At 37.5% G+C, this 254417-nt stretch overlaps 1 protein-coding gene and 2 pseudogenes across 3 annotated transcripts; all 3 read left to right on the forward strand.

Moving 5' to 3' along the window:
* The first annotated feature begins 68756 nt into the window (after positions 1 to 68756).
* LOC118602894 lies at positions 68757 to 69613 on the forward strand (annotated as a pseudogene).
* An 18107-nt stretch (positions 69614 to 87720) lies between these two features.
* ST6GALNAC5 (ST6 N-acetylgalactosaminide alpha-2,6-sialyltransferase 5) lies at positions 87721 to 229497 on the forward strand. 3 transcript variants are annotated; one of them, XM_036235333.1, is made up of 5 exons: positions 87721 to 88086; positions 88902 to 89138; positions 212464 to 212873; positions 219032 to 219139; positions 222239 to 222336. In XM_036235333.1, the coding sequence occupies exons 1-5, from the start codon at positions 88072 to 88074 to the stop codon at positions 222288 to 222290; spliced, it is 822 nt and encodes a 273-aa protein (XP_036091226.1). In that variant the 5' UTR covers positions 87721 to 88071; the 3' UTR covers positions 222291 to 222336. The 3 variants fall into 3 exon arrangements, with proteins under 3 accessions (XP_036091226.1, XP_036091224.1, XP_036091225.1); XM_036235331.1 differs by lacking the exon at positions 222239 to 222336 and adding an exon at positions 228126 to 229497 and having other exon boundaries at positions 87729 to 88086; XM_036235332.1 differs by lacking the exons at positions 87721 to 88086; positions 222239 to 222336 and adding exons at positions 88319 to 88501; positions 228126 to 229497.
* LOC118605750 lies at positions 189807 to 189925 on the forward strand (annotated as a pseudogene).
* Positions 229498 to 254417: the final 24920 nt, after the last annotated feature.

Here is a 254417-nt window from a genome sequence, read left to right on the forward strand (position 1 = left end):
TTGATTTGTATTCACCTTTTATAAGTTGCTCAAGTCCTACCACAAAATGTAGATGACTGATTTAAGAAAAATGAGGCATTTACCCAATCCACCTTAGGAATTCCCTTCGTAAACAGCACAGCTCATTTTCATTCCTGGTCCCTTCCTGGCGCACAGCCCTCGGCCCAGTTTAGGGCTCCCCAAATGCCAGTCCAGACTGCTCTGCGATTGTTATCACAGGTCTGCAGCAACATGGGACAAAAATGAATAAAAACATCCAGGCAGACTTTTTTGGAAAGGACGATCTTGTTAGAGATGCAAGATCATACGGTGTTCAAGATCACGCAATCACATATGCCAGTGCCAGACTCGTGGCTTTCACTCCCAGGTTCTCCACCTACCAGAGAGTGACGCAGGTGACTTTTAAACCTGGTACTTCAAGTTCCTCTCATACAAAGTAAAGATAGTCATTTCAACCTTACAATTTTTTGTTAAGATTGCGTTCATGCATTTAGAATACGCCTGGCACACGGTACTCAAAACATATAACCCACTAGCATCATCGTGACATCTTGTTCTTTCTACCTTCTGGATTTGGGAAATAGCGTTTATTTTTATGACCAGTATCACTAGTACATGGCTGTCACAGATATTGGATTGATTGATTGATTGATTCACTATTTGGTATGTTTAGTTGTTTTAATATTCTCACTTGGCAAAATAAAAAGTTTTGAAGATGTCACTGGCACAGAGTAGTTGTTGATTCTTCCTCATTTTGTCATCTGTTGTTATTTTACATGCTTACTTGACGAAACAAAATGTGTACAAACCTATATCGTTCTCAAATTAATTTTTAAAACTCACTAGTCCATAAAAACCCTAAATTTGGATGTTACTAGTCACCCTGAGGAATTTCCTCAATAAAATAGCTACACCACTAGCTCATGTGCAGCCACGAATTGTAGGACATTCCATTTTAATTCCAGCAAGTGGGATAAAGGAATACAATAAAGACAGTTAGTGTAACTCTTGGGACACTTTTGCCAACCCATCTAATTAAAGGCTGCAGCAGTTATTCAAGCAAGGCAGAAAGATTACCACTGGCTTAAGTAATGAAACTAGTTTTTTATTTGAGCATTTGGAGATGTAAGAGGGCAGGGTGTCTGTCTGTTTACTTTACAAAATGTCTCATGTAGTCAACCCAAAATTTTTCTTTTAAATGTGAAATAACATTAGTGTAGCCAGAATTAACTTTACCCAAAAATATATGGAAAATCTTAAATTGAGACTTACACTTCTTAAAATCTTAGACTTCTGTGAATATGTTCTTAAACTGCTATAATTGCTATTCTGGGATGTCCGTCAAACAGTGTTTCTCAAAGTAATTCTTCAAAACAGTATTTGCCTGAATACTCACTCTATTAATTACCTGAGGCCGCTATAACATAGTACCACAGACTGAGTGGTTTAAACAACAGATATTCATTCTCTCACACTTCTGAGTCTAGAAGTCTAAGATCAAGGTGTCGCCAGGGCTATGCTCTCTCTGAAGGCACTAGGGGACAATTTGTTCCAGGCCTTTCTCCTAATTTCTGGTAGTTCCTTGGCTTGTGGCAGCACAAATCCAATCTTCACATAGCATTTTCCCTGTGTGTGTATGTCTGTCTCTGCAGCCAAATTTTTCCCTTTTATAAGGACACCAATCGTATTGAATTAGGGTTCGGCCCACTCCAGTATGACCTCATCTTAAACTAATTGCATCTGCAATAGCACTATCTCCAAATAAGGTAACATTTTGAGGTGCTGGGACTAAATGTTGCTAGGGATTGAATGTGTCTTTCTAAAGTTCATGTGTTGAAACCTAATCCCCAACGTGATGCTGTTTAGTAATGGGGTCTTTGGAAAGTGATTAGGTCATAATGGCAGAGCCTTCATGAATGGAATTAGTGCCCTTATAAAAGAGACCCCAGAGATCAGCCTTGTCCCTTCTGCCAGGTGATGGCACAGCACAAAGATGGCCATCTATGAATTAGGATGCAGGTCCCCACCAGATACCAAATCTGTCAGTGCCTTAGTCTTGGATTCCTAACCTCCAAAACCGTGAGAAATAAATCTTGTTTAAGCTTTCCAGTCATTGTTTTGTTGTTGTTGCTGTTGTTGTTTATTGCTGTTGTTGTTACAGCAGTTTGAATTAAAGCAGCTTCAAAATATGAATTGAAAGATGGGGGACACAATTCAACTCATAATAAATACTCTTCCATAAAATTGTTCTGAGGCTAAAGTTAAAAATGGGATTTGCCAATTCCATACACTATCTACATCCATAAGACACATCGACATCTTAAAAATATTGAGCCTCTCTATAATAAACTCTGCACAATAAAAAAAAAAACTTTATAAAATTCAGTGTTTCTCAAATTGAAGCGACTTGGGAATCTATTTTCTTAAGTGACATTCATTACACCCACTATTATTCCATGAAATATCCCTCAGAAAATGTAGCCAGATTTCAAGCAGGACAGCAGCCTGAGGCTAAAACCATGGTCATCGTTGGTAACAACTGTGAAAACAAACTCCAGGCAAAGCAGCAAGCCTAGGACAGTCCATAAACCTCCCGCCTCTTGTCTCTTTGTGAGAACAGTAGGAATGTTACAAATCCTGGACATAGAAGCTGTTTGTGGCAATTATGACAGACTCAGAGTCAAGTGGCCAAAAGGAGGAGGGGAAACATGCCGCTGACAATCTGCCAACGCTTTTTAAACGAGGTCATGCACTCGAGTGCACAGACTATTGCTGATAACGGGCAGTGCAGGAAGAGTTGGTAGGAAACAAAGGAGCACGGTGGCGGCCGTTTTATGGGTGAGAAGGAAGAAGAGAGTGGGGATGAGCACCGAGGCTGCGTTGCGGCTGCTGACAATCAGATCCACAGCTGGCTGCCGTGGGCGAGCGCTCAGCCTGTGTCAGGGCCCCAGCCGCAGCGCCGAGGTTGGTTGTCCTGCTAATCTCACTCTACACATCCTCCTGCTCCACAGGAGCAAGAGGGAAGTCACTGCGCAGGGGCCGATGCGCTTTCCTTTTCAAGCAGATGCTGCTTTTTTGGACGCCTGACTTTGCGATTAACTTTGGCTTATTTTTTGCCATATGTCTTTCCCAAAGCGGCTTTAGTTCCCCCGGCAAGCTGAGCCCCTGTGATTTTATTAATCCAGTACTGCCTCTGCTCTCTGCAGCTGGCTCACCACTTGGTTTGCAATTGAAATTTTGCTCGCCTCCTTTGGCCTGGCTGGAACAATTGCTGGCCTATTTGTCTCCACAGTCTCATTATTGATTTAGCCCATAGACCCATATCAGACACTGCAGAGCCACTATCTTCAGAGCTGAAAGAAAAATATGCTAATTATGACAAAACCTTTGGAAATCTTTTTTTAGGCCTGATGTGAAAAGGGAAGAAATAAACAATCATAGTGCAGAGAGGAATAGGACAGCCAACCAGAGGCATTTAATTGGAAAGCAAACTAGCCTCAGGTATGTGAAGATGTGGGAAGTGATACCGAATTTTGATGAGAAACAAATATTGAATAAAACATTTGAAAACAGATGGCAAAAGAACATGAAGTCTATTTTTTAGAGAAAACCCACTCAACTGAGTTCACATAAAAGGTGATGTGGTCTAGTAATAAAAGACAATTGGCATCCTCTGGTTAAAAATGAGGCTTCGAAAGCCCACTTCTGGGGCTTTTAATTATATCCTCTAAATTCCAAACATAGGCCCTTATCTACCCAAAACAACAGCTTACCAGGTGAAATGATTAGCTGAACAGTAAGATCTGATATTGAGATGCCAAAGCTATGTTAGTGTCATGAAACTCAAGCAGGCAAGGTCTGTAAGATAAGCCTGAGCTCCCGTCTGGCCATTTTTTGAAGCTATAAAAGATGATCCGTTTTTCTCCCTATTCCCACACCCCGAAGAACTCAAGCATGCATGTGCATATGCACACATATACACACATGTAAATAGTCAAACACAACTAGAGATTCTGCTTCCTTATTAAGCAAAAGCAGCAGAAATATCTGTCCTTGGGATCTGCTTACCAAGGGCGTACGTGCTAACCTGTCTCCCTTTCCATTTCATCTTAGGGACATGGAACAAAATAGAGATGAACATATTGGGGACAAGTATGGGAAAATATTACATGGTTCTCCTGGTGAGAAATTGAAACCCAACAAGAATGTTGGATAAAATGCAATTGTTCTTCAGTCAGCAACATATGATAAATTCTGTCTTAGAAACCAAAGCGAAGGACTGCAGAAAGCTTTGAGATTGGGAAGAAAACCGAAACACAGGAGGGTGGTTAGAGATTCCCCACAAGTGGTCTGGGGTGTTCGTTAAAATTGCATCATTATGACAGGCTCCCTGCAGGGCTTTTTCTAAGCAATTTTTTCTAAATGCCCTCAGAGTGAAAACATGTTGTAAATTCAAGGAAGAATGAATTTCTGAGATGGAATATGCAACCTCTTTGAGATCTATGAACCAGGGGGTGGTGTAGGAGAACATTTTGATGCTAGGAATTAGAATTGCTTGCTACAAGAGATAAAATATGGTGGGAATCCAACGTTGGTTTGGCAAAGTTTGCAATATTTTGCAAAATTTTCACAAGCAAAGAAAAAAATCAGAGCATTTTATTTTGAACAGCATTTTTCTCTTTCTTATCCCAATGCCATCTACTTTTTGATGTTATTTCCATTAATAGATAGGTTTAACAACAACTTAGAAGCCCTGAGATAGTAAATATTTGTTCAAATGCACTTTATTTTGTCACTACTAAAAGTTAAGAAAGGAGCCCCACAGCCCCTCTGACTCCCTGCAGAAGGCAGTGCCCTCTAATCCAATGTTCTTAATTTTGGATAAACATTGGTATTATCTTATGAAGTTTTGTTTTTTTGTTTGTTTTGTTTTGTTTTGTTTTTAAATACTGATGCCTGGATCCTGCCTTCCCAGGGATTCTGATATAAAAACTGGTCTGGGCTGCAGCATGGAACTGGAATTTTTTATAAGTTCCTAGGTATTTCTAATTTGAAGCCATGGCTGAGAACCAATGTAAAACTAATCTATAGCATTTGGGTTTATTGTTTTTTCAATTTTTTTTTCTAACATCCTATCCCTTCCCTGACCTTCCAGAATTCCCCAGGGACCTCTTTCCTGAACCATCACTGATATTGTAAGTCTGAGTTGTAGCACAGTGAATGTACCCAATGCCCTTTTATGCTGGAGCTTAATAGAAGATAAATTAGAACAGCCCTCCTTTCCCCACTGCCTGACCTCTCTGTTGCCTGAGATTCAGTACACATATGTATATAGATTCAGTCTCCCCAGATTCAGTACACCAGACTGTGCATCAGATAGACTGAAAACTTAGTTGAAGGGTTAGGGCAATTTCAGAAAGGAGTTATAAGTCTAGACAAGTACAAGTGGTTCTACTTAAGTGAGCTTTCTGGAGCCTCGAAAGGAAAGGACCCTTCATGAGTGGTTCCCCCACTACTTACCAAGGCTTCCTGCCATCATGGGTAGCAAGCTCCTCTTCCAAAGACCTTATTTCTAACGTCTCTCGGTAGACTTATTTCACTTAGCGTAATACCCTCTAGGTCCATCTATGTTGTCACGAATACACACACACGCGCGAGCGCGCACACACACACACACACACACACACACCACATTTTCTTTATCCATTCATCTATTGGTAGATACCTTGATGGACATCTATTGGTAGATGCTTCCATGTCTTGGCTTTTTAAAATAATGCTGCAGTGAGCATAGGGGTGTGTATATCTTTTCAAACTAGTGTTTTCCTTTTCTTTGGATAAATATCCAAAAGTGAAATTGCTGGGTGGTATCAGTTCTCTTCTCCAGGTATACTCTACCCCTTCTCATTCTCCGATCTTCTCCCCCACATACACTATATTTCAAATTGAATTTCTGCAGTCTTGAGCAGAGCCAATCCTGTAAGCCAGATGGGCAGTGATGCTCTTTGTCTTCCAAGCTTCTCAACTTGCCAGGGGAGAAATGGGGTCCAGTTCCAGGAGTAAATGTGGTGCTGGATACTCCAATTGAGTTTTCTTTTCTGTAGCTCACAACTAGAGTAGTAGTCCTACCTGTGGCTTCCGCTAAAGACTAATAATTTAATTAGGCAGCTTATCCTAAGAATGGATTATTTGTCTCTTCCTACTCCCTACACACATACACACGAGTATAGTCTTAGCTAGGTATCTCAAATTTAAATGACTTCAGAGATACATGGGTATAAAACAGGAGAGAAGATTGGTGACTTAATTCATTTAATGCTATTTTAAATTATTAGTCATTGTTCTCCAGAGAAACAGAGCCAGTAGGATATAAATATATTTTTCCACGTATTTCCACATATATGTGTGTGTGTGTATATTTTTTTTCGTGTGTGTGTGTGTGTGTGTGTGTGTGTGTGTGTGTGTACATAGCTGAGAAGTTCCATGATTTGCCATCTGCGAACTGGAAACCCAAAAGTCAGTAGTGTAATTCAGTCTAAGTCAAAAGGCCTGCGGCAGGGTTACCAATGGTTTAGATCCTAGTCCAAGGGCTGGAGAGGATGAGATGAGGTGTCCCAACTCAAGCTGGAAGGCCAGAAGCAAAGAGGGGTAAATTCCTCTTTCCTCTACCTTTCGTTCTATTTAGGCCCTAATGGGTTTGACGAAGCCCGCCCACATTGACGAGGACAATTTACTTTACTGAGTCCACTGATTCAAATGCTAATCTCATCCAGAAACACCTTCACAGACATACCCAGAAATGATGTTTAGTCTGGACACCTCATGGCCAGTCAAGTTGACATATAAAATTAACCATCATAAATACAAAAGACATAAAATATAAAACATAATATTACTGTGACATCCAAGTAAAATACATTTGAGGATCTAAGTCAGCCCAATTGTCTCAGTTTTTTTTTTTTTAATACATGACTTTTATTACATCTTTAAAATATCACAAACAAGTCTGAGGAATCATCTGACATCTTGGTGTTTCTGTAGCTGGACAACTTATTCATTAGCCTGCTGAACTGTTCCATTTTCAGAACATAGAAACCATCCAAAGACTTTCTGATATACTCATTTTTAACTGTTGTGGCTTATTGAATCAAAGCAGCTGAATTTGATACAAGTTCAATGTCATTTTCTTCAAAAATTAACTCATCTTTCAGAGCTCGAGATACTAAACAAGCAACACCTGACCTCATCTGAACCCTGCAGATGTAATTTTCACCAGAAAAATTTCAGATTTCAATAAGAGAACCATTCTCCTGAATAACGACATCGATGGGAAGCGAGCATACACAGACCTCATCTTGTAATGGAAGCCCAGTATAATACCCTTGATCATGTTCTGCACATGCAACAGACAGTGCAAATGGTAGCCAGTTCCTTTCTATTTCCCCACCATTTCAATCCATAGCCTCTTCTTTGCCCTTCATCATAACTGTGCATCCCTTCAGAGTGATGTCCATATTTCCTAGAATGTCGACAGTCTGATTGCAGAGAATGGTCTTCATCCTCACAGTAGATTCAAGAAAAAGCGCACTGGTCCCAATTTTTGAACTCTGATCTAAATCCATATTGAGAAAAGCATATTTCTTCATTCAGCTTCAAGATATATGTCTTAGCCTTGGAGTCAATAGAAGTCATTATTGAGCTCAAAAAGATATTCTGTTTATTGCTGCTCCACTTGAATCACCATAGAAGGGCTATATTAACACTAGTGGATGCATTCTCCGCCCCCTGCTCAACAGTGCTGTATTTATTCTCACTTTTACACTTTTGATCAAGCTGCTCCCTTTACTCCCACCACCCTTCCCCACTCTCCCTTCACCTGGAGGCTCATTTATGCCTCAGTCTCAGCTGAGGTGGTGCTTCCTCAAGGGAGCCTTCTCTCCCACATCACCCAAGTTAGTTTGGACCTCTCTGATGCATCCCATAGCACCCTGTATTTACTCATTCATAGAACTTTTTGTAATTTTAAATATCTGCTCTAGGCACACTGACTAGATTGGAAAAAATTTATGTCAGATGATACTGTGTGTTGATGAGGTTATGCAGCAACATGAACTTTTTACCTCTGCTGGTAGGAGCGAAAATCTGCGCAATATATAATAACACAGAAATTCAACTCCTAGATATAAATCCCAGAGAAACTATTTCACATGTGTGCAAAGAGATACTGGTAAAAATGTATAGAGTGGTATTTTTTTGGTAATGTACATCATCAGAAAAATGGATAATTAAATTATATTAACTAAAGTATATTCATATCATGGACTATTGTGCAACAATAAAAATGAAAATATTAAAGTTACATATAGCAATGAATGAATCTTATAAACATAACTGTAAGAGAAAAATTTCTGTCATAGTAGACCACCTGCAGCATAATATAGTTTATACAAAGATCTGAAATATCTAAACAAAATTTTAACTTGTTTAGAGAACATACAGGAAGTTATATTAGTTAGCTCCAGCTGCTATAACAAAGTACCACGAATTGAATGGCATAAACAACAGAAATTGGTCTCATACCTCTGGAGACTATAAATCTAAGATCAAGGTATCAGTAGAGTTAGTTCCTTCTGAGGGCTGTGAAAGAACCTGTTCCATGCCTCTCTCTCAGCTTCTAGTGGTATACAGACTATCTTTAATATTTCTTGGCATGTAGATGCATTATCCTGATCTCCGCCTTTATCCTCACATGGCATTCTCACAATCTCTGTGTCCAAAAATTCCTCCTTTTATAAGGACCCACTCTAATCTCTTCTTAACTTGACAATTTTCAAAGATCTTATTTCCAAATAAGGTCACGTTCATAGTACTGGGGTTCAGGACTTCAACATATTTGGGCTACACAATTCAACAGATAACAAATCTATAAAGAAATGCATGACAATGATAATGCTAAATTGAGGAAAATGGTTACTTCAGGGAAAAAGGAGGGATCTGTTTTCAGGAAGGAGTGAACAGGGACTTCAACTGCCATAGGAATGTTTTATTTCTTAAGTTAATTATGAATACACAAGTATTCACTCCATTATCCTTTATAGTTTTATGTTTAAAATATCTTGTGATAATTATAAAATACATATTTTATTAGAATTAAATTTTTTCTTCTTAATGTAGGTCTTCAAATTATACTGCAAAATATATGAAGGCAGAGCCTTTGTATCACAAGCATAGCACAATGCTTGGCATGTTGTGGGCATCTGATAAATCCTTGCATTAACAAGTGAGGTGGACATCATTATACTACTTGAGATGAAGAAATTGAGGTACAGATGAGGAAACTGAGATATGATCACATTATTGTATTCACAATCAGCAGAGTCAGGGCTTTAAGTCAAGTACACTGACCTTCCAAATATTACTGTCCCCTTTCTTGATGAGTAGGAAGAGAACTGAGGACTCCAGAAATCCAAAGAGCTATTGCTCCTTTCTTGCTGTCATTGGATTCTCAACAGTTAATTGGATGGAGGCACACAGACCTTAACAGGCTTCAATGTCATTAATGAAAAACCTACTATTTGAGAATTTAGAAGCAAAGATGTTAATATGTGGAGATCCATACCCACTGGAATTGTGGTGCCTGACATCATATGACTCTGGTCTGGATGCAGATGGATAGCCTTGAAGGATTACAGTGACCACATCTTCCTTGTGGCAAAGGTATATAAGTAATGAACTGGAAAGATCTAGAGAGACAAAAGCATATAATATAGTACATATCTATGATAGTGAGACCTAGTAAGTCTGCCTATACTCTTAATTATCTCCCCTTATTTGGGACTTATTTCTTGGTCCACAGAAGTGGATCTTTTTATTAAGTTTATACTAGGTGTCCCCACCTCTCTCATTATGGTTGGTCGGACCAGCAATAATCACCAGACTAACATTGATCAATCAGATGTAGGTGAGGAATATGGACTGAGAAGTATAGCCGGCCTCTGCAGCTGAATGCAAAATGTATCATCGGAATTTGGCTGCCGTGAGGTGGCCACATTCTACACGTTGAACAAGAAACCTAGGAAGAGGGTCAGCAGAAAGAGAGAGGGAACAAGAACCAGGGCTAAAGGATGAAAAATGGAGAGAGCCAAAGACTTTCTAGGTGCTCATTCCAAGTACTTTCTGAGGGCCACCTGTCCTTGGGTTCACTGCGAGATCCCTATTTCTTAAAGTAAAGCTCCATTTTACTTAAGCGAGGTCAAGTTAGTTCCTGTTACTTGTAACCAATAATATAGCTTGGCAGCTGGTGGGACAAACCACAGAACAGAAAAGAATGAATTTCTCAGCTTAACAGGTGGCAAGAATGATGCATCCAATCCCATTCTTCCAGCCTCGCCCACCTGCTACCTTTCCATCCCACTCAGCAGACACATTTCTATTTTTTCAATCCAGAATGGGAAACAAATAAAAGAAATAAAACTGTCTCAACTATTAGCACAAGCCAAGTGGAGCTGGAGCTCCTCCAGCTACCCACTCAGCCACCCTCAAGCAGCTGTCTCCAAGAACTAAATGGGAACAACTGAGCCAGTAAGAATTCAGCTTTGGGAGCACACGAGGGCCTATCCTGGAGACAGGGAGGTGGGACACTGACAGAGTCATGAGAGTGAGAAAAGTTACGGGGCTCAGAAGTTTGAGTGACAAAGGTGAGAACTATCAAAAAGAGAAACGGGAATAGGCAGAACCATCAAATACCTTCGTTAACCTTTTTAAGGGTCAATTAGTCACTATTGAATGAGTCAGTAATGGTTTGCAGCCAAGAAAGAAAAAAAAAGGCCAACCCCATTTATTGGGAAGTTTCCAGGTCTACCATTTGCCCCACACTGTCAACAGGCATATACTAAATGTACATCGTCATCTCTGAGGAGTTACACAGAATGAAGCTACATCTAGATCATGAGCACCAATAACCATGTCTTATTCAAATTTGTGTCACCAGTAAGTAGCATGGTGCCTGATTTAGAGTTGACATTCCATAAATGCTTGATGAAATTAATTAAACTGCATAGAATGTGCTGTGGAGATTATCAGCACTGGTAGTGAAAGTTGGGAATATTCTCTTGATTATTGCAACCAGAAGCAAAGGTCTAATATTAATACATGAAGCCATATTGCTGCCCCAAAGGGAGAAATTTGGAAAGTTACTTTTCTACCAAAAAATTCACAACAGTTTCTCCTACACAGTAGCATAACTAGGAAGGAAAACAGAAAAAAAAGGCCTAAAGCGTTCAGATTATAAAGAGACAGAGCTTCAGCTTCAAGCGAAGTAAGAGAGTGAGGCATTCCCTATACAACTGGGGTGGGTTTCTTCACTATTCAACCCACCCATGTTCTATTCCATACTGTCAACATATCTATCAGCATCAAATGTTTTTATCATTAGATGAAGGGGGTTTACGAGTATCTTGGAGGGGCAGGAAAATGAAGGACTGTCCACTTGGGATAGTTCAGCTGGGGCTCAGCAAAGCTTTACTTCTTCTGGTGTGAGAAGTGACCAATCCACTAATAACAGGTGTTGCTAAAAGGACCCCACCAGGCATTAAAGATATCATGAAAAGTTAATGTGGTTTCCTAGCTTAAATGATGGGCAGTGTCTCCCAGAATGCTTATATACAGTCTGCAGGATTGGTCTAGCTTCCCTGAGGCCCCGTTGTATCAAAGGTCAGTGATCTTTTTTTGCTGACCCCTTTCCCCTCCCTGCGGTTCCTTTAGGTGGGGCCCCTTTCTCTAAGCCTATGCTTCATTCCACTTTTAACTTCTCTCCAGATCTCAGTGATCCTCATTTCAAGCCCCTGGGAGCAAAATCATCTGGATATTTTTGCTTCCCTTTCCAGCATGATATGCTAGCATAATCTTTAGGTTTTGCACGCTTGAAGGCTGGCTTTGTGATTCTCAAAGCCTCTCCTTTCTTAATGAATCTCTTCTAACTCAGAAGTTTTGCCTTTCAAAACTTATTTCTGCTATGGAATCCAATAGCCTATTGTGAAAGTTTATAAAAATAAAAAATAAAAAAAATAAAAACCTCAACTTGATTTTTTTCTTTTTGCATTTCTGCTGCAACAATTCTCATTTTTTTTCAAGGCAGTGTGGATGCCTCCAACAATCTAAGGAATATGTCATTCACCTTCAAGGAAATGCTGAGAACAAAAGTGCACATTTCTTGGTATTATTTTCATGCATCATCTTAACAGAAATAAAGGGGCCAGAATTTTGCAGTCTTTTGGAGAGAGAAAACTTAGCAATTTTATTTCTAAAGGTTGTACCAAAAGGGAGCTAAAAATGGAGCCATAAATAGGGAATTTTAAAAGCTGATAGTCCTTTCTAGTTTCATAGCTAAGATCTGACGTTCCTGAATTCTGGCTTCCAACTAAGCTTCTAATGAATAGACCCCAGAAAAATGCAAACTCTATCACTAGCTAGATGTTTTCTTCAGTGCTACAGATACTCAGTACTCTGAGTAAGTCTCATGCAATGAGTATTTGTTGATTTTGCAACTCAGCTTACATTCTCCTTTCTTTTTTTCTTTAGAATTTATTTTATTTTATTATCAGTTTCAAGTAAACAGTACATTGGTTAGACACTTATATAGTTTATGAAATGATCCCTCCCCACCGATTACTCTATCTTCCTTCTACACACTGACATTCAATTACTCCTGACTGCATTCCCTATGCTGTGCTCCCCATCCCAATGACCATCTATCAACTACTAATTTGTTATTCTTTAATCCTTTACCACTTTCACCCAGCCCCCAATCTCCCTCTCCTCTGGCTGTCGCCAGATTGTCCTCTATATTTGTGAGGCTGTTTTCTATTAGTTTTTTATTTTTGTTCCTTAGATTCCACATACAAATGAAATAAATCATATGGTATTTTTCTTTCCCTGTCTGGCTTATTTCATTCAGCATAGTAACCTCTAGGTCCACCCATGTCATTGCAAATGGTAAGATTTCACTTTTTTAATGGCTGAGTAATATTCCATTGTTATGAACTATAACTTCTTTATCCAATCATCTGTCAATAGGCATTTAGGTTGCTTCCATAGCTTGGCTTTTATGAACAGTACTGCCACAAACATAGATAGGTATGCCTAAATCTTTACAAATTATTGATTTGATTTTCTTTGGCTAAACCCCCAGAAGTGCAATTGTTGAGTCAAAGGGTAGACCCATTTTTCATTTTTTCAGGAACCTCCAGACTGTTTTCCATGCATTCTCTTTTCTCGTGGTACAACACCTCAATTTCTATCTGGGGAATGACTCCTTCCCCATTGTGTCAGTCAGGGAGATTTACTCTCCCCTAGCCACATGGCAAGCTGAGGTAGGCCAATCTAATTCCCCTTCCAGATTGAAATGGCTGAACGGAGCTGCACAGGCGAAGACTCTCAGTTGGAACACATTCACACCAGCTGCAATACCCGTGAGACTGACTTTTGGTTCCTGCACCTGGATCCCTAGAACTTTCCTGATTTCTGACTTTTCCAAACCTGTTTTCTCAGCTGTTCCTTCAGTTCCATGAGTACTCTGTACTCTTCCCAAACAAAACAAAGGAAAACAAAACAGAAATTAGCCAAATTGGTTTTGCTATCTTTATACCAAAAAAATTTAACCAATGTGTTTAAGTTGGGTTTTCCCTACTTGCATGTGTTCAGCATCTCACAACTGTCATCTCACCCAAGGCTGGCTCTGTCATTTGTGAGCCCAGTGCAAAATGAAAATGTGGGCTTTTTATTAAAACAGGGGAAAAGTATCATTAAAGATACTAAAATATAAAGCTTTTTCTTTCTTCTGTAATCTGTCTCTCAACTCATCATAAAGTTTCTTTTATACTTAATGTTAAGTAAAAAAATTAAAAGTTAAAATTATTATGATAAACTTTATTCTTTATTTTATATTATCTAATGTCTGTTTTAAATTCAAATATCATACACTGCTGGTGGGACTGTAAATTGGTACAGCCACTATGGAAAACAGGATGGCGGTTTCTCAAAAAACTAAGAATTGATCTACCATATATGATCTAGCAATCCCTCTACTGGGTATTTACCCCAAAGACTTGAAAACTCATATCCAAAAGGATATTTGTACACCGATGTTCATAGCAGCATTATTCATGGTGGCCAGGACATGGAAGCAACCGAAGTGTCCTATGATAAATGATTGGTTAAAGAAGCTGTGGCACATATATCCAATGGAATATTACTTATCCATGAGAAGAAACGAAATACTGTCATTTGCAACAACATGGATGGACCTCAAGATAATCATGCTAAGTGAAATAAACCAGACAGAAAAAGTTGAAAATCAAATGATGTCACTTATACGTGGGATATAAACCTAAAAAGCAACAAATGAACAGGACAAACAGAGACTCATGGACATGGACTATAGACTAGTGGTTACCAGAGGGTAAGGGTGGGGGATGAGGGGAAAGGTAGATGGTGTAAAGGGGGTCAAATATAGGGGAGTAGGGGGAGAGAGAAGTGGGTAAAAGGGATCGAATATATGGTAGCTGAAGGAAACTGGACTTTGGGTGGTAAACACATAATAGAATATACAGATGTCACATTATAATGTACAGTTGAAAATTATATAATCGTATTAACCAATATTACCCCAATAAACTTAATTTTAAAAATAAATAAATAAATAAAAATTCAAATATCATAGCGTTTAACTAATATGCAAACTCACCAAAATTACACATATGGCATTCCATAGCTCATACATACATATGCGTTTCATTCTAAAACAGTGGAAACGCTACACAAAACTAACCAACTGTTTACACTTCAACTTCACTTCTTAGTACATGTATATTCCACCTTCGATTTACTGATGAGTAATTAAAGATCCCCTTTTTGTCATCATTTTCATTGTTAAGTTTCAGGGAAGTAGCACAGGTGAGAAAGGATAAGATAAGATTCCTTGATCACTCATGTTTCTTTGATATCATTGCCTCTCTTCATTCAAAGCGGGTTCCAGTTAGAATGAAAAGCATAGCCTCTGGGGTCTGTCAGTGCCCCTGTTTACTCAGTTGCAGATATACTACAGTTACCTTTTTCTGACTTTGGGTTTCACTGAGCTCCCATATATTGTGTATCCACCAGAATTCTGTGCTCATGAGGCATTGGGGAAGCTACATGCAATTAGGGTGGCAAAGACCAGCAGTGAATATGTGTATTGCCCATACCGCCTCTGCTCACACACCTACTCCATTTTCCCATTGGACCTTACTTTAAAAATGTAAATTAAAAGAAAAATTATTAAAAATCTCAAGACAGTGACAACAGACAAACCACTTCTGGGTTTGGGTGCCTATTTAACTGTACAGTTCAGACACTGTGAAGCCAGCCCTGATACCATCACACTTGCATTTGGAGCAATAGCAGACAAACAGGCTATAGCCCTATCAGCTTCAACCTTGAAGTCTGCTAGCCTGTGGACTTCTCATTACAAGGAGGTGCCTCTATATGGTGGTTCACCCCGGTGTCCTTTCCGTAAGATTCAAGGAGAATAAGAGGAGAACGAGTTTCGAATAAGGGTTTTATGCCTTTCCCATTTAGATGCATTTCAGAGAAGCCTCTATAAGTCCATTTAATAAAAGGGCAGGAAGAAAAATCTCTCAATATTCTACTGCTTCCTGTAACTGCAGAAAAGGGAAGATTTTACGTGACAGTAGGGTATCGAATAATGACCCTCTACTAGAAAAGCAGAGAACATTGCTGGAAACAACCTCAGAGAGAAGCCTGGAGAGTGATCCTTCTCGTTCCCAAAGCCTCAGCTCTGCTTTCCTATTGTTTCAGTTCAGATGTGATAGCATCTGAGTCTTGGAATCATAACAGTTTTGAGTTGAAGGAAACTTTTCAGGTCATCAGATCTAACTCATTTTACAGATGGAATTAGATGACTTTCCTGAGGTGACGGCACTAATTAATAGCAGCACCAGGCAAGTATCTTAATTTTTAACTTTCATATCCCTCATTAGCCACAGCATTCATTCTCCTACAGATAAAAATAAAGGATATACTGTGTGATTTTAGTTTACAATGTTTTTGAAATAACAAAACTATAGAAATGGAGAACAGATTAATGATTGCCAGGGGTTAGCGATAAAGGGGAGCGAAAGGAGTGGTGCGGCTGTGACAGGAAGTGTGGGATGTGGTGGCTCTGTCTTGGCTGCATCTAGTTTTAAAAGATGCTCCTTGAAGGAAACTAGGTAAAAAATACACAAGATCTCTCTGAATTATTTCTTATAACTGCATGTGAGAATATAATTATTTCAAAATAAAAAAGTCTATTTAAAAAAATTAATAAAGCACACATTTAAAGTTTAACATCAATCACTTAAGATAAATAATAAAGAAAGCCGAATACTACATTAACAATAATTGAAATATTGAAGTGAACCCTTTTCCCTTACAAGAAAGATTTGAGGTTGTCCCTGGGCCCTCATGTTGTACACTATTTCTGATTTTGCTTTATTATTAGATTATTATTTATTTTTAAGTCTTACCCTTCAATGATTTTTCCTGTCATAAGCTATTTGACAACACTCTTCCAAAAAGTAAGAAGTCACAGTCTCAGAAGACACACAATGAAGGTGACATTGGTGCCACAGGTAACCAAGAATATTTACATTGTTTTTAATCCAGGGAGCTTATAAACATCAGGCAGTGCCTATGGTCAATGTGGTTTCATCTCTTCAAGGTGACTCAATGTAGGATAAGAGAATTTTTTTTTAAATGCCCATCTAATACAAAGTTGATTAAGATCATTTAAATGCCCATCTAATACAAAGTTGATTAAGATCATTTGGGGCTGTTAGAGCTCATCTGTAAAGAGCAGAGAAATAAAATGTCAGCCTCATCTCAAATGATACAAATCATTAAATGCCACTTCCCTGAGTAAACACCTGGTCTCAACTCAATCATCTGTACTACTGTCAGAGAAGAATTATTCGTTCCTTGGTCAGCTATATCCTCTATAACCGGTGCTTTGGAATATAATTTTGAGAAAAGAGAAAAAGAGAAAACGAATAAAAACATGAAAATTCACAGAAGGATAATAAATTAGCTTCAAAGGAAGTTCTAAACAGGGAAGCTTTTTGTTTTACAGAATTCCAAGTGGGTCAACGGTTGATTCCATTGGGAGTTAAAGCTAAAACATGTTCAGTAAGAACCAGAATATTTTCAAGGGTAGATGTGAATTGCCTTTTTACAGATATGACTGCCTTGTAAGTGATCATGAAACAGAAGTTATGTATATTATTAGAGACATTAGGAGTGTGAATACATGAACAAAAAATATCAGTGCACCCACCACTTTGGTCATTTTTCCTAATTTTGACCTTGTTCTAGCATTTGGAACAAACTGAAGGTAGTTTGGCAAATTCGAACTTTTTAATCACTTAAGCAAAACACCGTTTCTTTCCAACAAAAAGAAAAAGAGATAAAATTTTTATTTCACTTATTTATCACTTATTCTTAAAAAATAAACAACTATTCTATGTAAGCACTATATTAGTTATGTACTGCGGATACATCTGTGAAGAATAATTATAACAGCAAAAATTCATCTGGTTTCCATAGGTACCAGGCACTATTATAACAAATATTAAATCATGTAGTTTTTCCAATAACCCTGTGAGATAGGTATCACTATCTCCCTTGCTGTCTTCAGCATGATGCATCCAGAAACTTGTAAATTTTCCATAAGGAAAACTATGTCTGGTCTGTGGTAAAGAGCAAAGCTGTAAAACTTGCCTGGAAATTCAATATCAATTTCCTAGCTACTTCTTGTGTACATATTAAAAACTTCTTGCTATTAGTCTTTTACATTTTTTGCTGCTGGTATTTCCACCGAAAACAATTTTATTAATGTAAGGATTCAAGAGGACGATGTGAAAGGAAAATTAAATAATTTTTTTGTATTACAAAACACCTTCATGTGGGAACTGATAGTTAAAGCTCAATTTTCTTTGCTTATTTTGGGCCCACAAGCCTAATTAACACTGGCTTGCAATCAAGGCTATTATTCTAGTGGCTACTTCCTCCAAGGACCTGCCACCACAACTCACTTCTGACCTTAGTTCTTGTTTTCAAGTTCACACAATAGATCTTTTCTAAAATATCTCTTTTTCCCTTACAAGAATGAAACTAGTGGTATTAGTTATCTCCCCTACTGCTTTCTTTTGGATTCCTTTTTCTTTTTCTTTTTTCTTTTCTTTTCTTTTTTTATTCTGAGGGCTCTCTTTGGAATAAAAGCACTTTTTCTATTTTGCAAAGGCTTCCTTTCACACTGGAAAAATTGGAGTTTGGTACTAAGTAAAGTGGCAAAATGATTAGAAAGTACTTCGTTCAGAATTCTAATCCTCTGTCCCACTGTGAGCACAGGATTACTCCCAAGAGGGGCCCTGCAGGGAAGCAGAAGGATGCAGGCCTCAGAGTAGGCAGATTTAGTTGAAAATTCCAACTCTGCCACTTTATTTAGCTCTGTGACCTTGAGCAAGTTAGCTGAGCCTCAGTTTCCTCATCTAGAGATAATAATATCTACTTTGCAGAGTTGTTTTAAAGATTTGATAAATATAGAACCATGCCTATAGCAAAGCTTGTCTTATTTTATTTTATTTTTTTTGGTGGGGGGGGGGGGTGGGTGGAGGGAATCAAGGCCAAGCTGTAGGAACATTGCGTAGAGGGTTAAAAGAAGTCGAAGAGTGCACTATAAGGGGTTGAAGTCTAGGGATTAGTGACTGCAAGGAAAGCATGCCCACAGTAAGGACTATAGTGTGGGAACCTGTGACAAAAATCACATGTGGGGTCACACAGACCAGGGTCAAGTTCATTCTTTGCCCCTTACTGGTTGTATGATCTTTCCTTTAATTTGGGGGAATTAATACCTGCTTGAAAAGGTCATTATGAAGATTAAATTGGGTAATATTTGCAAAGCACTTAACTCAGTGCCTGGCACCTAGTAAACTCTCAATAACTGATAATTATTTTTTTTAAATCAATATCAGTAGCAATTAGATGTCCATTTTACCTTAAGTAAATTTCTAAATCTTTCTAGGCCTTGATTTTCTCACCTATGACATAGGTACAGTGGAAGTTACCTCATATGGTTAGAATTGAAATAAGTCATTGAAAAGAGTTGGCTATATACTTGGTACCTAATGGGTAATCAATAATTGTTTTCTTTCTTGTCTGCTCTGATCATTACAAATGCATCTGAAGACTACCGTTTTGACTTTCTGAAAATGTACTTCCATGAGTGAATATTCTACTACTTGGACCTACTTCCTATAATCTCTCTCAGTATTTCTCTCCACCTCTCTAAAACTATTTTTTTTTCTGTCATTCTTAGACCTGGCCCTTGATGTGTGATCAGTTCTGATTACCTGGGAAAAGTGTCTGAAATTTTCTCTGAAGACCCTCCTTCTAAAAAATGTCTCTACTACGGTTCCTACATTTCTATTATCAGCAGTTTATTTCACCATGTTCTTTATAAAACAGAAATTCATTTTAAGCCTTCAAGTGAAGTAAGTTAAAACTTTCCTTCTCAACAAGAAAACTGAATATCCTAGAAAAGACTGGGTGATAGAGTAAACAAAGAGTGTGGACACAGAAGAAAAAGATTTAAGAATAGAGGTAGGGGGAAGGGTTTACAAAGAACTTGATCTTTATATTTCCGCATCATTTAAAAAAATGGACCACGGCCTTCTAGAATTAGCTCCTGTACTTTCTTCCCTTCTTTACTTTTTATTTCTGTCTCCTTTTTTTCTATTCCCACCCTTTCCGCTTGCTCCCTTTCTTTTCTGATTCACGTTTATATTTGTCCATTTAAACAACTATGCCTACTTTCTCTTTTTCTACTCAGAGTATTTTAAACTGTTTCCCATTTCCCCTTCTTAGTTTTCAGATACCACTTTTATTGCATTTGCAATCCATATGCTGACACAGCACCATTCCCCTCCTTCCCTTTTCCCATTTATATAAAATACTGTGCAGAAAATTTATCCTGCTCAGTGTCAAATGCCAGATCCACTTTGGACATGCATTACTTTTATTCAAGGTAGGTTTTATTCCCACTGTCTTTCCCATAACCCTGAACACACACATAGACACACACACACACACACACACACACACACACACACACACACACACACATTCCCCATCATTACCTGACCAGTAAATCAAAAAACTGTATATTCTTTATATCTTTCGGAGATGTGTAGAAATATTAGATGGTGAAAGCTAGATCGGTTCAGAGTGAATTAGTGCCCAAAAGCTAGAAAGCATGGAAGCTTATCTTATCAGATTTCTTCTTCTTTTTTTCCCCCTTGAAACATAGCCCAGCTTTTGAATTTGTACAAGCAAATGAATAATTTGGTGAGAAACAGATTTCTCAGAAGATTTGCATGGTCTCCAGCTTCTCGTTAGGACTGAATTTTCAACTAAGAAAACTTTCCTTCTGGTAGTTGGAGAAATTCAGGCCCAGGGAAATGGAACGGACTTAGAAATGAAGGAAACACATGTGCTCTAAGAAATATTAAGTGAATTTGTAGTCACTACCATTTGAGTCTAATTTAAGCCTCATACAGAGATCAGCATCTATACTCGTGTTAACCTTCATTGGACAAGATCTGATGTGTAGTCTATGACCAAAACTGTTGGAGAAAACTGCCTGCAGAAATACTCCCACACTCTGATCCCAAACAAGTAATTATTTGCAGACACCAATAGTGAAGTGATTTGGGATATAACAATTGTGTTCCTGTGTTTGTCTACACCCTCTTGATTATCATAGTCTCTTTGAAGGAAGGTTGTATTTGTCTACTAATATTCTAAATTCCTGGTTCCCCAGCACAGTGCATATGGCATGTCATCAGCAAAAGTGTTTTGAGTTGAGCCGAACTGAGTGGATGTTAGCTACGCCATGCTTAATTAGTGAAGCTCAAAATGAATAGATTAAAAATTCAAACTACCACAACCTGTTATCAGCTTACACCGTGCAGTCCCAGCCATATTCAACACAGGTCTAGGTTCAATTTAAAGGCAGAGACAGGTGGCCAAAGAAAACTGCCTTTCTCACAGGCTCTCATCCCTGTTTTTCCTTTGTAACAGAACTATTCATGTTCCATTTATTTGGTTTGTTGCTTCACTGGGTTGCTTTTCTGGTTACACATAAATCGACTATCTCAACTCAGACTGTGAATTGAGATAGTCAATTTATGTGTAACCAGAGAGATCTTAGAAAACAGTCATGTTGCACTGAAACAGGTTTGTCTTGACAGGAGGCCATTAACATTGAGCTCCATCAGCCCCAGGAAGATTTGCCTTTCTAAGACCACAACACAGTTATTCATTGGAGCATCATTTTTCATAGAACTCTGGAGTGGGGATCAGAAATTCTGGTTTCCATTTCTGCCTCTCCCCACATTGGTTTTAGAACCTTGAACAGGTTGCTATCTCTCTCTGGACCCAACCAACATCACCTTGAATTTGTGTTTTCATATGTGTTATCTCTTTTTTCTTAAGATAGCTCTTTAGGTTAGATGTTATGATCCTTGTTCTATAGATCCTTTCAACAGCAAACATTTGTTGAGCTCCAATCATTATGCCCTGCACTGTTCTAGGCGCTTGGAGTAATCAAACTTATGACTCAGGGTTTCGTCGTGAGGCCACTACTTAGAAACTTCTAATGAAGATATCTAGGTAATATTAATCAATCCTCAGACTGAAGACAACAAAAAGGAAGAAAAAAATGTAAAAAAAAAAAATCTTGAAAGTACCTAAAAACTAACAAGAACCCAGGAATAACTGGATTACAGTCTAAGAGATGCTGAGGATCTAGTGGATTAAGCCAGGAACTCATAGCTGCTTTTTGCCCTGAGTACACTTGCTTATTTGCGGGGAGTGAGGGGGAAGCTGGAAAATCAAATTGTGGTTCTGGTGACCTTGAAAAAGGGCACAAAAAATAAAATCCCAGGACCTGTCAAATTTGACAAGTATGGCAACCCCTCCACATTAAGGTGGGACCCCAAAGGGATACAGCCTCGGGAGTGAACCAGAAATACACCAACTGTTACTGGACTCCCAGCCTATGTTAACAGCAAACAGGGGATCCAGGGAAGCTCAAAATTTAATCTTTGATTAATATTATCATAGATGACTATCAACTCAAGCTCCTGGCAGAGGCCAACAAAAGTCTTCTTTAGAGAAAAGTATCATTATCATAGGCCTCCAATTTTAAACAATATAATGTCAAATACAGAAATACAACCAGACAGCAAGGAGATAGGAGTCAACGAGAGTATTTTCTCTACTCACAAAGACTAGGTATGCATGAATTATCAGGCATAGAAAATACGGTAACACATTTTGCTTACCATGATTAAAGAAATAAAAAGCATGATGTAAAATATCTATAAGTAATAAGAAACTATAAAAAGTTACAAAACAAATTTGAAGATATAACCTCTAAAACTTAAATTACAATAGTAAATTAAAAACAGAGTTCTATTTAACTTGCGGTAAACCCAACTGAAGATAATATTGGTGAACTGAAAGTTCTGACAGGTCAGAAGATATTGTGCACAAAGAAGCAAAATACAGAGTATAGAAAAGAAAAGGTAAAATACAGAAGATCCTGTGGAACTGTCTAACATGTTTAAATAGGATTCCTAGGAAGGGAGAGAATGGGGTGGGAGATATATTTGAAAAGACAATGGCAGATGCTTTTCTAGAATTGGAAATGAAACTCAAGGCTTGTAACTCCAGATTGTATGCTCTTTCCTTGTGTTTGGAAAAGGCTTGGATCTCTTTGTCCCAACCTTCTTTATTGTTTGACATTTACCTTTCTTTTTTTGTCATTTACTTTTATCATCTGTTTGTCCTGAAAAAAACTTTTAATATCACTTAACCTCAGAAAAGTGGTGATGATTCTGCTCCTCTATCTTATAGATAGAAATAGAGTCAAGAACTTAGTGAATATCTCAAAAAGTGCTCATTGATGCCAAGGGATCAGTGCTACAATTAAGTGTTGCTTTTTTAACAGTGATATGTGGAGCACAGTGCAAGAAACATCTAACTTCACCTTTGGGAGCTTGAAAAGTCTTGTCCAAGGAGCTGACACTTCAATGGGGTCACAAAGAGTCTTGAAGGAAGAGTGAGAGTTTGTCAGACTAGTAAGGTATAGTGGCATTCTAGGAAGAAGGAAGAAAATGTATACACCATCAAGACATTAACATTCATAGAATACTTAGAAAAGAGAAGTAATTCATGTGGCTGGAAGATACAGAATATGATAAGAATGGAGAGAAGATCTGCTGAACAGTTAAGAGGGCACTAAAATGGAATGAATGCTTCTTTAAGGAATTTGGTTTTATCTTATAAGCCACTTTTCCTCAAACTGAAGTACATGGATCCTTGGGGTAGAAGTGAGGGCACATTCTTGGAATGCAAAATTTCTCCCAGAAAATCTCACCTTCACCACTATTTTAATGAGAATCTACATAAAACAAAACAAAGAAGCACATAAACAAAAGCCTTAAAATAAATACAGATATATTCCGAATCACTTGGATTACTACCATATCTGTTGTCCATGGTCAACAGATATTGTCACCTTAGAGCCCATGTGGTAGTTGAATGCTCAATAGATTCCATTTTGCAAATAAATGATCACGTTGGCTATAAAATAATCAAGAGTGGTAAGGCCATGGTATATTAGAGATTACATGACTCACTTTACAAAGTATTTATCTGATTTTAAAAGAAATAGCTCTGTACAGTCTAAAAGTACAACACCATCGGTTTTCAACCTTGACCTAAAGTGACAGTTTTCAACTTTTAATGTGTTAGTAAATGCACTTGATTGTATGGGTTACATCAACATATCCTAGTGGCAAAGTGACAGTTGTCCAAAACTGCATTTATTATACTCACGTTCAATTATTCTACCAGTTATTTTGCAAAAATGTTTCTTTCTCATTGATAAATGAAATAAAGCACGTTTTCCTAGAATATGACTTGTTTCTTAAGTTAGACAATAAATCGAGACTTTGATGCGAAATCATGAAAACAGCATTGCATAGCGGTGATTTCCTCTTTAGGGGTTTCTGGTTTATAACAAATGATCAAAGACAGATTAATTAAGTAAATGCTTTGTTTATGTCAAATAAAGTTCAAATAACATCATGGGGCATTACACCAAGGATCGTTTTGATATAGGTTAAATATGTTTTTTTCCAAATTTCAGACAAAACAGAAACAATGATAGAAAATTTGATTTATGGTCATTTCGAAATAGTCTGAATGAATCACTTTTAGCATTTACTGACATCTTTTCACTGGCTCTGTGTTACAGCCATGAATAATTTTTCAAAAACTACAAGAAATAAAACTAACTTCAAATACTATTTTTCCATATGCAAGTCCAGTAATAAATGGATTAGGTAATGATTTGACGCAGATTGAAATATACCATAATGATAAACTTATCTTCAAGTTACCAAGTTAGCTCTTAGAGATCAAGAGACAGCTCTTTACAATTGGCAGTTGATGATTATTCCACAAACTGAATTAGAATGAGTAGATGGTCTGCATATCCTAAAATAGTAAACAGAACTGTGATGCTACTTAATACCCTTATGGACAACATCTGTAAGTAAACAGCATTGCTCTCTTTAGTATTTTTAAATTTAAGACACAGAAACAGATTAAAGCTAAAACATAGAAATAGGTAATATTTAGCTTTATCTCTCTACTATTAATCTTTCACATTAAATTAATATTGCTAATTAGAATTTTATTATTTTATAGTTTTATTTATATGTAATTGCATATTTATTTTTGGATTTAGATTTGTATAGTGTCTCTGAGGAAAAATAGTTATTATACCTAGTCTTATGTGTCCATAGATTTTGTTAATATTATAATAAATAATCTAAGTCAGTACCAGGAGTCTGAAAGAAAATTTTTCCTTTAAAAAAGAAAAACACCATTACAGGCCCTATGTTGCTACTAAAAGATTTTAAAAAGGGAGTAGGTAAATTAGATTTTCATTTTAAATGTAGCCACAGAGAATGTGTGAAGATTAGAATGAAAAGGGGCAAGACCTCAGGCGGGAGTTCAGTTACAATGTAATAATACAGTTGAGAGATAATAAAGATTTTAACAGAAGATATTGCTTTAAGATAGAGAGGACTCTTGATATGCCAGGTGGGTCCCTTATGGCTTATCTCCTGTTATGAACAATGGTTTCAGATATATTATACAAGGGCATATGGCAAGGGTTATGGGATAGGCTTTATCGGGAAAGAGGATAACTTACAAGCTGGATCAAGAAGTCAAGAAAAAGTGAGGACCTCTGGATCTTAATATTCCACAGAGGGGCATGTTGGAGCTTAAGCTTCCAGTGGAAAGATGCCCCAACTCAGCCATGGATCACTCTCTTTATAAGACAAGCTTGAGAAAACAAGCCTTGCCCCTGGAAGAATACATAGGCTGCCTGCTACAAGACTGTCTGCACTTGAAGTGCCAGTGATTTGGGAATTGACTGGTAATGCTAGCTCTTCAGAACCTAGAAAGCTTGAGCTCATGAGATGAAGAGTTAACTTCAGAGAAGGAAGGAAGCTTTGACACATGGGAAGTGAAGTTTGGGTGCAGGCAGCTTCTCCCTCTGAGAAAAGAAGAATTCCTAGTTCCAGCTAGCTTTTTGTTCAAATGATGAGAGCGAGCTTCCAGTGTCACTTTCAGACAGTTCCGTTCATTATACCACAATCTAAAAGTTTTATTTTATAGATAGAATTAATCGGAGTTGGTGATTAACTGGATTCGGGGAAGTGTGTGAGACAAGGAAAGAGGAATCAAGAAATACTCTGAGGTTTGTACCTTAGCTAGGTGAGTTTATGATGACTTTCTTAACTGAGATAAAGGATATGGTAGAAGAAAAAGGCTTTATGGTGAGGAGGGAAATGATGCATTCATATTAGGATATATTGAGTTTGAGGTATCTATGATACATTCATTTGAAAGAAATGGAGGCTAGGGAATATTGATTTGAAAGTCATATGCACTGGTTATACTTGAAGTTTGGGAGGTGAATGACAATGACATTTTTCTATGTAGACTAGGAAGAAAAAGGATGGGAATATTAACATTTAAAAGGCAGCTCAGTATAGCAGACCAATTGTTGAATGGGGATGAGGCTGGGAGCAGGAAAACAACAACGACAACATATATTAGAAGCCCAAGAGCTATCACTATAATGAACCATTCAGATAATGTGAGAATTTTAGGAAAGTAGGAAAGCACATTTTGTCATTGTTTGAGAAACGGCTGAGTTGAGAAAGCAGATGACCTTTTTTTCCTAGAAGTTTGCTGATAAAGAGGAGAGAAAGAGGGGAGATAGTTTTTTTTTTTTTAATGATAATTATTTGTAAGGTGTTTATCAGAAAATATTTTACTTTAAGTGCAAATCGGATCTGCAAATTGTTTCTCCATTCCAAAATTCTTCTAGGACTTGCCTTGCCTTCATTTTCAGCCTCTCCGAATCAGCCCTAACCCCAATTCCCAAGACCATGGTAATCTAACGAAAGTAAAATTCCAGTTACATCACTTACTTGTTCATGCCTTGCCCAAATTTAAAAGTTCTTTTAGCACATATTCATTACATACCTCTATGTGTGGTTTAATGTGGGAGACAGAGAAGTAAATGAGTAATCATAAAACAGCCTGGTACAAACAAAAATAGGGAGAAGCCTGGTAAACTAGTTCTAGCATGGTGATGGCTGAGCCAAGTACCCAGGGAATATCAGGGGTTGACTGCATCTCTCAAAATGCCCCACTTTGCTGTGGCCTTTCTCTTTCAATTCCCATGTCTTTACATATGCTGTTCCTTCCAGCTGAAATGCCCACCTCCATGCCCATTAGTCTGTGGAACTACTATTTATCTTTAAGACTTCATACACACTTCTTTTCTTGAAGCCTTCTCTAATACTCTGGCTGGGTCAGGCACCCTGACTTTGTGGTCCCAGAAGTTACTATTACTTTTGCGGAAACATGAACCTTCACACCTTTCTATGTAAGTACTCTCCAAAACCTCCCTTCTGGCATAGTGCCTGGCATGTAGTAAATGCTGAGTTAATGTTTGTTAAATGACTGAATGAATAAAAGTTGCTCGACAATTGAATTATCTAACTCTAAAACTTTTTAGGATTCTGGGCAAGGGTTGCTGTGATCCTTGGAAAATTTATTTAAACTCCCTGAGTTTTTACAGCTTTGTGTTTGGCTATTGATAACTAAGGTCCTTTATCGTAATAAATCCTGTAACTCTATTTGACTCTGTATCTATGAGCACACATAAGATTTGATTGCTCAAACACGCCTGCTATTGGCAGAGTCTGATAGAGTAATTCGTTTGGCATTCAACCAATATTTATCAAACATTTACTGTGTGCAAGGATCTGTACTCAGTGTAAGTATCAACTACACAGATAAAGGCCTTACCCTTATGGAGTTTATGGTCTAAGGAGGGAAACACAGTAAAGAAACAAGCTTGTATATAAATACAATTTGGGATAAGAGCTACATCGGGGGGGGGGGGGGGAGGTGGGAAACATGGAGCAGCAGGAGAAATTAACAGGGGATGCTTACTTTAAATTATAGAGTCAGAGTAGAGCTGTTATGGAGAAAGAATATTTAAAGTTAAGATTTAAGAAATGTACAGGAGGTAAGGATAGAAGGAGACCATTTCGGCCAAGGATAGATATTTTATTTGAGAATGCCTTTTGACAGAAAAGTTGGTGTGTCCAGAGCCTGGTGAACAAGGAGGGTAAGTCTCTCGAGATGTGGTTGGAGAGGTAGGGAGAAGCCAAAACTTGCTGTGACTTACAGGTCAAACGAAAGATTGTATAATTATTTATACAAGTAATGGAAAATCATTGAAGGGCCTTCGATAAGAAAATTATGTAATCATTTTCAATTTAAAAGATTCCTTGTCTAGGATTTGAAGATACAGGAGGGAATACAAGAACCCAATTAGAAGATCTTTTGGTTAGAACTTTAAGTTTGGTTGCTTATAATAGAAAACTCCAGAGAACAAAGTCTTACAAAAAGCTAGGATCCAATTCTCCTCTCATGTCTGAGGAAGCATGAAAGAGCAACCCGGGGCTGAGGTAGAGGCTTTTGTACGTCAGAGCTGAGGCTTCTGTGATTATCTAGGCCTTTACTTCATGGATTGGTCACAAGATGGCCACTAAGGCACCTGCCAATACAGTCGCATTTTAGGTAGAAAAAAATAGGAAGCTCTAAGGCAAAAATGGAACATGTCAGCATCTGTCCCTAACCCTTTTAAAAGATTTTTCCAGGATTCCACCCAATAACTTTTACTCACATTTCATTTCTCAGAAATGTGTCACATGGCCAACCTTATATGCAACAGAGCCTGAGAATTTTTTTTTTACTTGGTCTGTTATCAGCCCAGACAAAAGCAGGCTTAGAATGGAAGAAGAGAAAACTGGATATTTGGTAGTCAAGAAGCTGCCTCTGCTTCCTGTCCACCCTTTTCAATTCCTTGAAGGGAAGGTGAGATGGTTTGTTTGTATGAGGGGTGGCTGTGCTCTGTGAGGCAGAAGCATGCTGTTGCTTCTAAGTTTAGTGACGAAAAAAGAAATGTACTGAAAAGAGGCTTGGAAGATGCTGTAAGCTGGCTCACTCAAAAGTCATCCAGTTCTCTTCTAACTTGCTTTCCTAAAGTCGATTCCTAGATTCCTTTGCACTTAGGATGCTGGCATATTATCTAATTTACACCTATCATACAAAGTCTCCCAAATTTTGGATGTAGAAGTGAGCAATGTGTGGTAGCATTATCAAAACTCATAGAAATAACAACTTCTCTGGCAAGCAGTTAACAGAAATGTCTGTTTTCCTGCTTCGGTCAGAGTTCTTGGGTTTGGTCCTTAAGTTTAACAGATGCCTAACAGGACAAGGGTGTGGTTTGCTATTTCTCCTGGATGTGTTGTCCCTGGCTGTGTTGGTCACAGCTATATAGGATCCAAAGCTCATTCACTGACTCTCTTATAGATTGTTTAGTTAACCAGTTCTCTTTAACAAATATTGTCTTGCTACAAGTAGCTGAAGTGGGTTCAGCTGTCTACAACTAAGGACCTTGACTGGTATAGGAAGTACTATCCTATGGGATAGTGTATAGGCAGGTTTTTTTGTACTGTTGTGAATATAAAATGTTTACATAATATGATGAATGATACATGCCTTTTTGTTAAAAGCTTACCTGTGTGTCAACTACCTATTTAACTCTTCTTTTAGACATCTCACAGATACCCCAGACTCAACATGTCCAGATAAGGAACTCCTGATATCTATCATTCAACTTTGTTTTTATAGCTTTGGGTTATTCAAACCAGAAATTTAGTAGGTTTTGCAAATAGTTCCCTCTGTGTACACTTTTACTCCATAAGTTCTTTTCTGCCCTCTAAATGTCTCTGGATTGCATCTACTTTTCTATATTTACACCATCACAATCCTGGTCAATGCTACATGCTCTCTCTTCTGAACTATTAGATACGTCTCTTAACTGATCTAACTGCAAATTCTCTGGGTCTCTTCTAACTTAGTTTTTACAATTTTCAGCACAAAACATTGTAGATTAAGACAAACTCATTAATTCATTCAGAAGTCCCTGTACAGTCTGGGCCTTGCCACTTTTCTAAGCATATCTGTCACCTTGTCCCTTGTTCTCTGTCCTACTTACCTGCCACACTACCTAGTCATTGCACATGCCAATTCCCATTCTAGAATGTTCCTCTTTCCCCTCTTTCCCTGGGGAATGCTTACACATCATTCAGATCTCAGCTTAAGCACAACTTTCTACTTGACTAGGATCTTGAAACTATCCTTTATAGCATTTATCACAGTGGCAATTTTAATTGATTTGTTATTATTTGATTAATGCTTATCTAAACCCAGTAGACCATAAATTCTATGTAAAGAGGAACAGTGACTGATTTGGTTCTCTATATACCACATATTGTTTAATTTATATTTCTTTGATTACTAAGGTTGAACAGTACAGTGCCTTTTGAATACAGAATAAAAGAATGAACAAACCAGGTAATTGCATATATAATTGATAATGTGCATATGAGAACTGCAAAATAGGCAGTGTTTCCAAATCTGCAGACAGTAAGCAGTAAGTGGCACAGGTAGGACTTAAATCCAGGCCTGCCTAAATACAAAGCATGAATTCTTTCCATTTCACCATGCCGACTTACTTCTTCTCTCAAATGAGACAATGTATGTGAGAGCACTTTATAAGAAATATTAGTTAATGTTGGGTATTTTTATCATTATCAACTAGGCTGGGAGAAGGAACAAAGGGCAGGAATGCTGCCCGCCATCAATATAAAATACCAAACGATGAAGGGAAATATCCAGCACACCCCGTTTGCACAGCACCACACTGTCAGTGTGCTTGCATTTTGGTTTGGTTGGCAGTCTCAGGAATGCAGTATTTTGTTAGGTGTCTCACGATAACAATCATTCAAAACCACAATTCATCTTGATTATTAATACCTCTTGAATATTTCTATAATAAATATAGTGTGCTGATCTGAACCAGATAAAACTAAGACTTTATTCAACTCGCCCCATCTTAGAAACCCATAAGTCAACAGAAATGCAATGTTAGAGACAAAGAAAAAAGGGGGAGGAAGATGTGTACAGACGGAGCCAACTCATCATTTCCTTATCTCTGAGGAATGTGCCATCCCTGTATGTCTGACCTGCTTCAGCCAATTACTTTGATTTGTAGCCGGGAGTTGGTAGCTTCCACACATGACGTGCTCCTTCTACTTAGTAGAGCTGGGGGAAGGAAAGCACATAGTTCTTTGGGTCTCAAGAGGACCCCAGTCCTGAGGGCAACAACAAAAGCAAACTGGGATTTGAGGATCATTTTAAGAACAGGAGGAGCAGGAACTCTGAGGACTATTAAATATCATGACTTACTGATCACCAGCTACTCCAGTCCCTCATCTCAAATGAGGACAAGAAGGAAACAAAATCAAGACAGTTTTTCCAAGATATTCAACATAACCAAAATAACTTACAAGCAGTGATAAATAGTACAAATAATGTTCTGGTATATTGTTTGTTTGTTTACAAATAACACTTATTATTTCGCTATTGGAGATTTGAAAGAAAGGCTAATGTAGGTAGATAGATATCAATGAAAATGTCAATTCATAATGGTACCACCCAGAAATAAACCTGTTAAATTTTTTTTTGTGATTTAGAAGAGCTTTATTTAATACATACTCTCCATATAATTCAGTATCACAAATTATAAAAGTTCTTTGTAAGATTTTACCCATGGAATGTTAAATAAAAAAAATCAATTGCCACAAAAAATTAAGCCACTCTCATCCTTGATGTTAAGTTTTGATCAGATATTTTTGCTTCCAGTATTTTATGTTCATATTTTCACACAGCTGTTAGCAATCTAACTATACAATTTTGTATTCTTTTTATAAGGTATTATAGTATTATCATCTTACCATGTCATTAAAAATTCTTCATAAACATAATTTTAATAGCCAATGTAGAATTTCATTATAAACATATAGGTATTTTACTTAGCATTAGTTCTAATTGAAGATATTTTCTATTGTTTTCTTTTATTGTATAATACCACAATGAACATTCTCATTGCTAAATTTTTGCCTATATATGTCAATACTTCCTTAGACTGGATTCTAGAAGAGATTTTTGCATCAAAAAATCTGAAGAGTAAGGTTTTCAGCATGTATTTTTCAAATTGCTTTCCACTGCCAGCAGTAATTATGTTCACCATATATTCATCAGATTTAAGTATTAGCAATTTTAAAAATCTTTACTGTTCCAATAAGTAATAAAAGTTTTAATTTACATTTCTTTGAATGCTAATGAGAGTAAATTAGAATGTTCTATATGTTGTTTAAATGTCTTCTTTTATAAAATATGTTTACATGCCCATTTTTCTATTGGAGAGGGTCCTTTTTTTAGGTTTATGTGAATGCCTTTTATATTATGGAAGTATATAGTTTCATGAGACTAAGGTCTATGAGTAGCTTTTTTCTGTACAATCAACTGGCAGGAAATTCATCTGGCAATTTAACCAGTTCCAGTTCATGCAATTTACTGCTAACATTTTAGAAGATGGGCAAAGAGATCATGAAGATTGAGGAGACTGAAAAGCAAGCTTAAAATTTTTATCCATAACCCATTTTATCCATAAAAATGATCTTTATATAACTAAGGCTCCAATAAAGGAGGCATTTTTAGGAGGAGAGGGGAGTTCCAAAGATTCTAATAACCACAAGGGAATTATAGTATTTGCCTTCAAGGTAAGAATTTTATTTGATTTTCTCTAAAGGTGGTGACAGATTTGGGGTGTTAAGAATGCTAATTGATCAGCAGGTAGTCAAATTAAGATGAAAAGACTTACAAAATGCCTTATATGTTACTTTACATTGCTGGGATGATGGGTTCTTAGACAAGATAATAAATTATCCAAGAGTTGAGCAATAAAAAAATATTACAGATATGGAGAAATAAATAAAAAGCAAACATTGATAATGACCTGGAAGATGGAAATTAGTGTATTCTTTATTTCTATACCCATGCTTTAAAAAATATATTTTTCAGCAGGTGTGTACTACTCTGTAGTCAGATATAATGATAAAGCTATCAAAAAATGACCTGGACTATTGGCAAGTTCAACATATTTAACAAAATTAAAATAAGGAGAAGAGAAGCCCACTAGAGTTGTAATAAGTATATTAAACTGTTTACGAAGTGAAACTTTGGAAGCAGCATCCCTACTGACACCAAAGAAGGGAGACATGTATTAAGTGATAATTTCTCTTGCAGTTGCCAAACTCAGTTGCCACCTGAGAGTTCACGATTCTGAGTAGCACAAAGACTTAGACCTAGACCATCACATTTTTGCTAAATGATCTTAGAAAAAATCCCTTAATCTCTGGGCCTCAGCCTCCTTATCTGCAAAACAGGGGTTAATAATATCCACTTGCAGGATAACTGAGAATTAGTGACAAGGTATGTAACACATTTAGTATAGATTGGCACAAAGTAGGTACTCAGTAAATGGATAAATATTATTATCCATTTATATTATTAGCACTGTAACATAAGAATGACTTTTTATTTTTTTATTATTTTTTAAAATTTATTTATTTTAATTGGTTTCAAGTATACAGTACATTGGTTAGACATCTATATAGTTCATAAAACAATCCCCCCAATTGCTCCATCCTTTCTCTGACCCTCCACCTAGCCAACGTAGTAATGCAAACTGCTTTTCCCATGCTGTACTTCTCATCCCTGTGACCATATATCAGCTACTGATTTGTACTTCTTTAACCCTTCACCCATTCTCCCAGTATCCCAATGCCCCCTCCCCTATGCCCATCACCAAACTGTCCACTATATTTGTGTGTCTGTTTTTGATTTGTTTTTATTTTATTCCTTAGATTCGACATATAAGTAAAATTATATAGTGTTATTCTTTCCCTGTCTGACTTAAATATCTTCTAGGTCCATTAGAGCAATATCTTTTTCCATCCCCTTCTTTTTAGTCTGTGTGTATCTTTTAATCTGAAATGAGTCTCTTATAGGCAACATGTAGGGATCTTGTTTTCTTATCCTTTCAGCCACTCTATCTTTTGGTTGGAGCACTTAATTCTTTTCTATTTAAGGTACTTATTGATAGGAATGTAATTGTTACCATTCTTTATTCCTGTTTTTGATACATGTTTTTTCTTCTTAAAGAAGCCCCTCCAACTTTTCCTGTAATACTGGCTTGGTGGTGATAAACTCCTTTTAGTTTGTTTTTATCTGGGAAGCTCTTTATCTGTTCTTAAACTCTAAAGAATAGCTTTGCAGGATAAATTATTTTTGGCTGTAGATTCTGGGTCTTCATCCTTTCGAATAACTTTTGCCAAGCCCTTCTGCCCTACATAGTTTCTTTTGAGAAATCAGCTGCCAGTCTTATAGGTATTCATTCCCTTGTAGGTAACTATCTGCTTTGCTCTCACTGCTTTTAATATTCTTTCTTTGTATTTAACCTCTAGTGTTTTAATTATGATGTGTCTTGGTGTGGGCCTCTTTGGATCCCTGGTTTTGGGATTCTCTGATCTTTCTGGGGATTTATGTTCATTTCCTTCACCAGGTTAGGGAAGTTTTTCATTATTATTTCTTTAAAGAGCTGTTCAACATCTCGTTTTCCTTCAGGTTATATTGACCCTTAATAGCATCCCATATCCTCCTTAAATTATTTTTATAGTCTTGGCATCTTATCTCTCGCCATTCTGTTGAGTGTCATTGGCTTTCCTGTCCTCTAGATAAGGCATTTGATCCTTTTCTTTATTCACTCTATTTATTCCTTTGTTTATTCCATTTAATATACTTCTCATCTCAGATAATGTATTTTTCATTTCAGACTGGTTCCCTTTTATAATTTCTATTTCCATTTTTATGTTTTTTATTTCTTTGTTGTGAAGTTCTCACTGAATTTATTTACACTTCCCAAAAGTCCATTGAGCATCTTTATAACCAGTGTTCTGAACTCTGCATCTGTTAGATTACTTGACTCCATTACATCTGGATCTCTGTTCTATTATCTCATATGTTTTCTGCTTCTTTGTCTTCCCATTTTGGCTGCCTTTCCATGTCTGTTTCTATGTACTAAGCAAAGCTCCCAAGTCTCTCGGTCTTATTAGTATGGATTTGTGAAGTAGGTGTCCAATGGCATAGTCCCAAGAGGGGTTCAGCTGTAGGCCAAACTTAACCCAAGCCTCTACCCCTCCAGGGCGGCCTGTTGAGATTCAGCACTCCACAGATGCTGTGCTTATAGTTGCCTCAAAATGCACCAGAAACCAAGGCCAGCCTCCTCCACCAGTGTTAGTGTTAGCAAAGAACACCCGACTTGCTGAGGATACACCTGGTTGTGACTTGGGTGGGGCCATGAGTTGGGGTAGGTGGAGATTCAGTGACCTCTGTTATCCAATTCGATGACATCACGGCTATGGTGGTGCTGTGTCACGTGCACTGGTAGGGTGGAAGGACTTAATAAGGAACAATGAATACTACCAGTACTTCTATACAGAGTGAGTCTCGCCTTAGCCCTCACTCGGACAATGTCTCCCTGTAAGTCCCTGGTGCTCTCTGGGAGCAGCTGAATTGGCACTGGTGTTCAGAGAGAGCAGGTCCATCATTCAGAAAATCCACTCGCAGATGCGGCCCCTTTAAGAGGCGTCTGCCGCTGCAGCAGCCTCTGTCCTACTCAGCTGCTCAAGACTGGGCAGCTGAGCATCCTCGCCTAGCCCTACCTTCTGCCATTGCAGGGTGCTTTCTTGGATGTCTCCGCAGTTGTATGGCTTGTTCATCAAGATCCTAAGCAATTTTTTTCCTTGCTTCTTGTTCCTTGTTTTTGTCACAACTTTGATTAAGAATGACTTTTTATTTCCACTTTCCAGATAAAGACACTGGTGCTCAGAGAGTTTAGATGACTTGCCCAAGAGTTGGTAAGTGGTAGAACAGGACTGAACCAACATATGTTTGACTTCATGGCTATGCTCAGAACCACACAAGTATTCAATATGATGTTTGAATGAATGAATAAATATTGAATGTAATGAGAAGATCCCAAAAGCCAATGACCAATCAAAAAAAAAAAATCTGGATTATACCTCTCGGGAGTTTAAAATTCTACTAGGAAATAGGGAGGCATGGAAGTCTACATGACATTTTAATTCTTTACCCCAATAAAATGTTTTCTCTATGTAAGAAAAAGAAGCATGTCAAGTCAAATAAGTCTAAACAGGGTGTTAGATGAACAGGATTTAGCTGCTGGATGCAACTTCCAACAAGAAATGACATATGTAACATAGAGCTGGGAAAAATATATTTGTAGAAGACTCAGTAGCCTGACCAAGTGTGTTTTAAACTGAGATGTGGGCAAGAGAAAAGTAAATAAATAAAACCACCAATCTGCATTCTATGGAGAACAACAGTGACAAAGAGAGATGCCATTTTAAAGGTACAGATGACAATTCCCAAGGAAAACTATGAGGAAGTAAGTCAGTCACAATTATTATAGCACCAGGGCTATTGGTATGCTGTAGGGGAGATGGTCACGTGTTCCAGACAAAAACAACCATATGTGGGATGGAGGGAGGCGAGGGCATTGTGCAGTAAGGGAACTGCAAACAACTCAATATGGCTAGAAGGCAGAACGTATACAGGGAATTACGGGAGGGAGTTTAGAAAGACTGGCAAGATCCAAAGTAGGACTACCTAGTATTCCATGCCAGAAAGATTGAGTTTTATACTGAAGAAGGAGAGAAGCCACTGTGAGATTTTAAAGAGGGTAGTAATATGATTAATTTTTGTCTTTTTATGGAGGTTGGAAGAGAGAGACCATGACAGTTGGCCATTGCATTGGCTAGGATATGCAGTAATCAGAGCAAGAAAGCATGATGTCCTAAATGCAAGAATTTTCAGGGGATCCAGAAGGAAGGAGGCTGGTTTATGAGCTGTTCAGAAAATAAAAACAATAGACCTGGGTTGTGTGAGATGCAGGAGAGCATAGCATTGCAAATGACTCATCAAACTTGAAACATCTGCACTTGCTTCACTTCTTTCTCTAAGTCTCAGTTAAAATGTTATTTCTTCAGAGATGTAGTCCCTGACCACCTTATTAAAAACAAAGCCCTTTCCCAGCATCTGTCTATCACATCATCACCCTGCTACTGTTTTTTATAATGGCAATCTCAATAGATGATTATTTTACGTATTTGTTTACTAGCTTTTGTCTGTTTACTAAGTCATAAACTCAATGAGGAGAAGTTCAGTATTTGTCTTGTTCATCAGAACAGAGTCAAACACATATTAGGTACATAATAAATGTTAGTTGAAGTAATGTTTCTAACCTGGGCAACTGAGAGATTGTGGTGCCAATGACAGAGCTAGAAAACACAGAAGAAATAAAACATTTTTGTGGGGATAGAGAAGGTAAATGAAGAATTCTGTTTTGGAAGTTTTCAAGTGTCAGTTGGTGATTGGGGATATCTAGAGGCCCATTGATTAAAGGTACATGAAACTCAGGGCACAGATGTGGGCAGGAAATGGGGGTTTAAGAGCCAACTATATTTTAGAGCAGCACTTGAAACCATTTGTATGACAAAGTGACATGCACACTGGTACGGATCCAAGGGCACAAGTCAGGGCTGAAATCCAACCTGCGTCCTGCTTGCCAAGCTTTGTGCCCTAGAGAAGATGTGAGATCCCTGAAGAAAAGGAAGTTTTATTCCTCACCAAAAGGTGCTATTTGCTGGACAAGACAAGTGTACCCAAAAAACCGTGACACCCAGCAAAGCAGAAGAGAGTACTTTTTTCTAATTTGCATAGAGTCATAGCGTAGGGAAATAAACATGCCTGAGTCTGAACGAAGAACACCCAGGAAAGAAGGCCAGAATGTCAATAAAGGACCTGCCACCAGTCTTATTCAGATGGGCTACGTTTTGATGCCTGCTTGTCTGGGTGTCTTTAGCTCAGACTATGAGGAAGGCAGTGTGTGGGTTCCTGGGTATAAGTGATTAAGTCTAAATTACAGCTCTTTACCTCTACCAGCTTTTTCACTTTTAAAATGGAAAAAAAAAATAGTACTTATCTCACAGAACTCTTTAAAATATTTGATGAAATAATGTCAATAATGCACATAGCACAGTGCTAGGCACAAACCAAGACCTGGAAAATGACAAATGTCATTATGATGAGTGTAGTATACACTTATGCACCACTACCCATGCTCCTCTGCAGGAAGAAAGGAACTTCTCTCCCAAGTAGATAGTGTTGCTGACAGAAAGTTCTTAGCTGTCAGCTTCTACAGAGATGGCCTTGGCTGCAGAAAGCCACATTGCCTAGGTCACAGACCCTTCCTGGAGAAGCAGGCATCCAATGACTGATCCACATGTGATGTAAAGCCTCAGTCCCTTTGCCCCAAGTCAGGACAACTCTGAAGGCTTATTCCAGCTTTGAAACTTCCCTGAAGGTCAGTTCAGGCTCCATTGAGTCTAGGGAGTGAACAAGTAGATGAAGAAATAACAGACTCTGAGAAAGGAGCCATAATAATGGCTGAAAAGCCAACTAGAAGGATTTGTTCCATGAGAGAGTTCAAATGATATACTAATCACCAAAATAATAAGTAGTACACTAGTGATATGGGGATGACTATCTCTAAGAAGTGCAACAGTGGTGCTCCTTTGCAGGCCAGAGCTGAGAGCTGGAGATTCCATTGTAGATTAGACTCACAAAGAGCAAGGGGATGGTAAGATACTGAAACACCAAAGGCCAGATGCCAGAAGGTTGATGGATGCAATTACGGTGAGTGACAGAGTCAGAAAGGCAGGCAGAGGATTATGGAGAAGGGTAATTATATCTGGCATGCCTGGGTGGGGCTGGGTGGTTGAAGAACAAACAGGCAGCAAACAAAGGTACTAGACAACATATATAATAAAAATATGTCAAGGATTGATGAAGTAATACTTCGCAAGATGGGAATCAGAGAAGGCAGTCACCCCAATACGAAGTCATAATTGCTTGCCCAGTTCCCAGACTTGAGCCAGGTTTCAGACCTAGAGTCATTGACTGAAAAAGAGGGCAGGTCCCAGGAAGAAGGGCCTTCTAATACCACACAAATATACATAATAATAATTCCCCCAAAGTGACATAGAGACATTTACCTGAGCAGCTGTACAGTGAAAAAAGATTACCCAAACATTAAGAGAACCCTCGGACACAGGGTATGAGTTGACATTGACACCTGGAGACTCGAGGTGGCATCATACTTTCCCATCAGTATGACGATATAGAAAATCCAAACGATAAATGTAGCCTGGGCCAGATTTAAGTCACAATGGACTCACTGAGTCCATGGACCTACCCAGAGTTCATTTTCCAAGGCCCCAAATGTGTAATTAGTCTGAGGACGCCTAGTAGTTGGCACAACTGATACAGGGAGTGCTTGGTCTGTGAGCCAATTACTATCATAGTGGGGAAAGCCAAGTGGAAGCTTCTGAAATTGCTTCACACTTTAAGCTAAGATAGAAAGTCAGAAAAAAAAAATGTCACATCTCAGAAAGAATGATAGAAATTAATGCCATTATTAGACCTAAGGGAGGTAGGGATGATGATTCCCATCATAAAAGCATTTAATTCATAAGTCTGAACCCCACAAGGAAATAGATGGATTCTGGAGGATGACAGTATGCTATTGCAAAATCAAAAACTAGAAGCCTCAATTGCAGCTGCTATGTTAGATGTGTTATCTATGCTAAAGCAGATTAACACAACTTCACATACATGCTATGCAGCTATTTATCTGGGAAATGAATTCTTTTCCATCCATATCAGAAAAAGAGGATCATAAATAGTTGCACTCACTTGAACAGACAGCAATATATATTTGCAGTCTCGCTCTAGGGTTTTGGGGAAGAGAAAGGCCACAGGGCATCAAATGACCATGCGACCGGAACTGTCCATCATGACCTAAATTCTGTCAAACTCACCAAGTCATAAAATTGGATAGGCCTAGCAGCGATCTGTCTTAAAATGGAAGCGGTATAGCCAGGACTGAGAACAAGCAATTCTGGAGTACACAAACAAGCTTCCAGAGGAGCTAGGACAGATCCACGTGTCACCGGAGCACCACTGTCTTTGCATCAGCGCTTCTCCTTCACTTGCATGTCAATGCCGAGGGCACCCTGGAAGATCACCGATGACTCACTAATAAATGAAAAAAATCCCAAGCTAGACTCACGGGGCAGTCAATTTAATATAAGAACAAAAGCTGAGAATGACTGATGGCAGCAAAACAACCTCACTCGGAGATGTACTTGATAGACAGTAATGAGTGGAAATCCTACCAATGGGTAGAGCTTTGGGCAAGTTATGCTTCACCCAATTTGTGTCAAAAGAGAAGAGGCCTAAGTTAAGAGTATAAGAGGATACATGGGCAGATGGCTTGGCTGGTTAGCCTAGGGTCTGAAAGGAGCAAAGTAAGAATCTCAGAAACAAAGAGTTCTAGGGGAGAGGGATTTGGGTACTGAACAACAACAAAATGATTATAATCTACTTATACTGCAGCTCACTCTCCTTCTATGCAATTCTTCTTCCTGGCCTTCCCTTCTCCACATGTTAAACCCAAGAATACAGCCTAATAAATCTCTATCTCAGAGTCTGTTCCCTGGAAAAACCAACCTGCAAAAATTACCTAAGACATTGAAATTACAACTTTGCTCTCTGTTTTATCCCCAGTGCCTAGTACTGCCTGGCACACATTAGGTTCTTAATAAATACTTGTTGAACCTAAAGGGGGCTGGTTAGGCAGGCCCACCACGGAACTATTTCTAAGCTCTGTACATCATGTAATTCTTACTTTCTTGGCTCTAATGCAGGTTTCAGTAGCTTGAGGGCATAAAATAGTAAGGGTGAGAAGACTATCCTTGTTAAACTTTTTCAGGCCAAAATTGTTACAACTGCAATCACACACCCTAACTCAAGTAGACTTACCTAAACACACATTTTTGCCTGCATTTTGGACAGGTAGAATTCATGCTTAAAATTTTTTAAATCATCGGTAACAGAACAATATCATTAAAGAATAGGTAATGAATGTCTATTCTTAGTAAATTGTCTTAGGGAAAAATAGCATATCATAAAGAATTAGCTTTTTTAACAAAAAAAATAAGTTACTTGTTATTCAATATTAAAATTTTTATGGATGCTTAAATGCAACTCAACAGTAAAGATGAAAATGTGGTTTGTACTGTAAAAACAATTTGTTTTCAAATATTTGAAGTAATAAAAACAAAAATTCTGTTAAAATATATGTAGTGTTAGTTGCAAGGTCATATGCCAAGAAGAAAACTGAAAGGGAGTTTGAAAAATGTTCTTGGTGAGATTAAATGTCATGTATAATAGCATCTTTCCTAAAATGTGAGGAATTAACTACCTGCTTTTTGCTGGATTCTCCTCCTAACTTGCTCTTATATTCCACCTGCCTGAAGAGAGAAAGAACTAAAAGTGGTGCTTGCACCATTTGTGGGATAATGAAAGTTCTAATTTTTATCAAAATAATTTTTTATGTAGATGGTCTAAAACAATTGGATTATGAAATTTGAATTCTCATGCAATTTAATAGAACGGTGTTGACCCAACCTGTTTGTGGGAAAGTGCTGGTGACTTCCAGTGTCCAAAGGCTGTGGTAGCAGCAGCAGCAGCGCAGCCTTACTTGGTGTTCTACTTCTTGTTTGGGACATTAAGGTGACAGCATTTTAATAGCCAACTGTAGATGGTAGGTTGTAATTCATACATACCAGCATTTTTTTGTTCTAAATCTTTACTATAATTTTAAGGTTATCTCTATTACTTGTTCATCTTTCGTTTATTTGTTTAATTTTTAAAGTATCTGACAATGTTTCCTAGATGATAAAACTAATATTTATGCACTATAAAAAATGCTAAAGGTAAAAAGTTATAGTCCTCCCCTTCCTATTTCAATCCATATGTCATTATTACGAATAGGTAATACATGCGTGCGGGAGGGTAGAAGGATATAAATATTTTATATGTACTGAATTTTATATAAATGATATAAAATTATCTAAATCTTCACGTCTTTTCAATCTTTTACAAAATGGTCCGTATTTTGGTTTTATTTGTTTTAATAAATTCTCATTTTTGATCTGCTTTTAGTTCTTCTGGTGTTACATTTATAACTGTAGGAAATGCACATAACAGATTTAGGTTAATCATGTTGTATTGAATCTGTTCAGTCTCCAATATGAAAGTTGAAAACAGTACAAGTATATCTCTCCTCATACCTTTCCAAACCCCTACAGCCTCACATCTTGGGGTTTGTCAATTGTATTATTACTATTACTTTGTCAAGTATAACATCATCTACATTTTGGTCTGCAATCATAATTCTCATAATTTATTACTCTCTTCTTTCTTGCCATGGTTTTCTAATGCCAGAGCTCTTCATTCTATTCTCAGGGTTGGCTTGATTTCTTCACCAATTACAGCTCAAATGTTTGCGAATATATTTCTCTTGTCTTTATTAATAAACAACTTGGCTTGAAACAGGTTCTTGATTTACCCTTTATCCTCTCTTCTCAGATCACTGAAATATTGCTCCAATATCTCCAAAATTTGAGGCCAATCTGATTTTTCTTTCTTGAATGTCATTTGTTCTTTCTACCTAGATATCTAGAGGGCTCTTTTTTATTTTTCTTGAGGTTTGCTGTTTGTTGTTTCAGCAAACCATGCCTTGGGTTATTTTATTTTATTTTTTTGCCATTGTTTCTGGAACAAACTGATGTGAGGGAATAAAACACTCTCCTGGAGATCAGAAGACCTGAGTTGTAGCACTTGATATAAATGAATAACTTTGGACTAGTTATTGATACTCTCTGTGACTTAATTTCCATTTAGTAATACAGGAGGAAAGATTATATTATCTCTAACAAATCTCCTTGCTCCCAAATCCAGTGATACCCATTCAGATTTTTGGCTTTATACAGTATTTACTAAGCCGCTGCAATCCTTGATAAACTGAGAATATTATAAAAAAGATAATTATAAAAATAAAAAGAAGAGAATAGATGTGAATATCGCTTTAGCTCCTTCTCCTCGCTTCATGCTCAATAGGTTACATTAAACATAAATAAATGTTCATATGTATCATGTATTAAGATATGGAAGAATTTCTAGGAGAATAAAAACACTCAAATCTTCAAGTTTTTTCTCACTGTCTGTGTTCAACCTTGCTTAGAGGCATCACAGTGAGTTGGAAGAGCACTGATCTATAAGTCAGAAAATCTGGGTTCTGGTCTTATTGATGTCGCTGACTCATAGTGTGGGTAATTGACTAACCAGGTAAACCCAGGTTTGAATCTTACCTTTGCCATTTCCTAGCTGTGTGATATTGAGCAAACCGCAAAGTTTCTCTGAACTCATTTCTTTGTATGTAAAATGACAATAATTATAGCAACTTTCTAGTGATGTTGTTGGTAGTAAATGAAGCATATTTATTTAAATGAATGTTTACTTCTCTTCCTCCCAGCCACTTTCTCTTTTAGTTATTTTCTTATGAGTCTAATTAAAATTGGGATAAGATAGTGTATTATTCATTTCCCCCCTATTTCTCCATGATATTTTATAAGGTACTTGCCATTATAGCTTGTGAATAATCTTTTTCTATTACATGAAAATATCATTTTTAATGAAAAATTTGTTGAAGACTCATTTATAGTTCCTAATTAGGCATGACAGATGTGTATCCCTGAGACCACCATTTAGTAATTGCAAAATAGATATCATAAAAATACATAAAGAGGAAGAAAACTGCCTGACAGCAGCCGAATTTTCCTCATATCTCTACCTAGCAGTTTCTTTAGGTTTGGGGAATTTCGTAAGGTCAAAAGAAAATTAGATGGGTGAATAAGAAATTTGAAATACCATTTCTAAATAATCCATCTGCAAAATCTGAATTTGACATGAATTTTTGCTCAATTAAAGAAAAGAACAAGTTAAATACAGTATTTTGCAAATAACAAACAGGTGTTGATGAGTGCACTGTATTCTGGTTCTGTTAACAATGCAAAAGAGAAACAAAATATATGCTCAACTGCTTTAACTCTTTTAATTTCGTTTCCTGAAGCCATATATCATCTGGCTAGGTGATTGATGATATCATTTACATTTAATTCTCAAAAAAAAAAAAGTCTATTAGTTTGCAAACAAAATTGTCATATTTTCCACTTATAAAAAGAAAAGGCAGGGTATGAATAAATTAGTATTCTAACATCCCTCCTCAGAGAATCTTGCATTAAGTCTTTTTAAAGTCATGAACAATGTGGTGGCATCAACACTAATATCAGGTCTATTTATTAGCAGCGTGACCTTGGGCAAATTGCTCAACCTCCTCGGGCTTCATTCTCTTTCTCTCGTACAGTGGAGGTAGAAAAACAAACAAACAAACAAACAAACAAAAAACACATAAAAACAAAAAACAAACACCAAAAAAAAACCCTCCAAGGATTGTTTTAAAGACCAGATTTAAACAGAAATCTTAAAATGGCATCGTAAAACAAAATGGGGTCATTAATAATAGTTAATAATTAAAAGCCTGGCATCTTTTTTTTTGTCTTATATTTCATTTCCTCACAACCCCAAATCTAGAATACTTTTATTTCTCCTCTTTTCTCAATTTGTATGGAAAAGTATGAATTTTGGGAAACTATCCCTTTCCTCTAGACTTTACTCCAAATTTAAAGCATTAAGAAGTATCCAAGTAATCAAATCAACATATCTTTGTTGCACCTCTCATGTGTGCCAAGTATTGCATTAAGTGTAAGGAAAGAAAAACTCAGCCCATATTAGTTCTGAGACTTAATGAAATAGAATCACATTAAGCAAAGCTTGCCTTCAGTATGGGTGGAGCTGAACACTTGAGTAATCCTTTTAAAATAATTTAACCTTCTCTGTTTCTCTATCCCCCAGTGCTGGATATCTTTCTTTTGCCTTTATGGATCAATTGGCTTAGCCATCTTGTTCTCTGCCCTCTGGAGCCAGATCTAGCTGGCCTCCCTTGCCCTTGCGGATGTCAGTGATGCAGAGCTTCATAGGAGAATGGAGAGGGAAAGGAGGGTGTGAGTTGGCTGTATCCCTCAGCTAAAGGTCACAGCTTCTTTTCTGTTTCTATTCTGGAGATTCCTTCTTCTTCCACTCTTGCTAACCTAGGAATATTAATGGTATCTGGGCACTCTTCTTCCCTTTATGGATTTCCTTTCCCCTGTACAACTTAAATGACTTCAATTTAAATGACCTATTTGCTGCCAAGACCTTGACAGACACATACCCTCCTATTCAACTTCCCACTCACCTCCACTTCCTACCCACTCACTTCCAATTCTAGACTCTACTTGGCTTGGTATACCTATACCATTGTTTCTCAGACTTAGGAAATTGCAGACTCTGAAAATATATTAATGGCCTCTAGGAGTCCATGGATACTGGTATGAATGCATTTATTTACTACTTCATCCCCACAACACGACATAAGAACCCCATGGGTTAACTCTTTTTCTACTTAAAAGAATCTGACCTTATTAGAAGAAGTCAAAATAATAATTATATTACTGTTTGCTGTCATAATTTATTACATGTTACAAAATCCCAATTGTCTATAAAACCTACAGGTCTTAGGACAAAATATAATCCTGGAGTGTAATTCAGTGTTTTCATTTTAGAAATGAATGAACTAAGATTAAGAGAAGTTACGTGATTTACTCAAGGTCATACAGCTTTCATTGATCAAGGTTACAATCTGCTTCCTGAGTCCTAATCCAGTGTTATTTTCTGACCAAGACTTACCCAATTTACAATATCTTATATAGAAAATAACGAGAAATAAAATGTGTGCCTGAATAGGAAGACTTTTCTAAGAATCCATTCCTAAAAACAGGAGAGATATTATAGACTTTTGAGATACTAGGGATAGAAGATATTTTCAGACTCTCCCTGAGTTTCTAAACAGAAAATCTGAGCCCCAGTTAAGAGCAATATCTTGTGTTCCTAATATTTCCTAAAGTACTTCCATAGCATTTTCCTGATCACTTTAGGATCTTTAAGAGAACTCTAAATAATTTCATACCCAGACTATCTCCACAAATCTATCATTTTTTCTGATGATAGGATTTTAAGACTCAGATAGTAAGCTGTATAATAATGAGAAAGCAAAATATGCCATCTGATGGAGAGTATCATGAGAACTAACCTGTAAATTGAAATATGAGTTAGTTAGCATTTCCTTTACACTAGTTTCATGGCAACTGATGCATGCTCTCTGAAAGAAGACATATTTGCCCGGCGAGCCCACAAAGTCAAGGTGCATATGGCAATGCACAGTTCCATCAGGATGCACTCTGGTGCTAACATTTGCACAGGTTGCCATCAACAGTGCAAGATGTTCAAGATAAAGTTTTCTGTCTCTGTCTAAGGAAGGAGCAGTTGCCATTCGATCCACAGGATCACATCAAAAGATGTTATTAACACTGAGCAGACACCATTTTTCATCTTAAAGAGGTTATTAAATAAGCACAGTAAATTCATACAGGTGAGCCCACATGTACCAGCCATAAAACAGCACATTGTTCAGGCTGACTTCTTTTATGAATGGTTATTCTGTGAGTCAATTGGCCAATAACTTTGCCAAATTGTTAATATCTTTATTGAGGAAAGCCATGAAACTGAGGTGCATGGCCACCACTATGATAAAATCAACTCCAGTTTTTTTTTTCTTCTACCATTATCAGTGGGCACACTCGAATTTGAACAAAGAACCTTAAGTTTTGTCCTTAGATGTCCCTTCCAGAAAACCCAGGACTAGTATCTGGTCATTATCCTTTGATCACCTCTATAACAGAAAAACCTTTTAGAACACAGACATTTTGGTCAGTCAGATTAGATTTTCTTTATGAAAACAAAAGATGAGAGGGAGAAAAGGAAGTGAGCTGTTTCTAAGTCAGAGATCCTATTGAGGAAATTTATAGATTAGGATGATCCCCAAGGTCCTTTTAAACTTTCAAATCCTCTGATTTAAGACTGCAACATATGTTTCTGCCATGGTCTGTGGATTGACAACAGATAAATGTAATCCACAGAGGTTTGCTGCAGAATAATCAAGACTTCTGTGTCTCACTGAAAATATTTCTGGCCCTAGTACACCCTCCACCTTGAATGGCAGTACTATGTCTGAGACTTGCCTGGCAGAGAGAGGGTCCTCTAGGGTAGCAAAGAATTTCTCAGGCCTATCCTTCTGTTTGAAACCCCTGCACTGGCTGCAAAGCTAGAGAGAGTCCAGGAATGCCTCCCATGAAGGCTGATGGAGTGTTTTACCCTAAGTATAGTCAGAGTGAGGGGCTTGAACTCAGTCCTATGTCTGAATCCTGGTATAACCTTGAATCAATTTACTAACTTCTCTGAGGGTCAGAGCTCTCATCTATAAAATTGAATACACATATTTACGCAATGGGGTGAGGTAAAGGGCTAAAGAGAGCATATATGAGGCTTGCATTTAAGTTCAACTTCAGTCTTGGGGTTTAGCTAAAATCTGATACTTAGCTTTAACTTTGACCTTGATCTTTGGAATGTATAATAAATAATATACCTACTTCATCATCATTTCTGGTATCTCCCACCTCAAGAGTGATCAATGATTGTGGGTTTTCATCAGTTACACAAGATCAGCATGACACACAACAAGACTAGTAATAAGAGCAAGGGGTTCTATTCAGACCCATTATTGATGTAAAAATATTCACCTTCTAGTACAGGGAAGTTATTTCTGACTCTGCTTTATTTTTCTGCCTAGACATTATCACTATCTGACTTATTAATACAATAACATTTATATGTTTTCTGTATTTTGTCTGTCTCTCTAACTAGTAAGCTATACCAAGGCAGGAATTTCATTTTCTTTGTTCAATGCAATGGACTAGAGGCCTAAAATAGTGCCAGCCTCTCCATAGGCCCTCAATAAATTATTGTTAAATGAATAACTGAGTGGGCCGCACATTCTCATCTCTATCCTCATACTCAGGTCTGAAAGAACAATCATTTTCTTTGTGCTTCTATAACTGATGCAAGCTGCTCTTCACCAGATTAGCGGAGTGCTATTCAGTTCCATTTTTCTATGGTTGGGCCATCCGTGACACCTAAGATCTGGGGCCTTGACACAGTATCAAGGGGTATAACGTGAGCACCACACCCTCACAGTCACTTTTCCATCCTGACATCCAAAGAAATATACCCTGTGGCTGCCTCTGAGTCATTCCTCCTACTCCCTTAGACTTCTTTAGATTTAGTGGCTTGCTCTTTCTCCCCTCATTCTGAACCATTCCCGGACACACAGGAACCATATTTGCAGCTCTAGCATTTTGCTAGAATTCAGGGGAATTCTCGGTATCTAAGGTCTGTTCTACCTAGACACAATACAGCCATTCCTCTTCTGGAATCTTGTCACTTACCTAAGAGTTTATGTAAAAGAAGGTTCAGAGACCGTTTGTTTTCAGATCCCACAAATTCATCTGGGCTTTCCTCTAAGCCCACCTACCTTGGCCTGGGTCAAGGCCCAGAGAGCCAGCCACACAGAAATTCTTTCTTAGGGATTCATCAGTGCTCCTTGCCTGACTATCTCCTGTCTCTAGTGACAGAAATTTTTTTCATTCTTCATTGGAAAGTTTAAGAATCTTCTCAGAGCCTGTGCTTTTGAAACTCAAAAGACAAGACGACAGTTCCCTTTCCTCTGTTCTGTGTAGCCACTTTCTTCTTCTGAGCCAGTCAACACAAACTAGTTTGGTTGGTCATACATAGGAGAAAAGCCAAAGGATAAAAGGAAATATGAGGAGAAAAACAGTATATTAGCATTTCCAAAACATCATGCCACAGACACACAGACACACACAGACACACACACACACACACACACACACACACACACGTGATAGTAAATTAACTTCTCAATGAATCTCCAGCTCTCTTATTTAAAATATAGTAAATCAATTTATATAAGATGGTAAATCAAACATCCTTCAGTCTAAGTAATGCCAACAATATCTATAAATAGATACAGTACCAAACTGCTAACATCTGGGCACAGGAAGCACCATGTCAGGTGACCCCCTACTCATCCATCCCAATTTTCTTACTATCACCTCTTCTGAGAAGCCCTTTCTGGTCCCCTTACAGAAAGTCACCAGTCCCTTCTTTGTGTCCTTCACTGTATATCCTGTTGCAATTCATTTGTTAGGCTGCAAGTTGCTGAAAGCTCTAAAGAACAATGGCTTAAACAAAAATCATGTTTATTTTTCTCTCATGTAAATGAAATTTTACAGTAAGAAGCCCAAAGCTGAAGGCTTGCCTCTTGGTAACCAAGGATCTAGGTACAGTGGTAAATCTGCTTTTGCTGCTACACTGTTCTCTCCCTGAGTGACTTCCACCTCAGGTCGAAGATGTGTGCTCAAACTCTAGAAAAGGAAGCAACAGAAGAATATCCCTTTACCTTTAGGAAATATACCACATGTTGCACACAGAACTTTTGTTTACCTCCCATTGTCTACAACTTCATTGCAAGGACACACCTACCAGTAAAGTAGAATCTAGTAAATAGTATTTTAGCTGAAGGGCAATGTTTCCAACAAAATTTGGGGTTGTTATTTGTAAGAAAGAAGAGATAGATACTAGAAGGCATCTAGCTTTTTCTTCCAATCCTTCTTGTAAAACATTGTTATTTGTTTACCTGTCTTTTCATGCATTTTAAGTTCCTTGAAGAGAAAACACAAACAACAACAAAAAAGCCAGTGTCTCATTCATCGTTCTTTTGAAGAATCTAGGAGGGCTTGACTGGAGTTAAACAATAAACGTTTATTAGTAAAAAAGAAATTGAAGTACCTGCAATGTACCAGGTACTTGATATATGTAATCTCTGGTTCTTAATTAAACTATAAGACAAAAACCATTAAACATACACTTTAAAAATAACTTGTACCAACCTCATTTTATAAAAATAAGAATCAGGCTCATAAATATTAAGTAACTTACACAAGATATCATGTTCTGTGAATGGTGGAGATTAGATATAAAGAAAGCACTGCCTGACTCCAAAGTCACTCTTTTTACTATGTGGGCTCCCCTACCTGCAATTCTGGGGTTTCTCTCACTGCCACTAATGTACCAGGGAGGTAACATGAGTTTCTGAACTTCACTTTATTGACCCATGTCATGGCCACTCTAGTGGACAAAATGGTAAGAGCAGTGCGACCTGGGTGAAAGCTTGGTACATCTCTTTTATTTACTATGAAAAGCCTTTTGCATTTGATCTCACACTTTACCATTTACTCCAACTGTTCCTTCACTACAAGCGCTACTCCAAGGGCCAACTGATACGATTATATTCTGCTCTATCTTGATGACTGCTTACTTCCTTTGCATAGATTTTTGCTCATCTTAGTATCTTGAGATAAGGAGGGACTCAGCATCTAGACCACCTAGAGTGATGCTTCCAGAGTTCATTCTTATCTAAGATTTCTGCCCTCCTTAGTGAGACTCTGATTGCTTTCCTTTGTTCTAGCCATTACTGTGGTCATAAAAACATAGATCCTCATGGCCTCCTGCTTTCCATGCTGACAGTGCCTTAAAATAGCTTACTATCTAAAAATCTGTTCCCCCCAAATCCACTGATTTAGTATATTCTATTTTTATTAATATAACACAAATTATTCCTAAGCATATGTAACCACACAATTATATCTTTATAAACCTTCTAACCAAATATTTTCTATGCTTATTAATTAAACTAATAAAATTCCCGATAAAATTTCATACCGATCTATATTATACATCATATCACACTATTTTGCCTTTTAAACTGCGAAATTCATAAATACTTTGGCATATGACTATACATCTAGAATTAGTCACAGATCAGCATCAAAATGCAAGGTCTTTGGAGAAATGGACTAATTGTACATCTTAAAAGTATATATTTTTTGGCCCTCACCTTGCCTTGTGATCAACTATCACTTAATTCTCAGATCGATCCATATGGAATAGCAATGTCTATAGCCAGGGAATCTGGCCCCAGCTCTAAATGTTCATTGAATTACATTCAACAGCAAATTATATTCTTCTAAGAAAACAACATTATAGCCTCATAACCAATAATGCTGAATTCTTTGCTTTCTTTCCAAATAGATATTTTCAAGAAGTGAGACTGACTTAGGAAAAGAGGGTTTTGTTCATATTTGGGTCCTACATTTTCTCAACAATCCAGGAGGTAATAAATAGCATTTTCAGATTTTTTTTTTTTTTTTTTTTTTACCAAAATAGCAAAACTGTTCAGCCATTGGTGGAAATTTCCAACTTCTCTTAGGAAGTGTTGATGAGAGCCCTGCCATCATCGTACCAAATACAGTCATCAAGGGACAAGTGCAGATAACACTGGCATCCCCTAGGCACAGAGTTGGAATACAAATTTCAGGAGCTTTCAAGGGACTGGGGTCTGGAAGCAGTTTGGAAATTCTGGAAATCTTTTAAAAGAATAATTTGAAACCATAAAAAAATAATTCTATTTAAACTAAATTCAAGAAATGCATATTGAGTGCCGACTACACACCAGGTATATATGTCACCAGCGACACATAGATCAGAAGACACACTTACCTCAATGGGTTTATTAACTATGGAGGGAGATAGAGTTATACCTAATTAGCTGATGCATGCCACACTGTGCCGTGTACTCCAATAAAGGCATAAGAATAATATGAACAAGAATGTAAATACAAACACAAAAACAAAGACAAATATAAGAATAGTTAACACTTGCTGAGTGCTTACTGTGAGCTCTAAATTCAATATCTCTTTTATTCCTCATGGCAACCTATCAGGTGTTAGTTAGCACTCTCCATTTTGCAAGCAAAGAAATGCTATTGGAAGGAGCAGACAAAAGTAACAAATTCTGCCTGCAGGCATTAGGAAAGGTTTCACAAAGGAAGTAACATTTGTCGGGATCATCAAAATCTGGTTCCCCATATAGCCCCCACCAGGCAGTGATGGAACTTCATAATAAAGTCACTAATAGAAATTACATACTGGGGGATTTCCGATGCAATTGCTAATGGGGAAATTGCTTATACTAGATGACTAAATATGTTGTTCTAGGTCATTAAAATTGTATTATGCATATGCTAAGGTTGGGATTGACTAAAACATTATGGAGAGCTGCTAATCTGATCACTAGACCATGTTTAGTAAATTTGCTCAGGGATGAGCCAAAGTTAAAAGTATAAATCCAACCGTAAATAAGGAAATAATTGGACTGCCTACATCAGTTGATGAGAATTTTTGGCCTACTGGAACCTTTTTAAAAATTTATTTTTCACGAAATATTTTGTGCATTCAAAAAACTTATGTCTAGTGAATGGCTAAGGTATAAAGAATGATTAAGTGAACATCATATGCCCAGAGCCAGCTTAATAAATAGAAAATTACTAATTCTGGTAAAGCCCCTAATATCCTTCCCCATTAGTTTTTTTTTTTTAAATTCTCTTCCCTCTCCACCAAGGATTATGGCTCTTTAAAATAGTTTTGTAACATATGTATCTAACCTAGAAATATATGCTACTCATTTTTGTACATTTGAACTTTATTAAATGAAACCATATGCTGTGTATTCTTTTGTGAATTCCTTCTTCACTCCTCCATATTACGGTTTCGATTCTCATCCAGGTTCAAGCAGAGAGTTTCCATACAATCATCTTCACTACAGTATAGTATGCAAATTATTGATCCATCCTCATGTCAATGGACATTTGTTAAAATAGTATGAATATTTTTATACATTATGCATATAAGCAAGATTTTTCCTACAGTATACACCTAAGAATGAAATTACTTGGTAATAGAACATGTTTTCTTCAAATTCAGAAAAAATGGCAAATAATTTTCCAAAATGGTTGTACACTCTCACAAAGTCTGTATATCTCACAAACTCAGTAGGACTAGTATTATCCAACTTTGTCTGTTTGATGGGTGTTAACTATTAATTTATTGTAGTTTTAATTTGTATTTCTCTGGTCACTAATCAGATTGAATTCTTTCTATATAGTTATTAGCATTAATGTTTCTTGCTGTGTGAAATGTCTTTTGACCATTTTTCTCTCAGGTTTTCTTTTTTGGTTATCTGTCTTCTGAAAAAAAAAATCAATTTTTATATTAACATGATCAAATTATTACATTTTCATTTATGGTTTATATTTTGTGTGAATTGTTTAAAATTACATCCCTACCTGAGGGAATGATTTTATCCTATATTTTCCTTTAGAAATTTTAAAGATTTCCTTTCCCTTTAAACTTTTTATTCACTTGAAATAGACTTGTTTAGAATGAGGCAGAGATCTAATTTTACCTGTTTCCTCAGGAAAAGCCAGTTGTCCTAATATCACTGATTGCATCGTCCACTTTTCCCTCTTGGTTTGCAATGCAAGCTCTATATTTGTCAGGTTGCTATATATGGGTGGGTTTGTTGATAGCTCTAGTCTGTTTAGGTGATCTCTTTATGTAGCTAGCCATGCATCAAGCTGATATAAGGCTTTATGACAAATCTTTTTAGTTGGTAGGTCAAGTTCCCTACATTTTTTCTTTTTTCAAGCTGTTCTTGGCTGTTTGATCTTTCCTCTTTCATATACATGTTAGATACTATCTATAAACTTTCAACAAGAATTCAATTGCTATCTTAATAGATCAATTATGGGAGACCTGATCATCCTATCTAGGAACATGTTATGTTTCCATTTATTTAGGTCTTTAATGTCTTTCAGTAAAATTGTGTACTTATCTACATAAAAGACTTAGATTTATTAAATTTTTCAATATTATATTTTTGTTACTATTTTAAAATATATTTTATTTAAAATTAACACTATAATTATTGTTTGCTATTGCATGGCTATGCAATTGACTTTTTAAATTAAATTATCAGGGTAACATTGGTTAATAAAATTATATAGGTTTCAAGTGTACAATCCAATAATACATCATATATAAAGGAGGTCAAATATATGGCGACAGAAGGAAATTTAACTTTGGGTGGTGAAAACACAAAGCAATTGACTTTTGAAAATTAATCTTATATTTTACAGTCTTGTTAAATTCTCCTAATGTTTGTCTGTGTCTGTGTGTGCACATGTGTGTAAATTAAGTCCACTTGGGACAATTTTCATGTCATCTCTGAATAATCAGTTTTATTTCTTTCTTTCCAATCATGTCAACTTTTATTTCTTTATCTTGCCTTACTTCAGTAACCTCCAGTATAATGTTGGATAAAAGTCGTAACACTTGGATCCAAAAATTGGAATATGTCGATGACCTTGCACAAGAGCCATGCTAATATTCTTGGCCTCATTTCATTGTTAGTTTATATGCTGCCAAAGGGAGAGATAGTTAATCTCTGCTGTCCCAGGTGGCAGCTGGCCTCTCCTAGATGGACATGCTGGGACCAGAGGAGATGATTGCACAGATGAGCTCTGCCTCTGCGGAGGGAGAGACTGCTTCCAGGACAACAAATTCCAGCCCTAGAATCATTTATTTGACCATATCTCTTTCTAGCCCACCTCCTTGAATAAAACTTTCACCTCATAGGCAGCCATGCCTTTTGTATACATTCTCTAACTTCAACTACTTTGCAAAGTGAAACAACATTTCTGCTACAACATGAGCAGAAAGAGATCCCAGCTAAAAGAATTACCAGTTCTTCAGAGCAGCGGTCCCCAACTATTTTGGCACCAGGGACCGGTGCTCCTATGAGAATCTAATGCCTGATGATCTGAGGTGGAGCTGAGGCAGTGATGCTAGTGCTGGGGAGAGGCTGCAAATACAGATGAAACTTTGCTTGCTCACCAGCCACTCACCTCCTGCTATGCAGCCCAGTTCCTAACAGGCCACCAACCAGCAGTGGTCCATAGCTCTCCTGCTCCAGAGGACCAAATTTGCATTGATATTAATACACTTGATTATCTTGCCAGCCCCAGATGCGTCGTCTTTATTATCTCTGTAACCAAGTGAATGCGCTTAGGCTTTTCAATATGTAGTCTCTTACCTTTCCTTCGAAATCCCTATTAGACAAATTAGAATTTCAGCAGCCAGTGGCAGATTTTGGTTCACACTACCTTTTTCAGGATGATGAGAGTAAAATTGAGCATTTCAGGTTTAGTTCCAGTGGATATATAATTTACTGAATAAACTGAGACATTGACTGTGAAAAGGATGATAAACAGATGAAATGCTTGAACGCAGGTGTAAACTGTGACTCTCCTGAAAAAAAACCAGGATATATACCCAATCCAACTCTACCACTTACATAAGTGCCACTTTTTTCTCTAGCTCCTCCTCCCCATCACGTTTCTTCCTGTCATGTTTCATCCCTAATTCAAATGGTTTTCAGTCTTATTTTGTGAAGGATTCACCCAACCACTATCCAACCTACCAGTCCATTTGGAAACTGTGAAACTGCAAATGAAGTGTAACTGAAGTACCTCGTGAAAAATCATTTGAAAAAACCTCTGATTGACCTCAAATGCTGTGTTTCACATCCTTTGTAGTATTGCAGAAGATAAGATTCTAATCTTCTCATCTGCACTTTTCTTTTCAAATTACATTATCGAAATTTCCTGTTAAAGTCGATGTCATACATTACTTAACACATACACACACACATAAAATATAGCATAAATGGTGTATTTGTCCTTGATCAGGGAAATTTGTTGTAAACAGCACCACATCAAGATGCTCTTTGGTATGCTTTTTGTGCTTTATTGGTAATACTCAGAGAAAAGCATTTCAATTGTTTTCAAAGAACATTTAAATGGATTTCCAGTTTATTTTGTCAACCTGAAAGGCTTGATAGGCTGCACTTGTCTGGACACCTTTGCCACAAATCAACATCATTCTATACCAGAGTTATCATTTATTAATTGCATTTTAATTGGTTTCAACTACTGTCAACTAACAGGAAATGACCATCTAGTGCAGTAGATATGAACTTGAAAGAGAATAAAGTAGGGACTATGCCAATTGAAGAACTATCTGGCTTATCTAAAACAGATAAGTTTCACAAACTACTTTTTCTGATAACTCAAATAGTTTCTTAATGGTTTCCAGTTTTATATTTGCATAGTAAATTAAAATGTTCATCTGTCAAGAAAGACGGATCTAAAGAGCTAGATTTAAGGCCACCAGAGTCTCGTCTTACAGGTACATGGAAATGGAGAAGCTCACAAAATAGCACATGGTAACAAAATCCATATTTATTGAATTCCTACCATGTGTCAAGTATTTATCATGTTGAAAGCCTAATAGTTATCATCTGATTTAATCTTTATGCCCCTGTGATGCAGTTACTATTGTCGTCTCCATTTTACAGATAAGAAAACTGAGTAATTTGCTTGAGCTCATAACATAAGAGTGATAGAGCTGGGGTTTTGTTCCAGAGCTGGTGCCTTTAAATATCAAAGTAAGTAGTATGGTTTTCTGTATGTGTGAATTAAGTGCTAAACCTCTGATGCTGGCTTTCAGAATCTCTTGCCACCTTATTCTACAGACTCACCCAGCATGCCTAAGACATGCTTATATCCATGCTCCATGACTATAATAAGATACAAACTTATTTATTCATGCACGCATCCATTCATTCACCAAAGATATATACTACTACAGCTATTTTAAGATGGGAGTCTTGCTCTCAGACTGTAATAACAAAGGAAGATTTCACAGGCTACAGTTGATCTATTTCTTCTGAAAGTGAGGATGGGAATCTTTCCAAGTCGGACTAAATAGTATGTGACAAAACACAGAGTTAGGAAAGCATAAAGATTGCTTAGGGAAAAGGGTGGTTCATTGTGGACATGGCATAACATACTGTGATAGGAAATTCATTTAGAAAGGTAGATTGGTCCAGATCACAGAAGTTATCAGGTTAATTTGAGAAGCCACACATGTCCCTCCAAAAGTAATAGTTCCTTGGAGTCAAGGACCATGATGTTCATTTTAGTGATCCCCTCTCCCAGAAGGACATTGCGTGGTGTCTAGCTCATTACAGATATTTGTAGATATGCTAAACATATAAAGAAATAAAATGTCAGTCTTCCCAAGGCAATAGGCTTTTTAAGGAAACATGGATCACATCGTTAAATGAAAGGAAGTGCATTCAAGTGGTTTAGTGGGGCTGGCATAAGAAAATAGAAAAGAATTTAAGGAGTTAGCAGTATCCCAATAGAATTCCTAAAATTGCATCAACGAATTAAAAACTAACATTTTCCATGCTCATACTATGTGCCAGCCAATGTCCTTGCTGTTATATTTAACATCTCACTTAACAAAACTTGGGAATACATACAATTATTATGTTCAGTGTCCATTCATGGGTACTGGGGCCACTTGCAATCTTTGTCACATTAAGCTAAAATTAGAGTGTAACCAGAATTTACAGAATCCTCTAATTTATGATTCTATTAAGTCTGACTACTCTTCAAGGCTTGGCAACACTGGAAACCTTCTCCTATGTGGATATACAGAGATAGTTAAAATTTTCACTGTTTAGGGAGAGAAAGCTTGTCATTAGAATATGATTAGTGTTGTCTTGATTGATCAGGTGCTATGCTTGTTTTTTAATTACTATTACTTTAGTGCCGTTATTTTTGCTTCAATTTTTTATGGGTTAATAAAGTATAAAATTGGTAATGACTTTTGGGTAACTAACATGAAAGAGTCTGAGTTTTTTTCTACTCTAATTTTTTGTTACTGTATTTTTTTTACACTGGAACTTTAGGAATGAGTAAAACAGATGAATCAAGGAATCTTTTGCTTCACCTAAGCAGGGAAGGAAGGAAGGAAGGAAGGAAGGAAGGAAGGAAGGAAGGAAGGAAGGAAGGAAGGAAGGAAGGAGAGAGAGAGAGAGAGAGAGAGAGAGAGAGAGAGAGAGAGAGAAGAGAGAGAAAGAGAGAGAAAGAGAGAGAGGGAAAGAAAGAAAGAAGAAAGAAAGAAAGAAAGAAAGAAAGAAAGAAAGAAAGAAAGAAAGAAAGCAAGAGAGAGAAAAGAAAAAGTAACCCTGAAAGAAAATACTAAATGAATGACATCACTGTCCCCTTCTCTCATAGGTAATGTCTCCAGTGCTCATGGCAGTCTTTTCCATGGAGCTGAGATACAACTTCAGAGTCTTCCTTAAGCCAGCATTCCAGATAACTTGTGGGCAGAGGAGTCAAACTCTGTTTGCAATCTTTATCTTGTAGCCATACTTTAATCTTTACTTGGAAAAGAATCTGCAGCATAATTATCACTTAGCACACACAGCACTATTTGATAGTCAACATCATCACTCTCTTAGCCATGCTTAAGCATCATGCTAAGGGCTTCAAACATTATCTCATTTAGTTCTCACAATAACCTTATGAGGCAAGGACAACCAATCCTCACTTTATGATAGTTTTAGAGTTTCAATCTCAGAAGCAAATCATATTTCCAAGTGTTGACTTGATAGTCCCTAGATTCTAACATCTAATGGCATTTCATTTTTTAGGCAAAGGAATGACTCCTTAGAAGAATATTCTAGAAAATCTTCAAATAGCAAATATCTAAGTGACCTTGAAGAAATGAACAAAGTATATTCATAAAAGATAAGGAGGCTATGTAGTGAAGGTTTTTCAAGGCAGACAAGTTAGAGCTGAAATTAAGCCTCTAGATATAAATAAAGGACAGAAATATTCCATAAGAGTGTGCATTAGGAAATACAACAGGTACTTTCATCACACTTAATCTCCACAGCTACCCAGGAGATGAGTATTGTTAACCTCTTCTATAGAAAAGAAAAACAATATTCAGCAAGATTAAGTTACTTTTCAAAGCCTCGCATCTAGAAAACAGAATTCAAACCAGGTCACCTGAATCCAAAGTGTGGACCCACCCAAACATGTCAACCTGAAAAATGAATTAGGTTCAGCCCTAAATGATTTTTGATTGGGCTCAGACAGCACTGACACTGAAATTCAAAGCCATTGGGTTTTACATTTTAGGACAGATCTAAGTGTATGACAAACTCAAAAACAAGATCTAAGCAACCTTTAGGACTAAGTATTGAGGAGGAAAACAGAGTTATCTACACATGTGAACACTGCCTTATCCAACAGCTTTTTCTTTTAATCAAATATTTCTTCTCTCTACCAGGGCAAACTCTTTTCCTTTCTCACCCAAAGTACAGGTGCCAAGGGCCATCATCATTCATTTTACCCCATTGTGCTGTCATCAGACAAATCATGCTAGTGATTATTTCTGCTCAAGGCTTGCCAGTGAAAATGCACAGAAAATGTCAACCTTCCATTTCTCATCTTAAAGACGACAACATAAAATAAGAACTGAAATTCACACAGGTGAACCCATCTGTGCTAAGCATAAAAGCACAGTCTTCAGGATAAATTACTTTAGTGTTTAAGCCTTTTGAGTCAGATGGCCAATTTTGTCAAATTATTAATGTGTTGGGTGTTTTTACTTTCTTTCAAAAAGAGACAATTCAGAAGGAAGTTCTCACTCATGCCCCCTTGGAATCTTAAATAAATCTAGGGTTTCAATAGCTCGGTTTTCCTGACATTTTGAAAGCAATCTGGAGTTACAGACTTTACATCCTTTTTTTCTTCATGTGCTTCATTAAAAACATGTCTCCTATTAATCCACTAACTAGTGACCAGCTCCCCAAAGCAAATATATCTCCTCATCTTTTCCCATCTCCCTAGGATAATAGCATTGGTCAGATTTCATCAAAATCTTAGTTGATGCTATGGATATTACAGGGAAGTGAGAGAGTACTATGAGGCGTAGCACTGGGAATCTGTTAGTTTTCCTATGGTTTGCCTGACCGTAATTTTTAAAAAAATTTGAAAGCAAATATCTTTCTCTACATAAAATATTTCTCTAAATGGAGTGTGACTTACACACCAATAAAAAGTTTGTAAGTTCTTCCCTTAGCAAGCAAATTAAAAAATATAGTTTTATGTGTATTTAAAGAGTATATTGCTGGATTTTTATTTTAGTATTAAGACCAGTCTTTTCAGAATTATTTTTCAAGTGTTCTATTTTATATCATGTATAATAAGTCTAAAAATTATGAGCTTAAATGTAAAAATTATACTTAAACATTATTACCCAAATTTTTATCCCTTAAATAAACACATTCTTTAGTTTTTTTTATCATAAGAGCAATACGTGCTTCTTGAAAAAGTTTTGCTAAAAACAGAATAAAAAATAAAATTCACCTAGAGTCTACCAGAGTTAGGTTCTACTAATATTTTAATGTAGATGGCCCTGCCTTTTGTCTTTCCCTATAAATTAATATATAGATAATGTATTCATTGGTCGTGAGCAAAGGAAACCTAATCGAAGAAATTAATGTAAAAGGAGGGATTTATAATATGGATAGTAGGAAGTCTCCCTGAATTCACAAAAAAATGGAATGCAGCCAGGTCTTAGAAACAGACTAAAATACTGCAGGGGAATTTGGAAAACCTGTTCTCTCCATCCTTCATCTCTGTTTCTTCATCCTGTGGCAGAAAATGGTGAGCACCAACACCTTGTGATGTTAAATCTCCTCTATTCAAGGAGCAGTCAGTCTAAGACTGGACCCTCTTGGTCACAATCCCAAAGCTCTCTGGGAAGAGAATAAAGATTTTTTTTTAAGAACCCATCCTGATCCAATCAACCATGGACAGGGACGTGCTTACATTGTATAAACATGGCTGCTTCCATTGTAACCATATCTTTGAGTTAAGGAGGGACAGTAACCAGTAGAAAGGAATCAGCTGGCCAGCCAGGGACGGATACCCACCAGAGTATTTTTATTTTGCAAAAGTAAAAATAAACCGTATATATTGTTTTATAATTCTCTCTCCTCACTTAATAGCTGTTGCCTAATGCTCAAATGGGTTTCCTTTATCCTCCTTTTGTTTCGTTACTGATCAAACTTTCTCTGCATGTTTGTTTCCCTAATACAGTGCCTTCCAATCTCTTTTACTTTATGGCACACGCATGGAAAATAATACATTCGTTGCACACTCAGTAAATTGGAAGAGATATGAGGGCATCATCTAAAACTTGATGCAAAATATATTTTATTTGTATTATAAAGTTATAATTAAAAAGGGAAACAGTAAAAAAGTAAAATTGAGGAGCACATTAAATATTGAATTTATATAAAGCTTCCAAATAAAATATTATCAAGGTTTAATAAAATTTTGAGTGCTTCCACTCTTACTTATATCAGGTTTTATGCTTAAAATATCCACACAAAATTCTTCATGAAAAATTTTCCATGAGGATAGTTTCAAATTCTTTAAAGGCATCATCAATGAGAAATTTTGTTTTCATAGATTGGTGATTTAACAAATTAAAGCATTTTACAATTATTCAAAAATGTACACATTTAAATTATATATAAAGAAACTCACATCTCTTTTTATCTATTAATGTAATATTGAAATTTCTTGTGATTGTGTGAATTTTGAATCCATTAACATTTTTCATATTATTTCAAAATTATATATATATATACACATATGTATATATATAATGCTCTAATTTTCGGAATGAGCATATATTCTTGGAGAAGCCATCCTGAAGCTTGCTAAGTCATCACTATAAAGGACACTGTGTCATAAAGGAACAGAAGTTTCCCATATATGTGAAAAAAGGGAGCTGTACTAACCCACAAAACCCCGTACTGGACCAACCTCACCTGGGGCCAGTGCAGTATTCCTCCAGCAACATCCTGTTAACACTGGCTGCTGAAAGGGATATCCAGGTGATACAAGTACTTCCTTGCCTGATCTCTGCGCAGCGTGGCAGAGCAGAGTGCAAATGAAGGATGATGCAAGATAAGGAGCCCTGGATGTGCAGCTCCAAGTCAAAGGCGATGAGACGCCAGCAACCCCAGGTCTACCCAGTCACACCACAGTCAGAGGAGATGATCTCATGGCTCACCATTCATAGCACCTTGGCCAAGTTGTGGTTTAACGAAATGTAAGTGTTATTCGTTTTCAGTCTACTAGTAAAGTGGTTTTTAAATTTTGTTCTATGAGCTCCAGGTTTTGTTACAGCTCCTGTGTGGGTGAAGGGTTAGAGCTCTGGGTTTGCCTCTCTCACTCAGCCAGAGCAGACTTCATTGTTACCTCCTTTATATTCAGGTGTGTGGGTGTGTGTATAGGGAAAGGGGAGAATTTCAACTGTTAAAAACAAAAATGTTTTAGCTGACGATATTGCTGTTAATCTTTAAAACTTTTTGAAACTGTATATGAAGATATATATTTCTATCAACATTAAGTATGAAACAGTGTACTACATCCTGTAAAATGTGAAATTTCAGCCCTTCCCTCTTTACCCCAGTTTTTGTTGAAATGGTCTAGAAATTTAGATCTCAATCTTTGTAATACATTTTGACATTATGTATCTTCTCTTTCCCTTTATTTTTGACATTTGCTGTAAGTTTCATAACTACATTAGCAATAGTAATTTAAATTTAATGCTATTTCGCTGATTCCATCTTTTACTACATTTTCTTTTAGAAATCTTCCCGATTTCTAAATTCTTCATTATGATTAATTTCTTGGTTCACTGGAGCACTTATTCAGTAATTTTTTCAGGAAAGGTATACTAACAGTATGTTTTCTGAAGCCTTGTTCAATGTAGATTGTTTTTCCTCTGTTCTCCCATATGAAGGCTAATGTGGCTGGGGTTATGATTCTAGGAACACAATATTTTGCCCCCTGAGATTATGTGGACGATGTCTCATTGTTTTCTACCAGTGTTTATTTTAAAGAGACAAATTCTGATGTCAACTAGACTATTTTCCTTTATTATTAATCTATTTCATTGCAATGAGACACTGAATTCAATCATTGAATTACGAACTTTTGTCCTGATGTAGCTAGTCATTTTAATCATTTCAACTCTAAAATTCAAGTTTTTCCTCCACGTAAAAATTTTTCTTTTTTACTATTCCTTTGATTGTTACTTCCCTCCACCTATTATGTCCTCTCCTCAAGGCATTTCAGTTACATATCAGCTCACCTAGTCTATGTCCCAGTTCATGTTTTTCATCTCTAAGAAATATTTTTGACTTTCAGACACTTCCCTTTTCATGACTGCCTATTTTACATCATTAATACAAAGTACTCTTACTAAAAACACAAATGAGAGATTATCTGGGCGTTCACCTTCCTCCTATGACTTGAAGGGCAATATTTGCCCTGGTTCATTAACATGCCTGCTGTTTTTTGAGCTACTGCAGCTTCTCCCATACTCGGTGACTTTCCTTCATTTGCCCATTCTTCAGTGGGACAGCTGTATTTGCCCAGCATTGAGAGTTCAGGCAGATTCTGCCACAGAGAATATGGGTCCTTGCTCAAATATTTCAGGCTCAAGACAAATAGAAAAGAAGAGGACTTAGAGATTTTACAAGATTAGAAATCCGCCTGCCCCCAGAGAAATTGGAGGAAGCCAAGCCCTACGGCAATTACTTCCAGGATCCTCATCCCTGTGCCAGTGATTCTTTTCTATGTGTCTCTGGTAGCTAAAAAGTTAAATGGGGCTCCTACTCACCCTCTCTAACTGTCATGCTGCCTTTGGAAGGAGCCTGCACTACTTAACTTGTCATCTGTGCCAATTACAAACCCTAAATGAGTACTGTGAGGGGGCCGGTTTCATCTATAAGCAGGGAGAAGGGGAATGCTAGTACTTACCTCACGGTGATGTTCTGAGGATTGTATAAAGGTCACACACACGCGCGCGCACCCACCTGTCACAACTCTGTGCCCCTGATGGCTAAGTTGGATATGGTAGTAGGCTTCCACTGCATCTTCCTTTTATCTACACGTGGGTTCTCCCTCCACACACAGCAGTTTCAAAGCTGGACAATACTTCCCTCTGTCTGGACTCATTGTCTTTTCCAATTGCATTAATTTGCTCTTCTCAAAGGGAATTTGGAGGAGGGAGTAAGTTTTTACCCCATTCTGCAGTACTTGGCACAAAGTGAGTTCTTAATTTAGGTTTGTTGAATAAAAGACTATCCATAACACAACTCCCCTCTCAGTTCTAAAACTTTCTTGTTTATGTGTGTGAGGCAGTGACCTAATGTCACCTCTAGAATGTCAAGGCTTACTGAAAACAGTTTTATCACAGTTGGCAGCAGCTGACACCAATCAAAGTCCAATTAGTCGATGAGAATGTCAGAGAAATGATTTTAGACTCCTTTAGGGCTGGGAGTTGGAAAGGCAATCGGTCAGTTGTGTTAGACAAGAAGCTTGGAAATTTACTGAAGAGTTTTTAAAAGAGTTGGAACACCTAAATGAACATATCCTAATCAAAGATAGACTGAACAGCTGAAATCTGTTCAAAGGCATTTCGAGCTTCGGCACTGAGCTAATTTTAATCCCCATCTTTAGATAAGAGAGAAATAAGCAGGTCACTTTGGTACATTTAGAAATTCTATGTGAGGTTTGAGACTTGAGAACAAGGAGGTGGAATACTGTGTCTCACATCAAGATTGCAGAGGCCCAAATAGCTTTCTACATCATCTACTCCTTTTCAGTTTCTGGAATAAACTCCAAAGAATATTGAATTTGGAAAATATAATGGAAATTGTTTTGGAGCCACCAAATTAATCCTTCTTGAATGATTAAAAACATAGTTCATCCTAGATCAAAATAAATCTCAAAAGGGTAAGAGTCAAACCATATAAACAAACTAACAGGATCTGTGGTACAAAAGAATAAATAAAAATAAATATTCAGACTTTTTTATGAAGTTCCAGCCCAATGGATTTAGTTTTATGTGGTACGAAGAGAAATTGGTCAGATATGATCAAAGCCATGGTTGTTCGTGACAATTTATTTAGCAATACCTAAAAGGAGCCTGCATCCCAAAGAAAATGGAGCTACCCCCACCCCACCCTAAAAAGAGCATCAAACTCTTTTATGTTAAGCCACTAAAACTTTTGGTTTTATTTATTACTGCAGTATAGTCTAGCTGTTTCAGTTAGCTTTCACTAAATTATGTTGTCAAAGCAAACAACCACAAAATATCGGTGGCTTAGAACACTATTGGATGTTCTCATATTAGATGTGGTTATGGATTGACTGTCTCTGCTTTATGTGTCTTCATTCCAGGCTTCAGGGTAAAGAAGCAGCCTTATTTGATGTGCTGTTGTTCTCATGGCAGAGGCAATAAAGTTAGTGGAACCACAGGAAGACTCTTAAACTTCCTGTTCAGAAGCGGCACACAACACTTCTGTCCCCATTTTATTGCTCCAAGCAAGTCACATGGCCAAGCATTACTACTGGGGCAGAGCACTAAGATCCCTTCATGGAGAGGGATAGCAAATAATGGGGAGGAATAATATAATCTACCACATTACCTCACCCTAGCTAATGCACATTTTGGGAATGAAAATGGTAAGCTGTCACCAAATGACAAAGCAAAAACAAACTAAAAAACAAACTGTAATATATAACATTGCCCTAACAGAGAAATGTTGAGAAGACTGGTATCTAAAGTTGGAAAGATGGCAATCCATGTAATATATTTGGTAAAACTATCTCCTGAAGTAATATGGGAAACAGATCATATGTCTATTGGGGAGGTATCTTTAGAGGGAGAGATAGAAAAACTGAAATTTAATTTTATGTTTTGTTGTTATTGGCTGCATTTGGCAATACTACAAGACAAATAATAATACTTCGGGAAAAACTTTGGCAATTTCGAGCAGAAATGAAGAGAGAAGATAGTCTAGAAATGTAGGGTCTTACAAGACCAGAAGAACTGACAGCTTCCAGACCCCAAACAGAGATGAGATGTAAAACTAACCTTAATTGACAAACTGAAAAAGAACTTTGGTCTTTGCAGCAGAACTTCCTACTCGCCCTGGAACATCTATCTCTGTAACTTGGAATTAACACATGAAAGATATAAACTTTTATGTTATTTCAGTTGGTTTGGTTTGGGGGTTCTCTTTGTTACAGCAGCTTAGCTGACACTCTGACTATAACATGACCATAAAGTTACTCTGCATACTGCTACTCCAAAGATTGAGCTAAATAGTGGACTTCCTGGAGGCCGGAACAATTGTCCAACTTTGTATGACACCTAACCTAACCTTAAGTAACTTCTCATTCATTCAGTCTTTATAATTACCAAGAGAGAGGATCTAATCTGTTTTCCTCCTATTATGACATATCACTCTTACAGAAATATCAAAGAATTCAAAAGGCTGCAGGAAATTATAACCTGGTACAGAATTTACATTGAATTTAAAGAAAAGTGAAGGAGGAAGGTCAAATTTAGGTACTGATATTCTTCCCAATTCAGTTCAGTTCTTCAAACATTTACTCAAACCAGGGAGATTGAGAGATATGCAGTTTTTGCCCCCAAGAAATTACAATTGATTAAGGGAAACTTATCAACATGAATAAAGTCATGATACAGTACAGTAAATGCTACAGCAGAGGAAAATAAGCATGGGGTGCCCGTGAGAGCACAGATGCTAGATGCCTATCTTGGTTGGAGGCAAGGGCTCAGGGCAGGTTTTGCAGAAGAGGAGAAGCCTTAGCAGAGTCTTAAAGGAAAAAGCGAAGAATTATCCTTGCAAAGAGAGGGGCAGTGGGAATAGTGTTCTAGGCAGAGAGAACCATGGGAACTAAGTCAAGTATGTGAAGAAGACATTTTTATGCCTATTCCAGTTGAGTATTTTTCCAGATCTGTCACTTTTAAGTACCAGGTCACTGGGACTCTGGAAGCTACCTATTGTGATTGCCTTTCTTTTGTTCAGGAACAATTTCAGATGGCCAGCCTTTGAGAGTATCCTTAGATACACTTGGTTATATGTGTAAGAGTTTAATATTATTTCTCTCACTTGTTGGTTGACAATTCTTCCTGGTGTTTCTGCATGTCTTGTCTCAGCTTTTGTTATAGACTACTTTTTCAAGGGTGTTTATATAACAGACAGTCTTTGAAGATAGAGATAGTATCTCCCTCCAGGACAGAAAGCATATTTGTTTTCTGATCCAAGATGATAAAGAAAATGCTTCCTCCAAATATTATCCCAAAGCTGGGCTGAGGTTTACTAGCACTAGGGACACCCTTTCAAAGATAGGCATTTCCTCAGCCGAGATGCAAACCAACTGTGTGCGCATCACCTAGATCTCCTGTGGGACTTGGGGGCAAGGGGAACCAATTCAAACATGAAGTTCGTGCAGCCTACTAAGCTATCAGTAATAAAGTTTTTGTTTCTGACCCAGAGAGAGGTCTCATGTATTCTGCCAGCACCTATGAAATTGTGGCAGTTATGGTTGGCTTACAAGTGAATAAAATCTCAGGCTCCTCGTAGTTATTGAAATTCCAGAAATAGTTTCATTTTGGGTCTGAAAATAGTCCCTTAAACCAAGGCATGAATTTCTAACACAGAATTTTAGATGTTAGCAACAGATTAAAAAATATTTTTAAGCGAAGGACTCTTCCATCATCACCACCTTGTCTAGCTGTGTGTTAGGACAGCCCTGGTGAAGTGCTTTGATAGTGGCTCCCCCACTGAATGAAGCAGTGGGAAAATCAGGGTGAGTGGAGCCTTCAGAAGGAGAATACTGATGCTTCTCAATGTATTGCAAAAAAAAAAAAAAATGCTGTGGAAGACTGGCAATGATTTGTGTGTGTGCTAATACCTTTTATTTTATATTGTTGCGTGCATTGCATCATGTTCTAGAGTGTGGATTGACAGATCAATTGTATGGGAAACTATACATGCCAAACTCCCTGCCTTCTGAATTATAGGGGTTCTGCCATCTCCTAGGGACTGTTCCTGGTCATAGAATCAAGCTATCTCAGCACTACAGTGTCCATTTCCAGCATGTGGGAAAAAAGAGAGATAGCACATGGAAAGCAAAAAGAGAGATAGCACATGGAAAGCAAGCAAATCTCTTTAAGGAAAGTGGCATGGAAGTCACGTACTTCCCTTCTACCCATCTTTTCTTGAGAGAACTTGGTCATATTTCTAGCTGCAAGGGGAGCTGAGAAACGTTGCCTTTGGCTGATTACCTCTATATTCCATGCTAAAACTTAGTTGGGTTGAGTGAGGGTTCAATCACTACAGAAAGAAGAAGAAAAAAAAAAAAACCCTGAAAGGCAGGTAGTTGTCTCTTTCACAGACTGAAAATATGATGACCTACTGTCCTATGCTTCTTGGTAATAAATCCGAATATCAAAGGTAATCTAGATGGTCAGTTCCTTAAAAAGCCTGAGCAATACATGTGTAGGCCTTCCACAAGTGCTTCTTAATTAACCTGGCGGGATAAAAGAGTGCTTTCTCTTTATTTGTGCAGTGACTACAACAGCACCTGTGAGTGCCCTCAGTAAATCCAGAGTTGATGTCCACATGAAAATGAAACTCTCTTGTGTGCCTGGCCAACCGGACTTGCTCAGTAGAGGGAAGTCAATATCACTCACACTAAAAAGTAACAGACCTTTCTCTCTCACTGCATTACTGTAAATTAAAAATCAGTGGTGGTGGAGGTGATGGGGAAGGTGGGACTCATCCTCCCTGTCACTCTGCATGAGCCTGCTTGGGAGAAAGACGCTAGGAGAATATGAAAGAGGGTAGAAATCTTTTTTCCCTGGTCACAGGTTGTTTTAGAATAAAGAAGAGAAACAAATCCAGGTAAGACTGGTCCGTTTTCTTAGTGGATTATCTAAATAATTCAGCAACATATTTTCTTGCTTGATGCAGGGGATGCCGTTTAAAAGGTGCCAACCAGCATTTTATTTTATATTTCTAAGACTTTTTGGAAATAAATTACCAAATTGGTTTGGATTTCAAGAGTGACTGAAATAAAAGTTAAAAAAAAAAAACGAAAGAAAGAACAAGCCCTCCATCAGTATTTATGCTTGTTAAGTAAAAACACACTCAACTAAATAAAAACTAAGTTGGGAAGCTAGTATCATCAGCACAATCTCCCATTAGCAGCTCATAGCCTGAGGGAAAGATACCTCTAACAACTTAACCCTTCCATAGGCATTACACGTGCCACTAGAATCTGAAATAGGCTACATTTGCAGTGTGCTTACATTACTTTAGGCTGTTGACTGTCTTCACTCTATGCTGTCAGTTCTATAATGGCTCTCCCTCCTGCACTTGCCTTATGTCGCACATTCTCAGGCTTTGTATATTTCTCTTCTTCTGAATCCTTTACACTGTGGCTAGAATAATCCTTCAAAAACACAAATCTTATCATGTCACTCCCCTACTTAATTCACTTCAGGGACTTCTCATGGCTCAGGACAGTGGCTCTCAATGGCTTTCCCACAGGTTAACCGCCTGGTCAACCTGTATCAGCGAGCCTCCTACACTTACCTCTCTCTGGGTTTCTATTTCAACAGCAACGATGTGCCCCTGGAAGACGTGGGTCACTTTCACAAGTTGGCTAAAGAGAAACGCGAGGGCTCCCAGTTGTCTCTTGAAGATGCAAAGCCAGCGTGGTGGCTGCGCCGTTTTCCAGAACCTGCAGAAGCCTTCTCAAGATGAGTGGAGTAAACCTCAGTATGCCACAGAAGCCACCATGGTCATAGAGAAGAATCTGAACCAGGCTTTTTGGATCTTCATGCCTTGGGTTCTGCCCACGCAGACCCGCATCTTTGTGACTTCCTGGAGACCCACTTCCTAGATGAGGAGGTGAGACTCATCAAGAAGATAGGCGACCACGTGACTAACTTCCGCAAGCTGGTCTGTCCCTAGGCTGGGCTGGGCGAATATCTCTTTGAAAGGCTCACAGTCAAGCGTGACTAAGAGCCTTTGGAGCCCAGAGGCTTTCGAGGGGGCCCGTCTGCATCCCCTTGGTATTGGCATTGTGCCTGAATCTCTCCCTGCAACCAATAGGCAGCCTTCCAACCATCCTGGAGCCCTCTTCCATGCCTTGGACCAAATTGAAACAATAAAGCTTTTTGCAACAGCAAAAAAGAAAAAAAGACAAATGTTTTAGATACAATAACTCACCAATTGCTGACCAAACCCTACTCCCCACATTTTGCAAAGAAGCAAAGCAAATACTATCACACATATTTGTCAGGGACACTTATGTACATGTAGTTGCCAGCTAAACATCTCATTACACAAGGAAAAAAAATAGCTAAAGACTGCCAATCTTTATTCTTAAGCTGAGATTTTACTTTTTCTTCCAGAACCCTAAGGTTCTTCCTACTTCTGGGCCTTTCCATGATTTGCCCTCACTTCTTTCAGCTTCTGCTCCATTGCCACCTCCTCAGGGAAGACTTCTCTGACGGCTCCCAGTCGCTGTTTTCCCTTCCTTCACACTTTTCATTGCATTTTAATTTCTTCTTCACTGCATTTATCACTCCATGAGACTTTTGTTCTTTTCTTTTTCAATTTATTTTTCTCTCTCCATTAGGAGAATACAAGCTCTTTAAGGTCAAGATCTTTATTGTTTACTGCTCTATTCCCTGTAACCACAAAGAACATGTGTATATTTGCTGAATGAATGAATAAATGTTAATGCACTACTATCTCTTAAGCTAGAATTATTTTCATATTCAAACTTTTTATGAAAGTATAATATACATTTAGAAGAGTACGCATATGTATCTTAAATGTACAATGACTTGTTAAGTTTCTCAAATGGAACACATTTGTGTGACCAGCACCTAGATCAAAAAAATATAACATTACCAACTACTATAAAACCCCTCATGCTTCCTTTCAGTCACTAACCTCCACCAAAGGTAATTATTATCTTGAATTGTACAGCATAAATTAGTTTTATCTATTTTTGAACTTTATCTAAATGAAATCATAAGTATATTCTTTTTTTGTCTGACTTCTTTCACACAATATGTTTGTGAGGTTCATACATATTATTGTGCATAGCTGTAGTTTATTCATTCTCATTGCTATATAGTTTTCTACTGTATAAATATACCATAATTTTTTTTAATCATTAGAATGTGTCATTGATGGCCATGTGGGTAGTTTCCAGGTAGAGAGTATTACAGATGTGCTGCTATGAAAATTCCAGAACAAGTTTTGATACATAAACACCCAAGATTCTATTGAGCCTGTATTTAGAAGTGGAATTGCTAGGTAATAGTTTGCTGTGCATTTACTTTTAATAGACACAACCAGTTTTCCCAAGTATTTGTACCAATCTATACTCCTACCAATGGTGTATGAGAATGCTTTTGAGCTATTCATAATTTCAATGATTATACCTTTTTTTCCGAAATATTTCTGATTGCTTTTGATAGACTCTCTAGTTCTTTGTTTTTTTTTTTTTGACTTTCATTTCTTTTATATTTCACACATAGATATTTTACATTCTATATCAGACAATCCAAATATCTGTAGTAGTTTATTGAGTCCAAATCTTTAATTGGTCGTTTCTGCTGATTTTCAAATATGGTGGCTTGTTTTCTAGTATGTTTGGTAAGTTTATTTTTTTAATTGTGGTCTCATACTTGCCTGATCTTAATCTTGGGAAATTTAAGTAGCCTAGGTTTAAGATGGATTTTTTCATCTTTAAATTTGCAAAAGTTTCAGATGCCAGAACCAGTTTAATTTAATCTCTTGGCTTAATATTCGCCTGGCTACAGAAGTAGTATAAATTTAAACCCTAAACAGTGAGTAGGTCTATGGTAGCAAATTCTCAGGAGATGCTTTTGTTTTACAACTTGGCAGAGAAAGGCCAATTTCAGTGTCCGTTTCCAGCCCCCATTCTCCATGTAGGTGCGGCTCCTTATAGTGTCCCAAATGAATGTGGGATTGCCCGCTCAGCCTCCTGTGTGGCATAGGTCTCAGACCTAATATTCTTTATCCTGGTATGTGGCATCAGTCCTCAAAGCTCTATTTTACTAGGAACTGCATTTCTCTCCCACCCAACACAGCCCAGCTTTCTGCATTCATTTACCACTCTGATTTCAATTCTAATTATTGTAATTTTAACCTTATTATATTTATTATATGATTAGGTATTACTGGCCTTTGAAAATTTCTCTCCTCGCACATTTATTAATATATTTAAAGCTTTTGTTGTTGTCCAATTTTAATTTATCTATCTACTGCGCGTTTGTGAAAGAACTTTTCAAACTATCTAATCTGCCATGCTTCCAAAAGTTATGTTTGACTTCTTAATTTAGAAAAAATATTTCTTCTTCCTTTTCCCTCCCTTTCTCTTCCCTTCCTTTCCCCTGGAGACAGAGGCCTGGCTGGAGGTAAAGGTGTGGGGATGAGAGACAGCAAGGCCAAAGATGTGGCTGCAGGGTGTGGTGGCCAGGAGGCAGTAGTGAAGAGGAGGTGGCTGTGGGACCAAGAAGACAGAAACCGCAATGGGACTGAGGACCCAAGAGACAGCTGGCATGATCTAAAGATTGGCGATATGCAGCAGGATTGGACAAATAAGTAAGTAAAGATATTTAAAATAATAGGAGCCAGGTTTCTTACTGTCAGATAAAGGATTAAAAATATAACAAAGGTGTATGGCCATGCTACCCTGAACAGGCCCAGCCTCCTCTGATCTTGGAAGCTAAGCAGGGTCAGACCTGGTTGGTACTTAGATGGGAGACCACCTAGGAAGACCAGGTGCTAAGAAGAAGATGAAAAATAAAAAATAGGGATTGTAAGCTGACAAGGTCCTTGCAATCTGTGAGGTCAACCTAAGTTTGCCTCATCTAAAAATATATAAATAAATAAATGAATAAATAAATACGTAAATATAAAAAATCATCGTATAAAAATATATATATATATAACACAAAGGTTATGATTAGAAATAACTCTAGGTGTTAGATTGGAACTAGAGATATCAGTGTGAACTCGGGGTTTTTAGAACATATAAATATTGATGCATGTGTATATAAATATATATCTATATATTAGCTCTGTACAGTGACCTAATATAAATAAGTACATCATACACCAAAATCTTACATTAGAAGATATCATCATATATTAGAAGGAACCAGGACTCTTGAGAAAATATCTAATTTCAAGGGCGAGACAGGGAAATATGAGATGAACCTGACCAGAATTGAAGGAATGCTTAAAGAATAACAAAACTACTTCAAAGGGAAGGAGAAGCTAGCTTGAATAGACTTCCATTGGTCAAATTTGAAATAGTATTAGTAACAAAATGCCAATAGTAACAGATTAAAATCGATTATTGAATAAAATAAATATCTGTGAGTCCATACTGATATGAATGAATAAGTAGGAGAGAAGGAAAGGTTGTTTATAATAGAAAGCCAACTAATAATAGAAAGCACCTTCTAGCAATCAATATACTGGTAGTTGATTTAAGCAGAAGCTGTCTTAGAAGTAAAGGCTGGTAGGCAATGGTTTGCTGAGGAACAGGATAAATGGTTATCAATAACAAAAGGAAAAATGATAACTTCGCCACAGAGAAAACTGAAATACACTTCATGACCAAATGACCAAGGTAATATCATCAGTGATGAGTCAGGCCAACATTGTGTGCCTTCAGATCTGATAAATCACAAAGAGCACAGCTTTATTTCTACATGCTAAGCCTGGTCATGAGTAAACACTAAGTGGATCTAGACTGTGGGACATACTAACACTGTCCAGTGTTATAGCTACTTGACCATATGTGGCTATTGAGCACTTGAAATGTGACTAAACTTAACTGTGATATACTGTTTTTACACTGAGTTTCAAAGACTTTGTATGAAAAAAAAAGTAATGTAAATATATAATGTTTTACTAATTATATTGTAAAATTATAATGTCATACTACAATGGATTATATAAGTATATTATTACTATTACTTTCACCTGGTTCTTTTTACTAATGTGGCTATTAAAATAATTTTAAATACATGGTTCATGTATTGAGCAATGCAGTTCTATAGAATGAAAGGCTTATACTGTACTGTTTAAAACTATCATGTATGTGAAAGACAGAGAAGAACTATTCCAATCGAAGAAGACTAAAGTAAGAGAACAATTAAAGGCACAATCTGGGTCCATCCAGTTTCCTCACAACCAGAATGAGATATGCATTCTTTACAAGAATACCACAGAAGTAAATGGTTGGTATATGTATGAATGAGACATGGGAGGAGATAGAGTAAATGCAAGAAATGTTAACAATTGGGAAATCTCAGTGCCTGGGATACAGGAATTTTTTTTATATTCTGTTAACTTTTGTGTGAGTCTGACTTTTTTTAAATTAAATAATAAATATACCTATGGGTAATGTGAAAGATAAAGAGGAAGTATGAAGGGACTACAACTTACAAACACTACGACAATACACTACCTCTATATTATCAATGTCACTTCAGTACCAGTGGCTCACCACACACTGTGACTGGTGATTTGTATACAGTTCTTGGAGCAACAGTTAAAATTCCACTCTCTTCCCCTACTCCATTCAAGAAAACAAATCAGGATGCAAGTAGAGAAGATGAATTTGTAGAAAGAACAGCCTTGAATCTGCTTTAATTTATAAAAGAAGCAATGCACCTATAAACCTCGACATTTCATCTAACATTAGTATAATATTGCACCAAATATATAACCATTCTACAGATGAGAACTGCTGGCTTAGACCAGTTGTTTCAATGGTAATACCTTTCATATTTTAAATTTTTTTCAAAGAATATCACACAATAGTAATTCCATAAATTTCCATTCAATCTACAGATGAGGTTAGGTTACACATGGAATGTTATAGACTTTCTTTTTTAGACTGTACATGTCCTAGAGATCTATAGCCCACATATTGGGAATCACCAACCAATAAAAACACCTTCAGGATTAGTTTCGTATTGACCTTTTCTTCTGAGATACTTGAGGTTATCCAGACTCATCATGCTCACCTCTTCCTTATGTCAAGAGTAGCTATCTTTCACCTTCCTATCTACTTTAACGTTTCTCTATTTTGACTCAGTTAGGGCTATAATATTCCAAGTTTCTACATGCCCGAGGTCATATAGCAAGTGGCAGAGACAGGATTCACACCCACTGTCCAGACCCAGTAGACAATCTTAGCTGCTAGGTCTCTGAAGTTAGGTGACTCACCCAATGGAATAACCAGGATATTAGTCCTCTAATTACTACCTGAACTCTCTGTTATACTACCTGCCTTCATAGAGGATGTTGGAAAGAGAACACCAAGGCTTTACAATCATAGGAGAGAAAGAATAAACATTCCTTACATAACCGTTGAAAGTACTAAACATATCATGTTGTTTATCTTATGAAGATGAAATGTGAAACCTCATTAATTTTTAAGGAGCATAGATTTAATAGCAGAGATTTTCACCAAACTGAAGTAAACTAAAATCATTTGTCACCCTCCTATGTAAAACCTTTCAGTTATTTCATACTACCTTTCAAATAAGATCTAAATTCTTTAGCCAGGCAAATTTCATGAACTGGCTGCTGTCTACACCCCCTTCCCCTGACACCCCTATCCCCCCACCCCCCAGACATACTGCTCATGTTGCATGCTAATTCCAGACTCCATATATATTGAAATATAAACATGTTCTCCAAGTCCCTGGTTTTTTGCATAAACCGAATACTCTGATCAGAAAAGCTCTTCTTTTGGTTTAGGACTGTTCTGCTGGCTGCCTTGGCCCCAAAAGGTTGCATTAATGATATTTTTATTTTGTATATTTCGATGCTTTGATATCTGAGGCCTTGCTGGCCCTGGAGAGACTACCTCTCTGAGGATTACCTAATATCTTAAGATAGCAAACAACTATCCAAGGAGCATGCTTTTTTACATGCAAATGAAGCAATCCTGAGCCCATGCCTTCTTTATCAGCTCCTATCCACCTGCCCTAATCACTCCAGGGCTAGGTAAGGAAAAACTAGAACAGCCCCAGTTGCCCCAGAGCCCACTGAAATTATTCAACTAGCTAATCTTAAATGTCAGTATCCTGCCTGGCTCAACCACAGGGAAGGTCCTTGCTCATGTTCCCACCTCTCCCCACTCCTCCTCCTGACCAGTGCTGGTACTTCCCCATGTGGTCCCCTCTGGTATGGCATGCCCCCTTCTCTTGGGACCTCTGAGTATAACAAACTATTTTTCAATGGCACTCATCTCCTGATCTGTTGGCCTCATCATACCTAAATAATAATAAGACCAATATTTTAAAACTTGATGGGTTGATTGCTCTTGCTTTTTTTGCTACCACCATACCTTGGACAGGCTACTATTGTTACACTCTCCACACCCCATACTGCAATCCTTTATGGAACTGTCTCTACTGATTGCCTATGAGCTTCCTGAGAAACTCTTTCATGTTTGCATTTTCAGTACCTAGCAAACTGCCTGTCACAGTGTAGGTTCTCAATAAATGCTCGATAGATGAAGCATTTAATTAATTAATTAATTAATTGATTAGTCCTAGAAGCCACTGCATGTCAAGTCACTTAGATTTAAATCTCATCATTTTTCAATTAGCCTCTCCACTTATGATACATATAAATCCAGACACCAAATTTATATGTGGAAAATTAAAACTCATCTCATTGGTATATATCACTAGTTAATGTAAGCATGAAACAATACCAACCATAGTAGCAAATATCCAAGTTGAAAACAAGTTTTACAACAGTAAAATATTATTATTAGGTACTAAAATGTGTGTGAAAGAAGTTCTAAGCAAAATTATGAAATGGAGCTTTATTACCTCAATCCTGTACCATTCATCTCAACCCCATGAATCTGAGGATTCATAAATTCTATTTGATATTAACTTACAAAAGGAAGAAATGACCTCCATATATTTAAGCTCTTGATGTATAACAATGCATAAATTGTAAATGATCTCACAATATATAATTTCAGCTATCATGTTCTTAAAGGGAGGGAAAATCACATGTAACTGAGGGCCTACTAAGTGCCAGCTATTAATCGAACTATAGAGGTTAAACCTCATGATAATCTTGCAAGTTAGGTGCTGTGGCAGCCCTGCTTCTTCAGGGATGTCATGTCCCAAAAGATCCCAGCCTCCTATGACTTGAAAGGGGAAATAAATTCATATGAAAAGTTAGCCCTGTTTGGAAAGAAGTAGAAGGAAGAGTCCGAAAATAGAGAATGAAACAATGCATGCCTCTACAGAAACAGAAGATAGAAACATTACAAATCATAACAATACATGGGAAAATTGTCAGTGTCAACAAAGAAGTGGTCATCCAGACCCCACACAGGAGGGAGTGGGCAGCCAGAGACCACCTGCAGGTGCCAAATGAGATGACTTAGGGGGAGGAAGTGTAAGCAAGCCCAACCAGCAACCCCTAAAATACCAGAACCATGTCTGACACATACTTTGTGTTCTATCAATATTTTCTGAATGAATTAATTTATTAACAAGTTAAAGAAGATTTTTCAAACAGTTTAAGTTGTTAATTTAAGTACAAATCTTAATGCGAAATCATCTGGCTGTGCTACTGATATACCCATGTTTGGATCTCATAAAAACAGTCCCCAAAAACCTGCTGTCATGGCTCTTGTCTGTCATTTTAGGAGACAGAGCTGTTATCTGAGGAATGACAGAAGAGGGGTTTTTTTTGTTTCGTTTTTTGTTTTTGTTTTTGTTTTTTTTCAATCTGAAATATCCAATAGGACATTCAAGGCATGATAAGCAGAACATGTGTGGGGATCTATCAGCTTGTTTTCATTTTTTATTAATGTTTGTTTTTCTCTACCAGCATTAGAAAGGCCATTGGTTTCTAATTTACTTGTTTTCTGAGAAGATATCCCCATGGCCACCTCAGGGAGGAGGACAAGATCTGGATTTCCCACTTCTAAATATGCACAGTTCTGGTTTTAATTCATATAATGAGCCCAGGTAAAATTTTATTTTAGCAACGATAACAATTGACAGGATTTGGGTTTTCTTTTTAAGTTCATAATGTGTGAAGTTTCAATCATGGATACTACCACTTAGTAACTAACTTTGTGATCTTGGGCAAGATACTCTGCCTATCAATGCCTCAGTTTCCTTATCTGTAAAAGAGACATAATAACAGCACCTAACTGAGAGGATTGCGATGAGAATTAAGTACAGAGAAACTGCTATCTCCATATTAGCTACTCTCATCATTATCTCACTTAATCCTTAAAGCGGCTCCTATGTGCAGGGCAGTATTACCATCTCCCTGGCATGGACAAGACAATTGGAAATTAGAAAGATTTAGTATCTTACTCAAAGTCACAGTCTACAAAAGATGGAGCTGAGATTCAAACACGAATCAAGTCAACAGTGGAGCCTGTATCCTAAACTGCACTCAGAGGTGAACTGTAGGTTTCAAAGATAAAAAGAAATTTGAATTTCACAAATTTAGGTCTTTTAATGAGGAAGCAAAGTTCAAGTCGATTTTCTTTAAAAATGTTGACTTTAAAGCTTAATGTTTTAATGCTGCTTAAATAAAGTTAGCTATTTTAAACGGCATATGAAACATTTCTAAACAAAAGTAAGAAGACATGAGAATGACATAAATTAGCGTGGGAGGAGAAGCAGAAAGATGCATAAAGATCAATCATGCCTTTTACATTAGCAGAAATAGTGCAAGGACACTCAAGAATGCACATTTAAATTCTTTTTGAAAACTCTTTAACTGGTTTTCCCTCTTGCAGCTGCGACTGCTTTGGTTGTATGCTGATTTAAAAGAATAATAAGCCTGCCTTTGTCCTCAGAGGCCCAGCATCACCCTTGACTTCCTGGGTCAGCCAGGAGCACAGGGAGCTTTAAACCCCATGTCCTCACTCAGCTCTCAGATTGCTACATCGAGTCCTGTAGGGACAGTCCTTTATCTTTCATATTTGAAGAAAAATTTTGCTTTCCTTTAAAGGGTCTCGGTGTTCACTAGTATTTGTCTTTCCCCTTTTGACTTTGAGATATGATAAATAATAAAACAAAAATCAATTTCTAATATGAAAAGCTCCCTCTACTGAAGTTTTCTGGTCTTCCTTCATTAGCTTGCCCTTAAATACTCCAAACTTCATAGGTCTGGGGGTTTACGAATGCCCAACAAAGATATACCATGTTTCCCCTTGCTGAATTGTGGCAACAAGATTTCTTGAGAGGAAACTGGAAAAGCTGAGTTCAGTCCTGTCTCTACAGACAGGTTGTGTGACTTCGGGTAAGTTGTTTTAGCTCTCTCAGTCCCAATTTTAACAAAGTTAAAACAGTGATAATAATAATCATTCATCCATCCAGTCACACTCACTAAGCACCTACTGTTTGCCAGGCTCTGGGAAAACAAAGGTGAATAATATAAAATTTCTAAATTTAACTGTTCACAGTCTACATCAAGAGAAAGACATCTAAATGAACCATTGGCGAGGAAAAGGGGAGGGACCTTGACAAGAAATGCAGGAGGGGTGACCATGAATAAAAATGCCCAGACTTAGATAGAAACCACACATTTTTCTACTTCACAAGGTTATTGAGAGGTTCATATGACATAAGGAGTTGGAATCTTTTGAAAACTCTAAAGAGCAATTTTCATGTGTGGCAGATGCTGTGGGTACCCTGCCCATATCTCCTGCCTTTGTCACTTTAATGAAAACTGGGGACTTAAAGCTCTAGCACCTATGAGTTTCTGCCTGAGGGATTTTTCCTACCTCCAGAGCCTGCCTGTTTTGCCACCTGTGCGGCAGCTGGCAACTGCCAAGGAATCAATACCCACCCGCCACCCCATACCCTGAGCAGCCCTCAACCAAACAATTACTGCTACTCCCTCAGCCCTCGGGTAGAATAACTGAGGCCCAAGTTCTACGCTAGCTGCTAGAATTTCCCCAGCAGGAATGAGCCTCAGTTTTCTACAGTAATAACTTGCTTATTATGCACCATTTATTGGCTGCCTTCCCCTCCCGTGTCACTTCGCTACTTCCCCCAACGGGATTTTTTCACCTGCTAAACAAATACTTGCACATAGACCCTTATCCCAGGATATGCTTCTGAGAAAACCCAAACTAAGACAAGATGTAAGCCAATTTTTATTATTATTTTTGTATATCATTTTTAAATGTGGATAGAATTATGTACACTATTTGCATGGAAAAAAATCACTGTTTTGTCTTTATAAAATCCTCTTTTGCAAAGTTAGGATTCAATCCATTCTAGTCATTAGAACACAATACCTGCTTAAGAATTTCTAGAATCCATGTGACCAATACTGCTCTGGCTGAAGCTTTTATCCCTCACCTGGACTCTACAACAGTCTCCTAGCTGCTCTCTCTAGCTCCAATCATTCCCTCCCCACCATAAATCCATCTTTCTCACTGTTTGCAGAGACATCCACCTAGAAAGTAATTCTGACCAGAATACTCACTGCCAGCCCAAACAGCACTACTGTGTAAATTTTAAAAGGCTTCTATTACTTATAATACTTTGCTTCTACTAAAGGAAAATTGTAACATTCTGATATCTGTAAAGCAAGACACTTGACGGTTATTCTCAAGGAAATTGACAAAATAAATATACCAATCTGCAGTGTCAATGATGTGTGATCCCCACTTAATTATGCATCCTTGTGCACTGTACAACCTGCACAATTGTACAGAATCACCCCGGTTCTGACAACTCCTTGCCTCACCCACAAACTCTTTGTCTTTTCCCAGCACATATCATGAGGTTCCATGTTTCCATGCCTTTGTTTATTTTGCTGTCCTCTCTGCTTGAGGACACTGTTCTCCTAGCCTGCTGCTAGTGGTCTTTTAAAACCAACTGAGCATTTGCCAGAAATCATATCTGAACTACTCTCACATAGCCATATGTCCTTCTTCTGTGCTCCCTCTAATTCTCGTTTGTTACTCGACTTTTGCATTTAGCATACTGGGTTATAATTATCTGCTCATGGGTTTGTCTTCTGCAGTGAGAGCTGTGTCTTACTTTTCTTTGCATCTCCAGAATCTAGTGAAAGTCTTGGCCTAGAGTCAGAGCATTTAGAAAGCAGTGGAGTGTGGAATGTGGAGATTGTGAGGGAAGGCTCTGCAGTCAAACAGACCTGGTCAGATCCTGGTTCTGTCACTTGTTAGTTATGTGATCTTGGGCAAAAAGCCTCTCATCTCTGTATCAGCCTCCTTGTTGGTAAAATGGAGGTGGCATCATTACAGATAAGACATTGTCTATAATTAGCATAATGCCTGATAGCAAGCACACAATACATCTTAATTATTATTTTTGTTATAAGCTCAATAAACATTTAAGAATGTGCCTCCCTTCATACCAAACAGGCAGTCGTCTATGAAAAACATACCTTTTGTTTGATCCATCTGTATAATCAGAATGGTGATGAACACTTTACATACATTAGTATATTTTGTCTCACAATTATTCTGCTAGAAAGGTTTTACTATCTGCCTGTTTCGAATGAGGAAACCAAGAAGACCAATCAGTGGCTTGTGCTCAGTCACAGGAGAATTAAGTGTCAGACAGCGGGCCAAACCTGGTCTGTGTGATTCTAAGCCTGTGCTTTTGTCTGAGCTGTGGCAGCATAGAAGAGGGGCCTCACTGTCCAAGGGCAGGTTCAGAAAGTCAAGGGTGCTGGTGGACAGGGCAGGGGCGTGAAGAGAAGTAGTATGCAAAGCAGCTGGCTAAAAGCCTCAGCCGACTGACCATAAATACCGTAAATCCAAAGAACAGTTTTTATGGCTAGTTTAAAGCTTTCCTGTGTAGAGAGTCAAGAGATGAGATTAAAAGGGAATGGTGATGAGGACTTTTAAGATATACTCTCTTTTTAACTTGCAAATATGTGATACAGAATGATTAACTAGTCACCATGCTGTACATTCGGTCCCCATGGCTATTATTTTTTAACTGGAAGTTTGTTCTTTTTGAGTTTCTTTACCCATTTTTTTCCAATGTATGGTGGCAGATGTTAACTAGACTTATTGTGGTGATCATTTCCCACTATATTCAAAAACTGAATCATTATGTTGTAGCTCTGAAACTGGTATGTTATATGTCAGTTATATCTTAATTTTAAAAAATAAAAATAAATGAAAGTCTGGAGCACTTGATGAAGTTGCAGGTTCCTGGGTGCACCTTAGCGAGAAAAAAAAAAAAAAACAGAATGGTGGATGCATAGTCAGGAAGGATCTTGGGTTCTAAGCAAAGATTTTTAACTTTATCTTTAAAACTACACAAAAGCAGAGACCTTAAAAAGACTAACCAAATGCTGACAAGGATGAGATACAACTGGGACACTCATTCATTGCCAAGGGGAATAAAAAATGGTACAACCACTTTGGAAAACAGTTTGACAATTTCTTCTAAAGTCAACCACAGACCTATAGCATGACCCAATCATTCTACTTCTAAGTAATATTGTAAGAAAAATGAAACCATACATCTACAAAAAGACAATAATATTCTTAGTAACTTTATTCGTAAGAGCCCTAAACAACACAAATGCTCGTTAGAAGAATAGGTCAAAACAGTTGTGCCTTTTTCACACAGTAGAATTGTACTCAGAAATAAAAGAGAGCAAACTATTAATACACTCAAGAACACAATACACCTCAAAATATTGTGCTAAGTGAAAGAAGTCAGACTAAATGCATATATTATATATCTTCATCTGTATTAAGTTCTAGTATAGGCAAAGTTAATCGATAGTGATAAAAATCAAAACAATGTTTGCCTGTTTGCTTATCGGGTGGGGGTATGAATGGAAGGAATCATGAGGGTATATTCACTGGGATGATAGAAATGATCTATATCTTGATAATGGTGGTTAACAGGTATATAATTTTGTTAAAACTCATCCAACTGTATACTTAAATCTTGTGTATTTTATTGTATGTAAAATAAATCTCGAAAAAATAAAAAGAACAAAAAAGTACATCAAAAAAAAGGAAGTGCCTTTGGCTATATTGTCTAATGATTGGGTATAAACTATATTCTTATTATCAGACCAATTCAGAGTTCAGTAAAAGAACTTGGTTGTGAGAACTCCTACAAAGTTTCTATTCGTTTATTCTTTAACAAATATTTACTTAGCCCAACACTACCACTTACCATCTGGACAAATGACTCTCAGTACCTCAGTTCATTCATTTGTGCATTGGAGACGGTAATAGTACTTGGGTTGCACGGGGAGCTAATTCATGGAAAACAGACTAGTGCTGGAATAAAATAAAGACTAGATAAATGTTGGTGATTAATATTATTACCCTCAGTTATGTGCCAGGCTTGTAGGGTATAAACAATAATAAGACATAGTTCCAGTTTAGAAAATTTATGATCTAGAAGGGTGAACAATAAATACATAAATGAATATGCTTGGTACAATAATATAATTTGAAAAGTGCTTTGAGGACATAAATGACTAAATGTCTTGCAATGGAAAATCCATTCTAAATGACAACCATCAGCCACCTAAATCAAATCAAGTTTGAAGAGTCATCTAATGATTTTCTAGTATTATCATTATTATAATGACACTTCCTATTCTTGGCATCTGAAATTTCTAGCTCCCAGAACTAAGGTCTGTAACATCTTTTCTTCTGTATGCTGGCTCATTCCTAGGTGACTGCATCCTTTCATGATCTGTGATGCCCAGTTCATGTCTCTAAGCCAACATCATGCTTGAATTCCAAATATGGAATCTCATACTGAGTACCTTTATATTCAAATTCTCCATTCTCAGCCCCAAATAGCTCCATTTTCCCAGCTGTTTAGTCCAAAAGCTTTGTGTTTGCTTGTCTCCTTTCTGTTTCTCATTCTCATACCAGTAATCAGCAAATCCTGAAATTAGTCACTTCTCCTCAAAGTCTTATGACCTCCTTTTACCTAGACTACCATAATAGCTACCTAAGGGATCTCCCAGCTTCCTCTCTGTAGCCCCCAAAAGCTATTCTCAGCACAGCAGTCAGGTGATCTTTTCAAAACATTGAAGTTCCATGTTCATAAACTTCATTTGGTTTCCTTCACACTGTCGCTTTCATGGCCTACAAGGCCCTAGGCGATCTGACCTGGACTACCTTTCTACTCTCCTCTACTATCACTCTTCTTCTCACTCCCTCCACCCCAGCCACACTGATCTCCTTGCTGTCTCCTCAACGTGCCAATCAAGCTCTTACCTCATGGCCTTTGCACATCCTGTTCCCTTTGCCTGGAATTCCCTTTCTCCAGATAACCTCATGGCTTACTCCCTCACTTTATTCAAATCTCTTCTCAAATGTTACCATCATAGCTAAAACAGCACATACACCCTCACCCCAAACTCTAACAGCTATACCCTGTTTTTTTCCCCTAGTGTCTGACATTGTATTCTATTGGTTTATTGCCTTAGCTTGAATATAAGCCTCATTGTCAGAGTCTTTGTGTGTCTTGGTCACATCCCCAGTGCCTAGAACAGTGCCTGACACACAATAAGTGCTCAATTGGGTAAATGAATGAGTTACTATTATTTTGGCTATTATATAGCTTTATAGTGTACAAAAAAGTCACAAATAATATTTTAATAATCCCCCTAACAATTTGTTGTACACATTTTAGAAGTAAGTTACAAGTTAGTTTAGTACTTTTTAAGTCCCTTGCTCAAGGTCATGCAGCTCTTAGTCACACAGGTTAAACCCTGGTCTTCTGCTTTCAAACTCAGTATATTAATCATAAAATATTGTTAAAATATGTAATGATCTGTTAATACTCCTCTTGACATTCACTTGTAGTATCTCATTGAACTTTCACAACAGCTCTTTGAGGTAGGCACTCTTATGATTGTTATTTTACAGATGAGGAAACTAGGGCACAGACAGGTAACTTACTTACAGGTCACAGGTAAGTAGCTTACTTACAGCTTGTAGGTGGTAAAGATAGAATCTGGATCCTGGCAGCCTGGCTCCAGAAACTTGTAAACCAACCAGCTCATTAGCCATAGCTTGTAAGTAAAGAGTGCTAAGTAAACTGCAGAACACCAATGGACAAGTATCAAATTTGCACTAAGACTTTCTCCTACTATGAAGCCTTTTTGCTCTCGGTGCTTATAACAAAATCTTTCTTTTTTTCTTTAGGATCATAAGGTGGAAAGCATTCATATCTCAAATGCAGTTTACATTATCTTATTTTCTGCTTTTCATCCCCTTTTGAAATGTCTGAAACATTTGTTTCCGAATTGAGAGGTCACTTAGGAATCATGGGAAGGGCTCATGGACTTGCAGCGGTTTGTCTTTCTGCCTGCTTTGGTAGCTTTGTGATACCTTTGTGGTCATGTGCATAGACTGATATTCCCTTAGAGCTTCCAATTCCACCTCCTCCCTCCTCACCCCATGACATGCCTTGTTTCATAAATTCTCACTTTCAGTTTATCGCATAACCTACTTTGTGGAACACTCAATTTCTTTCCTTTCTTTTCTTTTCATTCTTCCTTCCTTCCTTTCTTTTTTTTAAGTAAGAATTTATTTGATTGGATATGATAGCACCAGAGGCAGAAAGTGACAAAATCTTAAATGGTGAGAAATCTATCTCAGCTACCTGGATTTTGAGAAGCAAATTGTGATTCCCTGACTTACTTTGTATTGAATTGGACAAGTTAGATGAACTAAAGAAGCTTTATTGACTTGTCTCCTTGCCTCCAAGTCAATCAAATGTCTGTGAAGACTATTTTCTACTCTTTCTGGCTATTCAAATTATTAACTTAAGTGTGTGCATAAAGTTACACAAACACAGGTAGACACCCTGAAATTATCAAACCCTTTAGCTCTTATATAAACAAGCACTCAGAAGTTGAAAAACAAATTAACTATTTGATTGTTTCCTAGTTCTTTGTAACATAAAAGTTCAAAGCACTTATCTGGGAATAGACTATGAATTGCTGCCAGCCAGCATGTGATTCGTTCAACCAGGTATCCCAATCCCTGGTGCATAGTGAGTGCTCACCACAATAGGTGCTTAACATGGTAGTTACCTGATAAATATATGTGGAATCTCTATTACTCTGTGCTTTATTGCCTACTTACAGACTTGTGTCAAACACTTCACCCCACCCCACACACACACAAACACAATGGTGGGTTCTTAGAGAAAAAAAATTACGTCCTATTTGTCTCTGCATTCTCAAATATAGAACCACTATATAGTAGGTGAACATTAAATGATCACTGAATTGAACCACAGCAGGATTTTAACTTGTGTTCCTTGTTTGATCTGTCCTCCCACTACCCCATCTTCCACACTTGGCTCTCAGGCCAGAGTGCCTAAAACCATCGCATCAATCTAATCAAATACTTGAAAGCCAGAGACCTTGAAATTATTCAAATCAAGTTCAAAATTACATTTTAAAATTTACCCTGGCCATTTCATAAGTAGATTTAACAACTAGCTAACTGCTATCCCAGGAGGGAAAAAAAGCATAAGCTTAATGAATTTGGTCAGACATACTGTGTAACAGATGTCCAATGTACTGCCATGAGCTTAAATCATAAATATGATGGCTCTGTTTGGCGTGGCAAAATATATTAGAAGTGTTTTATCGGTCACTGGGCAACTTGCTAGATAGAAGAGGAATGATCCTGAAAAATGCAGGAGCTGAGTTTAGTAGCATCTCAAAAGGAGCCCTGGAGAAACACAGATAATCTGCCTGCAATGATTCATCAAGTTAGTCCTTTGTTTCACTAATTTGAGTGTCAAGTGCAACCATACAATAAAGAATTGCCAAGACCTGATAAGATTCTCCTCTGGCTGCTGCTCTCCCTGCCTTAACAACTGGTACTATTCAAGCCTAAAGCACAAATTGAATAAATAGCTTCAAGGCTGGCAATGTTGGACAGTGTTTGAATTTTTTGTTTTTCCTTGTAAGTCTACATCCCTGTATGTTTCTTGCCTTTCAATGCAAACGCATTGCATTGATAGTCACTGTTGCACCAATAATTTTAACTTTCTTAATATTAAGTATGGGAGGATGCCTCATAAGTTAAAAATAGTTCCTGTTGTATCACCAGTCCAGCCATGGATTAGTGAAGATTAAAAAAGGATTGTAATGCCTTTTTTGGCCTTGAGAAACCTCTTATTATGCCTATGGTTCAGTTGGCCTGCTGATCATTTCCATCTTAATGTAATCTTTAACATTACACTGCTGCAGGTGAGGTGTTAAGTAATATATTAAGACAACTATTCTCGCGGAGCACTTTCACAAGAAATACTTTTTTAGCTAAATTAGACATTTGAAAAATGCCATTTGTAATTCAACAGGATTAGGGAATTATCCTTTAAACAGGCTATTGGTGTGAATTTCACAACATTAAAAAAAAAACCTTTAAAAATTTTAATTGAAGTTCTGAATGTGAAATTGTGTACTCTCAGTGCAATAGACCAACCCAAAGAGAGCACCAAAGGCCTTAGGAGTCTTATAAAATAAGCAGTAAGCAGTTTTATCTCTAGAAGCCAGAAATCTTTCATTAAAATTAGAATCTACAGGTCCGGTTAATCATGTGGGTATGATGTCCTGAATGTTTTTATCCTTTAAAATCATTTAGATGAATACTAAGAACCTCAAAGGTCCAATAGCAATAAAAATTGTAATATTTAAAACAAATACTAGATGGAAATTATGATATGAAATTTCATGAGAATAACTGGATTTAAAAAGTAAAATTAAGGGAGAAGACAATATTAGAAAGCTTACAATTGGAAAACTGGAATAAGTAATTTTTTGGAAAAATTATTTTGTAACAGATTTCCTAATGCAACGAACATAAATACATAAGCTATAAATAGGGCTAATGACATAGAGAGGTTGACTTGCTTTTATCAAAATCACAAAACAGAAATTTAGTTTGCAAATTTTCAAACCGCATCATGTTCAGCATCCAGTTGGGTTCTTTATTATTATCATTATTATTATTTGGTGACTTCATAAAAAAAAATAATAATAAGCCCTCGGACCAAGGGGTGGGTATACTGGCACTGTTAACTCTCTCACCCCAGAAATTCCACTGGGCTTACAAGAATATTATTTGGGGGCGGGAAAGGGGGATACAGAGGTCTTTAGGACCCAGCAGGCGGCGGCAGGCGGCAGTTGTGTAGATCGTTGAGAGACTACGAGGGTCCGGTTCAGTTTTAATTCTGTCTCTAATCTCTGCAACAGCGGCGCTTTCTGGGTCCCGCGGCTCCTTTGCCCAGTCAGCCGTGACTGGCCGCCGGGCTAAAATCAGAGTCGCCCGCGCCCCATCACCCACCATGGAAACCCTCCAAGAAAAAGTGGCCCCGTATGCGTTTGCCTGAGGATTCCGCACAAAAGAGGTGCCCAAAATGAAGACCCTGATGGTGAGTCATTTGTTGCAAATCCTCTGGGCAGAGAAGGGAACCCCTGGGCACAGAGTCCGCGGGGCGCACGGGAGAGCTCCAGGGGCGCCTAAACCTGCGCCGCGAGGTCGCCCGTTACAAAGGGATAACTTTCCACCTGCTCCGCGTCCCCTCCGGATTCCCCGGTCCTGCCTGGCTAGGAATCCCAGAACGGGAATGGGAACTCGGGTTGCCTCGGCTTCCGTATCTCAGGCTGGAGGTCCGAGGGGCCAGCGGAGAGACGTAGAAGTAGTTGGAGGGGTGGGAGCATTGCTCGGAGGGTGGGGATGCCCAGAAGCAACCGCCTGGCAAAAAACTAAGAAGGGACAGGATGGGGGGACCTTCGCAGACTTTCTTGGTTTCCTTGTGAGATTTCAAACTTACAAGGATCGCTGAGGTAAAGACCCCCGGGTTCAAGGAAGGGGAGGGTGCAAGGGCTATAGATTCCAGCGGCCGAGTTGGGGAGAGGGCTCCTCCCCAAAGTGCGAGTGCACCTCTGCCCTCGCCGCCCGCGCTCTCTCTCTCCTGTAACCGGCGCCGCGCAGCACCTGCCCTCTGTCGAGAGATCTGGGAGCTGGCATCCGCCGAGAGCACCTACGCGCCGGGAGCATCCCCTGCCGTACGCACGGGGACGGTGTCACCTCTGCCGGGCTGCGTGCGGCCGGAGCTAGGACCCGGACCACCCGCCCCGGCACCTCACGCTCCCATCTGACTGCCTTGCCTGTGTCCCCGCCGGGTGCGCTCCTCCCGGGTCAGCTCTCAGTTGCTCTCTTCTGCTGTCTCCCGCCCGCCCGCAGCGCCATGGTCTGGCAGTGTGTTTAGCGCTCACCACCATGTGCACCAGCTTGTTGCTCGTGTACAGCAGTCTCGGCGGCCAGAAGGAGCGGCCCCAGCAGCAGCAGCTACAGCAGCAGCAGCAGACAGCGGCAACCGGCAGCGCTCAGCCGTCGGCAGAGAGCAGCCCCCCGTCGCGCCCCGGGGCCCCCGCGGGACCGCGGCCGCTGGATGGATACCTTGGCGTGGCGGACCACAAGGTGATAGCTCGCTTGCCATCCCGCACGCCATCCAGCCTGGGGAGCCCGCGCACCTGAGCTTGACCCCTTTCTCGGAGCTAGGAGGCGCCGTGAGTAGGTGCCATTCGGAGGATGGAAGGGGGAGCGGACCGGTTGAGGTGGGGTGGGATAGTTCCTACTTGGTAAGAATTCCTGTTTGGAAAAAGATGCAAAGTTTTTCAGGGAATAGAGAATGGATGAGTGGACCCCAAAGCCTAATTTTCTAACAGGGACTGGCCCTGGAACTAGAATCCTCTGATCCTCATGACTGCAGCTGCCGGTGGGTGCTGGGTTCCTGAAGCCTCACATTTGGCCTCTAAGTCATGCTTTGTGGGAGGAGACCCTGGATGGTGAGAGTATCAGCCTGAGCATTCCCTCCAACAGAGATCCGGAGGGTGAGTAGCAGCCGGTCCGCGGCCGCTACTCAGGCTCAAAGACGCCCCTCTGATCTCTGCTTCAGATTGCTCTAGGCAGAATTGCCACAGCCTTGGGGAGCGGTGCCCAGGCAGGGGCGGAAGGCTTGAGGCACAAACTCATCTTCCATTGGATTGAAACTCATCGTTGAGGGCCTTTTTTCCTCTGCCTTCCGGGAAGCAGCTGCATGGCTTGGCTAATAATTAATAAGATTTTTCTTTTTCTTTTTTCTTTTCTTCTTCTTTTTTTTTTTTTAATTGAGCCTCCTTCCCCTGGAATAATGACTCCCTGGTTTCAGTGTGTGAAGCCTCTGTGAGAATCCTAATCAAGTTTCCTGGTTCTGAAAAGATATTTTAATACAGTTTAGGTGTATTCCCCATTATTTGAAGCTGCTAATATATTTTGATTGAAACACAGGTCCCCTATATGTCTGTTCTATAAAGCTAGAGGATTTCTTGAAGTCACCCAACTATTCTGCTTTTTATATTACTAGATTTTATGGTTGTGAACCAAAGTAACATTTAGCAGGTATTCTTTTTGTGTGAAAAGATTGTTCTCACCCTGCATGAAAAAGTCAAACACTTTTTTTCCTTTGAATTATTCTTTTTTAATTAGATTTATTGGGGTGGCACTGGTTAATAAAATTAAATACGTTTCAAGTGTACAATTCAATAATAGATCATCTATATACTGCATTGTGCATTTAGGGTCATAATTTATTTTAAATGGCAATCAAAATATTTACTTTTGCTAGTGCAATAAATAATGCTAAAGATTTTGGAGGGTACAAAAGAATTTAAGGCAGGACTCAGTCTTTATGGATCTTTGAATGTCTGTGGGGACCAGGGAAACATACCATGAAATGTAAATGAATAGATAAGTAGATAGATAGGTAGATGATAGACGATATAGATAAATAGATAGATAGATTACATAGATAAATAGATAGATAGATAGATAGATAGATAGATAGATAGATAGATAATAGAAAGATAGGTAGAATGTAAATGAATAGATAAGTAGATAGGTAGGTAGATAAACAGACAGACAGACAGATGGAAATATATAAATGTATAAAAAATGCAGGCTATAAACAGTACTGTCGGGTACAGAGGTAAGAAAGATGACTGCCCTGGAAGGATCAGGAAAGTTTCTTTGAAAAGATGAAACTTGCACTGGGAAGAATCAAAGAAGCAGAAAAGAGGGAGAGATTTCATTAAGAAGTGATTTGGGGGAAAGGTACTGGTGGTAGACTCAAAAGTAGAGAAAACCATCAGTTATAGCCTGTTTTCTAAGTTGTTGATTGATTACATACTTTGTGTCTGCATGTGTGAGCAACCGATAAGGGCTAGAGTTCCAGGAAAGTTTAGACATCAGCATCTGACTGGATGGATGTGGTGTTTGTGAATGGTTTATGATGAATATATTGAACTCTGTGGATTTTCATGGCTATTGTTTAGGGGAAACAGCTATCTAGCTCTTGTGAAGCTTTGATTAATAGGGGCGTCTAAAGGTAAATTTGCTGAAAGCCGTGATGAGCCTTTGGGAAGACAGTCCTAATACTCCCTGTGTTCTTCTGTTGGACAAACAATGGCTAAGAATATTAATAGCCTAAAGCAAAATATGCCCTCATGTTTATTTTCGAAACAACGTTTATTCACACAAATATATTGTATTCCATTTTCAATGTTTCAGAGCCTTATTTCATTAAAATGAAGAACAACTCTTTTTTTGGAAGGAATGTTGAAACTATATGAGAAAGTGAGATAACCTGTAGTAAAAGGGTTATATAAACTGTGAAGTATATGTGAATGATAAATATGTGTGAATGTCCTTGAAATTGTTAATAGTATTATAAATGTCACCAGGAAAATCTCTGTAGGTAATTCATACCAATGAAATTATTTCATAGAAAACCAACATCTCACAAAATTCCATACCCAAAGGGTTCAGTGGGGTTTACCCCACTGCAAGCAAAGGAACAAATTCAAATCTTAAAATCTACTCCTTTTCCTAGGCATTATCCCAATGGTCCCAACGGAACTAAATGTAAACTGTACAAACTGCAATCACAGACCCCCTTTACTGTTAGTATTTAGCTGGCTAGAAATTAGGCAGAGTTCCATTTTTGATGTCTATCTGAATGAAGGTGCATGTATAAAATGTTTATGTTCTCTTCAAAAGGTGCTGTTTAATCAAGTTAATTTGGGATCGTCCTATAGTCTTGCTTTGGCAGAGATTTGTTAGAATGATTGCTAGGAATTTTTTTTTTTCAATCAACATCTGGGATGGTAAAAAATGAAAGCTTTTCTATTCTTGTTAGGTTGCCAGATGATACTCTGATTGCTTTTTTGTTTTTTGTTTTTCGTTTTTTCACTCTCACTTTAGCCCTTAGAAAAATTATAGAATGGGCTGAATGTGGTGACCACTAAGCCATATGCTGCTGCATATTGAATCAGAATTTTAACAGACTTTTTATTTGCCACTGATTTACGGAATCTGGAGAGAATTACAGATATCATTTAGGAAAATGTTCTCATCTCCCTGGCCAGAGGTCCCAAAGTCTGATAAATATGTAGTATTTCTGTTTAGTGATATGACGATATTAACATTATAACTCCAAGATTAAATTCAACAGGTGGTCATAATCCCCAGCACCTGAATTTCACAAATTACAGCCTGTCTGCAATGATAGTTTTGTCTCATATGGCTGCAGACTAAATTACTGTTGAGATTAAATCACTATGCGCCTTCATTGAAAGACATGCTGCAAGTCAAGTCAGTGATGAGCAATATGTGTTGAAGCTTAAAATATCACTTTCTATGGTCATATTCCCTATTTCCCCTTTCATAGACGATGTGACTGAAATTGTAATTCCAGTAGGACTAAGTGAAGGCTACTTGGGGTTTTATGGGATATTGAAGGCATTTCATTTTCTGTTAGATTCTTTCTCTTCATTTCCAACCCCTTTCCCCTAGACCTTTCCCCACAAATGTTTCACCAGTTTATTCCATCTTAATACACGTCTGTCATCGCAGCCACTGTGTCAGTATCTTGCTATTACTTTCCTGCTTCCTGTTTCCGGAAGCCATTGATTTCCAACCCGATCAGCCAGACACAAGCAAATAAGCCAATTTTTTTTTTTTTTTTTTCCTAATGGCTCTGGGAACCTTCTGTATTTAGAACTGCAACATAATACATAACCGAACTGAAACACACACATACTCTCAATCAAGCAACTCTCAGAGGGAAGCTCCAAGTCTCCCAGCAGAGTGGAAGGGGGCATGGAGCACCATTCTATTTCCAATCTGGATCTGGTCTGGGTAGATAAAGTCATTTGCCATCTGGTAGACTCTGAGAAATGAAACTGTGAGCAGATTCCCATTTCCAGTGGACAGGAGCCCTTATCACAGAAGGCCCACTTATCACCTGGACTGCTCTTTTCTGAGATGGCCTATGAAAGAACATAGATCAATGGGGTCTGAAGCTGAGCTGCTATCTCCTCACTTCAGTAGTAACCCCTAGGAATGGATTTTACACATCCCTGAAACATGCTTGTCCTTGCTTCTTTCCTTCTGTAAACCCTCAGTTATTCAAGAAAAACAAAACTACTCAGAGGTAATAGTATGATTGCTATTAATTGGTAGATGTCCAGTTAGAGTGATAAGACAGATCAATGCAAGAGTTGGAAAATAATTCAAAACTAGGAAAAAAAAAAAAAAAAGGAACATGCCATAAAACTTCCTTCGAAATTATGTAATAAATATTCTTACTTTAGAAAGCATATAAATTCTTGAATACTAGTTTATACCATTTATTAGATCCTATTTTATGGCACTTGAGTCATCCAATAAGTTAAAAATGATTTGGATCCTAAATTAATTCAAAGTGAGCTAATTTTTAGTGCTTAGGTATTACAAAATATAATCTGCCAATGCCAATGATGATGAAACCTTGTTATCACAAGGCATTAACCAAAAAGAACCATGAAATGAACCATTTTTCACGGGCGATGAGCTCACAGTGATATAGTTGCTTTTAATGGGTGAAGTTATTAACACTGATTAAAATACTTAACCTTCCTTAATTCTATGACAACCAGCAGTATTTATCCAGGTTCTCACAGGCGGAATCCCAAAATACCTCCATGCCAAAATCCAGGTGGATAAGTCCAAGCTGCCTCCCTCTCAGGTTCCAGGTATTCTGGCCTCCTTGCTGATCCTTGAATACTCATTCTGCCTCAGGACCTTTGCACTTGCTATTTCCCCTCCCTGGAAAGCTCTTGCTCAAGATCTTGTGCAGTTTGTTTCTTTTGGTCGTTCAGTGCTCAGATCAGATGTCATCTTCTTGTGGCCTCCTGTTCAACAGTCTTTAAAGAGCCTGCTCCTCAACAGTCATTCTCTACTATGTCAGCCTGTTTTATTTCCCTATAACAATTAATATCTGAAATACATTTTACTTGTCTATTGTAAGCCCTCCTTCCAAGTAGAATCTAATTAAGCATTGTGATAGCAAAGTGTTTGTACATCTTGTTGAACAGTTTATCTTTAGGCCCTAGATTAGTATTCGGCAATTAATGAGCACACAATACGTATTTATTGAAGGAAAAAAGAAGGTAGGGAGTGTGGTGGGGGGCAGGGTGAAGGGAGGATGCCAACAGAGCTACCTCACCTTACGTTAAGTTCTTTCTCTAACATCAGTGCAATCCCAAGGTCCTGGTATGTATTATCTTTCCTAAATTTGGTTTAGTAGTAACAATATGTGAAGGAAGAGGAAGAAATTATTTAAAATATAAAAATCTTTGGGAATGAAGTTTAGAAATTTACATTTTTACAGGCTTCCTTTATGATTCTTGTGCACATTAAAGTTTGAAAGTCATCATTTGAAATGTTTTTAATCATCACAATGTGTAATCCTATAGCTAATGCATTTTTGGATTTTTGAACTAATCATAGCCCTTAGTAAATTTTATCGAAGGCCTAATAGTTGCAAAATTGTGTATTCTGGAAGAAGAACACTGTCACTACCCACAAAGAACCTTTGAGCTAGTTGAAGAGAGACTACAAAGAAGCAGGAAAAGTTAAGTAAGAAAGCCAGTTTCAAATAATAATATGAAACCAGGAAACAATAAATTAAGGCTTTGACACAAAAAGGAAAGCAATTTCTGTGATCTTTCTCATCTATAAAATAAGTTCAATGCTATCATTACTTTAGAAATTATAAAACTTTCCAACTCAAATTTTATTATTTATTAACTCTTTAATACATATGTTTTTGTATATATATTATAAAGTATATGGAATTCAATGAATAATTAGTAAACAACTTGGATATCAAAGCAACTTTAAAGTGGGTTGATTTTTAAATTCAAAGTATTCAACCTCCGTATGACTTTTCTTTGACATGGTATAGCGTCTTCTAGACTCTTGAAAGGGGGTTAAACCTGTTACCCTGTTTAAATGTCTCTGTAACATATGATGACTATATTTTCCAAACCAAAGCTCATACTTATATGACGAATTTGAATATAATTGTGTTGGCTACAAGACAAAATATTTGCAATGAGATCTGTCTTGGAAACATAGCATCTGTCTTAGAGGGGACTTTTTATAACCTGTAGGGTCAAGTGGCAGCACAATATAATACCTGTCCTACAAACACTGGGATAAAGGGAGATTAGAGATAAGAAAAGACTTTGAAGCATTAAAACAGATCATGAATCAACAAATCATTCTGAAAACCTCCTATACATCTATTATATACTCTGAGCAGTTGTGAAGGATATTAAGTATAGAAAGACATGGAATGATTATACCTTAAATAATAACAATATTATTACTCATACCTTGTGAACTCGATTCAAAAGAATAATTAGCTTGAGAGTAATTTATGATCAAATGATAAAACAACTTGGGAGTGGGAGCATTAATGAGTTGTACTCAGATTATTCTTCACAAGCTCTTTTAGTCTAAAACTCTTAATCTGGGCCTGGGACAAATACACATTTTTATTGCATGCTCTATTCAATATGATTTCTCAAATGAAAGTCACAGTCGTGTATATTTGCCGTTCTGACAGCATATCCACAGGGAAACCTTTTCTGACTTGTAGCCCAGGTTAGATCTGAGCTGTGTGTTTTGTCTTCATAGCCAGGATCCCATGATAATACTTATTCTGGGTTATTGTTATTTCTTGTCTAAAACTGCCTTCCCTGCTCGACCATCAGGTCTTGGAGGCTGGGAATTTTTTCTCTTTTTTAGTCATTGTATTCTCAGCCTTTAATATAATGGTTCTTCAGTAAGTATTTGTTGAAAAAATGAGTATATTTATATAATTTAAAATCTAAAATAAGTCTGCACCAGGAGTTTCTGACCATTTGGAGTTCCTGAAAAGGAATAGCTACACATCATAAATAACTATTTCTCCTGCCATAGTTTGTAGTTATGTAACTACTTCATTTCTACATTCTTGTACTTATCAAATCTCTTTAAAAATTCAAAGAATTTTAGAGCCAAAAGGAAAATTAAAAAATTATCAAAAGGAATTCACTAGTGGTCCTGTGATTTGCCCAAAGTCACAGGTTAGTGACAGAGCTTGGGATAAAATGTGGGTCTCTGACGTGAATATCATTACCATAAGGGAAATTCAGTGCCAATATATTCTAAGCAACGGCTCAACGTTATTTGAACAGAATTTATTAAAACGAAAAGCCTAGGCCTACCCAGTTATTGGAAAGAAATAAATATTTAAACATCTTATGATTCTGAAATGAATATGAGAATATGCCTCCAGATAGTTGAAAAGAGGTTCCCCCAATCACTGACTTATCAAGGGTTATTCTAAAGGTGGCGTAAAATGTATGGTACCCATGTAAATTGAGCAATTTCCTAATCAGAATGGGTTTTGCCTTTTAAAAGTAAACAAAGCCAAAAGGAGTATCCTGTTTAATTATTTGCCGAAAATGTCAGGACCAAACCATGCATTTAACTGAATTACCTTCTCCACAGTGGGGAGACACCATCATCAGGAGACTCAGTTAACCAAGGATTTGAAACTACCATTCTCCAAGTAACCATTGACTCCTCCTAAATTCTGAGATGTAATACTTTGTCTGAGATAGAATTACTTTAGGCAAATAAGAAACCATTTTACCTATGGTAGGGAAAAGTAACCTTGACAGTTGTAGATCAGTATGAAAAGGAAACTTTTTTAAAAAATTATATTCCCTTTTAATTGCTAAGAAGCTGTCCGTAGTGGTCCTAAGAACCTCACAGATTCTGAGGATACTCTGGCAGACTGAAATGCAGAGTTAAAACATTTTTTATAAAATAGCATGTTCTGGAAATTAATTGCACATATGGGAACTCTCCACTGACTGAACTGCATTCTGCGTTTCTAATTTTCAGACCTGCTCATGTTCCTCGCATGCCTCCAATGGCTTCCCACTGACTAGAGGATCAAGTTTAGACTCCATAAGAAGGCTCCCAAAACCCCACAGGGTCTCTCTGGCGTCCTCCAGTTCCAACCTCAGTTCCCACAGCTCTCCTTAGTACAGGCTCCACACACCCTGGGAACACAGCTTGCTGTTTCACATTTACCTGTTTTCCTCCATCAAAGAATGCTCTTTCTCCTTTTATCCATCAGATAGAGAACTAATCATTCATTAAGATCCAGCTCAAGCATTTTTTGTTTCAAGTTTTCCTACGTAACAACCCTTGTGTAGAGTAGGCCCCACGTTAGCCATGTATCAATTAGTCAACACATAGTCTAACTATGTATTAGACACAGGGAGAAAGTGAAGGAAAGACCTAGTCCTTACCCACAGAAAAATCACAGTAGAGGAAATACATAGTACAATAGCTATACCTATAAGTGCTAAAATAGTCTCTGTATTTTATATATGCCTCTACTCACACAACATTGTGACTATTTGTCTGCGTGCTTGTCTCCCTGACTAGACTATACTTTTTTGAGCCAGTAACATAACTTATACATCCTGGTATCTCCAGAACCTAAAACTATATCTTATACATGTCAAAACTCAATAAATTGTTGAATGTTGGGCACAGTCCTGTCATAAATCATATGTAGTAGGGAGTGAATTGAAGAAGTTTAACTAATAGACTTTCTATTCATAGAAATAATAGAAATGATAAGTAGGGGCAGAAGAACTTCACATATGTGGTATACACATCTTTAATTTCCAGTTCCCCTTTAAATATAGAGCAGTATTTGCTGACATTTCCAGAGTGGTAGACCAGGTACTAAGATATAAGAATGCTCATATTTGAGGACAGTGTGGTGCTCAAGCTTTTTACTTGTGGGCTTTTGCAAGTCTTGCAACTTCTTGGCCTGACCTAGTCTATAGAAGAGGCTTAAGCTAGATTCATTCATTCCTTCATTTATCAAATAACATTGTGTATCTACCATATATTTGCCATTGTATTCAGGACCCAGGAGGCAATAGTGAATAAGTTGTGATCTCTGACTTCATAAAATTCACGTCTATGAAAGAGGCAGATAAGCACACAAAATTGCAGTGCAGGTTTGGATAGAAATTTTTACATGCTGCGGAGATTGGATTTTATCCTGAAAGCTCTGGGGAGGTCTTTAAACGGTACATTAGAGGAATGACTCCATCGGATGTGTGTTTCTGTGGATCACTATGGCTTCTGTGTGGCACAGGTCAGAGCAGTGCTAGATTATAGGAGGAGGGACCAGTTAGCAGACTGTTGCTGGGATCTGAGTAAGTGACGCTGGTGGCCAGAGAATAAAGGACCTACAGTTCCTTCTTGCCCCAAGCTTCTGTGATTGCCCATCCCAGTGTGTTGGCACAGACAGTCTGGAGGCAGTTCTCAAACAGCAGAAGGTTAGTGGTTCAAGTCTGTCTCTCAGTAGTTAGTGAAGAGAATTTGACGATGATCCCAGATGGCGCTCCAACTTTGTCTAATTTTGAACCTCATTTTGCATCTTACTACCACATACTGACTTGAGCGAGACAATGGTGTTATGGTTCAGGCTGAAGCAAGCTGTTGTGGAGACTACATAATGGATGCAAGCTACAGCAGGAATTAAACTCACCACCTGCAGCAGAGCCAATGGGGTATGGAATGAATGTGCTGGAGAGAGACTTTATTATGTAAAACAGTTTTACTGGGGAGACTTTTTTCTAGAATAACCTTGTCAAGGGAGACTTTATTGCATAATAAATCTTACCAGGTACAAATCTGTTGGAAATATGGGGTGGGCAGTAGTTTCCTCTTCTGTAATTTCCCACAAGGTTATAGAGAAAACAGTTATCATTCTTTTAATTCACTTAAGTTTGTTAAGAACTTCGAAGAAAAGTATTCTATTTCCCTTACATCAAAAGGAAGTTGGCCATGAAGTAATCTAAAATTTGTCGAGAGGAGGTCTGATTATTATTTCATTTTATTGGGAGCAAAAAATATATTTCTGAATAAACTGTTATAATGGGGCCCATATTTGGAGTTATTCGGCAATGTCATACCTGCTAGGCTGTAGTCAGGGATTTCCAAGTTGTCTTCAATTACCCGAAGTGATATCTGCTTCCACTCTGTACTGTAAATCATAAAGATGGTTTGTTTCACTTTTATTCTGCTTCTTTCAAGATTTGAACAATCAAAGTGCAGGAAGTGGCGACATGATGCTTGTATTCTAGAACATGGGAAAGGGAAAGGGGATTGTTGAAATTTGTGTGTGTTCGCCTCTACCAGTGCACCAGCCAGACTGAAGGAAGCTTTGCCTTGATGCTTTAACCATCACTAACCCCTTGAAGAATTATGTGCATTACTCTGATTAACAACTCTGTGGTTTTGAGCTCAGTCTGAAATGTGATAGGTTTTTAATCCAAAAGTTCAGAAATAAAAGTCAGAGAGAACTGCCATAGAGAATAGGATATTTCAACTGAATGTGCCTGCTATAGCGAAGTGTAAAGATGAAATAATTGGAAGCAAGACCAAGAATAAGGATCAGCGAGATATAATATCAGTTGCTACTTTCCTCTTATCAGAGGGGCTCTCTGCATCTGGCCCTATAGACTTGAAATGATAACTGAATTCCAGAAAGGCAAATGAGGATAGCTTATCATGGGCTGTACAGTGTCTACGAAGGGGTCACAGTTATTGACATTGTTACTTTTAAATATGACTTGCAGTGTTTGATAACAGAGCAGAACATCAATGAGGAAAGAATCACATAGTCAAAAATAAGTTCCTTTGACTAGGACTCACAACGGTGTTTTGTTTTTGTTTTTTGGAATGAACACCATAGTGTTCCTCTAAGATGAAGAGGCTCAGGTCATCAAGGGAGTTATGAATTTCAATACTAACTAATCTGCCAAGTATAGAACCATTTTTTATTAGCCCCAAAGAGCATCCTGATGATGTCCCACTCTTCAGAAGCTTCGAAGTATAGAAAAGGGCCATACCTTACTTTATATATCTTCCAGTGCATGCTACCCACACGGGAATGCCAAAACTCAGTAGTATTTCATGCAAACTATGCCTGTAGACCCTATTTGAGATCATGGAATGCTTTCCATCTAGAAAAAGCTTCCTTTCCATTATCTCCCCTACAGCATGTTGAAAAGAGAAAAAGGAACAGTCAGCATGCTAGGTCTGAAAACAAACTTAATCCCCATTCAATTGTAAATGCATAATTATACTGATCTTCTTAAAATGGCAAAAGGTTAAAAAAAAAAAAGAAAGAAAATATAAACATACCGCCAAGATGTAATTACTGCTGACAATTTAATCTATTTCCTTACAGAATTTTTGATAAATGTCAGATGTGTGTATGTGATATTTTAATGTACCTCCTTCCTTTTTTTTAAATTCATGTATGTTGGTTCTGTGTGTATTATTTTACCAAGAAGATGTAATCCATGGTATCAAGAAGAGTGTGAGTGATACTGTCACATGCTAGTGAAAGACTGATCTTATTTAATAGCTTAAAACCAAAATATATTCCAATTAGAATTGGAATAATTAAGAAATGTGTGCTGATAACTGTACTGAATTTTCTTCACTTTTTAATTCTGAAGATGTGTACATCCCTCAACTAGCTTAAAAACACCTTTTTTTTTAAGCAGGGTCAGGCCTGGTTAGTACTTGGATGGGAGACTACCTAGGAATACCAGGTGCTGTAGGCATTTAAAAATACAAACACACAAACAAAAACCTTTTTTTTTTTTTTTTTCCTGTTGTTTACAACCCTCTCCAGCCCTTTTTAATTGTGGAGATGTTTCCAGCCCTACTTTTCCTTCCCTTCCTGTTTGCTCAGCCACAGAATGTGTTTCAGAATTTATTAGTTCTTAAAATCATTCCTAATAGTCCCTTAATCTTTCTTGTCACTTTTCTCTAAATTTCTTCCAACCTATCAGTAAGTACTTTGGGAGCGTAGCCTGTGGCACACTCTTCATAGTCCATCTTCATAGTCACTGGGTGGTTCCTTACCAGATATGTTTCACATTTGTCTTTATTTTCTGGGCTTCCACTCTGTGATTTAATTCCATAGATAGTACAGATCTAATCCCTTGTCCATATATAGTACTGGTTTACTTTGACATAACTGTCCTAAAAAGAAATTTTACAGCGCAAATAATTATCATCTTAATTAGCAACTTTTTCTGCATTTCTTGTTCATCTTCCAGTTTTATAAAACATTTTAATTCCTTTATCTTATTTTAATCTACAACTTATTAAATTTTATGACTATTCTCAACTTTTTTTTCTTTTTCTTTTACTACTTGACGATGTTTCTGAGCTACTCTTTATTTCTTACGTTTTCTAAATATATGCTAGCTGTTATTTCTTGATTTTGGCATAATCTCAGCATTCCCATTATTCTTCCAGTTCATGAGTAGGATAATTCTGTCATTAGAGACATCAGGGCCTGCCTCTCCCATGACGGCCAACTTGGCAGAGGATATATTTTACACATCTTGATTGGTGGCTTACAAGTAAAGGAATGAGTCTGAGAACACGAGATCTTTGCCAACAAGCTCTTTATCTAATCAGTCCTTTGTTTTGCTGCCTGAGCTCTTTCCTTTCTCCTCCAGGTTGAAGCACCACCTAATCTTCCTTATTTATTATTTAAAATGTTTTTATAGAGATGACACATACACAACATAAAATTTGACAATTTTACAATTTTAAAGTGTACAATTCTGTGCATTAAAAATATTTAGTGTTGTCAACCATCAGCACTGTCTATATCCAAAATTTATCATAACCCCAAACAGAGACTGAATAACCATTAAGTAATAATGCCCCAAATCTCCCCTCCCTCCAGCCCTGATAATCTGTTACACTTTCTGTGTCTGAATTTGCATATTCTAGATATTTCATGTAAGTAGAGTCATCCAATATTTGAAGTTCTATGTCATTATGTCCATTATATGGATATACCATTGTATGGATTTTGTTTATTCATTCATCTTATGGACACTTGCGTTTCTACCTTTTGGTCTCTGGGAATGATACTGTGCTGAACATTGGCATTTTCATTCATTTTTTGAAGTATCTCCCTCCTTTTTCCCTCTTTTCCCGTCTCCGTGGTAGCACCTGAGTCCTTAGCTCCCTTACCTCACACCTGTGAACACCACCCTACCCCTAGCTGTTCCCCCCCCATGCAAAAAGTAAATAAGTAAAAGTTTACAAAGAGGGGGGAGAGAAGCCATTAATTTCACTAATTATATTTCTTTGCAAAAAAGCAATGTAAACATTTTGAAAAATGGGATAGGGGAAAAGTTCCCATAATTCTACCACTTTGATATAAGTTATGACATAATTATGATTTATTTCTGCCAAATTTTTGCATGGCATTCTTTATTTTTTTAACCTAAATGTGAGCATATTATGTGCTTTAAAAAACGAATATGGGAAAAAATGATATGATTTTAAATCTGTTTTGTTTTCATTTTGCTGGTATTAAAATAGCCACTAACATTTCCTTTGGTTACTGTTTGCCTTTTATATCTTTTCCTATCTTATATGTTTTAATCTTTCCATGTCCTTAAGTTTTATGTGTGTCTAGACCTGCCCCTAATATTTGTCTGGCCTGAGGCAAGAATATAAATGAAGGCCCACATGCATCCTAATTGGTTTAACCAATAATTATGTCTTCATTTAGGAACAATTTTCAAGTTTCAGAGATTTCATCTAATCTATTACAGTTATGGATTTGATCAGAATAATTCTCTCGGTCATTTTATTATTAATTGATAATTAAATCTTCATTAAATAAAAAAGTGTAATATCATGCTTAAGAACTTCCTGTGGGTAATGCTTGACAAAAGTCTACCCACTCGAATTTTTAAAAAAGTAAGCAGACAATGTCTTTGAAAATTTTCTGTTTATTTTTTCAGCTTCCCCTCCCCCTTGAGGTTCCTTTTCATATGTTCTAATTTATCACAGTCTCAAATTCTTTTCATTCTATTTCCCTCTCCTCAAACAGACCCTGAAGCAGTGACAAGCTCTACCCTAGCAGTAGCACAACCCACAGATCTTCATGGCATTTGAACACATTGTCCTTTTGTTTAAAAGATAAAGAGCAAGAAATGTGGAGAAGCACTTTTTTCTGGGGCTTGAATAGTGTTAGACTGGATGGATGTCAATGATATAACTGATAATGTTGCGACAAATAACAGGTGCCCTTATGGTCTTCAATACAGCTTATGTGTTATCGGTGATATTCTGTGCACTTTAAGCAGTGCTTCTCAAGCATTAACATTCATATGAATCACCTAAGGATCTAAATAAAATGCAGATCCTGATTCTTAAGGTCTGAGCTGGGGTCTGAGTATCTGAATTTCTAATGGGCACCTCATGATGCTGCTGCTCTTGGTCCACACATCGCATTATGATTCAGTGGTAAGACTGAATCATTAGGCCCAGATCAGGCTCTCTCATCAAATATTATGGTTAATACAGTATATGTTCCATATGAATAGCATATAACTGAAATTTATTTTTAATCTAAACTTGCAATTATTGCAAGTTTTAAAAGTTAAGTTTAGTTCATTTACATTTATTGTGATTTTTACTATATATTACTTATATATCGAAGGGTTCTTTCTCATTTAAATATTGGCTTTGTATTTGTCTCTTATTTTATGTTTTTTTTACTCACTCCCTTTATTTCCTTCTTTTGGAGTTTTGTGAGTTTTACTTTTTGGTTTTTGGTGTTTTTTGTCCCTCATTTTATTTTTAAACCTATACTAATGCGAAAATTATACTCTTGATTTCTATTCTTTTAATGTCACTCTTGAATTTTTAACATGCATACTTGCTAAAGCATTATTATTCTTGTTTCAGATAATCAATGTTTCTATAGATTTACCTGCATATTACCAATTTTTTTGCTCGTCATTCCTTCTTATAACTTAGATTTCCTTTATCATTTTTCCTGAAGTGAAATTTTTAGAAGTTCTGCTGATGAAGTTTTGTTGATGGTAAACACAATAAATGTTGACTAGAAAATATCTTTATTTTGTCTACATTCTTGAAAGAGAATACCATTCGAGATCACCAATTGTTTTCTCAGTATTTTGAAGACCTAATCCCTGTGTTTTCTCCACCTCATTGTCGATATTGAGCTGTTTTGACATGTGGTGAATTGTTATGACTTTTTTAGTAATTTAAACCATTATCTCTTTAAATATATGTCTCTCCTTTATTCTATCTCTTTCTCATGTTTTATTTATTTGTTTAACTATGTTGCATGCTGGGTAATTTCTTCTGATTTTTCAGTTTGCTAATTCTCTATTCAGCTGTGTCTAATCTATTATTTAACTTATCCGCTAAGTTTTTTTTTCCCCCAAGCCATTTCTAGATTTTTCCCTTAATTGTTCTGGTCTTTTATCATAGTGTCTTCTTCCTAACATACATTTTATTTCTATATCTGATAACTCCAGTATCTTAAGTTGTTGGAGTTCTAAGTATTTTGGGTTTTGTTCTGATTTATTCAAGGAAACTTATTTATTTCTGTGTATTGTCTGTGTTTATGTGGGTGGTGTGTGTGTGTTTATCATGATTCTAAGTTCATCTGCAGAAACTCTTAGTGACCTCTTTTGAAAATGTATTCCTCCAAAAAACGCTTGCATTTGTTTCTGCCAAACTTCTGGGAGCCCTACCATCTAAGAACTACCATTCTAAAATAAGCCTGAGCTTCTGTACGTATGCCAATAGTGTGAATGTAAACTGTGAATCTACATGATTTTAATGAATTCTCAAGGAAGATTTTTTTACTCCCTTCACCCACAGCCAAGGAGAAAATAGACAAGTCTTCTCATACTTTCCTTGTGCTACATGGATTTTCTTTTTCTAGTTCACTCTTTCCTTGAGAGTGATTGGCCTTTCAGGATCCCCCTTACTTGCTCAGTCTCAATGCTGTGCCTCCTGACTCTCCACATGACTTGAAATCCAAGGTCCTAGGTGAAAGGATCAGCAGTTATCTTTAAAGCAGCAGCTGTCTATAGTGTCTACTCAATATATTGGATTTGTTTTCTGGTTTTATTTTCAAACTCTTATGTATTTTATATACTTTATTGTTAACTGACTTCTTAAAAATTTTAAACATTTTATCCAACTTTTTAAGGAATTTAATCTGAAGTACTTGTATCAGTGGCAAATTTATGATATTTTAAATTTATATATGGTTTTTTGGTTATTTTAGAAATACAGAAACGTAAGATAAAATAAAAATCTCCAGGAATTTTATAAACTAGAGATAGCATAACCATTGTAAAATTTTCTGAATGTTTTCTTAAGGTCTTTTTTCTATGTAAATGATTGTTTTTACATAGATGAGATCACATCATGATTTTAAGCATAATTAAAAGATATTGAAAAGTGGGAAAGTAGATTATATAGAGAGGTTGGCAACAAATAATACCAATTCTTTCCAAATTGAAATCTCAGTTCTTATGTCATCCAGTATTTTCAAAATAAAATAATACATTATGCATATTTTTAACAATAAAACTCTCCCTTATTCAGATTTCTATTTGTGGAAAACAAACAAAAAAATTTGTTTTTCCCAAACAGCCATTTTTAGCAACGTTGGAATAGAACAGCATCAGTAGTTTAAATGATCATCAAAAATGGTGAGAGACTTCATCTAAAAAGCATAAAGTTAAAAATAATAATAAAATATCTAGTCCTGTGCATGGAATGAAAATCTTAAGTGGAACAACTGAGAAAAAAACTTAAGGACAACTTTACCCCCAAACCAAAACACCCACAAGAAAATGTACTCAATAATTTTATTTCTAACTTTGGATTTAAATTATATAAGAGAATCCATCAATTCCACTTCTGGGTATTTATCTGAAGAAAACAAAAACACAAATTAGAAAAAGATATGCATGCTTATGTTCATTGCAATATACCTAGCAATAGCCAAGCTATAGAAGCAGCCTAGATGTCTATCAATAGATGAAAGAATAAAGATGTCAGCTACATATATATATCACATCACACACACACACACACACACACACACACACACACACACTCACACACACTGGTATATTATCCAGCCATAAAAAAGAATGCAACCTTACCATTTGCAACAACGTGGATGGCTTTAGAGGGTATGATGCTAGATGAAATAAGTGAAATGGAAAGACAAATATGGTATGATCTTACTGATATGTGGAATCTAAAAAATAAAAAACAAAATAACAAAATAAATGAACAAATAAAACATAAATAGACTCATAGAGAACAAGCTGGTGGTTGCAAACGGGGAGGAAGTGAGGAAGGATGAAGTTGTAGAAAAATTAATCAATCAGTCAGATAATGAAGACTTCCCTATTGCTTTTGCCCCAACTTTGCTCTTATTGTGTTAATTTTTCTTTATCTCATTTGGCTGAAATATACATATAAACCACTTTTTCAGTAGGGATAGATTAGTGGATGGACTTTCTGATTCCTCGCCTACCTGACATTTATAGATGCTTTTAGTTTGGCTGTCAAAAAATTCTTCTGTGACAAAGTTTTATTTCTGAACTCTCAGCTTGGCACATTGGGATATGCAACAGAACTCTAATTTGGCACTTCCAATATATTTAGAAAAAGCAGACACTAAAGCAAATGTTTGATAAATGTTTTTTGATCTGATAAGATTTTTATAACATGTTCACATATAATTCATTCTTTTAAAGTATATAATTCATTGTATTTTAGCATATTCACAGAGTTGTGCCATATCACCACAATCTAATTTGAGACCATTTTCATGACTCCTAAAAGGAACCCCATACTGATTAGCAGTTACTCTTCATTCTCCTCTCCCCTCAGTCCCTGGAAACCACTGATCTACTTTCTATTTTTATGGATTATCTATTCTGGACACTTTATATAAATGAAAACATTCAATTTTTAACCTTTTATGACTAATTTCTTTCACTTAGCACAATTTTAAGCTTCGTTCAGGTATCAGAACTTCTTCATTATTAAATAATATTCCCTTGTATAGATATACCAAATTTATTTATCCATTTATCAGTTTATTGAATTTGTGTTTTTCCAATTTGGGGCTATTAAAAATAATGAATAATGAACTTTTGAGTACAAGTTTGTGTGTGAATGTGCTGTTTTCAACTTTTCTGAATATATATCTAAGAGTAGAATTGGGTCATATGATAAGCTGGAATGTAACCTTTTGAGGAGCTGCCAAACGGCTTTTCAAAGAGGCTGCACCACTGTACAGTCCCACATCTTTGCTAACACTCGTTATCATCTTTCTTTTTCTGTTCTAGCCATACTAGAGGGTGCAAAGTAGTATCTCGTTGTGGATTTTTTTGCATTAACCAATGAGACATGGTTTTTAATTTTGATGATGCTAACTTGTCTATTACTTTTTTCCCCATCATTTTTGTTTTTGGTGTCGTATTTAAGAAACCATTGCCAATGGAGATTTGTTCATGAACATTTCTTCCTATGTTTTCTTCTACGAGTTTTCTAGTTTTAGCTCTAATATTTAGGTTTGTGGTCCGGATTGAATTAATTGTGTATATGATGTCATACAGAGGTCCAACATCATCTCTTACACGTGTATATCCAGTTGTCCCGCTATCATTTGTTGAAAAGATTATTTTTCCCCTATTCACTTGCCTTGATACCCTTGTCAACAATAAATTGACCATCAATATAAAGGTTTATTTGTGGACTCTCAAGTTTATTTCATCAATAATTTTATACATACTAGCCATCTCAGGCACCACATGTTCTTATTTTCTTAACACAGGCATGAACAATGATTATAAATTGTCATGGAAAAGAACTTTGATCTTTTATTTCCAAAGGTCCTGTGAAGATGCCAGTGCAGCTTGAGAATTTGTTTGGCTTATATAAAGAAAGAATAGTTCTGCTATGTACACTATTGAGTAGTTAAAAAGTTGTAAAATTTCACAGGTCTCTCATAGTTCACACTTGTAGGAAGCTTGATTTCACAACACTTACATGACAGTCTCGAATAAAATTACTCCCATGAGAGTGTTACTATGGACAGAGAAAAAGACTGTGGCTCTTTTATTGCTGCTATTGTTATTTAAAGCTTCTTTGTTTCTTGCTGTTGTTTCAAAAGATTGCATTTTGAAATAAGCAGCAAAAACATAAGATAGATCTTAAGTAGAGAACCATGTTTAGGAATCTTGTTTTCTTTAGTCATAGTGATTTTCCATTTACCCTGGAAGGCAGTCATCGTTACTTGTAAGTAGTGAAGATAAATGTGGTTTATGATGCTCATCTTTATGAACAGAGCAAAAGCAGTATCTCAACTTTCCCTTCAATTCTAGAAATATCTGAATGTATTTTTAATATTTCACTCAAGTAAATCTCACTCCTGAATGAAACATTGAATATCTGAGGTGGGAAAACAGAAGGTCCTTAAGCGACAACACACAATTACATATTTTTTAAAGTACAAAAAATATGAACTTTCTTATATCTGGAGCCCTTTAAGCAACAAACAAATGAACCAACATAAATACACATGGTAACCAGAACAGATATAATTTAACCTCTCATTTTAAGTTTTTGCACTTCAGTTTGTCCATTTGTGCAAAGAAAGGGAGGATTAAATATACAAATAGTGGATGACTCTAGCTGCTTCATAGGCTGTTCCTAAGAATGAATCAACACGTGTTCATCATCTGTCATAACTTGTTTATTCTCACCAGTAGTATTGTTTGCTGGAATGTCCATATTCATTGCTATGGGCCCAAGCATATGAGGTTATTACTAGAGACCAGAAGTTTGTTCTAAATATCATTCATGTCTTCACTTTTTAATTCATACCTGTAGTCTTGGCAAACATAGAGAATAACACAATGAAAAAATGTAGATCCTACCCTTCGGGGCTGTGTGTACTTTGAAAATCCAGCACTCAGAAAATAGCTTATCATAGAGTATTTAGTAAAAGCTTGTTAATAAAGAAGAAAAGGAGGGAGGGTGGGAGTGATGGACAGACACAGATAGATGCTCTGACTTGGATTCCATCCTTCGTGCCAGAGAAAGATAAAGTCACAATATGGCATATTGAGAGAGGAAGTGATTAAAGGCAAGAAGAGATGAGCTGAAGGAAGGCAGATGCACTGGAAAAGGAAAAGTATAGATAATGCTTAAGGGCATCATCCTTGGAGACTAGAGAAACCAGATTTCAATCCTAGATCTGCCATTCATTGTCTGTGACTTAGTACAATCCACTTAATTATTTATGAGCCTCAGTTCCCTCTGTATTATGTAAAGAGTAACAGTAGTGATCTCATTCAATTATTGGGAGGATTGAATAATATAGTAATAAGCTAATACTTGTTACTCCTTTAGTACAATACCCAGCACAATGAAAGCACTCGGGAATTATCAGCCATTAATAGAAGATGCTAGTTATAGTCAGGTTTTCTTTAACCCTAAAATGCGGTTATGGCACACATATGTAAACATTCTCAAATCAGTCATGGATGGTAGGCTTTTAGATTTTTCTTCTTACTTTGAAATAGGTTCCAGACAATGCTGACATGGAAAGCTTTTTGCACCACTTGTGATTCTAAAATCTGTCAAATCTCCAAAGTTTTTCCTCTTGACCTTCCTGGAAGCTAAAACAAAAACTGAATCATCATAAAACTTTTTGAGGTTTGCTTTGAATCTACTTTAGAGCAACATGAATGAGGTCTCAGTAACTGACCTTTTGTCGACCTGAATGAGCCCATCCCAGGGCACAGAGTGTATACCCTCCACTTGGCCACCACCCCTGTGACAGCAGTGTTTAGGAACCAATGGAGTTTCATGTGGGTTATGACAAAATCAGACAAGTGTAGGTAATGATATCAGGTGACATGGAAATTTGGAGCACACAAGAGGCAGGGAGGGAGACTTTAGGCAAAGGAACTTTGTATCCAGCTGTGCCCGATGTGCTTTTCCTATGGACTTTATGTGCACCCCACTGTCACTTGTCATTCAGTGATTGAGGCCACATGCAAAAAACAAAAACAAAAAAATCTTTTACCTTTCACAATGTTATCTCTGAGCAATGTGATTCATGAGTGAAGATGATGATGTTTCATTAGTCAATCTAAACTCTTTGAAATGTTGGAACTTATCAAGAAATTCAGTAAAGTTGTGCGATACTTAATCAACATACTAAATCAGTTGTGTTTCTGTATACTAACAAAGAAATATCTGAAAAAGAATAAAACGATAGTATCACAGTGGCCTCAAAAACAATAAAATACTTAAGAATAAATTTAATCAAGGAAGTAAAAGTTGTATACAGTGAAAACTAACTATAAGACTTTGATTAAAGAAATTGAAGAAAATATACACAAATGGAAAGACATTCTGTATTCATGGATCAGAGAATAAATATTGTTAAAATGTCCATATTACCCAAAGCCATCTAAAGATTCAGTGCAATTCCTATCAAAATTTCAATGGCATTTTTCACAAAAATAGAATAATCCTAAATTTTATATGAAACCACAAAACCCAGAATAGCCAAAACAATCTGGAGAAAACAAAACCAGAGGCATCACATTTTCTGATTTCAAACTATCTTACCAAGATGTAGTTATCAAAACAATATAGACACATAGACCAATAGAAAGAATCCAGACATAAACCCCCACATACACAGTCAACTCATATTTAACAAAGGGCCAAAATACTCATTAAGGAAATGATAGTTTCTTCAATAAATGGTACTGGGAAAACTGGATAGCCACATGCAGGAAAATGAAATTTTCTCCCTTTTTTACACCATTCACAAAAATTAACTCAAAATTTTTTAAAGACTTAAGTATAATACCATAACATTTCTTTAAAAAAATGTAGAGAAGAATCTCCTTGACATCGGTCTTGGCAACAAATTTTTGGATACGACACCAAAAACACAAGCAACAAAAGCAAAAATCAACAAGTGGGACCACATCAAACTTAAAAGCTTCTGCACAACAACAAAAAACAAAATGAAAAGACAGTGAATGGAATGAGAAAATATTCTCAAGCCATATATCTGATAAATAGTTAATAACCAAAAATATATAAAGAACTCTTACAACTCAATAACAACAACAACAACAAAAATCTAATTGAAAAATAGGCAGAGAACCTGTTTAGACATTTTTCCAAGGAAGACATACAAATGGCCAACAGGTACATGAAAAGATGCTCAACATCTCTAATTATCAGGGAAATTCAAATCAAAACCGCGATGAGATATCACTTCACACCTGTTAGAGTGGTTATTATAAAAAAGACAAGAAATCATAAGTGTTAGCAAGGATGTGGAGAAAAGAGAATCCCGTGCACTGTTGGTAAGAATCTAAATTGGTTCTGCCACTATGATAAACAATATAAATATTTCTCAAAATATTAAAAGTAGAATTAACATACGATCCAGCAATCCCACTTCAGAGTATATATCCAAAGGAAATGACAACAGGACATTGAAAAGATATCTGCACTCTCATGTTCACTGCAGCATTATTCACAACAACCAAGATAAGAAAAACCTAAGTGTCTATCAGTGGAAGAATGAATGATATAGATATAGATATAGATATAGATATAGATATAGATATAGATGATAGATGATATAGATATAGATGATATAGATATAAATATAGATATAGATATATAGATATATAGATATATAGATAATTTCAGCCATGAGAGAGAAGAAAATCCTGCCATTTATAACAACATGGATGAACCTTGAGGGCATATGCTAAATTAGATAAATCAGACAGAGAAAGAAATACTGTGTTATATCACATGTGGAATATTAAAAAGCTGAACTCATAGAAACAGAGTAGAATGGTAGTTACTAGGCGCTGGGAGTGGAAATTAGGAGATGTTGGTTAAAGGGTACAAACTTGCAGTTAGAAGAAGTTCTGGAGATCTAATGCACTGCATTATGATTATAGTCAAAACTATTGTACTATATAACTTCAAAATTGCTAAGAGACTAGATCTTAAATGTTGTCACCACAAAAAAAGGAAATGATAACTATATGATGTGATGGAGGTGTTAGCTAATGTCACCGTGGTAATCATATTGCAATATATAAATGTATCAGATCAACGTGCTGTGCGCTTAAAACTTACATGGTGTTATATGTCAATTATATCTCATTTTTAAAAAACGTTAGTCATCTAAAATATTAAAGTGAATAAATAAAAAAACAAAATGCTACTAAGTACTTTACAGATGATAGACGTGCAATAAAAGTGGGTCGGAATAGGACCAGTTTTGAAATTTGTTTGAGATGTGAAATTATGTGATTACAATTAGACATTTGCCCAGAATCTTAAGTAATAGCCACCATCTTATATTTTTTCCTCACTACAATTTGAAAGATTGTGTAGGTCACTATACAGTGGAAATATTCGTTTCTCAAAGAAATATGTGATGTTAGCCCAAAATTAGAATATACTTTTGCAAAAGAAAATGTTTATCAAAATCTGCCATAAGGAGGAGCCAATTATTTGTGTTTTTTCTAAGATTTTAATAAATTTCCTTAATACCTGATTGAAGCAGTTGAACATGCTAATGATGAACAAAAAGAAAATAAGGAAGTGGTCAGTCTAATATCAAAAGTAAATAAACTGATAAAATTATCATTTCAAATACTTCATGTTTACACTTTGCAAGTAAGAATAATTTTTCTTAAATATATGTTTCTTATTTCTTCGGTGATTTAAAAAGTCACATTTGGATACATTTATTGCTAATGAATACTTTCCTTACTTTAATAATGCTGGTGTGTTGAGAATTATATGAATATATAATTAATTCAGATAATGCATTGTGAACAGACGTATCGATTAGTATTTGCTCAGAACATTGGTATTTTAGAAAATAACATGATGTTTGCAGCTGGCACATTAGAAGTCATTGTAGTTTTCAAATAAATGTTTTATAATGTTCCTCAGTAGTCTTAAATGAGAAAATGTTTTGCTTCAGAACATAAAGGTTGAGGAAATGGAATGGTTGCAATAAGTGTTCATTTTACATTAATTTCAAGATCCTCTTCTAAGGAAAATAAATAGTTGGTATATTTATACACATCAAGAACAGGGCCACGAAACACTTCAAAGACATAAAGAATTGTATATTCATGTGATACACCTTACTTCTTTAGTCGTTTTGGTAGAATAAATGGTCTTACCATATATCACAACACACTGCTCAACCTTCTAGGACAGGGGTTCCCAAACCCCGATCCATGGACTAGTACTGGTCCCTGGCCTATTAGGAACCAGACCACACAGCAGGAGGTGAATGAGGGAAGCTTCATCGGTATTTACAGCCGCTCCCCAGCACTAGCATCACCGCCTCTACCCCAGATCACCAGGCATTAGATTCTCATAGAAGCACTGGTCCCTGGTGCCAAAAAGGTTAGGAACCACTGTTCTAGAACTTTCCCAATTAGGATTGAAAGGAGCCTGGTTGCTCCTGCTAATATCTACTTATGTCCTCTCTCGGCACCTGTCACGTAGGGGCAACACTGAGATTGCCTTTACTTCTTTTTATAGTATGGCAGTGTTCTTCATTGTGAATGCAGTTAAAAACCTAGGTTTTTATGTGGAAGAATTCAGGCCAGGCTGTGATGATATATGTTCTTACAGTCGACTATAGTATCATTTTAGCTCTTTTATTACAAGTCATCAAACACTGTATCTGGGAAACATAAGGATGAATTATGGCACATTCAGAAACTGCTGAGAAATAACAAGAAACAAGAGAACAGGACACTTTGGGAATATAAGACCTATGGAATGAGAAATGTTCTGTGCTGGCTATAAATGGATTTGCTACTTGCAGAGAAACTCCATTGCATTGGTCTTCTGAACTAGCTGACATTTTCCTGATCTTTTGCCCAGTGTAGCAAATAAAATCATATTTATTCTTTTAGAAAGTTTCCATAGTGTCTTTATCAATTTAAATTTTGCCTTTTCACTTTATCATATGGTCAATTTTTGATTTCTCTTTAGTATGTTCATGAGGTAGCCATGTAAAATGTAGTAACATATTTCTAATTGCAAAATGTTGTTACACATGATTTTTTTCCCTACCCAATTTGTACAGTAAGTAGAGAAATCAGAGTATCCTTTCTACCCTGAATTCCTTTGCAGAGTATCTCTTAGGGTCAGAGAATGTAATCTTCCCATATCCAAAAAATTGTTAGAAGATAATACATTGAGATTAACTGGTTCCTTCTTTGTTGTCATTATGTTTCTTTTTTTTTTTTTTAAAGGATACATGCTCTTGTATAAAGAAAGTCTTAAAGAATACACTAAAAACTGGTACAGTAAACAAGTTCATCAAGGTTGCAGGTTATAAGATCAATATACAAAACTTAATTGTATTTCTGTAAAATTTCCATGAACGATCCAAAAATGAAATGAAGGAAATAATTGCATTTACAATTACTTCAAAAAGAATAAAATATTTAGGAATAAATTTAACAAAAGACACCAAAACTTACATCCAGAACATTATAAAACATTGTTGAAAAAATTTTAAATAAATAGAAAAAATATCCCGTTTATGGATCAGATGACTTAATACTGTTAAGTTGACAATACTTCCTTAATTGATCTTCAGATTTTAATGCAGTCCCTATTGTAATTCAACCTGGCTTCTTTGTACTAATCAAAAACCTGATCCTAAAATGTGTATGAGATTGCAAGGGACTCAGAGTAACCAAAAAAATCTTGAAGAAGAAAAAGTAGGAAGCTTTCAAATTTTAAAACTTTACTCTTTCAAAACTTACTGAAAAGTGAAAGTAATCAAGATAGTGTGTCACTATCATAGAGATAGGCTTATACATTAATGGAATAGAATTGAGAGTCCTTAATTAAACCCATGAGTCTATGGTCAATTTATTTTAACAAGGGTGCCAAGACAATTCGATGGAGAAAGAACAATCTTTTAAGAAATGATGCTCAATGACTGGATAATTGCATGTAAAAGAATGAAATTGGATCCTTACACCTATTAAAAAATAGCTCAAAATGAATCGAAGGCCTAAATGTATATAAATATAAATCTATGAAACTCTTAAAAGAAAACTTAGGAGTAAATCTGCATGACCTTGGATTTAGCGGTAGATTTGTAGGTATGAAACCAGAAGCATGAACAATAGAAAGAAAAATAAATTGGTCTTCATCAAAATTAAAATGTTCTATGCTTCAAAGGATACTATCAAGAAAGTGAAAAGATATCCTATGGAATGGGAGAAAATATTTGCAACTCATATATCTGTTAAGAGACTTGTAGCCAGAATATATAAAGAATTTTTACAACTCAAAAATAAAAAGGCAATCCAATTTTAAAATAAGCAAAGGATGTGACTAGACATATCTCCAGAGGAGGTATACAAATGGACAATAAGCACATGAAAATATTTCCAACATCATTAATCAGAGAAATGTAAATCAAATACACAATGAGATACCTCCCAGGAATATCTCAGACCCACTAGGATGGTTATATTCAAAAAGACAGATGATAATAAGTGTTAGCAAAGATGTTAAGGTATTGAAACTTTTATACACTGCTAGTAGGAATGCCAAATTGTGCTACCATTTGGGAAAACTCAAATGGTTATACATAGAATTACTATGTGTTCCATCAATTCCTCTCCTAGTTACATACCAGTATAAGTGAAAACATCTAGTTACAAAAAAGTCGTACACAACTGTTTAGCAATATCATTCATAACAGCCAAAAGGTAGAAACAACCAATATGTCTATCAACCGATGACTGACAAACGGTAGGTGGCATATCCCCACAACTGAATATTTTTCGGCCATAAAAAGGATGAACTATGAAACCATGGCACCATTGTGCTAAGTTAAATAAACCAGTCCCAGCAGACTACATATATAATTCAAATTCTATGAAATGTCCAGAATAGGCAGATTCAGAGAAACAGAAAGTAGATCCGTTATTTCTTAGGGCTAGGGTAGGGAGGTGATAGATAAAGGGCATGGGATTTCTTTTTGAGGTGATAAAATGTTCTAAAAATTGATTATGGTGATAGTTTCACATATTGTATGGGATATGAATTATATCTCAATAAAGCTCTTATAAAAATAAAACAGGAATGTGACACTCTGATTGGCCTAGGCTCAGGCCACATGCACCTTGTCTGTTCCACAGGAAAAGTCCCATTTGAATACATGAGTTGTAAATAGGCAGAGGGTAATTTTCCTGGAAGAAAGATGAATAAATGCCAAATGTTAAAAAGAGCGAAAGTTTGCTACAAATGTCCTTGAGGTCATTAAGAAATCTGGTCTTTACAAAGTGAGGGTTATATTAAAGTCTTGATTGGGAAGAGGAAAGGCAAGCAATTTGAAATCACAGCTATTGGGTGTACAAAATGTTCCTAGGCATATATTTATAATAAGATCAAAATCAATCGGTATTTGTCCAAATTAATTGTGGTATATTCCAAATGAAATATCGTATGGCAACAAGAATAAACTACAAAAGCACACAATACGAGTAAAATTTTCAAACCTAACATTTAATGAAAAGAGCCATTTGCAAAAATACAAACTATATGATTCTATTTAAATAAAATTCCAAAATAGGCTAAATGAATCTATGTTTTAAGAAGACAGATTAGTGTTTATCTTTGGCAGGAGCGGGGAGTCTGTGAATAAAAGCAGAGGAAGGGCTTCTGGGGTACAGATAATGTTCTATTTCTTGATCTGGATGCTGTTTACATGGATGTGAAAATTCACTGAGCAGTACACTTGTTATTTATGCATCTTTGTTTGGTTATCTCTCCTGCAACAATAGAGACTTCCCCCCAAGGCTGGAGTGGAGGGATCATCATTCAGATGAATCAGAATTATAGGGCATTTCCTGAATGAGGAAAGAATAGAACCTTCCCAGCTTAGCCATTGCTTTTTATCGTCTTGGAACCAAACAGTCCAGCAGTTTTTCCCAATGTCAGGTTAGCAGTGGTGGTGGTCATCCCTTGCCACATTAGCCAGGCTGCTCTGACATCCTTCCTAACAGATTTACATAGAGATCAAAGACGTAAATGGGAGCAGAGAACAGTGTATTTCTCTATGGTGTGCTTATATACAAATTAGAAAGCATGCTCATTCTTTCATTAAAAAGTGTATTTGTTAACTTTTCTTTAAACTGTGATTAGGAAAAGGGATCTTAAATCTTTGAGGTGTGTGCTTCGGTAATGAATAAAAATACGTCTTCCACTTGTAAAGACGAAACTTCTATTTTGTGTTGAAAAGTTACTTCATAGAACAAAACCTTTATTTCTTGATACTTTTTTGCAGATTTGGATTTGTGCATGGATTATCAAGACAATCTTCTCCATAAATGTACTAGGGCATGTTTCAGTTTGTTTGCTATATTCAGGAGGTGAGTGATACATTCATCTCTTTCATTTACTGTAATCTTCCCTTAGAGCAGGCTGATTTTTACCTGGTGTTAAGATCAAGAAAAGCACCTTTTGTAGTGTAACGGGACTACTTTATTCTCATAAGCATACTAAAAGTTATGACTGAACTGCCTGAAAGGAATCAAAATGCTCTTGTCTTAAATGTATTCATCATTTTGAGGGAAGAACAGCCATAATAAGTCTTTTCTTTCTCTTTTTCTTAACAAGATAGCAGCAAATGATATTCAAGCTATTATCCCATAACAAAAAAATTCCAAACGAATGAAAAAAAAAAATGCCTGCCAAAATTCCTCTCTGCTGGGCTGTATTATAACCAAGTAAAAAGCCCCTTTGAGATGGAGAATGTGACAAGAAGGGTGACACACTCCCTAACCAAAGAGGGCTTTCCAAGAGCTTCTAGAGTAAACCACCCTAATTATGGTTTCACGCACTGGTTTTTGTGGGCAGCACTTCTCAGGAATCACTTGCTCCATGGGGAAAATAAAGCGGCAGATACAGGGGTGATAGATTGTGCAAAAGGTGAGGCAAGATCTTAAACTGAGAAAGGTAGTTCAAATATTATCTGAACTTTTGAACTTCCTGATCAGACAATTATTCTTAAAAGTCTGTACATCAAGGGAAAGAGCATTAATGCCACTTAAAGTGTTGAATTTTAGAGGAATACTGTCATTAAATATAGTACTTCTCCCATTAGTTTTTGATTGTTGAGTACAGGCATGACAAGAATTTTATGAAGATACTTCTGATTGATAAGATGGAGTATAAACAGAAAGTTCTTTTAAGTAGTGAGGGGAATGTATTTGGAACTTAAATTTGTCTCTTTTTGCTTGGAAATGTGCAGATTAATGCAAGACATTTCTGTGTATCTCCATCCCAGGTCTCTTTCTTGTGCTGCAGACCTGCACATCCAATGACTTGCTAGATACGTTACCTTGAATACCCTACATGTTCCCTAATTCAACGTGATCAGAAAAACACTCGTTACCTCGACCTTCTCCTCCCCCTATAACTGGACCTTTATTAGTGTTTCTTATTTCTATTTTCTATTAATCATTGGTAAGCCAGTTTTAAAACCATATGTTTAGGTACCATCCCTGGATTACGCCATCTCAAATGCTTCACACACCAATTAGTCACCTCTCATATATATCTTGAAGTCACCCACTCTATCTAAAGAGCCCACCATCATTCTTCCACTGACTCCACCAACATTATTCTAACTGGTCTTGCTGTGGTCATCCACTCCTTTGCCCCCTTCATTCCATTACCACTGGAGGGATTTTTCTAAAACTCAACTCATTTCTTGTCTCTACCTATATTCACTGCATTTCTGTTCTTAGAATAAAATACTTAACATGACTTACAGGATTCAGTTATGACCTTGACCCCGCTTACTACTCTAGCCTCTGTGACTTCCCCATTCCTACTGTTTCTGACGTGCCCAACTATCTTTGGTGGTGCAAGGGACAAAAAGATCAACTGAGGCAGAAAGCTGTCTGTTTGTTAATAGCCCAGGCAAACTCATAAAAGCCACCAAGTCCAAGACAACGTCCTTTCCATGAGGTGATGGTGACAAGACATTTAGTTGATTTTCACTAGCTGCAACTGCACTGGTGAGAGAAAACCCCTCTCCTCATTTTCTTGTATCACCAGACTCCAGGCAGCCCCTTTCATTTGCCACCCAAGTGCTTTATCAGGTGATAAATTGTCCCAAACTCCAATTCTCCCTACTCTTCCTGAGAGTCCACTTCACCTTATCCTAGTCTCAGTTACTGTGTGCTTCATTTTCATAAAGTTTTGCTCCTTGCTGTGCATGGGGGGAGAGATATCTTAATTGGGACCATCAAGATAAATTTTGAACTTAGCCTTTGACTTTGCTTCATTTAGTGGATTCCAGCTAAATGGCTATTCTTAGCTCACCTTAGTTTTAGTCCCAAGATGGTCCCAGTCCTTTCCTTTATATTTTGCTGTTATTTTCATATATCTTATTAACTAGGAACACTAAAAACCTTAATTTAATGCATTATATTTTTATTAAAGTTATGCATGGGGTATTTCCAGCATGGAAGGCCATTTGCAGAGCCTGTGGAAGGGTTCATTTTGCATATTCATGATTAGCCTAAAACACTTTTTTAATGTAGTATTTTTTTCTGCTGATACTACCTATTACTCATATCTTACCACTTTCCCTTCTCTCCCATGACTCTAAGCAGACTAAACTGATTTTTAATTTTTGCCATGTTCTTTCTTCTCAAGGCTTTTACACTATGCATTGCCTCTGGACCACTGAGATTTGACCCCTCCTCTTTGCCTGGCTACTGTATAATCTCAGTGGAGACCTGGTTCGCTCCAGAACATCTGGGTTAGAGGTTTTCCTGTGTGCTTCCAGAGAACCTCCCCCTTCCCTTTATGTAGCACCTAACACACTCTGTTGGGTTGGTTTGAATGTCTGTAAACTCCATAACAGCGAGATTCTTGTCTTTCTTATTCATCCTTGCATCCTCAAAGCCAGCTGCAGTACCTAGCCCCAAGCAAGTACTTGCTCATTTCTTAATGAGTGAATAAATAGATCACTCCATTAGTGATTTAATCAGCGAATCAATGAATTTACAATGTTTTGCAAGGCATTGATGCTCTAAGAAATTGAAATATTATTTTCTAAAATTATATATTAGTTTTAATTCTTAAAGAATCAGATTCACCTCTAAATCATTACCATCCTGTTTATTAAAGCCATGCCGCTATATGGTCAAATACATGAGGCATCTAATATTGCCTTAAGAAACCTGTTCCATCGTAAAGACTCTTTAGGCTTCTCAGCACCTTCCGCTTTATATTGAAATTGTTCATGTTTGTGTCTCTGTAACCTGTAAGACATTAAGTGCCTCAAGGGCAATCACCAGGTTGTATTCATCGTTCTCTCTTCACAATTTCATATCCAGTGCAATGTCAGCAGTCAGCAAATGTTTATATAAATGTTTAAGATAGGCAGAATTCAAATCTTGGCTTAAGTACTTTCTATCTCTGATACCTATGTCTGTATGTTAGCATTCAAAGCCTCAGTTTGAGTTTCTTTATCTGTAAAATGGGATTCTCCTAGTATAAAAGATCATCTTGCAGGACTGTTATGAAATATTATGTAAAATATAATGTGAAGAAGTGCCTGCAACATAAACAAATTATGAATAAGCTAGATTGAAGGGTAAATCTAAGCTCCTTTGTGAAAAGTTATGGTGTGTCACGATGTGAATTTTTCTGTCATAGGCTGGTAAAACACGATCTCAGATCTAATAAAATCTTTGCAAAAGAAGCCAAAGAGGTGAGTTTCCCAAGTTTTGTATTAAGAATATTTGTCTGAAACAGAAAACAAAGTGAGATGTTAGGATATAAATAAAATACACTAGAGGACAATTTATAGAGAGCTCAAATGTATTAGTTGTATGGTTTGTCTTATTAATATTATTTTCAAAAAGGAAAATGAATTAGACAAACAATATTCTCAGACTCTAAATCCTTGAAAATGAGATGTACACCTGGATACAGCTTATAGAAAAAGGGGCAAGAATACCAAGGACCTACTTTTTCCTAAATAAAATTCCATAGTTATGTATCTATAATGTGTTCATCTTTTATTATTTTTGTCTTTATTACTTACCTAGTCATTCTTATTTTAGTTTTAACTTATATTTTATTATTTAGTCTTTATCATTTGTTCTTCATTTTTTCTTTGAAATAGCAATAAGAAATTATCAAGGAAAAACATTCTCTAGTCATAATGTGTTTAGGAAAGTCAAGATGTTAAACATTCACATTATAGGACTGGGAAGCAAATTTAAAGGAACAAGAATTTTACCCTTGAACCTTAAGCCTCAAATTTCCCACCATAGAAAGCTTCCATTTCCTAAGACTAAGGCATTTTGTTAGATTTTTTGATATAATATTGTTTTATTCATCTTAAAACTGTTCATTTCCTTGTACTGGTTTGTCAAATTATTTTCATATCATTTAGTGTTATTTTAGTGGGAATTTGTAATTTTTTTCAATTGTTACCTATTCCTCTGTAATTATTGTAATTGCATCGTATTATATAATTTACATAAATATATGCAATCATGGAATTAGAACATACGAGTGGTAATATGCAATGTCACAATTGCAGTGGTTAAAGATATATAATTTTTTTTTACTCTTAGGGAAAAAAAGCTAAGTAAATATAGTAATTTCAGGGGCGAGCATTTTAGCTGTCTACATTGATTGCCCAAAGAAGTAAACCAAACATTTTTATTTAGACATAGATAAGAGATTTTGTTTTTGCCTGTACTTGTAAGTAAGAGATTTAGACATCTTAGTTTTAAATAACCAGTTTGATAACTGGTGAAACACTTATAAAGAAAGTTTCAATATTAACCTTAAAACATAAAACATTGAGGATCATATGCTCCTAAAGATATCTTTTCTGTAAGTTGTTATCAATGTGAGTTTGAAGATGCATTTATTAATACCTAGAATTAGACGAGTATTATCAATATTAACAGCTATATCTATAAAATTAAAGATGTTTATGTTGACATAGATTAAAGAAGTATGCTTAATACAGAGAATGGTGAGTCATATGCCTTTAAGGATCCCCAGTGACTATAAAATTTCTTCCTCTGATTACACAATAGGTAAATACTAAATATAAATAAGTTGTCAAGACCAAAAAAAACAGTCTAATTCAAATTTAAGAATGCACTGAAATCCTAGATGATCAAAACTAGGACTTAATAAAGCTAACCCCATTACCTCTAAGATTCCCTATGCACAAAGAGAGCACAATCCTTTGAGTCACATTCATCTTTAATTAAAGAACTGCCCTTGTTATTAGAAGATGAGAAACAAGCAAGTAAGCAGATATGCTCACTTAGGGAAGACCTGAGCCTGGTAAAGGTCTTTGTTAAGATTTTAACATGTTTATAAAAATTCCTTGGTGATAATAACAATCATTTTGTGTATTTAAGAACTTGAAAGTTGAACAGAAAACGTGTTTTCTACCAAAATAAAGGCAAGATTGATCTAGCCATCTGCATTAAGAGTTGTTTTTTTTTTCTTAAGTGTTCATGTAGAATAGATCTTCCGCTGATTGGCTGCATTCACAGTTTTTAAGATGAAAGTTTTTTTTGCCTTTGAAACAAGAAAAGAATCCAAATTTGGATTGAAAACAAAATTTCCGATACCTTACCTGTGTTCTAAGTGTTTCTGAGACGCAGAGGTTGCAGGGAGGCTGAGACAGATGACACATCAAGGAGAGAAGTGACTCAGCCGCCTCACACAGCTGCTTCCCATTGTCTCTAACAACCTAGCCCTTGTTTAGCATCTTCAGAACAGTCGTGCATTGCTAGAGAGACTCTCAGACTTCTTGCGTCTTTAGTTACTTTCCAAAGGGGCGGGGGTGGCGGGTGGGCTCTTTGTGCCTCATTAAATGTCACACATTGGTCTTAGGGGCTGAAACTAAAAACATGGTCCAGAAATTTTCTTTTCCAATTTTGATCTTGGTTTAAATTTTATTTTTAAGTGAATGGAAAAGGTAAAGTTTCTGTAAACATCAAGATTTTGGTATCCACTGGAAAAATAAACGAAATTAGTAAAGGATAGGATTTAGAAGCAATCTTCAGTGCTCGGGAAGGAGAAACCACAAGGCATGAATGAACTTTTCTATATATCTCTTTTAATGCTCCAGTTAAAATCTAGCTGATTTTTAACTTTGTAAAAAAATAAGATTATGTTTGTCAATACAAAATTTGAGGCTTTTTCTTTCCTTTTAGGTGTTCTACTTGCATTTGAGATATTTCTAAATTTACCTCGCCTACAGTTCCATGGTCCAAACAATAAGTTTTTCCTTATGTTTGGTTAAATGAAAATGTTAGCATAGGTTCCCTGTAAATTAAACTTTGTTCTGTTAGATACCACTAAAATTTAGTATAGATATTAACAAAGTACCTTGATAAATAATTATAATAAACAAACCAAAAATAATTTTTTATAATCCTAAGTGGAATTGCTATACTTCTCCAAAATTAGTTCTTCCTGGGTTAATTGTGGAGTCTTCCAGGGAACTTATTCACGGGGAGTGGAAAATCAGGTGGGCAAGGCACTGAGCCCCACCTCTTTCAATTTTGATTTGGAAAAGGAAATTTTGACTTCATTATTTGACCCTGCTCATAACCAAGACCATATGCATGTGCTTTACAATTGCTTTTTACATATGCATAAAAACAAAGAGGGTATTTTCCCTTCAATTTATAATTAATGTTACTGCTATAAATAATCAACACAAAATAAAGCCAAACAACTTAAAAAGCACTGAGTAAAGTTTGTGATAGACAGAACCTGATACGTGTTGAACATTGAACATTACTAAAAATCAAGCTAGGAAAAACTTGGCCAAATATTAACAGCAGAATCAACCTCTTATATTTGTTTATGATCTATTATTGAACTAGAACCACTAACAAATATGTTCATTGTGATTCAAGTAAATTGCCAACCTACACACACATTCTTGTTGCCTCTGATTACTGGGGTTATAAATAAAGTTTATTTCTTATGTTTTAATAGATAACCTATTATTATTAAATATACAAAAATTATTTTTTAGACATTTAATCCATAGGATAGACTTTTTTTTGTAAAAATTAGAGACATAGATGAGTTCAGTTTATGGTATGCCTGAAATCTCTAAAAAATGTTTTAGAGATTTAAATAATGAAGAAAAGATCTCAATAAAATATTTTTAAATATGGGGATCATTTTTACCATGGAATGTGTTGGAGAGAAAAGTGAGAAAAATTAGGCCCTGTGCCATGCATTAGACATTCCTTGTCCTTTTCAGTGTTTTAGTGTTTGGGAAAGTTTGGTGCTTTGGACCCTAGTAAACATTCTCTTTAGCTGGAGAGCAAAACAAATAACTGTTAAATGGACTGTATCTATTACATACACAGATTTAAAGTGAAGTTTATTGACAGAAAGTATAAAGATTCTATTCTGCCCACTACTGTTTTCTTCATTTCTTTGTATTCATAAGTTGGGTTTACTGGGATGTCATTAGGATATTGTAAAATAATATTAACATCTTACCTTTTAAATTCCTCAGGTAACTGCCTCTCTATTCTTTTTTATCTATGTCTTTGTTCTCAGGCCTTTATTATCATTCTCTTCAATAACTGAGTACAGAACTTTCTGCACTGGTTTGCCTGCTTTTGGTTTTACCCCTTCAAATTCAGCTTCCGTGCAGCTGGCTGAGTAAAACTTCTAAAGAAAAATGGGACCACAGCTTCTGAGCTTCCTCGGTGCCCTGGGGATTGAGTGAAGGCTCCTAAGCCTTCACGGCTTGAAAAGGCCATCCCGTCTCCCCCTGTTCACCTCTCTGTTCCTGTACTCCCAGCCAGCCATGTTATTCTCTGGTACTTAAACAGCTTGTTTTTCTCACGCACCAATCGTTCATACTATTTACTCCCACTCCTTAACTAACATCCTGCCTTGCACCTTGCAAATCCCCATCTTCATTCTTTAATGAGTTTCTGTTAATTTTTCAAGGCATGGCTCAGTCATCTTCTTGTCTGAAACATTTTCTCTGCTACCCTCTCTCTGTCCCTCAAAAGGACAAGGTGCTTTTCCTCTTTCATCTAGAAGAAATTTACCAGTGGTCCCATTGAGCATAAACAAACATATTTCCAACTGTCTCATATGCTAGGCTGTAAGGTCTTTGATTTTAGAACCCGTATTAATTCATCTTAACATCACCAGTGCCAAATAGAGTTTAAGCACTGAGTAAACGTGGGCTGAACTAGGCTAAATTACCAAAGATGATGCCAAGAGCTCTTAGTTACTAAAAAATAAATTAATAAACTTCTGACCTTCCTTCATTATAATCTTGGCAAACCCAGGATACCTTTACTATAAAATAACTTTGTAATCAAAGAATAGAAGCTATAGTGAGAATGAGAACCATAGTTTAAAGACGATTTTTTTTTTAGCATTGTGCAAGAAATAATAGAAAAGAGCCGTAACGAGTTTCACTGAGGACTGCTAATAAAAATCAGAGAAAACATCATAAATATGCCATTAAATAAGGTGGAAAGCTGTGCTGAAGCTTGGAGATGGAAATATTTGTAAAAAAATAATACAGTGAGAAATAATGTTCTGTATCATGTTTTGACATGCTGTATTCATCGTTCTGGTGATGATTATATTTCACATGTAAATTAGAAAAAAGGGAAAGGAAAGCGTATGCATGTCATGTCCAGGAAAGGAAAATCAAGTGTCTTAGAGTAGCTTCTGTAGTCAGCTCTATGTATCCGGCCTTTTAAGTATTGGTGAATTTTTAAATCTCACCTTATTAAAAAGAAACAACAAAACTTAGAAGTTTAAAAATCTCAGCTGCTGTAAATTCAGTGTCTTCTCATGAATCACTTGCATTATTCTTTGACAACTTAAAGGAAAGCAGCCATATAACTGATAATCTTTGGTGAATTTCAGACTCATATGCCATAGAAACTGTGACGAAATTTTAAGGCACTAATATTTAGGCTTTATTTTAAAAAGCCTGTCAGTTCAGATATAATGTCAATCATTGAATAGTCCACTTATCTCCTTTATTACACATGGCAAAACCCCAAACTAAAACAAATATACTGAATCTGGAATTTTAAATTGTGGTTTACTCCTGAGTGCTTCATAGACCCCCACCCCCAGCTCCCTTTTGACAAGTTTTTTATGCATAGTTACAGCTTATGGGACCAGGGAACATTGGCTAGCCTAAAGTCTGCCTATGAGCTAATTTTACTAAATAGATGTGGGCAAGCAGGCAATTCATACTGGTGACTGGCCGACCGATTAGATACTCTTCTTAAAGAGTTTGAATGCAGAAACACAAATAATAGAATGATGTCAAGGCCCAGATTCACACAGGTAAGCAAACTTACTGAATATGGCCTGACCCCAGAAGATAAAACTGAAGCAAGACTGGGGAGAGGGTGCTTAGCCTTAGAAAGGATGAAGAACAACACTACCTCTGACATAAAAAAAATAAAGAAAACAAATGGGAGGGAGGTGGACACCAGAAAGTGGAAAGAAAATTGAGAACAAAAGCTCTTCTTTTTCTGTCTTCGTGACTTGATCTTCAGTACAGAGAAGAGTGAGAAACTGAAAGCAAGAAAGCAACAGAGAACATCAGCGAAACAGCTGTTTCTTAAAAAAAAATCAATAAAATTGATAAATCTCAAGCAAGACTGACAAAAAATAAGGAGAAAAGACACAAATTACCAATGTCAGAAATAAAACAAGGCTATTGCTATAAATTCTATACTCATTAAAACAATAATAATGGAATACTATGAGCAACTTCACATTCAAAAATTAGACAGCTTAGGGAAAATATAGGAATCCTTTGAAAACCACAAATACCAAGCTTCAACCTGAATATCCCTATAACCATTAATGAAATTAAACTTGTAATTTAAAAACTCCAGGAAAGGAAAGCTCAAGGTGCATTAAACTAACTCACCATTTGAAAATCAATCAATGGAATCTACCATATCAACAGGTTAAAAAAGAAAAACATGATAGTATCAATTGACACAGAAAAGCATTTGACAAAAATCCTACACCCATTCATGATCAAAACTCTCAGTAAATTCAGCATAGTAGGGAACTTAACTCGATTTTTAAAACAATCCCACAAAAACTTTTAGCTAACATCATATGCAACAATGAAAGACTGCTTTTCCTCTAAGATGGGGAAAGGATGTTTGGCATCACTCTTGTTAGGCATAGTACTGGAAGTTGTAGCCATTGAAATTAGGCAAGAAAAAGACATTGTAAATGCATATGTATTAGAAAAGGAGAAATGAAACTAACCTCTATTTGCAGATGACATGATTCTCTACATATGAAATTCTAAAAAAAAAAAAAATACCAAAAAATAACAAACAAACTTCTAGAACTAATAAGTGAATTCATTGTGGTCACAGGATAAAAGATCAATATGCACAAATCAGTTGTATTTCTGTGTACTCACAATGAACATGTGGAAATAGAAATTCAAAACTCAAAACCATTAACAGTCACTCCAAAGTAAATGAAATTGTATAGATATAACAAAAACACGTGCAAAATGTATAAGCTGAAACCACAAAATATTGACAAAAGAAATCAAGGAAGACCTAAATAAATGGAGAGACATACTGTGTTCATGAACTGGAAGACTCAGCATTGTAAAAATACCAACTTTCTCTAAATTCATCTATAGATTTAATGTAATCCATGTCAAAATCCAAGCCAGGATTTTTGTAGCCATGGACAAGCTTATTCTAAAATTTATAGGGCAAGGCACAGGTCCTATAAGAGCTGAAATTATCTTGAAAAAGAATAAAACGAAACTAATCACTCTACCTGATATCGAAGCCAACTGGTTACAGTAATCAAGACAGTATGGTATTGATGGAAGAATAAGCACATAAATCATTGAAATAGAATGGAGAATCCAGAAATAGACCCACACAAATATCCCTAACTGATTTTTGACAAAGGTGCAAAAGCTATTCAATGGAAAAGAAGACAGCTTTTTTTAACAAATGGTGCTGGAGCAACTAGGCATCAATAGGCCGAAAAAAGTGAAGCTTCACTTAAATCTCACACATTATAAACCAGAAACTCAAAATGTGTTATGGACTTAAAGTAAAATGTGAAAGTTACGAAACTTCTAGAAAAGAACATTTGGAAGAAACCTTCAAGATTTATGGCTAGGCAGAGTTCTTGGACGACACCAAAAGCATGATCCATAAAAGGAAAAATTGATAAATTGTACCTCATCAAAATTTAAAACTTTTTTCAGTAAAGACCCTGTTATGAGAAAAAAAAAATAAGATATGATTTGAAAGAATTATTTGCAAACCACATATCCAATGAAGGATTAATGCACAGACGATATAAAGAAATCTCAAAACTCTGCAGTAAAAAAAAAACAAACTATTCTGTTAGGAAAAGGGCAAAGACACAAACAGACATTTCACTGAAAAAGATATACTTATGGCAAATAAACACATGAAAAGATGTTCAACATTATTCATTAGTTAAATACAAATTAAAACCACAATGAGATATCACTGCATACCTACCAGAATGACTCAATAAAAATTAGTGACATACAAAACGCTAGGAAGAATACAGATACCAAATCACTGGCACATTGGCAGTAGGGAAGTAAAATGATACCACTGCTCGCTGGGTTTGCCACAGCAAGCAGTTTAGCAGTTTCTCATAAAACTGGTTACACCAACCAACGATAACATTCTTGGTAATTTATCTCAGAGTAATAAAAAATTTAACATTTACACAAACCTGTCAGAAGTGCCCATAGCGGTGTTATTCATAATAGTCAAATATTGGAAACAAGCCAGATGTGCTTCAACAGGCGAATAGATAAACTGTGGCATATCCATATCATGGGACACTACTCAACAATAAACAGAGAAAACCACTGATACGACTTGTAAAAATCTACAGGGAATTGTGCTAAATGGGGGAAAAAATGTAACCTACTTGATGGTTCCATTTATATAATATTCTTCAAATGATAAAACTTTAAAAATGGAGAACAGACTAGTGGCTTCCAGGAGGTAAAAGATTGGGAACAAGGTAAGGGAGGTCAGTGTGCAAATAAAAAGACAACATGAGGAATCCTTGTGGTCAAAAAATGTTTTGAATGTTGATAATATCGATGTTAATACCCTGGTTATGATATTGTACTATTGGTTTGTAAGATTTCACAGCTTGAGGGATACTGGATAAAAGACACAAGATCTTTCTGTGTTATTTCATATGACTGCATATGACTCTACAGTTACTTCAAAACAAAAGTTTATTTTTTAAAAAATAATACTACAATAATGAAAAAATGAAAAAGGGAATGGAGATTGGAGACTTGTAGCCATTGGACAGGATTTGTAGCAGTTCATGTGGAAAGTATTTGTTTGTCAATTAGAGATGAATAAAAGGATTATCCAGTTCCATTACTAGCCCCACCGAGGTTCGATTTTATGGATTTGCAGCAGAACAACTGACATAATTAAGTCATGAAAAATCATGATCCCAAGATATGACTGCGCTATATCACATTTAGTAAATACTATACAGATATTCAGAGAAAATATAATGTATCATCTCAATACTTCAAAAATTAATGTGCCATTCCAATGAAAAGATACTACCTGCTGTACTCCTGAGCTTTTTTGCAAATGCATGAAATGAAAAGTGCTGTTGAAAACATGGTCAAATAAACACAGCATGATGGTATCGAAATGAGCATTAGAGCCAGGTAGGGGGAACTCAGCACTGCTGTGACACCAAAAAGTAAGGGAGAGAGAGATTTCTGCTGTGTGTCCTTGGTGGGGAGGGCAGAGGCAGGGGAAGGATGTGTGTGTGTGTGTGTGTGTGTGTGTGGTGGGGTATGTGTAAGTGTATAAGTGTAGATGAGTTTGTGTGTGTGTGTGTGTATATGTGACTGTGTAAGTGTGGGTGATTTGAGGCCTGAATTAATGAACTTTTCTTCCAGACACAAGAAATACTTATGTCTTCAAAGCCTGCAAACTAGGGTCTCTTCGGTGGCATTGTTTTTACACTCCACTAAGCCCTTCCACGCCAATTCCGACTGTGAGAAGTGAAAGGCAGAACATTAAAGGACTGCTCCACTGCCTAAGTACCTAGAGACAATGTTTCTATTTGGGGAGTTTCCTTCAAATCATGTTTTTTGATGACAGGTCCATCTCCTACATCTTGATACTTCAACCACCATTACTTTTATGTAGGGACACATTTGATACTAGATGTACTTAATACATTGTCCCTTTCCTAAAATGTTTATAACCAAATTTTCACATGTCTCCTTTTCCTTGCAGGGCAAACTTTATTTATGGTCTAGTTTGAACATGTTTCTTTAGCTTTCTCACATACTATCACACACTTCGTAAAGTTCCTCTGCCTTTCCCCCATGCTCAACAGTGACTGCAGTGCAGCGTCCACATTCTATTAGCTTAAACATCCAGGGTTCCAGGCCAAGGGCACTTTCACCTAAGGGCACCAAGAGCGTCCGAGAGACCTTGAAGGGTTAAAAAATGTGTGGTCTTTTGAGTCTAAACGTTTTTGTCCTGTATAGCTCCATCAGCAGTTTTTAGATTTTTTTCTCACTTTTTTGGAACTAAAAAGAGGAAGTAATTCTGGCTGGCCTGGTGTCATTAAAGAGTCCAGCAATCTATTTGAATTTGCCAATTTAAAGCCAAAGACATATTTGTCTTTGTCATCAGAGTAACTTATATTTGAAGATCATAGGGCTGAATAGACTAGAACACAGTCCATTTTTTTGACTTTAGTCAATACTGTATTCACATTAATTCAGAATTAGAGCAGTCTGTCGTTTGCTTTAAAATTTCAAGTGACAGAGCCTTTCTTGGAAATGCATTCAGGAGTTTTAAAGCTCCATTATTAATGACAGTCACCCAAGCCAAATGTTTGATCTCTAAAAAAGAAAAGCAATAAAGAGGTCTGTGTGTCCTACATGATGCATTCCATCATTAGTTATATGTTTTGAAAACAAATATATAAATAAAAATCTGGATTGGAATTTTTTTCTGGAGTTCCAGTAACAAGTGTAAACATTTATTCTATTCCTTGCACCTGTAGGAGATACAAATTGCCATTTCAATCCACATGTGTTGTTTCTGTCAACTTTAAAGAGACAATATTTTAAAAGATAACCAGTGACAAAACTCTCTAAAAGAGATGCTGGGACCTAGACTGACACATTCTAATCCATAAACCAGCAATGCTGAAACCGGGACTTCTAATCCACATGAAGCTTTCATGGGCCACCTGGTTACTGACACCTGGCCAGGTCAGCAGAACACTGACACCTCCTCACCTTCCACTCCAGCTGAAATATTTGTGGGGAAAACAGCAAAAGGGTCTGCCTGGTAGGATGAGGGGAAGCAGGCACCAACAACTCCATGACTCTTTTCTTTCTTGCTTTTTTATTTTATTTTTTCTTATTATGGAAATAAAGCAAAGCTGTAGAAAACTTAGAAAAGATCAAAAGCTCTAAGAGAAAAAACTATTATATAACCCTGCTATCAAGCGATAATACTTTTATCTTTGCATATACATATTTTCTAACATTAAAGCAGCATGTTTATTTAGAAAATTCAAGTGATATAGAAAAAAGTATTTCAACACCTACAGGCAACTCTCGTTAATATTTCAGGGACTACCCAATCCTCTCTATTAATACGTACACAGATAATTATCACTATAATTTATGTAAGGGGTCGTTTTCTGTATTATGCCTTGTGTCTGGCTTTTTTCTATTCAATTCCATTTCAGGGAGACCATTCCACATCAAGAAATATAGAAAAACATTCTTTTTAATGGATGCAAATCATTCTTTTAAATGGATGGATGGATGTTTTAGAAATTATGCAGCCAATCCCATATTTATGAATATGTAGGTTGTTTCTGGTTTTCTGTTCTTCAAAATAATGCTTCCAGGAAGCTGTTTGTATCTGTGTTCTTGTGCTTAGTAGCTTCTGGAGATAAATTTCTAGAAGAGGAATTACTGAGACAATTTCAATTTGGGTTTTAGGACTGCCAAAAGAAAGGTTATGAGGATGTATGTTCATATTAATGTATAAGAAAAGTGGATCCCTCATGTCCTTATGAGCATTAATAATATTTTCCTAATTTTCTAGGAGAAAATAAAATGTTTACTCCATTCATTAGATAAAAGTGATAAGTCATTTTTACTAGTAGTTTTTCATTAATAGTTCAGTCAAACATCTTTCCATGTATTTATTGATCATGTTATTTCTTTTGTGAACTGCTCATTCTCAAATTGGGATTTTTGTCTTATTTTAAATTACTTTGCATTAAAATAGGATTTCATTGAAATATATGTACACATATATATGTACCATATATGTATATGTGTATATATGTATCAGTAAACATATTAACGGTATTACTCTACCGCTCCTATGAAAATGATCCATTCATATAAAAGGCAGTTATATGTTTGTTACAGGTGCAATTTCAAATCTTTCAGGTAGTAAACATTGCTTAGGTAAAAAATAGATTCAAGCTTAGCAAAGAAGCCAAGTCTTTTTCCATTGTAATATGAGGTAAAATACTTGGATGGGTAAAAAATATTGCTTTGCAAAGATTTTATATTATAATATTATATATAATGTGTTATACATTATATAATATATATGTTATATAATGTTATATGTAATATTACAGTAAAAATATGTAATATAAATTATTTTATATTATAAATGTTTCATGTCTATCACATATTACAAATATTTTCCCAATGTGTCATTTGTCTTGAATTTATGATGTTTTAAAATTAGGCGTAAATTAGAATATAGTCAAATAACACCTATTACATAATTTTATATCTGGCTTTTGTCTTTTTAATATTATATTGCCTTTCTTTTATTATTAAAGATTCTAGTAAAATAGTTTAATGAATGTATGAAAAACATTTTAGGATCGTACCATCATTTATCTGTTTCTTTACTGCTGGGTATATTTATATTGTTTTAGTTTCTCACCTCTATCAACAATACTGTATAGAGAGTAGTGAAGTGATAAGTCGACAGAAAAATAAAGTAGCTATGGTTTTCAAAATTTTATGAACAGGAGAAATTGAAAGTGAAGTAAGACTATTTTTCTTTCATCACTATTGGGAAAGGAACAAGAATTTAGCAAAGGCCCAATTGTGATACCTTAAAAATGATGAGATGCATGGTAAGAAAAAAGAGCTCCAGTGAAAAATAAGGAAACAGAGGACAGTAGCACTTTAAATTTGTGCGTTTTCGTAGACTTATGATTCCTATTGGGCTTTAAGTTTTCTTCTTTGTACTTGTCCCATTTGTTTTAATGAGACATGAGGTCGTTTTTTCCTTAACTGTTGAGTCCCTCATGATCTCCATTGCATTTTGTTACTCTTGGCAACAATAAAATGTATCCATTCTCTCTAGGCTTGTCTAATAAATGGCATTATTGCATTATTTAAGCATTTAAATTTGATTGATGAGTTTTTCCATAAAGATTGTTCGTAAATCTGTTAAAGTCATTTATTTGTGATTCCAGTATAATAGTGTATGCCAGTATTAATGCTGCTTTCCAGAAGATTAACCATATGTTGTAAGCCTAATTTGGGGTTCAAAGTGAAAGTGGTGATCTTTTCAATGTGTGATTTATTGGAGGAAAATGAAGTTTGATGGGTACAATCTGAGAGCACACAATTGGGAGGGAGCCCCCAGATAGACCTTGTATTACTTGGCTGTTATTCAACAATTTATATTGTGGGACTTCTAGCACCAAACAGGATGAAATATAGTCTCACATTTTACTACCAACTCTGTTGTTTCTGTCTCTCTTTTCTTCACTAAGACCAGGGAATAGAACTTAAAGGTCGACAGCTTTATCCTAATCTGAGTTGTTTTAATACTGTACTTGTATTTTCATCCTTCATTGATTTTTAACGCGATGTGATGTATTACAGCCATATTCATTACAGTATGCTGCATCAAAATTATGCTTTTGGAAGTGTGACTTTTAATAAAAGAAAATGCTTGTGAATATTTGTGCCATATCAACTGTGTCACATCAAGTCCTTAATATACTGTAATTCAGTAGGGGCGTTTTCTCCAATTTCATAGCAATAAACACAGCACATTGGTTCTGTTGCCTTGCGTAGGTTTTAGAGTTTTGAACCATTGAGGATTTTGCTCATAGTTTCCATGGTATTTCACTGTACTAAATCAGATGAGTGAGTCTACCCCAAATGGTAAGGGTCAAGTGCATCACTGAATAACTTAAAATGAGGAAGTAGAGGAAAATATTCACTTAGGTGATAGCTAAAGGGGAACGTTGAGTCAAGGAAAGACTTTTTCTTAAATGAGGGAAGAGACTTTCATGTTTATTGGCTGTGAATGGTTCCTAGAAGACAGGTTGTCAGTATGAGAAAGGAAGGGGATCATTGTTAAAGCAAATTCCATGTTTGTAAGACGGCACAGGTGGAGTGGAAAACATGAAGAATTAGACTTGGATGGGGGAGAACAACTTTCTCTCAGACTAAAAGGAAAAAAATTAATCTGTGTGTGAAAGTAGAGACATTCACCAGTGGGGGTGAGAAGTTAAGAAATTTAAGTGACATCAGTTTTCTTATCTGCTCAGAGTAACTGGAGTAGGGTTGAGCAGGGGTTTCAAGGAAGTGGATACATGGGTACAACTGCTGATGGAAATTAAAGGGAAAATTCACTAAACACAAACGATAGTCTTGCTGAGGCGAGCTGAGCTTCTAAAAACAGCTGAGACTCTTACCAAAGCTGAAAGTAGTACCATTATGAAGTCTCCCTTGCAGTTGAAGATGAAAGGATTTGGGGTTGTCTACTTGAGAATGAGAAACCCGAACTTGGGAAATAATTTGCAGCCCAAATTCTAAAGGTCTTGCCAAGGCAATCACTCTTGCACTCATGGTAGACAAATTAGATTTTTGTTTTGTTTTGTTTTAATTTAGCATAATCACAAAAGAAAAATATTTAGGTCTTCAGGTTAAAAGTAAGAAATTCCATTTGTAGGACATGCTCCTGGCAATTTAATGGCATGCTCGTCTCTCTCACTAGGAGTACTGCTGCTTTATTTTATTCCCCTAGTTTAAGAGAAAAGAGGTCAGAGTCATCCCTCACTTTTCTCTATGGTTGTTTCTTCCTTAAACCGTGCATACATTACAACTTTTTAGAGGTAACTGGTTTTTTCTTCAGAGAATCCAAGACCATAAAACTGGAATTGTTTTCCATTTCATTTCTTAGATGGAATCTTAAAATTTTGCTCCTAGAAAAACGGTCTATAAATAAAACATCCCCCATATCTAGATCATTTGTGTCTGGATGAAGCTCTGGCAATAGCTACAGCCAAAGCCAATGTTCAGATCTTCTGAAATTATTATAGCAGTTTATTCTTTCATTTCACATGATTAAATGTCTGTTCTGTGTCTGGCAATTTTTAGGCTCCACATAAGGACCACTGCTTTCAGGGAGTTAAATCTTTATGTGTATGTGATGAGGGGAGGGAAAGGACAGCGAAGTTAAAAATAAAATTAAAATTAAATATATAAAATAAAAAAGATACATCAGATAGTGATAAGTGAAATCTGAGCAAAATGAAATATGGAGCTATGATGAATAATGACTGGGAAGAGGCTGGTTTTATACATCTAGAATATACAGAATTCAAAAGATTATCAAGTTGCAATCAGACTGCTAAACAGTCTGAGATTACCTTGGCAAGGACAAAAATGGCATAAGACTGGCTGTGTCTGAATTTTTGGAAAGCTGAATCTAAATCAGGAGAAATATCTATCTTCTGTGAACTTGGGATCCCAGAGATGCACCTCCAACATCAGCTGAGGATAATACAGCCAGTCTATCCTTTCCTCAGCCAAAAAAAAAAAAAAAAAAAAAAAAAAAAAAGTCCCATAAGCCAGAAAAGAAGAGGCCAGGAAACCTTGCAGGTGAGGAAAATAATTTTTTAAAAAATTCAGCCTCTAGTCAGTAAATAGTCCCTTTAGTGTATTGATTTGGGCTCTCTCCTGTGATTACTTCTGCGTCTTACATTTAATCAATTATATAACATTAATAATAAATATATTACTACCCCCTCTTTTCCCGCTCTTCATATGCATGCCCTCAAACCATCATCTTTTCTTTTGTTCAGGCTTTGGGTTCTGAACTTACTTTAACTACATTTAGACTCTAGAAAATGGAGGTTTCTGGGGTTACATTTGAAAGATCTTTGAGTGACAAGCTCCCTTTGGCCACACAGAATTTCAAGAATAGAATAAAAAAATGCGAATTTAGTTCAAACTCCAGCTGCTTTTTTCACCTCAGAAATGGAATCTGGCTGTGGCTAGCCTCAGGGAATGTAAACAGAACCTTACCTGTAATTAACCTGGGGCCTCTCTTGTTCTCAATGCAAATGGAGTTATAATTGTGTTTCCTTTAGTAGCATGGAAGGCCTGTTTTTCAGAAGGTAACTGGCAGTTGAATAGAGGACACCCTATCTATCTGACAGCCCCCTCCTATCTCCTAGAAAATCAGAATGATAACAAAACCAGAGTTGCATTTGATGTAAGACATATGGTAACTACCATCATATTATCACCCTGGGTTCTGCAATGGTTTTGTCAGTGAGGTACAATTTCACATAGTATCTACGATAAAATCCCCTTTTTGGTTATTGATAGCAATACCTTTCTAAAATGGTATAGGTGTTTTGTGGCAGCTGTGAGGTTCCTGCTTTGTAGCCAGGTAATTGAGTTGAGAATAAGGTCTGCATGCTAAACTCTGAAGATGGTGAAAGCCCAGGGAATACTGTGTATATTTTGGTAGTTATTTACAGGCTAAAATGAAAGCTTTTGCTAGCTGATTCTTCTGAAGCAATTCTGAAGGGGGAAAAAAGAAAAAAAGAAAGAAAAAAGCCCCTTTAGAAAGCCTCTGTGAGGTCTTCAGTCATTTTTTTGAAATTTCGAGCTAATCAATTACATCATGAATCTGTAGTTAATATTTTAGGGTTATATACAGTATTTACAAGTTAGACTATAATTATTTTCATTTCATTCTGCTATTATTTCCTAAGTCAGATTTTACTTTGCTTAATTGCAAATTTAATAGAAATTACTTCAGCATAATAAGTATGTGAGCATATAATAAACACTTTGATTTATTTGTCACAGGAATAATTGGTTCTGTAGTATGTTATCTTAAGTTTGCTATATATATTCAATTTTACAGCTGCTTCCAGGGAACCACATATTGAAGACACTAACAGCGTGCCAAAATGCACTACCATAAATCCTTTTTTGGAAATATGTGGGAAATAAATAATGAATAACAATAGTATGTCAAAGTGATTTTATTGCTTAGATTAATAAAAGGAAACTAATATAAGTCCCGATAGGGGGAAAACTCAGATTATGGTTTTTTCCCTTTTTAATGCCATCTCTTGTGCAGAATTCATTTTTTTAAAAATCCCACTAAAGACCCATAAAACAATGAGCTCTGTTCAGGAGTTATTATTTGGCACAAATGATCACTAGTGGCAATATTCAGTTAAGATGGCATTTCATACTCCCATTGAATTGAATAAATATGTATGTGCATGTAAAAATGTAGTTTGGCAAGTTAATTCTGCTGTGAAGCGCTAAATAACTAGTAGTGATAATAATTTGGGAATGAAGTTAGTGTTGTATTAGTTACTGTGATTTAAATTCCTTATTTTTTTTTTTTTGTATAGGAGAAATTGCCCAGATGTCAAACAATTGAACTGTAAAGTTAACCCCAAAACTAAAGACCTCTGACCCTAACATTTACAGCCATACACTTGGTATTTGTATAAAAGACTTATAACAAGGTAGTAGTTCAAATCGTTCTGATGTAACTTAATTCAAGAATTATTATTAAATGCCTGAAAAGTCCACATACTTTCTACCTCCTGAGAATAGAGTCGTGAACAAAATTAAATCCTGTTCTTGTGAGTTTACACTTATTAGGTATGGATTCTGTGCCAGACCCTGTGTAGAACATTTCAGACAGAATTGCAAATAACCCTTTGAGGCATTGTACCAATTTCTCACCAAATGAAGTTGAGACTGAGCGATCATTGGTTAGTATGGGAAAGCACCAGAAATTGGCTGCTGTCTGACTCCCCAAGCACTCTGAACTTCCCTGTAGTGTGGCAGAAAGGTTACCTTATGCAGAGGTTAAAAAAAAAAAAAAAAAAAAATCTAATTTTTCCAAGGAAAAGTAACAGGCAATAAAGACACTTCTAGATAAGTTGAAAATGTTGTACATATTCGTATCCTTATTGTATTACTTCATTTTGCCACTTCTTCTTTGACTATTTTCCAGGGACCTTAGTATTTTTGCATTCATTGGAAGGTTATTATATAAATATGATATTATGTCCTTGTTTAACGTACTATAGGGTCCTTGTCTGTTACTCTCTTTATTTTGTTGGTACACAGCTCTTTAAAACAAATGTGTGATGCATCGTCTTGTATTTGAAGCAAAAGATCTAGCTTGAAATCGAAGAACCAAACTTGCAGTTTGTTTAGTTGTTCATACTCTAAAATAGAGTAAGAGAAGTATGCACCAAAACTATTATGGCTTATTTCTTCTTAATGAGCCTTTCCTTGGAGAAAAGTTCACAGGCAAGTTTTATTGAAAGATATTCTTTATTTGAGACATTATGTGCATGTGCTATTGGAGTCTGAGGGTGAAGGAATCCTTTCTATGGAGTAGTTCTTTTTTTGGTGTCAACACTTAATTTAGAGAACATTATTATAAAGTAATTACATAGTATTTGTGAGGTTACCCAAATAAAATAAATCTGGGAAATTTATTTTCAGCTTTACAATCACTTTTCTTTTGAAATTGCATTAATTATTGCACTACTGAAATGAATCTTAGGTACTAAAGATTTTTCTAAGGCCCATAGCAAAGGTCATGTGGTGATATAGTGGAAAGAACATTGGACTTTGTACCAGAAGATGTGAGTTTTCACCCACAAATGAGGACATGAACTGCATGATTCCAAGGTATTTTAAGAGTGTGCTATTCTAGGACCATTGCAAAAGTCTTTCCCGTTTTAAATAGGGATTATTGTCTTCTTTTTTATAATTTCTCTTTTTTCCTCTCCTTCCCAGATTTAGGGATGTTCAAGAATTCAGGTGCGTGTCGAGTCTTAGATATCCAAGTTGGTTCTTAGATACATGAGTTTGAAGTTCAAATGAAAAATTATAACTGAGGATACACATTGGGAAGTTGTTAATAGACAAATGTTAGTTAAAGCTATGAAAATAGAAAACATAAATAGCACATGAAATTAGAAGAATTTAGGATGGAATTCTGATAAGACCTAATACAGTTTCCATGGAATAGGAACTGGAAAAGGAGATGGGACACCATGTCCAGGAACTGGAGATGCCATTTGGTTGTCTCACATGATGCACAATTGATTATGATATTATAGTCAGTGTCAAGAAATTAACAGATAATAAATCAAAAAACAAAGACCTGTAGTCAAAAATGATACAGTAATCAAGGTATTGGAAGGTCTGTGTAACACACCTTATGGATATAACTGTTGTTTGAATTCCTATGTAATTTAGGATTTAGAAGAAAAAGGCCTCATATCCAGTTTTAAAGGGAAAGGAGATAATGAAAGTCTTCATGAAGGAGGAAATAATTAATCTGGGCCTAAAAGGGTGATAAGAGAAGCCAAAGCTGATGACATTCCAGATGGAGGGAAAAAACTAAGCCAGAGCAGGAAAAGGCAATAAATAGGATATGTTTAGAAAGCAGTGTAGGGCTGAGCAGCCTCCAGCCAGCCCTTATGTGAGTGAATTGAGGGCTGAAGATGGACACGTAGATAGGGCCATACTATGAAGCATTAAATGCCAGGTGAAAAGTTTATTTTTAACCAGTCAGGTAATTGGAAGTTACTGAATAAATTTGAAGTAGAGAAATTTGTAGTAGATAACCATTTAAAATGGAGATTCACAAATCATAGAAGTAGACAAATAATTTATAACTTATTGTTTAAGCATAATTAACTAATTCTTGAACATATTCAGAATCTGAAAGTTTCCTTTGGGTAGAGTCAGAGGGCATAACTAAAAGAAAAGGCAGAAGTATTCTCTTATGTTTACAAGGTCATTCCATACCCCATCATCAGTTTCCTGGCACCTCTAAGAAATGGTGATCCCTTAAAATCAATCTTGTGTTTATTTTTCCAGGAAGGAAAGTAAACAACCTCTCACTAAATACCAGATAGCTCCCAATTTTTGTTTGTCGATGGAAGAATTTTCAGACATAATTCAAAATCAGAGTGGTGTGGGCGAAATTGCCAGAGAGTTCCCAGGTCTCTAAGGCGCCAGTCAGTGTAGTGTGTTCCACCTTTCATTCAGCAAATACCTACCAGCTACCTTCTAGGTGCCAGATGTGTAGAAAATCAGCCTCATCCACTCTTTATAGTCATCAAATGGAAAGAATTAGATGATTCTCAGGATGCTCTATTTTTCTCCTCTGATCTACCTGACCAATAACAGTTATCCACATAACTCATTCTCCTTGAAGAGCTAAGGCTAATTCCAACCAAAATTGAAGCTTGAGAACACTTCATTTCATCTCTCATCTATTCCCCTTACTGTCTGTTTGTTAAGTCTCTCTGAAACCTCAGTGTGCAAGATACATTGGCACAAAGAAGAAATGGTATCAGTGAAACAGTTCAAGGTTGGGAGATTTCTTCAGGCAAAAGATGAGGTCTTCAGTGAGGGAAGTGACAACAGAATTAAATGCAGAACGGTCAGATGTAAAAGCTATTTCAGAATGAGAATCAATAGGACCTCGTGACCCACTAAAGGTGGAAGGTGAGAGCAAGTAGAGACTCAAAACTGACTCTGAAGTCACAGTACAAATTAGGAGATAGGAAGAGAAGCAAGGCCTGTGTGTGTGTGTGTGTGTGTGTGTGTATGTACTTGTGTGTGTGTGGTAGTAGTGGTGGTATGGAAAGGGGAGCTATAAGAGGCTCATTTTGGACACGTTCCTCAGAGATTCCTCACTGAAATGTTTTATAAGTAATCGAATATCAACTACCTCATAGGAGAGTGGTCTGGGCGAGAAACCGCTGCAGGATGGGTGCAGAGCAGAGGTCCCAAACTGCCCCCACAGGTGGTTTTTGTTTTTTGCTTGTAGTTTCTTTTCGATTATTGTTTTCGATGTTTGACTATACAGGTTTTCTGAAAAACCTTATGTTTTGCAAAATCATGCACTCAAACACTTATGGGGGGAGTAGAAATGAGGCAGATTACTCAAAACCCATAAATTTGCAACCAGAACATGAACGAAAATAACAATAATCTTATTAAATTATTAGCACAGTTAAAAACCATGTTAAAGCCTCAATAAAATTTTTTAAAAGAAAATGATTGATAGCTCAATAGATTGATAGCTGAAGGTAGTGTAAGGAAGGGTTGAGTCTGCTGAATTGTAGAGGACAGAGCAAAACTCATTGATTAAAACAAATACTCAAGAGACACTTCCAATACAGAGTACAAGTGAATTTAAAGGAAGAACTGGGAATAAATGCATTTAGCTGGCCACTGCCCTTTGTACTCAGCTGCTATTACTTGTTGGTGCAAGACATTAAGATGAGGAGAAAAAAACAACCTAAAACCGACATGAACATGTACTTGATACTGATGTCAGTTCCATCATTACCAGAGGAACACATGAAAGAAACATGCTTTATTCCTCCTCTGACCTACCTGGTGAATAATATTTAGGCTTATAATCCACTACTCTCAGTGAGGCCCCTCAAGAGATCAAAAGTGACTATTCCAATTTAAATGCCTTTAGGACTAGCATATTCAATATTCATTTGCCACGAGCTCCACCACTCCCTATTATCTTATAATTACCAGATTGTCTCATCTCCCTTCCATATCACACATTTATGTTTCCTGCCTTGTCTTGTTGGATTTTAGTTTGCAGGCCATTGTATAGAGAAGAAAAGAACTTAGGGGGAAAGTTCACATTTAAGAGCAGATCAGGAACTAAAACCTGATCATCAGAACATCTGGAGAAAATTTGAGAGCTGAAACCAAAAAGCAGAGAATTTCAGAAAAAACAGAGTCACAAGTATAAGATGCTGCGGAGAGGTGCAGAGAGATCACTGGATTTACCCAGTAGTCCAATGTTAATGACTTTGGTAAGGACAGGTTTTGCACAGTGTGATGGGGGCAGAGCCAGGCTGCCATGCCAAGGCAAGGGTGTTGTAGAGAGTGAGGGAGAGAATGTGCTTCATTCTTTCAAGAAGGCTGATGAGGAAGGAGGGAGAGCAGAGGCCTGCTTTTATCAGGAGACACGTTGAGAGAATTCTCTTTGTTCAACGAGAAATACTTGAACGTATTATTTTTAGACTGAAGACAAGTAGCTACTTGGGAGGAAAAGGGAAATGATTGAAGACGAGAGAACAAGAGCAAGAGAAAAGACTAAATGGAACAACTCTCCAGAGAGCTTATTTCCATTACATAATTCACTAAACAAATGTAGATTCATCTTTGTTTCATTTCTAGCTTCTTCTGACTGGAAGTGTGATTTCTGGCAATATAGTCACATAATTTCCCCTACCCTCTCTTCACACACACACCCCAGTAACTGTTCTGTGTTATTCCTTTGTAAAGATACCTAGACTATATAGTAGTTTCTACCCGAAGACATCTGCTGACAATGCTTTTTGCCAAGTTGGAGTGAAAGGTTGACTCCCTGGAAAACTAGAAATTAATCGGGTCGTTTCTTCTGTGACACAGCCCGGAAGGTAGTGAGCAGGTATTCAGGATGAGTGGACCCCTTTATTACTGATAGATTGCCTGTCTCATAATGCTTAACGTTTCAAACACTGTTAACTTTAATTATTTACATTTAATAATCTGCATTACAATCTAAGCATCTGAATTCCACAGCTAATGTTCTTGATGAAATATTTACTAAACAATCAACCCTCTTGGATTCCACAGAGCTAAATGTTTTCAATTTGCAGCAAATCTTTCCTCCAGGAGGCCTCCTTCGCACACTAGTGTTCTGGAGGTGGCTGCACGGCAGGAGGCTTCGGCTTCAGCTGCGGCATCCATTTTGTCTCAGGGACGCTCTGTCAACTCTAATGGGATGGATTGCCCTGCTCCACATTAGTGTTAGCAGGTTGAGTGCCGTTGGGATACTCACGCCATCTCCCTTCTCATTTCTCTTCTGTAAGGGCTGGAAACGCATTAACAGGAAGCCAGTTCTGGTGATAGGATAGCGAAACAACCTTATTTGTGGTCAAAAGGCAGAGGCGTGATGAAAACTAATCATGGTTCCCACAAGAGATGGTCACTCACACAACGGATTGGCCAGCCAGCTTTTCCAACGCAAAATCAGGACCCACTGTAAATGGGAATTCATTTCCATAACCAAGGCCAAGGGAAACAGGCTTATTCACCCTGGCATTCCTGACACAAATACCCCACAGCTCCATTATCCTTTGTGCAGAAAGAGGGGTCCACGGTCAACAAAATGTGATCTGGTTACAGTTGGTTTTCCAGGAGTGGAGATAAAAAAATTATGCTATTCTGTGCTCACTTGTGGCATCTCCCTTGTTATCGCTTAGATTACTGGTGGGTTAATTATGCCATGTAGAGAGCATAGTAGTTAAGAGTGAGGGATATGAATTAGACCTTCATTCATCCAACAAGTATTTACTGATTACCTGCTGTGCACCAAGCACTGAGCTAGGTACCAGAGAGACAGAAGCAAACAAAACAGATATGGTTACTACCTTCATAGAACTTATATTCCAGGGAATGTAAGGCTCTGGGATTTGAGTCATGACTGCCACCTACTAGCTGAATGACTTTGGATAAGTCAGTTAACCTTTCCAAGCCTCAACTTCTTTTACCATCAAATGGGAATAACGAAAGTACCTCCCTCATAGAGTAATTGGGATGGTTATTTTATTATTTACATGCAAATACATGTAAATAAACTCAGAAATCATAAGATTTTTCAGCTGGCTTCACCGAGTTGTAGCTTACATGTGTATAGTTTCACTAAAAACTTGTATATGAGGTGTTTAACCAAATTAGCATTTTAATTATGAGTATAAATTAAAAATTATCATTACTGGGAACAACTCTAGTTTAAGTAGCAGTTGGAGACAAGATACAGAAGGTGTGGCTGTGGTGACCAGATGTTAGAGAGTATGGATCTCTGAGTTTCAATAATAGGTCAAACCATTAGTCTAATACCTGTCATGAAATAACTGCTCAATAAATACTAGTTGTTATTAGTGTTATTATGATTATTAGGCCCTGAAAGCTTTATAAGTAAATAAGACTGACATAATGGAGCACCACTGTGGTATTTGTACATATCAAATAATCAATAAAAGTTAGCTAACACGCACATGTTGGTGTGCATTTTTATGACAACTGTTTCAAGTTTGTATTAAATGAAAGAAACCTTAGAAATTATGTAATTTGGCTCCCTCAAGATGATGAAACTTGAGATCCAGAGAAGTACAATAACTTGCCCAAGTCACATAGTAAGTGGTAAGCTGTGGAGTAAAATCTGGTCTTCTACCCCAGTCGGAAAAGTTCTGCTATACCCCACACTGCTTCCCTTCTAACCACTTCATCTTGTACCCAATGACAATGATGACAGGTGAAGACGGCAACACCTTTGCTTTCATGCCAAGCTTAGTTTATAAGCTTTGGAGTGTACCAATTTTGCTTTCTCTGGCTCCTCACCTTTCTGCCACCTGTCTTTCCAGGTTCATAATAAAAATAAAACCTAAACACAAAAGTTGTAAGTACAACAATCACAGCAGGTTTCACTGGCTGGTCGTGGCTCACTTGTGCTTGTATAAATTCACTGAAAACTTTGGTTTGGAGCATCAAAAAATTAGGATTTTAATTGTGGGTATTAAATAAAATTTGTCATTGTAGGGCACAACTCTAGTTAGGTAGCGACTGGAGACCAGACATAGAAGACGTGGCTGTGGTGACTAGATGTTGGGATTGACGACTCTGTAAGCTTGGGTAAACAGGTCAGACCTTTTGTAATTTCTTATCACACAGGCCTCTTAAATACCACCTTTGAGCGTTCTTAAATATCCAGCGTTGTGCTCAGCTGTTTGCATCAAACATGTGACAGGCAGCATTCAGGAAAGATTCTAATCAGCAGCTCCTTCTAAAGTGGACCTGGATTTATCTTTGTATCATGTAATTTCCCATGCTGAGGAGCTCACATTATCGTCAACATAAAAGGCACTGTCATCATTGACTTTTCGTGTGAGCTGATGCAGAGGTCTGCTCGAACCTCGCAATTTGCATTAAGAGAACTAGATGCTGTCCTCACTTGCTATAGTGGGTTAAATGGTGGCTCTCCCTAAAACACATCCACTTCCTCATCCCTGGAGCCTGTAAATGTAACCTGATTTGGAAAAAAGGATTATTGCAGATGTAATTCAGGAAAAGACCTTGAGATGAGGTCATTCTGGATTACACGGGTGAGCCCAAAATCCAATGACAGGTGTCCTTATAAGAAACATAAGAGGAAAAGACACGGACACAGAGGAAATGAGAAGACTGTGTGAAGATGGAGGCAGAGATGGGAGTGATGCAGCCACAAATCCAGAATGCCTGGAGCCACTGGAAACTGGAAAAGCAAGGAATGGTTCTCTCCCTAGAGTCTGGATGGAGCGCTGCCTGGCTGACAGCTTGATTTCGGGCTTCCAGCCTCTAGATCTGTGAGGGAATAAATTTCTCTTGTTTTAAGTCACCAAATTAGTTGTTAATTTGTTACAGCAGCCCCAAGAAACTAATACATTTGCCACGTGCAAATCCAGGGCTCCCCAAATGACAAAGCAGGTCTCTCAGAGTCAGTTCTGAAGAAAAATAGTCTTGTGGGCAAAGATGCATGGGCACATGAGGCAGGAATGGTCGTGCCTACATGAGCAAGACGAAAGTATGCAGAGGCCTGACACTGAGATTCTGGAGGAAATATTTACATATTCTTCTGCATGTTGCTTTACTTCTAAAAAGATTTTTGTTTGTTCGTTTGTTTGTTTTCTCACATATGCTTCTAGTTTCTCCTTCTCATGTGTGTGTGTATGTGAAGGAAGAATGTCCAAAATTTGCCTTCTTCTTCTAATCTCTAGTAGAAGAAGAATTTGGACTTCAGAGCCAAACCTTTTAGCAAGCAATATTTCTTAACTTGTTTGCAACTATTTTTATCACTCGCTCAATTTAACATTCATTTTTTCTTTACCATTCTTTCACAGGGGTCTGTCACATGACAGGTCAATGTCCTGTTAGGACTGAGAAAGTCACTTAATGGTAGATAAATTAGTCAAGATACACCTATCGGATTACTTTCCAAAATAATTGGAGCAGTTAGTATTCCCAATATCAGTGACTGAAAGCATACGGAGACATGCCTATTAACATTCACACATCTATTTATTCCTTTATTGAGTTTGTGGAAACATTCGTCGAGCCCTGTGAATGCCAGGCACTGTGTTGGACACAGAGTGCTCAGATGCACGGAGCCGATGAGGTGCTGCCCTCCTGGAGCACTAAGCACAGCGGCACATCTCGGTCTTAGCAGACTCTGGACTTTGTGTTCTCTAAGATCCCTTCCGAATCTAACTTCATTGGTTTAGTCTCAGACCCTTCTCCCTCCCAGCCCAAATCAGAGCAACTTGGACTCCCAAAAGAGAGCTATGAAACTGCTGAGGTATCCACAGGGCCGCTGGGGATGTGGAATGATGAGTTAGGCCAGTGTCTCCCGCCCTCTCACCCCCCACCTCCACAGACATATGGAGTATCTCCCAACCTAATCAAGACAAAACTTGATTCAAAATCTACAATAGCCAATTAGCACTGGATTTGTCACAGATGCAGAGCAATCTGAAGAGTTATCCCTCTAAAAGGTTAATTTGAGCTATCATAAATTCCATATATTCTCTTATTTCTGCCCTAAAGCTTCAGTTAGTACACATTTCAAACGGTATAGGACATTTTTTATGAAGTACAATAATACCTGAATATCGATTGCACACTTTAACAAAGGTAGGGTGCGGGTTTGCACATGTAGAGTATAGCAGAGTTTTACATGCCCAGCAGATAATTTATTTAGTGGTCATATTCTGAGAAGCACAATAGACCAAGTGTAGGTGGATCAAAAGGGAGGAGGCCATATGTCCCTAGTGCCACTTCTCTTACCCTAGGGCTACCCAAGGAAATAGTTTTCATCCTGATAGGACGCAGAAGTGCTTTCTCTGATAGGCAGTGCAAGAAATCTTAAGGTAAAGGTGTTCTGGCTCTGTCTTGAGAACACTAGCAGCAATTCCTTTGGAATCGTTTTCATTTTTAAAAAAATAGAAATAAATGGTTATTGTATCACTTCCACCGCTAATAGTTTACAGGTCAAGATGATCTGGAGTTAAGAAATGTAATATTCATTATGATACAGCATGAAAAAGAGAAAGTTTTGTTTGGTAAAGAGTTTTTGTTCAATCGCGGGACTAAGGGAGATAAGATAAAGGGTAGTGAGAATAAATTAGATTGTCCCTCTCTAGCTCCCTTTCTTATCCCCCTAATTATTTATTCTGTAGCCTCTACTTTCCCCCAAGTATGTGAGTCACATAAAAGCAGGAAATTTTGTCCATTTGTTCATTGTGGCATCCCCAGTTCCTTGCACAGTCTGATATATTTTTGGTGTTCACTATATATTCATTGATAAGCAAATGAATGAATGAGTGAATGCAATCTGAAGGACTATCCTTCCAAAAGAATTCATTTGTTGAAATAAGCTAGCTCTTTGCTTATGAAGCAGCTTCTTCAATTAAGGGCAGGCTTTAAGACTAACATGAGATAGCGTTTGCGATTTTAGCATTCAGCCTAATGACGTTGTTCTTCCACAGAAGCTGCTCTCTGCTTCTCTCCACTAGTTTTTCTTCCCTAGCATTTGTTTTGCATTTGCAATTATAGCTTTTTCTCCTCAGAATTCACCTGAGGAAAAAATTGTGTTTTCCTTACATTTAAAGCTCGTCTCTTGAAACATAAGAGGCCTGGAAGCTTGAGAGAGACTACCATGGCTGCCTTGGGGATGCTTGGCAGCTTGGGCCCGGCACAGAGTGGTTCTCCTGAGAAATTAGGACTGGTTCTGGATGCTCTCCTGGCTCGGCAGAAAAGCCAGGGCAATGCCAGAGTCACTGGGCAAAAAGACTTTGTGGTGGGCCGCACCATGGCAAGGGTCTGTGAAACCCTTCTCACTGGCCAAGTCCCATCACCATTGTAAGATGTGTGGACTCATCTAAACTTGATAAAAGGTGTCCAGAGGGCCTGGGGTTAATGCTGAGTTGTTTTTTAAGTACAAGATTGATTACGGTTTCCAATAAAATGGATCTGTGATGCCCGAGGTGATTTTTTTAGGAGAGAAAAAAAAAAAAAGGAAGATTAAAAAGGCTGTGTCTAAGTGGTGTTTTGATTAGACCAGCAGCGTAATTTCAGAAAATGAAAAGTAGTAGAAATGTAGGAGAAAATATGCCTGGGGCCTGCCCTCCTGGGATGAACCATGGTCATAAATCATTCCCCACTGTTTCCAATTTTTCCAGTTTGATGTTTCTACACTTGTAGATTTAAGTATTCTAAGTTGTGAAAAAATAACTAACACACACACCCATATATTTTAGTTTATATTATTATATTTGCCATCTTTTAATTCTTGGAAGATACTTCATTTACCCTTTTCTGAAATATATAACGATTCTGTGCTTTGCCTTCTCATGAAGGCGAGAGAGGAAAACAATAAGCTCCTTGGTTCAGGAAGAACTAATTAGTAATTTCCCTCCAGTTCTATAGGCCTATGGCAACTGACTTCCTTCTTGACAAAATGAACTTTGCATCCCAACTTCCATTACTCTTAGTAGAAGCTATGCATTCTCTCCCCCTTGCTGTGATATAAGAATAATGTTTCCTCTGAGTGGAATAATGGTAGTGAAGTCTTTTAGGTATTCACAGAAAAAAAATAGTCTTTTACTGTTCTTTTCATTGACTCCAGGACCGAGGCTATAAGAGAAACTCTGCTCCATTTTACCGTAAATACTATTAATCTAGTATGCTTTCTTAGTCTACAGAAATGATTGATTTGAATTTAAATGAGGTAATGTTCAGAGCTTCCATCAAAACACAAATGAAACAAAATCATTCCGTGACTGTAGTTAAATTTTAGAGTTGCTGCTTAGATTGCCTAAACAAAAGCTAGTATTTTCAGTGCACCAAATATGAAAAAAAAGAGTAAAAGGCATGTTCCACCATTTTTGATTTATTCCTTTCTGACCTCATTGCCAAGGCAACTCACTCATTTCTTCCAGCAGGTTCGGGACCAATATCTTATTTTAAGTAAGGAGTTTTCACTCAGGAAAATAGGTTGACTTTTGAATTTTGATAAAGTAGAGATTAGAATTATGGTGCTGTTTTAAGAGAAAAATTGAAGTCTGGTTTCCGATCTACATAATAATTCAACAGAATTTAAGGCTGTCGTTAGCACTTTGCATTAGCAGCAAGTAATTACCTCCAACGAGAATGAGGGTCAAGAATGGTTTCAAACAATCAAGTGGAAGTGTTACTTGCTTTATTGGACATGCTAATACAAAGCTGTATTTGGAAGAGTCAAAGAAGAAAAATGCCTCTAACCCAAATTGCCTTGTGAGCTTTTTCGCAAGAGTGGACCGGAATGATTTGTAGGTGGTAAAAACTTTAAAGTGTTTAGTTTTAACACTTTAAGTGACTTTACCTAGGAATTTAAGTGATTTTGGATTTATGTTTTTGTGTCTAAATTTGATGGTGCATTCCATGTATGAAAGGATAAACACACACATACACTTTTTCGTACATGTAACTTACCTATTTTCAGATGGGTCTGCCTATCCCTGAATGGATAAGTTGGCATCCTACCAGATTACAAAATTAATTTAAGTAGATATGAATGATATAATTTTAGTATGTAGAAGTATTAGCTGAGTCTAGTTTCCTCTTGTGACTTAGGTTTATGAAACATACAGATCCAGACTCAAACATTTTTATTTACCCAGTCTTCCATGATTATGATCTTGATGGCCAACGATTCAGATTTATAACAATTATTCATTTATTAGCAACAGAGTAACTTTGAAAACAAAAATGCAACTAAGTCCAGAATTCATGAATTAGATTTCTTTTTAATTAGACATTAACCAAAATTTAGAATGAATACATTCTATTCATGTAAGTAGATGATAGTATACATTTTCTGACCTAAAAACTATATCTTGTAGCTTTTTAATAAGTTTTCTCTATCATATAACAGGAAGTAAGTCGAAATTTAACTCTTTGAACTAAATAAGTAACTTTAAATGATGGATTGTTGAAGTTTAAATTAGATCATGATTATTAAAAAATTACAAAAATATTCAAAACCATCTGAAATATTTAATTCACTTAAAATTCTATTTTTTATATTAAAAGGTTTTTAAATACACTTTAAAACAAAACAAAAAAAGGAACAATTAGGAAAAACTAGGACTTATAAAGTGTTCGAGATGAAGAGTAAGTTCGGGCATGTGTGTAAATTCTCCTCAAATCCCTTTATCCTGTGGCAACACATTCATGTTCCTAAGCAGGATAGCAGGAGAGAAGCTGTGGACAAATGCACGATTTTTAGTTCTGCACAAGTTTCTTGTCTTTTATCCTACCACCCACCTCCCACCCCATGTTATCTTTAGATGAAACAGGCTTGAAAAATCAGAAAAGTCAGGGTAGTGTTGGCTATGCTTCAGTAACAAAAGAAAAAGAAAAAGAAAACCCAAAGAGTACATTGTTTAACATACCAAGGATTTATTCTGTACTCACTCAAAGTCCAAAATGAATCAGATGACCCTCTTCCATCCTGTAGCCTATAAGGTTATTGTCATAAAAAGAGTTAAAGTTCACTCCCAATGTCCAAAAGGGCTGGGTTTGGAAGTGCCTCATGACACTTTCTCCCATATTTCATTGATTATAAGTCAGCTACCTTATCCCAACCTAACACAAGTGAGGTTTGGCACTGTGGGGCCACCAAGAGGACATGAAGTGAGACTTACATCATCTCTGTCACCAAAAACTTTCTAACTCTCTTAAGCTCATTTCGTCTTAGCAGTCAGCTCCCTGTTTTTGCTCCTCAGAACCAAAGTCCTTCCAAAGAAAGAAAACTTTCCAGTGAGAAAGAGAGATTAAATGAGAGCACAAGCTCTCATACCAATTCCTGAGGCCGTGGAATTCCAGAATTCCATATTTCAGTGTTAGAGACTCCAGGTCACCCTACACATCATTTTCTTAATGATTACAAAGAAAGAGAACTGTTGAAAGAACAATATATGCTTACAGTATTGAAATAATTGAGCATACAAATAAGAATGTGCTTCTCGACTTCCCTTCCTCCCATATAACTACTCCCACTGTAGTAAATATGATAAAGTACATGTCTGATTTACTTACTCCAAAAATATATCAAGCTCCTTAAGCTACCTCAAGCTTATTATCAACCTTATCTTCATTTCTTAAAGGGTAGCTATTACTGAGCCATTTCATATTCTGTCGAATAGTCTGTAACATTGTGGTCATCAGGATGAGGGACACTTTCTGGATTCATCCAACTAACATTTTGAATGTCTTTCAAGTGCCAGGCCTTGCACCAGCTTAATCCTCAGGCTACGCCCCTCTCCAGGAGCTCATGGTCCAGCAGCTGCCTACTGAGTGTGGGCAGATATATTATGGAAAAAACAACCACCATTTCTTGTAATCCATGCCCTGAGTTGTGTTGCTGGATCTGTGCTAAGCCATAAAAAGAGAAGGGTCTCTGAGCACCAATTTCTTATTGCTCCTGAATAATCACTTAGTATGGCACACATATTAAAGACAAAAGTCTCTGCTATTCTCATGGAAGTTAAGAATTGGAATTAGTTTTTCCCCAAACTAACTTCAATTCTCTCCAACAGTCTACATATCAGATTTTATTTGAGAACCTGGGGCAGGGAAGAGGGCGATGTTCTGAACATGGTTTGGATATGGTTGGGCTCACTTTTGCCATCAGAGATGCTCCCCGCCCATGGTGGGTGGGACTGGAGCGGGAACAGAAGCTGTAAGCTGGGACTCCAGGAGGGGGGCTTTCTAGGCCCTGCTCTGCCATTAAGCAGCTCTGCGACCTTGAAGAAGTCCTTTGGCCCCTCTGAGCTCCAGTATCCTCATGTGTAAAATCAAATGCTTGGGCTAGACAGGCCTCTGCCAGCTGTGACACCATTATTCTGAGCATCTGTGCTTCTGCCTCTGTAATTGAGGTCACCAGCCTTGTGTCATACAAGGTCTGCAGGGAGGATATATTGGAGCAGGGTCACCAGGTTGATCAACTCGAGAGACACCCTTCCCACAGTGACTTGCCAAGAGAAAAACCATTAGACGCATCACCTCTGGAACTCTTTGGCATTGATTTTTTTCCCCCTATAACTTCCAAATGCTCACTATGGTCACAAACTGTATAATCCTTCTCTAGCTAGTAAGTCACAAAGCAGAATGTCTGGGTGTCACTGAGACAGCCCTGCCAAGGGGTACTTAGCTCATTGCTGAGAACGAGTCAATGAATTTAGACAGAGGAAGTTATGGAAGGCAGAGTGCTGCCTGTCACTGGGACCCCAGCTCAGCCCAAGGGGACTTGTCACACAGCATTGTGGAATTGTAGACAATTAGAGTTTGAGAAAGGCTCAGCCTTCTCCCCATGTTCACACACATCTTGCAGATGTGGAAACTGAAGCTCAGAGTGGTTTACTCACCCAAGGTCGTGAACAGTGAGCAGAACTGAAATAAAAGCACATCTTCTGATTCCTGACACACAGGGCTGTGCTCTTATATCATACTATGCTAGAGAAGTCATAGACACATTTACTGAAACCTAAAGATGGGATGAAGAACAGTCATGTGACAATGTAGTACCAATACTTGTAATTATATATACCTTATATTTATATGTAGGGCATATATATTATGCACACATTATTTTTTGAGGATCATTAGCCAGACACTGTGCTAGTCATTTTATACACCTTGGCTCCATTTTTAACAATAACTCTATTAAGATACAATCTCTTTATTATTATTCCCAAGTTATAGGTAAGAAAACCGAAGCTGAGAGAGAGGAACTAACTCATTCATTGGGTGACATATAACCCACTCCAATTGAACCAACTTTTTAAAGCCTTTACTATGTACAGGCATTGAACTAGTCACTGTGGGGGAATTTAGAGACAAATTAGTAAAGAGCTGTACCCCCAGAGGGTAATAGTAACATCTGACATAAGCCACAGACATTTGTAACAGTTACATAAGGGAGAAATAGAACTGATGTCAGAAGAAAGATTTAGCTACATTCCAGGGGAAAACAGAGAATGGGATGTGTTTTTACCATATTGAATGGATTAGGAAAGGAAAGACAGGGAGGAGTTAGTTGAACTGAACCTTGGGGGGGGGCGGGGGAAGAGCAGATGCTGTGCACTGGCATTGGGGTGAAAGGCCTTCCAGAATAAACAGAAACCAGAGCCTGAAAATCCCTAACCATGCATGGAACCAAACAGAAATCAGCTAGGAAGTCTGATCACTCACCAGTACATGGCCACAAGGGACAGTGAGTATAAAACATTTGGTAAGTAAAGACCCAATATGACTAATCCCATTAACCACCTGCTGTAAAGAAACTTCACTTTTTGATTTTGTTAAAATAAATGGAAAAGTCACTAGAAAATTTGTAAGCTTGGTGTCTCAACTAGAAGCAAAATGGAACTGACCCAGCCCACTGTGAACTTCTTTTCAGGGGCGAAACTAGAGTATTTTCCTGGAAAGTCAATGGGCCTCATAGTTGTACTAGGTTGTTGATTCTGTGAACCCACGAATCAATCTGAACATATTATGGGTCAAATCAATCTCCTGGAAACAGGGTGTCTGCAAAAGGAGAGGGGTCAAAAACAAAAACCCACATCACCACTTTAAAGAGGAATGGTGATTTGTCTCCACTGAAATAAAAACCAAGTGAAGAGATTGGATTTAAACCAGTGCTGTGCTGGTAAATGTTTAAACACTGGCTCTCTCTAAAAATATGTGTTTAGACATGCTTAAGTTTATTTTGAATTTTACTAATATAAAGGTAGCATACAATTTACAAATAATGCTAAAACATACAATACTCTTTGTTGCAAATTCCACTTAGCACATTAATTCTCAAAGAATGCTTTCATTGATTTTTTGCCAATTTCTTGTGTCTGTAGCCAACCTGTGTTTGCTATTAATGAATGAGCCTAATAGTTCCAACATAAACATGGTAGATATTTTTAGTTACTTAATGAGTAAAATGAAAGTGAAACAAGAAAGACCTGTCTTTGAACTTTACTCAGTCTTCAGTAACATGAGTGACTTTGCTGAATCAAACAATAATTTTCAAATAATAAAAGACTATTTTTTCAATCTTATGTTATTCATGATATAATGGCTACAGACATGACACATTTTTAAGTTTAATCTATAATAGTACCATTTTCTCCATTATTTTCTTAACAATCAACTGTATAACAAACCAAGTTCTGATTTGTAGAGTTTGCTTATTTCTGTGATGTGAATATTTCCATATGGCTGGTTTCCAGCTACCAATGAGATATCACTAAATGCAGAGCATGGAAAAGAGCCACAGCAACAGATCCTAGATAGTGTTTTTACTAGTGTGGACTGAATGTTTATGTCCTCCTTAAATTCTTATGTGGAAGTCCTAACCCCCAATGTGATGCTATTTGGAGGTAGAGCCTTTGGGAGGTAATTAATGTCATGAGGTGAGGCCCTCATGAAGGTCCAGAGAAGAGGAGAAAGACAAACCAGAGGTCACTCTTTTCCCACCATGTGAGGACAGAGCCACAGCTAGAAGGCTGTGTCATCTACAAGCCAGGAAAACAGCTCTTCCTAGGAATCGATCTGCCCAGCACCTTGATCTTAGACTTCCCAGCCTCTGGAACCGTGAGAAATAAATGTCTCCTGTTTAAGCCACTCAGTCTGTGGTATTTTGTTAAAGCAGCCTGAGCAGGCTAATGTATCCAACATATAGATCATGTAAATAACCTCATGAAATGATTGATAGTAAAATGTAGTAAAACAATCAGGAAGTGTTAAGTTTTGAGTGTTCATTTCTTCTGTCTTTGTTTATTTTTATTTTGCAATAATTATGAACGCATGGGAAGTTGTAAAATAGTACAAAGTCCCACACACCCTTCATCCACCTAGTTTTCCCATTACTGACATCATATATAATTGTAGTACAATACCACAAACAGGACATTGAGACCGGCACAATACTGCTAGACTACAGACTTTAATCAGTTATCACTATTTTATATACACTCATTTGAGATGTGTGTGTGTGGTTTGAAATTTTATCTCATGTACAGATTTGCGTAACCATCAACACTTCAGGGGGCAGAAATGTCCCATCACTACAAAGGAACTCCGTTGGGCTTTCCGTTTATATTGTCACTGCTCCCTCCTTGCCCCTTGATAGCCATTAATCTGTTCTCCATTTTTATAGTTTTATTTCCAGAATGTTATAAAGATATAATCATACAATCTGTAAACTCATGAGACTGACCTTTTTCACTAAGAATAATTCCCTGAAATGTTTACACACCATCGTGTGTATCATTCCTTGTTTTTACTGAGTACTGTTCCATTCTCTGGATGTCCAAGTTTGTTCAACCATTCACCCACGGATCAATGTTGGGGTTGTTCCGGTTTTTCATTATTATGGATCTCTCAGCTACCATAAACATTCATTTATAAGTTTTCGTGTGAATATAATTTTTCATTTGTCTTGGATGAGTGTCCAAGAGTGTAATTGTTGGGTCATATGATAAGTACGAAAAACTTCCAAATATATCATTTTACTTTCCCACCAGCATGTGTGAGAGATTAAGCTTCTCTGCATTCTTGCCACTTTTTAGTGTTATTACTATTTTTTATTTAGCTAATAGATGAGTATTCATATACCTCATTGTAATTTTAATTTGCATTACTTCATTGGAAATGATGGCGAATATCTTTTCACATGCTTATTTGTTACACATATCACCTCTTTGGTGGAATGTCTATCTTCTTCCTACTTATGAATTGGATTTTTTATTTCTTTGATCTTGAGTTTTGAGAGTTCTTTATCTTTTCTAGATGTAAGAACTTTGTCAGATATGTGGTTTGCATGTTTGTCCTCTCAGTCTGTAACTTGTCCTTTCATCCTCTAAAAATATCTTTCATAACAAAAAAATTTTAATTTTGGTGTTTCTTTAGTGGATCATGGCTTTTGTATCACGTCTAAGAACACCTCACATAAGTTTAGATCTTGAAGATTTTCTCTTGTGTTTTCTTATAAAAGTTTTAAAATTTTACATTTCACATTTAAATTGATGATCTATTTTACATTAATTTTTTTATATGGTGCGAAGTTTTAAGTCATTTCCTTTTTTAGCCCATGGATGTCCAATTGTTCCAGAAACATTTGTTAAAAAGAGTATACTTTTACTACTGAAATTTCCTTTTTTCTCATATAATTTATCTCATCATAAGCTTAATTTTTAATAATGCCTGTACTTAACATCCAGCTCACAAACTCCCTGAAAATTTTTAAAAATCAGTTCTGGGTACCATACAGGGTAGCTACAACACACTCTTGGTTTAAATTGTGCTGTATTGTTTTGATTAGGGAGGAGATCAGTAATAGAGATGATTAAGGATGGCGAATGTGTGTAAACACTGAAATATGTAACATAAAACATTATAAAAGCATCAGAGCCCAGAGATGACATTAGCACCATCCTGTAGAAAATTAAAACTCAGGTTTGCAACTCACACTTCATTAGCTTTGGGGAGAGGGAGCAGGAATTTATGTAACTCATGCTATTAATTTGAAATTTCTCAATTTATAGGTTTCTTTCAAACTAATTGGGTGCCCAGGAAGCTTGGTAGGACGATCATGGCCCCTGTGGCTCAATAAAGCTGGGTCTGAATTTTGGTTCTGACATTTATTTACCAGCTTTGAAGAAACACCCCATTGACCTTTAGTTTCCCACAGTGTTAAAATGGGGAGAGGAATCAAAAGCTGTGTTCACTAATCTAACGAATACTCCACGAGTTCCAGTCTTTGTAAAAGGGAAAGTCATCATAATTTGGCCCTCTGGCATAAGGGAAAAAAAGCAGGCAATATGACTTAAACAGACAAACAAAAAACCCAGCACAGTTCCTAGCACACCGGTTGCTAAGTGGTAGGTTTCCCCCCCCTTAATTACAGATTTCAGTAAGATGAGGGTGGCACAGGCAGAGGTCTGGAGACCTCTGAGGGCCTGACTATCTGTCATTTATGTTGAGCATTATAATGCCCACTTTGTATGTAAAGTTGAATCGGATGTATTTTATAGGTTCTCTTCTACTCTAAAAATCTGTGACCAGCATATGTGTCAGGCAAGGATTTGTTTAATTTGTTTACATAGAGATTCAGATAAATTTAACAATCGGTGTTAGCCACTAGGTCAGATGCTGTATGTATTTATATTTTTAATAACGTTTCTACTATACTCCCTAGTTATTGTATCTTTTTGTGAAATGGACTTAATTATGAAAAAGTATTTAGGGAGCTAGAATCCTGAAAACTGAGAAAATGAGATGACTGTTGAAGTGTTAACTAATTTTGTTTTCAACTATTATGCACATTGGGTTTTGTTTGTAAGTTATCGTTAATCAATTTTTTTTTGTCATGAAGTCCATAAATCCACATTAAATAAACATCCAAACTTGTTATTGCCCTTCTGCTTTCCTGCTAGAGTTTCTGTATTTTCATTAGAATAATTCACTAAAGTCAATTTCAGATTTTTTTTTTTTTTCTGGTTTTCTCCTAAGCCTTCTCTGACTTACTGAGCAACCAGAACCAGTGTCTACTGCCTGGGTAAGGGAAAGCTGAGACAGAAGCTGTGGAGGGATCTGAGCACTTACGCTTCTTGGCTGAAGTGCATTATTATTTTTGTATTTAGATATAATTGACATAAAACATTATACTAGTTTCAAGCACACAACATAATGATTATACACACACACACACACACACACACGTATGTATAGTGAAATGATCACTACAATAAATATAGTTAACATTCATCACCAAAGTTGTTAGAAATTTTATCTTGTGATAAAAACTTTTAGGATCCATTCTCTTAGCAACTTTCAAGTACACAATAGAGGATTATTAACGATAGTCACCATGCTGTCTATTACATTCCCATGGCTTATTTATTTTATAGCTGGAAGTTTGTACTTTTAACCCGCTTCATCTATTTCAATGAGATTTTTAAAAAATATATGTTAGTACAGTTTGTGGACATTTACTTGGTTTAGGTTTTGTGTACAGTTTTCTTCTGCTTTGTAGTTTTTTTTGGGGGGGAGGGGGTGGGAATTTTTCACTCTCCGAAATATTTTTATTCTCATTTTCCAAGGTCTTATAGTGTCTTTGTGGGAATGTTCTCTTTTTTTTTTTAACTTTAAATTATCTTGTAGTCTGAGATAAGGTTTTGGGGAGGCTCACTTGGTTTCTTACTTAGCTCAAGAACACTGTCTTGTGTTGACGTAGTGGAGTACACTTTCTTTAAAATAGATGGTACCTCTGGTGGGCGGGGGATGCCTTCTCATTTTTTTCTGAAGGACCTTTCATCTCAAACACTCGCTTCTCCTTCTGTTCCACCATCTACGCTCTAAGGACACCTCTCCTCTCCCAGAAAAGGTACCTCTGCGTTTGCGCACTGCGTATCAAGCACTATCAAGCCCTCTCCAGTTGCGTCCCTAGTGGCGGTGTTCTGAGCTATCACCTTTGTCAGTATTTATCCTCTCAGAATGTGACATTTTCTGACTGGGAATGGTTTTATCTACGCTCTGTCATTTCTAGACTCTGCTGCCTCTCCTCTTTCCAGAGCATTCTCTACTGCACTCTCGGCTTTAACAAGGACTTCAGTGCTGGCTCTGCAGGTTCCAGATTTTTATTTCCCTTCCTCCATGTAAATTAAGTTTTGTAGCATTCTCTGTCTCCTAGTTATGCTGTAGACAGGATCTGTGGGTGATTTTATTTGCTCTCGGTGTTGATCTCTATGGATTTTGGAGGGCATCTGTAGAGAGATCCTATTTAGTTAATGTATAGAAACTTACAACCTGCATCTATTTATTCTTATTTTCTTGATGTTTTAATATAAATACAATTACGAATTTTGCACTTTTAAATCTATCACAGCAGCATAATATAATGTCTATACTTTTCTCTGTTTTTATGATTTGTTTTTTACATTTAACCCTTTAATGCTTTTGGCTTGTTTATCTACTCCTGTTCTGGCTTATGGGCACAATATAGTACATAAGGAATTGTTGGCCTAGTTTGCTTATAAATGGATAGATGCTTAGACAAATGAAGAGCAAGCCAGGGCCTTGTCCAAAGGTGGTTGGTGCATTTTGAAGCACAAAATGGACAGGGGCAGGGGAAGTATTGCTTGTAAGTTTCTCACAGAAGTTGAACGCCAGACTCTTGGCACTTGAGATTCTCATTTCTGCTGAGTTTCTTGAGGACCAATTGCCTTCAAAGTTGGCTACTCATCAGATTTCTCAGAACAGCTTTATGGATTATCACATTCTTAGTTGCTTGTTTATGTCCCCAATTCTTCATTAAGATTTAATCTTCTCATGAACAACTACTACTTCCTCATCTCCCAGGGCACCTAGCTAGAGCCTTGCTCAAAGTAGGTTCTCAGGAACTATTCTATCACCTTTGAAAACTTCTACTTTGAGATCACAAGATGTGTTACATTAAAAGCAGTTTATGTTTCCTTTGGAGACTAAAAAGAAAAGAAAGACGCCTGAACAGAAGTTAAATGTGAGAGAACTTGTGTGCTGTGCATCCTCTCTGAAGCCGACTCTGTAACGTGCTAAGCCCTCTTCATTTTGCTCAGGAAGTAGTGAAAAAGCAAGGCCACCTGACCTTTTAAATGTTTATTATATGGGGTATATCCAACAACGGCCACCCAAGTAGCTGTCTCGGCATTGCCCATAAAGCACTTTTGGAAGGACAAGATGATGAATTCAGTTAAGCATTTCTGTACTGCAAATTTAAAAGATAATCAGACCTTCTTAAAGTTCTGTGAGTTATCCTGTTTATAGTTGTTATTCATAGTATACGCATGTCCCTGGGAAGGAAGGAAGGAGGGAACGAGACAGAGACAGAGAGAGAGAGAGAGAGAGAGAGAGAGAGAGAGAGAGAAAGAGATGGACAGAGAGAAAAGAAAAGCATGAAAATTGGATGATGTCACTCTCCTTTGGATAAGACTAGCAATTATTTTTCTCATTTGGGGATAAAGAACAAATTCATAAGGCCTGTAAGATTCTCCATTGTCTACCCTGTGCCTGCTTTTCCAGCATCATCTGTCATTTCCTATTTTTTGCTCTCCATACACCAGCCTCACTGGTCTCAAACATTCCATGCTTCTTGCCACAAGAGAATGTTTCCATATGCTGTCTCCACTCCCTGGCTCTTCCTGCTCACTTGAATGTACCTTACCTATCGCTTCCCCTAGTCATTTTGGTGTATCTTTCAAATCTCAGGTCAAATAGCACTTCTTCCAAGACGTCTTCCTTGAATGTGCCTTCACACAATCTCGCAGTAACTTGTACTTCTGGGGTCATTCTTGCAGTTATAACTTTGCACTTTTTGCAAGGTCATCTCACTAACAATGTTCTCCTCCAGCAGACTTTAAACTCCATGAATGTAGGAATTGCCATCATCGAATCCCATGTGCCTAGAAATGCCACAGGAAATGCCAAATAAAATTTTTGTTGGATGCATGAATAGAATAATGTAAAGCAAATTGTGAGGGCTTACTGTACAAAATGAAACAAATAGAGTATGACAACCATTTAATCAGATAGTTGGCTGATTTTTAAATAATCATTATTTGATATTCTCTGAAAATAGTGCAGAAAGAACTAAACACATACACGGTCTGAGAGACAGATGAAATAACTAAGAGGGAAAGTTGAGGCAGGTTGAAGAAAACACCCAAAAAATTTCCAGGCTACTTGCTGGTTATGTCTGAAAGCATAACGTTCATTTCTAGTCACATCACTGCCACAAGAAGTTTAAAGACACAATGAAGAGAAGAGCCTGGGAAGGACAGCTTGGATGATCTCAGATCAAATGTCTAACAGCTCACAGAAAGTGTAGAGACTTGCAGTGGAAAGTCAAGAGGACTTAAAGGAGATGTAATTATAGATCCAAAGCTCAATCGCTGTGTGTGATAATGTCGCCCACTTTCATTTTAACAAAGACCTGTTTATGCAATGCAGATCTTAGAGTGGAGGTCTAGAAAATTCAAACCAGATTTCTGAAGTGTTTTTTTTTTTTTTTAATCAATAGCAACTGAGGGACCTAAACGCATATGATAATGTTGAGTATTGAAATTGATATCTAAGGATAAAGCACTCTTACATCTGTGAATAAGTTCTTCTCTCTCTCTCTCTCTCAAGAATGCATGTTTAAGGAAAATATTAAAATGAAGTGTATAACACAGTAACACTGATGGAGTTAATTTGATCTTTTAAACCAAAATACTACATATTCACCTTGCATTTCTTACATTTTAATCAGCTTCTTTTTTCTTTGTCTAAAAGAAATAAAATGATGACTGTTGTCTTCCACTCACTGGTGTAGTCTATTCACTCCAAAAGTGAAAGGAGATTTATAATTTCTTACTGTTTAACAGGGGCTTTGAGTGAATAGCTGAATATTGAATTTTTCATAGAGTTGTTTATGTTACGCTTCATACTGGTATAGAGATGGCACTGTCTTATCTAAACAGTTCTTGAAATATATTTCTTCCATCCTTTTGAGAATTTGTGCATAGGATTATTGGGAACATTTTTAGAAGCTCAAGTGGGAATAAAGAAAATAGTTGGTAGGATGACTGGGAACAGACAGAACTGGAGAGGGACTAAGGCGATGGGCTGTGGTAGCAGAGAGATATTACCCATTAGCTAGAACATGTCCAATTACTTATCACATTAAAGAATGTGGCTAAAAGCTCAAATTAGCATACATTCTTTCCAGCTAGAAAAATAAATGGAATTTAACATGACCAACCAATGCTTTGTTGATAATAGGTTAAAGTCATACAGTGAATGTTCTGCATTTACAACCTTTCCTGTTAGAGTAGATACAATTAGGCTACAAAACACTATGGAATCATGCATAACCAAAGGCTTGAGTTGGTCTGAATGTCTTTGACCTTGAGAAGGGATAATAAATAAGACTAAGCAAGGCAAGGATTAAGGAACAAATTCAGGACAGGCTTAAATCGAAGAGTGGGGTATCTTAACTACAAGATAGTTTCGTTTAGATGATCATCACGTAGAAGAGTGGGTTGGGGATCTAATTCAGTAGGTAGGTCAAGACATTCAGGGGCATTCAAACTGCTTCTCAAATCAGACAAATACTGTATGTCTTTTTCTCTCCATTTCCACATTTACCTCTATGATAGGCAAAATAAAAGCCTACAAAGATGTCCTAATAGATAGCCTACTCCTTGAAAACCTGTGAATATGTTACCTGAGAATTTCTTACCTTACCTTACCTTACCAAAAAGAGACTTTGCCAATGTGATTAAAGTTAGAAACCCTGAGATGGGGAGATTACCTCATATTATCCAAATATGAGTCTTTAAAAGAGGAGAACCTGTCCCAGTGGAAGTCACAGTCAAAGTGAGATGTGACTACAAAAGAATGGTGAGAGGGATGCAATGTTTCTGTTTCTGAAGATCTGGAGGTCAGGGACCACGAGCCAAAGAATGTATGTGGTCTCTAGAAGCTTGAAAAGGCAAGGGAATGGGTTCTTTTTAGAGCATCCAGGAGGGAACACAGCCCTGCCAACTCCTCAGTTTTAGCCGGTGATGCCTATGTCGGCCTTCTGAACCACAGAATGTAAAATAAATTGTGTTGTTTTACACCCCTGTGTTTGGACATGGATGTATGTTTGATCTACTGAAATAATCAGATCATTGATTTTTCTTTTTTTTATACTGTTGATAAGGTTAATTATATTAAGTAATCTTTGAAATATTAAAGCAAGCTCATATTCCTGAAATAAATCCCATTTGATCATGAGGGGTGTGTGTGTGTGTGTGTGTGTGTGTGTGTGTGTGTGTGTGTGTGTTGCTGGATTCAGTTTTCTAATATTTAATTCAGGATTTTTACAACTCTGGTCATAAGTGAGATTGTTTGGTCATTTTCTCTAGTGTTTTTATGTACTGATGGGACTTATTCCTTTGCCTTATTATGCACCAAAACCAGACTGCTTTAATTACTGAAGCTTTATAGAACATTTCAGTTTCTAATAAAACTAGTTCCTCCCTGCTTATTTGTTTCTTGATGATTCTAGTTTATAAAATTGAAAATTAGCTTATCTGGTTACATGTTGGTATTTATAATAGATTTCAATTAAAATGATAAACTAGAGAAAATTAACATCTTCATATCAAAACATGTAGTATGCCTTTTCATTTGTTGAAGTCTTGTTTTATATTTTTTATGCTTGTTTTAGAGGCTTTTCCCCCTTAATAGCCTGCAAATTTTCTTGGTAAACTTATTCATAGGTGGATTATTATTATTTTTTGCTGTTGTAAATAAAGTCTTGTATAAAGGCTATTGATTTCTGTATGTTAGTTTTATAAGCTGATACATTACTGCATTTCTTTACTGTTAGTATTTTTTTAAAAATATAAAATCTTATTATTCCTCTCTTTTCCAATTTTTATACCTTTTATTTTTTCTCATAATAATTTTAGGAGATTGTAACTCTGGTATATTGTTAAATTATAATGTTGACATTTGGTATTTTTTTGTGAGGATATTTCTAATGTTTATCTATTAAGAATGATATTGGCTTTGGGACAGATTTAGATATATCATCTCATGTTAAACAACTAATCATTAATTACCTTTTTGTTGAGCATTTATCAAAAATGGATTTGGATCTTTTAAATATTTTTCTGTGTCTATGGAGATTTTCCTACTATTTTCCCTTTTGATCCATTAAAATGATAATTGTATCTATATTTTTCCCCATATTGAACTATCTTTGCATTCCTGGGATAAATTTCACTTGGTCATAATTATTTTTGGTTCTGCAGGGCAAGAAAGTTTGGAGTGACATTCTTTATAATATTCAAAAATTGGAAATAATATATAAGTTCATCAACAGCATAATAGAAAAATTGGGGTAATTTCATGAATGGAATATTATATATTGATGGAAGTTAAACCTTATAAATATATATGCCAAGGTGAATGAATCTCACAAATATAGAATTGCGTCCCCTCCCCTCAAAAAAAGCAAGACACAAAAGAATATATACTGTGTGATTTTATTTGTTTAAAGTTCAAAAGTGGGCAAAACTAAACTCTAGTGTTTAGGAATGAATACTTAGGTGATAAACATATGAGGAAAAATAAGTGATTATCATAAAAATTAGGATAATAGTTACCTTTAAAGGAGAGAGGTGATTGGACAGAGTTACCTGAGGGGCTTCTAGGCTGCTGGTGATGTTTGAATTCCTGAACTAGGTAGTATGTACATACATAGGAATGTGCTTTATGATAGTTTGTGAAGCTTTTTATTTATAGTTATGTATTTATTTATATGCAGCTTTTTCCATATGTGTGTATTGGATTATGAAAACGTTCTTTAAATTACTTGCAAATAATTTATTTAAGATTTTTAAATCAATATTCAGTAATGAGATTTCCATAGTGTCCCCACGCTTTTATTCCTTTTCAAGATTTAGTATGATGATTTCATGAAACTAAATTTGAGGTTTTCCTTCTTCAGGCTCTAAAAGTATTGACATCACTGTACAATCATCTGTTTTTTAAAGACTTAAATGTAAAATCCAAAATTTGTAAAACTACTAGAAGAAAATATAGGGGGAAATCTTCTTGATATGGTCTAGACAATTATTTTTTGGATACGATTTAAAAAGCGCAGGCAACAAAAGCAAAAATAGACAAATGAGATAGCATCAAACTAAAAGGCTTCTGAACAGCAAAGGGGAAAAAAATCAACAGAGCGAAGAAACAACCTACAGAATGAGAGAAAGTATTTATAAACTATACATACGAAAAGGAGTTAATATTCAAAATATATAAGGGACTCAAACAACTTAATAGCAAGAAAACAAATAACCCATTTAATAAATGGGCAAAGGACCTGAATAGACATTTCTCAAAATAAAACATACAAATGGCCAATAGCTATATAAAAAGATGCTCAACATCATTAATCATCAGGGAAATGTAAGTCAAAACCACAATGAGCTATCACCTCACATCTGTTAGAATAACTTATTTTCAAAGTCAAAATATAACAAGTGTTAGTGAGGATGTGAAAAGGGAATCCTTGCACACTGTCATTGGGAATGTAGATTGTTGTAACCACTGTAAACCAATGTAAATTGTTGCACACTGTCATTGGGACTGTAGATTGTTGTAACCACTGTGGAAAACAATATAGAACTTATTAAAAATAGAACCAGCAATCTCACTTCTGGGTGGATATCCAACAGGAATGAAACCAGTATATCAAAGAAATATTTGCACTCCCACTTTTGTTGCAATATTATTTGCAATAACCTACACATGGAATCAACCAAGGTGTCCATGGATGAATGAATGACTCAAGAAAATATCACACACACACACACACACACACACGCACGCACGCACACACATACGATGGAATATTACTCAGTCTTTATAAAAAAGGAATTCTGTTATTTGCAACAACATGGATGATATTAGAGTACATTATGCTAAGTGAAATGAGCCAGGCACAGAAAGACAAATTCTGCATAATCTCACTTATATGTGAAATCTAAAAAAAAAAAAAAAAAATTGAACTCATAGAAGCAGAGAGTAGAATTGTGGTTACTAGGGGCTGAGGAGGTAGGGAAAATGTTCTTACAACAAAGTGTACAAAGTTGGAGTTGTGTAGGATGAATAAGTCTAAAGATCGAATGTGCAGCATCGTGATTATAGCTAATAATATTGTGTTGAATATTGGACATATGCTAAGAGAATAGATTGCTGGTGCTCTTATTACACATAAAAATGATAACTATGTGAGAAGATATGTTATTAGCTTGACTGTAGTAATCATTTCACTGTGTATATGTGTATAAAATCATCATGTTGTATACCTTAAGTACACACATTTTTTTTAAAATAAAATATTTTTTTAAGAAAAAAAGAAAGAAATATGTAGATTTCCATAGTCTTGGCTAATGGGTGCAGAGTTTCTTTTTGGAGTAGTGAAAACATTCTAAAGTCAATTATGATGATGGATGCTAACTCTGTCAGTATACTAAAATCCACTGAGTGGTACACTGGAAATGGGTGAAATGTATTGTATTTGAATCATATCTCAGCATAGCTGTTAAAAAATTATAGTGCCCTTTCCTACAGTTTTTCTGCTTATTTATCCTTGTAAATATCCCTTTTAGGTTTTACTCTGTCAATCTTAATACTACATTTTTGTTGTTGTTGTTGTTGGTACATATACAGTTTATAACTGCATGGTGAACTGTATCTCTTAACGGTCTTTTTTTTTTTTCATTTATTTCTTTTTTTGCCTGGATAGGCAGGAAATATTGTCACTAAAGACATATTTCCCCGAACTCTTCCATTTCTGTATTATTATTTATCTTTTTTCAGCCAGATGATCACTTCATTGTGGAAGTTTTTTTCCCTCTCAATTCAAAGGAAAACATTTGTTCAGAATTTTTATCTTCCTTAAGGAAATATTTTACAAAAGGATGTACTTTGTTCAAAAATTCTACTCCTTTTTGCTTTTGTCTTAGATTATCTTTGTATCGGTGATATAATCTTTTTTTTTAATTAATCGTCACTGAACAATTTTTGTTTTTGTAGACCAGGCATTTTATTGAAATAGGTCCAGGTTAGCATTCATACCTGTCTAGTGCAGCTTCACATGCAAAAGTTTCTTCTCCCTAGAGCTTCTACAAAAATACAATACCTCCTAGAAATGTACCTTGTCTGTCTGAATGTTCATTTGGCATTGCTGCTTCTTTTTCATTGAACTCGCTATGGTTCTATTGGTGATGGAAACTGACCTTCTGTTTCTGCAAATACTTTTGCCAACAAAGGGTTCAGCATCTGCCTCTTCAAGGCACAACTCTCACTTTTGGGAAATGAATTTTTTGTGTGTGCCATTCCCTGAGATCTGCCAAGACTGGGGTCCTGCTACTGAGATCTTAAGATCTTCCGTCAGCCTCTTTCTACTTCTTCCTAGAAGAACTCAGTTGCTTTTAGAAATATTAAATTTTTAGAAATATTTTAGAAATATTAAAAATTGATAAGAATCTGTCTTGAACTTTTATTAAAAAGTGAGTTTTTGTTGTGATTTTACCTGAAAATCCAGACACATGAAGTTTAATCTCCCAGTCTGTTCATTCCATCAGGTTGGAATGTAGACCTTCTCAGGCTTTTTGCTATCTCTGTGGCTCATTTCAAAGTGGTTTAGTAGAAATACCACAGAGGAATAATCCTGGTGCCTGCCCCAAGGCTCTGTGCAGACATACAGACTCTAAAAGAAGGCAACCTGTGCCTTCCCAGATTTATTCCTGTTTCCTCTCTCACCTAATCTTCTCAAATACACTCCTCATTTATTCTAGGAGGCAATGGAAAAGTGGATCGCTGACAATTGGAAAATTCTTTTAGGCACTAGCCTGTTCCTGGCAGCAAACTAGACAGTACACTCAAACTGTGTGATTTGAGAATTCAATAAAGGAGCTACGAATTAACTCTGTGGGATTATGAACCCTCAACCAGGGTTTGAGGAGAGTAGTTAAGCAATAGTGCAGTATCTTGGGGTTTATAAATGGCAGGGAGCCTTTTACCATCTCTAGGCCTGATGGGGCCAAGCATGGGAGTGGAACAGGAACCCACAGAGGGCATTGTATATAGAGGGCTTGCTGAAAGAACTGCGGCCTTCAGTAGAGGGATATAGACCCCATATGGAAGGAAAATTCTAACCGTTCTCCTCTCACTCTCTCAGCCCCTGCAGCGCCTCTCATTGGCCAAACCCAATTAAAAGCCAGATGGCAAAGAGAGCCCACTGATCGATCCTTAAAGATCAGCCTCTCTGGACAAGGGGAGGAGAAAGGAGGGTGGGTCTAGAGGGGCAGACAGAAGATATACAGCACACTGTGGATCCACCAATTGACTAAACAAAATTCAAAACAGACTTTATTCTATAGCAAACATGTTGCAAAAACGTGTTACAAGGTGATTCTAAAGAAAACAGAAGTTTGAGGTCACAGGTCAATTAAAAGGCGAACGTTAATGTTCAGCACAGTTACTCATTATTATGTACAAATGAACGAATATCCAGATTTAAAAGCAGGGCATAGAACGATTAAACACACACCCACTGAACATCATCTGAAAATCATCAAGCTTTTATTGCCATTTTATCCTAAATTCTCCCCTCCCCCGCTTTTCATTCAGTTTCCATAAACAGTTCTCTTCTTCCCAGCCTAATTGCCTAATTTTAACCCCTAGGTTTCTACCTCTGCCTTCTTCTCTGCTAGTTCTACTCTTTATCTTTGTTCATTTACTTTTCTATTTTTTATTATGGTGACATTGATTAACAGAATCCAGCAAGTTTCAGGTGTACAGTTTAACAATAAGGCGCGCACACACACACACACGCACACACATTGCATTGTGTGTTCACCTCCCATAGTTAGATTTCTTTCTGTCATCACGTATTTGACCCCTTTTATCCCATCTACCTCCCTCTTTCCCGCTCCCCCCACCTACCCTCTGTTAACCACTAGTCTATTGTCCATGTCCATGAGTCTCTGTTTGGTTGTCCTATTCGTTTGTTGCTTTTAGGTTTATAGTCCACATATAGTGATATCATGTGGTTTTCACCTTTTTCTCTCTGGCTTACTTCACTTAGCATGATTAGCTCAAGGTCCATCCATGTTGTCGCAAATGGCGGTATTTCATCTCTTCTTATGGCTGAGTAATATTCCATTGTATATATGAATCACAGCTTCTTTATCTAATCGTCTACTGTAAGACACTTTGGTTGCTTCCATGCCCTGGCCACTGTGAATAATGCTGCTATGAATGTCGGGATTCAACTATCTTTTTGGATATGGGTTTTCAAATCTTTCAAAGGGATTGCTGGATCATATAGTAGATCAGTTCTTAGATATTTGAGGAACCTCCATACTGTTTCCCATAGTGGCTGTACCAATTGGCAGTCCCACCAGCAGTGTATGAGGGTTTCTTTTTCTCTGCAAACATTTGTTATTATTTGTCCTGTTGATTATAGCTATTCTAGCAAGTGTGAGATGGTATCTCATTGTGCTTTTGATTTGCATTTCCGTAACAGCTAGTGATGAACATCTTTTCATATGCTTATTGGCCATTTGTATGTCTTCCTGGGAGAAGTGTCTGCCCATTTTTTAATTGTATTGCTTGCTTTTTTGATGTTATTGAGTCATGTGAGTTCTTTGTATATTTTGGATATTAGGCCCTATCAGAGGCGTTGCTTGAAATTATCTTCTCTATTCAGAAGGTTGTCTCTTTACCTTGTTGATGGTTTTTTGCTGTGCAGAAGAAGCTTTTTAGTTTGATGTAATCCCATTTAGTTATTTTTGCTTTTACTTCCCTTGCCTTTGAGGACAAATTCATAAAATCCTCTCTAAGTTTGAGGTCCTTGAGTTTAGTTCCTATGTTCTCTTCATTCATTTCTTTAACATCAGTTTTCGCATCTTTTCTAATGAGACTCTAAACTCTTTCTTTAATTCAGCCCTGTCTCATGAACTTCCAGGCCATAGATCTAGCTAGCTGCCTAGTGGACTTTTTCACTTGGATGCTTCACAGGCATCTTAAATTTACATGATAATAACCTAACTCATTATCTTAAGCTGTCCCAACACCCCATCCCCCCACCCCGGGTACACATACCTGTGCCTATTTCTGAATTCTCAAACTTATTTAACATTCTATGGCTTCCTTAATTTTTGTTTTCTAACAAAATAATAGATACATTACAGAAGCAATTCCTTTTTTTTTGGCAGAGAAATAAGAAAATATTCAAAAGTTTTCATCGGCACTTTTTATAATGAAGAAGAAATCAGATATTTTTATAGTCTATATAGGACTCAATCTTTCAAAAACACATCCCAAAAGTAATGCTAAACATCTCCTTCATTTCCCACACCCATGTGGTCATAAGTCTGTGGTGAAAACATACGGCTCATGTCTTCTCTGCTTAGTACAATATCCCCAGTGCCTGGCATGGAAGTAAATATTTCTGGAACGAATGAATGACTGTCTTTCAACTCTACCTTCTAACTCTCTCTTCCTTCATCCCAGCTACCACCCTGACATAGATTCTCATCGTCTTTTTCCTAGAACACTGAAGAGCCTTCTGAGGGTCTTTCCTGCCTCCAAATAGTCCCCACCATCAGTTCTTTTCTTCACTGCAGCCGATTACCTTTCCAATTTTGGTCTCATCACCCTCTTTTTTAAACGATAAAACCAAGACTGCCACTAGCTCTCCCTTGTTTGCTGGGCCCACAAAGGGTTCCTGTGTGTTTGCCCAACAGTGTGCATTTGAATTCGCATGTTTTTAGACAAGGCGTGCCCCCTCTAGTTACCCAATGGCCCCTGAGTTACCTAAACCATTTGCTGCCTCTTACCCATAGGATGAAGTCCCAGCTCCTTAGCATGGAAATCAACTTGTCTTTCTAGCCTCATCTCTCCCTCCTCACCCATTCTTTCATTTGGACTTAGAGTCTCAAGCGTTCACAGTTCCCGAAAATGTTTTCTGTATGCTGTGCATGCTTTGCTCTGGGAAGCTCCTACTCATACTTTAAGAAACACCTCAAATATTACCCCCACCGTGATGCCTTTGTGAACTCTCTAGTGTGAGTTGCTCCTTGCTCTATGATTTTGTAGCTATTTTGTCTATCTCTGGGCTGACAGTAATTACATTTTTACATTTCTGTTTGCTCAGCTACTTCACAAGCCTCAAAGACCTGAACAATATTACAGTTTTTCTCTGTGCAAAATTTGAAAAATAGCAAGGGCTCAATCAATGTTTATTAAATTAATGAACACTTTATTAACCTAAGTTATTGAGTATCCTTAGTACTCATTTAACAGTACCATGTCTCTTATGTCTCAGTGTTATGTTTCACTGAAGCTTTCTCTAATGAATTTTGAGAGAAATATGAAATGTTGCTGCACTATCTTTCAGACAAATGGGAGTTTAATTTCTATTTATACTTTTCTTGTATTACTAGAAATAATAACTTTCCCTACAGTGGTGAATCTCTGAGATTGCTGTTTAAGGAAATTGTTATCATTGGAGAAATTTGCAAAGCTTGATTTTACCAGGCTCTATACCTTGTATCTAAGCAGTTAATTCTCTACTCTGTTCTGCTTAGCTTTCAGCTCTGGAAAATGCTCATTGTTCACCTCCTTTGTGCAGATTTAGCCACTGTCTTCTCTTTCTTTCAGTAGTCTCTCCTAGTAAGGCCATATTTCTTTCTTTCTTCTTTTTTTTTTTTTTTCCGGCTGTGAATTTCTCTGCACTGGAGCCCCCTGACATAGAATCTATTTGAGGAAGATTTGGTTTAAAAGCACTTTTTTCTAAAGGTTCCCCCTTTTGCTTAGCATTGGAAGGAATTTTTTTAAGATTAAACAAACTTGTTATAAACCAACATACACTGTGAAATATACATGTAACCACATGTTATTATAAATACATTTTTCTTATCAGAGAAGACAACAGGCATATCAACCACTCTCACAAGGTCATATTTCAAAGAGGCAGCTGAATTCACCCACTATTGAATTATGTTATGAAGCCAGGGATTTAGTATTGTCATCTATTTTGATTGACACCAAAAGCCTTCTAGGACAGTAAATGTAAAGACGTTAAAAAAAAAATTCACTTACGAAGTGTCTTGATGGCTCCTGCTAATGAGTTTTAAAATGTGGTACAACGATTTAATCAAATCAGACGGCTCCATAAAAGAATTAATTTGGTCATTGGCTCTTTTTCCAAAACGACTTTGTTTTTCACTCTGTAAGGTGAGAATTTTCCTGTGACTAAAACATTCATGACTAGATTCAAAATGACATGACCAGAGGTTGTAACAGATTTCCCAAAATTTCTCAGAGCTATTCGTATTGTGGCTTCCTGTTGAATAAGCTGCACACCTTTCTTAAGACTTATTTTAATGGAGAGGAAAAGATTGTGAACAACATGTATTAAAAACCATAAACACACATGTAGAACCCCTATTCTGGGTGACTTGTACATGAAATTTTAGAAATTGAAATGACACTGAGATGCTACTTATGGACCACCAATACAAAGGGGCCCAGGAATACCCCTATTCTACCTCAGACCACAGTAGTCATTTTTTTCAATGTCAAGAGAAACACACAGGACAGTAATCAGCGAAAGGCAGGAAAGTCTCACTTTATTTTTGTTAGCCATTCTTACTGACAGCTAATTTAGCTGCGTTTTTCAAATTATTATTTCTCTTTCTCTTCTCCTGAACCCCTAGCTTTTCTCTGCTTTCTCTCTCTCCTATATATAAATTCCTATATGTACTGTTAAATTCCTATATGTACTGTTTGCCACCATCTCTATTTGATATTTATATATGTGTTTATCAGATATATGTTGATGTCATCAATGAGACTTGCTCCATGAGGGAAGGGACCATGTCTCTTTTGGTTAACCATTTCATTCTCACTAGCAGTGAGCCCAGGAGGAGCAGAATAAGTGCGTATTAAGCGAGTGGATAAACAGAAAAAAGAGACCATTAGGTTTTATTGTCTTCAAAAGTTCTGCTCTTAATAAATCTATCCAATTGTTTTGCAAGGCTGTAGACACCTTTATCATTTACAAGGAGCTTTCACAAACATGTCCTTATTATAAAGGTGACAGTTGTGATTGCCCCTACTCTATTTACAGACTGAACTGAGACTGGGAAAGGTTAAGCAACTTACATTAAGTTGCACAGCTAACTCCTGGCAAAACCAGACTTTGAGTTCCTGTCTTCTAATCTTGAACCAGGTCAGTGGGTATTCCCATACAAGGTGGCCTCTTCTACATATACAGGGACTTCTGTATGTCAGGGTATGTGGACTCTGTGCATGGAAGGCAGTGATCACGTCTTATCCCTCACTCAGTACGGGTGTTGCGCCTACTCTGCACCAGACACTGCACAAAGCTTCCAGGTGGCAAGCCTGGGTGAGATGGGGTCCTTGCTCTCAAAAACACTCACGATTTAGTGTTAGCATAGTGTTTTGAATGTGCAAATTTTCAACTTAGTTGAATTTCTTTCTGGTTGAAATTCTACCCTGCCCACAGTTACAATATCATGCAGGTTAGATGGGAGAAAAAGGAAGGCGCGGCGGCTTGAACATACATTGATAACTATTGCTTCAGGTTTGAAACAAGATTTTTAACTATTCTGCACATGTATTAGGGATCCTCACAATAGTACGTATTTCCAGAGCTGAAGCCAGAAGTTTTAAATTTATGAAACAATGTTGGAACTTCTTTCAGCACGTACAGCTGCAACCAGGATGGCATTGTCAAGGAATTGTTCTGGAAAATATAGGCAGCAAATGCACCTTGCCTTTTCCATTTTTCTAGTGTTAGTGTCTCCAAAGACTGCTGAGTGAGAAAAGAACCTGCAAAGGTGTGAGATGGAAATCATATTACAACATTCAAGCAGATGAGATTGTCAGAGATGATGGGAAAGAAAATGGCATTTTAATGCATGAGAGTCATCTTCCAGGATTTGTACCAAGATGTGTTATATTTTAACAAGAAGAGTTCCCAGAAGGGTCAGTTTCAGGAATGTCACATGAGCCCCTGGTGGCTGATGGGCTATCACACTCACAGGTCGAGTGTGCTGGGTAAAGCGAGCAGGGTAAGGTGAGGTCCTGAGAAGTGCAAATTACAAAACAAATTTACTTTTTTATTTGTTTCACAATAGAAGAATTTGAAACAAAAAGATAAAAATAATCCTATAAGTTAGTAGAAACTGAGGAATTAAACTAAAAGATAGAGCTTTAGTTCTCACATATAGAAGATACAGTGTACAATTTTGTGGAGACAATAATTCCTAGTTTCAAGAAAGTGTAAAAGAATACTCAGGGAGGAGACACGTGTGAACAGTGGTACGTAAGTATGAAGGAACATGACAAAGTTGTGAGGGGTCTAGAAGAAGTAGTTTTGCATGGAACATAGAACATGGCAACAACACATTCAGCTAGCTCTGGCTCAAAATGACCTGAAAATCTTGTATAGAAAGTTTCCAACCAAGCAGTGCTATTTCCTGCCATATGGATTGAAGCTTTTCTAAGACTTTTATTAGTTGATTTCTCTTAAACAGGATCCAGACAACTAAATTACCACTCATTGAATACTACAGTGGGTATCACATCAAGATTCAATCTGTTCTTTCATTTTCTACTAAAGAAATAAAATTAGATACCTGTAATACAGGTTACATTGAAGCTAACAATTTGGGATTGTACCTACCACCGTTACAGTAAAGGATTTCCCTTGCGCTGTATGTGAAACGCTCTGTGAATGACATTTTAAAGGAAAAAATGTTTAGGACAATTGCATTGTGTAATTGAACAAAATCTATTCTATTTCAGATCCAATGACGATCTGTAAGGACTATGAACAAGGAAATGAATTATATTCTGTGCTGAACAGAATGAAGGGTATTATTCACAGGAAAAGAAAATCTAGTTTCTTTTATATACCACTTATAAGTTGGGCTTTTTTCCTCATTGTTAGAACTTAAATTTTTAAAGTTTAGAGTTTTAAAATTCTCCAAAGACTTTGAACCATCATTGAGTAATCCATCAAAAATCCAGAGGCATTAAAAGTTCTGTGACTAATATGTGTGAAATGTTTGAAGATGAAACTCTCTTTTGTAATTATACACTGCAGAATATGGAATAATTTCTGCTGTGTGAATTACCTACCTGAGGATACTATTTGGAAGTTCTATCTTGCATAAATAACAGTCTCTTATAGAAGAGCAGCAGTGTATTCACGTCTAGAATGGAAATTATTTCAGAATCATCCTCATGAAATATTTTTTTTCGCTATTACTTAAATCTAGTGACTATGAAAGGGAAGTAAACTCACATGGCTGACTTTTTTCATACAGAGTGATTCAATTTATTCTTGTTCTAATATTGTAGGAAAATAAAAAGGTTAGAATTGCCTTTTGGATTCAATATGGTATTTCCCCTTGATGCCTAAACAAATGGAAGACAGGCAGCTTTGCCAGCTTTGGGCTCAGATTAGTAAGGGAGTTTTATCTGAAATCTGGTTCTTTTCCATAATAATGAGAGATTTAGATTCTGAGCTTAATCCTTCAAACAAAGCCAATGTTTTGTGACTTTTCCAGAGATTGCCTTGGTTCATAAAAAGGAAGAAACTTACTTTAATTCTGATCTAATATATAAGTATGTTCTTTTAAATTATACACTAAAACCGTTTGGGAGATTGGATAGTCTAGTACAAACTTACTTCTACCCTGGAGATGGTGACTTGGTAGGTCCATGGTGGGGTCCAGGATTGTAGGGGATTTTTTCTTTACTGTGGTAAAATTTATGTTACATAAAATTTGTTACTTTAGTCACTTTTTAATGTACAATTCAGTGGCATCAAGTACATTCGCATTATTGTGCAACCAACACAATTATCCACATCCAGAATTTTTTTTGAAGCTCTATACCCATTAAACAATAACTCTTCATTCTCCTTTTCCCCAGCCCCTGATAATCGCTATTCTATTTTCTGTCTCCATGAATTTGCCTCTTCTAGGTACCACATATAAATGAAATCATGCTATCATACAATATTTATCCTTTTGTATATGGATTGCTTCATTTGGCATGTTTTCAAGTCTCATTAATGTTGTAGCATATCAGAATTTCATTCCTTGTTAAGGCTGAATATAATCCATTGTATTTATATACCACACTTTGTTTATCCATTCATCTATGGTTGTTTGCATCTTTTGGAAATTGAGAATAATGCTGCTATTGACTTTGTGGTACAAATACCTGTTCAAGTCTCTGCTTTCAATTCTTTTGGTTATATATCTGGAAGTGGAATTGCTAAATCATATGGTAATTTTATGTTTAATTTTTTGAGGAGCTGTGATAATGTAGGAATCTATAGTTTTTAACCAACACTACAGGTGGTCCTGTGATCAGATAATTTGGCCAACACTTATTTATCAATTACACATTACTGCAAAACAATCTACCTTCCAAATTAATGGCTCAAAACAATATTCATTCATTCAGCTCACAATTCTACTGGTTGGCTCTTCTAGACTGGGGATAGTTTTATCTGATCTCTGTTGATCTAGTTAATGCTTTTGTTGTCACTTTGCTGGTCAGCTGGGTGCCAGCTGGTCCCAGATGGCTTCAGTCATATGCATGGTGGTTGTTGCATTGTTGGCTGGGGCAATGACATGACTATGCCTAGAATCTCTCATTGTCTAGCAATCTAGCCTAGGCCTGTGCATGTGGTGGCACGGTTCCAAGAATAGCAAGAAGACAAGCCCCAATGCACAAACGCTTTTCAAGTCCTTGCTCACGTTATGTCTGCTTGTCCCATTGGCCAAAAAGCAAGTCACCTGGCCAAGCCCAGGGTCAGTATGGAGGATACCACCAAAGGGTATGAATATCAAGAGGCAGAAAAAGAGCTGATATCATTACTGCTGTCACTTCACCACAACTTACCTGCTTAGTTCAATTTTTTGATGAACTCAGGGTTATCTGAAAACTTTCTTCTGCCACCATAAATCAGTAAGTAAAACATAACGGTCTCTGAAGTTGCACACAGGCCTCAGGAGATACATTCCCCAGTTGCTCTAAAATAGTCACCATTGTGTGTTCATTTATTCATTTAAGAAATACTTAGTATGCATCTTCCTATTCCTGGAACTCTTCTAGGCCTTGGGTACAAAGCCATCAACGAAATAGTCCAGATTCTTATTCTCTCAGGACTTACATTTTACTGTAGATAAAAAAGTTTGGGGAGTTAGAATAAATGTGTAAAAATTAAAAAAAAAAAAAGCCTAGAGAATATTCTTTATTTCCCATTTCTCTACCCCTTTGTGCTTTTATAAATATTAGAATATAAGAAAATAGTTTGGTTAATTAAAAGTTCCAGGTATTTGAATGCCAGAAAGCAGATGTAAAGCTCTATAAGAACATGAGGATTGACTTTTAACTTGTAATCTTTATACAAGACAGATAGATTTGTTTCTCACCTCTTTTATGCTTTCTGCAAGGTTTTGTAGCTAAAACTTTTGGCCTCACTGCTGCCTGAGGGAGGGCAGCTGAACTTTACAGCTCAAAGGTCACTAAAGAGTCACATAATGATGGATGGCTAGGGCAGACATTTTCTTTGGAAATTTCTTTCTTTTTTTTATTATTGTGTGTTTAGTCCTGTGGGGGTAGAGTGGAATTCAATGTTTTTGAAATAACACTACTTTGTTGGAAAAGTTGACTTTATAGACTAAAAATATCTTTCGACACCTGCATATGAGCTCAGCTTGATGCCCAACCAGTGGTTCAGAAATGCTGGGACACTCAGCACTGAGTACCTTTGCCAACTGAAACTCACTACATGAACAATAGCTTTCTATAAGTAGCAACCAAGCTTCATGTTTCTGTGTAATCAGACATCTCTGTGAGAGAGAATTAAGAAATTGCACGTGGGAGGGCTCAAAGCATACACTTTAGAATCAGATAGATGTGTCAATGTCAATTATTAGCATTGACCTTGGGCAAATGACTTAACCTCTCTGAGTCTCAGGTTGTTTATCTACAAAATGGAATGATAATACTTCCTATCTCATGAAATTTGGAAATATTAACAGAAGGCACGTAGAGATCTTAGCACAGTACTTGTAGTAAGCACTTGATACAAATATCAGCTAAAGGATGTTATCTTAATAAATACAATTTTATCACCATGGACAGGTGCCTTTGGCCTGGCTCTTGATACTAGAATCTAAGCTACAGGGCAGGTACTCTGTAAACCATCCTAGTACCATGTCAAACTGTGACAAAGACATTCAAGAAACTAAATTGTGCAGTTCATCTATAGCCAGTCAGGGATTCCTATTTAGGATACTGCACAGTATTTGAGTAACTTTTCTATGACTTGGAGTTGCCACAGAAGCAATCCAAAACCAGTTTTTCCTCAACAACAACACAAACCAGCACTTCAAACACTAGCACCTTGCCTGGAATAACTCCAGGGTTGCTATAAAGAAATTCCTTAAAATATCTCTTGGGAGGTTTTCCACCAGACTTTCTAGAAGAGCCCATTACCAAAATGTGAATTTATTCAATCACGTGTTTTCCAGTTTGGACTTAGCTGAAGGTAGCAGCTGGACCTGGTGGGAGTTCATTTAGGAGTTGACTGTGATAAATGGGAACTGGAGTTTTATGAGGTTAGAGGAGAAGGGAAAAAGAATTTTGGATCATAGTACAGGAACTATATTACCCACATTTTCTGGAACAATCTTATTTCACCATAAACATGAGACACCAAGAAGAGAGTCAGATGCTACCTTTGGGTCACCGGAGGCATTGCTCTCTGGTGCTGGGCAGAGCAGAGGGATAGAGAAGTTAGAGGCAGGAGAGGGATCCAGAGAGGAAATGAATGAGGGAGAAAGGCAAACTTCTCGGATAAGTTATATGAGCAACATTAACTGTGATGCAGTGTGAGAAAATACCATCTTCCTGTTCTCCACCATGTGACAGGAAGCTTATCTGCCTGCCTGGATCTATTTCTCCTCATTTTTTTTTTTTTTTTTTTGGTCTCACTTCCTTCCTTGTTATAGAGTGATATTTTTTTCTCCTGAGGAAATCATAATTCTATCACAGTGGATATTGAGGTGTCTTCAAGTTTCTTACTAGTCTTAGGATATTTTCTTAGGACAAATCGTCAATTTCTTCTTTTATGGAAAATACTAACATACTTTTTTCTTTAATGGAGTGACCTTGATCTCTTCCCATGTGCTCTTCTTTCTCATTTCTAGACTGGAACTAGAAATATTGAATTAAAGGAGTTGTCAGCCAGCTTGGCAATAGCCGCATTGACAGCATTACAATGTTTGCTCCAAGAGACCTTGAAGCAAAGCCCTTGGGCATTTTTACCAATGACCATCCATGAAGTGACAGCATTGTAGACACGGAGCTTCACTGTGTCCATTTTATCCAGGCACAAGCTCAGGACCTGGTGCATGGTCAGTGCTCAATAAATATTTATTCACTACTGATTGGAGAGATGGACTATGATGAAAAATAATAGTCTTGCCAGGTACAATTGAAACCGCTGAGGTTAACACTTCCAACAAGTGGTCTTTGGCAGTTCTGCCATGGTCTCTCTCCTAGCAAGCTCGTATGTGACAGTCATCTGAATCTGTGGCTTCAGGACACATGGGTACTCTGGACTGGACATCTGTCCACTCCCCTCCTTAAATATGTCAAAGATTATATTACAATTCATTTGGAAATGAAAATTCTTAGACTAATTCTAGAAGCAATTGCAACATGGGAAAAAATTGATTCGATTCAGTAGTTCTTCTAAAAATGATACTTGAAAGGAAACTTAAACTGCGTCTATTTTCCCCCCAAAAATCTACACGTCTTTTAGATTTTGAGGACTCACAAGAGGCAGAAATTTCTTCATCCATGACGTTTCAGTGCAAATAAAAGCTTTTGATCCCTTTCCTTGAAATCTAAGGCTACTGCTGTTGACCTCTCTAAAGCAGACAACAGGATACCCTAACACTTTCTGACTGGTAGGTGACTCTTTGCTGGGAATAAGCTCTGGCTTTTCCCAAGGCCATGAGTGCCTGGAGCAGCAACTTATGAGCGCCAGTCAGTAGGACAGCAGTGATTAGAGCAATGAGAACTTTTACCGTGGGAAGCATTGACTCCCCAGACAGAATTAAGAGATGTAAAAATATTTTTATTCTACGTGTCTTCACTTCTCTGGTCTGTACAAGATCACCCATACGATCAAACAGGAGTAGAGACTTAGGGACATAAAAGTGTTTTTGGTGGAAGCAGCACCATGTTAACCCCTGGAGTAACAGAGTACAAAGTCACTGTCAGGGAACAGAAAATCCGTTAGACGTTAACTGTTATTCTGGATGGATGTAGCCCATTTATTTTTGGTTTTTATCAAGTACCCTAAATAATTCTAAAGGTTTGGAATTAACTGTCCCTGAGAGGAGTTCCCATTGGTAGTTTACATAGTTGTAGTTCAGACTAGTTGAACTTGTTTTATTTTTACCTTATATATAATAATATTTTATTTTCATTTTGCATATAAGTAATTTTATTTTTACATTTCGTGTACATAGTATATAATTATTTTGTATATAGTATCTCTATATTATATTTCTATCTTGTAATATAATGATAATGATAACATATTGACCTGCATATGAGGACTGCTTATCATGTACAAGATATTGTTCCAAGTGCTTTATATATGTTTTCATTATGATGATAACACATTTTTTTGAAAGAGGTGGTATTATTATCATTTTACAGGTGCAAGAAGCTAAGTGGTTTGCCCAAGATCCCATATTCGGCGAGCAGTGGAGCTGAAATTTAACCCAGACCTGGTGATTGTGGTGCCTGAAACTTTAAACTACCAAACTGCACCGATCAAAGTTACCAGAAATTTTTGGAAATTTGAATGGAGGGAATTGCATCACTGGGCAGTAGAGAGATACAGAAGTCTATAGGAAGGGAAAGAAAGCTGCTCCCTCCACAGAAATAACGTTTAGGAGTTTTTTGAGCATTAGAGAAACTTAGACCATCTATCTACAGTCAAGAGCATACTTAATTGATTAATGTCCAAACCTGTAGAAATACAGACTTTGCAGAACACCAGCAATCAGGTGTCAGGATGGGGATGGAAGGCACAGGAGGGTACTTGCTCTGTAAATAAGAGAGGAAAAGCATCATTCTGAAGCAGTTCCTGGGCTTCACCCAACCTGGGAGTAGGAGGGAGTCTTGCTTCTGAATGCCGGTTAAAGCTAGTGAGAGTAAGAGTAGAAGGGTACAAATGTGATAAAATAATTTAAATTCTGATTAGAAGCCTTGTTAGGTTTTCTGTTTTGTGGAACCCCTTCTGTACTGACAGGAGGGCTAGAAGGACGAGTCCTAATCGAACAGACCTCCTCTTGGTTGGTGAACCCCTGGTGGTTGTAAGCTGATAGATGGGCTTTTGTGATAAACTGGCCTTGATGTTTTTAGTTACAATTCCAGCAGATTATGGGTAAAGTAAGAGAGGTTTCTAATACATCTTAGATTCATTTATTCACTTGTAAACATTTTTCGAGTGCTTTTGATGAACCAGGAAGTAATGTAAGGGATGCAGAAAGGACTATAGTTTAAGAGGAATTAGAAATAAAGAAAAAAAAAACAATCCTTTTCCCCAAGAGTCTCACTGTCGAGTTGTAGAGACAGATAAGAAAACCAGCTTCATGAGGTGTTTCCATAGATGCGTTTGAGAGTGACTGTGGCATCTATGAGGCAAGGGCACTGTCCCTCTTAGGAATGGGAAAGCCAAATCCAAGTAAGCCTTTTAAAGGAGGCCTTACTTTATGCCGTGAAAGATTTTGCACAGGCTGATGTGGCAAGCATCCCAGGCAGAGGGAGCAGTGTGTACACTGGAAAACACAAGGCAGAGGTGGCCCCACAATTCTGCAAGTGCATCACGAACAACCAAAACTAGTCAGCTGGTCACCGAACTCCACCTCTTTGATGGAGTGTGGGAACCCAGTTCCAGAGTGTCAAAACCCCCAAAGTGGGCTCTATTTCTCAGTATTAAGTCAGGCTCCCTGTTTCTAGAGCTTCCTCTGAGAGTCTATGCGTAAGTTCATGTTAATACCACCTGGACAATGGGTGATATTAAAATCCACTCAGCCTCTGTCATGAAATTAGAATTACCCAAAAGGAAAGGAGCAAATATTTCTTGAGCAGTCACTATATTTCAGGCATGGGGTTAGGTGCCTTTACCAGTAACTTTCTCACCAACTGTAGCTGCTTGCCTTAATCACTAAAAGCATCCTCTTTTAACCAGAGATGTGACTTGTTTTCTCCTGGGCTTCTATTTGCATTTAGATGCACCTTCCTCTGTGAAAAGCCATCCCTAAATCCTAATGCTACATTGTATTTCTCTAAGTGACTTGCCTTGCAGCCCTTCTCCCGACTGCCTATTACAATTATTTATGTTGATGTGACGGCTCACCCCCTTAAGTGAAAGGATAAACAATTAAAGTCCCCGCTAGAGGTAGCAGGCTGACCTTTCTGGGATGCCATTAGGACTTGTCTTGAAGAGGGCTGTGCAATATGGCTGCTCAGACTAAACTTTAACTAATTATTCAATCAACGATTTGGCAGGTCAGTCAATGGGAAACAATTTCAGTCAGCTGAAATTGGTCACACTTCATTTCCCATCAACTGTCAAGCCAAATTGTGGATAAAGTCATAAGTAAAGGATCATTGCCTGTCATTCTTGGGACCAGCTTTTTCTATCTCTTCCACTTACTTAGACCTCAGACTGATCGATAAAAGCAGGTATTTTGCTCTTACAGAGGGAACCAATATAAAATGTTTACCACCTTCTGAGATGCAAGGGAAGGGGAGAATATTTTCTTTTTCATAATTGATGCGGCTGCAGCCATCTAATCCCCTAACCTTGTCAGGCAGCTCGGATATGAAAGTTGGTTTTTAAATCCCATGATCCATTATGCATCACTTACTTCCACATCTATTACCATTCCATCAGCCAAATGACAGGATTCCCCATCAGGGCCTCTGAATGTGTGGGGCCCTTCAACTTTATGCCTGTGGATAGGCATGTGGAACTTCATACATGGGTGATTTACAGGCAATTAGCAGGAGGCAATGGCAGATTTAGTATAGCTTTTCTGGGAGTTATGAATAAAGGATGTAGGGAGGCAGATTTCCACCCCCAAAAAAGGTCTTGGATAGATCCAAGCAATGAATTTTGTGACTTTAACCACTACCCTCTCAGAAGATGTTCGAAAATGGAATGTATTCTTGACTAAGTTGACTGGGAGCCTCTAAAACCCACTCTGGCCCAGGCTGGTAGAGCCTTACTGGGTGGGCCAGTGAGTCATGGAGAAAGAGACACAGATTGATATTTATATACATGCTTCCTTATCTCCACTGGGTCCCCAAACCAACTCACCTCCTTCCTTATGCCATGGGTCCTGATTGAGACTTAGGCAGAGAAGACCTCTAGGATCTGGATATGGACCACCAAGAGGTAACCAGAATGGAATTTTCTAAGAAACACGGCCATGTGCAAAAATTTCTACATTTTTCTCACAATAATTTGTGATGTAAAAAGGGTAGAGTTTTTAAGTCTCTGTTTTATATCATAGGAAATGAAGGTTTAGAAATTCGAGTGATCTCCCTAACATCATGTAGCTACTTAACAACGAAACTGGGTTTGGATTCCAGATCTCCAGAGCAAGATCCTTTTTTTTATCCAAACTATATTTCCTCAATCAGCAGATTCCAATTTAACAATTTTCTCATGCATATGCACATCCTTTATTCTTTCGTTCACTCAACAAAAATTTATTGAAAACTCATTGCGTGCCATGCACTTACTATTTGTACCTTCAGGGAGCTCACAGTCTGGGGAGAAAGACAGATTGTTAGCAAGAGAGCAAATGGTGCCAGTTGACATTACTGAAGTGGTTAAATCACGGGTGCTTTGGGGGTTTGGAGGGGGCACCTCCTTCAGTCTTGGGGGTGGTCTTGAACCTCTTTCTTGAGGATATGGCATAAGGCCTCAAGGATAAGCAGAGGTAGCTAGTCAAAAGCACTTTTAGGTCAGAGGCAACGGCACATGCGAAGCCCCAGAGGCAAGACACAGCTTAAAGGCAGTTGGGTATTTAGTATGGAAGGTGGAAAAGAGGAGAGGTGGGCTGGTCTATTCATGGAGGAGCTTGTAAGCCATAAGTTGGCTGCTTGCAGAGAGCCAAGCCTCTGGCCCCATCTTCCTCCTCCTGCTCCTCTCCAGGAGGAAGGAAGATTGACTTTGGATCACTGTCAAATACTTCTTTGAGCGGCCAGAGAAGAAGTAATGCTTCTGCCGCAGAGCACACAATGGTGATTGCTCACGCAGACATTTTTCTCCCAAAAAGGATTGTGTAGGCTAAGTGGCTTGATCGAGGTCACTTGCTGCTGGTCAGGGAAGGAGCTGAGATTTGAGGCCAGGCTTCCTGTCCAAGCTGCTTTCACAGTGGTGTTTAACACTGCCTTTGACTTCTTAGTATGTCAGTCTTTTCACTCGAAGAAAACTCTCTTTTACATTACATTACTTTCTTTTCCAATGTTTTGTATCAGAGAAAATAACAACATTCTCCAGCCTTTAAGTTGTCCTCCATCCACAAAAGGAGTCGGATATTGCACTAAAATTAGGCTCTTCAACAACTTATTAGATGTTTCCCTTTTAATTGAGTAAAAGTAATACACTCATAATTTTTTTAAAAAACAATGTGGTAAGCCTCAGTATTAAAACCTTTTATTCCTGACTGACATGAGCAATTCTAAAGGAAGAGAAATTAGCAATGGCATGAATATGACATTACATGCTACAAGTCTGGATAGGATAATTGAAAAAAAGGAGACTGAGTTTTCCTATAATATTTCAGGGTTGATGAGCATGAGTAGAGGGAACCTAGTCCAAGCCATGTGTTACAGACTGTGTAACCAGGAAAAGGCAAAAAGAAAGTGGAGACTAGCACCTCTCGACTCCCTCCCAAGCAGTAAATGCCGGGAGCACTTGTAGTGAGAGCCTTTCTTCAAGTACATGACGCCAAATTCTATTTCCTTCAACTTCAGAATGTCGATGAAGTAGAATAGAGGTTGTTTCCACAAGATATTAAAATGACAGAGAGTGTTTTTCTTCGCTCACCAGAGAACAGAGCTGGTAGCTATGGTTTTAGGGGATGCAAATGTAGATGTCTCTAGAACCCAGGAAGGAGCTATAAATGTATGAGTCCAGCTTGGCGAATGCCAAGGGCATGTGACAAATTCCTTCTCCAAGTGGCAGCTCCATATGATTGGGATCATGAGGGAATAGAGACACAGTAACCCAGACCCAATAAGTTTTCAAAGGAAGTTACTATTCTGGTTTTTGCATGTATCTTATATTTTTAAATTAGAAACTTCTGATTTCGAAATGTTGTAACCCCTGGTTTGTGTCCTTATTTGCTAGAAAGAAAAGTGATCATTTACTGTATATTAGTGAAAGTTTTCTACCTGGGATTTTATAAATCTCAATAGTATGGAAAGAGGTAAGTATGAGGTAAGGAAAGCCAGAAAATAAGGAATCACACAACTGATGTACATGACATTTCCCCAGGGAACCAGAGACAGGGGCTGTCAGAAGATTTGAGGCGGGGGCCTCCACCCAACCCCTAGGCTCTGCCAGTTGAACACATTGATTTTTTGAAGCCCCAGGAAGAAGTGAAACCACATCAAATCCCTTGAGCTTCTGAGGTAGGAAAAAATGCCATCTCTGCTTAAACATTTCCACTGCAAGAAATGTCATCCTCTGGATGACAGGGAAGGGGGAGAATATACCTGGATCTTCCCAAGTGTAATTTGTTAGAGGCAGAAGTATTAAAACACTCCCCACAGCTCAGTGGCATGGAACATTGGAAAACACAACCCTTCTCTACATAGGAAGTGTAAAGGGAAAAGAACTGCCCCTTCCTGCCAGGTAAGTGAAGCGATAGGGGCAGCGTGCTTTATTGTCACCACCAAAGTGCCTCAGAGCACAGGTGACGTTGAGCAGGAGAAAGCCCTTCAGTGCAGCGAGGACCATCCCAGCCAGGTTTGCTTTTGCTGCTATGTTTATCATATTATAGCGCCTGCTGCTCAAACCCCCACAAGTTCCCACGGAGGTAGCTACATCTTCAAGAGGAGCAGAAAAGTGAAAGCAGTTCATGCACATGATTCCAGCAGAAAGTTCCCCACCCTGTCCAGAGCACCATCTCCATGCTCCATGCTCAACGTTAATTCTAAAGCCTGGCCTGCAGGGACTTCGGAACAGACTTTATGATTAAGCCAGCTTAATGGAAATGTCACCCCTGAGTCCTTTGCCCACAATGATCTGAATAGCAGAAGGGTTGCTGAAAGCTCTTGCCCAGTTGCTACTGTGGTAGTTAGGAGGTTAGTTCCTTTTGCTAGAAAACCCACTTTGGAAGTGCACGCAGCCATGGCGCATGTTTTTAAAAATGTGCTTGTCACATTTAAAAATTGCCATTTTCCTCATAATTATGGGAATGTAGGAGTGTCTCGTGTTTCATTTCCCTTCTCCAGATTTCTTATCTTAGACTTTACACTGGCCTGAAAACCGGAAGGTCTTGGAATCAGACCACAGATGTCAAGTCAGGACCTGGTGCAAACACAACAGTTTAGGAAAAAGACCCAGATCATATACTACATGACAACCCCTCATTTTGCACTTGTACTATCAGAATAATGTGAAGAATTGAGCCAAGTATCCACATTTTTTTGCTAATGAAGAAAACTTTAATTGTACTAATAATAACTCTGAGCATAGGCTTTAGCAATAACTTTGAACCGTAAGGGATGTTTTTTCAATTGTGGCATCTCCTTAAGATCCATATAAAGATGGCTTGTGTGCTTGGGAAGAGATTCTTGTGTTTAATTGGTATTTTTTAAAGCGCCTGGAATGTGATTGAAATGCTGTGGTGTTGAACTCCTGAGGCAGTTTCAAAGAATTTTCAACTTCATTCCCATTATAGTCTTATAGTTTGGGAGAGAGAGGGCGATAGGGTTCTTGCCATGCCTCGGACTGAAGGTATCAGTAACAAACTACCCCAAATTTGGAATAAAACTATGAGTCATTTATTATTATTATTATTATTATTGTTATTATTGTTATTATTATCATCTCTTAGTTCTGTGGGTTGACTGGACCTAGTTGAGCAGATCTCCACTGAGGTTTATACAGTTGCCATCAGAGTCTGGGGCTGGAATCATGAAAGGTTCTCACACCTCTAGAGGCTGATGCTGGCCATTGGCTGGGACCTCAGTAGGAGCTGTTGGCCAGAACACCTGTAAATGGCCTCTTCATGGAACCTGGACTTCCTCGCAGTGTGGCCTATGGGTTCCAGGGTCCATCATCCCAAGACAGAGAACCAGACAAAAACCATATCGCCATTTCTAATTTAGCCTCTGGAGTCGCCCAGTGACACTTTCCAGTGTATTCTATTCATTGGAGGTGAGGTGATATGGTCAGCCCACAGATAGGGCAACAGAAATTAGACTGTCCCTCTTGATAAGAGGAGTGTCAAAGGATTCTAAATTACGAAAAACTTCAAATCAGTCTTTTAAAAAAGAAGGCAAGCCAGTCTCCTTTTAAAACAGTAGTCAGACCTTTCCGCCACTCACCCCCCCCCCCACCCTCTGCCTTTTTACTCACTTCCTGAGGAATAATGTCTCAAAATAAGTCTACCAGAAACTAACTAGCCAAATTGGCTGGAGCTGGAGAATGTTGCTTTTTTCTTTTCCAAGATGAAATTACCTGTGAAACTAGAATGGCAGTTCCTCTTTTAGAATCCTCTGAAATTAGCAAATGATTCTCAAGTAGGATAGGCAAGACTCCCGAGTAGTGATGACTTCATTACACTTTGGTGCTGCCATGCCAGATTCAGGCTGCTAGGTGTAATAGGTAAGTCTCCTCACATTCGCTTGAAGCTGAGCGGGAGGTGATGTCCATTGTTTGAGAACACACATTGTTCACACAAGCCTTTGTCCTGCATAACAGCTCCTGTTCATCAGTATGATACATCGCACTCTGATTTTCTACTTCTCTCTTTCTTTCAAGATATTCCTTTCTCTTCTCTGATTGCTTTTTCTTCTTAGACCATTACTCTAGTTGATAGTGCCAGGTTATCATTGGCTCCCATCTCCCTCTCCAATAAGGCTGTGATTGATACTAATCTTCCTCATGGGACACATTTTATAGGATGCACAGTGGAAACCACTCTCTAAATCTTAGCTTTATATGTGCTGACAGTTTACAAGGTTGCACCTCACACTCATCTCAGGAGGCTTAAGGGGAAATGTGAGGACCATGTAATCAGACCTCCTAATAACTAAAATGCCTTTCATATACAGATTCTGTTATGCTACTCAGCAGTCCGTGTTAACTCCTGTTTTTGTTTTTGTTGTTGTTGTTTGTTTGTTTGTTTGTTTGTTAACTTTTTTCCAGCCAACTAAATACTAGATCTGAATTTTTATGCTATTTGGGACATTGCCAGTTCCTAGAAGCCCAGCACTCCTCATTTCTCTCTTTTAAGGAAAGTGGTATTTTAATTACTTTAACGAAAATTCACTTGCCATGAATTCCATAAAAACAGAAAATTGAAGCAATTGCAAACACCTCACTGAAGCAGAAGACTTGCTCCAAAATATAACTGTATCTTTCCTAAGACAACTGAGCTCCTGAGAGATTTACAAATAAGTATGTTACCTAACTCTTCATTTGACATATGCTTGGGTTGACATTTTTTTCCAGACTCAAGATATTGTTTTTTGAAAAGTTTTGATCTCTCATATAAAGTTCGTACCCCTAAAATATGCAGGCCAAGGAAGTCAAAGCAATGCAGTATTCGCTTGCAACAGTATTAGATCCACTGTGTTCTTCAAATGAATGCTTGCATCCAGAAAATAGAAGTGCTTATTGGGCTCAAAGCCTTTCAGCAGCACAAGCTAGATGCATGATTTGCTAATCAGTTTACATGAAACTCGAAGAAGGTTTCTGTTTCTTCTACCTTCATATGGTCAAATCACTGTGGACCAAATAAATGAATCATTATGAAAATTGGGGTTGTTTGATATTTTAACATGGAAATTCAGACCTACTTATATGTATGGGGGAAAATGAATATGCAAAAACTTAGTTCCTTTGAGTAGTTAGATTTCTTTCCCAATCTTGTTCTCATATCCAAAAGCGAGACACTCCCCTGGATTGGCCATTTTAGAAGAGATGATATCTCAGAACCCTTCTGTTTCCCTTCCTATAATATCTGTGTTCTTTTTGAATAAAGATTTCTGAGAAAATTGGGTGTTTGGGGTTGAATTGAATACTCCCCCCAAAACTGGCATGTTGAATCTTAATCCCCATTACCTCCAAATATAACTCTATTCAAAGATAGAGACTTTAAAAAGGTAATTAAGTTGTCTATGGCCACACCACCCTGAACAAGCCTGATCACATCCGATCTTGGAAGCTAAGCAGGGTTGGGCCTGATTAGTATTTGGACGGGAGACCACCCAGGAAGACCAGGTGCTGTAGGCATAAAAAAATAAAACAATAAGGGATCATAAAATGACAAGGTCCTTGAAATCTGTGAGGTCAACCAAGGGTTGCTCTGCCTAAAAATAAATAAACGAATAAATAATAAATAAATAAATGAAAAGGTAATTGAGTTAAAATCAGGTCTTTAGGGTGGGGCCTAATCCAATATGACCGATGTCCTTATAAAAAGAGATTAGGACACAGAAAACAGGACAAGAGGCAGCCTTGTGAGGCTAGAAGGTGGCAAGAAGGTGGCCATCTGCAAACCAAAGAGAGTGGCTTAAGAAGAAACCAAACCTTCAGACATTTGATCTTGGACTTCTAGCCTCCAAAACTGTGAGGAAAATTAGTTTCTCTTATTAAGCCACCCAGTCTGTGGTATTTTGTTATGGCAGTTTAGCAAATGAACACACTGGATGTTTATCCCGCATATAACAAAAACTCATTTTTCTGGGTAACTAACTAAAAATGCTTTGCACATTTCTAGGTACAACTCTGAGCAAGGTGAGAGTAGCCTGGTCTCAGTTTCAAGGTGTCAAAGGTAAAGTTAGACACTAATTAAAGTGATAAGGATGGATTTTAGTCAGTAATACGTTGGTTCAGTAGGGGAACAATAAGGAGAAGAATCCAACGTGAACTGAACTCAACTCGTACAGAAGTGACTGGAGAGTTTAAAAAAAAAAAAAATGAGGACATAGGACAGGGTCTGAGCCAGGGCTTGACAGAATCAGGGAGGTAAAAACTTATAAAAATCAAGAACAGGGGTTGGTCCATGTGAAATTCATCTGGGTTCACTGGTGCCTATTGAACTTAGACTTCTGTCCTCCCTCAGAGGCCGAGGGACAGGGGGCTATCTTCAGGCGTTGGCTGAAACAGACAGTACATTCCTTTGACAGCCTTGAGTTCTCTCAGGCAGGCACTTTAAGGGGAGCTAGAGTCATCCTAGGTTCACAGCCTCAAACTATGTTAGTGTTTGTTCAAGTCTTTATAGGCCAAGGTTCACAGGCCTAGTAGAGAAGAAGGCTCTGAGGAGCAGGGCCAGAGTTTGATCAAGGAGTCTTTGTCAAAGGCCACCGGAGTCAAGCAGAGCATATGTGCTGACAAATGTTATTTGAGCCCTTCTAGCACTGAGAGGCACGAAAAGGAATCACAGGTTTTTGTTGACATAGCACCATCCAGTAATGAAATCCAGAGCCTTTCTGAATTGTGAGATGACATAGGTCTAGGAGGAAACTCCATAAAAGCAGATCTGAAATCTAGGGCAGGCTCAGAAATCATGGTAGGGAAGGAGGCAGGAGCATTCAGAGTTAGAATTTAGGGTTTGCAGTTTTTCTGTACCTGCTGTGCTTTATTATGCAGAGAAGTGAGAGGCTGAGTGTGGGGGTATGGCAGAATTGGGCCATTGCAGTGACAACTTAGAAGATCATAAGCTACAAAGCAGATAGGACAGTTTGCAAAAGGGGAAGTAATCGGGGTCATAGGGTGGGTGTCCTGTGCTAATGCTGGCCACAAAATAGCCCTTTCAGGTAAGGGGGTCACTGTCAGGGTGAGAGTTCAGAGAGAGTCCAGGCAACAAGCTGCAGCCCAGCCCCGGGCAGCAGAGGAGAGGCCTGCGTGGTTCCTGTGGGCTTGGGAGCTCGGGCGCTTCTCAGAAGCCAGGACCGCATCGTGATTCTGACACCGCACACCACCTGGATCAGCTCCTCAGAAATATTCTTGTAACCCTTTGTGCTTTTCTTTCCTCGCATTTATTGCAGTTTGTAATTACTATTATTTGATTAACGACATCTGTCTTCCCCACTACACTGTATGCTTCAGGAAGGCAGAGTGGTGACTATTTTATTTTCCATTGAATTCCCAGAACCTAACATGGCCCCTGGCAAGAGTTGACGTTCAAGAAATACTTGCTGAGTGGGTGAATGAATTGATTCATATCGATGCCCTTAAGCTATCAGAGCCTCGCTTCTGGTATGGAATGTTGTATGAGGCATGGAAGGTTACGAATAGAAAGTAGTGTTCTCCTGGGGACAAGCTGAGAAAACCGCCCTCACCTGGCCTTAGAGCCTAGAGTCAGGGCTCCATCTATGTGTTTTGGGAGAGCATCTCACCTCTGAAAGGCCACTGAAGGTCTCATGACTGGGCCTGATTATGGAGATTTCGGAACAGATTTTAACATGGGAGGCCCAGTTTTTACATCCCTGATTCTGCCTTCTGTAGAGAAAAAAAGGGTGGTGGATCTGCCTGTGGAAACCAGGCCAGGATATGATCTTTAACAGAAGGAGGCGCCACACGGACGACTGTTTAGCAGCCTCCAAGCCTGAAGTGATGGACCATCACAGTCCAGGGAACACTAGATCTCCAGCTGCCCAGTGCAGGGAGTCAGAAAGCTTCTTATCCCCTGACTCCATCTGCTGAGACCCGCCTTTCTATTGTCACCTGAAAACTGATCAGATCATCTTCCAGGCCCTCTGCACCCCTAACTTCTGTATCTATCCCTGGTCCCCAGTTCTCCCTTTATAGATTCTGTTTGTTGTAGGCACAAACATCATAAGCATTAAAAGGTGCTAAAAAAGCCCCATAATTCTAAAATCATTCTCTCTCTTCTCTCTCTCTCTCTCTCTCTCTCTCTCTCTCTCTCTCTCTCTCTCTCTCTCTCTCTTCACTTCATAGACACACACACACACACACACACACACACATGCGCGCGCACACACACACACACCTGCCTCCATCCCATTCCAAGGACACTAAAATGCTTGCTATTCCACAAGTCACTCTTTTGGCTTAAGGAATTGAAAAGATTACAATTAAACCATTCTTATACCTGGGCACAATTTCCTTTGTGAGAATCAGTTTTCTCTGGATACCCGGAATACTCTTAGAAAAAAAAATGGATTATAGACTAGATGAATTTTTATCAGAAAATGTATTTAGGAAAGGCCTAGAACATGGGGTGGTTCTACAGTCACAGTGAGATCCTTGGGTGGCCAGGAGGGCAGCAGTGACATGCTGGTCCTATGGTAGGGTGAAGAATAGGTGGGTCAAATGCAAGTGATGCAAAGAAAAGAAGTGTTAGAAGGGGCCAAATGGAGACTGAGGTCAGGCAGTTTACAGCTCTATCCATTGTGTCAAGATCACCAGCCCTACCCCAAGCCTCCCTCCCTCATGCCGCCTCTTTCCCCACCCCAGAGGCAGTCTCCTCTTTTTCTATTACACACCTCCAAGCAGATGGCAGAATAGTAAACATGTAAATACAGGTAGCTGGCTCAGTCTCCTTGCACAGAGCTCATTTCCAGAGGAAGTCCTGCACTTGTCCAAACTATTGTCAGAAAAAGATATTTTCTGTGAAGAGGTAGTGTTGCGTCATGGGAAAGGAGCTGAGCTGGAAGTTTTACCTAGAATTCTAGTCCCCTTCTTGGCACTTGCCCTTGCGTGACCTTGGGCAAGTTCTTTCACCTCCAGGGGCTGGTCTTCCTTTCATGTAAATGTCATGCCACCTTTGTCCTGATTGCTGCCATTTTTATTGAGAAAGGCGCCCTGGGAAATCTGATTAAGGACAGACTCCCAGCCTCTTAGCCAGGGGAGGGGACCCTCGTGCTTAGATCTCGTGAACACTTAGGATCACCCTTGGCTCCTCTCATGTTAATTTCTTCCTCCTTCTTACCAACCCCACTTTTCTGTATAAGGGCACAGCATGGCCGACTGCATTTAAAATTGCTTTCTAAAAGGCACAAGCATGAATCCTGGCTAGGCTGCCTTTGTGTAGACCTGGGACTGATTCATCTCAAGAGGCCTAATTCCAACCTTGGAACAGACTTGCAGAGGTGTCATTGAGAAGGGCTCACAGGGCTAACCTCAGTGACTCCCAAGGGCAAGGGAAATATAGCCCTGGCTCCAGGTGTCAAGGAGCAGGATAATGGCCAGGGCTCTCCAAAGTTAGCAGAGAGGGCACAGCAGGTGTCAACTGCTGCACTTATTTTACTCATTAATCAGTTTAACTGTCGTCTCCCCAGTTTATATGCAGCTGCCATGATAGTAGGAATTGTCTTGTTAGTTCACTCGTGTATCCTTAGCATGTAGAACAGTCCCTGGAACATAGTAAACTACTAAGAAATAGATTTTGAATGAAAGAATGGATGAAATGCTGCAATACACACTCAATATTCTCCCAGGTGATGGGAGGAATTGGGGAGGAGCGGTGCTGACAGAGTTCTTTCACCTTCACTCCAAAGACAGAAAGTTAATGGCATACAAGGGAGTAAAAGGGCGCCAGCTCCTGCTGCACAGTGCTTATGGGTCTTTCCACAGTTCTATAATTTAATTAATCCCAAAAGATATATTCCCTGACCTCTAATCACTTACAATAAAAACAAATGTTGTTTTTTAGACTGAAGATGGATTGAAATGTATTTCTTTATACTTGAATACAGAGTTTACGACCCTGTCTCAGGGAACCTGTACTGGAGGGCAGGGGTAAAGGTCTACTTTGGTTTCCCATTGGCCTCTTCTAACGCCTGCAAGCATGAGCTTAAGATGAGTGACCATTTACTAATCAACAATCGTGGGTCAGATATTGAGCTAAGCTCTGTGGATAAGACAACATCCCCCAAACGTTTGTAGTCTAGCAAGGCACCCTGACAAATAAACCATGGTTGTAATTCAGGTGAGATATGGTGGAGGGCTGAACTGAGGTGTTTAAAGTAGAAATGGAAAGAAGTGAATAGAGTTGAGAGAAATTGAAGATGAAGGTTAACAAGCTTTAATGCCTTCTTGGTTGAGGCTGAGGAAAGAGAGGGGTTTAGTGTGACACCCAGGTTTGGAGCTTGAGCAGCTAGGTGAAGCTGGGGCCTTCACCACGCAAGAATGGCAGATGACGAGAAAACAAGTTCAGCTCTAGATGTGCTGAGGGTGAGTCTCCCGTGTGCCATCCAACCAGAAAAGTCCATTAGGAAGTAGGATCGTTTTCATCCAAGATACCGGTTAAGAAATGGCAGAGTTTCACTGTTTAATATTTTAAACATCAATAATGTTCTAGATAGACAGACACCCTTCTACATTTGAAGACTGATTTACAGTCTAGGCATTCCTCCTGAGTAAGTCTTATTTTTGAAACAAACAGTACCGTCAGCTGTGAGTGCAGTCAAAAATGAGCCAGGCCAGACCAGTGGGGAATATGGTTTGTCATGATCTGTATTTACCACGCCTTCCTTCAGTAACCCCTGCCTTGGCCTCCCGCACTGTCAGCTTTGAAGGATATTTAGTCCTTCTATCTTCAAATTATTTAACCTTTTTATAGCCCCTTAGGACAAATCCTGGATATCTCAGACATCTCAGGCATGTCCAAGAATAAGCACAAAAGATGAAAATGTCTACCTCTGTTCAACCTGACCAGAGCAACTCACTGTCTCATGCCTTCAAAACTGAAACAAAACTTCCTAGCAAAAACTTCCATGCTTAAGGGGTGGACAATTTCATCAGAGGTCAGAAAAAATGATCAGAGCTTCTTCAGAACTTCAGTATATTTTTTTAAAGTCTTGTCATTTTCTGACTAGAATTCAAACTGGAGGAAAATATCATAGTCCTCTGAGCAAATCGTAAGTAAATGGAATGATGAAACCCAATTCCTGCAGCTTTAGAAATTCATATATTAATTCATTCAACCAATAAATACATCTTCTGTATTTAAGCCACTTTCTGGGACAGAGTGGGACACAAAGATAAAAAAAAAATCATTCTGCCTCCCAAGGAGGTGACACAAGAATGGTCAAGATTGGTGAAGAAATAACTTGCAGTATGAAGGGGCAATGCTGGTGGCAGAAGAGCAGGCTGAGACTCCTTTGTCTATTAATTCCTTGAACCCTCACAGCCTTATGAAGTAGGTTTTATCATTGCCATTATTTTATAAGTGAGGAAACTAAGGCACACAGAAGTTAAGTAATTTTCCCAAGGTAAATAGTTGGTAAGTGATAGGATCTGAATCCAAGTGGTTGAAACTAAGGACAACTTTGTTGATCAAATGGCCTTTACAGAAGACTTTTAAAGGTGGGTTGGCTTTCAGTAACTGGAGTCAGGGGAAGCCCAGGAGTGTATTTCAGATGGAGGCGCCTCTTTGAGCAGACAAGGACATAACACATTTGGATAAATAAGCTGGGTTCTAGTTTGAGGGAGTTTATGGTCACTTGTAGTAGACTTCCCTCTGTAGTTGATAGGGAGTTATGGAAGGTCTTTGAGCAGGACTGATATTATCAGAACTGTACTTTAGAAATAAAACTGCATTCTGTTCCCTGAGTAAACTAAGTGGACAAAAAGGAAATTTTCTGGCTGCCTGATATAATAATTACAGTTATACTGCCTGTTTCATAAACAGTTCCAATAAATATATAATGGTTCTTGCTCACATAGCTGAAAAAGTGAGTTCCTAATACCTCTCATCCAAGCAACGATTCAGGGACTTGGTCTCCTGCCATTTTTGCTATGCCATCTTTGACACATGGCTTCCTAGTTCACTGTACCATGTCGTCTGAAGGCAAAAAACACTGGAGAAGGCACCTGCTTCTTAAATTCCCCAACGACCTTTGCTCCAATTTCATTGGGAGGCACATGGCTCCCTCTAGAGGCCTGGGGATGAGAAATAGACACCTTGATTAAGCAGCCTCTTCCATCTATGTCTACATTATAGAAGGGAAGCATGAATTTCGGTGGGAAGTCTATCAACACCTGAGTGAGGAAAGAAAAGCTTATTTACCCTTTAGCAATAACTTTTCAAAGTAGTCTAGCATCTCATTTTGAAGCATGGTTGAGAAATGAATTTTATGAGCAAATGAGGCTTAAAATAACATAAAAGCACAGTCCCTTTTAGCACCAACTTGTATTTGTCTAAATTATTTTTGAAGGTTCCAAATTGATTTTATACTTTCTACCTAAGTGAACAAAGCTTAACTTAATTTAAGCTCTTCTTGATGACTTTGGATCCCCATTATGGATGTCACTCATTATAATGCAGTGTGCTGTATACTGAAGGCTTTTGATGGTGTTAAAGTATTTGTTCCTGCGCCAAATACCTCCAGAATTTCAGGCTGTTCTGCAAAATATTCTTTTTAACTTTCCTGGCCCCCTAAAAATTTTCATAGTCACTGTGTCATCTCAAAGCCTCTAATTTCTGTGTTCCAATGCTTTATATATTTTCTCACCATTTTTGTTTTCTACTAATCCTCCTCCCTTCCAGGCTTTCTTTTTCCTTCTTTGACTCTTCAATCATCTTTTCTTTGCAATTTTTCCACTCAACTCTGTTTTGCCTATTATAGTGGACAGAACATGCACGTACTTTAGAGTGGGATTCAACACAGGCTGTGCCTCAGAAACTCTATGACCTGGAGCAATTGAACCTCAAACTTGTTTCCTCAAATAAAAACCAAGGTTGCGATATAGACCTTATCAGTTTGCTTTGGGGTTGACCAAGACACTAATAATAATATAAAATGGTTTCCTGTTAAAATTGATAGCCATTATTATTGTTATTTTGGCACTTTATGAAACCTGGTTTTTATGGGCACCCTCAATAAAAATAAAAATAACCCACAAGGACTCCAGGGAGCTGAAATATAAGAACGGATGGCGGAAGAGTCAGAATACAGGAGTCATTTCTGTGGAGTGGAGGGCCGAAGCCATGAATCTGGATCCTGAAAGTCTCCAAAGAGTTATAGCTCTACTAATATGGCTGAGCTAAAAAAAAAAAAAAACAAAAAAAAACACAAAAAACTAATGTAAATGAATAAAGCCCAAAGAGAGGTATAAAAAAAAAAAAAAAAAAAAAAAAGACTGGGTAAATGTCTTCCCAGCTTCTAAAAAAAAAAACAAACAAAAAACTTTCTAAACCCTGAAGTCCTGAAGTTATCAATGCTATCTGCCTTCACCCACTCCTAGCCTTCTTAAAGGAGCTGGGACACCCATCTCTTCTTGCCAGGAATCAACTTCCTTGTATTTTAGACTCGCTCTCTGAGTCTGGATATAGCCAGAGGAACGAAGGCAGTTGTGTACTGGGCAGCCTGCCCAAGAGGTACCATTATACAGACAGTAGGTACATGATAACTATGTGTTGAGAAAATGAAACAGGAAAAGGAGAAAACAGGTGATTTTTCACTAATACAAAGTCATTTTGCAGCCCTGAGGATGCATCATGTTTAGCAAATTAAAGCAGGTGGCAAAGTACCTCCTTAGTCTGTACATCATGGCTAATGTCCATCAACGGTCAGCAAATGACTAGATTGTGCCTGCATCGATAATCCTCTTTTTAGCCCTGTGCTTTATTTACTTAGTTAATGGATGCCTCACTGGTAGCTCATCATGGTGGTGTTTACTAGGCTTGGCAAAGTAAGAAATTATGAATTTGTTTACTCATGCATTTCCAGCTGGGGTGCTGAGTTGTTATCCAGGCTGCTGATTACCATTCTTTTAGTCTCAGAGCCCCTAAAGTAGGCAGTTCAATAAACAAACCATCAGCTTGACCCAAAATGTCAACACTGACACAATCTGGTTATTTGCTATTTGGCAGTAGTCAGTGTCCAGAGCCTCAGGTAATGACTCATTCGGGAAACTCCTTTACACTTAGATAATAAAGTGAATAGAAGTAAGGTTTCGGTGTAATCGGTTTAGTTTGTACTGCTCAGTCTTCTATGAGAAGAAAGAGTATTTGCGCTAAATTAAATATTCTATTTTGGAAGAGTTTGTCCTTTGGTCTACACTTGGACATATCAAAAGCAAATGGAAACCCAAACAGAAAGCCAGAGAGAGGTCATGATTCTGGAATGGGCCCCTCACCTGCATGAACTAATTTAGTTACTGGTGCAGCAAATATTTAGTGAACACCTACTATATACTAGATCCATTTTGGTGACTTTAACCCAACAGAGACATGAACCCAGTTCTTTAGAACTTTGCCACTTTGTGGGAGAGAGACACTTAATCAATGATTACACATATGACAAGAAATATAAAGGGAGAAAAGGATGCTAAGCTAGTCTTGAAGTTTAGGGAAGGTTCTCTCTGAGGAAATGATGTTTTGAATGAGTGGTAGAGATACAAGTCATAGATGGAGAGAAGAAGCAAGGGAGGGAAACTTTGTTATCATCTTACAAAATAACTCTACACAGTAGGTATTATTGTTCTGGTTTACAATTCCAAGGAAAGCATGTAAATAGCCTTGAGGCAAAGCCTTATGAGTAGTGACACTTGATACTATAAGGAGCTACAAAGTCAAAGTCAGTGTGACTAGACTGTAGAGAGCCTTGAGGGGGTGGTTGATACAGAAGGACTTGACAAGTTAGCAGGATCTAATAAGCCACTGGAAGGATCTGATCTTCGAAGCAACAGGAGACCATTTAGGGATAATAAGCAAAAAGATGTCCTAATTTTAGAAAGGCTATTCTGCCTGGTATGAAGAATAGACAGAAGTGGACGTGAGAGAACTGGCTATGGGCATGGCAGTGACTGGGTAAAGATGGCAGGTTGAACCAGGGGTAGGTGAAGGGGAGGAACTGTACAGATGGATAGAAATTATCAAACTCAACAGAGATAAAGGAGGCTGAGTTAGCAGGTTCAGTGACTGATTGGACACGAGGGGAGAGAGAGTCGCATGTTCTTCAGGAGGGTTTTTTTGGTATCTGTAATAATTAAAACACAATAGAATAATTGTTAGCCCTTACTTAGTGTTTACCATGGCCATTTTGCAGATGAGGAAACTGAGGCTGAGAATAGGGTAGTGCGTACCAATAAATGACTGAACTGTGGTGTGAACCCAAGTCTGACTCCCCAGACAGTGCTTTTTCTACTTTTACATTATAAAGTTAATGTTCTGTTCATTTAGATGTTTTTCTCATTTTGTCAACCGAAACCTTAGCTTTTTCCCTCCAATTTAATTCAGCTATTATGTGAAACTTCCAAGTTCTCATAATTCTCTTGCCTCTGACCATCAATTTTCAGTTATCTTCCCAGATTCAAGCCATGCTGTATTTATCCTAGGGCTTTTTCAAATGTAGCAGACGCCAAAGAAGCCAGTTTTGTGGAATTAGGCCTGGCTGGCCGCATTAAATATCACCTTACTCTAATGAAAATGCATCCTTTTGTTTGTTTTAATGAGCACAGGGGGCCTTTATGTCCAATCTCCTCCTAGTGGAGGTAATTGCATATGAGTGACCTTTGAAGGAAATCACATCAGGGAGTTATTTGAAAGGCTGTGAGGTGAGCCAGTGTGTAACAGCGACCATTGAACTTGCATTTCAGAGAAGAACCGGGTTCTTGAAACATGCTTGTCTCACTGACTCATCCACGCCCCCTTTGGACAGAGAAAAATTATGTACAGCTTGCCAAAAAAGTAAAGTAGTGACGCATTAAGAGATTTCCTTATCTCTTGAGCATTTGCTATATGCCATACATACATCATGATCCTTGCCCCAGTGGAACTCATGTTTTAGTGGTAGAAACAGTTGATAAAAGAATTTTTAAAATGTAAATCACTACACTGTGGCGTGAAGGAAATAAATGGGATCATGACAGGTAATTAATTTGAGCCTCAATTTCCCCACCTGATAAAATAAGGAAAATGCTATTTTCAGGATTAAGTTGAATAATGGATGTATTGTGCTTAAAACAGTGCCTGGCACATTAGTTGAACATTTTTTTCAGTGTTGTGCATGGTTAATATCTTTTTTATAGTAAGCAGTGGAGGCCCTTTCCATTCCCTCCAGGAGGGCTTCCTGGAGGAAAGGGCTTTTAATCTGAGACCTTAGAGAAGGGGCCAACCATGTGAATAACCAAGGAAGAAAAGGCCAAAGACAAAAAGAGGGACAGCTTGTCTCTCCTGTAGGCAGAAAGGAGATCAGTGGTTAATGGGGCTGCAGAACAAAGTGTGGAATGAGTTGAGGGTCATGAGATAGGCAAGACTCCAACCAGGTAAAGAATTTGGATTTTATTCTTCGAGCAGGTGCTTTAAGCTTTAAAATCTTACTCTGGCAGCTGTGTAGATACTGAACTGTATGGGTGAAAGCTGAGACACTGGGAAGGAACATTGGTGGGTGGAGGAATGCTGGTGGGAGGGTGGGAGGCGGAAAGCAAAGACCCGTGGGTGGCACTATATTTGTTTCCCGGAGCTGCCAGAAAAAAATTACCTCAAACTGGGCATCTTAAAACAACAAAAATTTATTCTCTTGCAGTTCTGGAGGCTAGAAATCTGAAATCGAGGTTTTGGCAGGGCCCTTTTCTCTCTGATAGCTCTAAAATTCTACCTCACATCTTCCACCTTCCGAAGGCTGCCAGCAATCTGTGTTCTTCGGCCAGTAGATACATCACTTTAATCTCTGCCTCCATCAATCACAAGGTGTTCTCCCTGTGTTCCTTTGTGTCTCTGAGTTTCTTCTTATAAGGATAGCAGCGACTGGATTTAGGACTCACACTAATTCAGTATGACTTCATCTTGATTTACATCCTAATTATATCTTCAAAAACCGTTTTTCTAAGTAAGTTCACATTTACAGGTGCTAGGGTTTAGGATTTTAACATATCATTTTGGAGAAGAGCACAGTTCAACCCACAACGAACAGGAGGATCCTAATTAGCCTCACCTCTGAGGGGTCGTGCTGGCTGGAGAGAAGCTGAGGCAACTTCTGGGGCAGAAGCAGCCCCCTGCCCACCACGCACAGAGGCATTCAGCATCTTCCCTTTAATAAGGGGTTTAGGTTCTTCGTAGCTATTCCAAATAAGCTTATTCTAAATAAGCAGGCGGGTGGTACAGAGGCAGGGAGCCCTGCTGAGGGCGACATGTTCCTTCTTCCTCATCTGTCTCCACCATACCACTTCCGTTTGTAGGTTCCATTGTAAGGGCTCTATTAACTCATGATTCCTTTTTGGTGAGTCCCCAGTGACTGTGAACAGTCTATGGGCATAGGTAGATTTTCTTAAATATTTAGAAATAAGACCTAAGGTTTATCTAAAGTGCTGACTTTGAGTAATTCACATAACCTCCTGAATTTCAGCTTCTTCCTTTATAAAATGAGGATACTGGTCCAGGGGTTCTCAAACTGTAGAATGCATCGATATCACCTGAAGGACTTGTCAAAGCACAGATGGCTAAAACCCACCTCAGAACATCAGATTCAGAAGGTCTAGCATGGGGCCTGAGAATTTGCATTTCTAGCAAGTTCCTTGACTTTCTTGTTGCTGTTGGTCTGGGAACCATACTTTTAGAATTATAGGCATAGATAATCTCTGAAATTTCTGCCAGTAATGCTATTTCATAATTTCATGAAACTCATTTCAATATAATATAACTAAGTAAAGTGAATTTTCTTACCTCAATTATCAAAATCTATTTAATTCTTTCCCAGCTTTTTGAGGTATAATTGACAAATAAAATTATATATATTTAAAGTGTATAATGTGATGATTTGCTATACGTGCATGTTGTGAACGGATTACCACAATCAAGTCCATTAACAGATTTATCACCTCATGTTATTACTGTATGTGTGTGTGTGTGTGTGTGTGTGTGTGTGTGTGTGTAGTGAGAATGCTTAAGATCTACTCTATTAGCAAATTTCAAGTGTACGATACCATATTATTAACTCAAGTTACCATGCTGTCATTACATCCCCAGAACTTATCTATCTTATAAATGAAAATTTGTACCCTTTGATCAATATGTGCGCATTTCCCCCGCACCCAGGCCCTGGCCTATTTCAGTTAGCATAATGTCCTCCAGGTTCAACCAGGTTGCCATAAATTGCAGAATTTCCTCCTTTATTATGGATGAATGCTATTCCATTACGTGCGTGTGTATCACATTTTCTTTATCTATTCATTCATAAATGGACGCATATTGTTTCCGTGTCTTAGGTATTGTGGGAAATACTGCAAAGAACATAGGAGTGTAGATATCTCTCTAAAATACTGATTTTTGTTTTCTTTGGATATATATAGTCAGACTCAGGATTGCTAGATTATATGGTAAATCAGATTTGCAAAATCTGATTTAAATATAAGATCACTCACCTTATTTTACTTTGGATTTATCTCTCCTGACTTAAGGGAATTGATTAAATAGCCCTTTTCTCTCTATTCTCTATACATGTAGATCATACATCCTCTTTTGCCTAGTGGGTCTGGCACATACAAGACTCCTGCAGAAATCAACAGAATATTGCCTCAGAGTTCAACAAAATTACCTACCTTTGATGTGATTTATGTGAGGTGGAGGTGAGATATAACAGATGGACTTAGAAACCTGAAAACAAATGGCATAGATAATCCCATGAAAAGATGTTCAACATCATTAGTCATTTAAAAAATGCAAATCAAAAAAAAAAAAAAGAGGGAGAGAAAAAAATGGCGTAGATGATAGAGGCTCTGTTCATCCCTCTGGCGACCACATCAAAGTTGTGACAGAAATAAGGAGTAATAGCAAGGAAAAATCGCCTGGGATCTAGATGAACAAGCCATACAATTATGGAGAAATCTAAGAAAGCACCCAGGAACAGCAGAAGGTAGGACAGGACGAGGATGTGGGGCTGCCGCGTCCTGAGCGGAGGCCGTGGCAGTGGCAGATGCCTCTTAAAGGGGCCACGTCCATGAGCGGATTTTCACCGTAAAAAACCTGCTCCCTCTGAGCACCAGTGTCAATTCAGCTGTGCACAGGGGGCTCCAGGGACTTACAGGGAGAAATTGTCCAAGTGAGGGCTCAGGTGAGATTCACTTTGTACAGAAGTGCCAGAGGTATTCATTGTTCCCTGTTGAGCCCTCGCTGCTACCAGTGCACCGGACATAGCACCGCTAGAGCTGTGATGTTATCAAACTGGATAACAGAGGTCGCTCTGCCCAGAGGATTCCCTAAAACCCCACCTACCTCAACTTGGGCCCCACCCAAGCCACATCCAGGTTTATCCTCAGCGAATCAGGTGCTCCTTGCTGAGACTCACACTGGTGAAGGCAGCTGGCCTCGGTTTCTGGTGTGGCCTTCTGAGGCAACTATAAACACAGCACCTGTGGATTGCTTGCTAAATTTTAACAGGTAGCCCCGGAGGGGTAGAGGCTTGGGCTAAGTTTGGCCTGCAGCTCAACTCTTCTCAGGACTGTGCCCCTAGACACCTACATCACAGATCCACATGAATAAGACTGGGAGACTTAGGGGCTTTGCTTAGTCCATGGAAAGAGATATGAAAAGGAAGCCAAAATGGGGAGACAAAGAAGCAGAAATCATATGACAGAACAAAACAAAGATCCAGATATAATGGAGTCAAGTAATCTAGCAGATGCAGAGTTCAAAACACTAGTGATAAAGATACTCAATGAACTTTTGGGAAGTGTAGAGAACTCCAACAAAGAGATAAAAATGAAAATGGAAATTATAAAAGGGAACCGGTCTGAAATGGAGAATACATTATCTGTACTACTAAGCCAGTATTACAGGAAATATTGGAGGGACTTAAGAAGAAAAAACGTGCATCAAAAACAGGAATAAAGATTAGTAACAACTACATTCCTATCAACGAGTACCTTAAACGAAAAAGAATTAAGTGCTCCAACCAAAAGATAGAGTGGCTGAAAGTATAAGAAAACAAGACCCCTACATGTTGCCTATAAGAGACTCCCTTCAGATTTAAAGATACACAGACTAAAAGGAAGGGGATGGAAAAAGGTATTACTCTGATGGACCTAGAGGGATTTAAGTCAGACAGAGAAAGGTAAACACTATGTGGTTTCACCTATATGTGGAATCTAAGGAATAAAAAGAACAAACTAATCAAAAACAGATTCACAAATATAGTGGACAATTTGGTGATGGACAAAGGGGAGGGAGGATTGGGAGGCTGGGAGAATGGGGTGAAAGTTAAAAAGTACAGATTAGTAGCTGATGGATGGTCATGGGCATGGGGAGCACAGCACAGAGAATGCAGTTAGCATTAATATGTTGGCTAGCTGGAGGGTCAGGAGAGGGGGAAGCAATTGGAGGGACCATTTTATGAACTATATAGATGTCTAACCAACGTACTGTATACTTGAGACTAATTAAAATTTTAAAAAATAAATTAAAAAAATACAAATCAAAAGCACAAGACACTTCCTTTCACCCAATAGAATGGTTATAATCAAATAGAGAGACAGTAATAAGTGCTGACAAGGATGTAGAGAAATTGGAACCCCTATGTATTGCAGGTAGGAATGTAAAATGGTATAGCCACTTTGGAAAACAGTTTGACAATTTCTCAAAAGATTAAACATAAAGTTGTTATATGGCCCAATAATTCTACTCCTAGGTATCTACACAAGAGAAATGAAAGTACATATCTACATAAAGATTTGTATAAGAATGCTCACAATACCATTATCTATAGTAACTAAAAAATAGAAACAAACTAAATATCTATTAACTGGTGAATATGTAAACAAAATGGGGTGTATTTTGTTGAATTTCAAAATTATCATGCTAAGTGAAAAAAGTCTGACACAAAAGACTATATGATTCTATTTATGTGAAATGGCCAGAAAAAGCCAGCCAATCCATAGAGACAAAATGTGCTTTAGGGCTGGGCACGGGAATAGACAGTGACTACACATGGGCATGAGGTTTCTTTTTAGGATGATGGAAATATTCTAAAATTATATTCTGGTGATAGTTACACAACTCTGTAAATATACTAAAATTTATTGAATTTACATTTTAAATGAGTGACTTCTATGAAATGTAAGTTATATATCAATAAAGTTGTTAAAAACACATTTGAAAAATAGAATGTAATTAAATAAGTAAAAAGAAAACTAATGAGATTTCCTGGGCCTCTCTTTGAAGGTCACCTATGCTGAAAGTGGTTATGACATACATAGGAGATTTAAATACTGTGCTTTAGACAATATCAACCTGGTTACCCAGAGAGAAAAGATCAAGAACTGATTACTAGCATAATGGTGACACTTAAACACAATAAGTACATCTCTTTCATATTCTTGATGTGCCAAGCATTGTGGTAAGTTCTACACGTCTTATCATTCAGTCATTCATTCAAAAATATTTGGTGAACTCCTGCCTTATGCTAGGCATTATCCTTGGTGCTAAAGATACAGTGTGAATAAGACAAAACTCCTCCTTTCATGGAGCTTAGATTCTGGTAAAGGAGAAAGACAATAAACATGTAAATACACAAGCCATAATTAAGATTATTTTAGGTAGTGATACACATTTATTTAAAAAATAAATCTAGATAACAGAAAGTAACAGGAGATGGAAAAAGAGGGTAGTGTAGATTAAGGAGTCATGAAAGGCCTACCTGGGAGACTAAAGGTAACACCTGAAGAACGTGAAGGAACAGTCATGCGAAGATCAAGATGAGAGTAGACTGGATGGGGGAATGGATAACATAAACCACATCAGAGAGCAGGCAATGAAGAAATGCCAGTGTAATCATAAACATGATATTGGTGAGAAAGACAAGGATAGAAATTGCAGATCTTAAGAACCATGATAAGGAGTTTGATTTAGAGTCTAGTTTCTTATCCCCTGTGCGATAGGAAGCCACTAGAGGATTTAAGCAGGTAAGTGACATGATCCGATCTAAAGGACACTCCAGGAACTTTATGGAGACAGGAGGGAGAGAATGAGGGAAGTAGAGTTAAGAGTTTGCAGCAGGATCTAAAGAGAGATGATGGTGGCTTTGGTGAAGGTGGTGGTAGCAGAGATGACGAGGAGTGCTAGGATTTGGGATATGTGTAGGAGGATAGATCCGGTAGAATTAGATGCGTTGTAGGAGGTAGAGAAAGAGAGTTACTGAAAATAATCCTTAAATTTTGTCTCGAGTAACTAGGTGGAAATTGCGCCATTAACTGAGATGGCAAACCTTCCCTTTGAGATTGACATTACGATATTCAGATTCCAGATGAAGGAACTGGGCCTCAGAAAAGCTAAGCCATTTGGCCCAAAATTATCCACCTAAGGATGGAAGAAGCAGGTTCAAAGCCAGTGACTCCAAAGGCTTTAAACATTGCTTAGTACTGCCTCTTGCCCACGGAGCGCTTTCGTCCTTACCAGCCAGTAGATGAAAATCATGGAAGGTGGTGGAGAAAGGACTTTTTGGCAGTGAATGCTGGTGAGTAGGCTTGTCATTGCAGTAGAGGGAGAGGAGCAGCTTAGAAGAGTAACATTTTTCTAGTGAATCACATTAAATAATCAGTGGCTTATACCCAGTGTCAGTCTGAACCAAGATTGACAGCTAATAAAAGCCCAGTAATTACAGGAAAACATCAAATTAGAAGATACAGAGATTCTTGAAACACCTGAAGCCATTTAATATATCTTATGTTTGCTCCAGACCAACAGGCAGCTCCCAGAGCAAGACCGGTCTCATTACTCAACTAATGGGCATTATGCTCTGAGGTACCTTTCCCTCTGCCAAATAAATCAGAATTTTGAAAAGTGAAGCCTGAGATTGCCGTGCTGCAAATGTTTGCAAGGACATCACTGGGTGTTTTAGGTGTCAAGTTTAATTTGATTCGGTCTGTTCTGTTCTCTTAAAAAAGGCTCCGGAGGCGTCAGCTGGGTCACAGGGAGAATTCCTTCTGTCTGCTCTTGCTCTTTGGGCTGTGACAGAAATCAGACTTTGATTCCCTGAGCGTGCTTTCTCAAGCAGGGATGGCTCCTCTCGCCACAGCCCAAAGGAATAAGTTCTGATGAAAGTTGTCATGCTCCTCTATTCCTTGATTTTTTGGGGGTGGGAGGAATTGAAGAGGGGATGGTGGAAGAAGAGACTCATTCACACCTTTTAAAACATTCTAAAATATTCATGAGCCCCCACTAAGTTGAGCACACTGTCCTAGGTACCGGGATGATGACAAATGCTTACAGGTCATTATAAAGCAAAAGTGATAGAAAAAATAAAATGATAAGCTCCGTGTGTGCATGTGCGTGCATGCATGTGTGTGTGTGGGGGGGGGGGTCTGTATGCGTGTGCGCACGCGTGCCCTCTAGAAAGCTAGCCAGCCTGACTCCCACAGGTTCCTGTACCTCACGCTCGTGGGGCCTGGCCTGCAGCTCTGAGCATCAGCGGCCTGGAGAACGGGTAACTCCTACGTGTGCTATAGATTTTCCTGGGCATTTTTCACCTCACAACAGCTCTAATGACCTTGGCATCAAGCTCTTACTGGGGATTAATAACTGGCTGGGCTTAATGGCCCTTACTGTGTCCTGGGCCATTTTCCCAGCCAGCCATTAATTCGAAGCAGTGCTCTGGGCTCTGGCCATTATGGCTCCCTGGGCCCAGTGGCTGCCCTGAGGCAAATGACTGGAGCCTCCTTCTCTGCAGACAGAGGCTTCCACAGTGCACTTTCCCCTTCTCTTCATGGCATTAGTACAAAGGGCTGGGGTCTGCAGGCAAGTTATTGGTTAGGGCACCACATTATGTCTTCTTTTTATGTCTCAGGAGGCAGCTTTTCTCAGAGGACAGGCAAGGCAGGAGGTTGAGCTTCATTCACTCATTTATCGATCCATTCATCTGTTCAATATTAACTGAGTGCTTTTTATGGGTCAGGGAGCAAGAAAGATGACCAAGATTGAAATGACTTAATATGGGTGCCCACATTTCCTGCCAAGAGATGAAATATCTCACTAAATGGGGCTTTAAGGAAAATGTCCCCCAAGAATCAGGGACAATGAATACTGTAAGTAAGAAGTCCAAGAGAGGCTTTTCTGGGTAGGAGTTCACTGGGAACTACCTTCCCTCTTTTATCTCCGTGGACTTTTATCTCCCAGGCTACTGAGCAGAGCTCAAATATCACCTTCCCATACTCCACAGAGTGAGTGATTCAACCCGGCATCTGAGTGCTCAAGGGAAAAACATGTAAATAGTGCAAGGAATCTTAATTCACCAAAGCATGAGTATCTTTACCCATATCATTTGGACACTGAGGATTATGATACGGAGATGAGAAGGTCCATGGCTCTTTCAGAGAACTATAACACATCCCGGGAAATGGTAACGCTGTTTGTATAGTTTGTAATCATTCTGCCTCCCAAGAAATCATTAGTCCCTCCAAATGCAGAAACCAGACTACATTTTCTCCTTTGGAAGTGATTCAGCCTTTGGTACATGCTCTTGTCAGCTGCGGGATGTGTAACATTCTGTGCAGAACAGCTATTGTTATTGTATTGGCGCCACTTACCAAAATGCACTTAAGGCATAATTCAGACTTCCTTCTCTTTTGCATTGTTTGGTGCATCTGCACAATTCAAAGAGTGGTTGTTGGGGCTCAAGGTAATTAATACCTCGGAGCTAAGGCAGATGGGAAGGAATCATGAGAGAAGGCTTTCTGGGACGGGGTGGACCCCAGTGTGTTCTCGTGGTGCCCGATAATCACAGAGGGTCAGTATGGCACAGTCAGGAACCTTGGTCTTCCTTGAAAGCCTCTTCAGCTGAACTCACATGGGCATAGGAGAAAGAGAGAGACAGAAGGCCATGGAATCTCCATAAGGTGACATAGGTTTCACCTATCAGCCAGCCTGTGCTCTAAGAATCACTTCAGAGTAATTAATTACAGGGGAGGGAGATGCTGGGATCTTCAGAAAGTTTTCCCCTGGAAAAATGAGCATAATATCTTGGAATTATAAACCAAAATGGAAAATTCAGGATTTTAATTATAGGTGAGTCTAATGAGAAAAAGCAGGTCCCAGTGGCCTTAGGGTCCAGTGGAATGAAATTTTAAATGGTGACTTTATTAGGCAAATGTACTGAGTTACACAGTAGCTCAGGGATGTATTAAGTACTTGGGAAATGCCTTTTAATTGAATGAATGAATGAATGAATGAATGTCCTCTGACTACAAGTATCTAGTTGTTCATCTCCTTGTTTTACAGGTGAAAAGGTTAAGTACCTGATTTGTTATCAACTTTGTCTTAGACCCTGATTCTCCTGACCCTAATCATCATTGAGTAACATGCCACTTACGAGGCCCCTGTCATCTTTGCAGGAATTTTTTAGTGGGCTTCTCCATGAGTAGAGGTTTCTCAGGATGTAGGAATACTCGACGGTGGTAGGATAAGTGAAATTAGATGTGAAAAATGTTCTTAGGATTTGAACACTTGGCCAAAATAGTCTCAGTAGAAGAGGCAAAAGAGTCTGATTGTGGTTGGACATGAGGAAGTAGAGGCTGAAGATTGGTTGCAAGGGGCTGATGGAAGGTTGATGGTAGAGCAAGGCAGGTCCCCGGGACAGACTCTGACACTTAGGGTGACCACCCGACCTATTTTGTTAGGGGCCCTATTCCTAACAGGTCATGGACTGTGGATTGGGGACTCCTGGAATAGAAGACACTTGCCACTTTACTGCATCCATCCAACCCAGTGCCCTAAGTGCAATAGCAACACTATTGATTAGGAAATAATATCACTGAGTTTCTGAGAGGGAGGAAAGGAGATAGATAATGAGTTAAGCAAACATCCCATGACAGTTATTCTATTCATTCTATTGCATTGTAACCCATAATGGTGAATCTCATGGACTCTGCAGTCAGATTTCTTGGATTCAAATCCCAGCTCTGCTGCTTTCTAACTGTATGGTCTTAAATAAGTCCCCTCACTTTTTTCCCTCAATATTCTCATTAATAAAGTAGAGGATACAATACAGCATCTTTCTTAAAGGGTTATTGATAGCATTAATGCAATTGTAGAAAAAGCTCAGAACAGTGCCTGGCACATAGAGAACTTCCAAAAATATTAGTTAAAACAACCACTCCTTCCTTTGAGCCCCCAGCCTTGCTTTGCTCTAAATAGCCCCCTTTACTAATACTTCAGCACGGCCACCTTTCTCATCCTGTTAAACTTTATTGCACTCCTTTCCTGTCCCACAGACTCTCATAAAATATGTACTTTGAGGGGTTCTGTTTTTCCATTTTATTTGCATTCTTACTACCCAACATAGTACTTGTCACCTAAGAATAATTAGACGTCAAATGAATGATGAGAATGTATACTGGTATAATCTCTGTTTCATAAGCCCATGTGTCAATTATCAACACAAAGTGATCAGTACTGATTTAGTGAGTACCTATCATGTGCTGCACTTGGATTGATAATCCCATTAGCAGCTATCATTTATTGAATGATCACTGTGCCAGATCCTATGGTAAGGACTGGGCTCAACCTCCTGCAATTGTTATTCTTCCAGGTCAAATAATGGCAATTGCAAATGACTCGATCTAATACTGTGTATATTTTAATTTTACCAAGGTAGAATGGGGCATTAATTATCCTCAGTCAAAGATGAGAAAACTGAGACTTGGGGAGGTTAGTAGCTTGTCAAGGTCCCACGGCTAATAGGTGGGGGAGACAAGGCTGCACCATACTGTGAGCCTCCCTTGGCCACTGTGTAGTCGGGGAAGGTGACAGAGCTATGACTCGGGAAACTCACAGAGTAAATATAAGACTGAATATATGCAGCACTAAACTGAGTCCGATTTCCTGAGACTGTGCAGGGAGCCAGTGTGCCCTGTTCAAAGTTAATGGGGAAGAAGGCCAGAGACTCTAGGGGAAAATCTAACAATGCAACTTTCCTTAAGAACATTCTCGATTGTCATTTCTTGTGCACTTGCTGGCCTTGGCCTCGGGCCCTAATTACATTATCTTCGAACAGCAACTAAGAGGTGTTTCTCATTAAACATGAACAAGGAAATGTTTAATTTGTTAGCACACAGGTGTTCGGAAAGCAAATCACTGGTTCGGGCTGTTGAAAAGAGCATTGTCATTGCAGTTGTCCCTGGTGGGCACTACAAGGCCAGGGCTTCTATGGGGCATGCACGTGTTCACCAGATGATGTCTGTGGCTCTGAGCTCGAGGCTTTCTTTACATTTTTAAAGATGGACCAGCTCAATCTCTCTCCCTCTCCCCTCAAAATGGGAGAAACTGACTAATTCATTTCAAAATTATGGTATCTGAGGGACTACAATTTGCATGTCTTTTCCCATGTGATTCTTAGATGATGTTTATTTAGGATAAACATATTTGTATAGCATGCAAGAATATTGATAAATGCTTAACTTTCAATAAAGTGAATTAAGAGCATTAAAGCTGATGTCACAGCAATTTGTAGTATAGTCTTTTCTTCGACTTGAGGGTAAATTTGAATTCAGAAAGGTCTAGGTTTGAATGCATGACTTCATTCGTTGCTAGTTCTGCATCCTTTCTTAACATCTCTGATCCTGAGTGTCCTCATCTATAAAGTGGGAGTAACAGAAACCTTGCTGGGTAGATGCGATGATTTGGTCGTTTAATGTCGTCAGCAAAGCCCTTAGCCCAGTGTTTGACAGGTCAATGCTAGTTCTCTTTCCCTCTTGTCCACTGCTCCCTATCACCAACTTGGAAGAGAATGTTGATGAAGCAATAACAGACAGAATATATTCTTACATGGGAGAGAAGAAATGGGAGATGGGCAGTCTTCTGAGGAAAGGAAGTGACTTGCTGGTGCCAACCTAGGGTTGCCAGCTGATGGTGTCCTTCTCCTCCTGCCTTTCAGCCTCTGAAAATGCACTGCAGGGACTGTGCCCTGGTGACCAGCTCTGGGCATCTCCTGCGCAGCCGGCGAGGCCCCCAGATTGACCAGACCGAGTGCGTCATCCGCATGAATGACGCCCCTACGCGGGGCTATGGGCGCGACGTGGGCAATCGCACCAGCCTGAGGGTCATCGCACATTCCAGCATCCAGAGGATCCTCCGCAACCGCCACGACCTGCTCAACGTCAGCCAGGGCACCGTGTTCATCTTCTGGGGCCCCAGCAGCTATATGCGGCGTGATGGCAAGGGCCGAGTGTACAACAACCTGCAGCTCCTGAGCCAGGTGCTGCCTCGGCTGAAGGCCTTCATGATCACACGCCGCAAGATGCTGCAGTTTGATGAGCTTTTCAAACAGGAGACTGGCAAGGACAGGTACGGAGGCGCGGGGTGGCAGGAGTACAGGGGAGGGTGGGGAAATGTCGTGGCTGGCTGATTCACCAAAAGCAAAGCTTTTGCCAAGGGGTTTTCTGTGGCCCTGCTGCTCGTGCCATTGGCAGAGCTCACGTGTAGGGTCCTCCTGGAATCTGGGCTGCTCCGGCTGAATATATAAGACAAAGTGAAACGAAGCACTGAGACAATTACACAGGCAATTCAGGGACAAATCCCTACTTTGGAAGAAGAGGCTACACAGCTGCTGGCTGACACTGGTAATAAGTGAAAGGCAATAGCTTTATTGCATTTCATTTTACTTGTGTGAACACGAACCAAAGGTAACTATTTATTCACTCGACCGATATTTATTAAATACCTACTACTTTAAGCTCCAGGCACCAGGGACACAGTGAAAAACAAGACAGATCTAGACCCTGCCCTCCTGGAATATAAAGCCTACAGGGTAACAGTGTGCTCAGCATCCAGGGCAGGAAACTGGTTCTGTGACCTGTAGGCCATAGTCAAGTTGTTCCAAACTGTTAGTTAAAACTCAATGATGGGACATGAAATTAACATAATGGCTCACTGCAAGGTTGTTTTTTTTTTTTTTAAGTCATAGATAGAATGGAATAGAATAGACAATATCAACATTTATCCCCCATAGTAAATAAGGCAAAGTATGGTCTCACGAAATAATATGTGCTTCGATTTTTACATATAAATATACATATATAGAAGAGGGTTTTTTTTTTTTTTACGTGCTGAAAATATTCTGTAAGCAGATAGTGATAATGATTGCACAGCCCCATGATATACTAAAAACCACTGAATTATACACTTTAGAAAATTAAATTAAATTAAAATCATGCAAACACATATGTGTATATGCCCAATCATGAAGTAAAATGTATTTCTCGCTATAGGTTGAACTATTTTGAAAAGCACTGGTCTAGGAGATGAGGGAATGAGAGAAAGCCTTTCTCAAAAAGGTGTATTTAATCTGTAATTTAATCTGAGACCTAAGCCACTGTGTATCTATTCAAGTAAAGGAGAACCCGGGAATGGGAGAGAGAAACCTTTTTGGGGCTACAAGGGATCACAGGTAGGAGAATGTGCAGTGGATCGGAGAAAAGTCTCCTATGGCTACGGTCAGGAGGGCAGTGGGGGGTGTGGCCCAAGGTGAGGCAGAGATGCAGGCTCATGAACTGGCCAGATCTAGACCAAAAAAAAAAGGACAGTTAGGTATCGAAAGAAGCAGTGTGGTGTATTCCAAACACACAGCTCTAGGTTAGAATTTTTATCCTGTCCCTCACTAGTTGTGTGGCCTTGGGTATATTACCTAACCTTTCAGTGACCTCATGTGTGAAAAGGGCATAGTGACTAGGACTCATAGGACTGATCTAATAATTAAATTTTCTTGTTTCCTTAATTCTAAAACATGCACTTTTATAATTAATATCCTTTTAATGATATAATTTACCACCCTCCCTTACAACAAGTGTCCATGAGTTGTTTCTTATTTTACAACTAAAGAAATATCATAAGTGAAATAAAGACTATAAAGTACTAAATACATTGTTTGGTAAGTTTAGGCAGGTCGTTATTGGAGAACAGAATCTCAAAGAAAGACCAAAGCCCAATGTTTCCAAATTCTTTGCTCGGAAGAGCTTTCTTTTTAAGTCCTAGAAGCCTTATGACGGTTGACGGCTGGACCAGGCAGGAGTGGGCATGACATCTAGTGAGTGAGGAAAGGGGGAGCTGGCTGCTGGTGCTGTAGCCTCCTTCCCTAGAGGCCCAGGGAGCCTCACGGTCAGCCCAGCCAGTAGACTACATAGGGGATCCTGGTCCTTATCACAAGGTACCATGAAATCCAGTCATTTATTGTCCTTTAATAAACACAAATAAGAGAGACTATCACTCAAGAATGAGTTATTTAACCAAGAGAGCATATTATAAGGGAAGAAGAATGAGGAGAATTATCTAGTTTTACTTTGGACTAGTTGGAAAACCCAAAATAAGTAGACACACTCTCTTCCATAGAAAACACTTCTCTCATTTTAGCTGAATGTTGGGAGGTTTTGCTAAATTTAAGTATTCCTGAAACACTGCTGCAGTGTTAGCTATTTAGAGTAATTACGCATTGCTCTGAATCTTCTTAAGAAATTATTTTAAATTGGAAACCTGGAGACTAGTCATTCCCCTTTTGTTCGTTTAGATCTTTAAGAAAAAATCTCACACTGAGACTGATCCCACTCACTAAATTCCTTAAACTTTGACCAGTGGAAACCTTTTACTCAATAGCTCTGTCTCCCTCTGGTGAGGCCAGCTGGTAAGAAGGGAACCAAATCTTTGTGGGTCATGTACCGGGCCTCACATGTGCAGATATCCATCTATAAGAGTCCATGTAGTCCCCACTCAAGGAAATCACACTTATGGATTTGTAGGGTGCCTAAGTACATTGTCACTTTTAGAATCTTTGTGTCTCTTACCTTTAAAAAATTATCTTAAAGAAGCTAACATTGTATCGACTTGATATTCTCGTGTGTCCATATTCTTAACCTGCAACTTACTCCAAGTTGAAAGAACTAAGTTAGAAACAGCTCTTCTTTGGGGTCCAACAATAGGTGTGCTTTTCTTGAAACCCAACAAAAATGTAGCATGTATCGAAGATACAGCAAGTGTGGAATATTTAATTTTCTACATCTCATGATCAGGACATTCAGAGGCTAATATTTTGAAGAAATAGCATAATTCAGTAGATTCTGATTTATTGAAGTTTCACCCTACTTAAAAGCAGAGGGTAAAAATGGCTCAGGAACAATCTACAATTAAGAAGCATGACAAATGACATAAATGGCCAAGCAGTATTCTTTGACATTAGAAAGTAACTGTACTTGAAAATAACTTTATAATTGAATAAGGGTACATTAGGAAAATATGATTCAGAACCAATATTATAGTAATTAGATAAAGGAAGCATAAATGAAATAACTGCAGGAAGAATATTTCCATAGAGATTATAAATGAGATTCTGGTGGAGCAGAAAGGCCTTTAATTGTAATTTAGTGTTCACTATAGAATTATCAGCTCAGTGTGTTACTTCATCATATAAAAGAATATCTGATAATTTTCCCTAATAAGCACATGACAGCTCTTCATATTCCTTTATTACAGCTGATTAAGTGTAAAAACAGTAGATATTCCTTTGTTGGAAAAGAGTTCAAGTCTTTTTAAGAAAGATAGCACAAAGCATTGCAGTTCTATAGCATGTGATCCCAAAAGACTATTATTTAGAAAGTCTGGGGAATTTTAAGTGACATTTTAAATAACTCTTCATTTTAGTACCGTTAGTCCTCCACTTTGTATTCTTCCCATTTTTTACCCATGAAACCTTTTTCTGTAGAGTCACATCCTCCTGCATTTCAGGCTGCAGCTTGTGATCTCTACTATATCACACAAAAGAAAGCCAAAATTATGGGGGAGTTCCTGCCAGTGGGAAAGCCCTTTTGGTGTTTCTGAACTCTAAAAGCACAGGGACACAGGCATGATTTCCAGATCAAGAATCTGGGTGTATACGTGAGCCATCATTCTCTTCCTGAGCTCTGCATCCCGGTTATTCACTCACCCTGTGTAAGTCTAGAACAACTGGCCATCACATAGTCACAGCCACATAGGTAAGGACAGGCTCTAATATGAGAAAGGTACTTCCTTCCCTTACCCTTCCCTATTCAGTCATTTCTGCTCCATCCCACCTCCTTCATTCTCGAAGGTCTTATGTACATATAGTCCTGGTAGGAAGAAAAGGGGACTTTTAATGTCTATGTAAGCCAGAGTTTCCAGGACTTTATAATTACCACCCTGACTACAGATAATGGCTCCAATACAAGAGCCAGTAGCAAAGTATTGGAAGGATGTCAAAGTCTTTGTGGGTGCTAAAAAGCACTGAAAGGAATGGCTGAATTATTTACTTCATTCGCTCCAAACTACCAAGAGAGGAAGAAGGGATCTCAATGTATCACTCTAACAAACTACATACTCTTCATGGTGTTCTCTCATTTAGTCTCAAAAGAACCCAGGACGATGGAGCTCCCCATGCCTGCTTTATAGATAGGATATCAAGTCTCAAACACCAGCAAAACCTGCCTCAGGTCATTCAGCTAGTTAGTGATAGAAATTGGTAAGAGGCAAGCCCATGGTATGCCCATCTTTAGGAGCTTTTAAATGTACTTTCTGGGCTATTACTGGGCAGGATATAATGGAATGGGAAAAAAATGAGTAAAGAGATTAAGCACTAGAAAGTTGAAGCAGTGAACTCGGGAATGACTAAATCACTCATTTCTGTCAGGTACTTGACAAAACAAAATGCCTCTTTTTTCTTTTCTTTTTTCTCTTTTGTTTCATATGTGAAATGGAAATAATGCAAACTGCTTAACAAAAATTCTTCCTTCTCAAAGAAGGGTGTTTTACAGTGCAAGTAGAAAAGCTCTTCTGCAATCCTGTCATTTACATCACATATGGTTCTATGGCTAGGCAAAGTCAGACAGTCTGACTTGGGGGGGTAGGTATTTGAAACTGGCTAATGAGGAATTCCATTACCACTGAGAAAAAAGAAAAGTAAAAGCACCACCCCCAAAGAATTGAATTAATACCCACAGCAGCATTGCATGGTAGACCAAGTCATTCTCATGGGGTCAAATTAGACCTTGACATTGTGTCACCACAGTTTCCTTAAGCTTGTATGTGGTTGGACCTCAATACAGATATTTAAATGGGCAAATAAAGAAATGTTGGAAGGCACAGATTCATTTCTGAAATTTTGTCCATTTTGAATTCTAATAAAAATTTTCAGAGTTCTCTAAATGGTCTGAGGTAAAATAAAGCAAATGCTCATTTAAACAAAGCATTTCTGTGGTCCTTTTTCTTTGGTCATTAGCCCCTTCTCATATGAATGTACAGCAGGTTCTCAAATAACATTATTCTGTTCAACATTGCTTCTTTGTAATGTTGATGAAAAAATGGGATGTCTGTCCAGGGCTACTATCTGTGTGACGTTCACATGTTCTCCCCATGTCTTTGTGAGTTTTCTCCAGGTACACCGGTTTCCTCCCACATTCCAAAAGTGAGCATGTGAGGTGCATTGGCGTGTCTACATTGACCCAGTCTGAGTGAGTGTGGGTGTGAGTGTGCCCTGTGATGGAAGGACGTCCTGTCCAAGTATTGCCTTTACATCCTGCCCCATATTGTGCCTTTAGCTGCCAGGACAGGATCTGGCCACTTGTGACCCTGAACTGGAACAAATGATTTGGAAAATAATCATCTTACTTTTTTATTAATCTTTCTTAAATGTATGCATAACTCACATTATTTCAATGTTTAATATTAGAAATGTTCTGGATCTTAATTTAGAAGTTTGGTGATTTTTGATTAACAGAAATATGCCTTAGGAACTTAACTCTTGTTTATATCATTTAGACTATGGTAAAATTGGTTTTGTTAGAAGTCGTTTGTCTTAAAGTGGCAGTTTCCAAGAACCTATCAATGATGTTAAGTGAGGTCTTACTAAACTCCCAAGAAAAGATGTTCAGTCAAGACATTGGTGTTAGTTAGTTTAGTTGGAAGCAAGCCTTTTTCACCCTAAGAACATTTGATCTATCGATGGATTGATACATAGCCAGACACATCTGTTTATTCATATTTAATAAGCTCCTTATTATCCCCCCTGCTTGAAGAATAAGGAATAGTCTAGTTAGTCAAGCATTCTGGTTAATAAAGGGTTTACACAAGGGGATTATCATCTTACAAGAAATTGAGTTATGGAAATATGCACTTAAACATTGAACATCGATCATCATTTTTGATGATACAGAAGTCCCTTGAGCATCCTTTAGTGTCACAGATACGGCATGATGGTTCATCAACATCATTTTTCATTGTACAGTGGAATATGATGGTACTGTTGGTGAGAGATATCTATCTGGTAAAGTTCCAGCCATTTCCCACATAGAGCAGAGGGTAGGGGGAGGAGGAGGAAGAGGAGGAGGGGAGAGAGAGAGAAAGAGAGAGATTATAGTCAGCCTCTCTCCAGAAATGATTTAAGATGGTAGTTGGGTACAAGGATTATTTTACCAGCTTGCAAACTTAATTATTGTTCCTTCCAGGAAGATCTCCAACACTTGGCTCAGCACTGGCTGGTTCACAATGACGATTGCACTGGAGCTGTGTGACAGGATCAATGTTTATGGCATGGTGCCCCCAGACTTCTGCAGGTAGGATTTATTCTACAAGTGTAATTCATCAACAGTGTTGTGCAGCATTTATAAATATCCGATTCCAAATGTCAACCACAAAATATGTCAGTCTTCTTGAAGCAATTAATTAACATGTCCCAAGTTCTGATTCTAGAAACAACAAACAGCATTTAATTGTGTGATATAAAATATTGAAAGTTTTTGTTTGTGCTGCTAGAGAATTAATCCATCCTGTGGGCTTCATTTATCCTCTGAATATTTATCAACCAAAAGTAATGCAATAATTGGCATAATATTAACAGTGAACAAGCATTAAGAAATATTAGTTTTGTTCTCATTTGAAAGGAATGTGGTATTTTTAATGAATTAAAGAGGGCAATTTCTTTGACAGTAATGCCTGTTTTCTAAAATTAAAATATTCCTTTGAGCCTCTTTCCCTCACCACATCAGTAGCTTCGGTTTATGCTTCTAAGGCCAAAGCACAGGCATAATTATTTTGATGTATTGCTTTAAAGGGAACACATACACATCTCTGTTACTACCCTAAGTTACCTTCTGGCATGTGCCAAGGAAGAGCTTGGTGTGTACTAACAAATGCACTGGTTTGTGGAAGCCCTATTGAAAACTCACCTGTAATTTATTCGTGATGCCTATAAATGCAGAAAGTGCTCTAGTTCAGGAATGTCTGATGGGCTGCACGTGACCCCAGTCCTGATCTTCAAATGATAAAACCTAAGGTGGCATTATTTTAAGCTTGCTCATTAAAATTTATGCTTGCATTATGTGTTTAAAACCTAACAACTTCTCAAAGGCCATGGACCTTTAGGCAAAGTCTGCAATTGGGAGGTTTAAAGCAAAGATAAGAAGGGTATTTAATCATGCTGTTACCACTTGGCCACTTTTCTCCCACCCTTTTTAATCCAAAGGCCCAATACAGCAGCAATAGTAGTTTATATGTGTCAGGTCAGAGAGGAGAGAACGAAACGTGTAGACAGAGCTGGACTTTGATATGTACGTGCCTTGACTCACTTTTTGAGTCAACCAGAATGTAAACTCCCCAAGGGCAGAGAGTTTGAGTGTTTGGTGTACCATTTGAGCTCTAGTGCAAGGACAGTAGATATTTACGGTCCTGGCGCATAGCAGATGCTCTGTAAATATCGAGTGAATTCATGGCCCTGTCCTCTGCTCTCTCTTTAGTGCTGTAGAAAAAGGTGTTGATAAGGGTGAAAATAACCATCTCTGCCTCTCAGAAGTTCTTTACCTTGAGAAAATTAGTTGACCTCACTGAACCTTAGTGACCTTGGGGAAGTTACTTAATGACTGTCTCAGAAGCCTGAGCTTCCATACCTTTATGACGGTGATGACAATAGTACTTACCTCTAGGGTTTATCTGATAGTTCCAGGAAGTAATAGATGAGGAGTGCTTGGCACAACCCCGATATAAGTTAAGCATGTACAAATCTACCAGGTGAAGGGACTTACTGATCTGCAGTCCAACACCTATCAGCACATTTTAAAGAGATGTCTAAAGAGCACTAAGGAATGGTGCTCAGTGGTAAGGAGGCCTTGTTGCTGGGAAGGGAAGGACATGCGTGGCCTCCTGTATGAAGTAGATCTCATTCCTCTTCACTATGGAGAACTGGCTTCACGTGGCCTCCAGCTGCTGGCAGGACATCACGTGGGGCTGCTCACGGTGTACCCACCCCTTCCCTTGCTTCCTTCAAGTGCCCAGTTCCTCATGAGAATAAAGAGCTAGCCACAAGGCACCAGATTTCAGCAAGCAGAAAGAGAGCCAACTGTTCATTTTTGGTAAATTAACCTTTTTGGAACTTAAGGCGCAATCGATACCCTCAAAAAAAAAAAAAAAGGTCTGTTACTAAATTAATCAGAGAGGTTGTCATTCATTCAACTAACTTATACCGGGCACTAGGGACGTCATCAAAGGTGAATGAGATAGTCTTTGCCTCAGTAACCTGTGTGTCACAAATATGACTGTCACTTAAACCCCTTGGTCACTCCCAAAAGCTTTAAAAAACAGTTCACACTCCCTAGCTTAGCATACAAAAGCCCTTCAGGGGTCCACTTTAGTCTCATCTTCTCTGCTCACACAAACTTATTTTAGCCACTGAAAAACTTACAGAGGTACTCACCCTGTAGATACCTGTCCCTTTGCCCTCAGCTTGGAATGACCATCCCTTCCTTCTTAAACTGGTGATTGTTACTAGTATTTTACTAAGAATATCGATGGCTGATATTTTTTTCTGCACATACCATATGCCGGCCCTGCACTCAGTATGAATCCATGTGCCAGTTCCGTGAAACTTTATGATAATCCAATGATGTGAACATTATTATTATCATCATTTTACATAGGAAGCTTAACAACATGAAACAGCTGGCCAAGGTTGAAGAGCAGAGCTAGGTTTGAATTCAGATCTGGAGGGCTCAAGAGCCAAAACTCCTAATCCCTCACTTCACTGCTTCGCAGGCAACAGGTCTTCCTCCTCCAAGCCTTCTCTGACCTCCTGTCTGAGACAGACCCTGCCTGTGCCCCCACTGGGCCCTGTGTCACCTCCATCCCTGCCCCAGGTCACTGATTGATTTTTCCATCTCTTTCATTTGCCTGTAGACTCCTTAAGAAGAAGAGTTGTGTCTCAATCAACATTTAAATTTTTAGCACTTGTCATTGTGTTTAGCACATACTATGTATTCAATATTGATGGACTCAATGAATAAATAAACTTTAAAAACCTTTCTTTCCTTGGCCATGTTTAAGAGACTGATTCTAAACTTATTTTAAGACCAAAAGTGTCAGGTAAATGAGAAATGTAACCAGCAAATGGCAAATTCAGATTTTGAGAATTCTCAGAAGTCAGTGGTGGCCACCTGCTTCATTCTCAATAAGGGCCCGCGCAGGGTCTTAAAAGAGGCGCTCAGGCATCAGGCATCAGTCTCCATCTTGCCTTCATCACCAGATTCCAGGTTCATCGGTGTTCAGAAAGCTGCAGAAAATTAGTCCCCATGTTGCATCCGAGACAGCATCTAAGTATATTATGTAGATAGTAGACCCTTAAATTATGCCATATACATACGGGAAACCAAATCCATTTTCTCTAGGTGGACTATAAATTGCAGTGAAAAGATCTGTTATCGTTGCTTACCAAACTAAATTATGGTGAGTATTTTTAATTTCATTTTCCATTGTAAATTATTTGCAATAATAATGGGCCAAGCATTTAAATTCTATCTAATAATCTTTTTTTCTGGTCATACTTAATACATTACCAAGTTTACAACTCTTAGTTACCCATAATTTCTTGAGTATTAATTAGAGGAGTAATGACTCGGAGTGATCACTGTCATGGAGTAAATTAATATCTCATCCATAATGTGAAGGACATCTCAAAGGTATCATGAATATCAGAGAGTTGATTCTACTAGAATTATTAGCTAGCGAACATTAATAAAGCTACTACCATAAAAGGGAAAGTTTTACACGGCAACAGTTCACTGTGTGGAATTGGGTGCTTATAGAGTCGTAATGTGCCCATGTGGTTCACCTTTTATGAAGTCGTTTTAAAATGTATTGTCGTATTTCCTCCTAGATGCTTGTTGTTTCTTATTTCTTTGCCATAATTTGGCCAACTCATAACAGCCACTGGGTATTTTCATTACATCCTTCTCTCTCCTGTGGGTGCGCAGCACTGGTATCCTATGAGATGACGGCACCACCTGAGGTGCCTGAGTGGTGGGGCATGGGTTCAGGTGACTCACTTTGGCTCTTTGCCCCATGAAAGATAAACAGCTGTAGGTTCTTGTTGCTCAGTTTGCACCAAGTACACAAGTATTATTCCAACAGATTCCAAGGTATGCAGCAGTTTTCCTTCCAAAAGAAGCTCCAAGGACAAGAAATCAAGCAGCAGAATAAAGGCGGCTCAATAGGTGTCATAGGCCCGAGGCAGACGTTTAGAAGGGCCTGTTGTAGGAACATTTTCTTCTGAATGCTACATAGTCTTCTCAAAGACCCCCTGTGCAAGCCAATTTCAGAACAATGTAGACACTTGACAGTTATTGATTCAACTCTATTCCTCAAACATTTCTTGACAGCCTACTATATGCCAGATACCATGCCAAAAATAGACATGTGTTTAGAGAGTGTCTGAGAGCTCTAGAGAAAGGCAAAGGCACCATTCTTTCCTTATAGATAGTCCAGCCCCGAACCTAGATTGTGGAGTGAACCTAGATTGTACCTGGATATAGAAGTATCCTCTCTTGCTTGTTAATATTATGAGGCTTCTTTCCAATTGTACAGCTTAACTTTAGAAGATTCAAAAATGGAACATTACCAATTCCTGCTGCCATTAACATTAGTGGGCAGGATTGTACATGAATGTGCGGTCTCTGCTTCTCACCCTGACCAGCTGTATGCACCAAGCACGGGACAACTCTATAGATGGGTGCTTGGGGAAATGCCACAAGGACAAAGTTCCTCCCAGCCATGTGCTGCCAACTCCAGTGGAAATCTGCAGTGCCATTAGTAAAGAAACCCACCTAGTGGGACAGTTTTTCCAAGACATAGAGCATCATTCCTGAGGACAGCTTTGGTACAAAACTGGACCATGAATCTTCAGTTTCTTTATGCATGAGTTTTCTCATCTGTAAAATAGGAGTAATAACATTATCTCTCTCACTGAGGCATTGTGAGGATTAAATAAGTTAGTCCACGTGAAGTGCCGAGCACTGGGTTTGGGCTGAAAGGGGCAAGTCTTGCCCTCGGATGGTCTGTGAGGGAGGCTGTGCGCTTAAAGCAAGGCACTAGATTTTACCTGGATGTTGCAAGCTCACCTGTCAAACAAAACAGTGATACTCAACTTAGATGCCTGATGGAGAAATAAAGGAGATAATGTAAGTTAAGCACCAAGGCTTAACAGATATTTAACTAAATCAGCCATCTCAAAGCTGGCTACATATTAGAATCTCCTAATGAGCTTTTTAATATTATTATATTTAAATTTTTTTTTTATTTTGAAACAATTTTAGACTTACAGAAAAAGTTGCAAAAAACGGTACACAGCATTCCTGTACACATTTTACCCAGCTGCCACTAATGTTAACAGTTTGCATAATTAGAGTCTAAATATCAAATTTAACACTGGTACAACACTCTTAACCAAACCACAGACTTTATTCAGATTTTAGCACTTTTCTTACTGATGTCCTTTATCTCCTCAGAACCCAATCTGGGATCCCTTTGCATCTACTTAGAGTCTCCTTAGTCTCCTCCAGTCCATGACAATTCCTCAGTCTTCCCTTATCTTTCATGACTTTGATACTTTTGAATAATTCTGGTCATTTTTGTAGGATATATGTCCCTCACTTTGGATTTGTGTGTTTCTTCATGATTAGTTAGAGGTTATGCATTACCGGGAAGGATACCACAGAAGCAATAAGCCCTTCTGGCCTCTCATATCCAGAGATACATAATGTCACAATGTCTTATTACTGACCAAGTTAACCTATATCATTTAGTTGAGGTGGTGTCTGCTGGATTTACTCATCATAAAGTTACTGTTTTCCCTTTGTTATTTATAAGTATCTTGGGAGAGATACTGTACACAAATAACCTCTTTTGCCTCATCTTAATCCCTGCTGATGTTCTGTTCATTGGTGCATCTTGCCTACAACAATTACTGCGCTCTTGTAATGGTGATTTTCTATTCCCTCATTCTTTCTAGGTTTATTAATTGGAATTCTTCTATAAGAAAATCCTGTTTCTTCTTCCTCATTTAATCATTCAGTTATTTACTGATATCATCACGAACTCATTTATTTTATTTTGTGGATTTGATAATCCAGTACTGCCATTATTTATTTTGATACTCAAACCTAAGGCACTTTTTCAAATACCCCTGCTCGGGACTCTCTCCAAGTCAATTAAACCAGAATCTATGGAGGTGAAACACAGGCAATGGTATTTCTTTAAAGCTCCCTGTGTGCACTAAATGTTAGTTCTTTCACTCTCTGCACCTGCTTCCTTCATAAAGAAAAAAAAAAATCCTTCTCATTGTTTTGCAGAATTTGTTCTTGTGCTGGCCCTTGGAGTGCTGATGACAGCCTACAGCCACTGGGGTAACTGGCTCTGTGATTATCGTACCCACCTCTGCCCTCATACCTTCACGCCCTCAGCTTCCCCTGGTCCAAAACAGGAACCTCATGCCAGAATCCTTCCTTTACAATAGTAGCCTCTTGATATAAAAATTCTGCTGATATTTATTGTTGTTTTCACTGGGCTCAGGTGGAGGAAGAAAAGGCTGTGGCAGCCTTTACAAAGTCAGGTTCGAGAAAAGAACTAAGAAATTATGACCTTAAACTGGGAAGGGCTTTCTGAGTGGAACAGTGAATTACAGCTGATGGCAGGCTCACAACCAGAGGGCTGTTCCTGCAGATGCTTCGGCTCTGCTTTCTCAGTCTCACAAAGCATGTTTCTGCCTTTTGGAAATTTTTTTTTAAATTAATTAATTAATTAATTAATTAATTTTTTAATGGTGACATTGGTTAATGAAATCCACTAAGTTTCAGGAGTACAATTCAACAGTAAGGTATATATACATAGCATTACGTGTTGACGCCTGGACAGAGTTTTAAAGGATGAAAACAACCTCCACTTATTTATTAGGACACCTTTGAAATCAAGAATTAAATTCACCAAATGTGTAAATTTAGTTCTCCCTTTAGGTGATCAATACAGAGCCAGATAAGTTTTCATTCAAAGAGATGGTCATCCTGAATAAGGAAATTGATCCTTTAGCATCCTTTAGTTGGTTTACAATTTCCCTCTATCCTAGATGCCAAATCAATCTCATGATTATTTTTAGAAACCTAATTGTTTCTTTAGTCAGACTGATGCCAAGAATATGTCCAAAACTTTGATGAATCAAATTTAAAACTCGATCTGTACTGGAATAAAAGCTTAACCCCAAGTGTGCCATTGTCACATGAATTTGGCATGTTTCCACAAATTATGCCATTTGAATCTCGGGAGATTTGTCTCACACATTTCTATTTCTTTGTTTATTCTTTTTTTCATCATAGTCAATTCCATCTTGAATTTTTCCTAGCATGCATTTTCTGTATTGAAAACACCTTCTATTAAAATGTTAAGGAGATTTCAATTTCTATAAGTAAATAAGTGATCATCTATAATAACTAGACAGCACAGTTTCTGATGTTTTACTGTGAAACATAGAGATACTTTTGAGACAGGCGTAATAGAGATGCAAAGTATTAATTTAGCACAGCATCCAACCCAGGCAGGTTTAAATGCTGCATGACGAAAATAAATCTCTCTTCTTGGAAAAACTTTAATCTCAGAGGAGAAGCAGCTCAAAGGTTTATTGTTGTCAGAGCCACAAACTCAACACCCCTTTTGATAAAAGACTTCGATCTCTGACCCCAGTAAAGTTGCTACTCTAAAAGCCATTTGTGTTTTGATCTCCTCCAAAGAAAACAAATAGGTGTCTAGCAGGATGAGCATCTTTGGGATGCCAAGTTACTGTACTTAGAATAGAGCCTTAGTGATCAGAGGGGGGACCCCAGTGCATCAGGCGCTGAAAGGTAGTTTGCTGGGATACCTGAACCTTTTAAGAGAAGAGCTAAGAGACTAAGAGCATAGTCTCTGCCGCAAGGCCAGTTAGTGAGTGTAGCTCAAAGTAGCAAGTTTTACCTGCTGGGATATCTTAACTGAGCTTATCATTTAGGCTTCAAGACAGAAGACGTGGAGTGGACTGACCTAGATGGAAACCAGCTTGGGACAAGAGTTCTTTGGGTTTTAGTAAATCTTTAGTAACCTAGGAACAAAGGTACCCGCCCACCCCCTATGTTTATTCTGTGCACACTACCTTGAAGAAATGAGCCAGTGTTTCTTATTTGAAGCGGAGATGGGGATATAGAGAAGCGAAAATTTGGAGACTGTCAGGCTATACAACAGGAATTGAGGATTTGCTATTTCTGGATACATTGTCTGTCTAGAGCAACAAGAAAAAACCGGTGGCATCGTGCCTGCTAACTGCTTTCTCTCCCGTGGAACCAAATTAAGATCATCAACTTTCCATATTTGGAGGTAAATTGTCTTTAGAGGCTTGCTGTGTAACTGCTAACTCCATATAAATTTCTTTAAACAACAGAAATTCAAAAATTATTTATTGAGCACCTACTAGGAACGAGACAAAGGCCGGCTGTCATGAAAAGACAATGAGCAAAGAAACAGCAACAGCAGTTTCAAGGAGTGATTGATTCTATAAAGAAAATAGATTTGAATGAGAGGGAGTGAAGGGAGCAGACATCAGCTAAAGAATCTCTAAGGAGGATGCATCTGAGTAGATCCCCAAAGGTGAGAAGAATGAGCTGGTGAGAGAGTGTTCGAGCCAGGCGACTGCCTTTGAGTGCAAAGGCCTGAAGGTAGGGACGAGCTTGGAGATGACAACCAGAGAGGCCAGTAAGGCTGGCGCATAGAGGACAAAGCTGGTTGGGTTAGGAGAAGGCTCTGGAGAGGGGTCAGATCACAGAACACCCTGTAGGCCATGCTCTTAGTATAATTGGGCGTCTCTGAAGGATTTGAGAGTAGAAATGGTGAAGAAGAATGATTTGTTTTTGTTATGTAAGTATCTCTAGAGCTGCTTGTGATAAATAGACTGTATGGGGGCGAGAGTAGAAATAGGAACAATAGTTGGCCTTAGAAATACATAGTTTTCGAATCTCAAAAGCCTGAACGTCCTGCAGCACACTTTTAATCTCTCTGTTTGGTAACGACGTTCATTGCTCTTATTCATAACCTCAGAACCCTTCCATTTGCTTATTATTTGTTTGATGGAAAAAACATTTGTTGAAATTTATTTAAATTTAAAATGTAAGTTGTGTTTATCAGCTTTTTAAAGATAATATCTTACCTCCTCAGTCAAAGGATTTTCTTTTCTGCTTTAATCAGTTATCTTATTTCCTCCTACAGGGATCCCAATCATCCTTCAGTACCTTATCATTACTATGAACCTTTTGGACCAGATGAATGTACAATGTACCTCTCCCATGAGCGAGGACGGAAGGGTAGTCACCACCGCTTCATCACGGAGAAACGAGTCTTTAAGAACTGGGCACGGACATTCAATATTCACTTTTTTCAACCGGACTGGAAACCAGAACCACTTGCTATAAGTCATCCTGAGAATAAACCTGTACTCTGAGGAACAAGCGTGCCAGACCGTATCAGACAACAGGATGCTAAAGTCCCTGGGCTATCAGACACAAAAGAGGAACAGAACCAGTAGCAAGAAATAGCCTCACTCCTCAAGAAATACTATGTACAGATGCCCACAAGATATAACTACACAGCAGCGCCGATAGGGAGGATTCTACAATTAACATATCTTAATGAATGTTGTCTCATTCAAAAGGTGTTGTCTTCGGAACTGAGTACTCATTTCAGCAATGCTGCTGTGGCTAAAAACATTTTGGATCTTTTAAGTGTTGCCTTTGGAACAGAAACATGAGCAACTCAATATTAGTTGTATATTCCTTTATAGAAATGCCATGTCAAAAGACATTTTTCTATCAAGTTGTATCCTAACCTGACCTATAACCTTTGTCACCTGTTGAATTCTGTGTGTGTGATTTGTAAAACACAGCCTGAAAGTGTGGACATTGTTTCTAAAGAGCACATCTCCACCGATTTTCATAAAGCAAATGCCCGGTATTTATTTATTGAGAGTTTTGTAGTGTACTCTAGCCCAGTATTTTTATAGATTATTATGTGGTAACTTATCCTTATATTTATTTAGGTAATTTATTCCAACTCTTGAATCCCAAATGATGGTCAGAAAAGGCCTAGCATTGGATCGATAAGTTACTGTGTCCACCATGCTCATTGGTAGCATGCAGTTGGTATTTAGCTTGAAAATGTTGTCTTGCATTTTTTAAACCCTTAGGCTTCAAGAATAGCTGTGACATTTTCCAAGGTTCGGAAATGCTCCAAATGACAAAACCGAAAACCAAAAACTGTGTCATTAACACAAAAAGATACTAACAAGAGAAACTTAAAGATGGTTTTCTTTAGTAATAATTTATATAGGTCATTTCACTTAAGCCCTAGTTTCCTCTTCCACAGAATGATGTGACTTTATCAGATGACCTCTTAAGTATCATTCCAAATCTAAAATTCTATGAACCTCTCGTTGAACCCTTTGAGGACTTTGCACTTGGAATGGTAGGGCTCCCACAGTAGTAGCAGGAGCCTTTTTTAGGGGGCTTTTTATGTTCCCCTACAACCTAACTTTCTCTTGTGGTTAAAACATAGTTTCTCCTTGGTCTTCATTAGCTAAAATCTACTCCCTCCTTTTCTGGAGCTTTTTGCACCAGACGAGGGGTTAGGGGGTGGGGGTGGGGGGAGGAAGGACAAAGAAAGGAAAAGAAGGAGGCAGGGCTGGAGGGAGGGAGAGAGAGGGGAGTTGAGGAAAAGGGGGAAGTGAGGGAGGAGGGAGGAGAGAGGGAGGGAGAGAGAGAGAGAGAGAGAGAGAGAGAGAGAGAGAGAGAGAGAGAGAGAGAGAGAGAGAGAGAGAGAGAAGAGAGCAAACTTCCATGGGGTTGCCTGATTACAAGAGCAAGAAACTGCCCTTCTGTTTATCCTATGAACTGTTTATCAGATTCACTCACTGCAAATCTCACGTTATATTCTTTGCCATTCCCTGGTCTGGGGGTGTATAAGAATTTATTTTATTCAGAGCCAAGATCAGTTGGTATGGAAGATTTTCATTTAAGCAAACAATATGGCTCAAAAATGGTCTTTTAAAAATACAGCGATGTTTTCTTTACACATGGCTTAGGAAGCACTAGTTTTTCTAATGCCACATTTGATGGCACCAGCAAATATGTCATATAGACACTGACGTTCTTTTGCAGAACATGACCTGGTTTATGATTAAAGAAGTTTTCCCTCATTAACACTTTTCCCCCAGTTCTTAATTAGTACTAAGATTCCATTCCTTTGCACTAACTGGTACTGTTAATTATATGGAGTACTATTATTGAGATGCAAAGAGTCTAGATATTTACATACGAAAAAAACAAAGTTGGATTATCACGGTGTGGCTTGAGTTGTTAAAAGCCAGTACAATTGAAATGTCTGTCTGAAATACACTGGAATGTGCTCTTTAAATTTTCTCGTAGCTTGTAAAGAGAATTTTATTCTGGTATAGTCTCTTCTGCAGCATGGACTCTGAATACACAGTACTTTATGAATGTATGAAAAGTGTATGAATTTTATATAATTGATTCATAGGCCACCCTTACCATCACTTGAAAAGATTGTTATTCAGATGTAAGTAGCGCCTTTAACTACTTTTATTTTTATGGATGATTGGGAAGGCATACTTGGGAAATGCAAAGAGGTAGTTATATTACCTAATCTAATAATATCTCAAATGTCTGTGTTACCTTCAACTTTTAGGGTTCGTTTGTTAGTTTTTAAAAGACCTTGTGATAGCTCCATCTCTTTTGTAACTTCTCCTCAAATACTCAAAAGAGTGAAAAGCAATGAAATTCTGAAATTTCTGGCTTCACTGGAAAATATTTTAACTATATATGTAGCTAGGATATGTGAGTATGTGAGTTTATATTTTTTAAAACATGGTAGAAATAAATGTAAGAAATTATCACTTAGGCAGTGGTTTTATTACAGCATTTCAAGAAAATGCCTAGAATTCTGATAGATCATGCTGATACACCTGGTTGTGGGCATTTGAGTTCTTATATCACCACTATTTCATAACTATCGATCTCTCAACATCATTCGACACCATTAAGCACTAACTCTGATATAAAAGGTGACTACAGAACCATGTTTACAGACTTCAGCAATTTCAATATCTGATTGTGTTTGAAGCCTAAGTCATATTTGTCATGTGACATACCTTTTTCTTCTCTCCCAAGCTGTGTCATCAGCCTCCTCCTAGCTTTAAGACCACAGTAACACAAATCCACAGCTGGACAATCCATGGCTTCTGTTATTTCAACGCAAGAATATTCAGTAGAGGCCATTACAATAGATAGCCATTATGGGCAAAGATACAAGAATTCACAAGCAAAATCGATCACTTCAAATGGCCCATAAAAGAGAAATTTTGTGTTTAATATTCTACAGTAAATATTTGCCCAAGAAAGTGTGCATTAAAAGAACATTAGGGGGTAAACATTCAGCGTGCTGCGTAGGGGCTTCACTGTGCGATTTCCATTACAGTTAATGGGTGTTGGCTAACTAAGTCCCGTTGCTTCACTAACCCTGGGATGTGCTCCTAAGGGCTAGGCATAAAACCAGAGCAATTCAGGAACGTCCTAAGATTTCAGAGTTAGAGCTTTTCTTCAAAAAATAAATGAAAGCAAAACATAAAGGGGTGCCCCTGAATGAGAAATTTATGAGTGGCCTCTTGGAATCCTTAGGCTACTTCTATATATCTATGTCGGATTCCAAACAACCCCTCAAGTCCCAGCACCTTTCGTTTTCTGAAATTCTATTACTCATCTGCTTGAATTACACTTAAATAGAAGGATATAATCTCATTTTTTGAAATCAAAACCTCCCTCAAAGATTAAAAATGTTGATTTGGAAGCTAAGTGAATGTTAGGTAAAAGTGGAAGGGCAAAGCTGAAATTCTATTAGGATTAAGAGAGTGTTACTTAAATGCATAAGTACCTATTTATAATAGACCCAAATATTTGCCCTTATGTAGGAGTGACCTCGTTTCAGAAATATCCTCTGGATTTCACTGGGGCCACGATTCAGATTGTCAAATAGACCTACTGTAAGAAAAAGACCTATGTCTCTATTCTCTCTCTCTGCAGTATTAGGTGATGTTAACACACCTTCACATGCCATGTCTGACCCAATCACTTCTTCCATCCTCACTGCTTCTCTCTTGAACCTCATTTTGTCTTGTTGCTATCAGTCTTTCCTGATTGTCTTCTTTTGTCTACAGCGTGCTCTTAAACTAGCAATCTTTGGGGGCTGTTAAGATCTCCCTTGTAGGTTTTTAAACTAGATATCTATCTGGGGAACTTAGAGACCTACATCTGGCTACAGGACAAGATACTGTAGAAGTACCATCCTGGTTTCCCCAATGCTAAAGTAAGAGACGGGGGAGGAGGTTTGAGACATGGACTTGTGATGCTAAAACCAGGATAGTCCCAGGCAAACTGGGATAGTGGGTCACCCTATCAAAATGCTGCCTCCAAAAACTGTAATATCAAGGCTTCGGAGGAAAAAGTGAGCCAGTTGCCTAGGTTTTAGCACATGCCAAAGGATAATTTGGAAAGGAAAGAGCTGAGATAGTGTCTACAGGCCTAAAAATGAACAGGAGTAACCCCTCCATTCTAGTTCACTTGTCTCCACCTACTCAGGGTATTGAGCCACCATAGAAATGCAAAAAAAAAAAAGACTTCATTCCTGTTTTTTTCTTACTCAGTGCCCTAATGTTATATACTACCCTAGGGTGTCCTTTGTCTTTTTATGTATGTGTCCTGTTAGTCTTATTGGATTGTAAGCTCTTTGAGTACAGGGACTATTTCTCCTTTATCTTTGTAACCCCATGCCCACTACAGTGCCTTACACAGTAGGCACTCAATAAATGTTTGTTGTTCACGATAACCTCCTAATGGTGACCTATTGGATTGCTGGTTGATATATGTTCTTTTGTTTAAGAGGTACAGGAGACAGAATAGGCGACAAAATAGTTAAATTTTAAGTGAATGTTTATAGGGGCAGTCCTTAAATTTATAATATTTTTAATCAGCTGAACTGATCTAAATTTGGGTAGGATGATGTTGCTGAATTCATTAGGTTTGCCAATGCTGGCTGTATTGAACACACAGACAAAGCGAGGTTCAGCAAGCTTTGTGGCCTCGCTGTTAGTGAGCTGCTCATAGCACAAATTAAATTTAATATTGACAAATGCTATACCATATGCAGAAAGGAAAAAGGCAGCTTGGGCTCTGACTTTTGTGGTTCAACTACAAAAGGGAAACTAAAAAGAGCTGAGTTATAGCCTGCCTGAAACTTGACAGCTCCAAAAACTGTAGTATTCCAACTGGGGGATACACAGGGTGTGTAACCATTAAGCATACATTTATTTTAAAGACAAAATGAAACAAACAGCAATAACAAAAACCCTTTTGTTTGTCATGAAGCAGATCCAAAATGGTTTTATCTCTACCAGAATATGAGAGGAAAGGACACTTGGGAAAGGTGTTCTCAAGGCTCCTGAGTCGCCATCTGGCCAGCACCTGGTGTCCGATTACGTCCTGGTTACAGGAGACGGCAAGGTGGCATAAAGTCATTAAAAGGGAGTTAGCTGCCAATGGTTGCCTCTACAAGGGACCATAGTCATTACTTTCTTGAGCATGGAATTCCTTTTTTTCATTGTCTACCCTTCTGCATACTTATTTAATTGTGTAATCTCCATTTCATTTTTTTAAATGTAGGAAAAGCACTAGAAGACTACATGAAACAGAAGAATGCTTATTTCTGAATGGACGTGATTATAGATTTTTCCACATTTTCAAAAATTTTATTATCATCACATAATGTTATTTCACAAACTATTAAGACAAACATTAGAACAGAATTTCAAACGGAATCCCAATGGGGATGTTAGGAAAAAACTAGTATATGCCATATCTAAGTAGACTTAAAAGAGTGTCTTTGCTCACCATGTAAACCATCTTAAGGGATTGCATCTTTAGCTCTTTACCAACTATTTTAATTTCAAAACCAAATAAAATAGGAAATCCATGAAATGGAATCAAAATATTTCAATCATATTTTATCTACTGAGTATCTTCTGGGTGCTTTACACAAAGTCATTTTGTTCTTTGTGTATTATTTCACCATAATCTTATTATTCATCATCCAAATAAGCACATAGAGACAAAAGGAGTTTGTGTATTTGGCCCCCAGATTTGATGAACGTGAGGCTGGATACATGGCTCGTCAGGCGCTATCCTAAGTGTTTTACACGTATAAGTGCATTTAATCTTCACAATAACCCCAATAAATACATAGGTTCTTTTATTATTCTCCTTTCATATGTGTGAAAACTGAGATACAGGGCACAAGTTACCTTCGGTAACTTCCCAAGGTCAGGCATCTAGTAAGTGGTAAAGTCAGGTTAGAAGCCACAAAGTCTGACTCCAAAATCTGCCCTCAGTCACTATGTACCTCCTGGCAGAAATTTAACCCTACAGGAAGCAATTTCCGTTAGAATATTTATCATATTCTATCATATCATATTTATAGTATGTGTAATATTTAATACATACCAAATAATAAGTGACAAATATACAGATTGTGAAACAAAGATAAGGAGAATATTACCACTAGCCTTGAAGCTACCTGAGTGTTTCTTCTATTGTCCTGGATTTTCTATTTACCATTTTCTTGCTTTTAAATGGTTTTATTACATACAGTTATATCAATAAATAATCTATTGTTTAGTTTTGCATATTAGTAATTATTAAGATAGTTACAACATTGTGCATAGTCTTCTAAAACTTGCTTTTCCCCCAGGGTTTTATTCATTTCTCTTGTATGTAACTCATTTATTTATTTTCACTATTGTACAATGCCATTATGTGAATATACCATATTTTATTTTTATCCATTCTTTCAGTAAATATTTGAGTTTTCAGTGGGGGACTAATATGTACAATGCTTTTATGAACATTCTTGGAAGGTTCTTTTAGTGCACATGCACAAGAATTTTTATGCAGAATATGTGCCAAAGAATAAAATAACTGCACGATAGAGAAAAATGGTCCACATGTGCACGCCATTGCCAGATTGTTTTTCCAAAGTGGTTGGACGCTTTATGTTCCTGACAGTAGTTGTCCACATCCTTGGTAACACTTGGCTTGGTACTTTCAGACTGCAAATTTTGCCCATCTGGTACATGTAAATTGTATCTCATTGTGATATTAACTTGTATTTCCCTGGTTTCCTATGAAGTTTAGCATATCTTCTCCATTAGCGTTACCTCGTCTGTGAAATGGCTATTTGTCTTTGCCCACTTTTTTACTGGTTTCTTTACTTTTTCTTTTTTCTCTTAAAGAATTAGTAATATATTCTAGATACTATGTTTTGTTGATTGTATGCATTGCAAATATCTTCTTCCAATTTGCAGCTTGTCTTTTCTTTATGATGCCTTTCGATGAACAGATTTTTTAATTTCTATGTAATCATATTTCATATCTTATTTAATCAGTGTATCTTGCACCTTATTTAATAAATCTTCCACTGTCGTGATGAATAATTATTTTTCTATATTTTGTTCTTAACATTTTCAAGTTTTTGTCTTTCCTGGGACAGTAAGGGATTTATATTTTTATATAAAACGAGGTAGAAATCATTTTTGTTTTACATGGATATCAGCTGTACCAGCACCATTTCTTGGAAAATTTTTTCTTCTTTATGATCTGCAATCACGTTTCCATATATGTTGGTAATTACTTCTGTGCTCTGCATTGTTTCTTTGCACCTGAATTTTCTATTCCTGTACTAATACCACACACTCTTAATTACGTAGCTTTATAATTATGTAGCTTTATTACATAGGGCAATGTCCCCTTCACCTTATTCTTCCTGAAAACTGTCTTGCTTAATTTTTTTGTCATTCATTTTACTGTTATTTTCATTTAACAAAGTACACAAATTTTATGTGCATAGATTGATGAAATTTTATATATCTGTACATTTATGTAACCACTACCAAGATCACAATACAGTACAATTTAGCACCCCCCAAAGGCTCATGTGTGCTTTCTTCAGTCGATCTCTTTGTCAAAGGTAATCACTCTCTGACCTCCATCAATGTAGATTTCTTTTGCCTGTTTTAAATTTCATATGTGGTATGTACTTTTTTTGTCTGGTTTATTTCAGTCAAAATTATATTTGTAGAATTCACCCCTGTTGATGCATATAGTGGTAGTTTCTTTTTCATTGCTGTATAGTGTCACTTTGCATTAGAATTACCATTTCTAAAGTTGGTGGTCTTTGAGGTTGTTTCTAGTTTAGGGGTATTATGAATACATCTATTATGAACATTCTTGAATATGTATTTTAATGGACATAGTGAGTCTATTGAGTATGTAGAAAGCAATGGAATTACCGAGTCACAGGATTCACCTGTGGTTGGCCTTACTAAATACTGCCAAATAGTTTTCCAAGGTAGTTGCACCAATTTACACTCCCGCCTGCAGTAACAGCTCCAGTTGCTTTACATGCTTACCAATGCTTGGGTCTTACAAATTTAATCCTTTTGCTGACTATAAAGTGGTAACTCATTATGGTTTTAGATTTATATATTCTTGATGAATAATGATGTAGAGCTTGTTTCCATATACTTATTAACCATTTGCATATCCTCTTTTGTGACATACCTGTTCAAGCTTTTGCCCATTTTTTAAATTGGGTTGTCTTGCTTTTTCTCATGTATAGGAACACTTCTTATGGTCTAGATTCAAGTCCTTTGTTATATATTCCTATGACTTGTCTTTTCACTATCTTCATGATGTCTTAATAGTTTGATGACTAAATGTTAATTTAATAATTTTAATTCTAATTAATCCATATTTCTTATATAATATAATTTGTATCCTATTTAAGAACTTTTATGTAGCACAGTGTCAGAAAGGTAATCACCGATGTTTTCTTCTAGAAGTTTTATTTTTTTCTCCTTTCCTTATTCGGATTTATGATCCACCTCAAATTGATTTGGGTATATGATGTGAGGTAGGGGTCAAGGTTTTTTGCTTTTTGCTTTTTTCCCTTAAGGAAAGCCAATTGACACAGCATCATTAATTATAAATACCACCCTTTCTTTATAGAATTAGAGTGGTGTTTGGTGATAACTCGAGTTACCATATATATGTTGGATTATTTCTTGACTCTGAATTCTGTACCATTTTTTACTCTTGCATCATTGCTACATTATCTTAATTATTATTACTTAATAAATTTTGATATCTAGAAGTAAAAAGTATCCAGCTTATTCATCCTCTTCAATATTTCTATATACAGTTTTAGAATCAGAGATTCATTTTTCATATTTAATAAAACCTGCTGTGCTCTACTGAGATTACATTTATTCCAGGGGTTATTTGGGGAGAACTGACATTTTAACAATGTCAAGTCTTTCAATTCATGAACACTATTTGAAGTTTTTGTATAGAAGCCTTTTGCATCTTTTCTTACATCTGTTCCTAGGTATTTGATGGGTTCATATGGAGTTATTATGATTTTTGATCAATTTAATTTTATACATGCTTGCTATAAGTATATAGAAATACAATAGATTTTTGTATATTGATCTTATATCCATCATTAGAGCTAAATGAACTCAATGATTCTAAAAGTTTGTTTGTAGATTCTTTGAATTGTCTTCATGCACAATCATATTTCTGTGAATACTGAAAATTTTGTTCCTTCCTTTACCAATCTATATTTTTTATTTTCTTATACTAAGTATGATGTCCTGTCTAGTATTGATTTCTACCCTTGGGGAAAATTGTTTAATATTTCACCAAAAATAATAATGTTAATTGTAGGCTTTTTGTAGATATGCTACATCAGAGGAAGGGGATTTCCTTCTGGTCCTAGTTTGCTAAGAGTTTTTATTTTTAGTGTGTTTTATATTGAAACAAATACTTATTCTCCATTTATTAAAATGAGCATGTAGATTTTCTCCCTTACTCTGTGGATGTGCTGAATTACACTGATTTTTCAAAAGTTAAACAAACTTTCATTACTGGAATGAACTTCATGATATTCTTTCTTTATATTATAGTATTTGACTTCTAATATTTTGTTAAGGATTTTTACATAAGTATTCATTGAAATAGTTTGACATGCAATTTTTTTTCTTGTAATAACTTTGTCAAGTTTTGCTATAAAGGTTATGCTGGTGTGATTGATGAACTGGGAAATGTTTCCTCTTTTTCATTTTTTTGGAAGAGTTTGTGTAATATTGGTATTATTTCTTCCTAAAGTGCTTAAAAGAACTGAAGCCATTTGGAATTGTAATTTTTTTTTTTTGTGAAGAGATTTTTAATTATAGATTCAGTATCTTTAATACATATAAGGTATTCAGATTTTATATTTCCTCTTGTGTCAATTCTGGTAAATTATGTTTTTTAGTAAATTAGTCCATTTTATCTAAATTGAGTAAGGTTTTTCATAGTGTTCTCTATTCTCTTTTTAATTTCTGTAGGCTGTCTAGTAAATCACTTTTTCTCATTCTAATTTACCAGGACTTTCTTGTCTTTATGGTATATTTGCTTATTATATTACCAAATTTTATCTTTATTATTTTCTTCCTTCTCCTTTCTTCAGTTGAATTTCCTATGCTTTTTCTAGTTTCTTGAAGTAGATTAAATCATTGATTTTTCAACCATTCTTCTTGTCTTGTCTAATATATGAATTTAGAACTATAAAATTTTTTCTAAATTCTGCTTTAGCAGCATTTCACAAGCTTTAAATGTTGAATATTCATTTTAATTCAGTTCAAAACATTTCCAAATTTCTATTGTTTTTCTTCTATAATGAATGCGTCATTCGTATGTGTGTTGCTTAATTTCCAAATACTTAAGATTTTTTTTAGAAATATTCTAGTTATTATTGTCTAATTTTGTTCCATTTTTTAAAGTTTATTGAGATTTGTTTTATGGCCCATTCATGCATGGCATTCTTTAAATCAGTCAAGTCAAGTTGTGGTCTAAATAGTTTTTATACATACTAAATTTTTTGTCTCCTTGTTCTATCAGTTATTAAAAAAGATATTGAAATTCATAGCTATTATTGCAAATTTGTCCGTTTCTTCTTTTAGTCTGTAAACTTTTGCCTTATGTTTTGGAAATGTGTCATTAGGTACCTATGTATTTAGGACTGTTATGCTTTCCTGTTGTAGTGATCCTTTTGTCATTATGAAATATCACTCATTGTCTTTAGTAGTACCTCATTCCTTAAAGTTGATTTTGTCTGGCATAAGTATAGCTACATTGCTTTTATCTTATTAACGTTTGTGTGTTTACATTCTTTTGCATTCTTTTACATCTTTTTAATTTCAATTGTGCTTTGTTTTTTTTCATTTAAATTGTTTCTCTTATAAACAGCAATAATTGATTTTTCAGTCTGCTTCATCAAACAATAACAGAGAAGAATGTTGAAATCCTCCAATATAATATTGAATTTCTTTCAAGTCCACAAATATTTTGCTTTAGCTGTTTTGAGTTTATAATTGTTTTATCTTCTTGGTGTGATTAATTTTTATCGGTTGTTATTAACTACTTTTATTACTAACATTGTTTTTCCTGTAAAGTCTGTATTTTTCTGCCATTAAAATAAGCTTCCTCAGTGTTGTTTTGTTTACTATTTTCTGGGAATATCTTTTTTCCATTGTTCCACTTTCAATCTTTCATGTTCTTATATTTTAGGCATTTCTCATAAACAACATAAACTTTTTCCTTTCTCAAATCTGACAATCTCTTTTATTAAAGAGTTGTTTATTTTTAATTTGGAAGAAATAATGATATATTTAGACTTATTGATGTGATTCTGCTTTGCAGTTTCCTCTCATTCTTTTTCTAAGTTTTTCTTTCCTTTACTCTATCTTCGTTTCAACAGATTATGATTGTTGCTGTTACCATCATTCCATTTTCTTATTATTAGTTTAGAAGATATATACTCTTCCAGTTAGTGGTCACTCTTGGAAAGAAATTTATCATATATATAATTTAGCAAATTCTATAATTAACCAATCTCTAGATTTTTTCTCCCTGACTGAATAATCAAGGACCTTAGAACCCTCTAATTCTCGATCATAAATTTCCTACATAAGTCTATTTCCATCTGCCTCATTTTCGATGCCACACATTAGAAATTATTTTTATTTTATTAATTTATCTTTATTATGGTGACATTGGTTAACGAAATCCACTAAGTTTCAGAGGTACAAGTTAGCAGTAGGGAGAAATTATTTGTCTATTTTATAATATGTAGTTTAAATTTAAAAATATAAAAATATATAGTTATTTAAATGTATACTTGTTTACTTATTTGTATGCTTCACGTTCATTTTTGCATATCGGAAATTTTACTTGGGTTTTTTCTATTTTTCTTAAATCTGTTAGAAGTTCCATTGGCGAAGATTTATTTATAGGGAAGCAATATCAGATTCGTATGACTGAAAAGGTCTTTATTTCATCCTTGCTTTTCTGGATAAACAATTCTAGGTTAACAGCGATTTTCTCTCACCTCCTTAAAGATATTGTTCAACTGTCACCTGATTTATGTTGCTGTTGTGAGGTCTTCTGTCGTTCACTTTATTATTCCTCTGTATGGTTTCTGGCTGCTTATGCAATCTGGTTTCTGTCTTCGAAGTTTTGAAGTTTTACCGCAATATGTCTTAGACATGAATTTTCTTTATTTATTTTGCTAGTATACAAGTTATTTCCTACATCTATAGATGACATCTTTTATCAATCCTGGAAAATTATTAGCCATTACCTTTTCACCTATTAGCTCTCCTGTTTCCTTTATGCTATGCTCTCTTTTTTGGACTCAGATTAGGTGCATAGTAGATCATCTAATTTATCCTCTATGCTTTTAATTATTCTTTCATATTTTTTATCTCCTTGTCTTTCTATGCCACATTCAAGGTAATTTTTTCAGTCCTATTCTCCTATTTGCTAGTTTTGTGTTATCTAATCTATTACTTAATCCAGTTCAACCCAGACCATCTGACCAATTCAGAGCAATATCCTTTAGCCCAAATCCATATTGCTAGTCATACACTTTTTGTGGAGCATTCCTTTGTAGACGCTCTTATTAAGCATGTATCTATATAATCTATATAAAATCACAAAATACCCAAGGATATATGCCAGCATAAGGGAGATTCAGCAGAAATAACTAACCACATTTTGGATATTTGAGTTATTTATTAGATACAAAATATAAAACAATTATATATGGAATTTAAAAAAATAGTTTACATGGATTTTAAAATGAGCAAATAGTCATAGTATCAACTACAATTCCCAGTAGCATCTTTCTATAATCCTGTGTACCAAATCATATCAATCTCAAGGGAAACAACAACTAACCTAAACAAAAAACTTAACATTTATCTAAGTTAAATTTAATTTTATTGGTGTCAGCTTGTCACCAATTTCAATTCTGTCATCTCTCACATATCTAATCTCTTATTGTTTGTGCCAAGTATAAAGCTGATAAACATATTATTCAGGAGATGGTTTTCCAGCCAAGGCTTCCATGAAGGAGAAGAGATAGATGCTGATTTGGATGAAACTGATCTACCTGAAATTCCTTACTTTAATAAAGCACATATTTCACCACTTTTTTTTTTTTTTTTACAAGGATGCAATGGAAGGCTTTAGCAGCTCCAGCCAGGCTCATTCACAGGGTGAGAGAAGACCTTAGATAGCTCACTGGCAAGAGATTTGCTCCCACAATGTGCCAAACTGGGACTTTAGTCCTAAGAAAAAGTCTTTGGATTCCTGTCAAGACTTTTGGCATAGACAAGATTATCAATACCAACAGATTCCACTAAAAAGGCAGGACCAAAGCTAAAAGTAAATAGAGAGAAGTGAGCATGGGCAAAAAGTAGGAAATCTATAGGGGATGGATAAAAGAGCTTGGGAATGAATTAGAAACAGAGATTGTGGTGAAGTTATTATGGACCTTGAATTCCAAGTTGAAGGTATGAATTTGGTGATGTTAGTCATGCATCACTGAAGTTTGTGAAGCATGGAAGTCATATGAATAAAGCAATGATTTAAGGGGTTCTACAAAAGCTAAAAACTTTTTCTTCAGCTGAGAATTATTTTTTAAAGAAAAACATCAAAAGAACTTTAAGTATCAGTGTTTCAGTTTCTACAAGATTAATCTTATTCTCAAAATAATTCTAAGTGGCTCTTGTCTTGTCTGACTTATTTGAATAATAATAAACCTGTATCCTTAACACCAGGTGTCTTTTGTGTTAAATTAGCCAGTACTATTGCAAAATGTGTGTGTGTGTGTGTGTGTGTGTGTGTGTGTGTGTGTGTGTGTACAGTTTGTTCTGTCTGTGGGCTACTTCTTCAAGCAGATGTCAAAACTTTTGAGCTGATTCTGGCAAATAAAATGAAGTTACATAGCTGAGGGCAGAAAATGGAACCCCAGTTCTCCAATCTAATTCAACTCCAAAAAGACAGTTATTGCAAGCTGAGAGCAGGGGAATAGCTGTGTGTTGTAGTATACAGTATACAAAAGGCCAGTGCATCTCACAAGCCCACTCTCTACTCCCTTCCCAGCTGTGTGCCTCTCAAACGCTTTGCTAAACCTCCATTTTCTAAACCTTAGGTTCTCTTATTGCTTCTTTTGTACATCATTGTAGTAAGAATTAAATAAGAATATTAGAAAGGCTCGTGTCCATGATAACTCAGTGCCAGGATGGGCAGAATTTCTGAACCTGCTCTGACAGAAATGGCTACATATTTTTGTAGATACCCATGAAATCAAGGTTGTTATGGCCTCCCCCATGTTAAAACATGTACCTGCCTAATAAGTGCTTCTCACTTAATGCTTTTCCTTTCTCCTGCTCACCTTCTCTAGCAACTGGGCTTTTAAGACTGATACTATATATTGCATCTGATGAAACACTTCTTGATCTCACCACTGGAGTTGACCTCTCCTCTCATCGTGTTCTGTTTAGATGTCTCTCCCAGCATTTTTTAGATGTCTCACTTTCCACACTAGACTAGGGCTCCATTCATTCAGGTCTAGCTGGGATTCATCTCTATATCTTCAGCACCTATCACAAAGCTTAAATCCAAGTAGAGGTACTTGAGAAAGGGAGCTAAAGAGAGAAAGAGAAATTATTTCAATCAACATGAAGGGTTTCTGTTCTGCTGCTCATAATTTGGAGAGTGATAAAGAAGTACATATGAAATACTGATGTACAACAGTTGGACCCAAGGTTCTATGGGGTGGGGAGGATAGAAATTCTGACCAGTGGGCCCAGCGAGGCCTCTGGTAAGATAGAAATGTCTTTCTTCCGTCTCATTTATTGCCAAGTAATTTAGCCATTTGATAAAACAGACTTGTATAATGAGTTACATAATAACTGACTTATCCCCCGCCGCCCCCCCCCCCGCCGCAGATAGTTTCTTCCTTCTTCAAAGTAAAGCTTCTGGAAATGTTTGATCTTTGTTGGAAGCCAATTAAATATGAAAGGAGCTCTCCCTCTTCTGCATAAGTCAACAGAATTGAAAGTTCATTGCAAGGAGTTGTGAGATAAAGAAGCACACAGCTTTTGCACCAGTTCCTCTCCTTCAAGTGCTGCCCCTTCTTCTGTGTCCCCATCTACTGACAAGCCCTCCCCACCACAGTGGATTTTTCCTGTCTCCAAACTGCCTCCCAGGCTCACTGGGGTAAACGTCTGCCACTGGCAGCCCGGCATCCATTTTCTCACCTTTCTCATAATCCTCCACATTTTCTTTGGAAGATCAATACCTTCCACTCTTAACCATGTGGTTTATGGGGACTTAACTCTGTACACAGCTCCAGGTGAAGGTCCTGACCAGCTTAAACTTACTGGTGTATCCTGTTTCCTAGATACAATAATTGACTCTACGCAGGGATACAAACTCCTCCCCCAAGCTCATGGTGCTTTCGTGTTTGAAGCTGCTAAAGCCATATTTGCTGCCACAAGGAGAATCACTTTGAGAATGGAGCCATCACTGGGGAAGCGGCTACGAGAGATAAATCTTAGAGTGTCATTGAATGCTGGATCGAGCTGAGACTGAAGATAGCCCTCTCTTAGACATTCAGTTATATAAATAAATTTTATGTTTTTATTTAAGCATATTCGTGTTGGGTTTTCTGTTGTTTTCAAAAAAAAATTTGTCTCCAACCAATTATCTCAACTTGATGACGCCTTCTAGAAATTCCTAGAGCTCTCTTAACCACAGTCCCAGCTCCCCATGCTTTACTGTAATCACCTTCGAGACAGGGGCTGTGTCATTTACATAGAAGGTATTCGTACTTGACATACATTGGAGGAATCAGGACACAATGCATAGATTAGATCAGCACCAAGGAGCAGTAAAGTACACTGTCAGTACAAAGGTGTTTGTAATAATTCTACTACCCTTCTGGACATCTTTCTTGGCTGTGGTTCTCCATACTCCCATTAAGTCTGTTTGGTAGGAAGCTTAGAGAGGCAAATATAGCTAGATATTACCCAGAAACAATCAACAAAACTATAATACAATAGAATAAACAATTAAAAGTACATTGTATGGTCAATATTATTTTGTAATTTTTTTTTAAATTATATAAATGGATACACATATATGTGCATTAGGTCACAATGTAAAATTCATTCTTTAATGCAGATGGAAACAAAATATTTTTGAAAACCATTGATCCAGCTCCCACCTGAGACAATTCTAAAATACAAGATACAAAAGAATAGAAAAAAATAGTATATGACATTAAGGTACTTATTTTGTAAAACTTCCTGTTTAGTTATACAGATATATACACATACATATGTACTGAGTCACAATATGAAATGTATTTTTTACTGCGGGTGATAGCCAAAAAGTCTGAAAACCACTGATTTGTTTTCTAACTGGGGTCAGAAATATTACAAAAAAGAATGACTGTCTGAGCTGCAACCAGCAATATAAAGAGAAGGGAAAGAATCCATAATCCCCTCAGCACGAAGAGCCAGGTAGGCAGGCAAATGTATTTGCTGTATGATTACTGTGCTTCTAGGCAAGGGGTGAAGGGTGCATCCACTGCTCATAGAGCCAAGGCAGACAACAGTACTAGACCCAGACAAGACATATATCTTTCCATCCTGTGTTCATGACCAAACTCTTCATTGTATTGAATTAATAGCCACGCAGACAGGGAAGCCAAGAGCCTTGGAAAAAGGGGCTCAATATACTGAACTGCTTGCTACCTTTACCATTTGGCCTAAAGGAATCCCGAAGGAAATTTGCAAAGAATATAACTTTAGGAATCAAAGTTACAGAGACAATCTACTGGAGTTTGTGGCTGCTTAAGTATCTGGAGAATAACAAAAAAAGCCAGATTTTTTTTAAAAAGTAGGTAATTTTCTTTTTTTAAATAAAATGTTTGGTCTTCTCATGTTTTAAATTGTTCATATGTCTTTTATATTTATTTTTACTTTGTTTCTCTCTCTAAATGTTTAGCACTTAGAGAATATTATATTCCTTTTACTGGGTTCAGCCTTATTTTAATCTTCCTTTAAAATAAATTGTTTCAGCTACCTAGCTTACTCTTTATATTCCATTTAATTTTTCCTTCCATTACTTTCACTTTAAACAATTTTTGCTCCCTTTTCCTACTTTACCTTTTTTTCACAACTATATACTTGAAATTCTAAGATTCTGATTTTAACACAAATTTTTAATTCTTTTATGTCCTTTTCCCTAGCAATACTTTATAATTTCTGAAGTTCCTGTTTTTTTTTTTAATGTAGCATTTTTATTCCTGTTATTTGGTTTCTGTTATTTCAGCCTTAATTTTTCTTCCTGAAGTTGGTTTTATTGGTTTATAAATGTATTTTCTTAATCGTAATTTTAATTATTCTGTTCCTTGTATAATGTGCATTTATCAAGCTGACACGCAACAGAAATATGAAGCTCAAGTCCTTAACCACTGCACTATTTTTGGGCTTCTTAATCTGTAAGCATTTTCGCATAACCAAACAAGATTATTTCCTACACCAGCCTCCCTCTAACATGGTTTTTCCTCTTTTGATCAGTCTCCATTCTTGGCAAGGTTATAAGAAATCCCATGACCTAAATCTCTCCATTTTTTTTTTTTTTTGTATTCGTTACAAGGAGTGAGGAGAAGCTATAGCCAAGAAAATCTAGGGTTTTTAAAACAGAATTAAAGAGGCACGCTTGGTGATGGGCTTCCAGGTCTGTGCATTCCTTAGGCTAGCTCTGGAGCCACACTCTGTCAGAGGAGATAGTCCGTTCCATCTCTTAACTTTCAGTGGAGGTTCAGCTCCCAGGGAAGCTGCAGAATTAGGGGGAGGTGGTGAGAAAGGGCTCTAATCCTTTGTCCTTCTCTTTGGGAGGGAAGAGGACTTTCCCTTGAACCCAGAGGCACAATTTGAACAATTTAAATGACAGTGGTTATGAATCTTACCGTTTAATAGGATCTTGTCTTTGTGAGCAGGTGTATCAAAGTCTTGTCAGGAGAAAGAAAGCACATAGTAATTTGAACAATGAACCAGAGCAAGGAGGAATTTGCTAGTGAAAAAGAAAACTCGAAATAATAGAGGAATGGCAGGGATCAGGAGCAGCCACTACTCTTCAGGCTGAGATAGCGGACCTAAGGAAGAAGCCACCCTTCCCAGTGCTGAGGTCTGGACATTGCTGGGGACAGCGCGGCAGGGCTCACTGGATGATAGAGAAGTCCACTGAGGTGCTGGTTCTATGAAACTTGCTGGAAAGCTGCTCTCTAGAGTGCTAGAAAGGAGTCCCGCCTCCATACTCACTAAAAAAGCCACCTGAAAGACTGTGGGGAAAAGTGTCCTGGGGGAGGTGTCCTGCCAGCAGCACCTAATGATGGAGATGCCCAAGGAGGGGTGCTGGGGAAGGTGTCCTCCATATGTAGTGCACTGCAAAGCTGCTGGAGGCAGGTTGCCTGAGGCAAGAATTCATGAAGAGGTGCAGAGGTGCTTTTCTGGCACCCCTCTGCTATGAAGCGGCCTATAGAAAGGTGCTCTGTTCTGCCAGCCAACGGGTACTGCAGAAAACACACACACACACACACACACACACACACACACACACACACACACTATGGGAGGAGCACACCAGAAAACCGAAGAGAAGCTCCTTCTTCCTGCCATGCAATCCCAGCACCCTCTAATGACAAAGCTTAACATCATGTTCACTATAAAGGAGAATTCTTAAAAGCGTTCAGCTACATTATCAAAGATCAGTAATGAGTAGATTTGGAGCTAAACACAATGAATTGATAACTGAAACAATATACCCCTTTCGCTACTCAGAGTCTATATTCACTTTTCTCACACATTTGAGCCCTGTACAATAAAGACATAACTCTATATTTCCATCTAACAAAATGTTGCTATTCTTCTTACAAGTGGAGAAACTCTCATCCTTCCCCCAAATAAGGAGTTGCACAATTCCAACTGTTACTGTATGCCAGCCATATTAATTATTCCTCAAATTCCATCACAGTTCCACTGAATATTTTCTTACTTAAAGATTATATTGTAAGCTTAAGTGCCACAAACTTGCATAAAATAAAGTGGGGCGGTGGGGAGACGAGAGGGAAATAGCATACACACATAAACATATTACTGGCAAAGAGAAAATGCACAGAGCTACTATAGTCCTCATTTTAGTAGCTGGTTATGGACCTATTACAAATTTTCCTTGGTCAGTTCTTCATCTGGTGGAGTGATCCAAACCTCTATTCAGAAGTGTGAATCCTCAAACATCCTGCCTTCTTTTTTTTTTTTTTTAATGATTATTATAGTTTTTCATTAACCTGTGCTATTGGTCATGAAACTAGTAAGGGACACCCCAGAGAATTCTCTTGCCACATAGTCTTCTTTGCCTTCAACATGTAGCAGCTACTTGATTTCCCTTTGGTAATGAGGATCAATTACTCTGGCCAGTAAAATAACTTCTAATTTTTGGCATGTTGGTTCAGTGATATAGAGAACTCAAAATGGTCATGTAGCAGTCTTCTCTTCAAATTCAATGGAAGTGCTGTACGCTCTAATAAAAGCATTCTTTTCCTTACAAGCAAAGCTCAAAGTTGCCAGGACAGGAAGCAAAGATTCTGTGAATGAATCGTTAGATGGAATGCTGAGAAGAGCCAGTCCAATTTCTACTCTTTGTTCCCAGATCTGTGTATTCTGGCTATTCTGGAAATAACACCACTTAATGGTCTCTGATTCAGAGCCCATACTGCATCCTGTAAAACAGAACTCCCTCTTTTCCTAGCGCTGTCTCCCAGCTGGAGGCATAACTGAGTCTTCAGTAAGCCTTTCCATCTTCATTTAGCCCAGCCATTTCCAGGTTATGGGGTATGTGGTAAGTTCGATTAATTGCATGGGCATTGGCTCGTTGCTGCTCTTCCTTTACTGTGAAATGAGTTCCTTGATTGGACTCAGTACTGTGTATAATGCCATAATAGTAGGAAAAGATTTCTGTGAGTTCACAGACAGTTATGATCACAGAAACTTTAAGAGCAAGGAATACAAATTCACACCCAGAATTTGTCTATTTGAGTGTGGATGAATTTCTGCTCACTCTATGATGGTCAATATAATCAACCTACTACCAATCAGCTGACTGGCTCCCTATGAAACAGAGGCACCAACCCAGTTAGTGGCTGAGTGTTAATGCAGGTCTCTGTTGTTGATAAATCAGGCACTCAGTAGTAGCATTAGCCAGATCAGCCTTTGTAAGGAGAAATCCAAACCGTTTGGCCCATATGTAGTCTTCATCTCTGCCCCCATAACCACTGTCTTTCATGGACCCAATGAACAAGCACAGGGATGGCTGGGAAAAGAGACTTACTGACATCCACAGAGTACGTCATTTTGTCCACCTGGTTATTAAGAGCCTCCTGTGCAGGAAATGCTATGGTGAGCATTTACACGGAACACATATCTTCATAGTCTGTGCCCATTCGGAGAGGACTCAGAATGTAAAATAAGAGAAAGAAAATAGAGGAGGAAGAGCTGGGTGATGAGGTGATAATGAAAAATAGGATCAGTCTGATGTAGGCTGAGTTTGAGATTCCCGTGGGGTTTCAAGCAGAAAGGGGAACTTCTGGAACTTAAGAGAGATGCTGAGATATAGAAATACGGCTGTAGAGGTGGTAGCGGAAACCACAAATGGGGATGGAAATATTTAGTGGTACAGCTGAATTTGAAGAGTTTGAGAACAAAACTATGCAGAACACCTGGAGCAAAGGAAAGCACTTGGAGAAGACGGACAAGAAGAATCTAAGGGAAGAAAACCTGGGGCGAGAGCAGTACCGCAAAGGCTGAGGAACAAATGTTTCTAAAATGATTGTTACATACTAAGGAGACAAGAAAGATACAGGCAGAAACATTCCATCAGATCTGGCAGTTTAGGAGATCATCGATATCAGTAAAGAGAATGGTTTCAGGGGAGTGCTGGGAGCAGAAGCTAGATTCACGAAAAGATTCATGAATGAATACAAGGCAGGGAAGCCAAGTCTGTGAATGCCTCCCATTCATTCAAAATAATAGGCTACAAAATGAAGTGGGAAAGAGCTTTATATAGCATTTCTGTATTTGCATTAAAAGGGCACATAGGATTTCAAGAATTTTTAAGATGAGAAAGCTGGAACATTTTATACAATGAAAGGGAAAGCACTTCTATGCAAACGGAGATCAAGGTCAGAGAGGTGGGTTTTTTAATTAGTGAGCAATATTCCAGAAGAGGTGGAGTCAGAAACTCGATCTCTATGACCAATGGGGGGGGGGGGAGGCAGGGATAACTGACGGGGGGGGGGGCGGGGCGGGGTGTGAAATGAGGTCACTTTGTTGGAGATAGAGAAGGAAGTTGAGTTGGTTACCTTCTCCCAACTTACCTTTCAGATTGCAAAGCGAAGTCTTCCAATGACATGAAAGCCTGAGTTGGTGGGACAGGATGGAAGAAAATTTGCTGCACTGAAAAGAGTAGTAGTGAAAAATGCAGACGAAAAAGAACAGAGAAATCTAATTTGATTGATCAGATTTCACTTCATTCTCGAAGTCTTCTCTGTCTCTTCCCCCAAGAGTAAATACAATATTAATAACATATTTACATAGCAATTAAAAATAGTTCTTTTTAAAACCTTTATTCTATGGCTCTTAAATAGCACTTGACATTTTCTGGTATGTAGTTATTTCATCTTTTCATGTGTGTCTTTCCAGAATTAATTTGTAATTCTTTTAAAAAGAATCCTGTTTCTTTGAGTCCTTCTTAGCATCTAATAGACTGGGTAACGTATTAATGCAGTAGTTTAGTAACTATCCCTGCACAACAGACCATCTTAAACTTAATAATGCTAGAGTCGATTAACCCATAAAATATGCTACACATAGCTGCTCGTTTTAAAAGTGAATATTTGCAATCTTTTGCAATCTCCTTTTAGGAGATAAATTGAGCTGTATAGTCTAGGAAAGTATAGTAGATCAGTCCTCCTTTCATGTGCATGTGAATTACTTGGGGTTCTTGAGAAAATGTAGATTATGCTTTGGTAGGTACAAAATGGGGCCTGATATTCTGCATTTTAGCGAGCTCCAGGATGATACTGCAGCTCCATGAACCACCCACTCAATAGCAAAGTTGGTAGAAAGTATTAGTAAGGGTGACTTCCTGGCTCCCTTCTCTGGGAGAGACCCAAAAAGCAGAGGTATGCCACCAGAGGTCTTTAGGCACTTATACGATCTTAGCCCTCTTGCCACATGAACGCTTCATGCTGACAAGGTTAATCGGTTCTTCCACAAGACACTGAGAACTAGAAATAACGAAAGAGAATAATCTCCCTCTTTCTTGTGGTGAAGTACAGGATACAAGGCTCTGGAGTTACCAGCCATGGAGTTACCAGCCACGTGAGAAACCCAGCCTCTAGGAGGGATAAGAGACATGCGGAGAAGAGAATCCAATTGACATTCCAGTCCCTGGTGAGGCTCAGACCAAGCCCTCTATTTGCAAGATTATGTGAGATACCTTAATATCCTTCCAGTAAGTTCCCCTCTTGTTCTAAATTTGTTCTATTTGGGTTTCTATTTCTTGACACTTAAGTTCTAACATGATGTGGGGAAGAAGAGGATATATTCTCCTGGAAATGCAGGAGGAATAAAGAAATTCAGAATGGATTATTATCCAGATGTCTGGGGTCTACAACGAGGATGGATTATCCATTAAATCATGTTAAAGGTGTGTTTCCACAGAGAGAGAAGACAATAAATAAGGTTGAGGGAAGAAGTCTCAACCTACCTAAATGGGGCAGAGGTAGGGCAGGGAGGAGCAGGGAGGCAAAAAAGAGAAGAAAGAGAGCCTTGTGATTTAAATTGTTGGACAGTGTTGAAAGAAAATGAAAAGAAACTACTATCCCCAAACGTCTGCTGAAAGGAGCACCAAGCCTAATGTTCTTTAAGGAGGGATCCCTGGGCCTGAGCGGAGGTTAAAAACAAGAGCTAGTCAGAGTTCTACCCGGAGAACAAAAGTTGAACTTTTCCTTTGTGCCAGATCAGACATTGTATGTGCTTTACCTTTATGACCTTATTTAACGACCCCTAGGAAAGTGTTGCACATTGCTCCTCTCGGCTGTCCCTGAACTCTAGCACAGCCAGAGCTGGTACTTCTATGGTCAGAAGAGGGTCATGTGAACATGGGTCATTTCATATGAACCCCACCCAGGGGACCCAAGGACTGAATATTCCTCAGGCAAATCTGAGTCTTCCGAAGTCTGCGGCTGCAAGCAGCCTGGATGCAACAAGAATGACAATGACAACCCTTCCATGTTTGAAGTAAGTGAATTTTTAATACCATTTTTTTTTGAGGGGGGGGGGTCACATCTTCCTTTAAATCAATCCCATTATGCAAGGGTCTACACAGTTAAATTAAACCAAGTATTTCATAGCACACTTCCAAAAGGGTAAAAATTTTACATTAAAATAAAAAAAAAAGACTGGTTACTACCAAAGTGTACTGTCCATGAATTGCAAGGCTTTCATATTTACACAGCAGGTACACATGCAGACAGGGCAGGAGGACAGAAAGGCGATACTAAAGACACTTTCTTTGTGATAAATGCCCTTGGGTAGGAGATGTGACAACAAAGTAACGAGGCTGATGCCATAAAGCGAAAAGGATATGATCTCATTATTTTATAGCCATACCTTGTAGTATGTTTATAAAATATTTCTTTCACAAGTTAAAACGGTATTTGCGAGATGGATTTAATTTTGGTAGAGTCAATGAAGAAAGTTCTATGTTAATGCAACATTTGTTGTAAAGATTCCAGAAACATATGAGTCAAAAATTCAAATTATGATTCCCACAATAACTGTAACTCTGCTATACAACATACATAATGGAAGAAATGTTATCCACATATACCACAGTAGAAAATACTCACTAAGCAGAAACAAGCTGAGTTATGCTTGTTGTGGGAATCATCATTTTCAACTAGCTGAGGATATATAAAAATTGAAACCATAAATGCATGCATTATTTTATGTATTTAATTTGAATTTTTCTTGATCCAATTTAATCAGCTTTGCATCCAATCTACATTTGCCTTTCATAAACTGCAAATGAATGTCTTTCATAAATTTAAAATCCACATAGTTGGTTTCCTTTTCTCATGCAGGCTGCCTTTGTAGAACAGCATCACTGTACCCTGTCCCTCCCTGAAAAGGTCAGGATGTGTCTGCTCAGTTCCATTTATCTATATTCCTTTCCTCCTTGAAGGACAGCAACACATATTTACAATTTCCAAAGAGTTTAGTCATAACATTATCTCATTTGATCCTCACAACAATGCTGTGACAAAAGACAAAAAATAATAATAATAAACACCTCTTGGTTGTTCAGTTCTTTGTGACTCAAATAGAATATATTTAAGGATGTGCTTTTATGTTATCATTTAAAGTCTGGGCTATTTAATTACACTTATAATATTACCCACTTATCATACGCAGAGGATGTACTTATTATTGAAGGCAGAATATACTTTAAGTAAAAAGATTACGGTTAGGAGCTAAACATTTAACTACATTCTGAAAATTCAATAATGAAACACAAAGAGATATAACTGCCTTTTGAAACTCTGCCTGCGCAAAATTAATCCTGTATATTATATCCAGTACTACTTTCCCTAGTTTGGTTTTAACTAAGAAGGGCACCTTGTACTACCTCTGAAGATGAATCCCTTTCCTCTCCAGCAGTCTTTACCATCAGGTGTTTCATTACATCCAAACTAAATTATCTAGGTTCAAGAACAGTCGTATTTCCTTACCACTCTAAGTAGCTCCATCCTACCATAGTGTTCATGACATCGTGTTTGCAGGGCGACATGGCCAACTTTTTTTTTGTCTCTTAGCACTCCTATTATCCAGCTATTCAAATTTCAGTTTGTTTTTCTACCTTTTTGTGCGCAAAAGGACTCTTCTCCATATAATCGAACAATAAATTTCCTTCTTCATGTATCTAGTGCACCAACAGAAAGGTCAGTTGAAATGAAGATTCAGAGCTGGCAAAAGCCTCAGTATCATTTGTTCTAACCTGGGAGATAACAGAGTTAATCTTTTGCCTGTGAAAGCATGACTATTTGGCATGTAATTAAAGGGGAATATTTAAGTACTAAAAAGAAAAACAAATCCTATGGAATATTAATTTTAGGAGGTGTATTGTGGAGGAAGAGTTGTCTTCTTAATGTTACCTACAATTATACAACAGGTCTTTACAATGAATAAAGATAAATACATAAATTCTTAGATAAAACAGATAAAATACAAAAAGGTATCCTGTGGGCCATGAATACTCAACATTCAAGGTTTTTATAAACCTCCTTATATGTGGAAAAACAATATTTGAGGCTGATAGCTTTGCTATCTCAATACTATTTCTAGTTATGAGAAAGGTACTAAGATGATTGGTAAGCAAAAAAAAATCAGTGATAGAGATATGAGTTCTTGCATCTTGTCAGAAATTAGAAAAGGGGATTATTTATTGCCTTATATGATACATCAGTCAGAAGTGAAAGCAGGGCCATAAATGTAATTTTTCCATACAGTCCGTCCACTTTATGAGATTGTCTTAGGAAAGGTGTAGACTCAGCCAGCGGGCAAAGTTTACAACTTAAAAAGAATGAAACAATGTCTTTTTCAATGTGAAAACTGAAGAGGAAGTGATGAATTCTAGAGGATCACAGAATGCTCAGAAATGAAAAAGATGAGGTTAGTTTCTCTTGAGCAGTATTATGTAAAAATACCAAAGGTCTTAAATTTTCCAAATAAAACTGGCAAGCAAATAAGGCCCTGGAGACTATCAGTACCATAGATTAAGAAATTAATTTTTCATATTTATTTATAAATAAAGCTGCAGAATCCCATGAATAATTGACAGTAAAATTTTCACACATTAAAGA

Source organism: Rousettus aegyptiacus, unplaced genomic scaffold (genome assembly GCF_014176215.1).
Source record: "Rousettus aegyptiacus isolate mRouAeg1 unplaced genomic scaffold, mRouAeg1.p scaffold_m13_p_1, whole genome shotgun sequence".
In the NCBI taxonomy this organism is placed as follows: domain Eukaryota; kingdom Metazoa; phylum Chordata; class Mammalia; order Chiroptera; family Pteropodidae; genus Rousettus; species Rousettus aegyptiacus.

What these genes read in the sequence shown, in the direction of transcription:
- ST6GALNAC5 (XM_036235331.1), top strand. An exon ending in CAGGAGACTGGCAAGGACAG is followed by an intron (nt 212,874 to 219,031) that starts GTACGGAGGCGC and finishes TGTTCCTTCCAG; the next exon opens with GAAGATCTCCAACACTTGGC. An exon ending in GTGCCCCCAGACTTCTGCAG is followed by an intron (nt 219,140 to 228,125) that starts GTAGGATTTATT and finishes TTCCTCCTACAG; the next exon opens with GGATCCCAATCATCCTTCAG.